General features: G+C 40.4%; 8 protein-coding genes and 1 long non-coding RNA gene across 44 annotated transcripts; 2 read left to right on the top strand and 7 right to left on the bottom strand.

The window, feature by feature from the left end:
* Positions 1–9,427: 9,427 nt before the first annotated feature.
* On the bottom strand, positions 9,428–26,824 carry RSL24D1 (ribosomal L24 domain containing 1). 2 transcript variants are annotated; one of them, XM_038418297.2, is made up of 6 exons: positions 26,498–26,824; positions 23,813–23,926; positions 17,526–17,598; positions 14,153–14,216; positions 12,928–13,013; positions 9,428–11,433 (listed from the first exon to the last, which is right to left on the bottom strand). In XM_038418297.2, exons 1-6 carry the CDS (start codon positions 26,576–26,578, stop codon positions 11,360–11,362), a joined length of 492 nt encoding a protein of 163 aa, XP_038274225.1. In that variant the 5' UTR covers positions 26,579–26,824; the 3' UTR covers positions 9,428–11,359. The 2 variants fall into 2 exon arrangements, with proteins under 2 accessions (XP_038274225.1, XP_043349320.1); XM_043493385.1 differs by having other exon boundaries at positions 9,428–11,427; positions 26,498–26,652.
* Positions 26,825–37,851: 11,027 nt separating this feature from the next.
* On the bottom strand, positions 37,852–116,114 carry RAB27A (RAB27A, member RAS oncogene family). Of its 9 annotated transcripts, none has more exons than XM_043493381.1 (9): positions 115,885–115,983; positions 114,753–114,792; positions 100,511–100,655; positions 58,935–59,108; positions 56,803–56,888; positions 55,469–55,572; positions 52,224–52,347; positions 40,407–40,499; positions 37,852–39,343 (listed from the first exon to the last, which is right to left on the bottom strand). In XM_043493381.1, exons 3-9 carry the CDS (start codon positions 100,547–100,549, stop codon positions 39,286–39,288), a joined length of 678 nt encoding a protein of 225 aa, XP_043349316.1. In that variant the 5' UTR covers positions 100,550–100,655; positions 114,753–114,792; positions 115,885–115,983; the 3' UTR covers positions 37,852–39,285. The 9 variants fall into 9 exon arrangements, with proteins under 9 accessions (XP_043349316.1, XP_043349315.1, XP_043349313.1 ...); XM_043493380.1 differs by adding an exon at positions 101,600–101,672 and having other exon boundaries at positions 37,852–40,499; positions 100,511–100,637; positions 115,885–115,979; XM_043493378.1 differs by having other exon boundaries at positions 37,852–40,499; positions 100,511–100,637; positions 115,885–116,114.
* Positions 45,813–52,217, bottom strand: LOC122456007. Its single transcript, XR_006274604.1, has 2 exons — positions 48,323–52,217; positions 45,813–46,874 (listed from the first exon to the last, which is right to left on the bottom strand). It is a non-coding gene; the product is annotated as an uncharacterized LOC122456007 (long non-coding RNA).
* Positions 116,115–122,216: 6,102 nt separating the features above from the next.
* On the bottom strand, positions 122,217–137,410 carry PIGBOS1 (PIGB opposite strand 1). 9 transcript variants are annotated; one of them, XR_006274598.1, is made up of 2 exons: positions 124,052–124,216; positions 122,217–123,471 (listed from the first exon to the last, which is right to left on the bottom strand). XR_006274598.1 is itself a non-coding variant. In XM_038418020.2 (2 exons), the coding sequence occupies exon 2, from the start codon at positions 122,523–122,525 to the stop codon at positions 122,364–122,366; it is 162 nt and encodes a 53-aa protein (XP_038273948.1). In that variant the 5' UTR covers positions 122,526–122,609; positions 137,320–137,410; the 3' UTR covers positions 122,217–122,363. The 9 variants fall into 9 exon arrangements, 7 of the variants coding, with proteins under 7 accessions (XP_038273948.1, XP_038273944.1, XP_038273943.1 ...); XM_038418020.2 differs by lacking the exon at positions 124,052–124,216 and adding an exon at positions 137,320–137,410 and having other exon boundaries at positions 122,217–122,609; XM_038418016.2 differs by having other exon boundaries at positions 122,217–122,609; positions 124,052–124,168.
* PIGB (phosphatidylinositol glycan anchor biosynthesis class B) lies at positions 124,178–136,486 on the top strand. Of its 3 annotated transcripts, XM_038417984.2 has the most exons (12): positions 124,178–124,460; positions 126,097–126,232; positions 126,626–126,743; positions 127,835–127,939; positions 128,149–128,279; positions 129,290–129,430; positions 129,941–129,992; positions 131,141–131,352; positions 133,553–133,617; positions 134,475–134,688; positions 135,365–135,542; positions 136,102–136,486. In XM_038417984.2, the coding sequence occupies exons 1-12, from the start codon at positions 124,193–124,195 to the stop codon at positions 136,219–136,221; spliced, it is 1,740 nt and encodes a 579-aa protein (XP_038273912.1). In that variant the 5' UTR covers positions 124,178–124,192; the 3' UTR covers positions 136,222–136,486. The 3 variants fall into 3 exon arrangements, with proteins under 3 accessions (XP_038273912.1, XP_043349312.1, XP_038273914.1); XM_043493377.1 differs by lacking the exon at positions 127,835–127,939; XM_038417986.2 differs by lacking the exon at positions 131,141–131,352 and having other exon boundaries at positions 129,941–129,987; positions 133,528–133,617.
* Positions 136,661–199,394, bottom strand: CCPG1 (cell cycle progression 1). Of its 12 annotated transcripts, none has more exons than XM_043493372.1 (11): positions 199,319–199,393; positions 175,920–175,990; positions 164,250–164,367; positions 156,483–156,562; positions 156,109–156,316; positions 153,523–153,618; positions 149,898–150,152; positions 148,320–148,331; positions 146,016–146,137; positions 139,288–140,693; positions 136,661–137,411 (listed from the first exon to the last, which is right to left on the bottom strand). In XM_043493372.1, exons 2-11 carry the CDS (start codon positions 175,977–175,979, stop codon positions 137,228–137,230), a joined length of 2,541 nt encoding a protein of 846 aa, XP_043349307.1. In that variant the 5' UTR covers positions 175,980–175,990; positions 199,319–199,393; the 3' UTR covers positions 136,661–137,227. The 12 variants fall into 12 exon arrangements, with proteins under 12 accessions (XP_043349307.1, XP_038273894.1, XP_043349305.1 ...); XM_038417966.2 differs by lacking the exon at positions 199,319–199,393 and adding an exon at positions 198,910–199,018; XM_043493370.1 differs by lacking the exon at positions 199,319–199,393 and adding an exon at positions 181,195–181,276.
* On the top strand, positions 199,312–203,542 carry C10H15orf65 (chromosome 10 C15orf65 homolog). Of its 4 annotated transcripts, none has more exons than XM_043493387.1 (2): positions 199,312–199,442; positions 202,950–203,542. In XM_043493387.1, exon 2 carries the CDS (start codon positions 202,959–202,961, stop codon positions 203,310–203,312), a length of 354 nt encoding a protein of 117 aa, XP_043349322.1. In that variant the 5' UTR covers positions 199,312–199,442; positions 202,950–202,958; the 3' UTR covers positions 203,313–203,542. The 4 variants fall into 4 exon arrangements, with proteins under 4 accessions (XP_043349322.1, XP_043349321.1, XP_038273941.1 ...); XM_043493386.1 differs by lacking the exon at positions 199,312–199,442 and adding an exon at positions 199,589–199,746; XM_038418013.2 differs by lacking the exon at positions 199,312–199,442 and adding an exon at positions 199,801–199,824.
* A 3,103-nt stretch (positions 203,543–206,645) lies between these two features.
* On the bottom strand, positions 206,646–220,372 carry DNAAF4 (dynein axonemal assembly factor 4). Of its 2 annotated transcripts, none has more exons than XR_006274596.1 (9): positions 220,059–220,372; positions 217,008–217,155; positions 215,377–215,510; positions 213,682–213,922; positions 212,693–212,838; positions 211,069–211,178; positions 209,762–209,915; positions 208,582–208,656; positions 206,646–206,971 (listed from the first exon to the last, which is right to left on the bottom strand). XR_006274596.1 is itself a non-coding variant. In XM_038417991.2 (9 exons), the coding sequence occupies exons 1-9, from the start codon at positions 220,179–220,181 to the stop codon at positions 206,862–206,864; spliced, it is 1,272 nt and encodes a 423-aa protein (XP_038273919.1). In that variant the 5' UTR covers positions 220,182–220,372; the 3' UTR covers positions 206,646–206,861. The 2 variants fall into 2 exon arrangements, 1 of the variants encoding a protein (XP_038273919.1); XM_038417991.2 differs by having other exon boundaries at positions 208,582–208,687.
* On the bottom strand, positions 217,028–244,520 carry PYGO1 (pygopus family PHD finger 1). 2 transcript variants are annotated; one of them, XR_006274597.1, is made up of 4 exons: positions 244,188–244,520; positions 235,301–235,386; positions 231,936–233,152; positions 217,028–217,155 (listed from the first exon to the last, which is right to left on the bottom strand). XR_006274597.1 is itself a non-coding variant. In XM_038417993.2 (3 exons), exons 1-3 carry the CDS (start codon positions 244,234–244,236, stop codon positions 232,019–232,021), a joined length of 1,269 nt encoding a protein of 422 aa, XP_038273921.1. In that variant the 5' UTR covers positions 244,237–244,520; the 3' UTR covers positions 230,688–232,018. The 2 variants fall into 2 exon arrangements, 1 of the variants encoding a protein (XP_038273921.1); XM_038417993.2 differs by lacking the exon at positions 217,028–217,155 and having other exon boundaries at positions 230,688–233,152.
* Between the last annotated feature and the right edge of the window lie 933 nt (positions 244,521–245,453).

Here is a 245,453-nt window from a genome sequence, read left to right as displayed (position 1 = left end):
TTACCACAAATCATGCTGTTGCCAATCCTTTAGAATCTAAAATCTAAAGGTTTATTCATAAAAGGAAAAAGATATAGATGAGAGCTAGGATTGGTTAAATGGAATCAATTACATACAGTAATGGCAAAGTTCTTGGTTGAGGCTTGTAGCAGTGATGGAATAGACTGCAGGTTCAAATCAAGTCTCTGGAATATATCCACAGCTAGTCTTTTAGTCTTTGGTTCAAAGCTTCAGTGTAGCAAAGTTCCTCCAGAGGTATGAAGCAGGACTGAAGACAAGATGGAGATGAGGCATCAGCCTTTTATAGTCTTTTCCAAGCATAAGAACACCTCTTTGTTCTTACTGTGGAAAATTACAGCAAAATGGAGTTTGGAGTCACATGGGCAAGTCCCTGCATACTTTGCTGAGTCACAAGGCATATCTGCCTTCTCTCAATGGGTCAATTGTATAGCTGATGGTCCTTAATGGGCCATCAAGCATGCTAGGCAGAGCCGACACCAACTTGTCTGGGGTCTCACCCAGAAGCATAGCATAAGTTGGAAATACAGACAGTATAGAGCCAGTATTCATAACTTTAACTAAAAAATGATACACACAGACAGCATAATCATAATCACCAAACTATAACCTTTTCTTAGACACCTTGACTCCCTTTATACAAGATTTGGTGCCACTACAGGACTTGTTTGCAACAATGATCTATATGGTCCCAGATTGTCAATAACGTCACAGCACCTGACGGAGATAGAAAACAGAAGAGCTTTTTTTCAAAATACAATGAAGCTGGACCAAAATAAAACCCCAAACAAATTTTTACCCTTACTTTTGAAGCAAGTATCACCACTTAGAGATCAATGAGTCCTTCCCAATGGTGACAGAAGTGGCTCCACAGACCAGAGTATGAGAATTACTGATTTAAGGAAACCACCTTTTCACACACAAACCAAAAAGAGTAGGGGGAAAACCACCACAAAGCAGCAGTATTAGGGCTTTTCAGGGTATACTACATAGTTCCATAAATAAATTACCATGATTACATTGAACAGTGTCTAAGAATTTATACCAAGTAATTTAAAATTTAACAAGAACATACACAACAGAATCCACTTAATCAGCACATCAGATGGATGGGCTTTCATCTCCATTAAACACCAACTTTCAATAATTCATAGAAATACTTCTGACTGAATGTGCTGCTCCAGCTCCTATGTTGCTGGAGGCACAAAGGTAATACAAATAATTAATGATAAGGCACATGTAGGGAATGAGCCACTTTATTGGCAGGGACACTGGGGAAGGTGTCTGATGGGGTAGAACATCCTGGGTTGTAGGTGTGGAAAGACCAAATCAGTACAGATAGGAGCAAAATAATTTATACCAGCCCTCTGTTAGAAGTGAACAGCTTTCACTTCCTCCTTTATTGAGAAAAAATTATAAGGGTTTATAGACCACAATACCACTAAATCACCTGGAGTAATCCCCATTAAGGGGTACTACCTGCCCTATTAAATAGAGCTGCCATTAACTACTGTTGGGATTAAATTGTTTCTTTGGAAGATGTCCCAATTCAGAGGATTACTATTTGCAGATCCCCTCCCCACGATTATATCACTAATATGAAAAACAAATGAGAAACTGAAAAAGCCTGTTGAAATACTAAGTTTACAGATTCACTACCATTAGACCTCTCCAGCACTATGTACATTTCAAATGTCAAAACAACAGAGCCCTGAAATTTGATTTTAACTACACAGTACATTAAGTGACGGGAAGATTAGTGATCAGTGGTGTCAATAGGCAATATTCATCTGCAAAAAAACAGCCAGGTCTTTTTGATTTAAAGCTTTTTAGTAACTATGGCTGTTTGTTTTTAAAGAGAAGTGTAAATAAAACTACGTTACATATATACACACACCCCTTTGTTATTAAAATCCCTATTTTCATTTTCTGCACAAGAAGTTTGGAGAAAATAGGCAAATCCATGTTTATTTTGTTTGGTAAAAACCGAGATTGATAACAACTGAAACTTAGAAAAATATTTCCTAAAGTTACTTAGACATTTCTCCTGTTCATTCTACTATACTTTGTTTGAAAGACAGATGCACCCATCCATGTACTGTACAAGATAAATAAATTAAGAGTACAATCGTTTGTTAGACTCTTGTAAACTAGCAAAATGAACTGCATACTGAAATTATGCATAATCCGCTATTCATGCATAACTGATTTTTTCCATTGTATAACATTTAAACCAAGTGGCAATAATATGTGGCTTGTATCACGCTTAACTCCTAGCACCTTATGCGGTTTTCACATAAGATCTCAATATAGGTAAGGTCAGTAATGTAGATGGAAGAGCTTATTAAATATTAAAATATTAAAAATATGTAGAAGAAAGCTGTGCAACTCATTAAATAGAATCCTTTCCTCAAATTCAGTACTGAATTTAAAACCTAGGGTCAGATTCTGTGCGGTGTCAAAAACATGACACAAAAGAGGCAGCCTAGAGGAAGGGGTGGCAAAAGATGGCTTTATATCACTTGCACTCCAAGCTATAAGGGGGTCAAAATAGCCGCTTAATTATCTATATTAAATTATCCTTGGGACATCACTAATTTACAACAACAGCTGATCTGGAAATATTTCTTCCCTTGACAAAATTTCAGACAAACAAAAAGCCAAATTTTTTCTGTACAAATTTTCAAGTTTCCATCAAAAAACAATTTGTAGTGTCTGAACTCCTCCTCCTCCCCTGGACACTAGGCAAATTTACAAGAATGGGCAGCATAGAGCTCCTTCCTCAGGGGAATTTCCCCCAGTCCCTTATGGCTTATTTATTGCACCTTTCCACGTGTATCTGTGTAGGGGCCAGAACTGGCCAACTGGTATGTTGTTCAAATACTCTGTTCTAACTGAGGTGCTGTGTTTTATATGACAGAACCTGAGGCCATTAAGAGCGCGGGGCTAACTATGTTACTTTGGACAGATTCTAACTGCAGTAATTACTTTCTACCTACCCAAAATTGCTCTTGTAGATTTAATTGGATATAGTATTATTCACTTCCTGTCCAATACTGTTATTTAATGTGGAGGTATATGTCAAACAGCTGCTGTATCAATCTTTAAACATCCTTTACCTACTATGCTGGGATAAAGACACTATGGCTTTGTGTGGTAACATGCTGTGTGGGAATGTGATTTCTGAGCATGAATGTGTTGTACATTAATAGGTCTGTGTAGACCCTGCTTGTGAATTTTAACGTAACGTTGAGACAGTACTATGTTAAAGTGCACTAGGGAACCTTTAGTGCGCACCAGCAGGGCTACACAGATCAGTTAATGCAAGTAGACAAGCCATTAATAAAAAGGCTTTCAATTTCTAGATGAAAGGCAGTGCAATACTGTCAAATTTCTGAAAGTCAAAAGTGTGTTAGATGAAACTGCTACAGGACAGGCTAGTTCTACAACTCAGAGTAGCACTTTTCATTTGTATATTTCAAGAGCACATGGTAATCGTGGATATAGTTACCCACATTTTACAGATGGGGATACTGAGGCACAGAAGTTAAGTGACTTGCACAAGGTTACATAAAGCAAAAGAATGGCAGAATCAGGAACAGCACCCACATATTGACTCCCATTTTGGATCTTCTTCACTGACCCACGACTTCTTTAGACAGACAATTATAGAAGATCTTAAAAATCATGAATGAAAACTACTGCACAAAAACACATGTATGAACTATCCCAATTACCTCAGTTTAAAATGCCCACAGGTACCTAGTCTTATTTGTAGATAAACGGACAATAAAACTATGGATATATTATACCATTTAATATACAAAACAACTAATTTAAAACAAGCCATTGTAGGTCAACACTGCAGACATAAGGTGGGATTCATATATTGGGTCTTGAATGGCACCTCCCTTATAACAATATTTTACTCCATTTGAAGAGAATGAAACTTAGCATTTAGACTTTTCATCGTCAAGGCTCTATACAAACAACTCGCACAACATGACTGTGAAATAGGGAAACATCCCCCTTAATGATTATGAGTGATAAATGGCACAAAGTACACAGATTTCAGAGATGGTGAAACTGAGGCAGAGAGGGAAAAGTAATGCTGCCCAAATCAACAGTGAAATTAGTGATAGAATTAGAATCCAAGAATTCATGACTCCCAGTAGCAGGGTAATTTCCACTCATTTTGCTTAATTTAATCCTTTTAGGAACAAATATTCAAAAGAGCGTGCACACAAAAAGAGTGTGTTCCCTCTGGCAGATGCCAGATTTGCCCTTTCAATGCACAAACTGACTTATAAAGCACAAATTTGTGTGTCTAAATTAGAACATGCTAAAGTACATATGTGCTATTTTTGCATGTGTCCATTTAAATACTTGGCCCTTTATTTGTAAACCATAAGAACATGCAAAAAAAAATGATTATTTTGCTATTATGACTGGTATAATACAACGTTGCAGTCAGAAACTAGCTTTGTAATATTACCAGAACAATTAATTTATTCCTAATGTATGAAACACTTTGAAACTTTTTTCTTTCATTCTATATAGCAGCATTAGGCATAGCTTGAGCTGTAAATCTACTTTAGTAAGTTAAAAGAAAAGGAGTACTTGTGGCACCTTAGAGACTAACAAATTTATTTGAGCGTAAGCTTTCGTGAGCTACAGCTCACGTCATCGGATGCATTCAGTGGAAAATACAGTGGGGAGATTTATATACACACACACAGAGAACATAAAACAATGGGTTTATCATACACACTGCAAGGAGAGTGATCATAGAATCATAGAATATCAGGGTTGGAAGGGACCCCAGAAGGTCATCTAGTCCAACCCCCTGCTCAAAGCAGGACCAAGTCCCAGTTAAATCATCCCAGCCAGGGCTTTGTCAAGCCTGACCTTAAAAACCTCTAAGGAAGGAGATTCTACCACCTCCCTAGGTAACGCATTCCAGTGTTTCACCACCCTCTTAGTGAAAAAGTTTTTCCTAATATCCAATCTAAACCTCCCCCATTGCAACTTGAGACCATTACTCCTCGTTCTGTCATCTGCTACCATTGAGAACAGTCTAGAGCCATCCTCTTTGAAACCCCCTTTCAGGTAGTTGAAAGCAGCTATCAAATCCCCCCTCATTCTTCTCTTCTGCAGACTAAACAATCCCAGCTCCCTCAGCCTCTCCTCATAAGTCATGTGCTCTAGACCCCTAATCATTTTCGTTGCCCTTCGTTGTACTCTTTCCAATTTATCCACATCCTTCCTGTAGTGTGGGGCCCAAAACTGGACACAGTACTCCAGATGAGGCCTCACCAGTGTCGAATAGAGGGGAACGATCACGTCCCTCGATCTGCTCGCTATGCCCCTACTTATACATCCCAAAATGCCATTGGCCTTCTTGGCAACAAGGGCACACTGCTGACTCATATCCAGCTTCTCGTCCACTGTCACCCCTAGGTCCTTTTCCGCAGAACTGCTGCCGAGCCATTCGGTCCCTAGTCTGTAGCGGTGCATTGGATTCTTCCATCCTAAGTGCAGGACCCTGCACTTATCCTTATTGAACCTCATTAGATTTCTTTTGGCCCAATCCTCCAATTTGTCTAGGTCCTTCTGTATCCTATCCCTCCCCTCCAGCGTATCTACCACTCCTCCCAGTTTAGTATCATCCGCAAATTTGCTGAGAGTGCAATCCACACCATCCTCCAGATCATTTATGAAGATATTGAACAAAACGGGCCCCAGGACCGACCCCTGGGGCACTCCACTTGACACCGGCTGCCAACTAGACATGGAGCCATTGATCACTACCCGTTGAGCCCGACAATCTAGCCAGCTTTCTACCCACCTTATAGTGCATTCATCCAGCCCATACTTCCTTAACTTGCTGACAAGAATGCTGTGGGAGACAGTGTCAAAAGCTTTGCTAAAGTCAAGAAACAATACATCCACTGCTTTCCCTTCATCCACAGAACCAGTAATCTCATCATAAAAGGCGATTAGATTAGTCAGGCATGACCTTCCCTTGGTGAATCCATGCTGACTGTTCCTGATCACTTTCCTCTCCTCTAAGTGCTTCAGGATTGATTCTTTGAGGACCTGCTCCATGATTTTTCCAGGGACTGAGGTGAGGCTGACCGGCCTGTAGTTCCCAGGATCCTCCTTCTTCCCTTTTTTAAAGATGGGCACTACATTAGCCTTTTTCCAGTCATCCGGGACTTCCCCCGTTCGCCACGAGTTTTCAAAGATAATGGCCAAGGGCTCTGCAATCACAGCCGCCAATTCCTTCAGCACTCTCGGATGCAATTCGTCCGGCCCCATGGACTTGTGCACGTCCAGCTTTTCTAAATAGTCCCTAACCACCTCTATCTCTACAGAGGGCTGGCCATCTCTTCCCCATTTTGTGTTGCCCAGCACAGCAGTCTGGGAGCTGACCTTGTTAGTGAAAACAGAGGCAAAAAAAGCATTGAGTACATTAGCTTTTTCCACATCCTCTGTCACTAGCTTGCCTCCCTCATTCAGTAAGGGGCCCACACTTTCCTTGGCTTTCTTCTTGTTGCCAACATACCTGAAGAAACCCTTCTTGTTACTCTTGACATCTCTTGCTAGCTGCAGCTCCAGGTACGATTTGGCCCTCCTGATATCTTTCCTACATGCCCGAGCAATATTTTTATACTCTTCCCTGGTCATATGTCCAACCTTCCACTTCTTGTAAGCTTCTTTTTTATGTTTAAAGCTTAAACATAAAGATCACTTAAGATGAGCTATTACCAGCAGGAAGGGGGGGGGACCTTAGTGTTTATTGGGTAAAAAAAGTGAATTTTTAATACAGTCAAGCTCTCTAGAGAAAAAATTGTTCCACAGATTGAGTTTAATATTAAAGCCTGTTTTATTTTAAAATGTATCCTTTTAAGAATCATTGCATAAGATTGGCTATACATACAAGCACGATTTAATCATCTAACACTATATTTTGGAGGCAATCATCCTCCCAGGAATATAACTCTGACTGATTAAATACTTTGAGCAAACCAGTGCCTAAATTCAGAGAGAGAATTTGATTGTTGATTTAACATGGATGAAAACAATATGGGTAAATTATTTAAAATTGGTAAAAACAGGTGCTATATTGCACAAGGCAATAAACGAGACGTGGGAAATGATCATGGACACTAGAAAGAATGAGGAGTACTTGTGGCACGTTAGAGACTAATTTATTTGAGCATAAGCTTTCATGGGCTAAAGCCCACTTCATCAGATGCATGCAGCAGAAAATACAGTAGGAAGACACACACACGTGAAAAAATGAGGGTTGCCATACCAACTCTTAACCACAAGTACTCCTCATTCTTTCTGCTGATACAGACTAACACAGCTACCACTCTCAAACCTGTCATCATGGACAAAGACTCATGAGTAAGGCTGTGAGATTGTCACAGAGGTGCAGCATCCGCGGCACCACCAGGCTGCCCCCACTCCCAGCAGCCATAGCGCAACCCCCAGGCTGCCCCCCCAGAGCACCCGTGGCACCCCCAGGATGCCCCTGCCCTCTCCCCCCCTATTTAGTCAGGGGTATATAGTACAAGTCATGTACAGGTCACAGGCCATGAATTTTTGTTTACTGTCCATGACTTTTACTACAAATACCTGTGATTAAAACGTAGCCTTACCTATCAGTCCTTAAAAAAAGATGAGCCCAGTGTTCTCTCTCATATTCTCTCATTAAAGCAGGCTCCAACCTGCAAGCTGTGTGAGCTATTTCTGAATACACATGCTGTATTTGCCTACAGAACCCTGGCAATACAATTTAATGAATTTACACCAGTATGTTCAGATATCTGGAGTCTGAAGCCAAGGTTCTCTCATGCATCCCTTTAAGTTGGGGGGGGGAGGGCCAGGGGAGAGAGGTGGCTTTTAGAAATGTATTCTTTTGAAATCTAAAATTGTATTCAATAAGGTACCAAACTTGCCCTCAAGCATCTGAGGGAAAAAAGTGAAAAGCGGGTGGAAGAATCAACTTCCCCGGTGCACAGAGCTAAAGAAGAATCTGAAGTCTAAAAAAGTCCTCTGCCCTAACACACCATATATAAGGTTGGGCTCCCCTAAACTGCTGCTGCACACTGCTATTTTGTGAACCCCTGTGCACCAGCAGGGGCTCCTCGCGCCAGCCCCTTCACTCCCAGCACAGAACTACACTATTTCCATTTTCAGATTTCTTTAATACCTGTACAGAAAGGAAGCAAAATCTGAGCTTAAGTGCACCCTGAAAAACACTCCATTCTATCCATCACCTGTCAGGAATTAGATCCAATTTGCATGTCACCAATATGGCCTGATGCACTCTGAAAAGAAATGCTCCATAAAACTAAGCTCTACAGCAGGGGTTCTTAAACTGGGGATTGGGACCTCTCAGGGGGTCACAAGGATATTACATGGTGGGCTGTAAGCTGTCAGACTCCACCCCAAACCCCACTTTGCCTCCAGCATTTGTACTGGTGTTAAATATATTTTAAAAATATTTTTAATTTATAAAGGGGGTCGCACTCGGAGGCTTGCTATGTGAAAGGGGTCACCAGCAGAAAAGTTTGAGAATCACTGTTCTACAGTGTTACAGTAACTAAGGGTTTGTCTACACTGGCAGTTAACAGCGCTGCAACTTTCTCGCTCAGTGGTGTGAAAAAACACCCCCGAGTGCAGCAAGTTGCAGCACTGTAAAGCACCAGTGTAAACAGTGCCCCAGTGCTGGGAGCTAAGCCACAACCACACAAAGCATATTAAAGTGCTGCCAGTGTAGACTAGCCCTAAAGTATTACATCTAACCTGTGATGTCCTTTTTCCTATTAATTTTTTCTAGTGCAAGTTTACTGTTATGGCAGATATCAAATTGAAAAACTAGAGTCTGACCCACAGAAAACTAGCTTAGTTTGTATAGCTAAAGAGAAATCAGAATTTCCTTTTTAAAAACAGTACAGAAATAGTCACAGATCTGTAATCCAACTAATAAAATTAGTCTCTGCCTTAAGTGTTGTTGTACCAGACAAGATAGTTATAAACTAGAAAAAGATTTAAACCCTAGGACTTACCAGAGCCCTTGAGGCTCTTGCAGTGACTGCAGCCAGAGTCCTTGCAGTACCTGTCATCTCGGGAAGCAATTCCATCATCGTCAGCCCAATATTAAAACCAATTACCTTTCTCCCGATTCATTCACAAAAGCAAGTTTTCTAAGAGAAAAATCACCAACAACAATAGCTTTAGCAAGGCCTAGTCTTATTTACAACCTTTTGGATAAAACCAGAGTGAATAAAAACCTCATAAAGCAGAGCTTTCTCTCTCAAAACAATAGCACCCAGTTTTCTCAGTCTTTTCCTGAGAGTTTCTGTAAGATTTCCCAAAAAGGTGAGTCAGTGTATTTTTGTGTAATTGGAATCCCTTTATTAGTATATACTTTAGATCAGGCATCAAATTACATCTTACAATTGTATTTTAACATATTTGATTAGGTTCACTGTTTTGTTGTCCCAAACATACACAAGCTGCTTAATTTCTTATTTGATATAGGGCAAAGATATCAGAACTGCAGCATTTTAAAGAACAATCTAAACATATATAAAGGGATACTTAACTTGCATGTGCACAATGCTCAAAAATGGGCAAATTCTCTGCCTTGGTGGAGTCTGAGCACTCATTTTCATTCGGGAGTGTATTTTAGTATCTAACTGATTTCACCCTATCAGCATACCCCGGGCTAATCTGTCAAATGATTTTGAGACAGTATTAAAAATTAGCACTTAGATAGCAAATACAATTCATGTCAGTCAGCCAAGGCACTGATCATCAGGTTTATGCAGCCACTGTGTATCACAGTTAGCAAATCTTACAATTAAACTTTACCTTCGTGTCAAACTCCTGCAATTGTTATTTACCTAATTTTAAATTAATGTTTTAACAGCAGTTGAAACCGAGTGTGTTAGCGTTTAGAATATTCTAAATTGACATTTAATTCAAGTGGATCTACATTTTTGAATCCATGCACATCAGTTTTCCCCACTGTCTCTTTTTGAAAGTACAAACCGTAATTCTATTTTAATTTAAAACAAACAGCATACAGGTATATACATTTTTAAAATAAGGTAGTTTTCCAATTGAATTTACCTCCTATTCGTATCAGGAATGAAACTGCAAATTATGATTTTTCAGTTAATTAGCAGTGACAAGAAAGTAAATAATACTTAAAGTGTTTTTGAAAGGCTCCCCTAATCATGGTGCAGATAAATAACTTTCAGTGGACAACTATTTATCTGAGTGCAACATTGATAACATTTTGGATGAAGAAAATACTACTAGGAATATCCAACATACCTATACTTTAAAACAACTTTTCTGTCAACATAATTACAAAAGCGTTAAGTTACATTATACATGGTAAAAAGTTAGATTTTATTGCGTATTTGAACTAGCCTGGTTTTGTGGCACAGATTTGAGTTCCAGTGGTTATACAGGTGATGATTCCAGTCTTCAAACTGGAAGCCAGCATTCTATCAGCAGCCTTCTCCAAACAACAGTAAAACTTGCATCGGTGTTAGTTGCTCTAATAGACTATGCTAAATCAAGAGTTCTTTTAAATATGGAAGGAAAAATACACAAAAACACTCTTCATTGTTACATTTTAAGCAGCCTATTTTCCCCTACAGGCATACAGTAAAAAGCTAATGTTCCACTGCAGTAAATATAGACAAAATGTGATTCTGCCATCCCTTGTAGGTGCGAAGATGCAATTTACACACCCCTGGAGGGGTATGGCATACCAAATTATAAAAGCCTTGAGCAAAAGTCCACTGAAGAAAACTGCCATTGAAGCCAATTATACCATGAATTATTAGCTAGATAAAAGGTGTCCCCCACTGTCCCTCCCTGGACAATAAGGAGATATATATTATCTCAAATGAAAGGCTTTATGTTATGCATAAAGCACTGATAATAAGGTTTTGTATAATTACAGAATTACAAAAAGTATTGTCCAAAACTATTATCTGCAGGACAGCCACTTCATACCAATTGCCTCATTTTTATAATTACAAACAGTATTGGATGACTTGCAAAATAACTTTTGCTCAGTAAAGTGTATTTGTCTCCCAATAAAGAATTAAGAGAGTACCTTTCCTTAGAAGATATAATGAACACGTCTGATGCTTTTCACACACACGCAGAAAAGAGAGATATGCATCTAGGGTGTGTTTAATCACCTTTCATTTCAATGAAATATCAGATGAATCAATAATGCACAAGTCAGAACTCTGAAGAGGTGAATCAAAAAACAGTAAGAAAGAAAGAAAGAAGGTTTTTAGGACTCTTCTTCCATAGCTATATCCTCTTGCAATTTCTGAACCATTTTCTCCTCCAGCTGTTTTGCTTTGCCTTCAAAAGAAAAGATAAATCAAGCATTTTAACTGAATATACTTTTAACAAAAATTGTCTAGAGGGAATTCTCAAATTACAGCAATCAAGTTAACACGCACTTGTTATGACCTTTATCATCAGCTAGCCATACTGATAAAGAGGCTTTAACAAAAAGAGAGCTGTCATTACTTTAAAGCAATAAACTAAAATCAGCTTCACTTTTGCATAATACACTGAACATTCCCCTCATCAAGTACCATGGACTTTCACCAGTTGGCAGTATCAATTAGAACTTCATGCAGTAGTATGAACCACTCCTTTGGTAAAGGGAGCAAAACTGAGAGGCTCCTGCTCACTTCTCCAGATTTAGAAGAACTGTCCCAGCAAAAAGAACACCGAGGGGAGGATTAAAGCGGAGTGAAACAGACAAAAGCACTATGCTCTTTTACACTGCCCATTGTTAGCACCACACAGAGAGCTACAATATTATAGACAATTTGCTGTAATGGACTATATTAACATTACCATATAAAATAAGGAAATTTAAAATACAATAGTATTTTATAGTATATCAAATCAAAATCCTCCAAGATCAATTTTTTCAAGGCATTAATAGACAAATTTTCAACTGCTCTCCATTCTGCGTAGTTGTGTGCCTAATTGCATGCAAAAGATGGAGATTGTTTGAAAACATATCCTATAAAAAACATTTAAGAACAAAACAAAATTCACAAATAAGAATGTCTACACAATCTATTTTACCAATACCTTTTAATGCATAACCTAGTATTCGTAGTTAGAAAATTTTGGACCAGCAGAAAGCCAGTTAGGAGGAACAGATTTTTCCAACTGTAACTCAATTGGAACCAAGAAAAATGTAAAGTTTGCTCAGTAATGGAGAATATAAATTTGTATCTGTGCATGCTTCAGATACATTTTGGTTAACATTCACAACCTATTTTTGAATTGTCTAGATAATTAGCTGTATCACATTAAGTTTAATAAATATTTGCATTTGAGACGTCATTACAAACACTCAATTATAGAATGAAAGACAAGATGAGTGAGGTTCAATAAAAGATAATACCTCACCCGCCTTGTTTCTCTCATGTCCTGGGACCAACATGGCTACAACACTGCAAACAACTGAATTATAAAATGTCACTTCCTCAAAAGGGATTATTTGCTATCGAGTCCAACATTTCAAGAAGTCTGACATTGTACAGATGTAGTAACTACAGTATAGTTCAATGTGTGCCAATGACTGAATTTAAAATGATGGAGACCAGACACATAATAAGATCAGCTGAGTATTTTGGTACTGTAGAATCTGAATAGGTAAAAGACACTGATGGAATTCTGTCTGCCATGGGTGAAGGCCAGATGGGAGAGGTTGTTCTTGTAGGGGAAGGAGAGAGAAGGGAATTATATCTGGCTCATTAAATGATAGATGTTGCTCAAAAAATTATACATGAACTATCCAACCAAAGATTAAATAAATCCAGTTCTTACCTGCATGTGGAGCCCGAACAAGGTGTATGTTTTGCTTGACTTCTTTGATGTCTTGTGCCTTCTGCAGTTCTTTGCTCTTTTTTAATCTGAGAATAAGGGGGGGGGGGTTATTATCTGGAGATTATATACTAAAGCTTAACTTTTTTTAAAAAAAAATAAATGTATATACATCATGTGTAGGGCTGTGTGTCTGTCACGGACTTTGCGTAACTTTCCGCAACCTCTGTGATGTCTACAGCTACTGGTGTGGCTGAACCCAGGGCCACCCAGGCAGCTGCTCAGGTGGCCCCGGGGACAGCCACACCAGCCATGGGAACCACCTGAGCAGCAATCCTGGGGGCTGTGGGAGCTGCGGCAGGTGGACGGCCTCGGGGCAGCAGGAGCAGCCGCTACTCAGTGGCCCCCGGCAGCAGGTGCCATTGGCCCACCCCCTGAGCAGCAGCCCCCTCCCGTGCTAAGATTTAGTTAGGGGTATATAATATAAGTCACGGACAGGTCATGGGCCGTGAATATTTTTCATTGCCTGTGACCTGTCCATGACTTTTACTACAAATACCCACAACTAAATCGTAGCCTTAATCATGTATATTAAATCTTAGTGAAATTCCACATCTCTCTCAGAGTCCATTAGGGAATTATAGTGGCAGTTCCAACTTAAATAGAATCCAATAAATACCGATGCAATAGGATGACAACGGAATAAAGTTTCAAACTATGAGAAGTTTATTCAGGTTTTGGAAACCTCAAATTACGTACAAGTCTTCCCCCACCTTCCTCTAAATATCAGGATACAGCTCCTAATGTTTGGCAAGACCTCCTTTCCCTTGAACAGTCAGCATTATGTACTCATTTCTCAAGCCTCCTAGTGTGTTACCATGCTGACCAATATTGTCTTTGTTTTCTTGTATTCCCCAGTCTGTTTCCATCTGCTGTCTGTTCTCTTAAACTTGGATTGTATGCTCCTTGGGGCAAGGACTGTTTTGTTGCGTTATTGCAATGCCTAGCATGGTCCTGGTCCATGACTTTCCTGTGTACTATTGTGCTACACACAATAAATTAATAATACTTGCATTACTGTTCGTGGGTAAGGAGCAAACAGCCATTTAAAATTTGTGAGCATCATCTCCATGGAGCAAGGGCTATCTCTTTGCAGCGTGCCTGTACAGCATGATGCAACCCAGAACCTTACTGGGATTTCTTATGTGCTACTGCAAATCCTTCTCACCTGTTCATGATAAATTTAGCTTGGCGTTTTTGTTTGATCTCTTCCACTCTCTTCATTGCATCAACTGAAACAAACAAAAAAACAGTTTTTAAATATTTTTAAACGTGTGTGTTGTTTGATAACCTAATTAACATCCTGAAACAATTTAACTAGTACTGTTTTAAAGGCACATTTTACTATCATGTGTTCCTTAATATGCACAGAACCCAGAATAAAAGAAACATCTAACGATTATACCAGAGAAGTTCTCTCTTTGCAGCGTACTACTGACAGATACTATTCTGTAGCTAGAAACTATCATCAATTTTACTTTAAAATTTTAGTTCAAGCTTCCACTTTGTCTATACCACCTCTCTTATCCCTTTCATCATTTCTCACAATGGAGAACTTTTGTTTCTAGTTCACCATTATCCAAACGTCGTTACCCTTTCCCCCTTAATAATACTTCTTCCTAACTTAAAAATAAATGATGGTCTCACATGCCACAAAATCATCATGATTGAAACAAAATATAGCAAACTAGTGCAGAATCAATGGGATCAAAAGAACAGGACAGCACAGCTTTAAAAGACAGCAGGAGACAATCAAACACTAATATAATGGTTAAGAACGCAGTTTGATTCTATACTCTGATTCTCTAACACAGAGGTTCTCAAACTGTGTTCCATGGACCACTGAGCTCCATTCAGATGGTCAATGGATTGTTCCCTCTAAGATGTGCACCTGGGCGGCCGTACACAAGAGAATGAAGGCAGGCGTGGCTCCATTAATTAGGTGCCTGGACCCTGAAGAAGACGCACATGTAAGGTGAGATGGTGGCCTTGGGGGAAATAGGGGGAAAGGTGGGATGGGGTAGTGGGGTGAGAAGAGTGGGTGAGGGGAATTTGGGATGTGCAGGGCTACAGCAGCCGGAGAAAGAGACTGCTTTCCCCAGCTCCAGGACTGTGGTTGCGGGGAGAGATGGCCCTCCTTCCCAGTCTGAGCTCAGTGGCTAGTGTGGCAGGGGAGAGACACCCCCCCCCTTCCCAGCCCCAACTCAGGGGCTGCCGCAGTGGGGGAGAGAGGGCACATCCATCACATTAAAAAGGTAAGACTACTGATATTGAAATATGAGTGTGCTTTTATTTGTAGAACAAAAAAAGTTAATTTTTTTTTTAATATAGCACTTTTTTCCAAAGTGCTTTATAATAGTTAGTTAATGCTACAAACAACATTTGGAAAAATCATTAAGTGGTCCCCTGAGACCCTCAGCAATTTTCAAGTGGTCCACAACAAAAAAAGTTTGAGAACCACTGCTCTAACAGTTCTTCAAAAAATAAGGACTAAGTGAAACCCAATGCCCACAGCCTGACCGCCCAAAAAGTTCGAACTCTTTTGAACAGTGATGTGAAACAAAAAAACCAATACAAGGAAGATCAGGTTAATCCAAGGTTACAGATGCATAATTCCAGTAAAATATGCTCTCCTTCCACTCCCAAATCCCTTACCTATAATTGATGAGATTTACAAATGACTCCTCAATCAAACCTAGGGCTTGACTGACGGTGCGGTAAACTGAATAGGCAGCACAGGTATACTAACAAACTCTGCAGAGCAAATATGCTGTCACATCAACATACTAACTTTTTTAAATGTAACCAATGCAAAGACAACCTAAGCATCACTTTGAGATCATGTTATAAATGACAAGTAACGTAACACTTATTTTTAAAACAGAAGCTCACCAATTCCTTGCTGTTGGGAGTGGAAATTTTTTATTAAAAAAAATGGACTACTTGTGCAAACAGACTGAACATTAGGTACCTACTAGCAAAGATGTAATACATATTACACAGAAATCTAAATATAAATGTGGAAACACTTAAGGTGAGTCATCAGAAAATGACGCAGGAGTCCTAGCAGTTATGACTTTTTAGACAAAGGAACAGCACATTTTTGAATCACTATTCTCTTCAACTATTTAGTTGTTGAAACAATTTCAAAATTATATATTTAAGTCTTAACAAAACTTAATCACCCTGAAGCATGAGATTTGTCATCTGATTGCTGCAGGAATGAAGCGCTTTTTTTTTTTTTAATATGCACATAAACAAACCATTAGACCAATGCACGATGGGTTTTTCTTCACTTCCATCTGAGGGATCAGTTATTAGCCAGTCAGAGGCAGGTCCATGAACATGAAAAATCAATGGTCTGATTTGTATGACAAATCCTCCTCACAATTTGTGCTCCTCACAATAGGATTGTGACAAAATGCTGAACACAGACAGAGTCGGAGATTTTAGAGTGGTACTCCATTTTTAATTCCCACCATCATACTTCTCCCTCAAATGCAATAGGCAATGTCCAATCTTCTTAATTTTCTAGCTTTTTATTGGCGTTCCTGACGAAGTCTTTTGGTCAAATTATTTGTTTTAAAAAACAAACAAGGACAAGAACATTTCTGGTAGAAAGCTCTAAATCTTCAGAGCTATGGTGATCTATTGTGTAACTATGTATTTGGAATTTGTGTAATATGTATTACAAATGCCTAAGAAAGAAAAGCATTAATGACTTAACATGTTACAAATTACTTGCTTTCCAGATTTCATTTTAAAAAAAATCTAAGCTGGTTTTAAGAACACAAACACATACAAAAGTCATGCCAACATCAGTAAAAGCATTTTAAAGAACTGTTATATATGTATAAAAGTCAATCTATCAGATTGCTCTGAAATTAGGTATTCAAAAATGCCTCAAAACAGACATCAAGTTTCAAACAGGAGAATGTGTTTTACTGCAGAGTTATATACCTATGAAAACTGTTTTGTAATGAAAGTTCTGTGAATGACAATGATTTACAAAGGCATATAAATATTGTAATTTATGATTATAATTGATAACTGAGCACCATTATATAGAGTGATAAGACAATCATATATTCTTTGTAGAAATGGAAGTAAAAAACAAAGTATATCTGTAATCCGAGTAGAATCTTAGTTTTAGTGCTGAGTTGTCCCTATCAAGTTTGATATTACCCTTTTTACAAATTAAGTGGAAAAAACATGTGGACTCATTTACCATAAAAGGCAGCAATCATAGGGGACAGGTATATCTAGATTATAATGAAAAATTAAATTTTCTTTTTGTTTGAGAATACCAAGACTAATCCATTTCATATCAATGATGTACAGTTGGGAGGCAGAACAAAAATTCCTGTTCTACATTGGGGCACATTTAAAAATAAATCTCTTTTCAGGTTTCTAGTATTTACAAAAGACTAATTATAAATACGAACATCAAGGTTTAAAGCCTTCTGACAACTGTACATGGAAAGAAGAGCTTATTCCCAGCTAGTCTTCTAGAAAAGCTGGCATTTTCTAAAGTGACTTACCAGTTTTGCTCCACAGCTCTCTCTGGTATTTCACTGGCTCATTTCTACGTTTTTCAAACTCAAATGAATTATCCTGTGTAAAAAAAGGAAGGTGAATACAGCTTACATTGAGACATAGTAAGTGGGCAATACATAGTTTTAGGAACAAGTAGCTGCATAAATAAATATCCACAATTTACATTTGTGAAAAGAAATCTAAAGGATCTCAACATAAAACTCCCTTCATTTTATCTGACAATATGATTGAACAAGATATATAATCTATTATAGACATTTCTCTAAACCTTCAACAAACTAATTTAAATACAAAACATCTTAGTAGCTCTCAATACTAATTTCTGCTACATATCATTGAATCCTAAACTTAATATTTAAAAATATACTTTTGTGTCAGGTCTTTAAGGGAAGTACCTTTTTTCTCCCCTGCATACCCAAAGCAGGGGTGAAGACCAGCAATTACCCAATATGATCATTTTCTGAGGTAACATTGAGTCTTGGCAGGGGCTGAATAATCCCAGAGCCCTGTTGTGATGGCTAAGAAGGAACCCATAGAGCAGTGCTTCTCAAGCAATCTGATGTGGGGGACCAGCAATTTTTTTTCCCCCCCAATATGCACGCTTGCGGTCCACCACCGGTCTGCGGACCACCACTTTGAGTAGCACTGCCATTGAATACTCTCATAGCAGCAGCAGGCAGTAATGCTAAGAGGCAGAATTATGCACTCTGACCTATGCTATGTTACTATGTTAATTTAACAAGATAGGGGAGAAAGAATAGGCATGAGATACTCTCACACACAAAGATACTTAACAAGAGGAAGCAGGCAAGCAGATTGCCTTAGAGATGAGCTAACAATGAGAACATTATGCAGGAGGTTCTAGGTGGGCACTAACCCTCTATATATTAATCACCAGAGAATTGTCTGCAGAGAGCTAGGGAATCACTGCCAAACAGACCTCTATGCCCTTATCTTCCCTGCATCTCATTGAAAACACAATCACTGACTTCTCCACTGCAATGGGACAGCCCCGTTTTGGAGATGTGGAGGCTTGAGCCAACCCTCTCCACCTTCAGATAAGCAAAGGATTCCTTCTTCTATGAGAGTTAAACTATACAGACATCATACACTGTGCTTCAAAGGGGGACAATGACTGCAAGCGGAGGGAAGGAGAACAGCCAACACAGACTGTTTGACATGGTTTTCCCTGTTCCCACCACCTCTAACATATCCTACCCACAGCAATCACGACTTTTTTTAAGTGGTTAGTTCCCAGCAGGCCCCTTCCGCCCTCACAAAGTAATCCCTTCATGGCTGTCTCTGGACCTACCTATTCTCTCCTCTCACTCTCCCCATGGCTGTTGCTACACATCTTGATGTAGGCTGGGCATCATCCACACCTGCCTTGCTCCCCCAGTGATGAAGTATCTGGAGGTCAGTGGCCTTTAATTCTGTTGAGCTCCACCCTGACCAGCTACTAAGAGCACCGTAGCAGCATCTCTGCCCAGTGTGGCAATAGCTGGGCTACCTTCTGCTGTCCACTCCATGTTGTTGCTAAGAGACCGCCCTGTGGCGCTCCCTCTCAAATATCAGTAGGACAGGGTTTATTCATGGTTTTGAGATGGAGATTTTGGGGACCCCACATCACTACCACCCTCCAAACAGCAAACGTATTGGCCATAAGCCTCACGTTTGTGTTAGTCAGGGACAAGTCACCATTTTAAACAAAGAAAACTTGGTTTGAACGGAGAGCAGAGTGGGCAGCAGTACTCCTGAGTCAGCACCAGGTAGTTACGCACAACGAAATGACTAAAAATGGTATCAGATGGCTATTCACGGAGCCTAATATATCATTTTCTCATTTCCAGATAGCTCTCAGAAAAATGCCAAAGCACCACTTGTAAACGGTCTCACACAATTTAACATCATTCACAATTTTCATTGAAAAAAAAAAAAATCTTATTGAAGGTCAGTTTTAAAGACACTGGAAGACAAAAAAATTCCCTTTGTATCAGTTAGCTGGAACTGCAAAGTTAAGCTGTAAAGATAATACCAATCCTTTAAACTCCTCTGTATTTGAACATCTTCATTTGATAAACATCTTAACAGCAAGAAGAGAGAATGCAGAGTGCTAAAGGCCAAATCATTTTGCTATGGCTCTTAACAGTTAGAGCTGCAGACCCTCAACACCCAGGAACTGCATCCCTAATTGGTATCTATCCTATTCTCTTTCCAAACCAACTTCAGATTGCTTACTGCTTGGAGAAACATTCTAAATTATTTATTGTCTACGTAGATGTAATTTACATTACATCCTACTGCCAAAAATCATGTTTGTGCGGTGAACTTAAGAAGCAAGAGTAAGATATTAACATTTTGGGTGAAGGACTATAGGTTTGGGAGGCAAGGAGGGAGTTTTGTTTTTTGGAGCTGGGAAGAAGGACATTGAGTAAGCTAGTTCTAGGAAAAAGCAGATCAGAGTAACTGTTTTATGCTTTGTCCATGTCATTGTCTTTTCAGTTACCACCTAAACAATGAAAAGAAATAATTTGTTCACCTATAACACCTTTCAGCCAATGATTGCAACTCACTTTGCAAAAAAAAAAAATGAAGGCTCACAACACCCTTCCTAGGTATGTAAGACCCCTTTTTACAGATGCTGAAGAGAGGTATGGTTATATAAGTCACCTATGGCAAGAATCAGAGAGAGAATCCAGATCTCCGTGCTCGATTTTATGCTTTAACTACAAGACTAACTTCTCAATAAAAGCAGCAAGGAACATGAACCCAATGGTTTTGCAGGAGCCATAAGATCACCATTAAACACCTGATCAACTCAGACTATAGACACTTCAAAAGACAAGAAAAACCTAGAGATATCTCCTGCGGTTCTAAAAACTTGTAATATCATTACTGAGCTTTAAGAGCCATTTGTATAGAAAAGTTAGGAAGAAATTTGCAACTTTACATAGTGATCCTTCTTGGTACTCTGAAAGTAAGACTTAAACCCAAACTATATTCAAGGGAGGTAGAAAAAGTTCTGGGTGGCTCCAGTCTACTTGGACTAGGGGAATTTTCAGAAATCAAAATACAACAACCTGGACTAGATGGATCAATTAGGTCAAGCGTTAGAAATGCCAGGAGCAGTAGTCTAAATGTAGGTTTTAAAGACGATCTGGTCAGTTTAATTCTGAACCAAGAATCCTGGTAACAACCCAAGCTTTGAAAGGGGAGAGGATGAGAAATGCAAAGACAAATATTTTGCTATGTTCTAAATTATTCTGAGTAGCCTTAACTGACACCAACTAGAACAGCAAAAAGTTTTATACAGCTGTCCCAGGAAGTCTCTCCTCTGCTATACTGAGGAAAAACTTCTCACTAGTATTACCAGACTAGCTGAGCAAATGCCACTCAGAAAGACAGCCCCAAAAAGTAAGCATCGATTAGATGTTCCATCCAGTCTAAGAATAGCGGCAAGGAATCCCCAGAGAAAATAATCATATGTTAGTACCGGAGATCTGAACACCCTCTAAGCACAAAGTGGTTGCAAAAGCCTCTCAGCACCCCAGAAGCGCTCGTAAAAAGATGCACACAGCACTGTCCAGTTGCTGATTACATTACAGCTAATAACAGCATTCATTTGCTGCTGGCGATGCTAAAAAAACAGCTAAATACTGATTGGCTAATGTTCAATTCAGCACATATATTTTAGTGCGATTTTGATCGGTAGTTCTGGTGCTAGCCATGACTCTGTAGACGATGCCACCTCTTTTCAGTTTATTTTCCCTAATAACAGGAACTCTTTAGATCTAAATAGAGCTTTCATCTACAATATACTGTAACTTGGCCTCATATTTGACGGTTTCGTTTTTAATTTTTGTTTTTCCTTTTCTTTATAATTAGAATGTCAGCTTCTGTTAGAATACTGTTAAGCCTAAAATCTGAAGTGAAGAGCTTAAGAGAATGTGAGAACAGAACTAACTAAGATCTTCTGACCATTCTTCCTACTCCATCAGCTCAGGGATCTCAAAAAAAAACCCAACAACAACAACAACAACACAAACACAAAACACCCCACACCCAGTAATTCTAAATTAGTTTTTAAACAGTATAGTAACACACAGCACCTCTTCAGAAGGCCCAGTTATTACATGGCTGCCTAAAGATTATGTCTGGCAGGCACATTAAAAACCACAGTCTTGGCTAACTGCACAATAATATCCATTGGGAAGTTGCATAGACAGCAGTAGGTCACCAACAGTGCCAAAAAAAATATTCAGCATCCTTATTTTGCTGTTAATAAAAACTAATAAAATCCCAATAATCCTCTATTTAAGGACTGTCTTAACCATGTATGCATATTTAATTAATTTCCTCCCAGGAAAGTAATTCTGTCTTGAAATTCTTTTATCTTTTTTTAAAATCTATTTCATGCTTGGGAAATGAAAGAATCCTTGTGGGGGAAGATTCTTCTTATAAATTCTCTCCTTAGAGAGAAAGATCAACAAAGTTAACTGCCTTACACTTGAGATATCTATACAGTCTACAGATTAAATTAAAGATGCTTCAGAAAAAAAAAAAAGTATATTATATGGGGAAAAATGCTAAAATGAAAATAAAGGGAAATATTCTTTTCCAATAAATAAGTTTTGAGTCCAAGGAAAGCGTAAGTAAGTTGTTCATCAAAATTGCATCATCATAACTGCCACACATGAAGCACTGAAAGTCTAGAACTTGACGAGCAGACCAGTTAATGACAGGCTTAAGAACAAACTGGTAGGCGTGTTAGTTTTCTCTGGTATGACACCTGCCCACACAACCAACCCCATGAGTAAACACTCAAATATCCATGCTATCAAATGTTGGTACGATAAAAGTGCTGTATACGGGTAACTACCTGATTTGCGGACACAACCAGCGTACTCATCCAAGTTGCCATTTGCATCCCCAGTCAACAACAGGTGCAGTAATTTTAAAATTTTCACTCCTTAATTAGGACTTGTCTACACAAAAGAGTTGTACTGTTTTAACTATACCCACATAGTTCTTTACAATTGCCATTCCCCTGGCTGGTGTGGATACAGTTAAACTAGTATAGCTTATCCCCATATTATCAGTTAAAAAAAAATATGTCTAACCACAATAATTATACCAGTACAAAAGTTCTGGGTAGACTATGCCTTTGTGAATGCCTATGCTCAAGAAAAATTAAGAACTTCTGCACCCTACCCCCATAACTACCACTGAATGACTTGCAAAAAGCCAAACAAACCACCTCTGCATTTTGTTTTGATTTCTGTAAAAAGGAGGTGATACATAATTTACAGATGTGTTGCAAGGTTTAATTTGCATTTGTAAAATACTTTGAATGCATTGGATGAAAGATGCTACAGAAATGCAAAATACTATGCTGTTGTTGTCCATGCTGCCCATCCCTCTCAGCAATGGAGAGCAAAACTTTTTCACAGGGCTTTGGGCCTTGCTGCCCCTGTACATCTGGAAAGCCAGAAACCCAGAAAAAGAAAACTCTGTAAAACTAATTTCCATTTGTTTTACTGCTGAATGTGTTAGTTTAAAAAAAATTCCTCAAACAACAGATTTTAAAGGAATCTCCATGTCTGTGACTCTCGGTAGTGATCAAGCTCAGGCATTGACTTGATAAATTGGGAACAAAACATCTCAAAATTTAAATTAATGTACAGTCCTACGATTAAAAGAGATTCAAGCAAAATGGGCAGTTCTTTGCCACTTCACAGCATCGTTATCTGTGATAAGATTAGCCATTCTTATCACAGATACTCCATATTTACGACCATAAAGTTTAAAGCTACAACTACTACTACATTATTCTTCACATGTAAGACAATCCTTTTTGATTCTAAATGATTAGGAGTGCCATGAAGAATAAAAATAATGGTTATACCTATTTATTTTCACAGTAATTCAATATCATCAAGCAAGAAGAAAGCACAACACATTTAAACAAACTACAGAAGCCTAATCAGAAAGGCAAATTTCGGGGTGATCCCAAGCTTAAAGAATGGCTAGTTTTAAACCTTCAAAGAAAAGCATGCTGCATATTTGTGCTTTATTACTGAGAAAATGAGAAGACCAAGCACTGATGTTGTTCTCACTGTCTCTGGAGTCACACAAGCACTTCCATACCGTGACTTGCCTTGGAGTATTGCACATGTAACGTTCATGTTTTGTTTTTATTCTTGGCCAGGACTTAAACACACATAGTAGTGTGTTTAAATCCTTTAGTAGTACAATAGTACCAAGCACTTACCACTGTTAGTTCTTTACCAGCTGCTTTTCGGAAGGCTTTGGTCCATCTGACCTTTCTGGGATTTCGTTTCTTTTTGAAGTTTTTGTGGCATTTTGATCTGCAGAATCTAAAGACCTAAAGAAAGATTAAATACAAACAGAAAAACTTCTATAATCAAAGGATATTATTGCCCACCCCATCCAAAATAACTCTGATGTTAATCTTAGTTATGTTACTCTACTGGCACTATTCAGTGCCAATTTAAAGAATCACCATTATTTTTTCCTTATAATGAAAAGTACCCATGAAACTAAAGTTATTAAGTATAGGACAGAAATTTTAGCTTTCATGGAAGCCAAACCACACTGAACAGCCAATGAGCCTTAGTGTGAACCTGAAGGGTCTACCACAGATTAAGAAATACAGTGCATTCTTCATGCCCATTCTGGGAAAAAAAAAAAAAAATGCCTCACCCTGGTCAATCTGGTAGCAAGGGAAAAATTTCTTTCCAGTGCAAAAAAGGAACTTTACAATACCACAGCAGACCAAAACAACTGGTCCTTTGCTAATCCCAGGGGCGGGAGCTGCTAATCTGGGCACAAAAGAAGGCTCAGGCAGGAGGGACATGGTTTATATACCCTCCCATAAGTGGGCAGAGGCTAATGGCTTACCTAAGCAACATAAACCCACCTGCCAGCTCAGGTGATGCTTCCCTGTCATCACCACACATTGCCTCTCTCAAGCAGGGGATCCTTAAGAAAGCCACTGTTAAATTTCCCTACCAGCCGAGACAAAGCCCCATTCCCCACTTTGAGGTTGTGGGGGATTGCATTTACAGCAAGTTACCTGTGTTACAGCCCTGGTGTGTTTTGGTAATTTCAACTTAAATATAGCTATTAAGCTTTACAGGGTATCCTTTTCATAATTTTGAAAAATAAACTTCATTTTGGTTATTTCAGATCACATGTCTAAACTCTGGTCTACAATCCACAGAATAGAATTTTAATGGAATACACGTTCATTAACCTTCTTACAGAGTAATGAATACAGAATATTTACAATTAAAACATAAAATTTCAGCGTAATGAGTAAAATACTTGTACTGTTTCAATGGATCTTTGCACAGAAATATTAAGTTAGCATAATAGGTTTCTGCTGTCGCATGTATAACAAATGCATAATTCTGAGTGTAGTTTTATTTCACAAAATCCTGTTGTGACAGTCTGTATGCACCATTATATTCAATAGGATTTGGCAAAATGAGATTAATATATCACTAGATCACGCAAATCATTGTAGAAAGATACTGAACAGGATAAATAATACAAGTGTCAATGTATCTTCTGCAATGATAGTATTTTTCAAGTTAGTAGTTTGTGTGAGCTTTAGAACATTATTTTTACTTTGTTTTATTTTACAAAGTCACATTACTCCGTTTTCACAATATCTTCAATTACAGTCTGCTGGGAACATGCACACATCTATACAGCAATTACCTTTAAACGAACTCATGGTCAAAAAACTGCAGGGTACAGGATTATTAAATTATCACCCACAGAAGTAACTACAAAACCTTAAAGCCGTTCCATAAATTTTCTATACTCGTCACTTAGTCCTAGAGCTAGTGCTTTTCTTACAGGATAAACTCCCAACCGCACATAAAAATAGTCAGGCTTTGAAAGGTACAGAGTCAAAGATAACTAAACTACTTTTTGGAATTTAATTTCATCTTTAAGGCCTCAATTCAGAAAGGCACCTAAGCACATGCCTAAATTCTAACGGTTTCAGTTGAACTTAAACATCTAGTAAACTTTAAAACAGTATTTCAGCACACGGTTAAGTGCTTTGCTGAATCGGGACCTCAATGTGTGAAGCATTTTTAGACTTACACTGGTCTTCACAATGGAGCAAATGCTGATATTTACATTTTGCCACACAAGTACTTTCAGTTTTGGTTGGGCAGAAAAGATTTTGCCTTAATTAATTTTGGACTACATCTACAATAGGAGCAAGGGGTGTGATTCCTGATGAGAGCTAACTCAAGTATAAATAGTATTTGTAGCAGGCAGTACTTGTAAATACACAGTACTTGCAGAGGCAGTGACAGACAGCAGGGCTTAGCCATAGCTAGCTTTGACATCCTAAACCCTGCGAGTACGTATGCCGCATGGCTACACCCATGGTTTTCAACCTATCGTCTGCGCACCCCTAGGGGGCCGCGGACTCCGGCTAAGATTTCAAAGCAGCCCGCATCTCCATTTGAAAATGTGTAGGGGTCCGCAAATGGGAAAAAGAAACAAAAAAGGGGTGGGGGGTTTGAAAAGCACAGGGCTCAGCCAGGCCGCCGCCGCCCGCGCTCTGTAGACTCACGCCAGCCCCCCTAGAACGAGTGCAAGTGCGCCCGTGTGAACGGGGGAAAACACCCCCCCCCAGCCCCGCGCTCCCAGCACACGCCAGCCGGGCGGGAGCGGATGGGGAGCGCCCGCAGGCGTCAGGGGCAGCCCGGCTGCGGGGCCACGGCCTAGCCCAGGCTGCGCTTTAACGGGCTAGAGCCGGGTCTCCCAAGCCCGCCGCCAGAGCAGAGCCGGTCCCTAGACCCCGCCCCAGGCTGAATGGGCCCCCCACGCAGGCCGGGCTTGGACCAACCCCGTGTGGCGATGCGCCAACACCCCCGCGGACCCCCCGGGCCGCGCCTCCCGCCCCGACCTTGCAGTCGTTCCGCACGAACATGAGCCCGTGTCCCGGGTAGATGGGCCCGGAGCAGAAATAACATTTCTCGATGCGCATCTTGCTGCCGACTGAACCCGCCCGGCCACGCCGCGCCGCGCCGCGGGAAGTGACCGAATGCACCTGACCGGAAGTGTCGCTATAATGCTCCCTTCCGGATAGAGCGTCTCCTCCGTGAGGGAGAACGACGCGAACTGTTCACAGCGCCCCCTGGTGCCTGTTCATGACCATGAGCAAGGCAGGCAGCCAGGTCTTGCTAGGCCCTTGGTGTCCCCAGTGGCCCAGCCCAGTGCCCACAGGAGCCAGTTATCAGCAAAGGAAAATCCAAGGCTATTAAATGTCCGGGGGGGGGGGGGAGGGTTGTGGTTAATTTTTTAATTAATTTTCACGAACAAATACAAAATGCAAAGGACCATTGAGGAGAAAAGACATGAAGGCAGGAGCGTGCAGGAGGCTGCAGGGAGCAGCAGCAGCAAGTTTCGGTGGAATGGAAGTCTGGCATTATCTGAGCTAGCTCAGCATTTCTTTGTCCAAATGTAGCAAGAAACAGGTTTCAACTTTCGTTTAATTCACATAATTGCTCTCTGCGTCAATGAAAAGGGTGTTGTTTTTTAAAGAATTAAAGTGGTTATTTTTCCAACTGTTTGAGATAAAAAAAATGTAATTGAATGGCATAAAAATACAACAAAATGTTGAGTAAACTCTTTGGGGCAGGAACTATCGTCTGCTCTGGGTTTATCCTGCACCTAGCATTATGGCACCCCAATCTTGGCTGGTCCCTTGCCATTACTGTAATTAAGATGATGGATGATTATTAATAATATCTCAAGCCTTGATCATGCAAAGCCTAAATAGCCCCATTGACATGCTTAAGTCTCTGTAGGATCAGGGCATAAACAAAAGTTTAAAACAATCAGCTGAAGTTTTAAAAAATTAAACAACATAAAACAACTAAGATGCTGTTTCAACTTCATTAAAAAAAATGTATAACTTTTTCTCAGATGTTAAACAAAATGTGAAACTAAAATCTCATTAGTTTTAAGAAATCAAGGCTCCAGTTCTGCAAGCTGCTGTCTATAGCCAGACCTTTAGGTCTGTTCGGGTCCTTCTTGAAATCAATACGATTCCAAACAGCTGCAGGAGTTACCACAATTCATAATACTACAGAATCTGCACAAGTAGAGGTGATAGTCCTCCACCAACCCTGATTAGTAGGAAAAAGTAATTAGTAATTAGCAGATTAGTAGAAAAAAGTAATAAGGTTCCAAACTATATTGCTTTTTTTTATGGAGCCATTCCATGTTTTGGGGACAGGGACCCTAATACAGGCATTTCACTAGTGTGGTCCTGTCCTCCTGCAGATCCCCGGAATCTACTGGATTTTGGGGATGGAGATGTGGCTTATTCTATGGGGAGGGGAAAATAGAGGGTGACAAGACCTTGCCTTGCTCCTGGAATGATCTGAAGTAGCTCCACAGGGAGATCCTCATGGAGTTTTTGTCTCCCACCCCAGGACAACCTACCATAGGAGGGATTACTCTTCTAACATGGTGATTTCCACTGGGGCAAAGTGAGGTGCTGCGTATGATTGGAGCCCCTGTGGTAACTAATTGTGAGGTCTGTCATTCAATTCTGGCCCAAATATACTTTTATGTCTCTCACATGTTGGCTGTGTTGTACCTGTAAGCTACTGACCACAAAAGTAATGGTTTATGAGGTGGCAAGGACACTTTATTGTTTTTATAGTCAGTTTTATTGACTTTAGAGTAATTATACATAACTGTAAACTATGGAGGAGTTAGTGACCAATAATATAGCCAATAATAATTAGGAGTTACTGCAATCCAAATGAAAACTCTTGGGTGAAGATAAACAAGTCCCTCTCAGGACAATATCTTAATTGGATTCCTGATACTACAAGTATAACAAAAGTTTACCTTCTTTTGCAAGAGAAGCCATTACTCTATATGTCTGGTGGAAGAAGAACTCATTAACCAGGACTTACCCATAAAACAGGAAATAATAGAAAAATATATCAACAAATATATAAATACATTTCACTTCATTTACATATCCAACAAATAGCACTCCTGAAGTTAAAAGCATACTAATTTAAAACATAACCTTCCCAGAGCTGACTCTTACACAGAAGAGATCGTGTGCAGGAATTTTGTAGTAGCCCTTTAAATAGTTTCAAAGTCTCTTGTGTTGCAGAAGCCATGAGAATCCTAACAGAACAGCAGTGTATCCAAGTAACGTGGCTTCTATGTAGTTATTAAAAACAGTTATTTGGAACCCAGTTTTCCTCATACTCTTAATATTGTGTAAAAGACAACGTGCAAAGACACAACAATGATCTAACTTCTCAAAGGCCACACATTGCAACACAGTCCAACCAAACTGCCCCTCCTAACCACACACTGTAACATAGCTAGACATATGGGCTCAGCTTGAAGGCCCCAACAGGCTAAAGGAACACCACAAGGAAATATACTCTTTAAATAGGAACACAAACAAATATTTGAACATGAAATGGTAAAGCAAATAGGGTGCCTCCTCCTGAATGCTAATGGCTGCTTCTGCACAGGAGATTTGATGGACTACTGCTTCAGCAGCGGTCACTGCCATATTGGAGGGGAAACGGTAAAGATTGTCTTCCCTTTGGAGGGCATAAGCATCCTTACTACCTGAAACGCCCCCCTCCCCTTCATCCCACTGAGATAACTGTACTCCGGGACAGATTTGCTCTGGCAAAGCAATTGTGGAGATTGTCACAGTTCATGAAAACTGCATCTTATTTCCCTCATGGACCCACAAGGGCACCCACTTTTAGGCTCTCAGCTCAGCCGTCAGTGCCCTTGGTTGGAGACCCTCATCGCACTTCCTCACTTGTCAGGCTGCACAGTTCCCTGTCTGCACTCTGAGTTCTCCTGCAGGCCTCTGCTTTCTCTCCAGAGGCTATAAACTGCATAGTTGCCCAGAGTTTTAAATTACCACGCAGCTCTGATGCCCCAATCTACTCAGGTCAATATTGCATTATATTATTATTGTTGCATTCTTGTTTCTCCAGGAGCTCTTATGTAATAAAATGTAGTATTTTAGTCTTTATGTGTATTTCCTGCATAGTCCAACCTCCTTAAACATATGGGAGCTGAGATGTGTTTAATCAGTAAGGATCCATCCTGCTACTTTAGCCTTACACCCTGTACATACTGTACTGGTAGTATTCAGGAACTGTAGTTTGGGACATCACTGTAGCATTTAGGATCTATAATCTGGGATGTTACTGCTTCAGAAAGGAAGTCATCTGGTCTTGTGTACAGTCTGCCCTGATGAACCATCAAACCTTGATTGCAGTTAATCACAATAGATCCAAAGACCAAAGACTCTCTAATACCAGTGAATCTGTTTCTTATAGGTTTCAGAGTAGCAGCCATGTTAGTCTGTATTCGCAAAAAGAAAAGGAGTACTTGTGGCACCTTAGAGACTAACAAATTTATTAGAGCATAAGCATCCGATGAAGTGAGCTGTAGCTCACGAAAGCTTATGCTCTAATAAATTTGTTAGTCTCTAAGGTGCCACAAGTACTCCTTTTCTTTTTGTTTCTTATAGGAGATCACAATCCGAAATATGTGTTGTGTTGGTATTGACTGAAACTACAACATAGCTCAGGGGAGCACTACACTGTTTGGCATAAAGACAAGTGGTAGTAAGCTACACATGCCATATAGTCTACCACTGCCACAAATTCTATGGGAGCCAGAATTACTATGCACCACAATGACAAGAACTGTCAAGGACATTGTCCCCAACTGCAAATCTGCTCTGGTGTTTAAAAACACTACCTTTGTAGGGTGGAGGATCACCATTAGTCACCACCACTACAAAAGGTTTCCCACCACACCCCCACTCTCCTGCTGGTAATAGCTCACCTTAAGTGATCACTCTCCTTACAGTGTGTATGGTAACACCCATTGTTTCATGTTCTCCATGTATATAAATCTCCCCACTGTATTTTCCACTGAATGCATCCGATGAAGTGAGCTGTAGCTCACGAAAGCTTATGCTCAAATAAATTTGTTAGTCTCTAAGGTGCCACAAGTACTCCTTTTCTATTAGCTTGGAGAGTAAGTCCAATTGATATTGGAGGGGTGGCATCTTATTTTGCACCCAGGGTTTATTAGCCCCAAAATGAGAAATTGGAGCATAAGGATTTTGTTCTTATCCAAGTGCAATGTCAGATCTCCAAGCCCCTTCAAATCTAAGAGAAAGCTCCACCTGGTGGCCAACTGGAGCAGTAACTTCTAAATCATTAAAAAAAAACCCACAAACAAACAAAATCCGCTTCGTGCACTGTCTAGTGTAGTGGTTTTCAAACTGTTGGTCTCGACCCAGTACCAGCCTATGGGAGCTGGTGGAGGCAGCGCCTGCAGGCGAGAGCCACATGGAGCCGCTTGTGTGCCTCCACCGAGCCAGACTGGCTGCTGGCCGCTTCCAGGGCACAGGGCAGTCCACCAGGACAGGCGGGAAGCCTGCCTCTGCACCTCTGCCGTGCCGTTGACTGGGAGCCACCTGAGGTAAGCCTATGCCCCAACCCCCTGCCCCAGCCCTGAGCCCCCCCAAACCTGGAGGCCCTTCCTGCACCCCAAACCCCTCATCCCCAGCCCCACCCCAGAGCCTGCACCCCCAGCCCAGAGCCTGACCCCTCCTGCATTCCAACCCTCTGCCTTGAGCCCCCCCAAACCTGGAGCCCCCACACCACAACCCTCTGCCCCAGCCCTGAGCCCCTCCCACACCCCAAACTCCTCATTGCCAGCTCCATTGTGTCAGAGGTATCAATAATTTTCTTCAACTGGGTCACCAGAAAAAATGTTTGAAAATCACTGATCTAGTGTTCACAACTAGAGCAGGAAAATGCAAAGGAACATGTAGTGCATTTACCCACTGATCATGCCTACTGTCAGCATCATGCTCACTTATTTTAATCCATTGTGTGAGAGGCTGACAACCACACTCCTGCCTGTCCTTCCCATAGAGAATGGTTTTGATAAAAGCTGGGAGCAGCTCAGGCTTCTACAGACAGGACTAATCCCCGAGGAATGGGGTTGGAAGGAAAATCATTGTATGGTGCTGTCCCTTTAAAAATAAGCTTTGTCGTCACTTTTTCACATGGTTGACGCTTATTTCCTTGAAACGTAGCTGACCGCCCTAGAATGGAGCAGGACTAGGAAATAAGATTATGTTTGACACCCTCTGGGCTCTCACTGTGTTTGCAAAATTCTGTTTTAAATGTGAAAAATTTTGAGTAAAATAGAAAATGCTCCCAAATGCCAAAATTCAGTATAATGCCAAATGAGGGAGTGCAGGCAGTACTTAGACTCAGGAACCAAGAGTCATGATTATGGCGTTACATTTTAAAATCTACTATTGATTCACTCTGTAACTTCCAGGAAATTACTTCTCGGGGCCCCATTTCCTCTCACATCAGTAAGAGCTTGGTGTTCTATTGTACAATTGATATTTAAGCAGAATGCCCCATTAACATCAATGGTGAGTTCTGTTTTAAAACTGTCCACTCAATATGTTACTGTCTAAGGTGTATATTACAATAGACTGGTGTCCATCCAGAAGGGGGATTGTGCCAGGTTGTAAGTGGCCCTAAATGCTGGGTCCCATTGCTTCTAAAATAGGTGGTTCTTGTGCTGAGTCTAGGCAGTGTCCCTAGCTATGGGGCTCTAAGGCAGACTCCGAGGCTCAGGCCTCCTTGGGTGAGCCCTTTCTTGAGACATGGGACTCCACACTCCATCCGCCTAAACCCTGGAACCAGGCCTCAGACCTCCCAAGCCCCCTGGTTGCTTACATACCCTGCCCCAGGGCTCCACCTGCTTCTTGCTTAACTCCTTTGGGGCTAATGTGGCAGTAAGCAAGGAACACAGGCTGAGCAAAGGAATTCTTAGCCATGCTCACTTTACTCTTAAAAAGCTCTTGAGAGTTATAGATGTTTGCAAAATAAGGTCCTGAGTCTCATCCTACCTGAAGCTGATCTCACTCCCAGCTGTAAATCCAAAGTCTTATCAGCATTTCAGGAATATGCTATTGCCCCTCCACTTTTTAAAACCTGGCTGAAAGGGAGTATGCAATCACCTGGCCTGGGCAGCTGGCACCTGGGGATCCTGCTGCATCATACCATATGTCAGCAGTTGGGCCTTCACCTGCTAGCTGTCAAAACTGCAGCAGTGGCTCCTCCTGGCAGCAGGGACTAACCAGGTCTGTGAAGCAGGATGGATCTGCCACCCAAGGGCCTCAGGGTTGCCAGCAGGGAGGATAAGGTTAGGTGTGCTCGGGCGGAGGCGGGGAAGAGGCAGGGGCTCCAGAATGGTCAGGCTGTTGGGTGGGGAAGCTCTGAGAGGGTGGAGTTGGTTGGGGAGGGCTCCCTCGAGGGTTCAAGGAGGATTGAGGGGGGAGGGTAGAGGCTCCAGAAGGATTGGGGTAGGGGATGGGGAGGCAGGGGCTCCCAGAGAGTGGGTGGGGGGGGGGGCATTGAGAGGGGAAGAGGAGGGTTGGACTAGAGTGGTGGGGGAGGCAGAGTTGGTGGGGTGGGTGGGCTGTCCTATCCCTTTAAAATGTTTGATCACCTGCCCCCTCCCCCTGCAGAGCCTCCCTCTTGTGTTAGTTTCAGTTTTGCTGCTAGAGGGACAGTAAAGTCTCCACAGGAGCCAGCTGTGTTTGTATCAGCAGCGGGACACCTTCAGTGTCTGTCTGTCTCCTCCTCTACTCGGTCCACCTAAAACAATGGAGGAGGCAGGGGCTCGGGCAGTGTCAGGGGCTGGGATGGGTGGGGTGCAGGTTCCCTCAGGGGCTCCAGGAGGGTTGAGCTGAAGGGGGGCTCCCCCCCACACCCACACACTTTTGCAGTCCTTCTGGAACCCATGGTTTTAAGAGAGGCCGAGTCTCTGCTCTCTCTCTCTCCAGCCTAGTCTTCTTGCATGTGGTGATGAACCCCCCCCATGCGCCTCGTCTTTAAGACTGTCTGTGTCGTCTTCTGCCATGGCCCAGGTTGAAAAATTCCAGGCCCTTCCTTCAGTCTGGCTTCTAGGGAAAGAGTTCATTGTTTCATGGGACTGGACCAGCTACTGAAAGGCCTTCAATTGCTCAGTGATGACTTCTCAACCACAGTAATTGAATTAGTTATCAAGGAAGCTGTCTGGAATACATAACCACCTTGCCCTGCTTAAGGGTTGGCATGTGCTTAGCAGCCCCCTCAGACAAAATGGCTGTTCTAGTCCAAAATGGATATTATACTACAAAATTAAACTCAAGTTTATTGAGACTTATTCCCTCCTCCCCCATCTAACAGTGGGTTACTGTTCCATACTTAACACTGAGTCGTGTTATTATTATTCCTTCACAGGACAGTGGTGGGTGAAAAACTTGAGTCACTGTTGTGAAGTGCTCTGGAGATCTCCAGAAGAGAAGACACTGTAGAAATGTAATCTACGACTCTGGTGTGGGGTGCTGGGGCTTTTCCTTAGCAGACAATTAAAAACAGGCATCTCTGTAAGGCCAGGCTTCACTCCAACAATGCTCACCTCGAACTCGCATATGCCAGCTGTTGAACAGCACATGCCTCCAGAGCAGTTTTTGAGTATACAGATTTCTAAAAGAGAAGGGGCGGTTTGGCGTGGAAAGGCTGCAATGTGGGATTTTCAAATCTCATTGTCACAATCACAGAACATCTGAAGTGTGTTTAAGAGCCCAGTCTGAGCCACCCTTTTGTGCAGGAGACCCAGGCAAGCAGCACTGTCTCAATCCCCTCATTCCCCCAGGGAACAATTGCTTTCAACTAGCACAAACACAGACAGCAAGAAAGCTGTACAGAATATATTAGTCTCTTCCTCCACCCTAGAGGGAATGTGCTGCATCTGTGACTGAAGACTGCACAGACACAGGCTGATAAGATTTCAGAGTAGCAGCCATCCAGTGAAGTGAGCTGTAGCTCACGAAAGCTTATGCTCAAATTTGTTAGTCTCTAAGGTGCAACAAGTCCTCCTTTTCTTTTAGGCTGATAAGAGGAAATAATAGAGAGACACTCACAGACACAATGCAATCTTAGGATGGAAGCTATGAACGTGCCTACTAGACGACTAGGGGCAAACCCAACAAAGTAAACAAGCTAGCTGAGGGCTGCTTTGCTGTGTTCTAGTGTCTGGCATACACAGTTACAATCCCTAGTCCCCTTCAATTTGATTGGTCAGAGCAGCCTGTCTTTTGTGATTTTTCCTCTTTGGACTGTATTTATTTCACAACCGTTCAGTTTACTTTTGGTAAAAATGTTGCACTGCAAAGTCTTTGGTGGCCTCTGTGGTTTAAACAGCCTGGATTACAGACTTGACAGACAAAGCCTGCAACAGACAAGCCAGGAATGTTAAGTCAGAGTGATAGTAAACAAGATGGATTATTTTTTCTCAGTAAAGTGTTAATCTCCTTTTTCAGTGTGTACCAAATCAGGATCATTGTGTTCTGGTTTGAAATGTACATCCCTGAGCTCTGAAAGAATGTAGATTGGAGTTTGCTTGAGCCAGAAGCAAGATCAATTATTGAAAGGGATTGTTTGACTATAAGATGGATAGAAAGCTGACTAGATCCTCGGGCTCAATGGAGTAGCGATCAATGGCTCGATGTCTAGTTGGCAAATTGGTATCAAGCGGAGTGGCCTGGGGGTCGGTTCTGGACCAGTTTTGTTCAACATCTTCATTGATGATGGGTTGACTTCACCCTCAGCAAGTTCACGGTTGACACTAAGCTGGGGGGAGAAGTAGATACGATGGAGGGTAGGGATAGGGGCCAGAGTGACCTGGATAAATTGGAGGATTGGGCCAAAAGAAGTCTGATGAGGTTCAACAAGGACAAGTGCAGAGTCTTGCACATAGGACAGAAGAATCCCATGCACCGCTACAGGCTGGGGACTGAGTGGGTAAATGGCAGTTCTGCAGAGAAGGACCTGGGGATTACAGTGGAGGAGAAGCTGGATATGAGTCAATGATGTTCCCTTGTTGCCAAGAAGGCTAACGGCATATTGGGCTGCATTAGTAGGAGTGTTGTCAGCAGATCGTGGAAGTGATTATTCCCCTCTATTCGGCACTGGTGAAGTCACATCTGGAGTAATGTGTCCAGTTTTGGGTCCCCAACTACAGAAAGAATGTCGACAAATGGGAGAGAATCCAACGGAAGGCAACGAAAATGACTAGGGGGCTGGGGCACACGACTTATGAGAGACTGAGGGAATTGGGCTTATTTAGTCTGCAGAAGAGTGAGGGGGGATTTGATAGCAGACTTCAACTACCTGAAGGGGGATTCCAAAGAGGATGGAGCTAGGCTGTTCTCAGTGGTGGCAGATGACAGAACAAGAAGCAGTGGTCTCAAGTTGCAGTGGGGGAAGTCTGAGTTGAATATTAGGAAAAACTATTTCACTCTGAAGGTGGTGAAGCACAGGAATGGGTTACCTAGGGAGGTGGTGGAATCTCCATCTTTAGAGGTTTTTAAGGCCCGGCTTAAAGCCCTGGATGGGATGATTTAGATGGGGTTCGTCCTGCTTTGAGTAGGATATTGGACTAAATGACTCCTGAGGGCTCTTCCAACCCTAATCTTATATGATTCTATGACTCAACTCCCTTAAAGAGTTACTTACAGTGAGCCTGAAGTAGATTTTGCAGTAGTCTGAGTAGCTTTTTTGTCTGCTGGTCTATGCCAAATTATTGAGCAAAGCAGGGATGGACACAGTGATGGATAGTTCAGACCACACTTACAAGTTCTTCTAGAGCAGAGGTTCTCAAACTGTGGGTCAGGACCCCAAAGTGGGTCACGACCCCATTTTAATGGGGTTGCCAAGGCTGGCTTAGACTTGCTGGAGCCAAAGCTGAAGCCCAAGGGCTTCAGCCCAAGCCTCACTGCCTGGTGGCAGAGTTCCGTCTGGGACTGAACCCCTTGGCTTTGGCCCCCCAACCTGGGGCAGCGGGACTCAGGCAGGTGTGGGTTTCGATCCCGCCTCCTGGCGTCATGTAGTAATTTTTGTCAGAAGCGGGGGTCACAGTGCAATGGAGTTTGAGAACCCCTGTTCTAGAGCTTGATCTTGCGAGGTGCTGAGCACTCCAGCCCAGTTCAGGAAAGCATTTACACACATGAATTCAGTAAAACTAATCACATGATTCAAGTTAGGTACTGCTTAAGGGTTTCGAGGGATTGGGTCAGTGTGCTCAGGACCTTGCAGAATCAAGTCCTTTTATGCAACTTATTCAGTGTAAGGGCAAGACAGGGCTCATTTCCTCAGTGGTTTTGGATTCTTTAACATTGACAAAAAAATTTAAAAAAAAAATCTTACCTTCTTCCTCCCTCAGAGGAGGGCCAATGGGGTAGGATGTGAGGAGGCACTCCCTGTACCTGCTTTCTGGGGATAGTCCTTCCTGTGTTGTCACAAATGGGGGGGGTGTTGAATTCACCCCTGAAGAGGGCATCAGGACACTGATACTCACCATGGACTCCGCAGTCTTCAGATTACCATATCTGATGCAGGACCCTTCTACTTCCCACTCTGCATCTTGCAGAAGGGAGATGTTGCTCCTACCTCTGTCCATGGCATGCAGGATCTCTGCACCAATACCATTTTACTCCTGCTTGGTGCAGGGGTGAGGATTTGGACCAATTCACATACTAAAATATAAAACTACTTATCATGCTAAGTTACTCGTTTGGTCACCAGCTCAGACATGGGCTCCATTTATACTGAACTCTATGCTGAACCTGTATGCTTTGAGTGAAAAAGAGACCAACTTTGGAGCAAAGATAGCTTTCCCAGTCAAAATAGCTAAAACATTCAGAGTTTGGCAAATTTAGTGTACAAAGAGTCATTTTATTATAAACTGCCATTAATATGACACTGGGGAAGGCACAAAATTACTATTTTCATGGTCAATTCCACCAATTCAAAATTGTGAAGTTGGCTCAGCTGACAGGCACTGTATCAGCCCAATAAAACCCTTAACCATAGCTGTATAGGAGTCAAATGGCTATTTTCTAATCCCTCCTGTTTATTGATGCAAGGAGCCCAACTGTTTTTGCCAATAGCATAAATTCAATATTTCAACCTTTTTCCCTAATTTAGCACAAAAATAAAATGTTAAAATATCAGAATTTTCCAAACCATGGAAATTCTGATTTTTGACCAGCTCTAGATTGGTATAATGGTGTCACTCACAGGACTGTTAAGAGACTCAAATCACTGATGAAAGCTGCAGTAGGTGCAAAGTTGTGCTATAAATAACTCAAATAGATTGAACTATTGGTATAATCGATTTTTAATACAGGTATATATTTATGGCATTACATCAAAGCAATTTCATGAAGATAGATTTTTGATTTTACTGCACTGTAAAATAGATGCATACAAATGTAGGACAAAATATGGCAATTACAATATTTAGTATAAAATCTAAACATGTGCATTCAAAAGGAAATATACTTAAGTAACCTCAGTAGTAATTTAAACTCAGTAGTTGGCTGCACTTATCCTTACGTTTTTCAGGAATTGGAAATTATTTTAGCCACACAACTCCTATTAAAGTTAATAGGTGGCAAAATTCCATTGGAACCCTCTGAAAAGTGAGGGGTTACATTTCTGCATTAAAAACCCGGACACTTAAGTGCACTGAAATGTGTTGGGTTCCACAGTTACTCTACTGGCCGCCCAGGCGATAGCAACTTCGAAAGGCACTCATGAATTAGACTACAGTAACTCTGGTCCACAGGCATTTTGATTCTTGGTATGGTACAGCAGAAAATACAATAATTCATACAATATAAAATGCTTTAACTTCTGTCATAGTGCCTTAGCATTCAAGTTATATTGCACATGGTTATATATCCTGTGTAGGTTGTGATAAAAATCTAATATTTACATTTTGTGTTTGTTAAAGAACAACCGCGTTGCTTTGCAGAATGTTTTTTGACAGCTAGCAGTGAGTTTTAACACTTTCTGTATTTCTAAAAAGCAATCAGAAATGTACAAAGTTTCTATTCAAGTTAGTGAAGATATCACTTTCTTCTCAGCTACCTTTCTAGTACGCATTTTTGGTCCTTTTAACATATTCAATTTTTTTAATTAAAAATACATTACATTACATCTCATGCTGCCATCTGACTGGAGAAGTTTGCCTGAGCATGTGGTAGCCAAAATAACTAGCACTTTTAAATAAATAAATATTTAATTTCTAAAAGCAGCAGTAGCTTTGGAGTTCTGTAAACAAATTGCTATGAAAAGTCTATAAAAAGACACTGAATTTGGCATGTTGAGACTTTACTTGGCAATATTTTAGAGTTATATGAACCTGCTACAGTAGAAAAGAGTTTATTAGGCATATCACATAATCAGGTTGAAAAGAAATGTAAAAAAATACTGATTATTCCTTATATCATATCTGAGGATAAATAAAAATGATCACACACCAGAAAGAGTATTCTTTTACATAATCAAAACATACTCCCTCAATTCTACTTTAGGTGAGACTTTAAAAGGAATGAACAAAACATGTACAAGATGTACAGGACCCAGAGGTAAACAGAAGAAAACTAGCTTTATAAATTTACGGATATACTAATTTAAACAGCATTGATATCTTAGGCAGTTATAGCTCACCAGAATAAGACCAATATTTAAATTTTCAGTCCAAATTTGAAGAAGAAATGTTCCAAATGTACGCTTGGTACAAACAAATTCAGTGCAAAGCACTAGCTCTGATGAAATTTTGCTGGCACTTAGCTTTCCCTAAATTCCTGTTAAAACATAAAAGAGTTTGTATATAAAATGTATGCATTCATAAACACACACCCCATCTACAATCTCATCTACATTACAGACCTATATTGGTATAACTACATTTCTCAGGGATATGAAAAATCCACACCCGAGTGAGTCAGTTATACCAACCTAACCCGCCGTGTAGATAGCACTATGTCGATTGGAGAGCTTCTCCTGTCGACATAGCTACCGCCTCACAGGGAGATAGATTAACTATGCCGTCAGGAAAGCTCTCGCCCATCGGTATAGGAGTATCTTCACTTAAGTGGTAGAGTGGTGCAGCTGCACCAATGGTACATTTTAAGTGTAGACCTGCCCTTGGTATGTATATGCCTCAGCATGTTCTTGAAATTCACGTTAGGTGATCTATTAGAATGTATTGAATCTTTTCTATAGTACAGTTGGAGTTTAGAAGATCAAGTTCAAGACTGCATGGCATAGCAGTAGTGCTGTACAAGTGTCATCTTGGCATTTCTCTAGACAGCTTTTTATACCATATAAAAATAGCCCTATTTTAGCTCCTGTAATTAGACCCTAATAATTCATGAAAAACAAGGTAAATTTACTTGCCTGCTTTTGCAAAGCACATACAGTTTGCTGTTTATCATTACTGCTGTAATGATGGAACATTTCTGTTCAAATAGAACTTAAGTTGACTGGTTTACCATTGTTACAGACTAAGATACTGAAAGTTGAGAGCGTCCAATGTTGCACCAAACCTAAACAAACATATGTCTGGCTAACTGCTAATAAATTAAACATTTGCCAAGCAATAGTTAATGTCATTAGAAAGCAAATGCCAATAATTAATACAGCTTTTTTATTATATATCCATATGGTAAGAGCTGTCCATAAATGAATCCATTAAGCTACAACTGTACTATACTTTAACATAAATATGTTAATTTAATTGTTGCAATTAAGTTTGTTTCTCAACAACCACATTTGCCTTTATCTTTCTCCTCATGTAGCTGCTCAGTAGAGCTGTGTCCATTGGACCGTACTACCCCCTCCGGTATCCATGACTTGTCCACGCACCGTTCCATGCGCTTCATGATAAGGTCAAGCAGAGTTTCAACTGCCTTGCTCACATTAGTTCCATTAGCTGCACTTGTTTCAAAATATGGTATCCTGTAAAGGGGAAAACAAAAAACAAAAAAAAACCCCACCATCACAGATCAAGCGAGACTTTCCCTGGAAGGAACGCATTATATGGTTATGGCCATGTGCATAAAAACATTCTCCTTAGAGAATGTCTGGAGAGATCAACAGAATCAAACAGAATTCAACAAAAGCTGAAATTTAAATGCAATCCTTTGTGACGTGCTTAGAGGCACAAAAGCAGGACAAATATTAATTAACCTCATAACAGCCCGGTGAGGTGGGTATTAACTCCATTTTACTGAGGCATTGGTGGACTGTGAATTCCACAGTGAGCCAGGAAAAAAAAAATCCATGAGTTCTGTGTTTGAGTCCTTTCTTTTAACCACAGACAGATGCTACTGCTCTATTGGGCCTCATCTCCAAAAGCATTTTACCTAAAATTTCCCACAATGGCTGCTCTATTGGTGGTAGCAATAATGGGAGTGCTCACATATATGGGCTGCCAAGAGATCTTGTACACTAGCTACCAAGGTTGTAGCTGAACTGGTGCGAAGGCAATGCTCATTAAAGGGGGGGAAATGTATGTACCACAGCCACCGTGCGTATGTGATGTTCCTCCCTCAAAAGTTTCTCTCCAGCAGAAAAGAGCCAAGGACATAACACTCTTCATGCTATTGTATTCCTCCGGCTCCTAAGGACCTCAAGGTCTCAGAGAACAGTTGTCTCTTCAACTCCTGCTCTATCTAGGTGTTTCCTCCATGGGCTCTCCCATTGTGTGAATCTCACTATTTCCAGCACAGAGTGGCAGCTGCAAGGAATGCGGGGAGAATGGGCCACTTAAGGATTCAGATTTGGGGCGGTGGCAAACATCAGAGACAATGGGCAGTGCATGTGGGATTGTCAATCATTGTCTCTTCACTAATCTGGATTCCCTGTTCCTCTCAGGACCTTACGGTGCAAGAAGAGACTGGCAACTCAGGAGAAGAGGAGTGAAGGCAACATAGGGGACAGAGATAGGCATTGAAGTTGAGGGGAAAAAGCAGGAGAGAGAGAGAGAACAGGAGGAGGAAAGCACGTGAAAGCGGTAAAAGGGGAAAGGAAAGGGATGGACAACCTTGAATTGCGCACATTGGAGACTTATTTCTATCTAGTGTTTTTACTCTTATTTTTATTCTCATTTCCATTTCCCAAGTCACCCTTTCCCATCTTTCTTAGAATAGAATATCTTGAGGTCCCTTCCAACCCTGATATTCTATACTAAGAAAGATGGGAAAGGGTGACTTGGGAAATGGAAATGAGAATAAAAATGATAAGAGTAAAAACACTAGACAGAAATAAGAAAAGGGATATGGCAATGGAGGGATGTAGAGATAAGATGCAGAAACAAGAAGCGGATAATGAAATTGAGGGAAAGAAAAGAAAAAGTTAGTGAATTGGATACTGTAATATTACTGCATGCATCCAATGAAGTGAGCTGTAGCTCATGAATGCTTATGCTCAAATAAATTTGCTAGTCTCTAAGGTGCCACAAGTACCCCTTTTCTTTTTGTAATACTATGGTATTTCCTGGGCTCCAAATCCCATGGAGAATGCTGCTACTCCTAAATGGGTCTCAAGAGCATTATTCTCCATCTATAAAATACCTTCACTCCATCCCTTACAGCATGGAAGTTCCCTGTTGTTTCCCTAAACTTCTATTAATGATTATGTATTCCGGATAGCCCCCTATAATACCTTGGGAACAGAAAGAAGCAGTGGGTCAAATGAAGCTTCACTTTCCACCCACGCCACAGGAAAGGGTGAACAGTAGCAGGAACATTCACTGGAGACAGAATGGTTGATGATTGGGGTGAGAGATAAAGAGAGAGGCACAGAGGTTATAAGAGGGTCTAAGTGAGATGCTGATATTCAGCAACAGGAAGCTACCAATTGCTTTTGTTTTCCACACAAGGTGAAAAGGAATAAGGGAGCTCTGGACAGTGATAAATTCAGTTTATTTCCAGTCTAAATGAAGAAATGTAGAAAATTCCTCATATGTGCAGAAAGGGATGGAAGAGGCAGCTCTGGGACTCGAGTGAAGGAGGGATTCAATCAATAGTCCAGAATAAGCACCAGAAGTCACCAGCACAGTGAATCATGGGCCAAAAAACCAGGGCCATATACTATGGAGAAATGTAGACTGTGAGCTGTGCTATACACTGATGGGGGAGTTGAGCTCATGAGAATAATCCACATACCAAGATGAAGGAGGAAGAAGGGACTCAACCCTGGAAACTGTATTAGGCATATAGAGCCAAACAGACAGGAAATCATTCGGTTAAATCAAATGAAACTCCTGCATGAAAAAGCCATGACATAACAGCGAAAGGACAGCTGTCCTCACCACTATCCTGATCCACACTGTATAAAGAGATACAGTAAAATGAAGCCCAGCCAGAGCAGTAGTAAAACCCAATTCTTTTATTTTTTTTCCCCTTAATTTTTAAAAACATCCATGAGGGAAAAAGGTAGCTTAAGATCCCTTGGACTCACATCTCACTGAACAATAAGCTCTGCTTCTTGCCATGACATCTGGAAGAGAGCCCACGGTGCCGGGTTCTGTTGCCCACTTGTTATATTTTTAAACAAGCACCCTCAAGCTTGGGAGAAGCTTCCCATAAATATGCTCAAAGCTACCTCATTATCCTCCTTCAAATCCCTCCTTAAAATTCTCCTTTCTCCATGATGCCTTCAAAACACTTGACAACAAAAATTTAGGCTGTTGGTATGCTGAGACCACAGCACGCTATGCTGACCAATACTGTCTCATTGTTTACTTGTACTCCCTATAGTACTCTCTTGGTAGCTCTGCAAGTTCCCTCGGATCACTTGGGTATTTAACAGCTGACCTAGATTTGTGCCAGTGCCTGCTCTTTCACAACTCCAATCTCTGATAATACCTCATCCTTATTATCAGGAAAGAGTATGCGTCTCCACAACATCCTCTGTAGTGAAGATGGATACAAAAGTCATTTAGCTATTGTGCAGTGTTCTCCTCAGCTGCTCCTTTTACTCCATGGTAGTCCAGACTCCACTCTCCCCCAACATTTCTGCTTCTTATATATTTAGTGAACTTCCTGAAAGTCTGTTTAAACCAAGGGTGGGCAAACTTTTTGGCCTGAGGGCCAAATCTGGGTATGGAAATTGTATGGCAGGCCATGAATGATCACAAAATTGGGGATTGGGGTGCAGGGGGGGTGAGGGCTCCAGGTGGGGGTGCGGGCTCTGGGGTGGGGCTGAGGAGGAGGGCTTGCAGTGCAGGAGGGTGCTCTGGGCTGGAACCAAGGGGTTTGGAGGACAGAAGGGGGATCAGGGCTGGGGAGTGGGATACGGTCAGAGGTGAAGGCTCCGAGCAGCGCTTACCTCAAGCAGCTCCCAGAAGCAGCGGCATGTCCGCCCTCCAGCTCCTACACGGAGGCACGGCCAGGAAGCTCTGCACGCTGCCCCATCTGCAGGCGCCGTCCCTGCAGCTCCCATTGGCTGTGGTTCCCGGAAAATGGGAGCTGCAGGTGTGACGCCTGAGGCAGGGTCAGCGTGCAGAGCCCCTTGGCTGCCCCTACGTGTAGAAGCCGGAATGGGGACATGCTGCTGCTGCCACCAGGAGCCACACGGAGCGGGGCAAGCCCCCGGCCCTGCTCCCTGGCGGGAGCTCGAGGACCAGATTAAAAACATCTAAGGGGCCGGATGCGGACCCTGGGACATAGTTTGCCCACCGCTGGTTTAAACACTTGAAGCTGTGCTCCAGAGCTAAAGAGGGAATAATCCTTGTTTATAACTCATTAATCTTCTGACACAGGATGCAAACACAGGGGAAAAAATATTCATTTGATGAAACAAAAGGAGATATATTTAGTAAAAAGGTAGAAATACTTTGTTCTCTTAATATTTTGAATCTGTTGGACAAAAAGTATCTGAGTGAACATACCTTTATCATGTATCATCTACAAGTCTAGTATAAATTTGCAATATTAATCCAATAAATAGGCTGCATATTAGTGAAATTCTAGATTTTCCCCACAGAAATAAATCCTTCAGGTGAGAGAGTGGCCCCAAGAGAATAAGTGGAAACTTGCCCTAGTTATTGCTTTATACACTGCTCTTCTGGGTCAAAGTCATTTTGACATAAAATTACAGCTCCATCTAGAATTAGCATGTCACCCTGAACTGATGAAAACCAAGTTACAGCCTCAAAATTGTACACTGTATAACACTGAAAAACACTAACATCTTGGGACTCCATGTATAGGTCACACAGCTGCTGAAGGAGTGAGGAGAAAATAAAAGAAGTGATCCATTTAGGAACCGGAGAGGCAGTTTCCACAGACATCAAACTCTTGATTTGCTGTCATCTCTGAAACTTTTCCTTGGGACCAATTCAGGTGAAAAAGGTACACTTTTAATCCTTTATAAACTACTGCCATATTCCCCATGAAAACTGTTCAGCACAAGAATGTGAAATTCTCAGCCTAGAACAAATAGGCAAACATTTGGAAAAATCTCAGGTACTGCCTTACAGGAAGAGCAGGTAATTCTGTCATTTACATCTCAGCTATGTAATGAATCACCAAGTCATTCTTACTGCCAACAGAAGAATCCAACAAGTCATGTCTAATACGGTAAGTATAATGCATCCGATGAAGTGAGCTGTAGCTCACGAAAGCTTATGCTCTAATAAATTTGTTAGTTAGTCTCTAAGGTGCCACAAGTACTCCTTTTCTTTTTGTAAGTATAACTGGTAGCTTCACCCCAAGTGAAAAAGAGCTAATGATTATTCCAGACAACATCACACCACCACTTCAACTCCTCTTCTGAAGCTGTACTACACAAAGCATTTTTCTTTCTCTACCTTGACTTGTTACTGCTTTTTATATTTATTGTATGCAATGTTGTTGTTGCCATGTTGATCCGAGGATATTAGAGACACAAGGTGGGTGAGGTAATATGTTTTAATGCTCTTTCTCAGGCTCTGTGTAAGCTTGAAAGCTTGTCTCTTGCCAACAGAAGGCGGTCCAATAAAAGAAATTACCTCACCCAACTTGTCTGTCTGCTTTCTACTTTGGCAGCTTCAGTGTGCCAAAGGGGTGTGGTTGAATTTAAAAACAATTTACTTAGGAGGGGTTCAGAGAGGAAAGCTGGATGACACTTCCATTTTCATCTCATTTAAAATCAGTTATTTCCTGATTATATGAAATGCAAAGAATAAGCAATATGATAAATTAAGCAATGTACACAAGATCAAAGGGAGATGGAGGGAGACTACTGAACAATTTAAAACCTATTAATTTATGGACTTTTTTTTAAAAACATACTACATACATGAAAATTAATCCTGACAGCCTGAGGAATGATTCGAGGACCTTGTTGTTACTGGACAAGCTTGCTTTTTTAAATACTTGTATATAAATAAATTGGGCATCTATCAATGGAAATAAGGACAGGCGTATTTAGGTGCTAATTATTCACAGCAGAGGAAATGATCAGATGAAATGTAGTTGCAGGAACAGAGAATATTTTTCCCCAAGAGCTATTTCCCAAGATGTCTTTTCTGGTCTGGATCTGAAAAGAACTTGTGGATCTCTATTCACAGGCACTGTGCTTGGTGGTGATAAAAAACAGTCTCTGTTCCTAGAATGCCTTTCCTGATGAAGCAGAAACAAACATAGGATTATTATTTGTGTGCTAGGAAGGGGCTTGAGAGTGAATCATGTTTAACCCAGCTGCCTAGTTCAAAAGTATACTGAGAATGGGACAGAAGAGTGGTTAGTCAAGCAAGGGACTTGGCCTACCAGGGCAGAGCACCTGTATTATGCAGTATATTTTAAAACAAGATATAATTGCAAAATCTCTCCTGGCCCTTTAAGGCCCCTAGTATAAAAGGTTTGTTTCAGCCACTGTCCCCAAAGTAGCAGGCTAGCACGCAGGCCGAGAGAGCCAGAGGCACCTGAACTTGTACCCAATTTGCCTCTAACATCCACCCTTCTCTCTCTTATCTCCCTTTTGACAGGAAATCAGCAGCCTTCCGCTGGTCCCAGTAAAGTTTGATTATGGTCTGTCCTGGTTTACACTGTCTGCTCAGTTGCATTCACAGCTTCCTGTCAGCTAATTTGATTGAACATGTTTGTGAACAAACACAGTAACATTTTAAAATGGAGATGAGGACTGATCATAACTAGAGCAGTAAGTCTCAAACTAGCACTCCTGCTCTCTCTCTTTCCATCATGTGCCAAAAGTGGATTTTAGCAGTATCCTTGGTGCTAGGTCCAAAAAACTGGGGAGAGGTTTATTTAATACACACACTGCAAAGCACTGGATTGTTGGGTTATGTGTTAAACATGAAAGTGTTAGGAGGAAATGCTGGATCCTCTGACATCTTCATCATCTGGACCCATGGAAAAGAAGCCCTTGAGGAACTCCACCATGATTTCAACAATTTCCATCCCACCATCAACCTCAGCCTGGACCAGTCCACACAAGAGATCCACTTTCTGGACACTACGGGGCTAGTATGCGATGGTCATATAAACACCACCCTATATCGAAAACCTACTGACCACTATTCCTACCTACATGCCTCTAGCTTTCATCCAGATCATACCACACGATCCATTGTCTACAGCCAAGCTCTACGATATAACCGCATTTGCTCCAACCCCTCAGACTGAAACACACACCTACAAGATCTCTATCATGCATTCTTACAACTACAATACCCACCTGCTGAAGTGAAGAAACAGATTGATAGAGCCAGAAGAGTACCCAGAAGTCACCTACTACAGGACAGGCCCAACAAAGAAAATAACAGAACGCCACTAGCCATCACCTTCAGCCTCCAACTAAAACCTCTCCAACGCATCATCAAGGATCTACAACCTATCCTGAAGGACGACCCATCACTCTCACAGATCTTGGGAGAAAGGCCAGTCCTTGCTTACAGACAGCGCCCCAACCTGAAGCAAATACTCACCAGCAACCACACACCACACAACAGAACCACTAACCCATTAACCTATCCTTGCAACAAAGCCCGTTGCCAACTCTGTCCACATATCTATTCAGAGGACACCATCAGAGGGCCTAATTACATCAGCCACACTATCAGAGGCTCGTTCACCTGCGCATCTACCAATGTGATATATGCCATCATGTGCTAGCAATGCCCCTCTGCCATGTACATTGGTCAAACTGGATAGTCTCTACGTAAAAGAATAAATGGACACAAATCAGACGTTGAGAATTATAACATTCAAAAACCAGTCGGAGAAAGCTTCAATCTCTCCGGTCACTCGATTACAGACCTGAGGGTGGCTATCCTTCAACAAAAAACACTTTAAAAACAGACTCCAACGAGAGACTGCTGAATTGGAATTAATTTGCAAACTGGATACAATTAACTTAGGCTTGAAGAGAGACTGGGAATGGATGAGTCATTACACAAAGTAGAACTATTTCCCCATGTTATTTCTCCCCCTCACCCCACCCCCCACTGTTCCTCAGATGTTCTTGTTAACTGCTGGAAATAGCCTACCTTGCTTGTCACCATGAAAGGTTTTCCTCTTCCCCCCCTTCCCCCCCCCCGCTGCTGGTGATGGCTCATCTTAAGTGATCACTCTCCTTACAGTGTGTATGATAAAACCCATTGTTTCATGTTCTCTCTGTGTGTATATTAATCTCCCCTCTGTATTTTCCACCAAATGGATCCGATGAAGTGAGCTGTAGCTCACGAAAGCTTATGCTCAAATAAATTTGTTAGTCTCCAAGGTGCCACAAGTACTCCTTTTCTTTTTGGGAATACAGACTAACACAGCTGCTACTCTGAAAAAAGACTCAGTAATTCATCATGGAGCTGAAACAAACGACAGAATTACGGGACCTTCCTGTAAATACAGGAGCATTTCTTCCTTTTCTTATACCCACAAAAAAGTTTTAAGCCATTAAAGATCACTTCATTGAGGTAATGTTTTACCAACACATTTGATGAGAGGGGAAATCCTTTTAGTTAAAGAGATTTTAGAGCCTCAAGGAACTGACTCTTGGGCCTGCTGCTGAGCAACCTACATGCTCCTATCATACTGCGTAAATCTTCCATTCTCATCTGGTGAAGAAATAGCTAAGGTAGCTGAAGGTCAGGAATGCAAGAGTGGAGAATGCAAGAATTAAAAGCTTCAAATGACTTTCACCTGAATCCTTTGGTTGATACAATTGTGCTTCTGTTTACACAATTAAAGAGAAATGGGAGCCTGGATTTCTGAGAGACACAAAGGTAACTGGGCAATCACAGCCAAAGGAACCTGTTAGATTTGTAGAGGGAGAGCCCTATTATTTATTTAGGCACAAATTTACAGAGATAAATCATAGGTGGAATTTTTAAAATCTCCTCTCTTGCTCCCATGCATGGTAGCTTTAATAGGTCACCACCATCTGTAAAACGCAGATAATTCTTGCTCGTCTTCTCTTAATTTCAGGTTTCAGAGTAGCAGCCGTGTTAGTCTGTATTCACAAAAAGAAAAGAAGTACTGTGGCACCTTAGAGGCCAACAAATTTATTTGAGCATAAGCTTTCGTGAGCTACAGCTCACTCCGATGAAGTACTCCTTTTCTTTTCTCTTAATTTGTGAGGTTTAGTTAATGCTATTAAAATGCTAAGCGTTAAATATTTAATAATGGACTAATCAGTCTCCTAGTGACTGTCCCACTCTAAATGCAATATTTACTTGTAGTGGGCATGGGGGGAAATTTTCAGTAGTATCCAGAATGGTTCGCAGCAGCAGCAGCAGCTCACTCAGTGAGGCAGGGTCGCTCCTCTTTTCCACCTCATCTTTTGAAGATGTAAGAACATCCCTATTAGTAGTAACCTTCCTCATCCGCTTACAAGGACTGAGAACCGTAGAGCAGCTCACAGAGTCAAATCTGATCTATGAATCAGCCTTCTAGTTTTTGATTCCCACATTGATCAAGTTGGTATTTTGACCACAAGATTAACAGACGTTTCACCTTCTGCAAGTAATATCAGCGTATGAAGTGGCATGCAAAAAGATTTCAATATGCACACACATCATCTACTGCTTCACATTTCCCAAATTTCCATTCCTTTTTATAAAGGTACATGTTACAAAACTATGCTGGTTTGAGGTTAGTGCCCCACAAATAGCATTACAGAAGCATGTAAGTTGGACGAGGAAAAAGGAAGGAAGTATTGCACTAAACCCCATCTTGCTCTGTCCCTCCTTAATAAACAGGGTTGACAATTTGTGAGGCTAAGCTTAACTTGAAAATAAGAGTGCCACTGCTTAGTACTGCCTCCAGTTTCTTCCAGAATTTAATGTGATGCACAAATGTGACTAAACCACCATGGTCAGTATACTCTTGGGTTTCACTGCACAAGGAAATTAGGTTCTCTACCTACTGTAGTCATACTAAATACTACAGGGTAGTATTAATCATGATTTTGGCTTTTGACACCGTCCCATATGCAGGGGTGAAACTTAATGGACTTACCAGTACACAGGGCGGCCAGGGTCCTAGGGAGGCAGCTATGGGCCCCCAGAAGGGACAGGGTCTAAGGCAGAAGGGACGGGGCTGGGGCCAGACTCCCGCAACCAGCCCTTCAGCGCTGCCCAGCCCACACCGCCTGGGGCTCCAGCTGATACTGTGGCAGTGGCTGGAGCCCCAGGCCCTTTAAATCACTGTTGGAGCCCTGGGATAGCAGCAGCAGCAGCCGGGAGCCCCGGGGCTCGAGCAGCGATTTAAAGGACCAGGGGCTCTGGCTACTGCTGGGAGTCCCAGTCCCTTTTAAAACGCCAGGCCTCAGGGCAGCTGCTCCTTTTGTCCCACCCCACCCCCACGCCCCCATCAGCGGTCCTGCCAGTGCGGTTGGCTGCGTAGCAGCTTTCTTACCAGTACGCTATACCGGACCAACTTACTTTCACCTCTGCCCATATGACATTTTCATAAGTAAACTTGGGAAATATGGTCTAAATGCATTACTGTAAGGTGGATGCACAACTGGTTGAAAGACAACACTCAAAGAGTAGTTATCAATAAGGCTGCGAGTCTGTCCTGGAGGTCACAGATTCTGTGACTTTCCGGGACCTCTGGAACTTCTGCGGCCTGCTGCTGTGCCTGACCCCAGGGCCATTGGAGCAGCTAGGGCCCTGGGGCCAGCTCCACTACCCACCCCCTTCCAGCAATGGCAGCAGTTCTGGCACCAGCGGTGCCCCCAGAGCGCCCCAGAGCACCCTAGATTTAGTCAGGAGTATGTAGTACATGTCATGGACAGGTCACAGGGCCATGAATTTTAGTTCATTGCCCTATGAATGACGCGTCTTTGACTTTTACTAAAAATATCCATGACTAAATTTTAGCATTAGTTATCAATGGTTCAATGTCAAACTGAGAGGGTGTATCTAGAGGGGTCCCACAGGGGTCTGTCTTTCATCTGGTACTATCCAATATTTTCATTAATGATTTGGACGACAGAGGAGAGTAGACTTCAAAAAACTGAAAATGAAATCAAGCTGGGAAGGATTGCAAGCACTATGGAGGACAGGATTAGGATTCAAAATGATCTTGATAAATCAGAGAATTGGTCTAAAATCCATAGGATGAAATTAAATAAAAAGACAAGTGCACAGTGCTGCACTGACAAAGAAACAAATCAAATGTACAATCACAAAATGGGGAATAACTGGCTAGGCAGCTGTACTGCAGAAAAGGACGTAGGGATTATAATGAATCATACACTGAATATGAGTCAACAGGGTGATGCTCTTGTGAAAAAGGCAAGTGTCATTCTGAGGTGTACTAATAGCAGTTAATTGTTCTGCTCTACTCAACACTGGTGAGGCGTTGGCTGGACTCGTGTCCAGTCTTAGGCGCCGTTCTTTTAAAAAAGACGTGGCTAAATTGGAGAGTCCAGAGAGGATAACAAAAACGATAAGAGGTTTAGAAAACATGATTTGGAACTAAAAGAGGTTGGAACTATGAGAAAAGATTGAAAGAACTGTGCATGTTTAGTCTAGAAAAGAGAAGGCTGAGAGGGGATACGATAACAGTCTTCAAATATGTAGACAAGACTGTTCTGAATAGGACAGTGATCAATTGTTCTTCATGTCCACTGAGGGTAGGACATAATTAACTAGCTTAATTTGCAGCAAGAGAGATTTAGATTAGATATTAGGAAAACTATCCTTAGAATTTGAAAGTTTAAGTGCTGGAACCCATTACCTAGAGAGGTTGGAGGTTTTTTTAAGGACAGCTTAAACGTATGCCTGTCAGGGTATACTTAATCCTGCCTCATCATTAGGGTTGGAGGCAGGGGGGAAGAGAGAATGGACCAGATGATCTCTTGAGGTCCCTTCCAGCCTTATAGCCATTTCTAGGATTCTGTGTAGCTTCATCTCCTCATAAATGAAATGTATTCTCCATCAAGTTATGGAGAGGTGTTTACTTTGTTTTCTACTGCAAGGGCAGAGGGGCACAAAGATACCTCCCTCATGCTGGAGAATTGCACAATAAAGTGCTTATCTTTGCTTAAAGCGTGTGGTATTTGCCTCTGTCAGAGACAGGATACGAGATCAGACAGGTCCCTGGGGTGTTCCAAGATGACCATTCTGACAAGAGCCTTCCAATACACAAAGCAACATCATAGACCTTTCAAAAAAAAAAAAAAAAAACACATTTAGTTTTGTTTTAACCACAAGAAGAAGATACTTGCCCATATTTTTCTGCAAGTTCCTTTGCCTCCTCTTCTTTCACCATTCTCTGGTCTTCCATATCACTTTTGTTTCCACATAATACAATATCAGGGTTTTCACAATACGCATGCATTTGTAGCTGGCCTAACAGCAAAACAAAACAGCAAAAGCAGGGCTTATCTTATTCTGTTATCTATAAAGTTCACTTAGAACATGAGTACCTTTTAAAAACGGAAATGGAGAACTTGGGGAAGTAATTCTCGAACACAAGAAAAATAAGTTTGCTGCCAATTTCTCACCTGTTTTCTTCCCCAACCTTTTTTTTTTTTAAATATTTTATTAAAAGCAGTAGAGATATTTGCACCCCAGTGGGATCTTTCTGCTTCTAAGTTCATCTGGTCCTGCTGCTTAGTCTCTCTTAGATGTTTCTAAGACCCCCACTACTATAGCTTTCAAGAGCTTAAAATCCCTAATGCATTTACATTCACAACACTCCAGTGAAGTAGGGAAGTGCTTTTATCCCCATTTTACAGATGGGAAACTGACAATTTGCCAAAGGTCACACAGGAAGTTTGTGGCAGAGCAGGGAACTCAGCCCAGTCTACCGATTGCTAGGACACCAGATTACCCTTCTCACCATGTGAAGTCATTACTCCACGTTGGGACACTCATCTCCACAATCAGTTGTGATGCCAGAGTGTTTTGACATCCAGTGAAAGACGACAAGCAGATTATCTCAAACAAAAATCTTATTCCAGTCCAAGCATGCCTAATATTTAAAAAGCAGGACAATACAGAAAATACATGGAACGAGCCAAATCCATTCAAACGGCAATTTCACTGAAGTCAAGGGCACAATATTTGATAAGATTTTCCATAACACTCTCAAAGGTCTTCAATTACAGTACTGGAGAACACAGCTTTTATGATATACGGAGGAAAAGACGTTAGCATAGACCAGTAGCCATGGATGGTTTTCGATATTCTGTACACATGCCTCTTTTCAATAACAATTCATGCAAACTGGTTTTATGGATGTGCAGATTTTATGTTAAGCACAATGCTCCTCCCCATCAGCCAGTAGGGGACGTCTTCCAGTATTGCCCATTACCCCTCCCCGATACTAATGGCTCTAACTAGGGGACAAAATGCACCAAACCTCTTGCTATGGTTCAGTGGACTGGAGCTGGGTAACATGCCTGCACCCATTGCCAGCCAATCACTGAAAATCCAAATCACAGGGGCAGATGTGCCTGAAAATCCCTTGAGCGCTAGATTGTGAACCCATAGTCTAAGGATTAAGGATCTGCCTATGAGCTTTTCCAGTGAGCTGCTGACAACAGGAAAATGAGTACTTCCCTGTTCCTGCTGTATTAATAGTTAGGTAAGTGCTTCCTGTCTCTTCCATAACAAACTCCAGAACAAAACTCCCAGGTGTTTAGTGGTGACAAGCTCTCAATCAAAAGAATCAGGACTGAGTTTAAAGTTGGCTGATTTCAAATTTCATTACTAAACATCACCCAATTTCACATAGCATTAGGAACATCAGGGGCACGAAACCAGCCTGACTGAGGTTTTGTGAGTGCAGCAAGCAAGTTAAGAAAGCCAAAACTTCAGATACAGTGTTGGAAGCCAGATTCACTCACAGCTATTTTATACAGATTTCCATTTTGTTCCTTTCTAGAAAGCTTTAAGTCAAAAATTTTTGGCCCTAACCCCTCTGTGGAGCTCCATATTTCTAAATGCGGAATGGGGATCAATATGAACATCAAATATGATCAATATGAACATCAAAAGGTGGATAAGGAATTGGTTAAAGGGGAGACTGCAACGGGTCCTACTGAAAGGCGAACTGTCAGGTTGGAGGGAGGTTACCAGTGGAGTTCCTCAGGGATCGGTTTTGGGACCAATCTTATTTAATCTTTTTATTACTGACCTTGGCACAAAAAGTGGGAGTGTGCTAATAAAGTTTGCAGATGATACAAAGCTGGGAGGTATTGCCAATTCGGAGAAGGATCGGGATATTATACAGGAGGATCTGGATTACCTTGTAAACTGGAGTAATAGTAATAGGATGAAATTTAATAGTGAGAAATGTAAGGTTATGCATTTAGGGATTAATAACAAGAATTTTAGCTATAAGTTGGGGACGCATCAATTAGAAGTAACGGAAGAGGAGAAGGACCTTGGAGTATTGGTTGATCATAGGATGACTATGAGCTGCCAATGTGATATGGCTGTGAAAAAAGCTAATGCGGTTTTGGGATGCATCAGGAGAGGCATTTCCAGTAGGGATAAGGAGGTTTTAGTACCGTTATACAAGGCACTGGTGAGACCTCACCTAGAATACTGTGTGCAGTTCTGGTCTCCCATGTTTAAAAAGGATGAATTCAAACTGGAGCAGGTACAGAGAAGGGCTACTAGGATGATCCGAGGAATGGAAAACTTGTCTTATGAAAGGAGACTTAAGGAGCTTGGCTTGTTTAGCCTAACTAAAAGAAGGTTGAGGGGAGATATGATTCCTGTATTTATCCCTCTGATATATTTATAGAGAGCAGAGGGAGAGGAATTATTTCAGCTCAGCACCTATGTGGACACAAGAACAAATGGGTATAAACTGGCCACCAGGAAGTTTAGACTTGAAATCAGACGAAGGTTTTGAACCATCAGAGGAGTGAAGTTTTGGAATAGCCTTCCAAGGGAAGCAATGGGGGCAAAAGATCTATCTGGCTTTAAGATTCTACTCGATAAGTTTATGGAGGAGATGGTATGATGGGATAATGGGATTTTGGTAAGTAATTGATCTTTAAATATTCAGGGTAAATAGACCAAATCCCCTGAGATGGGATATTAGATGGATGGGATCTGAGTTACTATAGAAAATTCTTTCCTGGGTATCTGGCTGGTGAATCTTGCCCATATGCTCAGGGTTTAGCTGATTGCCATATTTGGGGTTGGGAAGGAATTTTCCTCCAGGGCAGATTGGAGAGGCCCTGGAGGTTTTTCGCCTTCCTCTGTAGCATGGGGCATGGTTGACTTGAGGGAGGCTTCTCTGCTCCTTGAAGTCTTTGAACCATGATTTAAGGACTTCAATAGCTCAGACATGGGTGAGGTTTTTCATAGGAGTGGGTGGGTGAGATTCTGTGGCCTGCGCTGTGCAGGAGGTCGGACTAGATGATCAGAATGGTCCCTTCTGACCTTAGTATCTATGAATCTAAATGCAGCACAGGAAAAACAGTGACATACAATTAAAGACGTGACATACTTATCCAGTTTCTGACATTGAGAAAGCTTTGCTCATTTGTCAGATCGAAGAGGAGAAGAAAGCCCATAGCATCTCTGAAGAAAGCTGTTGTCAAGCTACGAAACCTAGAAATACAAAGCACAGCTGTAGCTGGTTTCCCTTTCATAAGGTATAGCTGATGACTCAATTATTTTGAAAAATGATCATACTATAAAATAGGCAGATAAATGAGGTAATCTAAAATTTAATTGTATTAGAACCACCACTAGTCATGTCTGATTTCTGCTGATACAAGGCCTGAACCTGAACCAATTAAGTTACTAAAGACCAGATCCAAGTCCAGTGAAGTTAGTGGAAAGACTCATATCAATTTCTGTACGCTTTGGATCAAGCCTTACATTACACAGCACATTTTGATCAACTTGAAAAAAGCATCCAATTCAAAGTGAAATTCAAATCTTGTTGAAATTCATTACTGTGCATTTAAAATTTGACAATATTTTAAAACACTGTCAGACCAAAAATGTTGTGATAATAAAGCCTTTTGAAACACAAATAGGACAGGTGAAGAACATGCACAACTTTTACTTTGAGAAACTGCCGACAATATTCAGGACAAAAAACTGGGGATTCCATGCAGGATAGAACATTAGAGAGTGACTCTCACCAGCCATCTACCTGATCTTTACAAAGGAAGGGATGAATCCTGCATCTCTATGTCCACATCAAAGACAATGGAGGGTTTGCCTGCCTAAGAACTGGGTAAAGACTGCAGGATGTGACCCACAGATAGCTACTGGCTTTGGTCTTGAAAGAGGGCAAATGGTTGGAGATACAGTGCTAGATATAAATTTGCTAGCACCGCATGATATATATATCATCCTCAATAGTTACCATTCAAATAAATTAAAGCCACTTCTAGCTGCCTACAAGAGCTAATGAAAATCTAAACAGTGCAGGTAGATATAACCAAATATGCACTGCAGACTTCTGGCAGAACCCACATTCTGACCTCGTGTGCATGGCTTCCACTGAGTCTTAATATCTTCAGAAGAATGAACGAACAAGAAGATAAATTATGAAAATAGATTATATAGCCAGATGAAAAAGAGAAGCTAGAAAAATATATAGAAAATGGCAACAACAACAACAACAATAAAAAGTTTATAGGTAAGAACAACCCCCCTCCCAGGGGAAATTGTGATCACATTGCTGTCAACGTCAGAATAAGGGCACATTTTGATTCATCTAGAGGCATGCTCTTAAAATGCAACAGACAACAGGAGAATTCATGCACTTGAGTTAGTTAATAGTTTAGTGAGCACAGTCACATTTGCTTCATATAAAGGCCACACCTTTCCTGTCCTGCAGTGTCCCACAGTTGCAGATGTATCCTCTGTCCTCTGCCGCTAATGCCATCTGGCCCGTTGGATCTATACACCTATAACGAGACAATTTTCCAAGATAGAAGTGTCAGCAGTCCACTCAACAGCATAGCAAAAAACTTCCGTTTAAAGTATAATACTTTAATCAGTCTCGATGCCAATAACAATCTAATGCATTGTTGATCTAAGAATCAACACTACAGACAGACACCATCTCTTTGCCTTATAAGGCTGAGTTGTAGGCTCCCGCTTTCATTGTGCCCTCTAGTAAAATATTTAAGAAAGGAAAAGCATCAAATGAGACAAGAGAAAATGTTTCCAATAACCTATGAAGAGATAAAGAGAAGTTCAATGTGGTTATGATTTGCATTAGGCAAGATTGATTCTTTTTAGTTTTACTATTACTGTTTCACTCTGTTCAAATTGAGACAATTATAAAAGCACAATCAGATAATATAATATGGCAATATATTTGTACCATTAACAGACCCATGTCAGCAAAACAGAATATGACTGTAGAGATAATGACTTCTGTTTAACTGTCACAAGGTTGCTAAGAAGAATCTAGTGTAGATCTTATATTATTTAGCAGGTGAATATAAAGACATCGGTTGAATATGAAGAGCATCAAATGGAAATAGCGTTTCAAGTCATTGTCTAGAAGACCTTTTCAGTTTGGGTTGTCCTCTCCTTTTCCTATTGGTATTACTGAACTTCTTTAATCTTAGGATTATGGGTATACAGACAATATCATTGGCACAGAATGTGTCACAGGATAATTGTCACACAGTGTCAGACAGGCATATCAAAGCAAAACCATCAAGTTTATTTTCTAAGCAAGAAACAGTTATTCATTTTGAGAATTTTGTTTTGGTTCCTCCATTAGAACAATTACTCACCCATCAGCAGCAAGTCTGAACAAGGACATTCTGCACCAAGAAAACCCCTTGGTACTCATACATGTAGAGTGTGGGATGAGTAGCCCAGGTAAAGCAACTCTGCCGAAAGTCATCTGAAACCCCCGTACCCATATGCTAACAAGATGGGCTTGGTGCCAACTATGAACGTGTAAGTGTGGCAGGGAGCAGTGTTGCAGTGGTACGGTAATCAATGTGGTTCTCCATTGCCTCAATCAAAAATAATATTTCCCACATATTTTAGATAATTCAAGAGCCACCTCCTGGATTCTTTGAAGACAATGGGAGAATGGGTTTCCCAGGTAATTAGGGCCCACATCCAACACCCAATGCCAGATTATTTTCTGTACTGGATGCCCTGTTGGTATAGCAATATTATGGCATGAATTGTTTACAATATTTATTGACAGCATCCTCACTTCAGATAAAATGTCAGCAAACTAAAATTTTCCAATTTAAAAAAAAAAATGGCTTTAAAATATTCAGAATGGATCACAGATTTTCTCTAAAAAGTGATTAAAAGGAGAAAATCCTGTAGATATCCATTCAAATTTTGTTGCACTTAAAATCGAGACCCTGTTAAATAAATGTATTAGAGTCGCTTTAGTTTTCACATTTTGACCTCAGACGCTTAGGAGTTTGGAAAAAACAGGCGTTCTACAAGCGCAGCCCCTTTCATTTAGAAAGTATTAATTATTCACCACTGCCCTATTCTGTATTTTTCAGTGGTGCAAAAAATTAACACGGTTGTCTTTGTTTACTAGCCACTTTGGCTTATAAAGAAATTTATGCCAATCTTTAATTGGGGCCAGTTCTGCAGGCCTTCCCTTGTGGAAAGTCTACTGATGAGAATGCCAGTTCAATTTACAGGGAATGGTCTGAATGCCATAGCATCATCCGTTGCTATCAATACAACTCACTGAATTTGGTTTATTAGTTAACTGCTTCTGCAGAAGGGAGTAACAAAATAATTCTTTTGTGGACCTCACAGAAACAGCCTTTGTTTTATTTGCAGTTCCTAGAGAGACAAGAAAGTATTCTGCGCCTATTATATATGCTCGACTATGCAGTGACGATCAGGAGATCAGGTTTTAAAACAGTAAATTTTTATGCCGTTGATGGCTAGATTTTTTTTTTTTAAATAATTGTACATTCAAAATAGCGCATAGAGTTGCTACAACTTACCACTCTCTTTTCCCGAAAGTCAATACCCACTGTTGTGATAAATCTGGAATTAAATTTGCCATCTGTGTACTGGTAAAGGATGCTGGTCTTTCCTACTCCAGAGTCACCGAGTGCTAGGAATTTTATGAGGTAATCGTAGTCTCCATCAGACATAGTGAGATCTTTGTAGACCACCTTTAAAAGCAAAACAAAAAAAACACTTCTCTCATTTCATTACACACAGAAAATGGCAGTATTCTGAATACATACATTTGTTAATTCTAAATTCTCCACAAAAACTTTTTTGCAACTTACTTATTTAAAATAAAGAGAAGAAGAATGGGCCTGATTTTGCCCTCCTTTACGCTGGTTTTATTCCGGTGTAAACCCACTGAAGATCAGTGATGGAGCAGAGGCTCCGGCTTAACATTTTGAAAGGGTGAAGCCAAATTCAGCTCTGACATAAAGGGACACAAATCTACTGACCTCAGTGCCTAACTGCAACAGAACTGATTCTAACTCAATTTCAGAAGAAGCCAAGGGCCAATCTACTCTCACCCCAGTTTTACACTCCGTGCAATTCCAATGGCTCTGACTGAATTACTCTTGATATACACCAGTGTAAGAGAGAGAAAAATCAGGCTCAATTTGTTAGATAAAGAGAGAAATCAGCTGTCTTGGATAAACTACCTGCCGGTCAATGGAAGGTGCCAGTGAATGCAGGATGGTCTTCTACAACAAGAGTTGCTACAGATCATCATTTATTAACAACAAAAAAAGGAGGAAATAAAATTTTTATTTTTTTACAAAAAAGCAAAAAGCAATTAAGTACAGAATTAAAGTAATCTGGAAAACCATGTACACAGCATTAGTCACAGAACTATTTTCATCCGTATCTGAAAGTTGCAGCAGTTATATAAATGCATCTGCAGTATCCTGCTGAACTAGTATTCACCAGAGCATACTAGATTTGGAATACCGAAGAATCTAGTTTATTCTCTCCACTTTGCCCACCACAAGCAGCAATTCAAAAAAGGCACTGTACTGCAATAAACAATCAAACTATATTGCACTTTTTTGGGGGGGTGGGGTTGGGGGGGTGAATGCACCACACATACCAGGCTCTTTTAAAAACAGCTTAACAATAAGTGCTCCATGTCTTATGCAAAATTAATTTGATAGGAGTTTCAGGAGATGCTCCTCTGGATGATCTAAGAAGACTGACCTATCCTCTCAACTTAAGTGTTGTTTAAAAAGAGTTCATTTTCTTCATTAGTCATTGAAGACAGATAATCCAAAACAGTCTCTCCAACACTTTCCATCTATGTTCTTGATGCAGAAGTCCACAATTAATATAAAACCTCACTACCCTTTTTATAAGGTATGATGGGGAACACTGTTAGCATCATTCACTACGTTGTGTCACAGTTACATTCAACCTACTTAAAATGCCCTTTATATACAGCTATATGGTATCTGCACTAGGCCTTTAAAACTAATTTGGGACTTAAATTGTACATGGCATGATCAAATTTTCAAATGCCATCTGAAACTGAACCCCAAATTCTCTATCTCTACCTTCTTGTATGAAAACAAGGATATGAGGGTGTAACTGGCAAATCCAGGTTCATGTGTGCACAAAAACTTGGATAAAAAACCAAAAACACAAAAAATACCCCCCGTGGGTGCAGTGTTAGAAGCTAGTTTGAGATCCCTTGAAAAATATGGTGTTCTTTGAAAGGCACATGTGGACATTACAACACAGAAAACAGCCAGCTAAACAAAAACAAAACACGAGAACTGCCTATCATCAAAACTTTTATTTTCCAAGATTTCACTTTACACAAAATTTTGGAGAATTAGTATTTTCACATGGAATACATGCAAATAAATGTGACTGTCTATGTTTCTTATGTAGAGCTATTTTTCCTCCAAAACAGCCTGTTTTTCCCCTTAAAAACATATCTGAGCAACAGTTTTCATGGAAAAAGACCATTTTTGAGTTTGAAATAAAATAGAAGACAATTTTCAGCTATTTTTGTAATTTATTGATGATAGTTTGAATAGTTTTCCCAGCCACTAAACCTAGGTGTTTGAATACACTGCTTAAACACTACTACAGTATCAGTCACTAGAATTTAAAATTTCTAGTCTTACCCCCTTTGGGGAATTTAAAAGAAAAAAAAGTATAAGATTTAAAATTTGAAGTGAAAAATTAGGTATTTCAAAACGCCTAGACTGTACAAAGCAAGTCCTAAACCAACCATGTCAATTCCAGGGAAAATTCAGTGTATGTGAAAAAGCCATATGGGGATTGTGCTCTAGTAGTTTCCTGTTTGAGTAGCTACTGATCTCCCCTTCCCCAAAAGCAGTATCTTGCTGCCTTATGCAGCTTTTAAAGGAAAACATCTAAAAAGAAACCTGAGTAGCTCTTCCAAAACCAATAGAAATCTAGCACAAAAAAATTACCGATTACCAGGGGAGAAAATATATCAAAATATGAAAAAAGAGACTATAAAATGAAATACATTTTTCTTGCAAAATGGGAAATTTGGGCTGCAAATATTATTAGAAATGTAATACCCTATTTACTGCTCAAACTATACAAAGCTGTAAGGCTAATCACTTCATTAAGTCCATAGTATTTCAACTACATTCTTCACAGTACAACTGTCCTCAATAGCATAACATCAAATTCAGTCCTTAGTCTCTACTGCACAACTTGAGGTTTGGAACAAACTCCAGACCTCTACTGTGTGGGCGTCAATCACCACCCCTAAGGTAGGAATGTAACTATCTCTGAGGCTTTGGCTTTATTGCAAAATTTCATTTTGTAAACGGAACATGACTGTGAGGCGTTTAGTTAGCCAACACGGTGCAGACCCCATGACACTGGTCAGTGCAGACAAGAGAAGATTTTTCAAAGGCAGGCAGGTGCTTCATGGCCACCGACTTATCTGGAGTTTGGTGCCCAGCTGTCATTTGTGCCATTGAAAATTTCCCCCACGCACCACTCCTGTTCTGCATCATTTCAGCTACTCATGGTGGAATCCTGCTGGCGTCAGGGTTGATGAACAGCTGATACAAATTCTCCATCTCTACACTCAGCACAAAGTCATGGTCAGCTAAATCAACTTTCCACACTCAAGTTTTAAAACATGATAAAATGTGGTCATGACATTAAGGCCTCAGAGATGAGACGAGACAAGACATTCAGAACTAGCAAGATGATTTCTATGCTGTGTGTGCAGACTTGACACTCCAGAAACACATTCACCTACCCTCTATGCTAATAACACGACTGCTATAACCCTAACATTTTTTTAAATCTTTAGATTGACTATGTCCTTCCTAATGTTTAGTTTGTTATTAAATTAATGCTTCCACATCTTCTGCCAAGCTACCTTGCAGTCCTTTGTAAACTTTCCCTCTTTTTAAATATACATTCTGTTGGGCATAAATCTCTAAAATTACTAGTATTTTAAAAATGCCTAGATACTCAACAAGTGCAATTTGGGACTAGTGTGTTATGAAGACAGGTCACCCCTCTCTGGGGGCTTATCCACATGGTGCGTTAGTCTGCACTAGAGAGGTGTAAATTCTAATGTGCACCGGTGTGTTGTGCACTGACTGGCCCATATGGACCCAGCAGGTGTGCACTAAAGAAAGACACTAGTAGTAATGCTACCCTTTGTTCCTAACAGACTGCTGTTGTGAGAAAAGTGTGTCTAAGGACCTCAGAAGATAGATGCAACGGAAGTGCGAAGTATTATCAGCAGCAGCATGGTTGGAAATGTAGGAAACTATTATACGTCATCTCACTTTGTATAGTTTGCTAAAACTTACTGTAAATGGCTACCACCCTCCACTGAGCAAAGGACAGAACTAGCACAAGATTAAAAATATACATCTTCCAATACAGGAATTTGCAGAATATCTGTTTGGATAAGCTGCCACACAATACAGACTGCTTTTTACCCCTGCTTTAATTCACCATACAGCTTGTAATTAACAATTTGCAAATGGCTGGGAACAGGGCCAAGAGTCCTTAACACGAAATAAAAGAAAAATACATTCCAATCAATCCTTGACAAGGAAACGTTCTTCCTCGGTCAAGTTAAAGTTCATATCACTCCCACCCTACAGTGGGATAAACCCAGTATTAAAATATTTCCAGGATGTGTTTACAGGGAAAGCATGAACCTAACCCTGAAGAGAAGCAAGAGTTATTTTCATAGTCAGTCCCAGCCCTGTCCTCCTCCCTGTACAAATATTTAAAAAGTGTTCTTCACCTTCCGCCTTACAAGGCTTACATTCCAGGAACCTAGAAGCATCCACATTTCTACTATATAAATTGACACACTGTATTAAACAGCAAAATCCTTCAAGGAGTTTATAAACAAAACAAAACACCTGATACTTTTTATTGAGGTTTATTTTTTTTAATACAATAGGCAGTGTTTGTTATTTTAAAAAAATATGCATTACATGTATATAAACCTTTACCCATTAATGGAAAAAAGGTAGAGATGGGACAGATGAAAGTGATGGTTTGGTGCCCCAAGTCATAGATTTAAAATACACAGAGGATGAAATCCTGCCCCCAGTGAATCAATGGCAAAACACCCATAGGTTTTAGTGGGACCAGGATTTCACCCAGCTCTCTGTAAACCCAGCTCAGACCCTAGATGGGCGAGTTCAGTCCCTTGTTCTTCCAGTAAGTAAAACAGATTTCCTTGCCCTTTGCTTTCAAAACAAAATTCTTGTCTGCTCAGGCTGGACATTAAAAATCCCATGGAACTTCCATAAATTGGGGTTTGCCTGGATCCTTTGGCAAAAATTCCCCATCCACTTCTGTATGTTATGCATTGTTCTGTGTTAGTTGCTACTCTCTATCCCAAAGATGCCCTCATTTCAGTGGTACCATATGCATATAGCTTGTGAAGCTCTTTGGGATCTATCAGGATTAAAAGTCCTATATAAATGCAAATTAGAGACAATAATTCAGCCTGTGTTCATCTTTTGGGAAGATGTCAAAAGGGGGAAGAAGAATTGTGGATGTTAAAATCACTAAAAAACAGAAGACCTAGAATCTAACAGAGTTAGGAGTTGGTACAACTCCTTCATTCACGTTTTTTTTAATCAAAGCTCTCAGCACTGCAGCACACTTTTCAGTCCCTTCCAGTCACATTCATGTGCCCTAAAGGAAGGCATAAGAAATCTAGGAGGGAGTTGGATATAATTAGAACCCAGCAGGAGGTCCAAAATAGTTTTGGAAGGGACTTTCTCAACATTATTTCTAAGAGTAGGAAATACAAGAGCAACTCCTTTTTGCTGAGAACTGTAAGTTACCAAAGGAACAGATTACACAGCAAGCACTCCAGCCAACTCTTCTCTTTTTATGATCCTCTTGTGTTGTGGTTGCATTTGATACTTCACAGTAAAACACTGGGATGGACAGAGAATATGAAAATCTGGGAAGCTCCATTGGCAGTTTGCACTGCTGGTATGATCTTGTTATTATCTATTTCAATGTGGCCATGTCTGTGGCATCTCCAAATAATTATGCCTACTCTACTACTTACTTCTCTGCCAATAGGAAAGGCTACATGTTTCTTGAGGCAAGTACTGCTCCTGATAAATAAGTCTATTCACATTAGTTTAAGGTGGTTTCACATTAATAGGCTTCTATTGGCTTTACATGGTCACGTTTCACCTAGGGTACATCAATACCATGATGTTGCTATGTGAGAAAGCATTCAAGAGTAGGGAAGCTTTGTGGATAAATTAAGGAAATAAGCTTGGCATACAGGATTTTTCCCTTTACAACGCAATATGCCCTCTGTACACAAACAGCTACTTCATGTTTTTACTAAAAACAAGTAGCTACTGATTGGGGGTGGTGGGCTTCAAACCAGATCGGCTTACAGCAATAAGGGTGAAGCTCAAAAGAAGAGCAGACTAATCATGGAACTGCTAGTTAAAATATATGAAGGCACAGACACATGCATTTTAAACTACTATCTGTACACCTGCTCTTAATCAGACTGTCCTCTACTATGTTAAACACAATTTTATACAAAAAAAAATTGTATATAAAACTTACCTCCACTCTGTTCAAGAAATTTGCTGGTCTAATCGGAGATACTTATTATTCCTAGCGGGAGTATTTTTCTAGCTCCACCTGTTTAGCACACAGCCGAGCAGCCTGTCACCTGTTTGCATTTATCAGTGACTATTTATAGATAAAAAGGTGTGCCTCATATCTGTATGTGTAAAGACAGTGCTGGCTGGCAGCAGTGCAGGGGAGCAGTTACACTTATGAAGTCCCATTTGTTTTCTAAATGGAAACAGCACTTTAAGAAGGGATCTGTATAAATCCCACCCGGGAGCAAATAAAAATGGTAGTCAGACCTCTTGTGTGTATTATAATAAATCTTAACATTTAATTACCTGTTAGAAACAATATCACTATATAAATGATACAGTATACTGATCACAGTCAAGCCACATTTTAAAAGGCATAATGATCTTCATATGTTTTTTGACTTTGCATCCCCTTGTCTTAGAGGAGGCCAATATGGCAGCAATCTCTGCTCTCCAGTGTTAGTTTTCATTTATTATCTGTGTTTCTCCCCTGTATATAGAGCTGAATGCACAAAAGAGGTTTCGGTGGGTCTGACAGGTGCCCCAACTGGACCATTTATTTCTAAAGAAACTGAGCAAAATCTTGTAATAATGGAAGTGACTCGTTAGCTGAAATCGTGAACACATTTGCTGAATGAAACAACATATGCAAATACCAATTATACCACTCTAAAATTTCAAAAAGAGAAGCTATGTGTAATCTAGAACTTTGAGACTCCTGGAGCTTGAGGGAGGGGGCTTGTTTTCCCTCCTTTTCTCTCAGCATGAACTCTCAGAGCAAAGCAAAGGCCCTAAGTCCTCTAGGAAAACATGGCAAATGAAACTTGCACCTCCCCCCACACCAATAAAAAAAGAAAATTTTATATATAAGTGTCAGTCATCACCTCCATATCTCTGCTAGCAGGGCAGCCAACCATAAATGCATTGACTAATTTTCATGGTATAATTTAGCACACAGAGAGACAGATGTTTAAAGAGACAAGCTAATTAGAATTTGCCAGATAACAGAGAACAGGCCTATGTAATTAATTTATATGGTAACTATAATTTTAAGAGGTCATGTGGCAGCCATCCTGTTCTTTGTTTGCTATTTCACAAGTTAGAGTCAGATACAAGGGCATTTTGGGATGTACAAGTAGGGGCATTGCCAGCAGATCGAGGGACGTGGTTGTTCCCCTCTATTCAACATTGGTGAGGCCTCATCTGGAGTAGTGTGTCCAGTTTTGGGTCCCACACTACAAGAAAGATGTGGAAAAAATTGGAAAACGTCCAGCGGAGGGCAACAAAAATGATGAGGGGACTGGAACACATAACTTATGAGGAGAAGCTGAGGGAACTGGGATTGTTTAGTCTGCGGAAGAGAAGAATGAGGGGGGATTTGATAGCTGCTTTCAACTACCTGAAAGGGGGTTCCAGAGAGGATGGATCTAGACTGTTCTCAGTGGTAGCAGATGACAGAACAAGGAGTAATGGTCTCAAGTTGCAGCGGGGGAGGTTTAGGTTGGATATTAGGAAAAACTTGTTCACTAGGAGGGTGGTGAAACACTGGAATGCGTTACCTAGGGAGGTGGTGGAATCTCCTTCCTTCGAAGTTTTTAAGGTCAGGCTTGACAAAGCCCTGGCTGGGATGATTTAGTTGGGGATAGGTCCTGCTTTGAGCAGGGGTTTGGACTAGATGACCTCCTGAGGTCCCTTCCAACCCTGATATTTTATGATTCTATGTTTCCAGAAGCAACAAACTTTTCAGGAAGAACTTACAACTGAAGAAAGGAGCCATGTCTGACAAACAAGGACGCATCTTTATTCAACCTTGTCATGTACCTTGCCTTCTGTATTCAATAAGAAATTAATTCTAGTAGCATAGGGGGTAGATTCATTGGGGACTAGGTCAGGGAGGTGTGAGACAGGCTTCTGTGAGGTGTGCATATTCTCTCTCTAATCCAGGTAGCAGAAGGCAAGCCAGAGAAGAAAGAAGTGATTGTGGGAAAGAAAAGGGAGTATATTTCTTGGGAAAGTATAAGATTGACATTGGCGTATCATAGCAAGAGGATATGGTAGGAAATAGACTGCAGTATAATCAAAAGGCACTACCATGTAGGTACATGATAGGGATCTATTGCTGACAAGTACTTATTTGAGCAAAGCTAGCAAAAATATAGTCTGCCACAAATCTACTAATATTTAAGTCCTGGAAAATGCTGATATCCAAGAAATCCCAATGCGTAGCTCTGGTCTGAAAAGCAACTCCATATGGGCTTCCATTTTTATTGTCTCTTGCTGAATTTATACTGAATTTGCTCAGTTTACTGGCTGAAAGATTTTTTCCCCCTCCAGCTACCATCCCTGCAAAGTCATCATTGGGATCTGGGAATCAAGCTGGGTTCTTTCAGGCATCACCATCAATAGTGCAGATTCCAAAGACCAAATTAGACCTGCAGGGACGCCTGTGCATCTCTACTCTTTTCAGTTTGCCCACTGACATTTGTGCAACCCCAATGCCCATCAATGGGGCTTTAAATAGAATTGCACAGATGTAACTATGAGGGCAGAATTTAGCCTCCAGAGCCTGTTTTGCTAGTGATAAGGAGCATGAAGGAAAGAGCTCCGGCTGTCTCCGATCCCAAACTGCCCAAGGTTGGTTAGGAACAGTAGCCACCATCATCTTTTTACCTGTAAACTGTGCAAATTTGCTATAGAAATCATGGACAATTAGAGATAATCCCTCAATAAAAATTACTTCCCTCTGACAAATATATTTTAAAACAAAAAAAAAAACAAAAAAAGGCAAAATAGTTCTAAGTTTTTTGAAAGGGCATTTTCTGAAGAAAAATGTTGATGGAAAATATTCAACCAAGCTCTAGGCAAAATGAAGATGGAATCCCACATTTCAGAGCCACTTTCAAGAGATATGAATGGTGGCTTCACTAGTTCTGAAGACTGAATTCCTGTTTCTTTAAAAGAAAAATTATCCTGGGGTTATCACAGACCCCAGCTTCTAAGACCCAATGCCCCAATGTAAAATGTTTGCCCATTGAGTGCCCTGAAAAGCTTGGCCTAAGGGTGAAATCATGTACTGAAGAGCAATGCAGTTACACAGGTTTTTAAACAGGGTGGACGTGCAAGCTAGTTTGTGTTCATGTAGTGCTGAAGTTGTTGTACACAATGAATTAACTACAGTAGTAGTTATAACTGATCTGGTTTGTTATGATAGAAATGCCCTTATAGAAGGGGGACCCCCAATAACCCACATTTAACCAACTGATATAGTGAGAAGATCAGACTCTCTTCGTTCTTTGATGTTATAGTGGACTGCCCATAACCTTTTCTCATAGCCTGGGTAAAAAGTTCAGAGTGGCCTCCCTCCATGCCAGCTTTTTAGCAGTGACACCCTCTGAATAAAGCCTCATTTGGAACCTTGGCCCTTGCTAAGTAGGTCAACGTTAGATATTTGCCAACTAACAGTTAGGTCCTCAGTAGTGAGCAGGGAATTACACACGACTCCCCATTCAACACTTTAAAAATAAAATGACATGATTTTGCACATATGGCAGCTGTCAGCCAAACAGATCCTAAAACTGGATTAACAATTTTTAAGCAAATTGTTGTCTACTAAGCTTCCAATCCTGCAAACACTTATGCACATACTTAAATTGACACACAAAAATAGTGCCACTCAACTAAATTGATTTAGAAATACTCTATAGGAATCACTTCACTCTCCACAGCCATCTCTCTAAAGTGAAACAGAAAATATTTAATGATACACAGATTAGGACAGGAAATGAAAGATACTATATCCAATAGAAATTACATGGGGAATTTAGACAGGTAGAAGCTGGAATTTATTTATCCAGGACCCTAGGGTTAGTATTATGGTAAAACCGGCTGATGATTTTTAATAATCACAAGGAGTTAAGAGTAAAGTCTTATTGTCTAACTGAAAGATGGCATGTCACTTGCAGTGTTTCTTAACACCATAGTGGGGCACTGGTTCAGTATTCATGGGAACCATACAAGCTGTTGAATCACTTAACACCTGCAGTACCTGAGGTTTTTCTCTAGAGAACTTCAGTTTCTCATCTAACTATTGCTTTACCTTCACCATGACTACTTCATCAAACCCAATGAGTGCACAGCCTTTAATGCTCACCAGGTAAGCAGAGAAACTGTGTCACTTGTAGATATTCTTGATGGGAACTATTAAATCTTTCCTTAACCCAAGTAATCTGGGGAAAAGAAAGGGTTGGATGAAGTAGACCTAGCAGAACTTCTCCATATTAAACTTTCTGAATTACTTTGTGCTGATGGAGCATTGTGGGGAAAAGACAAGATAGACTTTCCTTAGTAAGAAGTGTTTTGTATCTATTAGACAACAGATATAAACAAGAATTAGTACTGGGTTTTTTCACATAGGGTAAAATTTTCAAAAATGTCGAAGTGACTTAGGAGGATTACACTGCAATTGTTTGACTGCACCTCATGTAGACATACCTGCACTAGTCTTAACCTATCTAATAGGGCAAAAGATAGCAGCACAGATCCTGGCAAGGAATGTGAGTATGTACCCAGCATTCTGGGTCAGTTTGCACAGCCCATGCTGAAGCTTGCGCTGCTGCATATTCCCTGCTATTATTAATGAGCTAGCTAAACTAAAGCTATCACAGGTATGCTGACATGAGCTGCAAACCAAATCACCGACTGCAATTAGACATACCCTATGTTCCACTTTCGAAAATGACTTTGGCCCTTAAGAGTCTAAGGGCCTGTCTACATAGTATCTTAGTCTGGACCAGTGGGGCATGAATTCCAGTGTGCGCTAATATAACGTGAACAAACTGGCCTGTGTCGACTCCAAAAAGCTCCCTTGTGTGAGTTAATATAGTCTCATTTCAAAAAGTACTATGTTAACACCCACTAGGGAACTTTTAATCTGCACCAGTATGTTGCACACTAACTGGCCTGCGTGGACCCTGCTGGCATGCACTAGAATTTACTCCCAAGCTAGTGTAGACTAAGACACACTGTAGATAAACCCAAAGTCTTATTGCCTTTCATTTTTGAAAAATGGGACTTAAGGCATAAAAGCAAAAGTACTAACATTAGCTTAAAAAAGCAGACTACTGTGCACTGTCTGACTGACACCAGAACTGCATACTTACTGTATCCTGTCTTCAACAGTGGCCAGTGCCAGATACTCTAAGGAAGATGTAAAACCCCCATAACAGTTCAACAATACGATTATGAAATTTTCTTCCTGGAACCTGACAGTTAGTGGTTGAACTATCTCCTGAAGTATGAACCTTGATATCACTTTTCAATTTCTTATTTCAGCTAGAGTAACAGTTTTAAAAATGTGTAGCTTTTAAATTCCATTGCATGTCCCCCTCTCAACACAAGACAAGGGAGAAACTAAGTGCACCTGACTGCTTTCCTATATAGCATTTGTTTTATACATTTATATCATATCTCTTATGTGTCTCCTCTCTAAACCATAGTTCTAATGTTTTTAAACTCTCTCCTCACATGGAAGCCTTCAAATGCCTCTAATCATTGTCAATACCATTCTGTTTATACTCTGTTTCCCCCTGCTTCTCCACCCCCTGAGTAGCTAGAACCAAACGTAGTACCTCAGAGTGAAGGCATGTCATGAGTTTATATAACACTAGAATATTCTGAGTGTCACTCTATAGTACCTTCCTAATAAAATCTAACACCTGGTTTGCTTTTTACGGCCATTATTGCCATGCATTAAGCCGAACTTAATGGTACCTTGGTCTTTCCAGTAAAAGTATCAGACAATTACGAGGTAATTTTTCTGCACTATTTCCAGTTTGGATACTCTCAGTATTTGCATCCCCTTATTTGGCATTTGATTGCTGTGTGCACATTTTCAGCTTCCACTCTAAAAAGGGAATATAAGGAATCAGATTCTTCAAGAAGCAAGGGAAATATTAAACCTTTAGCCCCTGACTAGCTACATGCAGGCTGAAATCGTGCCCATACAGAGCCCCATTGATTTCAGTGGAGTTCACTGTGGGTGCAAGGGTCTGTCCCCATTAAGCCAGTTTTGGGCTTCAATTCGCAAATAGCGATACCACATGTATCCCACCTGAATGTATCCTGTGGCATCTGCATCCACTGTCAGCTTATTTAGCCCAGAATTGCAGAATTTCCAAACAGAATGGTCAAAATGAAGAGCAGGAACCAGCAGGCATCAAACAAGCTTCACAGAAAAGTTCTTTATTGTGAGAGAAATTAGCTGCCTTAAAACTCTCTCCTCCTCCCCCAAACTTCCCAGAAAAAAAAGGCATGGAAGCAGTAAGTTAGGCAATAGCTTCGCGGATGTGGTATATGACTCCAATCTTACATAAGAGGATAAGAGGGGAAACTAGAAGCCCTTGACACCATTTTGAGAAAGCCAGGGGACACCGTCAGAAATGTAGAGGCTGCAGGAAGAGGCGAGGGACAACAGTTAGTTTCATAACTCTTGTTAAAGTAAGACCAAACCAAGGAAAAGTAAGAAGTTGAATTTCATCAGAGCAAGGCTTAGAGAAATTTGTAGGAACAAAAGGGGAGAGCACAAAAGGAGAAGTTAAATGGAAGTAGTTCAAAGTTAACAGTGTCAGGGTTTGTGCATGCGTCACCTGTGATAGCAATAAAAGAGAAAAACCTATTCAGAATATCATGCATCTTCAATACAGCACAACACCTCCACTCTGAAGTCCTCCGATACTACTGTAAAAATGAGATGCATGAACACGTATCAAGGAAACAAACCCTGAAGAAATAAGGATTCATGGGTAATGGTGGTAAAAACAGTTAACACTTCTGTGCAATAGGTAGACTGGACATCTCATGGGACTGGCAGCTTTCACTTCCTGGTTTCCCCTTTGAATCCAGCCCAGCAGATGAGTGCAAGAACTGCAGTTGTGCGCTGCCACTGTCTGAAGAAGACATGTGGGGAAGGCCCTTTGCACGCTGCCTAGAAGAAGCACAGTATAACACAGTTGAGGCCACATATGGGATAGCGTGCACCCTTCTGCCCCCTTTATTATTGAAGGCCAAGAGTCATGGCAGTGATATGAGCCAAGTTAGTGAAAGCTGCTCCTTTTCCAGTTCTACTAGACTGAACTTTGTGTGGAATTTGGGGTATTGCTCAAGGATTCCGATTCTGTTTTGATGCAACCAGTACAATTATTTCTGTAGTGGCCTTATTAATGGAGAAATCTATAATCAAAATGTAGGACAACTGTCATCTGCTTTATCTTGAAAAAGCGGGAGATACAGCAAGTGGTGCAATCTTCATGAAATTTTACGTACATGTAGATTAGAGCTGGTTGGAGATCAACAATTATGTCTCATGACAATTTTCAGTGGCCGCATTTGAGAAAAGCTGGTGTAAGGTATCATATGACATTGATAAATACAAAGTGACACTGTCAAGTGAGCTGTAGCTCACGAAAGCTTATGCTCAAATAAATTTGTTAGTCTCTAAGGTGCCACAAGTACTCCTTTTCTTTTTGTCTCCTAACACCGACTCTCACAATTATTAGGAAAAAAATATTATTCCCTACAACTGCTGCTCTGTCTTTTTCAGCAGAGCTTCTGCCTAGAACAAGTCCCAGCCACAAACCTGCTGGGCTTCCTTTCAAATTTAAAAAACAATTCCGACATCCTCATCTACAGAGCACCAAGTAGATGGACTGTCAGCTTAGGAGCTACCCGGATTTCCCTAATAAAGACACACATGCTTGCAAAGGAAGAAGATAAACAGAAGCTTGTCCACCCTCACAGCAACATAGTGCTCATAAGGAAACCACCAGCTCTAAGGAGCTAGGAGAAGACAAGGAAGGGAGAAAAAAAAACAAGCCCCCTCATTTCCTCACGCCACAAAAGCCTCTGGGGAAGAGGCTAGATTGAGGACCAGTGCTTTAGATATTTATAGGAATTAAACTTTAGGGAGTTGTTATATGCTCTTGGAAGTGAAAAAAATCAGCAGGTCACTGGAATTATGGTAATAAATGAAAAAGCAGAGTGGAGGGAATACGAAAGGGTGGAAACCCCAAAACTGGGAGGAGGAAAAAAAACCCCACCATTTCAAGTGTGGTTTGTATAGTCAGAAAGTGACATTGCTGTTCACACAAATCATGAACAGGTTTGTATAAGTGAGTGCAGCTAAAGGCAACATAGATCTTAACATCTAACTGATTGGCCGTTTCAGAAGACCATGCTATAAATTAAACATGTCAGGCTTATTTGTTTAATTTCCTTGGAGTGTGCTATCTGTAAAGAGCCTTGGGACCATCTGCTTGAGTTTACTTCTGTGGCTACTAGGCACTTCTTTTTAAGAAATCAAGCAAGTTTGATGCAAAACTTAGAAACCACTACCAAGTACTTTGAAATGGCTAGTCTGTTGAGTAAGAGAGTAGTAGACATCTTCTGACCCTTTACTTACACAATATATCCATGATCATTCACTTTGGACATAATCCAGTCACTAAAGCTGGTTGGGAAATGTTTTTCCCCTACAAAAGTTTGAGGGATTTTTTTTGGGGGGAGGGGGAAGAGAATAAAAAAATTTTCAACAAACTTTCAATATTTCATCTCAGTCAAATCCCAAATAGTTAGATCCGAAATGCCCCTAGGATGCTTCATGGGAGAAGCTGGTCAGGTGTCTCATGCTCTCCATTCTCAATAGGCCAGGCTGACTGCATATCCCTTGATGCGCTGCAGGCTCCTCTCTTGACAAGGGGAGGTGATGCACTACAGCAGTTATATGGGCATAGTGCATCATTGGAAATTTCTGTTTTCAGCTGAAAAACTGAATACATTTTGGTTCTTGGGCATTACATATTTTGTATTTCAAAATTTAATTTTTCATAGAAAACAGACAGACACTCTTCACACGCAAAAACTGTTCAGTTAAAAACTCAATTTTTGTCAAACAATTTAGACAGAAATTTGACAAGTTTTAAGAGTTGCACTCTGACAACTTCTAAAGAGTAACTAAACTTATTCCACAGTTCCTGTTTAAAAAACCAAAACAAAAACACAAATCCTTTCTTCCTTTGGATAGGAAAGCTCTCAGCTGTCTTGTACTCTGATTTTTGGGAGACTGATTTATATGGAATACAGATAATCTGTCTCAAAACAGTCACATAGCCAAGCTCAGCAGGGATACAATGTACATGCTGTATTAGAAGAGATCCGGCAGAGCCAATGACAACAATGACTATGGCCATTAGTATAATCAGGTGTCCAAGGGGCAGATTAGGCATCAGTCTCTTAGACAATACCTAGCAGGTCACTCCAGCAAGTTCTCCATACACTTTATTTAGTCACTCAGATACTGTGAATTATAATACAAAATGTGACTACAAAATAAAACTCTGATATATCTGACATAATTGCGACCAAAGCAAACATGCAAAAGAGTTGGGGAGGAGGGGGGCATTTTTCAGAATTTGATCTGATCAGATTCTTTTCCTTACGTTTTTGATGGAGTTGCCTCTCTTTTCAGCAACATAAGAATCTGTTCCTTAGTGGTTGGAGGGTGGGTTTTTTTTGGTTGGAATATACAAAAAGAAGCACTCTCTTTCTTCTCATTAGCTGCTGTTATTTGCTAGCACGGAGCTGCTTCTACTTGATATTGAAATGCCCCCCACCAGCTCTCTTATTTTTGGTACGAGAGACGTTTGTTTTATGTAAAGTTTTTCATACTGCATTTTCATATCCGATTTTGCTTTATCCGTTCTAGTTTTGTTTATTCTATGTCAGTTTCATCTGATACACAAACAAATAAAAAATCCCAAAACCAACTAATTGGGAGTCCTCCTAAGCCTTTGGCGGTATGAGTTGAGCTGAGTCAATTTTGTCAGCTGGTAAAAGTATCCTGTGTTGTATTAATAATCTTTTGCCCTGAGATTTATCAAACACCCAGTTTATTGAAAGAAGAAAAAGGAGTTCTTGTGGCACCTTAGAGACCAACAAATTTATTTGAGCATAAGCTTTCGTGAGCTACAGCTCACTTCATCGAATGCATCCGATGAAGTGAGCTGTAGCTCACGAAAGCTTATGCTCAAATAAATTTGTTGGTCTCTAAGGTGCCACAAGAACTCCCTTTCTTTTTGCGAATACAGACTAACACGGCTGCTACTCTGAAACCAATTTATTGACTTAACTGATGCAATCAATGGCCATTGTGACAAATTGAAAATATCTCTGTATTATTTTTAGGACAACTGCGCATGCCTTTTTATGTTTGCTTATAATGGGTTACTTGCTATGGAGTTAAATCAAAAGGGGTTGTTAGAGAGACCAAGCAAAAGAGACAAAAACAAATCACACAGATGAGAGTCTGAGGGAATTATGAGGAAGATGATTATGGGGAACACTCCCCCCCACCCCCATTCATGTTAAAGTGGTTTACTCTTGCCAATGCTAAGCCTAGGATATTCAAGCATTACAGGACCCAAGGCCAAGGAAAGGAGATTGAGTGAGTTGAAAGAGACTGCTCAGGGAGTGACAGGGATGAAAGAAGCATTCAAGGAAGCACTAAAGAAGCACTCAAGAAAGATAAGGCCATTGCCGAGTAACTAAATGAATTCTTTGAACTCCTCTTCATGGCTGAGCATGTGCGGGAGATTCCCAAACCTGATTCATTCTTTTTAGGGGACAAATCTGAGGAACTGTCACAGAATGAAGTGTCATTAGAGTGGGTTTTGGAATAAATTCATAAATTAAACAGTAATAAGTCACCAGGACCAGATGGTATTCACCCAAGAGTTGAGAAGGAACTCAAATGTGAAATTGCAGAACTACTAATTGTGGTATGTAACCTATCGCTGAAATCAGTTTGTGTGCCAAATGACTGGACGACAGCTAATGGGACGCCAATTTTTTAAAAATGCTCCAGAGGCGATCCCGGAAATTACAAGACAGTAAGCCTAACTTCAGTAGCAGGCAAATTGGTTGAAATTATAGCAAAGAACTAAATTATCAGACACTGAGATGAACACAGTTTGTTGGGGGAAGAGTCAACATGTTTTTTGTAAAGGGAAATCATGCCTCTACCAATTCTTTGAGGGGGGTCAACAAGCATATGGACAAGGGCGATCCAGTGTATATAGCGTACTTAGATTTTCAGAAAGCCTTTGACAAGATCCCTCACCAAACCCTCTTAAGCAAAGTAAGCTGTCATGGGATAAAGAAAAAGTCCTCTCCTGGATCAGTAACTGGTTAAAATATAGGAAACAAAGGGTAGGAATAAATGGTCAGTTTTCAGAATGGAGAGAGGTAAATAGTGGTGTCCTCCAGTCTGTCTGTACTGGGACCAGTATTGTTCAACATATTTGTAAATTATCTGAAAAAAAAAAAAGGGGGGGTAAACAGTGAGGTGGCAAAACTTTCAGATGATACAAAATTACTCAAGACAGTTAAGTCTAAAGTTGACTGTGAAGAATTACAAAGGTATCTCTCAAAACTGGGTGACTGGGCAACAAAATGGCAGATGAAATTCTATGCACATTAGAAAACATAATCCCAACTATACATATAAAATGATAGGGTCTAAGTTAGCTGTTACCACTCAAGAAAGATCTTGAAATTGTGGATAGTTTTCTAAAAACAGCCACTCAATGTGTAGTGGCAGTCAAAAAAAGCTAAAAGAATGTTGGGAATCATTAAGGAAAGATTGATAAGAGGACAAAAAAAAAATATCATATTGCCTCTATATAAAGCCATGGTACACCCACATCTTGAATACTGCAGGTAGATCTGGTCACCCCATCTCAAGAGAGATATACTGGAATTGGAAAAGGTACAGAAAAGGGCAACAAAAATTATTAGGGGCATGGAACAGCTTCAATATGAGGAGAAATTAATAAGATTTGGACTTTTCAGCTTGCAAAAGAGATGACTAAAGGGGGATATGATAGAGGTCTATAAAATCATGACTGGTGTAGAGAAAGTAAATAAGGAAGTGTTATTTAGTCCTTCTCATAACACAAGAATTAGGGGTCCCCAAATGAAATTAATAGGCAGCAGATTTTAAAAACAAACAAAAAGGAAGTATTTCTTCACACAACACACTGTCAACCTGTGGAACTCTTTGCCAGAGGATGTTGTGAAGGCCAAGATCATCACAGGGTTCAAAAAAAAAAAAAAAAACACTAGAAAAGTTCATAGCCAATAGGTCCATCAACAGTCATTAGCCAGGATGGGCAGGGATGCAAAACCATGCTCTGAAGTGTCCCTAACCTCTATTTGCCAGAAGCTGGGAACGGGTGACATGGGATGGATCACTTGGTGATTTACTGTTCTGTTCATTCCCTCTGAAGCACCTGGCATTGGGCACTGTCGGAAGACAGAATACTGGGCTAGACTGAAGAACATAAAAGAGTGGCCATAGTCTGACACCCAGACCAACTGAGAATCAGAGTGTGCCGCAAAACAGGCTGGAAACTTAGTCCCCAAAAGAATGAAAGCACAGCACTTCTTCTGAGGGGTTTGAGGGGAATGCCACATATACATAAGACAGTATGCATTTAAGTCTCTGTGTTAAATCCATTTTTCTGAGTGCTAGGAACCTTTTGGCAAATAAGCCATATATTGTTCTGAAAATTCTGTTTCTCTGTCCTTGCAAAGTATTACTGTCCACAGGTTCTCACTGAGCCTTTTAAGTATCATGGTTAGCAACTGGGAGGGAGGTGCGGCATGCAACCCAAAGACACAGTCAAGAGCAGATGGAGCGTGGGGCTCACCCCAAAAAGAAGTGAAGGCAGGGGTTCATCACTTGAAAGGTGTGTACTTGGTGTTTGGAAATTGGTTCACCCATCTTACGCAGGGACTGTGACAGCCAGTACCTTGGAGATGTATTTTCAGCCACAGCCGGGCAGGTTCTTGCTAGTACTATACATCTAGAACTTAATTAGAATTCCTGATGTTTCCAGGTTTAAGTGTTATTTGTAATTCAGAAACATTTTTCTGGGAACATTTAACACATCTGTTATGGAATAGGACATACCATTTCACCCTGGAAAAGAGCCAGTCCGTAGGTTGGGGGGAGTAATTGTTTTCTTCAATGTTTATCAGCCTGTGACAGAAAAGCAGAGATCCTAACAGATGTCACATATGCCTTCTTGGTGCACAGTCTGTTACTGGAGGAATACATTTCCAATCCTTTAAAGGGAGCACAACTAGAACATCCGTGTGTTCCTTTGCAAGAATTTAAAAATCAGTTTATACGACTCCAGAGTCACTCTGTGCATTATCATTGGCTACACTCTTTATTACAGGAGTAAACTCTGCCAAAACTTTCAGGTTATCCCCTAGCAAAAAGATTATTTGAATTGCTATTCCAGTATAGTCAGTTTTCCAGGGGGATGCCACATATACATAAAAAGGATGATGCACAAAAAAAACACTGATAGGACATTAATGGAGGCATTGGTTAGGCAGGCTGAACTATTCTGTATAAGTTGTCCATTCACACCTACCTCTTTTCATCGTTCTTTCCATTTTACCACTCTCTGGGCAGGACCCTACATTCTGATGTGATCTATACTTCAATGAAAGGGACTGATCACATTGGAACAGGAGTTCCTGTATTCCATATTTCAATATTATATTCTCTTGTTAAATCTACCTAGTGAGATAGCCTCAGCAATTTCTCTTATTAGATTATTCCATTATCCAATTGGCAAATTAGGAATTTATCTAGTATTTGTCTTGAATATACTTCCTTCCTGCTGCCCTCTAGTATCTGTGCTTTGCTGTGGCGGAATAGCTTGCGTCCTCTAACGATCTCCAGAGTCTGTGTCGGCGCGGGCTTTTTGCTCCTGGTAGGTTCAACCAGGCCGGATTGGTCTGTGCGGGAGGGGCCAGACAAAACAGACACCCTGGTTGGGGGTTAAGCACAGGGCTAACAACTCTGTCCTGTCCAAAAAAAAAAAAAAATATTAGGAAACAGTAATAGAAATTAACCATTACTGTGTGTGATGGCCTTCAGGAGTCGATGACCCATATGACTGCCAGTGGTGAAAGTTGAAAGGAAGCCACAGGCACGAAGACTGAAGTGCTCAACGCCAAGACAAAAGCCAAACCTGGGTTTTTGAACGTACGGACAATGTACGAAACAGGGAAGCTAGCTCAGGTCAGAGCAGAGCTGAGACTCTATAGGTTGCACATCCTGGGTCAGCGAGAGCAGATGGACCGGATCAGGAAGATTAACAGCCACCTCGGGAGAAATTTTGCTGTTTTCTGGACATGATGATGGACAACACCACGAGAATGTTGCCATCCTTTTGAAGAAGGTAGTGGAGCATTCCCTGCTTGAATGGAAATCCAGCAGCAGCAGACTTATGAGAGCCAGATTGAAAGGGAAACAGAATATTATTACCCTGATTCAGTGCTATGCTTCGACAAATGACAGTGATGAAGTAGTAAAGGACAAATTCTACCTTACACTACAGGCGGAGTTAGAGAGAGCATCATGCCACAACCTAACTATCATCATGGGAGACCTGAATGCCAAGGTCAGTAAGGACAACACAAACAATGACATAGCAATAGGAAGACATAGGTGTGGCACCGTGAACGAAAACGGAGAAAGGCTTGTTGATTTCGTAATATGAATGACCTTAGTCATTGGCGGACGGAACCTATCTGAACATCGTGAAATTCGCAAGTTGACATGGTTGTTCCTCCAATGGCAGGATAAGAACCAGATTGACCACATCACGATCAATGCCAATGGTGACACTCACTGACAGATGTGAAATGAGAAGGGGTGCAGATGTTGGCAGTGACCACCACCTTGTGCCAGCTTCCATCAAGCTAAAACTGAGAAGTGTGGGTCCACCAAACAAGGGACTAGATGTTATAATATTGACAAGCTAAGTCCCTTGAAATACAGAATGCCTTCATTCTGCAGTTAAAAAATAGGTTTCAAGCACTTGCAGACCTTGATGAAGTAGGAGGGGAATGCGGATGAAGAGAACAAACAAGAAGTGGGACAGAGTAACAGCATTTATAAACAGAGCAGTGAAGCCTGTCTAGGCTACAGGCGGAAGAGAAGGAAGAGTGAATTACACCCAGCACATGGAATGCCTTAGAAATCAGATGAGCCCTGAAGAAAAAAGTTTTTAGACACAAAAATCCCAGAAGCTGAAGGACAAATACCACAAGCAGTATAGCAAGGCACACCGGGGAAGCCAAATGCCTTGTGAGAGCGGACAAACGGCGTTATATTGATAATCCAGCAACACAAGCAGAGGATGCAGCTGCTCGTGGTGAACAAGGAACCATCTACAAAATGACGTGGCTTATCAGTGGTAAACGGCACACACCACCCAACAAACACACACTCTTATTAGGAACAAACAAGGCCACCTATTAACAACCAAAAACACACTTCTTGTTCTTGACAGAGCATTTCAAAGAATCGCTGAACAGGGAGCCACTTAAAGAGGAAGAGAACATCCAGAAGGCAGAATAAGGTCTTGATATCAACACAGACACCCCAACTAAGGAAGAGATTATTCAAGCCATCAAATCCTTAAAAAATGGGAAAGCTCCTGGCAAGGATAACTTGAATGCAGAATTGTTCCAGGTAAATCCTAAATTAGCAGCATCTATCCTAGCCCCTCTATTTACACAAGTCTGGGAAAGGGAAAAAGTGCCAGGTGAGTGGATCAATGGGGCTATAGTGAAGATATCAAAGAAAGGAACTCTCAGTGATTGTAATAACTGGCATAGTATCACACTTTTATCTGTACCAAGCAAAGTACTGTGTAAGATCATAGGCCAGAGAATATCGAGGCAGTTGATAGCATTCTCAGAAAAGAGCAAGCTGGTTTTCAGAAAGGGCATGGATGCACACACCACATCTTCATTCTACGAAGCAGAATAGAACAGTGCTTAGAATGGCAACAGCAACTCTACATAAATTTCATAGACTTTGAGAAGGCTTTTGACAGCATTCACAGGATCAGCCTATCGTGCATTCTACGGGCATATGGAATTCCTTTCCGTATAATCAACGTCATCAAAAGCTTCTATTTCAACTTTACATGCAGTGTTGATCACAATGAGCTCAGTTTTGAAGTCAAAACAGGAGTATGTCAGGGGTGTCATGTCGCAATCCTCTTCAACATTGCCATCGACTGGGTAATGCAGCATACAACAGAAGACATGCCAAGAGGCATTAAATGGACACTCTTCTCATCCCTTGAATACCTGGACTTCGCAGATAATGATGTTTTCCTATCACATACCCAACACCATAAACAAGAAAAAAATAACTCAACTCAATGCATTCAGTCAGCAAATTGGACTGAAAATAACCGCAATAAGACAAATATCATGACCTTTAATATTGCCTCACCATCACCAGTACGAATAGAGGATTATGTTCTCACCAATGTAGAAACATTCACATAGTTGGGCAGCACCATCAGCCAGGATAGTGGAACAAGCCAGGACATGCAGAACAAAATCAGTAAAGCCAGGAACACCTTCAGGAACTTAAATACAGTCTAGAAATCACAAAAAGAAAAAGGAGTACCCGTGGCACCTTAGAGACTAACAAATTTATTAGAGCATAAGCTTTCGTGAGCTACAGCTCACTTCATCGGATGCATCGAAATGCATCCGATGAAGTGAGCTGTAGCTCACGAAAGCTTATGCTCTAATAAATTTGTTAGTCTCTAAGGTGCCACGGGTACTCCTTTTTCTTTTTGCGAATACAGACTAACACGGCTGCTACTCTGAAACCAGTCTAGAAATCATCAATATACAACTCCAACACCAAACTCAAGATTCATCAGCGCGCATACTTTCAACACTAATTTAGTGCAGAATGCTGGGGAAATGAGAAAGTAGGACATGTCCTAACTGCTTCATTCCATACAACCTTCCTCAGAAAAGTCCTCCGTATCTTCTGGCTCAGAACAATCTCAAACCAAGATCTATTGACACAGTGCAGCCAAGAGGATCTGAGCACCATCATTTCCAGGAGGCTTTGGAAATAGATTGGGCATGTGCTTCGGATGGAAACTGATTTCATCACCAGAGTAGCAATAAGATGCACACCTCAAGGCAAGCAAAAACGAGGCCACCCGAAAACATGGCAAAGAGTTGTGGAAGCCAAGCTGAAAAACCTGGGGCACAGCTGGGAAACTATTGAAAGACTTGCCAGAAACAGACAGGAGTGGAGAAGCTTCATCACTGCCCTAAACGCCAGAGGTGTAATAGAAACATGATGGTGATGGTGATGATACTTCCTCCCTGCCCTGCTCTCCAAGCTTCAGACTGGTATTATTCAAGGGAGCAGGATAAGAAATGTGGCACTCAAAAGAAAAATTAAGGAAAAGCAATCTCTAGTATATTGCTTATGGTTTTCCCACTACCATTTGTCTTTGAGGCTTGGGGTATGTTAGTTCTATAGTTCTATAGTTCTATGCTCTAATAAATTTGTTAGTCTCTAAGGTGCCACAAGTACTCCTTTTCTTTTTGTGAATACAGACTAACACGGCTGCTACTCTGAGTTCTATAGTTAACACACATCTCCTTAGCTGTAAGTTGACAACCTTTGTCTGTCATGTGATGGTTACTTTTCATAAAGAGTTCTTTATTTTGAAGAAACTGCATGGCCATGGAAGCATTACATGACATTTTTCTTTTGCTACATTCAGAACATTACATGGCCAGATGGACTTCCTGCCCCTCCCCAAAGAGAAATTGCCCATTAATATATTTTATTTACAACCTACCTACATTGCCTCCAAGAAAGGTGCTCTACTGTCTTATAAACACACAAGTGCTGTGTATTCGTTCAAGGGTCTGGGTGTGCACATGTGCACCCTACCACTTTCCAGAGAAAGTGTACTAAATTACTCCGGAAAAACAGGTTGCCAGTGATCAAACTATTGTAACTAATGTAAATCCACTGCATAAAGATATATTAGAATATCTCAAAGGCAATGTTTAACTCAAGGGAAATTCAGACCAATCATTGCTGTACAATCAAGATCAGCAAAGTCTAACACACATTAATAAGAATCAGAAGATCCCATACAAACTAACCATCAAAATGAATACATTGATCTGAACTCAACAGTTACCACAAAAAATATAAAATGACTATAAAAAAAAGTATTAAAACCCATGAAATGGAACTTGCGTTCCAAAATGCAAATAGATATGAAAGAAGCCATTCAGATATGGATGTCTACTCACAAATCACAAGAGAGAAGCGGTATACAGAACATTTTCCAACAAATCAAATTTGTCTGCTTCAACAGACCATTAAAATAAATGCCGCCTTTCATGGCCTGTATAAAGCAATCACAGAATTACATATTAAAACCCAGGCCCCAATCCTGTACTCAATCGATGCAGGCAGATCTGTGAACACATGCAGAGTACAACTGGCTTCTACAAAGGCACAAAAGTCCATCCATGTGGATCTAATTGTGGAACCGGGACTCTCGCCAGGGAAAATGTCTGGCAATAAAACATTCTTGTCTCCCCTCTCTTTTATATTGTACCAACATACAGGCTATATTTAAATCTAACCTTTCATAAAATTGTTAAAAATTGAGATCTATAAGCAGTGCAGAATGCTTGTTACTACTTCTGCAGTTTCAAAGCATTAAAGTTTCACTAAGCATTTAGTGAAATGCTACTTCATCAAACAGTGAAATAGAACATCTTAACTGATATTAATCAGCACAGCTCCATTGCCTGACATGGAACTACACCAATATACACCAGCTGAGAATCTAGCCAGAGAATCCCAAAATCATTTTGTCCAACTCTTAAAACAGCCACATAGCACCCAGTCCTGCTCCTATTTAAGTCAATAGCTGGCTCATGTTTTATTAGTGGGAGCCAAGTTATTTGAGAAGAATGCATTATTCCTATAACTTTTTTTTTTAAAAAATGTGGAAAGAGGTCAAATACATTCTTGGTAATGAATGAAATCAGTGGTATGTAGGAGGGCAGTCAGCCCACTTCAGTCAGAAAGGGGTTAAAAGCTGGCTAGATTGTCGGGCTCAACGGGTAGTGATCAATGGCTCCATGTCTAGTTGGCAGCCGGTGTCAAGTGGAGTGCCCCAGGGGTCGGTCCTGGGGCCCGTTTTGTTCAATATCTTCATAAATGATCTGGAGGATGGTGTGGATTGCACTCTCAGCAAATTTGATGATATAAACTGGGAGGAGTGGTAGATACGCTGGAGGGGAGGGATAGGATACAGAAGGACCTAGACAAATTGGAGGATTGGGCCAAAAGAATCTAATGAGGTTCAATAAGGATAAGTGCAGGGTCCTGCACTTAGGATGGAAGAATCCAATGCACCGCTACAGACTAGGGACCGAATGGCTCGGCAGCAGTTCTGCGGAAAAGGACCTAGGGATGACAGTGGACGAGAAGCTGGATATGAGTCAGCAGTGTGCCCTTGTTGCCAAGAAGGCCAATGGCATTTTGGGATGTATAAGTAGGGGCATAGCGAGCAGATCGAGGGACGTGATCGTTCCCCTCTATTCGACACTGGTGAGGCCTCATCTGGAGTACTGTGTCCAGTTTTGGGCCCCACACTACAGGAAGGATGTGGATAATTTGGAAAGAGTACACGAAGGGCAACGAAAATGATTAGGGGTCTAGAGCACATGACTTATGAGGAGAGGCTGAGGGACTGGGATTGTTTAGTCTGCAGAAGAGAAGAATGAGGGGGGATTGATAGCTGCTTTCAACTACCTGAAAGGGGGTTTCAAAGAGGATGGCTCTAGACTGTTCTCAATGGTAGCAGATGACAGAACGAGGAGTAATGGTCTCAAGTTGCAATGGGGGAGGTTTAGATTGGATATTAGGAAAAACTTTTTCACTAAGAGGGTGGTGAAACACTGGAATGCGTTACCTAGGGAGGTGGTAGAATCTCCTTCCTTAGAGGTTTTTAAGGTCAGGCTTGACAAAGCCCTGGCTGGGATGATTTAACTGGGACTTGGTCCTGCTTTGAGCAGGGGGTTGGACTAGATGACCTTCTGGGGTCCCTTCCAACCCTGATTATTCTATGATTCTATGATTCTATGAAAAGCAGCCAAGGGATGCTGGTTGGGTAGTCAGCCACAGGTGTGGTTGCACCCAATTAAGGCACAGCTGGCCAGGACAAAAGGGCAGGCTGAGAGAGTGGAAGAGACACTCTTGCTCCAGCTGGGGAGCAGAGAAGACCAAGCTACCTGGGAGAGCAAGCAGGATACCTGAGACAGAGCAAGGCGGGCAAAGCTGAGGAACTCTGGCCTTGAGAGTCCCCAGGCTGAGGCCTTGCTAAAGGCCAGGGGAGGTACTAGAGCTGCAGGGAGGCAGCTGGGGCTAGAAAGGCAGCAAGTACTACCCTTGCCAGCGATGAGTGGCCATTTCAGACTGCAGTTTCCCAGAGAGGAGGGGCTAGATGACGACTGGCAATAGCCACTGAGGCAAGATGGGTAGAGGGTTGGGGTTCCCCTGGGAGGAGAAACCCAGAGTATGGGGGCACTGCTGTGGGGCAGCGCCCCAAGGTAAGGGGTACTGGGGTCCAGGAGGGACAAGGGGCCAGAGGTGGTGGAGACAACAGGGCAGGTAACTGAGGGCAAGAAACCGGACAGAGGAGGGTGCTCCTGAGCTCGATGAGCTAATTCCCAGACTGACCAGTAGTCAGCGCTTTGCTACATGGTGTTATACCAATTTGACCCAAAGTTTCTTTCTGCAGAATTAGCTCTTTTTTCATTAAGACACTTCTGTTTCCTTTTTGACTTGAACTCCTTTCCTTGATTCTTCTAGGATTTCTTCCAAGACTGCTTTTCCACCAAATGCTAAACCAGAGTTTATTTTAGTTTATTTAATTGGAGGAAACTTGCTTAACTTTTGCTGGTTGTCCATTTTAATGGATTAGAAAATTGGATCACTGAATTGTTTAGTTTATTTGATTCCCTTCCTAATGACACCACTAATTAATCTCATCCTGAATAATTTTCCTATGGTTTAGTTATTTATTTTTTAGCAGAACTGTGATACAAGTTTGAGTTAAAGAAAGTGCTCTGAGCAACTCAAACAGAGAATGATGAAAACAGAATACATGTTGGAAAATGGGCAAGTTCACCAATACCATCTTGAAGTCGTAACAGAAAGTGGGGAAAAATTAGCTAGAATGATAGTAACCAAATACAGGGGGGTGGGGGAAATAAATCCCCAAATGAGTTAGTCTGATTAAAGAATTTTTGTAAATAGTTTAAAAAATAACTAGAATGGGTTACAAAACTGATTTCCCAACAGGATATTTAACACCCACTTTAAAATTATTCAGAAATATTACTTTAAAAAGGACAAAATAGGCACCTGAAATGGTAACAGCAAGTCTATCTAGCAGAGCAGGAAAAGGATTACAATGAATCCGACTCTGGGAAATGGTGTCTACAGGGAGTTTTGTTCCAGGCTATTTTACCTAATACTGTTTTGAACAGGATAGTTCTTTATAAGAAAACAGCATACTAATCCCAACAAAGAAAGAAGCTGTTCATGTATCTGCTTAATGAGGTTTGGGGCTCAGCCTTGTAAGTGTAATAAACTGATTAAGAAAGGGACTGAAGGAAAGGGAAATAAGCCCAATGCCAGAGAGATGGTTCATCCAAGTCGAAACATTTACGGAACCTAATTTTTTAGACACTTACATTTACAATAGATACTCTGCACTGAAGCTTAATCAGACTGAGGTCTTTTCAAAACCAGACAAACAGAATCCGTTGGCTTCAAAGCTAAGAAGGACCAGGCATTTGGGAGCAGCCTTGTGATTTTCCCGCAAAAAGGAGGATGATAATGGTGCCTTCTGCTCTGTGAATAATTCCTTCTAGTTTATTTATGGTATGGTGAAGATGGTAGTCTTAGAAGAGGTCACTACAGTTAGTTCTTTATCCCAACTAGAGTTGAGTGTTATGCCAATAATGGGTTTTTCAGTTCATTGATTTTTATCTGGGGGAGGAAGGCAATTGCCAAACAAATTGGTTTCAGATCAAATGAAAGTTCATTTTAATTTTGAGCATTTCATGTTTATTTTAATAAATTGGAAGGCAATTTCTCACTTAAGTCATTTCAAACCAAAAATTTAAACATTTCATTTCAAAGATGTAGTCAAAACATTTAGACTTGAAGAGGGGTACTGTGTGTGTGCACATGCATGTGTTAAAACACACACAATATTCATGAAAAATGACTGCTTCTTGAAACTGTTCTCTGTTGCTGCATTTTTCACCAAAAAAATTTGACCCTGCTCCAATGAGCACTATGATGGTAATGCCAACATGTGCTCACTGGCCATAATGGGGAGTAGTGATCGGAGGATCTGTACAATTTATCATCAACTCTGTATGCATCTTACCAAACTGCAAACTCCCTTCTGAACATGGAGGCTAAGTATCTTCTCTGCGTTCTTTTTCCTTTATGTTGGATTTGAAACGCCAAAGCTGCTGACACAAGAGGGTTGTTGACTACAGTGTTCAGCTACTGAAAATTTAATTGTTTATTGCTCTAGACAAAAAAGACTGGCTCGGGCCATGAAAACTGATTTCAAGGAGAAGGTCACCTGACTACAAAGTGTCCTGCATTTGCCTCCTCAGATGTCCCCTCACAAAGGGACTCGAAGGGGGCAGGTGCTGATCTATCTGGGGATTCTTCAGACTTTCACCAGCTCACACTAAGCAGAGCTGCATATAGGAGACTGATGGAGCCCAGGAAACATGCCAGAGAGGCCAAGGGAGGAAACAATACTGCAGCCTGCTGAGACCCAGGGAAGCTTAAAGCACACAGGGGACTCCATGTTGGGATCCTCTAAATCTGGTCTGCCACCAGCAGGGGGACCCAAACCAGATCTGTGACAGGTTGGGGAGGGGGAAAACGTGGCCTGAAAAAAACATTTCAGGATCCTCTGAGGAGTGTCCTTTGGGTTGAGGTACAAAATTCCACATGGGTCCTTCAGCACAGATATGTTTGCAGTCCTAGAACTATCTTCTTAAAATCAAGTTGCATTTGTTATACAATTTACCATCCTTGTTCTTTTGATCACCTGCAAATTAATTATGTGCAAGAGTTGGCACAACTTTATAGGACGCACAGTTTAAAAATCAACCCACAAAGAGAAGCAGCTCATGATGTTTCACATGTAAACTACATGCTCTTTTACCAGCAGAGATGATAGAAGGGGAGGCTAGTCTCTTTCTGAATAGACAATTTCACACACAAAGATCCTGTATCAGGATCCACTAGCACAGACCCTTGTGGTCATGGAATCTCATTGATATACATTGATCTAATGGCTACAGAAGTTTAGCCCAGTGGATCTTGATGCAGGTTCAGGGCCAAAAATCAGATTATTTCTTCCTATAAATTGTTTTATCATCCCTAATTTAGTTTAGCTATAGAAAGCTTACATATTACTGCTGTACTTAGATTAAATATACAGCTAAAATATAGTTTTATCCCATAAAATAAATTCATACTACAAGATTAAAAAAATAGTCATTTCAGTTTTGTTTTATATGTAAGTCAGTAGTTATTATTTGCATAATATTTTGCTAATGTATTTTTAAATAAAAGTTTAGATTATAGTCTCAGACTATACGCCAAAAATTCTACTCAGTTCACCGAAGAAATACTTAATCTGTATTTATTTATCCAATGATTGACCAGTTGTAAAGCAGAATATCATCCTATATCAGCAATCTGAGAAATACTTTTCAAGAGAAAGCATATATGAATCAAAAGTAAAATAAACTTTCCTTCCTCTAAAAAGCTTTTAAGACTGTTTACAGAGAAACCCTCTGCAGCACTGATGACCTTAGCTAGGGCTCCTACAACCACTTTTAAATTTACTTTAGTCAGGTTCGTTTTTGACTCAAATGTTTACAATCCCCAAACACATCATTCTAAAACAAAAAAGGCATTTTACTCAGCACCAAAGAGCTGCATTTTGTTTAACTACTTACAAAAGATAGAGCAGCACATTTACATAACACCATATATTGAATTTATAGAGTCTTAACTTCACTTTCACCTCCATGACTTGAGGATTTAGTACTGCTGATTAAGTCTATATCAAAGTTGAAATTAAAATGTTTAAAATCAACTTGTCAAAGTACAAGAATTGTGTTTTTTTAAAATCACAGTATTTAGATTCATTTATGATAAACTCTTATCAGCACCAGAAAGTAACACAATAAAATATGTATGTAAATCATTGAGAGAAAAAAGGAGTTTACATACCTGGGGCTAACAGGAAATAGATCTGTAGTTTTCCAGATCTACTTTAATTACCAGTTTCCCAGTGCTGATGCAGTTTGGATCTCTTGAACACCACATCCACGCAAAAAAAGTTGGTTTTTAATCTACAACTGATATCAATGGGGGGGGGGGGGAAAACACATGTAATTTAGAAAAGTGTTTTTAGAAAAAAAAAAAAAAACCTCTAAAATCACTATTTGCACTCAGAGGTTATGCTGCCTATATGGCAACATACAAGAGCTACCAGCACTGTACAAGCATCACAACCCACTTAATTACTTTCAGCTGTTTGTCATGTGGTCTTGCTGACTGATCAAGTGACTTCTTTTCCTCCTTTCACAAGTCTAGCAACCCAGTTAACTGGCCCATCCTCTACCAAGTATAAATGTATCAAACCTTTGCTTAACCCAGGGACCAAGTCTGAGAGTGTGTAGTTAAAAAGAGTGAATTTTATTTATTTTTAAATAAAACAAGCTACAAAAGGATGCTAACCTATTATTATGCAGTTGTTTTTGTTTTTTTACAAAATGTTTATAAAGGGGACATCAGCCAGCATCAAGCAAAAGCTCCCTAAAATGTAATGAGCAACATCAGCTTCAAGCATGCTGGGTCCACATCTTCCCTTACAACTGATCCATAACAAAAACAGACAATTTCCTTTAAAAGAAAAAAAAAAAGTCAGGGAAATCTTCAGTTAAATAGGACATATGACAGCAGTTGGATGAGAACAAGATGCCAGAGAATTTTAGTAAGTGTTTAAGCGATCCTGCAATGAGCATCGGACAGACAGACCCCTGCAATGCACAGAGCACCAATGTAATCACCTCTGTGCGGGTGTAGGAATCCACCTGCAGAGCATTTGTTGCAGGAGAGGGGTGTTAACCATTAAATAGATATTTTTTTAAATAACTTTTTACACTTAAATTGTAAGTTAGAGGCATTTGATCAGTTTTGAAAATTTGCAGAGTGGAGGACATGTCTATTTCTTCCCATACAAAAACACACAATACTAAGCAATATAGCCTTGTATATACAGACATTTCCTCCTCACAAAATAACGTTGCAGACTGCATAGAGGGCTATACTCTATAGCACCATTTTACTATGGTTCTCAGATTTAAAAGTTAAAAACGTTGACTAACAGTTGTGTCTAGCACTGTTTCAATTATAGTATAAACGTGACCTGCTTGATGGGAGTGCAAGTCTTACTTCCCCTTTGAACAGCTAGCCACATTAACCTCTTCTGGAATATTTTACTGCTTTCAGCTGGTGGATTTAGTCTTTTAGCTCAAGCAACCGAGATTCATGCTTTTATAGTGCTCTCTTGTGCAGGGCACTGTACAGACAGAATTTGTTTTACAGCTTTCTTCAAATTAGTGTTACAAATTTTACCTTGGAACATAGTATATATAAGAAAATATGTTTATGGATTTCTTAAGAACTCCACCAATTCAATAGTATTGAGAGAACGTTTTATAACAACTCTTCATTTTGCAAAAAGCTACAACGATCTAAGACACAAATTCCACGCTCAGTGCTAGAATCATGGTGCATATGCATGCAGCAATATGTCACTTGATAAATTAGTATCACAGTGTTTGCCAAAACCCCACCTATACTGTCTCTTTACATTAGCTCAGTCAGAAGGACAAGTTTAACAGTAGCAGGGTGGTGCCAAAGTAAAGCACTACGATCTTTTGTTGCGAGCAGTGGGAAATTAAACATGAAAATTAAGCCAAAACTACAGGGTGTGCACCTAGAGGGGATCGAGACCCAAGAAGAGATTCCCATAAATTCATGTGAACTGAAAATCACCAAGTTTTTCACAGCTCTATATGAGTCACTTACAGGCACTTCACATTTTGAAATGATTTCAAAAAAAAGAGTCCCTCTAACAGATTAAGCACTTAAACCACATCATCTACAATAGATACGGGATTACCTTTAACATCATTCCCTTTCCTCCTTCAAGGCTCTCTCCTCACTATTTCTTGGTTTGCTCTCACACTTCTCAACTCTAGAAGATCTCTAAGTTTTTTCTCCGATTTAATTATTTAAAACATGATGGGTTTTAATGTTTGCAGAGGGTCCCTGCACCATTTTTTTAAGCCTTGTATTTGTCCATTGCACATGAAGCAGCCATGAAATAGGGTTTCCCCACCATCCCCAAACAGGTCAGCATGGCGGCAGGTTAGGTCAGCAGCTAGTGAAGCCACAATTACACAGATCCAGTAGTTTTAACCCCTGGCACAAAGAGCAGAGAGAGACTAATGCAGCTACTTTTGCTCAAATACTGCAACCCCAAACTCTACTGCTGGACTGTGGGTCCATTTACTGCATAAAGCCCGATTATTCTGACTTTATGTAAGCAAAAGGAAAAGACTTTAACCACACTTTCTTCTGTTACTGAGGAATACATCAAATTATCTTAACATGCTTGGAGTACTTACATAGGTACATCCCAAATATTCAAAGCACATGTACACCATGATTTATAAATGCTTATCAGTGATAGCTGAGGGCATCAGTACTGGTCAGAAGGGGCTCAGTACCATGAGCGCCAGGATGTTATTGATGTGATGTATTATTTTATGCTGGGCTTTGAATTTTATTTGAAATCATATATATTTTAATTAAGGAAGGATAGCTATTAGCAAATAAAAAATGCACTATTGTTGGCATTAGTCGTCTCCATTTATACAACATTTTCAAGATACAAAGTACTAAGACGTTAAAACAGATCTAATTTAACATGCACTTTTTAAAATAAAATCTAGATAATTGATCAAAATACCTCATTTACTGGTGAATTTTACATTAGAAATGCATACAATTATAAAACCGTAACTGCTTGGACATTCACACACAAAACTGACTTCCTCCTTTTCTTAACCCGTCTCTTTGATTTGTGCATGTTGTTCAGGACAGCCTAACAATACCAGGACTCAAGTTTTTTATCAACTGGTTCTGGTCAAAATTAAGTGTTCACTTTAAGACTCCATTCTGACCTGTGACAATGTGATGCAAATTTATTTAACAAGCATACAAAATACACTTTCTTGCAGACAGTTACTGGTCACCATTGCTTGAAAAATGTTGGGAGTATCTAATTTATTTAGCGAGAGATCCTGAATAAGTGATAGGAAAATAATCCCGCAACTTTTACTTGTTTGAGTAACCACAAGCAGCCCCACTGAAGTCAGTGGTCCAACTCCTTAGTATTTTATTGGGTGAAACTCCCACTGACTTCAAAACAATAATATGGCAGAATAAGAACTGGTAAAAATTTATGGACCAATCCTGCTCCCACCGACTTTCATGGAAGGAAAAATTAGACCTTTACAAAAGGGCATCATAATTTCAATCGAAATAGTCTGGTGAATAAAGCTGCCCTCCATAAATATAGGTTTCAGCATTTGTACTGAAATTCTTAGTGGATTTTTAATAGCTTTTATAGCTAAATATTTCTGACCCAAACCTGTTGCAGTCTCCTTCCACATTACTTTGGTGTAGCTGCATCAAGAACTTGTATACACTTGTATAGTGTAGCTCAAATCATAGTCTTATTGTCTTCTCCATAAAGCATCATAGAATTTACTTCAGTAGATTTCACAAATTCAGAATTAGACAGTAAGCAATCACTAATTCCAGGAGGAAGAGAACAGTCTGAGAAATGGTTAGCCTAATGAAGTCTTGGGCAGCTCAACCAGGACTAGACATAATTACAGGCCCAGCCTCAAGAAAAAGACACAGGAAATCAAAAATATATATATAAGCCGCACTTTACAGAGGCCCACAAAGAGCTCTGTAAAGGTGGGTAAGCAACATTATCTCCATTGTGCAAAGGGGAAACCCAGGCACTCTAGGAACTAGGAGGGCATGGGCGGTCCAGCCTAGTGGTCAGGAGGAGGAGTCTGGAGCAGAGAAATGAAAGTGAGGGTGTGACCCCATGTTCACCACTTTTAGATGGTTATATATTGTACAAACTATGCCTTGGAGGTATCATTTGAAAACTCAATCTTCTGAATTATTATTCTTCTGTTAAAATGTGTGTGACAACACCGCATGCAAAATTATGAGATTTCGCTTACATTACTAAAAATATGTTCTGGAGAATGCCACAAATTAGCTCTTCAGAAACAACAAAGAACCGACCACGGGTGTTAAACTATAGGCCCAGCCTCAAGAAAAAGACACAGGAAATCAAAAATATATATAAGCCGCACTTTACAGAGGCCCACAAAGAGCTCTGTAAAGGTGGGTAAGCAACATTATCTCCATTGTGCAAAGGGGAAACCCAGGCACTCTAGGAACTAGGAGGGCATGGGCGGTCCGGCCTAGTGGTCAGGAGGAGGAGTCTGGAGCAGAGAAATGAAAGTGAGGGTGTGACCCCATGTTCACCACTTTTAGATGGTTATATATTTTGTACAAACTATGCCTTGGAGGTATCATTTGAAAACTCAATCTTCTGAATTATTCTTCTTCTGTTAAAATGTGTGTGACAACACCGCATGCAAAATTATGAGATTTCGCTTTACATTACTAAAATATGTTCTGGAGAATGCCACAAATTAGCTCTTCAGAAACAACAAAGAACCGACCACGGGTGTTAAACTATTAACTGCTTAAGCAGCCATCCTCCAAGGAGGAGATGATATAAAACAAGAAATTTATATTTCATCCCAGAGATGCTTGAAATCTCATGTATACAGGTGACTGGTCTTCTACACCCCAGCAGGGGGTAATCCTGAAAGAGGAGGAGGAGAGGGGGAATAAAAATAAGAGACCATGACCTCCACATCACCCCTTTCTTCCTCCCATCTCTCTGTTCATGAGATCAGTGAACACCTGAAGGACTGAAGTGGGGGAGGGGTACCTGGCTGAAAGGAAATCCAGTCTGAACTGTTGCAGCTTATGGGGAGAAAGTAATTTTGCTTTTAAGTCATTTAGGTATTATCTTGCGTTTTTATTTCTTCTGTAACCAATTCTTCCTTTATTCCTTATCACTTGTAAGCACTTAAAATCTATCTGTAGTTAATAACTTGTTTTATCTAAACCAGTGTGTTTGGATTGAAGTGTTTAGGAAGCTCTATGTAGGATAACAAGACTGATGCGTAATCATTACCCAGTGTTGGAATGATGGACTTACTATGAGCTTATACTGTCCAGGAGAATACTGAGCAGTGCACGATGCACATTTCTGGGGAACAAGGCTAAGATTGAAGAATATGCATATGTAAATTCACGAATGGCTGGGAGAGCATTCATATAACATAGCTGGGAGTTTCAGAGTAGCAGCCGTGTTAGTCTGTATTCGCAAAAAGAAAAGGAGTACTTGTGGCACCTTAGAGACTAACAAATTTATTAGAGCATAAGCTTTCGTGAGCTACAGCTCACTTCATCGGATGCTAGTGGCTATATACGAGTAGGACCGGGAAGGTGGCTGTTCACTGCAAAGCAGTGTAAAAGGCACCCCGGACTAGAGAATTAAGGGGACTCAACTATTCAACAATCCAGATTGTACCCTTGGGAATGTAACAGAGGGTCAGAACCAGAATCAGAGGCTCTAAAATCATCAAGCTAAGGGTCAAGCTAGAGTAAGAGCCAGGAATCCGAGTCCAGGGTCAGAACCGGGTAACCTGGAATCAAGGAAGGCAGGAGTAGGGCTGGGTCTGAGGCAGGAATGAGGCTAAGACAGGGCTGAAATAGGGGAGTGGTGAGACTCGAGCGTGACAGAAATCACAGCAGAAAAGTGAGATTGGAACATGGCAGGGGCAGAAGTTAATGCAGCCCACAGCCAAATGCTTTGAGCAGCCAGCACCCTGCTGCTGCCCTTAAGAGCAGGTATGCTAAACCCTTCAGCCAACTGGGGGAAAAGAGGGTGTGACACCAAACAGGCAACTAAGCTGGGGCCCAGCTGTGTTCATTACACTGTCTGGGGGTTAAGCTGGCAGGTAAGCAGGCCAGCTGCAGGCCCTTACATGTGATGGGCAGAGAGATGTCAAGCAACTTGCCTAAGGTCCTTCAATGAATCAGTGGCTCAGATCAGACCATGCTGCCTCTGTACCTCTTCTGAAACAGCTTGTCCCTGATCACAGTATGTTTTCCTTTCCCCAAAAGACCACTGAAAGCATTTTATTCAGTGACCTAATTACCTAAATATAAAAACAGACCAATTTGTTAATAATGCTTATTAAATTCATTCCGACGTGTTTTTTTCAGCTTGGGAACTCCTTTATGTTTTGTGAGGGGAGCTGGTATGAAGCACTATCGGCTCCCTCAGTAATGCCAACGTGATTAGTCAACTTGAGAACAGTTTAAGACCAGAGTAGGCTAGAGGATTTATTGAAGCACTGCTTCTGGAAATGTGGATAGAGGAACAGGATAAGAGATGGTGAAAGAACAAGCAACCACCTCTTTGGCATGTTGCAATTAGCCCTCGATGGTGGTTACTTATAATGAGCATGTACATCCTACTTGTCTGGAAGGGTCTCAGTATAAGAAGTAGAAGGATTTCAACCTCTCCAACACATGAATATGTTTTCCTTTCTTTATTGAAAGGGAGCAGCAGGGGGAGTTAAGGGAACCATTTGTAAAGCATTTCCTTCCCTCCAGTAGTTTACTTCAGGTAGTAAATTATACTTCCTAACTTTTCTCCTACCAGCCAAGCATCTCTACTCTTTTTCCAGAAGCCAAGTCTATCAAAAATAGAAGGACTTTTCCCTAATTCTAATTGTTCCTTTTGTAGCATTCTTTTTTCATATGAAGTCGCATGGAGCTAAAACTGACTTGAAGGCAAATGGTAGAGAATAGAATAGAACTGAAACAAGAGTCCTGGCACAGTCAAGGAATTATGATGTGATTGGAACAACAGAGACTTGGTGGGATAACTCACATGACTGGAGTACTGTCATGGATGGATATAAACTGTTCAGGAAGGACAGGCAGGGCAGAAAAGGTGGGGGAGTTGCATCATATGTAAGAGAGCAGTATGACTGCTCAGAGCTCTGGTATGAAACTGTAGAAAAACCTGAGTGTCTCTGGATTAAGTTTAGAAGTGTGATGTCATGGTGGGAGTCTGCTATAGACCACCGGACCAGGGGGATGAGGCTTTCTTCTGGCAACTCACCAGAAGTTACTAGATCGCAGGCCCTGGTTCTCATGGGAGACTTCAAATCACCCCGATATCTGCTGGGAGAGCAATACAGCGGTGCACAGACAATCCAGGAAGTTTTTGGAAAGTGTAGGGGACAAATTCCTGGTGCAAGTGCTGGAGGAACCAACTTGGGGCAGAGCTCTTCTTGACCTGCTGCTCACAAACTGGGAAGAATTAGTAGGGGAAGCAAAAATGGATGGGAACCTGGGAGGCAGTGACCATGAGATGGTCCAGTTCAGGATTCTGACACAGGGAAGAAAGGAGAGCAGCAGAATACGGACCCTGGACTTCAGAAAAGCAGACTGACAACCTCAGGGAACTGATGGGCAGGATCCCCTGGGAGAATAACATGAGGGGGAAAGGAGTCCAGGAGAGTTGGCTGTATTTTAAAAGAATCCTTATTGAGGTTTCAGGGACAAACCATCCTGATGTGTAGAAAGAACAGTAAATATGGCAGGCGACCAGCTTGGCTTAACAGTGAAATCCTTGCTGATCTTAAACACAAAAAAAGAAGCTTACAAGAAATGGAAGATTGGACAAATGACCAGGGAAGAATATAAAAATATTGCTCGGGCATGCAGGAGTGAAATCAGGAAGGCCAAACCACACCTGGAGTTGCAGCTAGCAAGAGATGTTAAGAGTAACAAGAAGGGTTTCTTCAGGTATGTTAGCAACAAGAAGTCAGTCAAGGAAAGTGTGGACGCCTTACTGAATGAGGGAGGCAACCTAATGACAGAGGATGTGGAAAAAGCTAATGTACTCAATGCTTTTTTTGCCTCTGTCTTCACGAACAAGGTCAGCTCCCAGACTGCTGCACTGGTCAGCACAGCATGGGGAGCAGCCCTCTTTGAAAAAAAGAAGTGGTCTGGGACTATTTAGAAAAGCTGGACGAGCACAAGTCCCCGGGGCCGGATGCGCTGCATCCGAGAGTGCTAAAGAAGTTGGCAAATGTGATTGCAGAGCCATTGGCCATGATCTTTGAAAACTCATGGCGCTCAGGGGAGGTCGCGGACGACTGGAAAAAGGCTAATCTAGTGCCCATCTTTAAAAAAGGGAAGGAAGAGGATCCTGGGAACTACAGGCCAGTCAGCCTCACCTCAGTCCCTGAAAAAAAATCATGGAGCAGGTCCTCAAGGAATCAATTCTGAATCACTCAGAGGAGAGGAAAGTGATCAGGAACAGTCAGCATGGATATCTGATGAGATTCAACAAGGACAAGTGCAGAGCCCTGCACTTAGGACAGAAGAATCCCATGCACCACTACAGACTAGGGACCGAATGGCTAGGCAGCAGTTCTGCAGAAAAGGACCTAGGAATTACAGTAGACGAGAAGCTGGATATGAGTCAACAGTGTGCCATTGTTGCCAAGAAGGCCAATGGCATTTTGGGATGTATAAGTAGGGGCATTGCCAGCAGATCGAGAGACGTGATCATTCCCCTCTATTTGACATTGGTGAGGTCTCATCTGGAGTACTGTGTCCAGTTTTGGGCCCCACACTTCAAGAAGGATGTGGAAAAATTGGAAAATGTCCAGTGGAGGGCAACAAAAATTATTAGGAGACTGGAACACATGACTTATGAGGAGAGGTCTCGGGCACTGGGATTGTTTCGTCTGCAGAAGAGAAGAATGAGAGGGGATTTGATAGCTGCTTTCAACTACCTGAAAGGGGGTTCCAAAGAGGATGGATCTAGACTGTTCTCAGGGGTAGCAGATGACAGAATGAGGAGTAATGGTCTTAAGTTGCAGTGGGGGAGGTTTAGGTTGGATATTAGGAAAAACTTTTTCACTAGGAGGGTGGTGAAACACTGGAATGCGTTACCTAGGGGGTGGTGGAATCTCCTTCCTTCGAAGTTTTTAAGGTCAGGCTTGACAAAGCCCTGGCTGGGATGATTTAGTTGGGGATAGGTCCTGCTCTGAGCAGGGGGTTGGACTACATGACCTCCTGAGGTCCCTTCCAACCCTGATATTCTATGCGGTCCACCGCATTAACAAAGGAAAGCAATTAATAAGAGACTGGAAATTTCTAAATATACTTGGAAAGTCAAAAACTAAGAGCCGAATTGTAATTTGAGAGATTCTACAGAGGAATGCCAAGTTCTTATTACATTTTCCTCCAATTTCAATCAAGCTCTTTTGACAAGATAATCTTAGCACTTGGAATTTGTGACCTTAGCTGAGCTCACTAGAAAGCTGTTAACTTTAATAATAATGAGTCAATTATTTGCTACTTTGTACAGACCTAGGAATTTAGAAGATGAGTTGGAGAAGGTCAAAGGACACCTGATCTGCTTGGAGCATTCTTAAACTCAAGTATCAGGAAGATGGTGCTATGCACATTCACACATCTTCAGGGATGGGTTATAAAGAGAACAGGAAGTCAGTGGTCACTTGAGTATGATTCTTCCCCATGAGGAACATGCCAGATCAGTTACATGTTATGCCATGATTCCTGCTGGGATCTACTAATGATAAACATTGTAGTCTTCGGATAATACTGCAGAAGAACTGTGTAATTCCAGTGCTGAAAGCAGTGTGTACTCAGTGTCACTGCTGGCTGTCTTTGTTCTTTGACAGAAGTCTCTCAAGGAAATTTCCCAATTCAGTTGAGGATGTCTATCACCACTCTTCTGACAATTCTTATCAGTGAAGGACTTTTTCTCCCTTTAAGTCATTAAAAGAAGATATGAACACACAACATGGGATTAATCTTCACAAGGCCACACAAAAGATGTTGAACATGAGGCTTGCAAGGCTGGCAGGCTGAGAGCAAACAGTAGAGAGACAATGTTGATGTCATTTGACAGCCAATTTCTGCTACAGAGCCTCTCGGGCAATTAAACACAAAGCTCAAAAAGCCAGCAGACTGGTTTTAATACACGTTGTCAAGACAAAGACTGAAGTGCAAGTTCAACTGATTCATGGCACTTTGTTTTTAAATCACTAACAACTAAGCAAAGCCCAAATTAAAAAAAACTCTTAACCAAATGATTGGGGAGCAGGACCAAAGGAGGAACACAAGGAATATGAGGACACACACTGGTAATGAAACTGATTCTTACTATTATACTACAGAATTAGATAAGATGCTAGAGAAATCTCCTTGGTGGGGGGAGGGAGAGAGAGAGCACACGCCTCTCAAAAACCATCATCCTTACTTGATCAAGCATCAAAGGTCAGATTCACTGGCGAAGTAAAGGAGGAACTGACAGTTCATCTATGGGTAAAGCACTGCAAAGAAAATCTAACCATATACCAGATGAGTTCTCCGTTCAGAGCTAGTGTTGTGAAAAGTTAGTAAATGCAGCAACGTTCTCAAATATGCAACTCAAAGCTGAAAGCATTATGTTGATCCTTTTGTACTTGCCTCACTCCAGTACAAAAGACCAGATGATCATTCTTCATGGTAGAAAGGTAAAGATTAAAAACTTTGCCAGTGTCCGATAGTGAAATGTCCTTGCAGTGATTAAAATGAATGAAGGTCAAGCTCTCTTTAAAGCATGCAATCCAAAAAAAACATTTTGGAAGCAACAAAGAGACAACTGCTTATAACAGAATATTCAGCAGCAGAAAAAGGACTGAAGTAAAATTTTTATGTTCTTTTATTGTAACTGACAGTAAATCTAGGCATTATTTATACTAATTACTGCATTTTTACCACTGCATATAAAAGTAGAAGAGATATGTTTAAAGTCAGTGGCTCCTTACTCCTAGTCTCTCATATTAAGGAGCATAAATGAGACAATCCAGTTTCTCCACTCTAAGAGTAAGTAATCAGTTCCCAAGGAATTAAAAGGTTGCAATATTTAATAAAAAGCTACAATTGTTATGAACTTGAGGACGCACTTGACTGGGATACAAGTATCTTTTCAATAGGACACACAAATGTACTACTGTGAAATAAATACATATTTCAAAAGCACTTTTTTTGGGGGGTTGGAACTTATCTCAGCTTTAACCCCACAAAATAGCCAAATATTAGCTCTCCTTGCCAGCTCTTCATCAGCACTGTAGAGACTCCTAGGCTCCATTCTGCATTCCTACTGACTTCACCTGAAGGCAGGACAGGTAAGTCCTATTCTCAGCTCCTTCCTGAATCACTTTCCTCTGCTTCCTCATCTGCAAATGTAATTTATACTACTACTTGAAGTCACCTAGGAGTTGGGGGATGCTTAATTCTACTAATGATTTTGGTGAAAAAAAATGACATTTGGACAAAATGATTGTGACACCGAATTGAAAGTTCGAACAGAAAATTTTCATTTTGGTTGAATTTTTCTGGGTTTTAAAACAAATTTTTCCAGTAAAAATGTTTGAAAACCAAACATTCATTTGAAAAGCTAAATATTCTTTTCAGGGTTTTTGTTTGTTTTGTTTTGATTTGAAAGTTTCCCCACAAAAAAGTAATTGGCATTTTTCATCCAGCTCTGCTTAATTCATTAATGTTTAACATCACATGATTGGATGGAAGATACAATGTAGGTGTGAAGTATCATTATATTAACATTGATCACATTAACCCTGTTCAGAAGTTTGGAATTATGTGAAGCAGTGCACACTAGAGAAAGGAACTTAAGGTCAGGAACTCCTGCGCAGAGATATGTGAATAATGGATTTTTCAGTTTGCTGGCAGATCTGAATTTTTAAAAAATTCATTTTGAGTTTACCTGAAAATGAAATATTTCAGAATTTTTATTAAATCAGAGCAGAAGGGAGGAGTTTGGGGTCAAACAACACTTTAATCTGACCTGAAAGGTTTCGTATCAATTTTGAGCTTTAAAAAAAAAAAAAATCATATTTGCTTTAAGGGTAAAATTGAAGGAAATTACAAAATGAAGTTGTTTCAGCCCAAACAAATTGAACATTTCAAAAGTATTGAAACAAAACATTTAAACTTTTTTTTGAATTAGAGGGTGGGGGGCAGGACTGAGACAAACAATTTGGAGCAACAGACATGAATCATGAAACATTTCGTGTTGCTGAATCTGCACCTTTTCCTGAAAGGGGGGGGGGGGGGGGAAGTGACCAAAATATTTTGCCCAGCTCTACTTCAGAGTTCGTATCACAGCTCTGTCACTGACCTGCAGTGTGGCCTTAGTCCCAATATTTGCCCTCTCTGCCTCACTTTCTCCATCTGTAAAATTCAGGTGCTGACTTCAGATCCACATGAAAGGGATAAAAGTAATGTTGAACCACACGATGTAACTCATACAAGTACTGCATCTGATCAGACTCAAGTGTTAAATAAGTTTCAATCTATAGGATGTTCAGTTTCTTATCTTAAACCTTTTTTAGATAAGGGAAGTAAGGGGGGGTGGAGAGAAGAAAAAAAAGTGAAATGGGTTCCAGCCCCTTGTAGTGTAGAAGTAGAAATGGATTTTATTAAAAAGCTATTTTTTTTTTAGAAAATGAACAAAAGTGTAGAAAGAGATTAGAATCCAGATTGCAGTGAACATCCTAGTCAAGAGTGTGTGTTGGGGATGGGGGATCAGGGGTTGGAAGGAGGTTGTTTGTGGGGTTCTTTTAAATACAAGAAGTGACCACAAAAATAAGGAAATGATTGTTGTTTTCAGCTCATGATAGAATTGGTAAAACATGTCAAACTGAAAGCATAAAGAACGTAATAATCAACAGAAAAGAGGATAAGACTAGTGTTTACATATACTAATTTGACTCATGTAGGTCTGTATCCTGGCAAATCACAAAACTGACATTTTTCTGCAATCCCCATACCATTAAAAAGAAAGAAGCTCTATTTGAGAAGAATGGAAGATGGAACATAACAGATGGATGAAATGCATAGTTATTAGCAGGCTATAGCTTTAGTATGGGTGGGACGTCTACTGGTTTCACTTTTTGCGAGTACTCATTTTGAGCCTGTTTTTATCTAAGTGGTATTAAGCTAGTAAGGACTAAAAATAGCAAGCCCCCCACGTTCTTGAAAGAAGCTTTAAAAAAATAAACCAACTTCTGATGCCTCTGCTTTCAGTACGAGAAGAATTAGAAATACATTTTTTTAAACAGATCAGTTTTAAACAGCAAAATGGGTTGATGAGTAAATGCATTTTTTATCTCAAAGAGAGATTGCAGTTTACAGGAAGCTGTGGTAGTGAAGAAAAGAAAGAATAAGTAACTGTACCACAGTTTCCTTAGAAAGAAGAATTTCAATATATTGTATGATACTGTGAAAAATTAAAATGCAGTTTCTACTGTTGTCTGGATATTTTTCTCTGGGTTTAAGTTTAACAGTTTCATAGAATCATAGAACTGGAAGGGACCTTGAGAAGTCATCTAGTCCAATCCCCTGCACTCAAGGCAGGACTGAGTATTATCTGGACCATCCCTGACAGGTGTTTGTCTAACCTGCTCTTAAAAATCTCCAGTGATGAAGACTCCACAACCTCCCTAGGCAATTTATTCTAGTGCTTAACCACCCTGACAGTTAGGACGTTTTTCCCAATGTCCAACCTAAACCTCCCTTTCTGCAATTTAAGCCCATTGCTTTTTGTCCTATCCCCAGAGGTTAAGAGCAGCAATTTTTCTCTCTCCTCCTTATAACAACCTTTTACGTACTTGAAAACTTCCCTCATAGGTCATGTTTTCTAGACCTTTAATCATTTTTGCTGCTCTTCTCTGGACTCTCTCCAATTTGTCCACATTCTTCCTGAAATGTGGCACCCAGAACTGAACACAATACTCCAGTTGAGGCCTAATCAGAGCAGAGCAGAGCGGAAGAATTACTTCTCGTGTCTTGCTTACAACATTCCTGCTAATACATCCTAGAAGGATGTTTGCTTTTTTTGCAACAGCGCTACACTGTTGACTCATATTTAGCTTGTGGTCCACTTAGACCCCCAGATCCCTTTCCGCAGTACTCCTTCCTAGACAGTCATTTCCCATTTTGTATGTGAACAACAAATTGTTCCTTCCTAAATAGAGTATTCTGCATTTGTCCTTATTGAATTTCATCCTATTTACTTCAGACCATTTCTCCAGTTTGTCTAGATCATTTTGAATTTTAATCCCATCCTCCAAAGCACTTGCAACTCCACCCAGCTTGGTATCATCTGCAAACTTTATAAGTGTACTCTGTATGCCATTATGTAAATCCTCAATGAAGATATTGAACCGAAATTCAATACGCACCATATCTGAAATTCGCGATTTAACAAAACAAGAAAACATCAGTTATGCTTTATAGCCAAAGAACCTTTCAAAAACCATGCTGTCTCACTGTCCAACTTGAGGCTAGTTCCTGCTCCCATGGAAGTCAATGGAAGTTTGGTTATCAACTTCAACAGGAGCAGAACCAAGCTCTTACTGTGTAGTATTCAAGGCCATAGTTCAGAGGGTTACCCTTGTTACCCTTTATGGGTCCAGCTAGTTTGATCTCATTTTGTGCCTTGGCTTTTCTAATTTTGTCCCTACATACTTGTGTTATTTGTTTATATTCATCCTTTGAAATTTGACCTAGTTTCCACTTTTTGTGGGACTCCAAGAATAGGACAAGGGATGACATTCTCCTCTTGAATTCCCCTTCTTTTCCATTCTGCCACCAGTGCAAGTTTAAGTAGGGTATAACCAAATATAGTACCACAATTCAAGACCCAGCATTAGCAGACCACCAAATTTGAGCACTGCTACGGGAGCACGTCAGTAAGGATGTGCAAGCCCCATCGTTTTCAGTTTAAACCGATTTTTATCAAAAAAAAACCCAGGTTTTACCAGAAGTATTATTCGTTTTTTCCAATCTTCACCCTACTTTTTATCATTCAATTATATAAAAAATAACTTGTTTTATTAGAAAAATACAATACATTGCATGAGATACATTTTTTACAATAATACATTTGTCTGTGTGTATATGCAAAGCTGCCTGTTGAAGTCTAGCAGATATACACAACAAACAAATAGGCATGCACGCAAGCTCTGAAGTGCGTGCGCATCTGAACGTACTGATGAATCTCGCACCCCCCACGTACACATTTCAAGCTGTTAGCAAATAATGGTTTAAAGATTTGATACTAAAATGGGAAGAAAACTAAAATCTGCATCAGAATACATTTTAGAACATAAGGAAGTATTTGAAAGTCTTAAAAAACGAACAAGAGAAAAAGGATGAAGTTGCAGCGTATGTACTGCAAATGGCGTGGCATCAAAGTTGACATTCAGGCCAACCAGATTAAAGAACATTTGCAGAGCAAACGACACTTAAGCCTAAAACAAGAAAACAAAAACAGAAAGCAAGCAAACATTGGAATCGGCATTCATCAGGGCACATCAGAAAGAGCAAGATCAACATGATGTATCAAGTGAATTTGTACTTGCCCTGTGTTTTTCACGGCAGCCGCTAGGCCTTGCTGATGGTCCTTTGGGGGACTTTGTACAACATTTCTGTCCAGCTGCAAAATCCTTGCCAAATTCAATCTGACCAAGAAATATTTGGAGGAGAATGATATCGCTCTGACCAACAAAATTAAAGAGAGGTTGGCTGGAAATATAGTTAGTTCTTTGATTTTTGACAAATCGCCAAATGTTCTTGACCGCCTCGCCCTGGTGATTTTGTTTTCTTTTTTTGTTTTGTTGTGGAGAAGCCTGCACTCATTTTGGCAGATTTGGAGTTTGTAAAGTCAGCTTGTGTCAGTAAAACTTTACATGAATATGCACTTATTTGGAAGGATGCGGCAACAATGAATTCCAACTCGGTTTCTTACTGCGTGAAGTTCACGCAAGATGTAAAGCTGAATGAAAAACCTGAATTGCTTTGTTTTGGCTTGCCCAGTTCACCTACTGCATGTTTCTGTCTCTCATGCAACAGGTGTCCCCAAAATGGATGATCTGAAAAACTTTGTAATAGAAGCTGGAGCAGTTTTCAAGCATTCAAGTAAAAAACAAAAAACAAAAACAACCCACACCCAACCTCTTCTATAATGTTTGAGAAGAGATCGCCTTTAAAGCAGCATTTCAGTTGCAGTTGTACCAACAGGATTGTTTAGTATGTATTTGGCTTTACAGAGTGTTCAGAAGGCATGGGGAATTCTTAATTTGATTTTTAGATCATGAAGATTTCAACTTTGGAAAAGTCTAAAAGCTGAAATCTCAAGCAGCTATTCAAGAAATTAGGCAAAGCCTCTGTACAAAACTCAAATTTCTGATTGAAAACACTTCAACCACTACATGAAGCACAGAAGAACTGGAATCCAGTTCTTTAACAGACAGCACATTTTCTAATACAGAAGTTTATGCCAATCTGGTTATCAATATCTCAGCACAACTGTCTCACAAAAGCACATCTGGGGAGATTCCAGAAAAAACAAAAATCTTTTCATGTCTATGTTGCCAGTCACTGAGCAGATCAACCTCGTAAAAGCTTTCATAAGTTTTTACGAAGAGCTGTCAAAGTGGGAAGCTACTGTAATTCACACTACGTCCCCTGAAGCTTTTCATTGTAAAAGTGTGGCCTCAGCTGATAAATTTAAAAAATATGCTCATATAATCTCCCCCTTTGGGGCTTCTAACAAAGGAAGTGAAAAACTGGAAAGTGAATTCTGCACCTACATGGCAATGCTTTCCCTGGACAACTGCTCCATCATGTCTCTTGAATACTGGAAAATCCACCACCCTGACTTTCCAACTTTGAGCCGTGCTGCCTCTCGCATTCTCAGTGTCCCACCCGGAATTTAGAGAGTATTTTTGAAATTCAGCTACATCCAAGATTGTAGGAGAATGGGCCTTGGAAAAGACCCCTTTAAAAAGATTGCTACAAGCCTACGCTATGCAGGACTTTTGGAAATTACACTGAAGGACTTTGTCAACTGCTGGAAATGGCCCACCTCGATTATCACTACAAAAGGTTTTCTCCCCCCTAAGCCCCCCCCCGCTCTCCTGCTGGTAATAGCTCATCTTAAGTGATCACTCTCCTTACAGCGTGTATAGTAACACCCATTGTTTCATGTTCTCTGTGTATATAAATCTCCCCACTGTATTTTCCACTGAATGCATCCGATGAAGTGAGCTGAAGCTCACGAAGGCTTATGCTCAAATAAATTTGTTAGTCTCTAAAGTGCCACAAGTACTCCTTTTCTTTTTTGCGAATAGACTAACAGCTGCTACTCAAACATAAAACATTGAGTGTTTATAAATATTTTAAAATATTGTGCCCAATTATTAAATGTAAATATTTTTAGACTAATAGTTCAAAGTCTATAACAGTAAACATTTATTCAAAAGAAAAGTTTTATTTGGGGATTAGAGATATATTGTTTTCTTAAACTCAGATGGCATGCTGTTTTGAATTCTATTTTAGTTCTGCAGCAAACCACATGGAATTCCATTCAAAGGATTAACCTACTGAATACTTTTTTCCCCATCCTTCCACCAAAATAAAACCTGATATTTACCCTGAAAAATTATTAATAGTTTTTTGCACCGATTTTCAGCTGTTTTTGTTGTTGTAGTAATAAACATCAATAAATTCCCAGGAAAACAAATAAAACAACCACCAAAAAACAAAGGGCCCTAGGTATGTGATATTATGCACCAGTAGCAGCTTAAAATACTGGAATCCTACCTGAAACAAAAGTAAAAACAACTCATAGCAAAACCCAAGGGGATTAAATCTAAAATATTGGCTGCACCCTGGGGCAGTCAGTCACTTATGAAGTCTGGTTTGAAGCCAGAAAAATAAATAAATTAAATCAAAATCAATCTGCTCTAAAACCTGAAGGGGGAAAAAAAAAAAAAAAAAAAAAAAGATACTAACCTTTCACCACCATCCACACTTTGGACATGAGTAAATTATATTTTAAAAAAGTATAAAAATTTGCTATAGGAAGGCACTACTTGCTGCTGATAACCATAATTACTATAAAAAAAGAAAAGGAGTACTTGTGGCACCTTAGCGACTAACAGATTTAAATGATGTCCATCTGTTTGCATTTGGAGAGGAAGATGATGTCTGTCTGTATCTGTACAAGTTTTTTCATGAAGTTGATAGATTTCCCACTCCATATGCTAAATTCTGTGCCTTGCACAAGTACTCCTTTTCTTTTTTGCGAATACAGACTAACACGGCTGCTACACTGAAACACAATTACTATGCACTTCTCATGCTAAGGTTACAACATTGGCCATTCCACAAAACAGCAAAAAGTTAAACAATGCAGACTGGTGTTGTGTGTGTTAATTTTAAAGTGAATCCCTGAAGTTTTCACAATGCAATGCAAATCTAAGTATTTATAATGCAACCATCACCATGTGTTTACAACAGGAATGTAGAAAATGTCCCTTACTATTTATGAATTTTAAATATCATGCTTTAAAAACAGATGGAGAGAGAGAGAGAGAAAAGAGAACCAAAAAAGCAGATACTCACTTTTCACAGGCATTAAAGCAAGTTAGCTAGCAAAAATATGCTATCTAGAAAAACAGTCTGATTTGGGTAAATCACTAGCCCACAATAACCATCAATTTTTTTGGCACATCTATTGCCAGGAGACTAGAGGAGTTTCAGTCTGTTAGTAGTCCTCACCTCTGATGCTAGCCTCCACTCTATTTTGTTTCAAAGAGTTGTTTTCTTCCTTCTCAGTGCTTATAGCAAACAATTTCATTATACCCATTTGACTGAGCAGTTAGGAAGACTGAACAAAATAACCATCAGTTATGAAAGCAACAAGACAGCTGTCTCCAGGCTGACCTTGGTGCGCACATGCTGTTCATTTTCAGGGCTATATAGCAGCTGTCAAGCCAGCCCAGACACTTCGAAGTAAGTAGAAATGGAAAGAAAAAAAAATCTTAAATAAAACTACTTCTGCTTAACAGTCATCAGCATCTACCCTTCCAGACAGTGCCAAGTGCTGTCAACTTTGTCCATGCTCTTAACAGCAGTATTCCAAAAGCAACAGCTCAGGGAAGGACATTGCAACAATCAGGAGTACAGTACTTATTGCTTGTGATGCCTTGAGTTTCAGAACTGCAGGCATGGAACTATTTGCTTGATTTACATGCAATTACCAAAACTGCATGCACAACGTAGGTATTTTATTTGCACATACAAATTACCAGTTAGATCCTGTCTTGGCAACCTGTACACCCATATACCTGATACTTGTGCAGAATCATAGTGAAGGTGTGCACAAGATTAGAAACCCAGGCATGAACTGTTCTAGCATTCTAAACAATTCATGGATCCCACACATTTATCACTTGATAACAAATCATTTGTATCCTCAGATAGAAGTACAGCACAAAGGGTGGTCTCCGATAAGTGGTTCCCCATATTCCTTCCTCAGTGCTCATACTTTGCGGGGGAAGAGGCACGAAGCAGGTATCTTTAGTTTATAACAGAGGTTCTTTAAGGATCCGGTCTTGGCTATGCCTCCACCTCAACCAGCACCATGCACAGGCTCAGTTCTGCCCTCATCACTGGAAGATGACAACCAATTTCTGTAACCAACCACCCCTACCCCCAGGCAGACTTTGCATTATCTGGGCCATGTACAAAGTAAATCCAGGTTGAATCCAGCTTATTGACTACATTTTGCCGTAAAATAGTATTTTTGTGCCCATTATCATGGTATCTGGGCACCTTACAAGGCTTGAGGGTCAGACATCACACTCACTCCTGCTACCTGCTGATTTACCAGTCACCTATGAAACTAGTTTAAATTAGTTGGCAAGGTTTTGACAAAGAGGTGAACCCTGCATCTGTTTCTAAGGGCTAGTCTACACTATACCGATATAGCTGTACTGGCAGAGCCCCCAGCATAAACGCTATGTATGCTAACAGAAGGAGGACTTCAGCCAGCTGAGTAACACCACCTCCCCAAAATGACAATAGCTGTGCTGACAGAAACCCTCCTCTGTTGGCATATCTGCATCTACACTGGGGATTTGCAGGGATAGCTGTGTCAGCTGAAGAGATATTTTTGTTCAAACCCTAACTGACATAGCCATGCTGGCAAAACTTTGTAGTATAGACCTAGCCTAAAAGGGGCCAGGATCCTGCTTAAAAGTAGCAAATTACATAAGTGAGGTCTTACTACTAAGAAAACTCGGCCTTCAACACCAAGATTCTTAGTCCTAAAGACATTTAATTCCAGTGTTCTAGATGAGCATAGCTTGCACGGTGGGCGAGACATTGCCAGGCAATGCCTAAGACAGCCTAGCATGCTACATTTACAAATAAATAAAACTTTGTATAACAATTTAATTAAATAAGCCATCTACAGACTAGTAGGCTCACAGACTACTGAGGCTATAATGAAACAATTGCAGGCTTTGCTCATAGACATAAGCTGCTCACTCGTTGTTCATAATAAGGGATGGATGAACCAGTTCACAGAAAATAAAACAATTCTCAGACTGAATCCTCATCCTTAGGTTCACATCAGTTTAGATAAGGAACTCCCTGGCTCCATCTTCTGGACGACTAACTAATCTGCCTGCCTTCTGCAATGCTGACCGGCAGATTCCTACTAAAGCTCCAATTCATTTCAAAGGGACTCCTCACACACATGCATAAAGATAAGCACGGGTCTACAGAACCACAACTTATGATGCTACCCATTAGTTCCCTCTTCCCCCACCAACGTAGGATGCTACCAATTAGCCTCCCTCTTCCTGCTCTTACTCATTTTTTCCTCAGGTCAAGGGAGGTCCAGTGTGTGGGTGAAAAGCCAGGAGCCAGTCATAAGCAATTCACCAAGGCAAGTATTTTGGCAATTTGAACATTTTTGATCCTTGAATTCTCCAAAATTAAGTTCTCCGAATTTCAAAAACAACATTTTGCAAACAGCTGGCCCGCAAAAGAAGATTAACCATTTCAACATCTGCAAAACAAGCAATCAAACAAAAAACAACACCTACCCACCAACCTGGTGGCTCACTTATTATTGGTGAGAAAGTATTGCCACACGTAGAATGTGTAATATACGCATTTTTTTCATTAACAACGTTCTACATTATGTGCATTATGAATAGTTTGGATACCTAGCAAACTACCATTGTTTTAAAAGGAATTCTAGATAATAAAATTGAAGTAGTATCTAGTACCTAACCTTTGGATTCTAGAGGATAGGTCAGAACTTTAAAACTTTACCAGACACCTCCAGTGATAGATTCTTAAGGCTATAAGGGACACTTACGATCATCTAATCCAGTGGTTCTCAACCAGTGATACACAGAGGTCTTCTGGGGGTACATCAACTTATCTAGATATTTGCCTACTTTTACAACAGGCTATATAAAAAGCACTAGCAAAACCAATACAAATGAAAATTTCATACGGACAATGACTTAATACTGTCAGCAGTTCTCAAACTGTGGACGAGTTCATTTTAATGAGGTCACCAGGGCCAGCGTTAGACTCACTGTGGCCCAGGGCAGAAAGCTGAAGCCCAAGTCCTGCTGTGCAGGGCTGAAGCTGAAACTTGGGACATGCAAGACAAATCAGACTCCTGAAAGGGGTAGAGTAGTCTGGAAAAGTTGAGAACTACTGATCTAGTCTGACCTCCTGCATAAACACAAGACAAAGAACCTCATCCAATAATTTCTGCATCCAACCCTGAGCTTCTGTTTGAACTCTATATTTTAGATGGATATCCAGTCTTCATTTAAAGTCTTCAAGTGATGGAGATTTCAGAGTAGCAGCCGTGTTAGTCTGTATTTGCAAAAAGAAAAGGAGTACTTGTGGCACCTTAGAGACTAAAATTTATTTGAGCATAAGCTTTCATGAGCTACAGCTCACTTCATCGGATGCGTTCGACCAAATGCATCCGATGAAGTGAGCTGTAGCTCACGAAAGCTTATGCTCAAATAAATTTGTTAGTCTCTAAGGTGCCACAAGTACTCCTTTTCTTTTTAAGTGATGGAGAATCCACCACATTCCTAGAAAAAGCGTTCCAATGGACAACTTTGACCCTCACTTTATTGTCTATGTTCTGCTTCCAACCATAGTCCCTCATTATGCCTTTTATAGCCATAGGATTAAGCCTACTATCCCCAACGTGAAGGGAAGAAAAGCAGGAGCCGGTGAGAGGACCACCAGCAGTATGGGACAACCAATCCCCAGTGATTGTGAAGGGGCAGAATTCTAGAATTCCTGTGCCTACATCCTGCTTGAAAACTCCATCTTAGTTATCAGCCTCTGGCCAGTAAGGACCTGAAATCTGAGAATTCCTTCTTTCCCTCTACCAGTTGCTGGAAGAGTTATTCCCTCTACCCCCCAAGCTCCAGAGCCTCCTCACTGTTTGGTGAGTGGGATACTTAACCTACTTTCTACCTCTCTCCTAGCCTCCTAGCTTCTGCAAGTGGAAAGAAAAAATGTTTCCTCCGTACCTTTCTCCAGCCTTTTTTTTTTTTTTTTCAGATCCATCTCCCACAAATGCCAATAACTTCCTTTACTCAGTTTTGTCAGAGGCTCTGTTAAATTGTTGATTCTTGCACTGATTGACGGACTAGCTCCACTTTCACCAGGGAAAGCTGCCCCTGAGCTGTTTGGTGAGTAGGCAAATGGAATTCTAGGTCTTACAGTAGGCAAAATTCTGACGAAGATCACGTTGTGCCAATTCCAAGGAGTCACAATAATTCAGAATTAAAACTGGAAGAAAATTGTTTCTGTTTATATTATTATTGTATCTGAAGGAGCTAGACCGGGTTGAAAAAAATAAACAGATTGTGTGTGCTCATAAGTTGGTTGTTTATTTTTATAACACTTATAGTAAAATTGTATTATATATAAAAATAACATATGGAAGATCAATTACAAAAATGAAGCATTTGGTTTGCCACACCCACCAAGGCTTCATTTACAGTGGAGGTAAAAATGTGTTACCAGAACTGGTGTAAAGCATGGTTCAAGCTAACGCTGAATATTCAGGGGCTGCGTGATTAAAGAAAAGCCTTTGAAACAAAATTTCCATAAAATTGAAATCTACTTTCTGCTGATTGCAAGAGATTGTCTTTGATGAACACCTCTACAGTCCCAATCTGCTCCCCCTGTTTAAACTGTGTTTGCTTGAACCAATTTTAACCATATTTAAACCCATTGTGTGAACACAATTTTTTATTTCCAGCATGGACAGGGTTTTCAAGACAAAGAGAAGAAACACGATCCAGAGCAGACATAACAATCCCAATCCTGCAAAGATATATGCACATGCTTAGTTTTAAGCACTTAACTAGTCCCACTGAGCTAAATGAGTTAAGCACAAATTTAATTCTCTGCAGGAGCAGGATCTGTACATACAGTAAGCTAAACACAAGGGTGGGAAAATTTAGTGTGAAGCAGAACATTTACTTTAAAAAAAAAAATGCAAGAGAAATTCTTAAAGTCCAAAGGCCTAAAAATTGAATGTAGTTTTTTTTTTTAGGAACACCTACTTACTAGATCAGCAAAGACTTATAACTAATAGAAGATATAAGCAATAACAACTAATCTGTTGTACTTATCTCCAATGGCCATTATACCTGCTCCTAAATAAAATACGTACTTAGAACAAGATATCTTCTGTGAGGTCTAGAAATGCCCCTTGTATGTGAGCAAGGGGGCGTGTGATCGAGTGATAGACTAATTAACAGCCAATGTGCCAGCACACCAAACACCTGGCAGTAACGGAGCTATTCTCCAAAAACACCACCTACAGAAAAGTCACTGATTACCAAAAATATTTGTCTGTATACCTAAATCCAGTTAAAAATCCCTTTAGCTCAACATTCCTCTCTTTGAAAGGAAAAAACCTGAGTGTTCAAGTGATAAACTAGCATGTTTCTGCATCACACAGTGAGGAAAAAGCTTAAAACAGTAGAAAATAATTAAAACAAAAGCCTCATTGGGCTAGAGGCTTTAAAATTCTAGTCCATAATGTGTTATACTTATTAATAATTTTTAAATGACAAATTCTAAATTACACAATGTATCACCAGTTCATAACTACTTTACAGACTCTGAAATAATAAGACCTTTAACAACAAATTTGAATCCTTGGCTAGACACAATAGTATATTAAAATACCACTATTCACTTCTATTATGCGGTACTTTAGAGGTAATCTTTCAGCATCATGAATTCTATCACTATAGCCGCTTTTCAAATTGTGTCTTTTATGCCAGCCAGGAAAAAAAGTGACAGAAGTGCTATCAGCACCTAGCACAATGGGGTCCTGGTCCATGACTAGGTATCCAATTCACAGGGTTAATAAAAAATAATAAATAATAAGGAAAAAATAGCTTTGAAAAGGTACAGGAAGGGAACACAACACAAGTGGCAATATATGTCCAAGACACAGGATACTTAAGATATGCAAATTATATTTTAAAAATTAATGGATTCTGCTAATTGAGTTTATTCATATAAATTGAAACATATTTAAAGGTCACAAACAAACCTGACAACACATTGCAATTCGAAAGAAAATTATCTTTCCAATAGTATCTGGGATAACCTAGAAAGGCTAGGTTACTAGGCTTTTTACTCCTAGTAAGGCTTTTCTATCACCAAAGTATCTAAGCACCAGTAGGTAGGAGTGTCTGATCATTCACACAATCAAGATGTTCAAATTAAGATATGATAATGCTGCTCAAAGTAATGACTGAAATTAAAGTTAGAGATTTCAGACAGTGAAGACATGCCTTTTAGAATTGACATTAAAATGAGGTCAAGGATACAGTTATCTGTTACTATGAAAGTTTTACAAAGACAGGCAAAAGAATGGGAAAGTAATCTTGATTACTCTTTCCTTTGCTGTTCCTTAGTTCTAACATGATCAAAGTCTTGGTTCAGGAGAGGAGTTGCGTTGCAAGTCAGTGTGAACAAAACCACTGAATCATTTGAGCTAGCTCACTCTTTTAAAGCAGCCCTCTGTAGAAAGATAATGATGAAATTTCAGTAGTTATTATTAGTATGTGCATAACTTGTTGACATACATTTCTCCCTCCTCCGTCATTGACCCACCTCAAAAGTATATTTAATTAGGTAACCCCACTCATTTTAAGTCCTCGGTGTTAGGAAATGTGGAGTTTCTTTAGCTGCTGTGTCCTAAGGCCCTGATCCTGCAAACTGGACTACATACCATAACAAAGTTAAGCAAATGCATAAATCATTGCAAGATCAGGGCCTACAAGTTCTTCCCTCCAGAACATGAATTTGGCCCTGATCCTGCAAACACTTACACATATTAAATTTTAGGCATATAATCAGTCAACTACTCCAGTGTTTAAAGTTAAGCATGTACTTACATGTTTGCAGGACAGAAGCCTTAAAAAGTTGACAGCTGAACTGAAAGAACATGGGGGAAAAAAAAAACAAACAACAACAACAACAACTTAATTTGCACCTGGCAAACCAGTTCTAGAGAAAACCAAGCCTGGCAAAGCTCCCTTTAAATGATTTAGTATTTTTGTTTTGCGAAGTTCACCATGCTTGTTGAGCCTGGAGACCCAAGGAAAACATATCTTGGTCATTTTAAAATATACCCCAGGACATCTTGGGGCCTATTTAATATTTATTACAATTAAAAAGAAATCCTCTTTGGTCTTTCACTCTAATTCAACTCCGGATTAGCAGCGTTAAACAAACTAAAGCAACAACACCCCTCATTTGTTCTCCCACCTGCAGAACCCCGGTCCAGCCCCTGCTTGACAGCGAACCACCACCACCGCACGCTAGGAAAAGTTATTCGGAGCCCGGCCCGCCCGCGTGAAGCGCCTCCCCGGCGTTTTGCTTTAGGGCACCGATCTCTCCCAGGGCGGCTTGCATGCGAGCTGCCAAGCTCCAGCCGCAGCCGAGGGAGATTTTAAACGGCTCGACACGCAGGGAAGCCGATCCGCATCCACGGGAGAGAACCTGCGCTTGGTGAGGGCTCAGCAGGTTTCTGGTGGGGCGGGCTCAGGGGGACCTTGGAGGGGCTTGTCAAGCAGCGTTTCCTGAGGCCAGGCGGGGGCTGGGCTCCTGCCCCCGAAGGACCCGTTAGGTTTTGTTTCGAAACCAACCGTTTGGTCCCCTGACACCTGCGCAGCAGCCTTGCCCTGTAACGACGCGGAGCGAGCGGCTCCCGCCGAGCCACAGCGCCAGTCTCCCGCCCCCGGCCGGCAACGCTCCGGAGCCCGGCGTCGCGGTTTGGGCTCCCGGGAGGGGTGAGAAGAGGCGGGGCAAAGCGGCCTCAGCCCGTCCTCCGCGGAGCAACCCGCTGCCCGGCCAGCTCCAGCCCTTCCTCCCGGACGCTGCTCCCCAGCCCGGCCCGGGCTCCGACCCCCCTCTCCGGGCTGCTGCCGCCCCGCGCCGCGCCGCGCCCCTGGCTCCACCCTCACACCACCGGGCGCTGCTCGCCCCGGGCGGCCAGCGAGGGCGCCGAGCTCGCAGCCCCCGTACCTAGCGGCGGCTCCCCGCTCTGCTCCAGCCAGCGCCGAGTCCCTCTGGCCGCTGCCCTTGTTTAGGCAGCGAGCGTGTGTTTTCCGTCACTTCCCGTAAGCCCGAGCGAGGGGCGGTCGCTGCCCCTCCCCGGTGTCCCCGGCGGAGGGCGCCCTAGTCCCACGCGGGGGGCGGTAAGTAGCGAGCCGAGCTCGGCCAGGCCCTGGGGCGGGAGCCTCCAGGCCGCGCGGCCACAGGGCTCTGACGGCGCAGTAGCAGCACAGCGCCCGGGGCTGGCCCCTGCCCTGCGGCTCAGCTAAATTGCCTGAGAGCGAGCCCCGGTCCCTGGGTGCCAGCTCCCTCTGGAACGCAACTTTATAAAAAGTGGCAATTCTCCAGTAAAAATCTTCAGAAGCAGCCTCCCCAGGAGAAGCTGCAGAACTAGACTTCATTTGCAAACGGGACACCATCAAATTCGGCCTGAACAAAGACGAAGTGGATGGGTCACTCCAAAAACTAATTTCCCCCATACTGTTACTCACACCTTCTCGTCAACTGTTTGAAGTGGGGCACCCTGAGTGCCCTCATTACTGCTACAAAGTATTCTGCTGTTGAGAATAGCCCACTTCCGCCTTAATTGAATTGTGGCATTAGCACTGACACCCCCCCACCACCCACACACACACACACACACACCCCCACACTTGGTAAGGCAACTCCCATCTTTTCACACGCTGTGTATTTATACCGGCTGCTACTCTGAAACCTACCTGCCTACTGTATTTTCCATTCCATGCATGGGATGAAGTGCGTTTGAGCCCCCCAAAGCTTATGCCCAAATAAATGTGTTAGTCTTTAAGGAGCTACACGTACTCCTCGTTGTTTTTGCACAGTTATAGTGAGATCATAGATGCTGGAACTAGGGATGCTCATGCTGCCACAGCCCCTGGCAGGAAGTGGTTTCATTATATACAGGTAAGGTGACCAGATGTCCTGATTTTATAGGGACAGTCCTGAGATTTGGGGCTTTGTCTTATATAGGTCCCTCTCTCCACCCCCCTCACCCCCAAATTCCAATTTTTTTACACTTGCTATCTGGTGACCCTTTGTAGAGCATTTACAATTTAGTTCAAGGGCTCTCAGCCCACACACACCCTTCTAAAAATTGTTCCAGCAGGCCTGACTGCAGGTGGGATGAGACACACCCCATCCCCAGGTACTATCTAAACACACAGGATGAGTCTCTGCTCTAGCTTACCCTCACCTGAAATACAAGCCACAAGTGTAAGAAGGAGGGGTGGAAGATAAAAATAACTTGTCAACATTCACACCTGCCTTGGTTTTAATTAAGCTGGTGCTAACCTCTGTGCATACACACAGATATAGATTTAAAACTGGTTAGAATGTTCTAGTTTTGCCCTGAACAGCTCATCCTTGTGTATAATGAGATCAGGGCCAGGAGCAGGGCTCCTAAGTGCTATATTAATAGCAAATCAGCTTTTTAAAAAGATAGATTTCAGAGTAGCAGCCATGTTAGTCTGTATTTGCAAAAAGAAAAGGAGTACTTGTGGCACCTTAGGTGCCACAAGTACTCTATCTTTAAAAAAAAAAAAAAAAAAAAAAGTTAGACTGGTGCAAACCCCTCTGAGAAGAGTCTTATTTCAGCTTAGTGACTTATTATAGGGCAAGCAAAGCCACTAAGCATGTCCCCACTCAAAATTGCACCAATTTAACATCACATCTTTACTTAATCTTACACAGTGTGATCCTAGGGTATGCCTCAGTTGCATTATAAACACAGGTTTCTGGGACCCAGTGTCTCCAAACTTACACCTGAGCATTCACACTCCATTGTAAACCTAAGTGTACAATTGCTGGATCCCTGGCCCACAACAAATGCTATTATGTCCATACTACACTATGCAAACTTTCTGACTTGGGTCTGTGGCTTGAACTGCATCCACGCAGCAAAAAATGACAGGACTTGAACCCGAGTAGCATCTGGCTCTCCTCTCCCCTCGGAGTAGGGGATTTGAGACAGATTTACAATGGAATGTAGACATATCCATAGTCTGATATTGCACAGGTCAAAGCTGGTTTTAACTTATCCATATTCTAAATAATAAATATCAGTTGTCCCCAATTACTGCAAAGCCTAGCTATTTTAGATCTTTGATTTGTGAAGCCTATGTCTACTGCTATAATTTTCTTCCATTTGCAACAGATAGTAAATATATTAAATGAATGGCAAAGCATTTTACAAACTAGGTATAATTAGTACTAATTAAGTGCAACTTCCTGTGGCAGAGGCCACCAAAGTGAGATGCTACATACCACTGCTGAAATTTCAGCACAAAATAGTCAAAGTGAAGAAAAGGTGAATAGAAGGTGATCCTTTTTAATTGAAAAAAGTTGTCTTTTATTCCTCTTGTACAATATCTTTTCTGAAAGCAGCTTACACTCTTGGAGCTTGAGATAGACTGCTTATTACAGGCAGATACAGCAGGCTTCTAGGGGTAAACATCACTTTTTGCCCATGGTTAATTTTGATAATAGCTAATGTGAATCTTTGCTGCCACCTGGCAGCTGTTTTCCTTTTGAAACCAATCCAAAACAATTACAAAAAATTTTCTCCAGACTGTCCCTTCCACTTCTGTTGTAAAAGAGGTGCTCTCTCTCAAAATACTCCACCCCCCCCCCCTGAAATTGTGGTATGCTGTTTGTTTTAGTCAGAGACCTTAAAGGAGGCATATACTGGAACAAAGTAATGCAAAAGTGCTTTGGAAAGCTGACAGATAGCATGGCCTAGTAAACTAAGAGTCAGAGAACCTCAGTTCTACTCCTGGTTCTGCCACTGAGCTGTTGTACAGGCAACATACTTCACCATAATTTCTGCATTTGTAAAATGGGAAATAATGACACTTCCCTTTGTAAAGGTCTGTGAGATCTATGTTCTTGGTGTCAGAGGAACAGCTTAGTTAGGCTGATGGTTGTGGAAGAGGGTAGTTTTGTATTAATTGTATTTTTAATTCATAGTCATAGCACCTAGTGTATAAAATAAACTGGTTCTATATATTGAAATCAAAATAAATCAATAAAAGCTAAATTATTATTTCTAAGGCTTCTGCTATGCTAGAGATACAACCCCTCAAAATAGTTTTGAACATTTCAAGAACCAGGTAACATACTCAACTGCTTGGGCATATGCTTCAGTTTTCCATGATCTTGTCAACTATCTGCAGTGAGTGAGGGGATAGCACACCTACACACAAAGCTCTGTACACAGTTCAAGATAAATTATTAGAGATATTAAACAGACTGTATATGCCAATGTTAGTCCCCCCCATCTCTTACACCATTTCCAGTTCAAAACTGAACACCTGGGTTTCAGAAGGTGCAAGCTACCTCACCCCTCATTGACAGAAGAGACTTGCCTATAAAGCCAAACAGGAGAGGCAAATTTTGAATCTGGATTTCACACCTCAAATAAGTGAAATGAGTTAAGTTTTGCCATAGAAAAGAACACAATACCAAGCTTAACAGCTCCACACTCTGACCACTTTAATGTTTTATTACTAGGGAATGAATTAAGGCATAATGCAGGAGAATGTAGTTCTTCATATGTCAGAGAACAAAAAACACACACTGATCACAGGAAAAGCATCAGCAATGCCTTCAGTTTTCCATAAGAAATGAAACAAGATTCCACCATTTCAGATAAATTCATTTGCTATCTTCCAATGATCTTGCTCAGAGCACAACATAGCTCCAGCATATATGATTTCAGTCCTTTCTAATCTCTTATCTGCCCCATGACAAGGTATACTCCAGGTCCAGGACTACCAGTGGTATCAACACCCCAGCGGCCTAATAGTTGTCAAGAATTTTTGATTGGCATCATGGCAAAGAAGAGTTTTAAAGAGGAATATGGAGGAGGATAATAGGAAATAGTTGTGTGCATGATTACAGGGAACTCCCCCAAGTCTGAGGGGCAGCATGGAACTACGGTGCTAGTTTGAAAATTTAACAAATGGGAGATGGAAAGTGGGCCAACAGAAGATATGAATCAATACAGAAGAGATGACAGGTAGAGGGTGATAGACTGAAGAGCCATAAAAGTGATAAGTTTATATTTGATAGAGTAGGGGGAGCCAGGGAAAGAACCCAAAGAAGGCTGACATGGCTAAACAGATGAGAGAGGGGGGAAGACTAAATTTCTGAAGGCAAGAGACCAGGTTACACTAATCAAGATGTGAGATTATGAGAACTTGGACAAGAGTTTTAGCCATGTGGATGGAAAGGAAAGACCACATCTTAGAGATGTTATAAACAATTGGCAAGATTTAGACATGCCCAGATGTGAAGGCCTAGAGAAAAGTTCAAGTCAAAGAGGAAACCCTCATTCACTTCCTCAGTCTGGGGTGCCATCTGGTTGATCAGGTCAGATCACTTTCCTTTATCAGTTTCCTTCAGGCTGGGCAGAGCTGGAGGGCTCTCTCATCCTATCATGCTGGTGCCTTGCAGTTAGTCTCCAGATCAAGTGAAAAGCATAGAGCAAGAGCGACACACCAAAAGGAACATAAGGAAAGACAGACCAGCATCTCATGTACATCAGACTGATGTCCTTGCTGGTCCAGTGATATTGGTCAGGAGTCTTCATCAGTGCGATTGTTTTAGGCATCCTAATGATCAAGGCTCCCCAGTGAAGCACAGGCTCTGGCGTGGTAACAGACCTATCGGCCTCCCCCCACCCCCGCATCTAATCCTTCCTGTTGATCACCAGAGGCACTTTTTCTTTGGGGGGGGGGGGGTGGAGTGAGATCCACAGGGATCCACACTATCCCTTCATTATTTTATTCACCAATTAAATCTAACTCCCCATACACCAATTTTGGTCTATTAATTTCCAAATTTCATTTGCCTCTTTACCAGTCATGATTTTAACAGTCTGTGAGTTGCATGAGTAGCCCTTTACGTTTGAAAAAAATTCAGATTGTCTTCTTATTGTAACTTTTCTATCAACATTGATTGTTAAAGGTTGTTGTAACATTTTATGAACTTTCACCCACTTTCCACCTCTTGAACTCACAATTAAAGTAGGTTTCGTACACTTGTTACTACAACTGTAACCCTCTCCTGAAATGATTACCTGAGCAGCCTCCATAGTTTTCTTGCCTAAAGAGCACGTACCTACAGTTCTTTTATTCAGTCTGTATACCACCTGACCTGCAGCTGATCAGTGTACCACTCACCACCTGCCTGATCTATTCCACTCCCTGTTTTTCTGTCTCCTCACTTCACCTGCTATTAACCCACCAAAGAATCCATATGCCACTTCCTTCAGGTTTTTTTTTTTTAATTAAAAGTCTTAGGAAGGGAACAGATTAAAAGTTTAATAATAAAATGTTATGAGTTGAGGGAAATACACTTTTCTTGTGCTGTCCAAATGGGATTCCATATGGACACCATCTAGATTTGAATTAAAATAACTCTTCCAAAACAGTCATGCTTTTAAAAAAATCTACTATGAAAGTGTGCACTGCTGTTTCACCCTAGCACCAGATTTGTTTATTAGGGTGACCATTTTCAAATTCACATATACAACATCTCAAACTTTGTGCTGAAGTAGTCTCCAAAGGGTGACTTATTAGACTGCAGCATTAACTCCTAAAGAGTCCCATCAAGTAGAACATTTAGAACCACAGTGGACAAGACATTAAGAAATAGTTGGTAAGGAGCAATCCTGCATTGACTATGAGGGATAGACTAATGAGCACACCTACCACCACCAAAACACTTCACATTTACTATCTATCTAATCACCATAATGTCCTGTGAGAAATCACAGGTAAGCATTAGCCCCACTTTAGTAGCAATGAAACTGAAGTACAGAGAAGTCAGTTGACTTGCGTCCCCCCCCGCTCAAAAAAGACAAACAAAAAAAAAAACCACAACACACATTGAAAGTCAGTGTTAGACCTGAAACTAGAACTCAGTAGGCCCCAACTCTTCCAGCTCTCTGCTCACACCATTACGGACCATCTCTCCCTAAAAGGCACTCTCCGACATCTACTTTTCTACTTTTACAGCATGAAGGTTTTAACATGCTGTTAAAGAGCTAAGAAACTCAGCGTTGGGTTGCACACTCCATTCTCAGACCACACATACTACAAGTATGCTTTCTATTCCCAATGGGGTTAGGATTAAGGGCTAGAACTAAGGGCAGAGTGACAGACCTAACTCTGAATTTGCATAAGACTAAAAACCTATAATTTTAAGGAAAAATGTCAGTGGAATCAAATGCAATTCGGTCAATGTATGTGCAGCTGGCCAACTAAGAAAACAAACACAGATTTACATTAATTAAAAAGCATATTTATTCTTCACCAAGACAAACCAGTTTCATTTTGAAGAATAAAATAGGTTATTTTGTTTTTATGTCAGAACAAAAGTTTACAGTGTCTAAGCCAATATCCCCAAGCAGCTCCATGTAATCCCTGCTATTCTTTCTTCTCTTCTAGTTGTGGTGCTTGCAGCGTTTCTTTTAATTTATTCTGTTTTCTGTGATATTGTTCAAATATTGGTTTATAGATGTAGAATCCTCCTGCAACTCCAAGCAGAGCCCCCAGAAAGATATGAGGTAATGGCACTTTACCATACATTTTAACAGCCAAAACTGTAACTTGCCACACCTGTCTTCAAAGAAATTCTAAAGACATCTGAGTAGCCAAGCAAAATCTTCAGATCTGGATATAAATGAAAGTGAATGTAAAATGTTACTCATTGTAATGTTTGTTGCAGTCCAAAAAGAATGAAGTATGGACAAGCGACTATCACAGTTACTTTGGGTAGGGACTGTTATACAAAACAAAACAAAAAATACACTGCCATCACCCATGCACAGGATTTCTACTGAAATCAATTTGAACTGTGAACAGATGGGTCTAAGACCAATATTTATATTTTGCACCTAAACTGAGATAGCATAAGAATTATGGCTCTGTTCCACTTTTCAGAGCAAGAACTCCAACCATTATTAACTGTCAGTGTTCAGTTACTGATAGTAAGATAGAAGTGCTCCTCTCTTGTAAACATTGCTTCATGTAAAAAGCAGGTTCTCTTGGTTACATGGAGGAACTGGTTCACACATTCTGTACTGTATAATAATACAAAGATCAGGAGTGTGGAGGTCTTTATGCTCACTCTCCAGAACAGGATTGAGGTTTTTATGGGTACTAGTTCCAATATCATCCAATAGATCACATTTGCCTGTCAGCTCTTCAGTAGAGGGAATGTGCCTGTCCATTCTGTAAAGCAGTGCCATTGTTAAATGATAAACACATAAAAATATGGCAGAAAACTCTCTCTCAGCATTTCCCCAAACTTCTTTAGAAATTCAACTCCCCTTCAGAAAGTTGAAGCCAATTACAGTCTCCTTCAACAGCGGCGTCATGAGGGCAGCATAGGGAAAATTTACGCCGCCATTGCTCTGGGTCGGTTCGCAGTTGGCGTCTCTCCCCCCGGGGCAATGCCCCCACAGTTAGTGCCCCCCCCCCCCCGAGCTCACAGCAATCTGGATTTCAATGGCGGCTCACTAAGTTCCGGTCACTCGGTGTAACTGACAGAAGTTCTACTTGAAATCCCGGTTACCAGCGCCTCGGTGACAGACGCCGCACGGATTTCGGCTCGGGGACATGACCCCACCAGCTCTTCCCCAGACTCCAGCTGCCGACACCAGCGGGACTAGCCAGCCAGGGCGGGCAGCGGAGGGCTGTGGACTGAAACAGCTGAGATCGCTCGGCTCGGGAGAGCTGTAGCCCCGAGCGGCGCAGCAAGACGATAACGCCGCTTCCCGAGGGGAAGGCAGCCTGCGGGAGAGGCGCTTCCCGCGGCCCTTCGCCCGCCCACGAGGCCGGGGAACGCCTAGGGAGATGGGGGGGGAGGGGGGGAGACTAGCGGGCGCCGCCCCATGGCCTGAGCGCAACCCCACCCGCGGACAGCCAAGGAAAGACACGGAGGCGGGGGCAGCTGTGGAGGGAGCGGCGCGCGCCCAGCGGCTTCCGTTGCTCCGTGCAGGGGAGCAGGGCACCCTCCCCCGACCCAGACCCAGACCCAGACTCGTCAATCGGGGCCGCGGTGGAGAAGCGAGAGAAGAGACCCGGGCACATCAGCCCCGCGCGCCGCCTACCTTCGAGGCCCCTTTGTCGAACCGACTAAACCACAGAGACGAAACCTCCATAGGCCAGACAAGCTGCCGGAAGTATGGAGCCTGGCCCCGCCCTCAGGGACATAATCTCCCACCCAAACGCCCGCCCCTATTCTCCCGCACATGCGCTCACCCAGCCCCCAAGAACTCCGACAGGGCCAGGGCCGCAGTCCCGCCCCCGGGCGTCACGCTGGCTCCGCCCAATGCGGAAGTGAGAGTGGCCCGCCAGGCCCTGAGGCTCCGCGCAGAGCTGAGTCCGACATGCGGGCGGTGGGTGGAGGCGGGTTCTTCCCCCGTGGCCGGACCCGCAGCGCCGACACCGTGCGGCTCCGCAAGAGAAAATCTGCGCTGTACAGCGCTGCCCCGGGGGCCGGCGGGGAGCGGGGCCCAGGTGAGGGGAGCAGGTCTGGGAGAAGGGCCTGAGGCTGGGCACGCGGTGGAATAGGCAGAGCTGTGTCCCGCTGAGCCCTCTGACCCTGGGCGGCAGCGATCGGAGAGGGAGCTGCGCCGCTTAGCGAGACACCCCAACAGAGCGGCAGGCTGTGCCCCGCCGGCTGCTTGGGGGTTGAGAGGCACCAGCACAGCGGGAGCGGTCTCGGCTCTCTCCCAGCCAAGAGCGGCCCAGGTGCTTGCAGTCTCTTCCGGTTGTTAGTTGGGCAAGTGGGAGGGACCCAAGGGGATTCTTAATTACGCCAGGTTGTGTGTGAGGTATTTTCTTCAAGGGACGGGGCGGAGGAAGCAGTTCTTCTGAAACTCTGCTCGCAAACTCAACTCCTTGGGACTCCAATGTGAGATGTCATTTGCAGCAATTATGCACTTCAAAACTTCGTATATATGCTCTGCTAGACTTCACCGTTGGTTAGCATAGGATACACCCATGATTACATGAAGGCGTAAGAAAAATAGCATATTCCCAAAGTCAACTGATTACATTAGAATCTAATCTTTTATGTTAAAAAGTTTCTAGCTCACATTTATGAAGAGAAACTGGGGAGGTCAGTATAGCTCATGTGCTTGAGTTTTGTAGACAGCCTCCAGCAAAGGGGGCTGCAAAGCAGTTGCAGCTAGTGGCAGTAAGGGAGGGAGCAGCCTGATCCCCGCAGTCCCACCCAGCAGATTAGGCCCCAGATTAGGTTTAATTCTGCTGCCATCATTGCTGGAGAAAAAGGAGGCTATCATAACTGACCGTGTAGCAGGGGACTCTGAAGAACACTGGTTACCACAATTGAAACCTTGGGAAAGTAACACTGTTTGGTTGCTCCAAGTGTCCTCTATCCTTTCCTCACTTTTCCTTCATGCTTTGATCAATTTTGAAATAGTTATTCTTAATTCAAATGGCTATCATTGGACATCACAGTCAGTAACCAATGAAATGAACAGGACTACTCACACCTCTGTCAATTTTTCAGATGCTGCAAAATCAGACACTACTACAGCAGTTGCATTCAATTAATGTTTACAAACTTGAGAGCCAGTGGCTTACTTTTAAAAATATATATATATATAAAAGCTGAGATTCCAGACAAGAGAGCAATATTTTTTTTAAATGAAACCAGCTGTGGGGAAGAATAACTAAACCCAAAGCCAATAACTCTTTCTTCCTCACTAGTAACTGTCCACAGTACTTGTTTGAAAAGTTCTCACTAAATTCAGTTTTAATTTGGATTTTGATCCTTCAGTCACTGCAATTGATTTGATGATACAGTAGTTTGCAATCATTTAAGACTTCAACATGGAATCAAACTGGAGGCTGTGAGGAATAATGCTATTAAAGTGCAAACTGCAAAATGAGACATAAAATGATGGAACTTCTTGACAAAGGATTAAGTATGATGTGTATTTTTTCTTACAATGAAAGTTGTTCAGAAGTGCTACCATATATCTCACTTCTAAGATCAAGCTACTATATAGTTAAAAGCTATCATTTTAAAGAGAATGCCTTTGTTCAATGATCAATAGCCATAAACAATTATTATTTCAGTAAATATAACGAGGACTTTCTCTGAACTAATGTTTTGCTTTCTCAGATCTTATTGGCGAGAACATTTATCTGGTCTTGTTTACCATAACTCTGCGAGTACTTAACTGCTTTTTAGTCCAGACAAGCTTTGTTCCAGATGAATATTGGCAGTCGCTTGAAGTCGCACATCATATGGTATTCAAATATCCTTTGCTTTTGGAAGTTAAAATGAGTGGAATCTTTCTAGAACTGAACTAAGTGCTTACTTTTTCATTTTGTCATAATTGTGTCCTCAATACTGTAATACCTGTTTGTGATGACTTTATTGCCCCAGTAATGCTCTCTCTGCTCCATGCTTTTATATATCCTAGTAACTTTCCTGGAGCTATGTCACCACTACTGTCCTTTTTTGGTAGGAGGAGTGTTAAGCTAGAGGTTTCCCTGGCAGTGAGAAATTAATATGACCATTAGCAGAAATCACTAATTGACAACGGCCACAGAGTAAGATTTTTGACATAGAATCAGGAAATGCTGAAAATAAGCAGAACACTAACAGGAAAACTTTTAAGTTCTTTAAATATCCTTAATATTACTAATTATGGCTACTTGACCTGGGAATGGGCAGAAGGTTTAAGGGGTTATTCATACCCACTACTCTTTGCAACTATCTACAGAGTTTTACAGCTGCTGGCAAAGGATGACGTTCAGCTGCTGGTAAGTACAAAGGAAATATTTTTTAAAGGCTCAGATACTACATAAAATTAATTTCAAAGTGTTGTAGGTAAGGAATTTAACTGCCCTATACATAAAATGAAAGACCCTGATTTGGCCATTGGATCCATGTGAGTGAAACACTTGCCGGCGCATGAAGCCTCAATTAAGTCAATGTGGCTCTGCCTGGCCACAAGGGTCCCCTTGCATGGCTCCAGTGGCAGAAGTGGGGCTGAAGATGGTGATTCTTGACCTCTGTCAACCTCTTCAAATGTCAAAGAAGATAGGGTTGTGCCACTAGTAAGGTTAAAATTTTGTCAGAGTTATTTTTAGTAAAAGTCAAAGACAGGTCGGGGCAATAAACAAAAATTCATGGAAGCCCGCAACCTGCCCATGACTTTTAGTACAAATAATGGAGTAAGGGGACTGAAGCCGGGGGGAGGCTGACAGCTCCAGCCCCCACCCCCACCGCAGTCATTGTGGTGCGGGGCTGTAGCTGAAGTAGTTACAGAGGTTCATGGAAGTCATGGAATTTGTGACCTCGGTGATTAAATCATATCCTTAGCCATTAGACTCGGAACACGATGTACTCAGTAGCTCTTTAATTAGCAGATTACTTTGGCTGCAAGTATAAGACCACTGCAAATAACTAACAACTGAACAGAATATGAGGGTAGGTTTTTTTCAAAAGCACTCGGTATTGACATAACTCAGCTTTCACTGAAGACAGTGAATAAAACTCCCATTGACTTCATTAGAAGATGAGTTACATCATTGTGGAACAATTTTGAAAGTGCTGCCTTGAATTTCTGGAAACTTTCAATTGAATGTCAAATTGACTGGCTTTCTTTGCTTGGTTTTAATAGAAACTCTGGACTCATCTTTCTTTAGGACTACGGTATTTAAAATAATAAGAGCTTTCCATCAAAATGTACAGAGGACAGTCGTATACCTTTAGTTTTGTTTCCTCGGTGGATTGCTGTTTCAAGAATCTCCTAGTTTTATATATTGCAGTTAAACTTGGAAGTTAATAGGGGCTTCAGAAACAAGAGTCAGAAAAATAAGGAAACTTTCTCTTTTTTTTGTTAATGTAGATTTGGATCCCTAGACTTGTGCAAGCACTTCTGTCAGCTCTAGCAGACGTAAAACTTTACTCATTAGTGAGACACCTAGAAAATGCAGAAACAGCAAAGTGGGTGGTGAGTCTCAGCCTTGAAATACGTCTTACGTAAATGCCTTATAGTATTTTAGCATACAGTGTACCGCAGAAATTAAGAAATGGTTTAATGATATTATTAAATGTCTGAAAGGTTTTAGACTTAAATGCTGTCACCACTTTTGTTAAAGGCTATACAAATATTGTATTAACGCTTCCCCCCCATATCCTGTTGTTCATAATTGTTTTTAGTACCTTTGCCAGTTGTGCTCTTGGTTTACATGGTATTGCTGTACCAGAACACTAACAAACACCATGGAAACTGTTCTTACCATCTTTGCTCTTTTCTACTATCCCATGGAAGGCTCAAAGACAAAGAGCAGGTGAGAGAATTTACACTAACAACACGGTAACTTTTGGTTGGGATAATCAAAATGGATGCAATTGTTAAAATAATGCTTTCTGTTCATATATAAACTGTTCCTGCCTTTTGTTATTCTCCCTGATGTTTACTTCTGTTGGAACAAATCCACAGGCTTCTGAATTTAGAAAGATTAGTTCAAGTTGTATAAAGATAATATGGAAGGTAACTATTCCTTTTGTTACTGAGGGTGAAATTCATACAAAGGCACGGGTCCAACGCAGTGGCGTGCAAACCAGTTAAGCCTCAAGGCAAGACTGCATAGATTTTCCATCTATGGAGCCTTCAAGTTCTCCATATGCCAAGAGTTCTTTGTGCTGGTTCCAAATAAGCTGTTGGGGATGGGGCCATAGGAAACTAATCCTTAGTTGATCCAGCAACCCAAGACCCTCAGTTTGTAGAGAAGCTGCAGCTGTTCTAGTTCCTGAGTGGAATGGTAACTGGTGCTGCTGCTACACATGTCTGCAGGGGATGGTAGTAGATGTGTAAAATTACTACTCTGCTGTTCCTCATTTCAAACCAAGTAATTACCTATGAGGGACATTAATTTCATCTTTAGGGAAGTGTAGAGACAATTAATTTGTGAGAATTTAGGAAGGACATGAAAGATGGTCACTCAAGCCAAACAAGTATTCAGAGTCAATGTATTAACTAATTTTGAACTGAGTAATTACTCTTTTAAGAAGCCTGTATTCTAGTTAGATACTTAGTCTTGCATAAGTCTTACACGGTTTTTTTCATAGAAGCAGGCCAATAAGCAAGTGTTTGCAACTAAAGATTCAAGGTTAAAGGCAGAGCTGTGTACAGAAGTCTGATGCTGTACTTGCCTGAGTCAGTGTCCAGAAACATGATGACATGAAAAATGTGGTAGTCCTGTCACATTAGACCAAAATATCATATAATGAAGAAGTAATTAAGTCCCTTTTTATAATTGTACTCTGACGGTTTAATTAATACTTTCTTCTTTTCTAGTTGCAAATATTTAACTTTGGTAACACTTGCATTTATTATTCGTCCAACTGCTGTAATTCCATGGATACCTTTGGTGCTCAGGCATTTCTGGCAAGAACAGAAGAAGGCAGACCTTGTTCTATACAGCTATATTCCAATAGGGTAAGTATTTTATTTATTCAGTAAATTATGACAATTTGCATAATAAATAGTAACTATTATATGTTACCATCAATACCATACTAACGGGTTTCATTTAGGCATTCTGCTTATCAATATTTCCTTTTTTTTTTTTAAACTAATAAGACTGTAGCCAGGGGCAGGATACCTCCTGAATGTTTCAACTTAGGGAGATGTGCAAAAGTGAAGAATAAAACACTATGGCAACAGTTTGGAGAGGGGACTGCTTCCTGTACAAACGCTGTGTATCCCCACAAGAGGGAGGTTTCATGGAAAGATCTCATGGAGGAAAATATGAGGAGGACCTCCAAGCCAACTAGTGGTTGTTCCAGAAAGGCTAAGTGTGGTGAATCAATCACTCTAAGTAACTGTGACTAGTTTAGGGGACAATGACACATATACAATGAAGTGTAGAGGCAAGCTGAAGAAAAGTATAATCTAAACATTCAGAAGATGTCAGTAATACAAGGAGCTTTTTCTTGATTTTTGCAGATTGGTCACTCTAGGGATTTCTTTAATAATCGATCGTATATTTTTTGGTGAGGTAAGTTGCCATACAATGTCTTAAATTAAATTTGTAAGCATTTTTAACAATTCTGTACTTGGGCAGATGATTCCATACTTCCTAATTCAAAAGCTGTCACTGTCTCAATGATTTGAGATCTGTACATTCTGCCTTTGGCATCACCTCTAATAACAGTTCGTCTGTATCCTATAATCTTATGAGTATAATTCTAGCCATTAATATCTATGCTTACGTTAAATCACTAGACTAACAATGCATTTCAAATTAGACTAGCAATGCAATGGCTTCTCAATTCACTGATACTTAGTGTCAGTGTTCAGAGATATTTGCATGTTAATTTAATGATGCACAGAGTAACTAAACTTTACAATGTTGTTCTCTGCAGCATATTTTATGTTCTGGGAGAGCTGTAGTGTTATGGTTAGCTCAGCATTAATTTCTGTTAGGATGGCTTAGTTGTAGCGTTTTGGTATTTATTTGCTTTTGTAAGTATTTACAGATCCTAGTAAACCTGCTTGTGAAACTTCATTTCTGACATCTTGTGTTACCATAAAGTATTCAGCAGTTTAGTACTTACCTACAATAGCTGCTTTTTGTAGATGGTATCAATTATGTAAAACAAAGATTAGCAAAAGCTCTAAGTCATATCCTGCATGTTTTCAATTTTCACGCTGGTAAAGATGCACAGCTCTCTGTGTAACAAGTGTTAAATATATTGATGATTGTTGCTGATATTACTGTAAGATAGACAAATTTGGCAAACTTGAAGTTGTCCATCTAACCCAATGTCATACAATATGTAGAAAAGATTTTTTCCAAGCAGGAGACATTACAGAGGTAACAGAGAAGTATTAGAGCAATAGGCAAGTGTGCAGAAGAGAATTCTGTAGGGCTTGAAGAGATGTATAAAATATTTAGTGTAGGAATTTCAGAAATGCTCAGCATTGATCTAATTCCATTGAAGTAAATGGTAACTTAAATATGAGCAGATTACACCAATGTTGAGCAAATTTGAGAATAGTTTTTACTTTAAAAACTTGCTGTAATGATTTTCGGTAAAAATGTAAATCATGATATCCTTTAAAGTCAGTACTGCATAACAGAACCAGACAGACTTAATCTAACATTTTCATACTTAACACTAATTCATTTTTTTAACCTTTCAGTGGATACTGGTTCAGCTGAAATTCTTGAAGTTTAATGTGCTACGGAATTTGGGGACATTTTATGGTTCTCATCCTTGGCATTGGTACTTGACCCAGGGATTGCCGGTTATTTTGGGCACCCATCTACCCTTCTTTATTCACGGCTGCATCCAGGCACCAAAGAGGTATCGGATCTTTCTAGTGGTAGTGGTTTGGACAGTGTTGGTATACAGGTAAGTTCCCTTAAATGAAATTAACTTGGAATCTGTCACATTATTTTTAAAGTCAAAATCATAACTTATTTTCTCTAGAACAAAATAGAGATTAATGCAAAGAAAATTTCATTCAAATTGCAGTGTCCAATGAATTACAAAAATTATCCAAATATTTTACAAGAAATTATTCAATGGTATGACATAACTGTGTTTAATATTACTACAGTGGCTTAATGGAATAATTCTAAACTGATGTTGGTGGCACAGTAAGCGATTAGAGAGCAGACTGGACATTGCAGCAAAATTGAAAACTTCTTTGAATCATTAAAAGGTGTTTGCTTTCAGCAGCACAGTGAGTTTGAAAGTCTTGTTTACCTGAGGCCTGTTAAAGAAAATCACGTCTTTTGTTTAATTTCACTCAAGATTTCTGAAATCTTCTGAAAAGATTTGCATATGGAGCAATTCAAAGATTATTGCAATATAAAAATCTGTCCTGTCTGTTGTCAAAATGACAAAAGACAACCAGAGGTGAAGGCAGCAGTTTGCAGGGGATGAGAAATGGCAGTGAGGATTAGTTTGTTCAGGCTCTTCACACACCACTCACTGTAGAAACAGACTGTTCCATGTGAAGGTGAAACAGGTGACCGTGATTATTTAAATATCAAATAATGTTAAACGCCTTCCCGTGTTTCAGAACATGGTATTAATAGAATATAGAAAAATTTTGTAACTGGGTCACAAAACTAAGGGATGCAAAAATGGTTTTAAACTACCTTGCACTGGCCCAATCCTGTACAGCTCCAGTCCCATAGCACAAGTTAAAGTAGTCTGATGCCCTAGTCATGCCCCCTGTACTACCTGCAGGAGGGAAGTAGTTTACATCACTTGATCTGAGTATAATGGGGTGGGCATCCTGTGGCTGACTCCACAAGTTATAGGACTGTATTGAGTAGTAGTATGGTCCTAGCTTAGATGAATCTTGTTCCATAGTTGTTGTGTGCCCAACTACGTTTTGATTCACCACCAGCACTTTTCCTCACTTGGTATTAAGAACAGCAGCTTATGACAAGGTAACAGTCTCTCATTACAGGTTGCATCCCTGACCATATCTTGATAAATAGCCATTGATGGACCCACCCTTCTTGAACATACCTAATTCTTTATAGTTTTGGCCTTCACAACATCCCCTGACAAAGCGTTCGACAGGTTGACACTGTGTTGTGTGAAGTAATACTTTCTTTTTTGTTTTAAACCTGCTCTATGTTCATTTCATTGGGTGATCCCTGGTTCTTGTGTTATGTGAAAGGGTAAATAACATTTCCTTATTTACTTTCTCGGTTTTTGTTATCCCCCTCTGTAACTTTTCCAATTTTAATTTATCTTTGAGATGGGGGACTAGAACTGCATGCAATATTAAAGTTGTGGGTGTACCATCGATTTATAGAGTGGCATTGTGATATTTTCTCTTATCTATCCCTTTCCTAATGGTTCCTAACATTATTAGCTTTTTTGGATTGCTGCTGCTGATTGAGTGGATGTTTTCAGAGTACTATCCACTATGACTCCATGATCTCTTTCTTGAGCAGTAACAGCTAACTTAGACCCCATCGCTTTGTATGTATAGTTGGGATTGTTTTCCAATGTGCATTACTTTGCATTTATCAGCATTGAATTTTATCTACCATTTTGTTGCCCAGTCACAAAATTAGTAAAGTACTAATTATGATCTAGATTTTTAATATGTTCATTGCCAGGGTGTAAAAACATCTACAGTACGTGATTGTCACAATAGTCAAGCATGATATTTATTGCACAACTTTCTTTATGTAAGTGGGGTGACTGAATGCTTCTCCTTATCTGTCTGTCTGGAGGCAACTGGCATATGTTAGTAAAGTTCCTGGAAAATGGTAGTTTGTTTGCAGCTGCAGTATACTCCTGTTTTCTAAAACACTATTATCTGAACCACCACATTTTCTGAATCCCTTCCTCGTGCCCCATATATTTCATGCTGGGGGCTAAGGAACAGATTCAGATAATGTGGTGGTTTGATAATAGAGCAGAAATCCCCAGCCAGGACTGCGAGGAGGAGGCTTACAATTCAGTTTTTTTTAAAAATCTGTTCAAATTGTCTTTTCTATCCCTACATGCTATTGAATCGTCGTCAAACCTGTGATTCCTATCATTTTATTTCAGTAGTACCATACCTGTTTTGTTACAGCACGTTGAGCCACAAAGAATTCAGGTTTATATATCCCGTACTGCCATTTTGCATGGTGTTTTGTGGTAAGCATTTGGATTTTAAATGTTGTGTGGTGATTACCCTTCTGTAGAAACTTTTTTACATGAAATATAGGCTGTAGTTTAGTTATGGTCAAGTTGTTTAGAATTAATTTTCTATTCACTTACAGCCCCACCAAAACAGATTGAATCATAGGGTCTATTGCCTGGGTGCACCGCTAAATGTTAGCTCTACAGCAGGGATGGGCAAACTACGGCCTGCCAGCCATTTTAATCCGGCCCTCGAGCTCCTGCCGGGAATAGCCACTCTGCATGGCTCCCAGAAGCAGCAGCATGTTCCCCTCCAGCTCGTACACATGGGACAGCCAGGGGGCTCCGCTCCGTAAGTTGCCCCTGCCCCAAGCACTGCCCTTGCAGCTCCCATGTGCTGGGAACTGCGGGTCAATGGGAGCTGCAGGGGCAGCACCTATGGATGGGGCAGTTGGCAGCAGAGCTGGCTGGAGGACATGCCACTGCTTCCAGGAGCTGTTTGAGATAAGCGCTGCCTTGAGCCCGCACCCCTGAGCCACCCCCACCCACCCTCCAAACCCCTTGGTCCCAGCCCGGAGCACCCTCTTGCACCCCAAACTCCTAATCCTCAGCAACACTCCAGAGCCGCCGCCCCCCCCCCCCCCACACACACACACTGACCTCAACCCCCTAGCCCAGCCCCTTTTTTTCCATTCTAAACAAAAAACTGGAGGGGGCAGTGACTTTGACTATTTCAAAATAAGGAACTGTTTTGCTTCTAATTTAATCATGACTAATCGATTTTCAGTAAGTTGCACTATATCAAAAGAGGGCTGTAGACTAATAGTTAACATTTGCCTATCTGCTTAACTGTTTTATATTTCTCACTTTAGGATATTCTCTTAAACAATTGAAGACATGGAAGAAATCTGCAATAACCTTCCTGCTTTTATCAAATTTACTCCCAGCCCTGTACACCGGTTTGATTCACCAGCGTGGCTCTCTTGATGTCATGATGCATATGCAGCAGCTCTGTAACAATTCTTCTAACCAATCATGGGCTTCTGTCTTTGTAATGATGCCATGCCACTCTACTCCTTTTTACAGGTAATAAAGTAGCTAATACAGTATGTAATACTAAATCTACTCAAGCATACAACTGTTTCCCCTCAAAGATACTGAATTATTTGAGGGATAATGTGCATCTATTACCAAATTGTTCCATCTGCATTAACTCTGTATGAAATAATAAATTGGAAAAATGGATCTTTCATATTGTTTGTTCCACCCAGCATCTGCATTTTTTCCTGTTTTACCAAAACAGCTTAGTGTCAGACATATGTGATGGTCCCTTATGTTTTCCCTACCAGTTTGTGTTGCTTCACTCCTTCTTCTCCAGTATTTAACTACTGCGGGGAGTCAAGATTTAATGCTTATTTCCTTGACTTCTGCTATCAGATTAACAGATAAAAACTATTATGTATGACATGACTAAAGTAACTCTTCCAGTATGTAACACATCCTGATACATATATAAAAATTAAAGGATTTACACAATATAATGTTGTTTTCAAAGTGTGAGAGATACAGAAATACAGAGATGAGAGAAACATTATGGATCTAGCACAGAAAGGAAAGATGCACCTACTGATAATGGGAAAATAAGAGAACAAGACGTTTTACAGACTACAATATAGCATCCTTAATTGAAACTAAGATCTAAATTGATCACTTAACACTGGATCTCAACCACCTGTTTTTTTTTTTCTTTTCCCCCTCCTAGCCATGTTCACTGTCCTCTACCAATGAGATTTCTACAATGTCCTCCAGACCTAACTGGAAACGAGAGTTACATTGACGAAGCAGATATATTTTATTCTAATCCACTCAAGTGGCTTAATGAGGAGTTTTACAATGGTACATTACCTACTCATTTGGTCTTCTTCAGTGTGCTAGAACAGGTATGTTAATTGCAAGTTAACTTTATCTAGATCAGACTAAACACAAATATGCACAAGAAATAGAAGGGAGAGCTGAAATTGCAGCTCTGAAAATGATCTTTAGCCTTTAAAAATGTATGACTTGAACATTTGCCCAAAATACAGGTTACTACTATGGCACTGTAGTGAAGGGAAAGATCCCGGAGAGGGCATGCATGGGTACCCCGTAAATCCTTTATGCCATGAAGTACTTCTGTGCCAAAGCAAGTTTGAGGTGCACAGACACAACCTACATGGTTTGCATTGAGTGACTTTATGGGCATAAAGTGAGTAAAGGAGCCTGCAATCAGCAGAATTCTTTCCCCTTGAACACTTCTGTAAAGTCTGGGGTGGGGGGAGTTGAGCAAGATTTCACTCTAACCCAAGGGTTATGGTATGGTTGATATTTCTCCTTCCCACAACACAGAACCTAACTTCTAGAGGTAGCTGAGTGGTTGGTTTAATAGAAGTTTAGGAACACAGTTCTGTACCCCACCAGTATAAAAATGCTGGACTGTTTGGAAATTATATTTATTTACAGGAAATATCATCATTTCTTGCTCTAAATGGTTATGAGAAAACTGCTACTGTCTTTCACACCCACATGCCTCAAGGACGAATTGGAAGCCACATCTATGTCTACACAAGAAGGGTGAAATGAAGCATGCTTTAAGATCAGTTTCTGAACTGGGACCAACCCAAGTCAGTATTGTACAGTGGTGTCTTGGTTAAACAGCCTTCTAGTACAGAACAGAGGGCAGTGATACTTGAAAATAGGTAAGCAAAATTGACAGGTGGGGCTCATTTATAGCCAGTAGATAAGGATTATGCTGGATGTAACCGTTTAGGGATGCTTCTTCACTTGTGGAAAAGTTGAACTTAAGTGGCAATATTCTCATCTTATCTCTGGGTGTTAAGAGAGGAGGAAGGTTAAAAAAAAAAACAAGGTTAATCTGTTTTAGGACTTTATAAATAATTAACAGAACACCAGCAACAGCTACTGCATGATATTTGTTGTGAGTTAGAGGAGAGGAGTAAGATAAGACTTTAAAACTCTATGGGACTGTACACCTATGCTAAATTTGTTTATGAATAAAGACTTTTACCCACAACGTCTCTTTATTTTTCTTCCACAATATGAAGATGGGCAAGAAATTTCAAGTGCATATGTCAGCAAGCTGATTAAAATGCAGCACAGCAAATTCTTCATAAGTCAACAGGCTCTTGAACCCCCAAAAAAGATAAGAAGCAAGTATAAGATTACAAAACATTAACAGATGCGTTGCCATAATTTAGATCTACTTTCTGAAGGACGAGATGCAGTTAGTACACCAAACCATGTTAATTACATGTACATTACGTATGATTCAAGTTTGAACTACACTAACGGTATGCAATTAAGCCTATTTTTCACAGACAAGTCACAACATACCTAGTTTCCATAACAGTACAACTACAACCAAAATCATTTCCAAAGAACAGTAAAGCAACACTAGAGAAAATGCTAGTTAGGAAGTTTGACTGATGCTTTTGAACAGCAGGGTAAAAATCAATCTGTATAAAGAAACACTTGCACCTTGCAGTTTTGCTGAAAAACAATTAGTTTCCATTGAGGAACCACTAGAAATTATCTGCTTATCTTCCTGATTTTACCATATACAAATTACTTAATATTTTGGATCAAAGGGTAACTGCCCCAATTCTATTTCAAGATTTGCCATGTGTCTTCCATTAGTACGACCATGGTTATGCCATTTACCTTCTCTCTTATTACGGTGGTGGTGCTTCTGAGTTTGTTTTTCATGTCTGGAACTTTCAGATTGTGTGAAAGTAGGCCTTTTAGCAGGTCGACTGAAAGGAGTAAACAAAATTTGGTTAGAGCTGTTGAAAATATCTTAAAATCAACTACATACATGATTATTTCACTACCAGTGCTCAAAGGAGAGTTACAGTTGGGGGGATTGATTTATTTATTAAATAGGTACTTAGTACTCTCAAAATGTACTGAATAGATTACCCAAAGCCCTCGTTAGGGTCAGGATAAATAAGCTCCAGTGCAAATTTCCACACGACCCCCCGCTGCTTGACTTGCAGGGAACACAACACTGGTTAGGACTGAACAATACCCTTACATGAAGACATTTGGACCATACACAAATCAAGTTTCAAATAGAAACATCTGCACCGTCTGTGTATGCACAATACCAGGACTTATGTGGAGGGCTGGGGGGGGTGCAGTTAAACAGTTGTAGCTCATCTTGTGTGTTTTTTGCTATGATAAGAACTCCAAGGATTTATGCTTGTACTACAGTCTCACATCCCACACTTTTGAAGCAAAAGGCTATACAGTCTTACTTTGCTTAATATTCTCACCAGTAGTGATAAACATAGTCACTAAATATATTTAAAAATTAAATGCCTTTAACAGTAAACAGATGTTTTAGTCTCATTCAGAATTAATTCAGAGCATAGAAAAACAAGCTACCCAAGAATAAAGTCATGAGAAATCAAAATATTAAAAAGCTGTTTTAATAATGAAATGGGACAGGCAAATTAAAATCTAGATAAATAAATACAGCTAGTTAGATGTGGTGTGCTTTTACCAAAACCAGGAATTAGAAACTACCCCTCGATCATTATTACCAATAAAGAAACAGCTGAGAGTTGTTCTCTAAAAGCTAAACTGCAATAAGATGAAAAAAATATTGCAAACTATTTCAAAAATATTAAAAAAAGAGATGAGTGAAGAAGGGAGCAGCACCGTAGTCCAAAAGACAAACAGTACATTGAAATTTTTAATATAAAACTGCTCTTGCTCTAAAAGGCTAAATATCCTTTATAGAGAAGAGTGCAAGGGGAAAAATTATGTTACTGTCCTACTGTAAACTGGAAGAAGAGAGAACTTTTTTTTAAACATATTAGCACAACTTTGCCTCTCTCATCAGATCAAAATGGACTTATTTCCCTCAAGAGGCTAAGAAAAAACAGTTAAAATAGAATGTAATATGTAAGTGGAATAACTCAGTTAAAGTATTAAAAATCCAAGCAAAATGCATCATCAATAAGAAGGGTCTTAAGCAGGGGAAGAAAGTGATTACAACACCGCTGAAAAAGCTTTATTGTGGGGCAAAAAGATCAAGATCCACACCCAAGGGACAACTACAGCAAAGCTCAGTCACCTGACAAGCTACAGCGAAATGGTGAAAACCCCTAAAAAGCTGGTAGAGTCATATGTACTAGGAGAGAACTCACAGAAGAGTTATCAAATATACCTGTCCCTCCCCATGAAGGGGTTTAAGAAACAATGGGGGGAGAGGAGGAGGAGGGAGTGTTGTTTAAAAGTTATTGCAATTTTATTGGTAACCAGTGTTAAAAATGGATGCAGTGGGGAAGGGGGGGGGGGGTTTAAAAAAAAATTTTTTTTTACCACAGATGCTCAGGCCAGTAAGCAAGCATGCTGTAGCATTCAACAGTTGCTCCAAGCAGCAATGCTTAATCTTAATCCAGAACTATTTTCTAAATGAATCCCCCACACATTAAAGCTGTAAAAGATACAGTGGAATCTGTGCTAATGTCACTTGCCTCAATAGCCAATAAAATCTGTCCCCATGAGACATCCCACCACATTCATCTTAGGGTTAAAAGGTCACTTGTAACAATGATACTAATTCCTTTGGTGTCCTTAAAAACTGTATTTTAATTCAGGAAACATTACATAAAAACCAACCTGGGTCCATACTGAGGTGAATTATCATAATGAAAGTAGTATCTGTAGATGTATTTATCCAAATCCTCAAACATCCCTTCATGGTCACTTTGATACTCCTTCATGTCCTCAAGATAATCCTTAACATCACTAACAAAGTCCGTGAACAGCATCTGGTCATGTATAAAGATCCCATTACGGAAAAACTTATTGATGAAATTCTCTAGTTCTCTCCAGTGCTGGAAACTATCTACTTCTTGCTGCAAATATTTTTGAATTAACTGATTAAATTCTTCAGCCCTAATAGGGTCCAGTACTTTGTTAAACAGGCTAATAAATTCCTGATGAGCGCATTCAAAAATACCAGAGCAGCCCTTTAGGACAGAGTGACGTTTTCGGTTACATTCTGGGTTATTGATGCATTTCTGTGAATTACTATCTTTTTCAAATGTAAAGGGAGTCAATCTCTGTTTTCTTCCTTCTCTGAATTCTTTTTTCATGCTAGGCCCTCTATAGTGTGTATGCTTAGAAGGATTCTCATGAGTATTATATTCCCGAAAAACAGTTTTACCTTTTTTGTTTGCCTCATATCTTTTATCACCAGACTTCTTCTTTTCATCAAAGATGTTTTTAGTTGTGTCTTTGAAGTGTCTGAATGTGGACTTCACAGAATCAGAGAATTTTTTCAGGTTTTCTTTCACTGCTTCTTTAGCCTGTTTAATCTTTTCTTTATGGTGTCTTACAAACTCCTTTGTGGAATTCTTCATGGCATCAAAAGTTTCTTTAACTGAGCCAAAAAATGATTCTTTGGACTTCTTTTTGGTCTGTCTTGTTCCTTTTCCATCTTTCTCTTGTCCTTTTTTATTAGTTTCCTGTTTTTCGGTTTGGTCCTTCACTTCAACATACAGTTTTTCCCACAAATCAGAGCGTTGTTGTTCAAAGTTTAGCTTCTTTTCCAGCTCTGTTAGTCTTCCCCGCAAAGTTTCTATTTCTTCGTTCTCCCTTAATGTATTGTCTGTGTTGCCGGGTATCTGATGAGAACTTAACTGCTCCAGTTCTTCTCTTAGAACTTTAGTTATCTGCCGTTCTTTGTCTAGTTCTCTCCTCAACATTTGTGCTTCTGCAAAAAGTGTCTCCTTTTGCTTAAGGAAGTTGTGTATTTTCTGCTTTTCCTCTTCCAAATATACCTTAAGTTTTTTATTTTCCATGACAACTGACTCTGTACTAATACCTTTATCTTCTAAGTTTCTAATTTGTTCTCTCAGCTTCCTTAACTCTTCCTGCAGCAAGTCCAAAGTTTTTTCTTCCCTCTCCAGAGATACCCTTAAGCGCTGGTTTTCTGTAGTAAGACTTATTTTCTGAGATTCAAATGATTTTTTTTCCACCTCAGTAGAGATCAGACATGTTGTAAGGTCTTGTTTTAGTGACTAAACAAGCAAAAAGCAAACAAGCAAATTTATTAATCTTGGAATTCATACAATTTAAGTTTGAAAAAGGTAAAAGATTAAGAATTCATAGCATCATCCAACTAGTCACAAAGCATGAGTGTGATTCTAGCACATACAGTACACTGAATAACCGTCTAAAACACTTGGTATACTGGAATGATTATTGGTCCATCAAGTCTGGTATCCTGATTCTAGGAATGGCCTATGCTTAAGGCTAAGATTTTGTCACAGTTATTTTTAGTAAAAGTCACAGACAGGCCATGGGCAATAAACAAAAATTCACAGAAGCCTGTGACCTTCCCTGATTTTTTACTAAAAATAACTTGACAAAAGGGCACGGAGGGGGATCTGCTCCCACTGCTGCTGCAGCTCCAGGGTCTCTGCCACCACCCACGGCTGCTGCAAGCTGCAGGGTCCCCAACTGACAGCTCCAGCCCCACCTCCCTGGGGCTGATGCAGAAAATGTCACGAAGGTCTCTGGACCTTCCATGACCTCCGTGACATAATATTAGCCTTAAGTGCTTGATGCTTCAGAGGAAGGCGAAAACATCCACAATCTGTTTCAGGAAACCCAGACACCTGTATCTAACTATGCAATGCTCCATCTGGTATTGGGGTACAAATTCTTCCTAACAACTGCAAGAATAAGCTCATATACTGAAGCATAATATTGTGTTGACTTTATCTTTGGATGCGTAGTTAAGTTAAACATTATTTAAAAGATGTTTCATTTTGGCAATACTTCCGGGGCCTGTTTTTCAGAAAGTACAGAGTTCTAGATATTAAAAATGGAGGTTACTTGCCTTATAGTAACTGGAGTACTTCAAGATGTGCGATCCCTTACAGGTTTTCATTGTGGGTGCGTACAGTAGAACATCAGAGTTATCAACGCCTCAGGAATGGAGGTTATTCATAACTCTGAAATGTTCGCAAAAAGAAAAGGAGTACTTGTTTATTTAGTCTCTAAGGTGCCACAAGTACTCCTTTTCTTTTTGCGAATACAGACTAACACGGCTGCTACTCTGAAATCTGAAATGTTCGTAACTCTGAACAAAATGTTATGGTTGTTCTTTCAAAAATTTACAACTGAACATTGACTTAATACAGCTTTGAAATTTTACTATGCAGAAGAAAAATGCTTTTACCTTTATTTTTTAGTAGTTTATGTTCAACACAGTATTGTACTGTATTTGCTTTTTATTTTTTGTATGTGCTGCTGCCTGATTGTGTACTTCCAGTTACAAAGGAGGTGTGTGGTTGACTGATCAGTTCATAACTCTGAGGTTCTACTGCATGTCCTCCATGTGCCTGAGACCAGAAGATTTTTCAGTAGTGGTGTTTGGCAGCACCCATGCCCTATGCCACTGAGAACATAAAGGGGCAGCTTGGGTGACTCCCAAGTAGTACTCACTGTGGAGGGGAAGCTGCAAGGAAGAAAGGAAGACCACAGATTCTAGGACTGGTGAACCAAAGGAGGTGTAATGCCTAGTAAAGGTGTGAATGGAGTCCCAAGTAGCCACTCAACCTAGTTTTGAGAGGGGAACTCCCTACAGGGAAGCCACTGAGGCAGCTTGTGTTCTGGCTGAGTGGATCCCGACACTGAGGGGAAGGGCCATAAGCTCATAGCAGATGAGACTAAACCCCAAAATCTATTTCAAGAGTCTCTGCAAGGAAATCGCTTCTCTTTTCATTCTTTCAGAGATGGATACAAATAGCCTCAGGGACTTTCTAAAAGGCCTTATCTTTTGTAAACAGAAACTTAACACTCTCCAGCTATCCAAAGAGTGTACCCTCTGATGCTTCCTAGGAGGCTCACAGGGCCTTTGATGACAGAAGGACTCAGAGGGAGGATAGCATTTGCAAAGGAGCAGCTTGGAATTTTTCCTCTGGGTTGCCAGAGTATATATCACAAAGGAGCAGAGAGTTGGAAATCCAGGCCTCCACTCTTAAGCAGTTCTGATGAAATACTGTCAAGTCTCAGGCACGTGGAGTGCATATGCACCCATGGTGAATACCCATAACGGCCATCACTCAAAGAATAACCAATATCTTGAAGTCAACTTCAACCAATAGGCAGACATTACAGATCATAGAGGTTAATGTGCTCACAAGAAGAACAACCACTTAAGCAGATTGCTGAATTCTGCAACAGCTTCCATCTCTGGCTGGTTTTAAAATGTAATCCCATGCAAAACACACTACAGTGCTCTGTCAGGGTGACAAAGGGATAAATAACCTCAAGGTCGACATCCAAAAAATTGCTCACAATTTTATGGCTGTGTGATAATGAAAAAAAATCAGCCTAACTGTTGCTGCTACCTGTTCTTCTAATAGATGTGGAAAGTCTAACCAGATCCCCAGGATGTAAATGCAATTGGCAAATGGCTCAAAGGGGTCAATATTATTCCAACCACATCTTCTGGTTACTTTCCTCATCCACCTACTCAAGAGATGCTAGAGTAGGGAACAAGGAAATCAAACCCTGCTCTCCCCTTACCCAAAACAGGGTGAGGAATTAAAAATGGCACTGTATGATCCCATGTTTATTGTGTCTTACTGATTCCATTTCAGGTTTGCTCAGTTTACAAATAAAATGTAGGGCTGTTAACTTTACAAAAAAAATGTATCCCAACTGGGCTCTTAGAGCCCACATTATTTCTGTTCCATGCATCATCACCTGTAATCAATATACTGCTAACTGAATTCTGCCCTCAGTGACTCCTATGTTACTTCAAAAAACTATTTTACTCTTAAAATTTGATCAAATTATGAAGTTTTTGGCAATAGGTTAAAAAAAAACTTTTCACTATATAATTTACAATAATGTTATGCATGAATTTAAGAGAATTTAATAAAGAAAAATATGCATTATACATGTGTACTGTTGAGACGTAAATTAAAAGGCAAATAAAGGTCCAATAAAAAAATATAGCCGAGTTATCTGTAGAAAAGAAAAGTAGTACTTGCGGCACCTTAGAGACTAACTAACAAATTTATTAGAGCATAAGCTTTCGTGAGCTACAGCTCACTTCATCGGATGCATGTAATGGAAAATACAGTTGGGGAGATTTTATATACACAGAGAACATGAAACAATGGGTGTTACCATACACCCTGTAACGAGAGTGATCATTTAAGGTGAGCTATTACCAGCAGGAGAGCAGGGCTGCGGGGGGGGGGGGGCAGGAGAACCTTTTGTAGTGATAATCAAGATGGGCCATTTCCAGCACTTGACAAGAATGTCTGAGGAACAGTGGGGGGGGGGGGGGAAGGAGGGGAATAAACATGGGGAAATAGTTTTACTTTGTGTAATGACCCATCCACTCCCAATCTTTATTCAAGCCTAAATTAATTGTATCCAGTTTGCAAATTAATTCCAATTCAGCAGTCTCTCGTTGGAGTCTGTTTTTGAAGCTTTTTTGTTGAAGTATAGCCACTTTAAGATCTGTGATCGAGTGACCAGAGAGATTGAAGTGTTCTCCAACTGGTTTTTGAATGTTATAATACTTGACATCTGATTTGTGTCCATTTATTCTTTTACGTAGAGACTGTCCAGTTTCGCCAATGTACATGGCAGAGTGGCATTGCTAGCACAAGATGGCATATATCACATTGGTAGATGTGCAGGTGAACGAGCCTCCAATAATGTGGCTGATGTGATTGGGCCCTATGATGGTGTCCCCTGAATAGATATGTGGACAGAGCTGGCAACGGGCTTTGTTGCAAGGATAGGTTCCTGGGTTAGTGTTTTTGTTGTGTGGTGTGTGGTTGCTGGTGAGTATTTGCTTCAGGTTGGGGGGCTGTCTGTAAGCAAGGACTGGCCTGTCTCCCAAGATCTGTGAGAGTGATGGGTTGTCCTTCAGGATAGGTTGTAGATCCCTTATGATGCGTTTAAAAGGTTTTAGTTGAGGGCTGAAGATAATGGCATAGTTTCTTTTGGTAACCCTCAGTGGGATCAGAGGGTAATGGCTTGTAGAAAGTGGTGTTGGAGAGCTGCCTAACAGTCTCTTGTTCATATTAGAGACACACTGACTATCAAGCGTTCTTACAACTACAATACCCACCTACTGAAGTGAAGAAACAGATTGACGGAGCCAGAAGAGTACCCAGAAGTTACCTACTACAGGACAGGCCCAACATAGAAAATAACAGAACGCCACTAGCCATCACCTTCAGCCCCTAACTAAACCTCTCCAGGGCATCATGAAAGATCTACAACCTATTCTGAAGGACGACCCATCACTCTCACAGATCTTGGGAGACAGGCTAGTCCTTGCTTACAGACAGCCCCCCAACCTGAAGCAAATACTCACCAGCAACTACACACCACACAACAAAAACACTAATCCAGGAACCTATCCTTGCAACAAAGCCCGTTGCCAACTCTGTCCACATATCTATTCAGGGGACACCATCATAGGGCCCAATCACATCAGCCACATTATCGGAGGCTCGTTCACCTGCACATCTACCAATGTGATATATGCCATCTTGTACTAGCAATGCCACTCTGCCATGTACATTGGCGAAACTGGACAGTCTCTACGTAAAAGAATAAATGGACACAAATCAGATGTCAAGTATTATAACATTCAAAAACCAGTCGGAGAACACTTCAGTCTCTTTGGTCACTCGATTACAGACCTAAAAGTGGCAATTCTGGAACAAAAAAATTTCATAAACAGACTCCAATGAGAGACTGCTGAATTGGAATTAATTTGCAAACTGGATACAATTAATTTAGGCTTGAATAAAGATTGGGAGTGGATGGGTCATTACACAAAGTAAAACTATTTCCCCATGTTTATCTCCCCCCTCCCCACTGTTCCTCAGACATTCTTGTCAACTGCTGGAAATGGCCTATCTTGATTATCACTACAAAAGGTTCCTCCTCACCCCTGCTCTCCTGCTGGTAATAGCTCACCGTCGCTAATCACCCTTGTTACAGTGTGTATGATAACACTCATTGTTTCATGTTCTCTGTGTATATAAAATCTCCCCAATGTATTTTCCACTGAATGCATCCGATGAAGTGAACTGTAGCTCACAAAAGCTTATGCTCAAATAAATTTGTTAGTCTCCAAGGTGCCACAAGTACTCCTTTTCTGTTTGCAGATACAGACCAATACGTCTGCTACTCTGAAACCTGTAGGAAAGAGTGGATTCCATTGTTTTTTAGGGATAAAGCATCCTCTCAATATATAAAAATAACAGATTCAACACTAATGCAAGGTACACACCTCTCATGAGGAGATAATATTCCCCAATGAATTGTAATGAAAAGATCACACCTACCCCTACCTTATAGTCTGCTTTAACTCCTTGCTCTCGTTGGCACTGGTAAAGGTTATCTTTCATACCATTTAGTTCATCTTCATGTGTCTTTTCTACCAATTGTTGACGTTTCTGGATCTGAATTGTACCTACAAAGACAAAACTTTCATCTGTTAGTTTAACTCTTAGTAGTTAGAGATGGAAATGACCTATCAGATGATGTATTTAGTTTCCTGGCAAATGAAGGAACATTCTGATATTGTATTTCACTGTATGGTACACTTGTTCTGTTTAGTTTTATAATTATATAGTCTTATTTTTATATACCAATTCTGTAGTTTGCAGCAACTATTTCAAACTCATTCGTACAAGCAACTTTGCTATACTTATGTGTTTGGATAAAAGCAAACAATTTTTTTAATGCTAAACAGATGGAATGACATTAACTAGAAAATATCTATATTTAAATATAATAAATGAGAAGCTATGTAGCAAATGTTACATGTACATTTAAGTGAGTATTTTTAATAAAATGAAAAACAGCCACAATAAAAGAAATGAAACAAATCCACATTACAGATGTTTTGAAATTATAGCTTCACATTGTCAAGTAATACTATATTAATAATTACCTGGATATTTGCATGCTATTTTAAGATTCATGCAAAACAAAAACCCCCCAAAAGTAAACCAAATACCCCATACACACACAATTCTTAAACAGGTTATAAAGCAATCTGAATAGCTTCACATAGGGCCCAATCTTGCAATCCTTACTTGCAAAAGCGAAGGCGACAGAATTGAGCACATGCTCATTAAATATCCATGATCCCATCTTTCAAGTGTCTGACAGATGTTACTTTTTCCCCATGTTTTTCCAATATATGCCTTCACTTCACTCTACTAGCTACAAAGTCACTATTAAGTAATACAAGATTTTCTTTAGTAATTAGCATTCTTCTGCACTCCCTTTTGCCTGAAAGTCTCAATGCACATACAAAATATAGAATTTGTGCATGCTGACTTTGATGTTAGCTTAGTTAATAAATAAAAAGTCCAAAGGACAATATTAGGGTTTTTTTTGTTTTTGCTTTTACATTTTCTGCATTGGATCCATTGTTCTGGACCAAAGTAACAAAGTATGGGATATTTCTGTCCAATCCAGTGGAATGCATGTAGAGTTTCTTTTTTGAAACAAAGCTCCTCCTTTCATGTTTTATTATTATTACAATTTAAAGAAACAAACAACTATTGAGGTAATTATTGTGACATTTTAACCTCATTTAACATTCTCCTGTGTCCTGACTTAAAGATAAGAGAATCCCATCTTAAACCAAGCATATACAGAATATTCCTCCTGTCCCAATATGAATTTATGAGTTCTGTTCGAACAATTGCTTCATTCTAGGAGAAACTACAATTGCAAGAAAACTAGTTTGCCACTCTCTTGTGTTAGTTCACTTCTCTAGAAATTATAATTCCAGCGGAGTAGATAGTAGTGACAACAAGCCACACAGAACAAGTAATAAAACAGTGAACTAGCACAAAATCAGTCAACTTCAAACAGAGAAGTGACTATGTGGCTAGAAACAAAAGTGACCCTCTCGAACTACAATTAACCTGACATTAAAAGGATGTTGTGAAGTGCTGCTCTCCAGTCCAAATGCTTAAGTCCTAGAGAAAAGGAATTCTTTGCAAAACCCTTTTCAGAGTGAGCAAAAGAGTAAACATTTCCCACTCTGCGGAGGCAGAAACACTGGAGGAGTGGTTTAGTTAAACTATGTGAGCATGAGGAGCTTTCACTTTTAAAAAATGGCCTCCTTTCTGCTGGATAAGAGAAAAATCTCTCATCAATGACAACTTCTATCTAAAACAATGGATTCAATGAGGGAAAAGTAGAAATATTTGAAAATATGGTCTTTACTATATAAATAATAATAACAGTCATTGCTTTTTATCCATACATCTCAAAATCCTTTATAAAAGGTAGGTAGATATCATACGCCTCATCTTATGGCTGGAGAAACTGAAGAGCGGTATGAAGTGACTTGCCCAAGCTGTGAAAGCAGAAGGCTGGACTGACTGGAAAGGAACCTAGGTTTCCACTGGACCACACTGCCTCAATCATACCAACAGACACTGTACATTTGTTTTTCTGTTAAATAGCTGAAAAGGCCTGCAAGCTCTATGCAGGAGTATTTTATATAGCTGAATCATATAATCCTGAACATAGTAGTAACTGTGAAGCCTTGATTACACAACTATATATATTTTTTAAATCAATCTGATTGCAAGCACAGGATCCTCCACATGGCACTCACTATTTCTTACCTTCAGGTTTACCTGAGAACAAAAAAAAAAAAAAAAAAAATGTTCAAGGGTAAATTAATTTTGAAAGGTTTATGCTAAATGTTAAAATTTACTAATCAAAATCAAATCTAATAAAAAAGATAATGTACATTCCCATTTTGAAACTGAATCAATAGATTACTTTAGTGCGGCATCATATTTTCATGACAGACTACAAATATCATAGAATGAATATAAAATGAAAGTCCCCATTACTCTATTATTTATATTAATAGCACCCAAAAGCCATGACCAGGATTGGGTCTCCATTGTGCTAGGCAGATATGGAAAGCTGTTGAGCTCTGCACTTAGCTATTTTGATAACACAGGTAGTTACCATCTATTCTGGTGTTCCTCTACTGCTCAGATTTGAAATCGGACAGAAAAGAATCAACTTTAGACACTGTACTAAGAAGCCAGAGAGAAGCTGCTCCTGCACTGGATTCCATCAATACACTGAGAAATTGCATTGAGAGTTATGGTACATTTTCAAGTGCTACTTAATATTTTGCCCTCCAGACAAAATGTAAAAAGAGAGATTCTGAATTGTTCAATAAAAGTATATCTAGTTCTCTCATTCAGCAACTGAGGAATCACCGGATGAAGGCCAGAAACGTCTTCCGTTATCTTGCCAGCAACAATAAGGGTTACCACAAGACTAACAATAGAAAAGTAAAGGATTAAAAAGGTGAATAAGTCCAAAGTATTACTATTAATAAGCAGGGATCCTAGTTTTCTGTTACAAAAACAAATCCTCTGATCAAAAACAAAAAAAACAAAGAACCAAAAACAAAACAAAACAAAAAACATAAAAATTCAAGTTTTTCCATGATAAAAACGAAATGCTGAACTTTAGTTTCCCTAGCCACAATATATATAAGTATCAGTTGAACACAATGTTTTATTGATATATTTACAATTTTTAAGATGACAGCTGGAGCTCCGCCGCTTCTTGGTGCTGACAGACAGGGATCTCCTCATTCTCCTAATTATCCTATCTGGCCCTGGTCCCAATTAGGTCAGATAATTGGAGTTCCACAGCATATGATTTTATTTTTTCACAAAATGTAAAAACTAAAGATTGTCTGTAAAAATGCAAATTCTGCCTTTTTCTGTTGCAAACAGAGTTCTAGGTTCCCTGCTAGTAATTTAGTGAAGTAAATGTACACGGTGCTTTACGAACACAGCAAGACATTTCCTTTCTGCAATATCAAACATGATAAAAGCTAAAAGAAGAAAGAAGAACACCTAATGTAAGGATAAGGTAGAGACTTCAAAGTTATATTAATATGATTTATATTTAACTTAACAGTGCCATAAGCTTGTGTCATATGACTTAAGAAAGTATTGGACAAAACATTTAGAAATCAAAGTTACTTGTTAGTACAATCTGTACTTCTGAAGGAATAATAGAAAAAACACCCATTGTGTCTAAGGAGCCTATGACATGAATAAATATGTTGAATGAAAAATCTGAATCACAATATACTGGTATGTCAAATGTACATTTTGTACACCACCTGTCAGTTATGTAATTCAACTCAAATTTCATGTACTTACCATAGAAGTGTCCAAATCCCATGCTGATTGCTATCACCAAAGCCAGTATAATGCATCTGTTCAGGCCACTACTGAATTGGCGTTTGTGTCGCTGTTCTTTGGGAGGTTCAGTGTCCTGTTCGTTAGGTGTCCCGCCCTCAGATTCAGAGTTGGAGACTAGCCTCTTCTTTGCACGCCGTCTCCTTAGTGTGGGACTGGATCGATTGCTTGTTTCGTCACTACTTGATTCATCATCACTATGCTGAAGTGGAAAACCTGAAAAGTGAACACAACTCTATAACAAAAGAATTATGAAACAGCTGCAGTTTTCTGAACTATATTGGAGTTAATTAAAAATTTATCTGCCATACCCACTAAAAGTATATTTTAGCACTTAGAACTGGAGAACACAGTACATCATTTACTGCACAAACTGTCATACAGAAAAAGCTCCTTTTTTATTTAGAATGCCATATTTGATTAAAATCTCCATTTTAGGGAAACAAGAAAAGAATCAAGACACAACCGTGATAAAAACAAGCGCTGTTTCATCTTACAGCCTAACAGTTCCCAAGCCTGAAAATTCCATTTATTAGAAAGTTTTACTTTCCTAGGCCAACTGTACCTTTTAAAACAAAACAATGAAATATGATTATAGAAGTCAGACAGTGTGAAATTTCGTTTCCATTCCCATTGCACATTCTTGTGAAAGGTGAAAAAACCTGAACTGTCAAACTTCCCTCTCTCGTATATAAAAACCGCTTAATGCAAAAGATAGAACAGAAGTTGCTAGAACAGAGGTCTACCCACATGCTAGCTGATATGGTTTTATTATATTCTCTAAAGCAATGCATGCAACCCTCTACACCCAAAGAACCACTTCATGGAAACACTTGCAGACATAAGAGTGGAACATTTAGTATATAAAAATATATGCAGATTACAAAGTACTTATTAATACAAATAGCTTTCTATACAGTAACTTTATTTAAATGTTTTCACTTATTTTGAATAGCTATCATACCTCCCTACCACTATCTTTTCATACTTCCCCAAAAAGCCACTTTTCAACTACTCCTGCATAGGAAAGGAGAAGGCTCAGCAAATGGGTCTGTGTTCTAAGGGCACATAAGGCATGGAGCTCCACAAAAATTGTTCTATCCAGCACCATGGAACCAAAACACTTGCTGCCAATCACACGTTTTGCCACCAAATTTGAGGAGACACGATTCTTAGTGAAAGAAATGTTATCAGAGGACAGCAACAGTTTAAGTCTTTGTGCATGTATACAGTACTAGATTTTATCATTTGTTTACTACAATGCATAAGCATAAACATTTACTGCCTCTTGCCAGAATACCACTGACAATAAGATGCAAGTATCTCTGTGGTTCTTCTCCTAGTTAAATAAACAGGTGGTTGGCATTAAGGCCACAAACATAAAAGTCTAATTAAAATATCTTTGTGGAGCCAATATGAGTCAACATATAATTTCACAACTGTAACAACCACACAATTAAGCAAAAACATGCAAATCTCACTGACTAGACAAGAATGCCAAGCAATGACAGCAATAATCAGACCAAGCATTATAATTTAAGTTTCCTCACTGAAAATAAAACCCAAATCCTAATTTTTCAGATATAAAGAGCAGGGCCAATCAGGCCCACCCTGAGACAGATTACCAAATAGTAATATTTGGAATACTAAGATATACTATTTTGGACTTGCATGGAAAAGTAGTGTGTTAGATTGTGAAAGAGAATTTTCCCCTCATTAGATAATACAATCCAGTTTATATCCCTGATTGAGCAATTTTTATATGCATGGGTAGGAAAAACAGGAATTTAAATTGAGTTGAACCATGTAAACAACTTATCCTGAAGTGCAGACACTTTTAAATCAATTTAAATTTAACAAAGAAGGTCTTTTATAGAATGGATCATTTAAGTAGATATGCACTTCAACAACTGAAGAGGAGGAAAGCAAGCATTCAGAAATGGCTCAGTCAGGTGAGAAAAAGTATTTGAACTAGAATTCAGTGTGGAGCTCAGACACAAATGCACATGTTCTGTATGTACACCTACAAAAGGAATATTTCACAAGATAATAAATGGCTAGAAAAATAATACTTAGTATTTTCAAGGTTGGTTCAGCTAGCAGAGGAAGCCTTACATGTGGAAATTAAACTGTTCAGAGGAATACGGTATTCTTAGGGTATAGCTACACAGCAACTAGACACCCACGGCTGGCCCATGCCAGCCGACTTGGGCTCGCAGGGATCAGGCTGTAGGGCTGTTTCATTGCAGTGTAGACTTCCCAGTTCCGGCTGGAGTCCAAGCTCTGGAACCCTCCCACCTCGCAGGGTCCTAGTGCTCAGATTCCAGCTTGAGCCTGGAAGTCTACATAGCACTGAAATAGTCCCACAGCCTGATCCCTGCGAGCCCAAGTCAGCTAGCACAGGCCAGCCTCAGGTGTCTAGTTTTTTGTGTAGATATACCCTTAAGCAGCACGGGAAGTTCTTTGATACACTGTAGAAAAAAGGTGAGAAAAAAAAGACAATCAGAAAGAAAGGAGAAACAGCTATAAGACTTGAAGATATTTAAAGCACCAACAAAAGCACTTAATGGCAAATTTTCAATAGCACTACACTCAGATAAGAATGACACCTTCCTCCAATAGCTAGGAGGATTCAATATAATGCCATACTGCAAAATACCCACAGAAAGATACTGAATATGAAAGATAAAGTGTGATCCTTAGAGGCAATCCTAAATATCATCTTCTGGTTATGATCATCAAGGCCAGATCTATATTAGAAACTTCTGACAGCACAGTAATGTCAATACTAAATTGATTTTTTGGTGACATTTCAGTACTGGCTAAAGCCCTTGTGTTTTTTACCAGCATACAAAGGTTTTTGTGGCTATGCCTTATTTCACACAGGGAACCAGTATAAGCTATACTGACAAAAGTCCTTTTTTGCCAGTATAAGCCGTGTCTAAATTAGGAGGGTTTGCGAATATACCAGTACTGGCAAGCATCTTCTAATATATACTTGGCCTAAGTCCCTGCCTTGGGGAAGCCAGTTGTCCTGATTGATCAAAGCATAAAACTCAACCAGAGTTCAGTCAAGCAAATGAAGAGTTCACACTTGGATGCTACGTACTACCATTGGAGTAAAGAAAAAAGGTAGAATTTCTTCATTGCAACTGCTAAAATTACAAATGGCTTTCCAAACAATGCAAATATGCTCCACACACAATCAATTTAATGCACTGTACTGAAGTCTTGATTGAAATCATTTAAATTAAACATGGAAGAAAGTCTCTCTCTGACTATAAATACATTTGGACTCCAATAGCAGCCATCCAACTAACTGGTTAAGCAAATATATTAAAATACTGTTTTTAAACTTTATTGATGCTCATTCCAAATTAAGGTACAGTCTATTTTTTGAAAAGCATATCAGTCAAATAGAGCCTAATAGTTTAGCCAAGGTCTGTAATAAAGACAGGTTTTGAGCACCTGTTTGGCACATTACCACTATAACAGCAAGCCAGGTTGGCATTAATACTTCAAAAGCACTCCATGCTAGGCACAAGCAGTCAACTTTATACAAGCTGATCAAATTTAGTCACACCACCTTGGAAAGGAAGGCTGCCAGACACATGCTCTTTCAGGTCATCACCCCATCCCCTTACACATTCTGGAATCTTCCTCAGCTTCTCCCACCAACCTTCTTTTGTATATTAAAACAGAAGAAAGATTTTAGAATTTATCCATAAAAGGAAAAATCAAGATAACAGAAAATAAAATCAGATAATGTAGAAGATTTTAAAAAGTTGATGACACCTTTATTAATAACAGTCACAAATGGGTCAGATTTTGACACTGGGCTGTTTGTCAATCTTTTGATGCATATGGACATTTATAAACACAAAGATATGGTGTATATGTACCTACTCAATACACACTCTCTGCTCCCAAGTTAAAGCAATACTTTTGAAAGTCATTTCTTCTCGTATATTATTTTCCAAATTACAGCTTAATACTAAGAAGGGGATACAGCTTGGAATAGGGTTGCCAGGTATCTGGTTTTTGACCTTCCGGTCAAAAGGGATCCTGGTGGCACCGGTCAGCACCGCTGACCAGACCACTAAAAGTCCAGTTGGCGGCACTGTGGGGCCAAGGCACGCTACCTGCCTGCCCTGGCTCCATGCAGCTCCCAGAAGCAGCCAGCATATCCGGTCCCTAGGCACAGGAGCGGCTACGGGGGCTCCACACACTGCTCCCATCTCGAGTGCCGGCTCTGCAGCTCCCATTGGCTAGGAACTCACATCCCCAAGCAGAGCCCACACCACCCCTCTACATCCCAACCCCCTACCCCAGCCCTGAGCCCCTTCCTGCACCCCAAGCCCCTCATCCCGTCCCAGCCCAAAGCCCCCCCCGCACCTTGAACCCCTCATTTCTGCCCCCCCGGCGCCCATACCCCCAGCCAGAGCCCTCACCCCCTCCTGCACCCCAGCCCCCAGCCCCAGCCTGGTGAAAGTGAGTGAGGGTGGGGAAGAGCAAGCGACAGAAGGAGGGGGGATGGAGTGAGCAGGGGCAGGGCAGAGCAAGGGTGTTCAGTTTTGTGTGATTAGAAAGTTGGCAATCCTTACTTGGAAACAGTATAAATGTGTGTTATGAAAGGGAATGAGTAAGAGAAGAGGCAGTAAGAGAACGCAACACAAGTAAGCAGGATAATGGAGCAAGGAGGAGGAAGCACATGAAACTAGAGAAAAAGGTAATAAGGGAGAAAACAAATGTAAAAAAAAAAACTTCTAACTTCGCTGTAGTTTCATACCCTTCTTCCTACATATCATGCTGTGTGACACTTGTATAAATTAGTAAGAGCTTCGACTCTACAAGATATTATACATAGTGCTAAAGTATAAGGAGCAAAAGAGTCCATTTGTGGCATGACATTGTTATTAGTCTTCTATGCCCCAAACATCAACGTATGATACTTAATTGGTTACTGAGATATAATTCCAGCTATCTCAGATTTAACAAATCAACACATTTCCAAAAGGAAATATAAAAGATTTCTAAGTAAGAAATCTGAAGCATGAAAGTTAAAAAAAAAATCATATAAATCCTCTAAAACATGTCAGTAATATATTCTGTATTTTAGCCAGCATGCATTTCGCATTCCTATAAATCGGACTAGGCAAACTTTTTGGCCCAAGGGCCACATGTGGGTGGGAAAATTGCATGCAGGGCCATGAATGTAGGGGCTGGGGCAGGGGTGCGTGAGGGGGCTCAGGGCAAGGGGCTGGGATGGAGGAGGGGGTGCGGAGTGTGGCAGGCAGCACAGGGCAGGGGGTTGAGGTGCAGGAGGGGTGCGGCAGGGGGCACAGGGCAGGGGGTTGGGGTGCAGGAGGGGTGCTGGGTGTGGCAGGGGCTCAGGGCAGGGCGTTTGGATGCAGCAGGGGCTCAGAGAAGGGGATTAGGGTGCAGGAGAGGTGTGGCAGGGGGCTCAGGGCAGGGGGTTGGGGTGTGGGCTTCGGCCTGGCGCCACTTACCTGGAGCAGCTCCGGGATGGCAGCAGCATGCAGCGGGGCCAGAGAAGATTCCTTGCCTGCCCTGGCCCCACGCCACTCCCAGAAGCGGCCGACACCACGTCCCTGTGGCCCCTGGGGGAGGAAGGTGGGGCACAGGGCTCAGTGCGCTGCCCTTGCCTGTGGGTACCTCCCCCAAAGCTCCCATTGGCCGTGGTTCCCCGTTCCCAGCCAATGGGAGCTGCAGGGGGCGGTGCCTGCAGGCAAGGGCAGTGCACAGAGCTCTCTGTCCCCTCCCCCCCCAGGGGCCACAGGGATGTGGTGCCGGCCACTTCCCAGAGCAGTGCATGGCCCATGGCGCCACAGGGTGGCAATCCCGCGGGCCAGATCCAAAGCCCTGACAGGTCGTAGTTTGCCCATCCCTGCTAAAAATGCTTCCAATTTAGCACTACTTTTGAAAAGTACCATAAAACTTATGCTAGCGCAAAGTTTGAGAGGTAAGGCATCAAGAGTATGAAGTCTGCAGACATTTGGGATATGTTTTCATAGAGACTGAAAAGTTTCCCAAAGAGAACTATACAGGCAGGAAATAAGGCTCTCATAATTTAGTTACTAAAGGAGATGCCAGCCCCGCCCTTTTTTTTGTACCATTAGTACATAGTTCCTTTGCAGTTAACTACTCTTACCAGTTTCTGGTTGACAGAATGTGTATTGGCTGCTGGAGGAAGAACCCATGTTAAAATCATCTGAACCCTGAGCTTCCTCATCAACAATTGCAGCTTCTTCCTGCGTTCCAATTTCTTCTACTTTAGGTGTTTCAAGGGTAACAATGTCAGAATCATCACTATTAGCCCCAATACAGGAACCATGATCAGGCAATTTCTCTTTCTTTGCCTAAAAAAAATCAGTAATATAAAAACAGGTTATTCAAACTGACAAAGAGAAAGTAGAACATTTTAAAAACAGAAAGTAGTTAATGCTTCAGGAGCAAAAGAGAAATAATAACATCTTATTTTTGTTTCTTAAAAATATTCTTTAAGCTGTACAATATATAATATACCTCAGGAACTGCCTGGGTTTCCTCCAAGGCAGCAGGAGAAGTTTCTACCATTGACACCACATCATCTTTGCTGCATTCAGCTGTAGTACAAAGAAATCTTCAATTAATGTGAGATTAAAAACATGGCCTCCACTTTTCTTCAGTAATATCAAACAATTTCTAAAGTCAAATCATTCCTGAATAAACATTCTTCAAATGTATTAAACTTCATTGTTTAACATCCCTCTAAGAAACATCTGAATCCAAACACTTTATCACTAGGATATGATGATGTGAGGATGCTTTTATTTAGACACTCATTGCATTGATCATACTAGAAGCAACGTACAACCTAAACATATACTTAAATTAAATTCAACACTATGTCCTCAGTTATCCAGACATTATGATGGAACATTGATAAATCTGGATAATCCAAGGACTTTTCAAGATATTGACGGACCTGACCACGCTTTGGATAATGGATTCCTAAACATTACATCAACATTTTATTATATTTTACCATCTGGGGTTTTGCCTGAACTGCGTGAATCATCTCACTGTTAAACCCATTTAATAAAACTTATCATGAATGGTCTTAGCTTCACAATACAAATTGGAAAAAAATATTTATCCTATTCAACCTATTTATAAAAAGTAGGGTACATATAATTTTTTCCAATTTATATTATGAAGCTAACTTCAAAAAACGTGAAAGCCCAAATTCATGCACCCAATCTAGAAGTGCAAATACATGCATACAAGTTGAGGTTTGCACTTGCTTTATATATGTGGAAACCCAGACATACATATGAATTGGGATAGGGTATTTAAAATTGGGTATTCACAAATGTGCATGCATATTTTGGAAGATCTGCCCCATTATCTTGTAGATTGCTTCCACTGAGAGGCAGAGAGGTCCAGTGGACAAAGCACTGAACTGGGACTCAGCAGGTCGGTATTCCATTTCCAATTCTGCCACTGGGCTGCTGCGTGACCTCCAGTAAATCACTTCACGTTTCTGTGCCTCTGTTTCCCTTCCCATCGTATGTCTGACAAGTCATCATCTATTTATATGGTAAGCTTCTTGGGACGGGATTGTATTTATCACAACTGGTTCCAGTCTTGTTTGGGCCCTCTAGCACTACCATAACAACAAACTGAGAGCACCACCAATTTGTGAAAAGTATTTAGCAAATTATTAAGTATCGCTCAGAGAGATTTCTACTGATAGTTTAACTGGTCTTAATTTCTGGATGACAGAACATGTATTGGCTGCTAGAGAAAGATGTCATGGTAAAGGCCTCAGAATGCTAAGCTTCCTCATTAACATATATTTGAGCATGCACAAACTGCAACTTTGCAATCCTGTGTTTTAATATTTGGCTGGCACTTCAAACTTTACTCCTTGGCACAGAGAAGGTGGATTCCCTAACTGAAGTCCCTGCACTATTCCCATACTACTCACATAGTTCCCATAAGCCTCATTTAATCCCTATAGCTCCACTTCATGCTTATAGGCCCTCACATGGGCACACACCCCTTATCAGCTCCCTTGCAGCAGTGTCATTAGGGGGTCTTTGAAGCACTGATGCCTCAGGGCAGAAATACGTGCTCTCTTAGTGTACCAGGTAGCAGAGCCACAGAGGGTGGGAAACAAAATGGGACATGGATAAGCAGAGAGGGAGAGCTCAAATTTGACAAACTCCCTATTGTTTATCAGAGCACAGCTTCTCTCCTGTCCCTTTTGAGATCCTCAGGAGATGAAAATATGGGGGGTTATGCAGAGAGCATAAAGGGGAAATGGGATTGTGTTGGAAAGCTTCTAAGGGGAAGGCGACCATTATATATCTGAGCTGAACCATCACCTTCAAGGGCCCTCCCATGCTGTTGCTGCCATGGATAGCATCCCCTCAATACTCGACTCTCTTCTGATGCTCCTCATAGCTCACAGCACCCCTTGCCAGATCACTGCTGTCCAGCCTAGCTCCTCAAGGTCAGGGACCAAGGAGATGTACACAAGGAGCTGATCTGTGGATTCAGGGAGACAGCCTCAACTACAGAGAAATAGCAGCTACTGGAATTTAATAGCTCCATTCTTAGTCTTTGCGGAGCTCAATTTTAGTTATGATAATAACTATACATTTCACCGTATGATTTGAAATCTGTCTTATCCCCAAGATGGTAGACTGTTTAGGACAGAGAAATTTGAAGTTTCAAGGGATTCTGGTGGTTTGAGTACAAAACAAAGAGTCAGTCTGAAAAAATGTGAGACTCAGTAAAAAGTTTCAAAAAGGGCTCATTTCCAATTGTTACCTCTGGTAAACTTAATAAATCTTTGATAAGAAATATTATAGAAAACTCAATTGCTCTAGAAAGAGAGAAAGTATTAAATGTTGATACAAAATTCAATAATTAAATGTATAAAATGGAAGGACTTTCATTCTGCTTTAAGCACAAATCTCAATGCAATCTTAACACAAAGCCACTGAGGCACCGCTATACTACCAATTAGTTGAAGTTTATTTAAGTAGTGATGACCCACAGTGACAGCTCGGATTTATGGTAAGTATGATACGGGTCGGCAACTCTGTGTGTTGTGCTGGCAGATTTTGTGTTGACTTGTGAGAGTGGCTGATGGAAGTGTTTACTGCTTTGAGGGACTAAATGTGTTTAGGATTATTATGTGTGCTGGTTGTGTTTTACAGGAATATTTGTGTATGCCGATTGTGTATGCCAATTGTGTAGCAGGGGTTACTGTGTGTGACAACTGTGTTGTAGCGTGCATGGTTGTGTTGAGTTGCATCAGGGGGAAGCTGGGAGACCTGTGTTGATTTGTGCGGGTGGCAAATGAGGGATGTATGCTACGCGAGGGATTATTTGTGTTTCGGATCATTGTGTGTGCTGACTGTGTGGTTGTGTTGATTTCTGTCTGGAAGGTTGTATTGGGGGATTTTGTGTTGTTTTGTGCAGGTGAAGAATAAGGGGTGGTTGTGTGGATTTGTGCTTGGAGACTGTGTTTTGTCTGGGCTGCGCTTGGAGATTTGTGCTGACTTGTGTAGGAGGTCAATGAGGGGTATGTGCTGCGGTGAGGGGTTGTGTGTGTTTGCAATTATTGTGTGTGCTGGCTGTAGTGTTGTGTGGGTGGTTATGTTGACTTTTGTTTCAGGGTGGTTCTGGGAGATTTGTAAGGGTGTCAGATGGGTGCATAGGTATGGCAGCCTGGCCAAGTAATCCACCATCTGTGCAGTCACCCTCATACAAACAATGAAATTAGCAAGCAAATTAGCTGTAGAGGAAGGGTGGTGATTGTTTGAGTTAGCTCTGATACCACAATGGTCTAACTCTAGGTCTCTTGGCATGGCATAGATACATGCCTTCTGTAGCTGTACACTGAATGAATGGACACAAATCAGACGTCAAGAATTATAACATTCAAAAACCAGTTGGAGAACACTTCAATCTCTCTGGTCACTCGATTACAGACCTAAGAGTGGCTATCCTTCAACAAAAATGCTTCAAAAACAGACTCCAATGAGAGACTGCTGAATTGGAATTAATTTGCAAACTGGATACAATTAATTTAGGCTTGAATAGAGACTGGGAATGGATGAGTCATTACACAAAGTAAAACTATTTCCCCATGGTATTTCTCCCCCCCACTCCACCCCCCACTGTTCCTCTGATATTCTTGTTAACTGCTGGAATTAGCCTACCTTGCTTGTCACCATGAAAGGTTTTCCTCCTTTCCCCCCATGCTGCTGGTGATGGCTTATCTTAAGTGATCACTCTCCTTACAGTGTGTATGATAAACCCATTGTTTCATGTTCTCTGTGTGTGTATATCAATCTCCCCTCTGTTTTTTCCACCAAATGCATCCGATGAAGTGAGCTGTAGCTCACAAAAGCTTATGCTCTAATAAATTTGTTAGTCTCTAAGGTGCCACAAGTACTGCTTTTCTTTTTGCGAATACAGACTAACACGGCTGCTACTCTGAAACCTGTCATTATGCAAGGCACTGAATTTAGCCGTATAGAGTGGAAATCTGTCAACTTCATGAAAAAACTCGTACAGATACAGACAGACATCATCTTCCTCTCCAAATGCAAACAGATGGACATCATACCGAAAGGACTGAAGGTAAAAAATCCATTACAATCTACATACCACACAGACTATGCTGACAGCTTGTGCCACACACTCTCAAAGAAACTGCGGAACCACCTGATCAACATCCTCTACAGCAAACAGGGAAAAATTAAGAATGAGCTCTCAAAACTGGATAATCTCATAAAGAACCAACCTTCCACAAAAACTTCCTCATGGCTGGACTTTACAAAAACTAGACAAGCCATCTACAACACACACTTTGCTTCTCTGCAAAAGAAAAAGGACACTAAGCTATCTAAACTACTATATGCCACAAGGGGCCACAACAATGGTTCCCGTAACCCACCCAGCAATATTGTTAATCTATCCAACTATACTCTTAGCCCAGCAGAAGAACCTGTCCTATCTCGGGGCCTCTCCTTTTGCCCCTCACCCCCACGAACATGATACAGTTCTGTGGTGACCTAGAATCCTATTTTCGACGTCTCCGACTCAAGGAATATTTCCAACACACCTCTGACCAACATATTAACCCACACAGACCTTCCTGCCAACACTACAAAAAGAAGGATTCTGGGTGGACTCCTCCTGAAGGTCGAAACAGCAGCCTGGATTTCTACATAGAGTGCTTCCGCCGACGTGCACAAGCTGAAATTGAGGAAAAGCAGCATCGCTTACCCCATAACCTCAGCCATGCAGAACACAGTGCCATCCACAGCCTCAGAAACAACTCTGACATCATAATCAAAAAGGCTGACAAAGGAGGTGCTGTCGTCATCATGAATAGGTCGGAGTATGAACAAGAGGCTACTAGGCAGCTCTCCAACACCACTTTCTACAAGCCATTACCCTCTGATCCCACTGAGAGTTACCAAAAGAAACTACAGCATTTGCTCAAGAAACTCCCTGAAAAAGCACAAGAACAAATCTGCACAGACACACCCCGAGAGCCCCGACCTGGGGTATTCTATCTGCTACCCAAGATCCATAAACCTGGAAATCCTGGACGCCCCATCATCTCAGGCATTGGCACCCTGACAATAGGATTGTCTGGCTATGTAGACTCCCTCCTCAGGCCCTTCGTTACCAGCACTCCCAGCTATCTTCGAGACACCACTGACTTCCTGAGGAAACTACAGTCCATTGGTGATCTTCCTAAAAACACCATCCTAGCCACTATGGATGTAGAAGCCCTCTACACCAACATTCCACACAAAGATGGACTACAAGCCGTCAGGAACAGTATCCCCGATACTGTCACGGCTAACCTGGTGGCTGAACTTTGTGACTTTGTCCTGACCCATAACTATTTCACATTTGGGGACAATGTATACCTTCAAATCAGCGGCACTGCGATGGGTACCCGCATGGCCCCACAGTATGCCAACATTTTTATGGCTGACTTAGAACAACACTTCCTCAGCTCTCGTCCCCTAATGCCCCTATTCTATTTGCGCTACATTGATGACATCATCATCATCTGGACCCATGGAAAAGAAGCCCTTGAGGAATTCCACCATGATTTCAACAATTTCCATCCCACCATCAACCTCAGCCTGGACCAGTCCACACAAGAGATCCACTTCCTGGACACTACGGTGCTAATAAGCGATGGTCACATAAACACCACCCTATATCGGAAACCTACTGACCGCTATTCCTACCTACATGCCTCTAGCTTTCATCCAGATCATACCACTCGATCCATTGTCTACAGCCAAGCTCTACGATATAACCGCATTTGCTCCAACCCCTCAGACAGAGACAAACACCTACAAGATCTCTATCATGCATTCCTACAACTACAATACCCACCTGCTGAAGTGAAGAAACAGATTGACAGAGCCAGAAGAGTACCCAGAAGTCACCTACTACAGGACAGGCCCAACAAAGAAAACAACAGAACGCCACTAGCCATCACCTTCAGCCCCCAACTAAACCCTCTCCAACACATCATCAAGGATCTACAACCTATCCTGAAGGACAACCCATCACTCTCACAGATCTTGGGAGACAGGCTAGTCCTTGCTTACAGACAGCCCCCCAATCTGAAGCAAATACTCACCAGCAACCACACACCACGCAACAGAACCACTAACCCAGGAACATATCCTTGCAACAAAGCCCGTTGCCAACTCTGTCCACATATCTATTCAGGGGATACCATCATAGGGCCTAATCACATCAGCCACACTATCAGAGGCTCCTTCACCTGCGCATGTACCAATGTGATATATGCCATCATGTGCCAGCAATGCCCCTCTGCCATGTACATTGGCCAAACTGGACAGTCTCTACGTAAAAGAATGAATGGACACAAATCAGACGTCAAGAATTATAACATTCAAAAACCAGTTGGAGAACACTTCAATCTCTCTGGTCACTCAATTACAGACCTAAGAGTGGCTATCCTTCAACAAAAAAGCTTCAAAAACAGACTCCAACGAGAGACTGCTGAATTGGAATTAATTTGCAAACTGGATACAATTAACTTAGGCTTGAATAGAGACTGGGAATGGATGAGTCATTACACAAAGTAAAACTATTTCCCCATGGTATTTCTCCCCCCCACCCCACCCCCCACTGTTCCTCTGATATTCTTGTTAACTGCCGGAATTAGCCTACCTTGCTTGTCACCATGAAAGGTTTTCCTCCTTTCATGTATGATATGAATGGGTGTATGATAAACCCATTGTTTCATGTTCTCTGTGTGTGTATATAAATCTCTCCTCTGTTTTTTCCACCAAATGCATCCGATGAAGTGAGCTGTAGCTCACGAAAGCTTATGCTCTAATAAATTTGTTAGTCTCTAAGGTGCCACAAGTACTGCTTTTCTTTTTACTGAAAAGATGTAATTTATAAAGTCAAATTTGCTCAGAACTTAAAAATTGGATGTTACTAGTTCACAAAACCCAATGATGATTCAGCCTGGGAATATGCTGAACAAAAAGAAAAAACGAGGAGTCCTTGTGACACCTAAGAGACTCACAAATTTATTTGGGCATAAGCTCTCGTGGGATATAACCCACTTCATCAGATGCATGGAGTGGAAAATACAATAAGCAGGTATAAATATACAGCATAGGAAAAGACAGGAGTTGCCTTACCAAGTGGGGTGTCAGTGCTAACGAGGCCAATTCAATTAGGGTGGATGTGGCCCATTCCCAACAGTTGACAAGAAGGGGTAGCTCTTAACTATCCCTGTAGCTGCTCCCAATGCTTCACAGTGAGTCCACAGATATTTTAGGCTTCAAAGTGACATAGTGACACTACTGAATTCTTATTATAGATATAATTCACATTTGCTTCTAAATTATCCTGATGTGGCATATGACATAATTAAGGAATTTTAATTAAATCATGATTTCTGTATCAGTAATTATATTGCTATCTTCCAACTATACAAATAGGTACTCTTCGTTAACATGCCTGAAGTAATGATTCAGTAACATGCGCCATACTAATTATTTCACTCCCATATACACAATAAGAAGGAATATATTTGTAATGCTAGATACTGAAAGTTGTCCACAACATTGATAAAGTAGTAATGCGACAGAGGCCTATACATTGTACTGTTTTTATTAAGGTGTACATACAGAATACCTTGGACAAAACTAATCACTACAACAGAAGTCTTGAATATTTTGTAGAATAGCTCTGCTTTTAATATCTTACCTCTCAAATCAAATGGTTGCTCTTCTTCCTTCACCAAAGTAGCATATTCTTCTGAAGCAAACTCAAGATTACTATTTGTTCCTCCATTTTCAGAGGTCACTGTCTCTATATCAGACCCCTGAAGAATAGAAAGCTTTACATTATATTTGCTGAAATTACAGCCTTTTTATTCTAAAGTACTTGAAAAGGTTTACAGAAAAAACAACACGAATAACAATAATGAACAAAAATAACAGATCAAATTGAAAACTGGTAATCTCTAAAACTAAACAAAGTAGGGCTGTCAAGTGATTAAAAATATTAATCACAATTACTCACACTGTTAAACAATAACAGAATACTATTTATTTAAATATTTTTGGATGTTTTCAACATTTTCAAATATATTGATTTCAATTGCAACACAGAATACAAAGTGTACAGTGCTAATACAAGTACTGTAGTGCAATCTCTATCATGAAAGTTGAACTTACAAATGTAGAATTATGTACAAAAATAACTGCATTTAAAAATAAAACAATGTAAAATTTTAGAGCTTGCAAGTCCACTCAGTCCTACTTCTTGTTCAGCCAATCGCTCAGATAAACAAGTTTATTTATCTTTGCAAGAGATAATGCTGCCTATTTCTTGTTTACGATGTCATCTGAAAGTGAGAACAGGCGTTCACATGGCATTGTTATAGCCAGCCTTGCAAGATATTTATGTGGCAGATGCTCTAAAGATTCATATGTCCCTTCATGCTTCAACCACCATTCCAGGGGACATGCATCCATGCATAATGGGTTCTGCTCGATAACAATCCAAAGCAGTGCGGCCTGACACTTGTTCATTTTCATTATCTGAGTCAGATGCCACCAGCAGAAGGTTGATTTTCTTTTTTGGTGGTGTAGGTTCTGTAGTTTCCACATGGGAGTGTTACTCTTTTAAGACTTCTGAAAGCATGTTCCACTCAGATTTCGGAAGGCACTTCAGATTACTAAACATTGGGTCGAGTGCTGTAGCTATCTTTAGAAATCTCACATTGGTACCTTCTGTGTGTTTTGTGAAATCTGCAGTGACAGTGTTCTTAAAATGAACAACATGTGCTGGGTCATAATCTGAGACTGCTATAACATGAAATAGATGGCAGAATGCAGGTAAAACAGAGCAGGGGCCATACAATTCTCCCTCAAGGAGTTCAGTCACGAATTTAATTAATGCATTATTTTTTTAACGAGCATCATCAGCATGTCCTCTGGAATGGTGGCTGAAGCATGAAGAAACATATGAAAGTTTAGCATATCTGGCACATAAATACCATGCTATGCTGGCTACACAAGTGCCATGCAAATGCCTGTTCTCACTTTCTGGTGACGTAAATAAGAAGAGGCCAGCATTATCTCCTGTAAATGTAAACAAACTTGTTTGTCTTAGCGATTGGCTGAACAAGAAGTAGCACTGAGTGGACTTGTAGGCTCTGAAGTTTTATATTGTTTTGTTTTTGAGTGCAGTTATGTAACAACAACAAAATCTACGTTTGTAAGTTGCACTTTAATGACAAAGAGATAGAACTGCTATACTTGAATGAGCTGAAAAACTGAAAAATACTATTTTTTTGTTTATCATTTTTACAGTGCAAATATCTGTAATCAAAAATAATATACACTTTGATTTCAATTACAACACAAATTACAATATATAGGAAAACACAGAAAAACATCAAAATATTTAATACTTTTCAATTGGTATTCTATTGTTTAACAGTGCAATTAAAACTGCGATTCGTTTTTTTAATCGAGATTCTTTTTTTTAGTTAATCGCGTGAGTTAACGGCGATGAATCGATAGCCCTAAAACAAAGTGTTACAGTACAGAAGATGGAAGAAAAAGAAATGTAAAAACACTAGATAAGATACTAATTAGAGGAAGGAGAATATGTTAAAGGATGAGATTTAAAATTATTATGAATGAGAAAAGCCGAGGAAAAGAAATGTAGAAAGAGAAACCATGATACTTATAAACATCAATAAACTGACAATCAGGCTTGTCACCTAGCTGTTCAAACTCCGTAACTGTACCCTTTATTTGTTTGGAGTCAGTTAAATTATCCAAATGTTTTATTTTGCTAAAAAAAGTAGAATTTAGAAAGATTAAATGTATGGTCTTTATTAATGTAGATTTCTTATTCTGGATCCCTTTTCGCCCGCAACAAAATGAGGCTGAGGAGGGGTATGGTTAAACTTTAAAAGCCCAACATTAAGACAAGCTAAACATAGTAACACAGAGAAAAAGGAATATAATGAAAGCAACATCATTTTCAAAAACCAGAGGACACTAATAATTAGTCAGGGTTTCAAAAATATAATCTAATAATACTATATCATACAAACTCTGATATGTTTCACAATGAACATTTCCAAGTGTACATCAAAATGTTTAAAATAATATTTTTACCCTAAAAGAATGATCAGTTTCTTATCTGGAAATATTCCCTGTGAGATTCATCAATGCAAACTAATGGGTATCTTCATGCTACCCTCTGTCAACCAGACACTCCCAATCAGGTTGAAAATTGTCCCTTGCACACACATACTTTTACTCTTCTCCAGCAGAGAACATACCTACTTGTAAAAGAAAAACAGAGAAATAGGGAAAGCAGCATCCAAGCAATGGGTATGCATAACCCAGAATAAACAGAAGGTGACCAAATTCTTTCATGTGGATGATGAATGGATGGACAGATGGATTGACAGTTATTACTGCCACCTACAGTTAAAGATGTCCAACATTCCCATTATAAGACCCTATTTTACAGTTGTTCTAGAAACCATTGACAAATTTTAACCATTTGGGCTTTTTTTCCATGTTGAGCGTCTGCCTCAGGTTGTTTTTTTTTTTTTTCTTTTTTTAGGGGAAGAGGTTTTATTTTGCCTTTTTTTAAAAAAAAAATTCAGTAAAAATGATTCAGCCATTCCTAAGAACAAATTTAAATTATTTTCTCTCACATTAAAAAATTCTTACAACTGTTTCACTGAGAAGCTCTTGCATCTCCATGCTTTGAAGCAGAAATTTGAAATTTGGCAAGGAGTAACTGTGATGTCAGGGATGTATCTTTTGCTGTTTATGTGAAAATCTACCAATTTGGCTAAATTATAAACCTCTAAAAATTTAGAGATTGCGCATGCTCAGTAGAGACTTGTTAGTTCAGCAGCTAAGTTATCTCAAGAAGATTCTGTCTGCAATGGGCATGCTCCAACTCCTGGCTGCAGAAGGGGAGCAGGACTTTTCTTGCAATTGATCCCCGCTGCTACAGAGCCAGTTACAGCAACAGAAAGCGGGGAGATTCTCTCTCCTATGCTCTCAGTGCTCCAGCTGTTCATGCCCAGAAAGCAAGCAAGAAGAAACTGGTGCATCTGAGTACGGAAGTATGGGGTAGGGGGAGAAACATGTCTTGAATCCTGTGGAAAAATATCATATGAATATGTAGCTAAAGACTTCATCATAATCCATATGGACAAGGGGCTACATTAAGAATGTACAGGCAACCATAATTCTAGCATGTCTTAACTTTTGAGTACATCACTTGCAACTTTAACATGGTTTTAATGTAGATTTTTTTAATATTTAATTTCCTGTGTTTTTTAAAACACAAATTGAAAAAAAGTCCATCACATAGAACCATACTGACCTCAATGTGGACCACCAGCAAGGTTGAGATCTTTAGATCCACAGCATAGCCTTCTATCACTAACTAACAGAACAACAGAATAGCTAACTAACAAAACAACAGGTAGCAATAGAAGGCTGCAGACTATGTGGACTTGCCACTAGAAGAGGATGGAGACACTCTGCATTTGTGTTTCCTTTGCTGTCAGCAAATAGCTATGAATGTTGAGACTCAGGACCTGGGTTAATTTCCAGGTTCTTTAGAGAAGTGCTTTCCAGTGTGTTACAGACCTTATTGTCCCATCCCATCTCCATCCTCTTATGCCTTTCCCTGTCCCCCTTTTTGCCCCTATCCCCAGCGCCTCCTCCTTCTCTATGGTTCCTGCCCATCCTGTAGCCTCTGACAGTGTTCTGTCCCCATCCATGGCTCCTGCCATTCCACACACACACTCTGTTCCTGCCCCTTTGCCCTATCATTGTTCCTACCACCATCTTCTACTCCCCCTGCTCTTGCCCTTGTCCCCTTGCATCTACTCCTTTTCTTCCATCCCCTATTCCTCATCCTTTTACATTCAAGTCAGGCTGCTTCCTCCTCATCTTCCATGCTGCCTGAGCCCCATCAGAAGCAACACTGAAAGCACAAGAGAGAGAGTTCCCCTGCTCTCAGTTTCGGTGCCCTAGCAACTCAAAGGAGAAAGGGAAAATCCAGCCCACCCAAAGGGATGGCCTAAATGCAATCCAATTGGTATGTAGGAGCTGTAAGGGGATGAAGCATTCTTGATGCTCACTGAAATCTTCAGAGAATTTAGCTGCCAGTTTCTAACAAGTACTTGTGCAAACTGATTTTTTTCCTTGGCATATTTGAGTGACTTTCCACACGGACACCAAGGTCAGGGCCAAATTAACTCTCCTGTGGGCCCAGGGCTATTAGATTTTGTGGGGCCCTTGCATACAAGTCTTTTTCCTAATTTAAAACAAAATTATCACAATTATGGCATTGAGGCTATTAACACTATATTAAACTTGCCTTTTAATTAACGTAAAGCAGTTCTGTTGTTACATTTCAGTTTTAAAACATGTAGAATATAGTTAAATTAATTCAAAATAGCCTACTTCTTACTTTAGAACAGCTGTAATATTAATTTCTTTCTGGGAGGGAGTTTGGGTGCAGGAGGGAGCTACAGGCTGGGGCAGATTGTTGGGGTTCAGGAGAGGGAAAGGGGTGCAGGCTCTGGGAAGGTGTTTAGTGCAGGAGGGATTCTGACTTGGTGCAGGGAGTTGGGGTGCAGGAGGGGATGTGAGGTGCAGGCTCCGGCTGGGAGGTTAGGAGGTGCTGTGCTGCTGGATTTTTAGCGGCTGGGAGATCGTGATCGCCTGGCAGAGTCTCCAGGATTGTACAGTCAATCATGATCAACAGGTTAGTAACCACTGAATTGTATACAATTATGGATTTATTTTTGCAGGGCCCCCTTAACCCGAGGCCCTGGGCTGCAGCCCCTAAAGCCCCTGCATTAATCCAGCCCAGACCAAGATGACGTAACATGTATAACACACAAGAGATCAACAATACTGGACTGCAGAATAGCTTTTAAAACCTGCCTAAATTGGATTTCTCTCTTTAATCCAGGAAACACAGATGCCTTGGCTGCAAGTATCTGACTATTTTACAGCTAAATGGAGACTGAAGATGTACAAAGCCAGGCAACTGCTGGGGATAGAACTCTCAATATGGATGGCAGTCTTGCTTGATTAGTCAAACTGTCTAGATAGTGAATCTTCATAAAGTAACATTCCTCAAAAAACAAACAAAAAATACTGAGGAAATTCATGTAAGATTGTTAGAAAAACAGAGCCTCAGTGAAAACACTAACCCATCCTGGATCAAGACCAACTCCCGTTCTGTAAACAAAGTTGGCTATTTTTGCAGCAACAGGTGTGAGATTACAGCAACAGTAATACTTCAAGATAATTCCCCCTCTACTCCCTCCTCCAGGCGTTAAGCAAACAGATTTGTTTTTGTTTTTAAAGAGCGCTCATGTTAATCACGAGCTTTAAGAACATTAGAGATCTCACAAAACATTCACATCAAATACTTTTGAATAAAGAAAAATCTGTACAATCCTGTTACCAATTTTGAAACCCTTTTAAAAACTAAGTCACCTGTTTTTGTAGTTTAGCAAGTGTTTTGTGGGGGAGGGGGGTATCTGTTAACTAAAAAAAAAAAAAATCACTAGTTTTAATCTCAAAGGTTTCACAGAAATATGCCCCTCAAAATAATTTATTAAAACCTGAATGAACATTCAGGGGAAAAAAAAATATATAACAGACCTCTAAGTAACCCTGTGACTTAAGTGAACAGATAATACAAAGAGATGAGACACTAAGCATTTTCTGATACAGTAGTTAGTCCTCTTGGAAGAAATCAACTCCTATGTTCTCTGGATTTGGTCTGGTGACAGGCCTGTCAATTCTACTGAGTATGGAGTCCCCAGTCACATAGACATGTCTCTTCCTGGTGCTGATATGAATCCATCTTAGATTCTTTCTTGCAGTCCCCTCTACATTGTCCTTATTTCTTTCTTAGGCTCTTCTCCCTGGCTATCTCCACTATCTGTTCCTCTCTTCTGCAGGGACTGGCTTCCCTTCTTTTTTTCCTGACAACCTTATGTTCTCCTCCTTATTCCCCAGTGTAGCAAACCTGTTATCCAATTTGTTTTCACCACCACTAGCTAGTGTCTTCCTCTGCTTTGTTCTCATGGTCACATTTTTCCATGGATTACCCTGTTCTTCCAGCTGTTCACTCTCCAAGTCCTTTTGTTTGGCGGATGTCTGTAAATCTTGAGCTGTCTGTGGTATCTCCATCTTCAAATCCCCATATAAACTCCACCATTGTCTCCAGCTGCATGTCTAATCCTTGGATCTTCTCTGCCATGAGCTCTATTAGGTAACATTTCAAACATAGGTGACTTTCATCAAATGCTCCCTCAACAATGAAGTATACCCCACAGCTTCTGCATCCAACCATCTTCTTTGTCTCTTCTCCTCAGGTCACTTCTAGTGCTGTCACAGGAGCCACTGTTGTCTTCACTTCCTAGATCCTATTCCTAGGGGAAAAAAGGGAAGTGAGGGAATCCTCCCCCCCCACACTCCACTGTTAGCCACCTATCAACTGACAATTAAGTGTCATTTAAAGGACAACACCAGAACAGAACCATTGGTTCTGAGGACTCTGGCTTGATCTCCTACTGAGCCTATAAAACTGGTTTGACTAGCAGCAAACAAGACTCCCAAGCACAGAACAACAAAACCCTATGGCAGGATTTAAAGTGACACTCTAAAGAGAGGCAGTTATTTTTCAGAGAACCAGAGAGACATATAGGATCCTGCTGAGGGTGTCTGAAGAAGTTAGGACTGCCTAGGTCACCATCAGGGGATGGGAAGTCTTTAAGTAAAAGAGATGCATATAACTGTTTGTTGTTTTTAAATCCTTTTTCTCTAAAAGCTTTGTTCTTACTGCTAAATAAACAATACTTTTGATTTAAGAAAGCTTTTTTGTTACTATATACCACCAGTCACAGACTCCCAAAGGGAAGAACTACAGGGGCCCGAATTCAGTCGGACCTGCAGGATAAGAACAGGTTATTGAAGCGCGGATCCTGGTCAAAAAATGGGAGAACTGTAAAATTCCATCCCAAGATAGGTAAAGGCATTAGGCCTGACACCAGAAAGGGGACAGAAGTGCAGCTAGCCCTGTAACAGAGCCCAACAGACTAATTTGCTCTATATTGACAAGGCTGAGCCTCTTTCCAAGTATCTGTCCAATATACACCTGCACATATCAGCTAGGTGGCATGTCCACTTCCCCAGATCAAAGTTACTCCATGTTCCTCTTACCTCTCTCTGACCCACATTCCACGATTCCCTTATGCACGGAGATTATTTCTATATAATGCACTTTAAATATTATCTCTATTGACTTTGAAAAGGTACACCAGGACCTGAGCAGCTACTACTGTTTATGCTTCCTTTGATGAAATACTGGCACAGTTAGCTCCAATATATGACCTCCCCTACATAGTTACACGGGCAGTTTTCTCAATGACCATAGCCACTGTACCAACATTCCGTCTCTGAATCCCACACCCATGCATGCCCTGCAGGGGGCCACCATATAGCTTCCACTATAGGGCATTACTTTGCCTATCCCCTTATGTATGAGCACAGGACTCAGGAAATCCACAATCCCAACCTAATCTGGCAGCCCGGCTGCCGACAGCACAGAGAGCCTGCATTAGAGGCTGCTGCTAGCTCCTGGAAAATCCAGGGGGAAAAGAAAAAACATTCAACCCCTAACCTCTGTATGCTCCATGAGCTCCACAGCTTTGGGCCATCCCTAAGTTCCCTGGGAAGGAACCTTCTGCCCACTCCACAGTAAGTGATTGCAGGCACTGGGAAAGTCCTTACCTCTCCCCCACACAGTTGGGGATGGGAAGGGAAGAGCTCCATCAGGCTATCAACCACCATACTCGCTAGGACTCACCCCCAGCCAAGGAGGTATCTTCTCCAGGGGAAACACCTGCACTTGCTACCATCCTACTTTGCTTCTGCCTGGGGCAAGCGGGATTCATGTCACCCTTACAGCAGGAAACAGAGCTTTTGTGCAACGGGCTCAGGCTATTGCTGCGTCCTTCTGTTCAACCAGATATAGAGCCCCTTCCTTATCTAAATATTCTTTAACCTGTTCTTTCTCTATTTTAGCTTGCATTCCTTCCAACTTGTTCATATTTCTTGTGTTCAGTATCTGGTCACCACAAACCTTCTTAGGTGAAGACTGAAGCAAAATAGGCATTCAACACCTCAGCTTTCTTGATGTCATCAGTTATTAGCTCTCCTTCCCCACAAGTAGAGGGCCTACACTTTTCTTCATCTTTCTCTTTCTACTAATATATTTAAAGAACCTCCTCATATTGCCTTTTATGTCCCTTGCTAGGAGTAACTCATTTTGGGCCTTACCATTTCTGATTTTGTTCCTACATACTTGTGCTATTCTTTTGTACTCCTCGTTAGAAATCTGTCCATATTTCCATTTTTTGTAAGATTGCTTTTTGATTTTCAGGTCATTACAAGAACTCCTGATGGAGACGTATTTGCATCTTACTATTCTTCCTACCTTTCCCTTGCATTGGTACAGTTTGCAGTTGTGCTTTAATATTGTCTCCTTGAAAAACTGCCAGCACTCCTTTTTCCCTTAGATTTTCTTCCCATGGGACCTTTGTTAAAAGTCTGCTTTTTTGAAGTCTGTCGTCCTTATTCTGCTGCTCTCATTGCCTCCTTGCCTTGGAATCGTGAAATTTATCGTATTTCATGATCACTTTCACCCAAATTGCCTTCCACCTTCAAATTCGCTACCAAGTCTAAAACAGCCTGTCCTCCGCTTTCTGGAGCAAAGAGTTGTTCCCAGTACATTCCAGGAACTTGCTAGAAATGTTATATTTTGCTATATTACTTTTCCAGCAGATGTCTGGGTAATTGAAGTCCCCCATTACTACCAATTTTGGGGATATTTCTGTTATTTTTTCTAGAAACACCTCACTCACCTCCTCTTCGTGATTTGGTGGTCTATAGTAGACACATCCATATCTTACTTCATTTTTAAATTTTAAATATTATTAATTTTTGGTCATGCATTTTGATACTGAGGATAAGAAATATGAGCTTAAATATTCTAAATTTTTCTATTAACTATTTTTCTGGATTATGTCCAATACTCATTAGTTCATTTGGTCAATGTCTATTTTTCTGCAAAGAAGAGACTCCACCACTGTACTTAGCCCTCTGCTTCCAACTAGGTATACCAGGGTCATGTGGAATGCTATGTGGTGGAGCTGCTTTTCCTAGATAAGTCTTCACTGTGTCGTTTCCTCTTCATCTATTCCATTTTATTCACTGTACTAGTTTCTCTTATTCTGCTTTCTCACAGAATAGCCTCTGAAGAACTGTCTCACTTTTAGAATGGTTTGAATTCCCTTTTATACTGCTTTGTCCATCAGCTCTCACAAAGTTTTTTTCCATGATATTTTGATGCTGTCAGGAGCAGCTTTGCTTTGTTGTCAAGTTTCTAGGAACAGTAACCTATGCCTGTGTTGATAGCCATAGCAGATAAGTTAAAAGGATCTAAAGAGACATCTCAGTTAAATAATGCAACGAGGGGACTTTCTGAAAGCTTGCTTCCAACCTCTGAGAATTTTTTTTTTTTAACTTTCTAAGGGAAGAGGCTGGACAAGTTTTTCCATGCCAAAATCGCTGAAGTAAGGTGGGAGGATGCCATAGAGGTCCTTAGTACACTTGAACCTACCTTGTAGCTCCTTCTTAGGCATGAATCCATTCACCTGGTTGTTCTTGACCCTAATGAAATATTAGCCCACCAGCTTTTAACCATTGCACAGGAGAGCCTTGTTTTTGCTAGGTGGTGTTTAGAGGAATATAATGAACTAATTTTAAACTAGAGAAAATACTGTTTAATTTCTGAACATCACTGAACAACAACATTGGAGCTCTTTCTTTGCAGAATTTGGAACAACTTGTTGCATTAGATTACGCTCAATTCATCTTTGAAAGGTTATCATAGCAACCATACAAGCTAGGGATCTTATTCATTTTTAAAGGAAAGCTTAAATTCTGCAGAAGCTGATGCTATTCACTTGTGAAATATTCTTATTTAGTGTGGGCAAATATATTTTTCAAACCCTTCAGATGAAGACAGAAGTAGCCAAGGAATTACCATTGAGAATCAGAACCATGGGTCTGCTTGTTTGACATAAACTTTGTTTGTCCCATAAAGTTATTGCTTCTTTGAACCCCATAGCAGAACACACAGGATTTACCTAAAGCAGACTTTTTCCCCCCTCAAATTTCACATCATTGCTATTGTGATGACAACAGTTGTACCTGGGGGCTGTAACAGATGGCTCAAATGCTCTGTGGACTGGGCACAGATGGGGATGTATAACGCACACTGACTAATGGATTATGCTACCACTGATTCAGCTCGTCTAATAGTAGCAATATGGGAAGTATTGGTACAGAAAGAGTACCAGAGGCCGCTAATATTTTTCCATCATGTCATCTAGATATGTTCTGAAGAGGGTTAGACAAGACAATGGTTAAAAACAATAGTAGGTACCAGAACCCTGTCTACACTAGCACTGTGACTGTTGATAAACCTCCAGTGGAACTGAATCAACTCCTGCCCAGTATATCTTGAATATCAAAATACAGAGGACTAATTAGCAAGTCCCCATGAAGAGGAGCATCTGACTAAACCCTTGTAAATAGGAACATAAAAGATACTGGTTGTAGGCTGTTCATGAGGACTGGACTCAAAGGCCCTTAACCACCACCTTGTTGTCCACTGGATCTTTGGCCTCTTGCCATAGTTTTGCACAGGAAGAGGAAGGAACCCAAGGCGGGAGGTGTGGTCAAAAGCCTTTGATGAGGCAAGGTTCAAGTTGCTTGGTGGTAGTAATATAGACTTTGGAGGAATCACTGCACTGTCCACTTCCCACATTAGGTTTGGGGAGAGGAGTAGAAATATGCTGGCAAGGGTAACAAAAGTGCAGATGACATACATCATCAATGTTTTTGAGGGAAATACACCAAAAAGAAAATGTGACCAAAACTCTACGAATTTCTTAAAGGGACATCAACTTGAAATCTAATCAGTTTTTTGTTTAGTTGGGGTTTTTTTTGTTTTTATTATTGTTGTTTTAAAAGTTAAAAGCTGTAACAGATGCTGCACCAACCCCCAAGTGTATCTGTCAAATTCTATAACTTTGCAATCATATTTTCCTATTTTAAAAAATGGTTCTTTCTCCTCTATGTCTGTGTGAAATATCCACACAAATAGAAAATTCACTAACTATAGAAGGGAAAAGGTGCATTGGACTATACAGAACAACGTAAACCTGAAAACAAATGTGACTTTTAAGTTAACCATGTCTGTTTAATTTTAATTGAGACTAAATACCTCATGATTGATGACAGTCCAGCCACCAGATGAATCACTGTCACTGGAATTTTCAGACATTTTCAAAGTAGCTGCAAGTGAAAATAAATTATGTTAGCATGAAACATATATCGTTATTGTAATTTTTTTTCTAAAAAACAACAATTGAAAATGTATCCAGCTTAGAAAACCACAGATCACACAATTATAATACTTATACAATACTATACAATTTACAGAATTGGAATAAACTGGAATAAAAAGAGCAGGTCTGTTTTGAAAAAAAAGGTTTACTTTGTATTTCAATATTTAAAACTATGTTCTTGTAAAGTTAAGTAAATATTGAGTATATGGACTTTCTATATCGAGACCATGGGCAGTGTTTTCGGCCCTTATGGCACCCCTTTTAGCCATCTAAAATACTCAAAATGTGAGAAAAAAACAAAGTGCAATTATGTATTATATCCCAAGAATATTTCCTACAGATAGACAAACAATTAAAGATTAAAGGTAATTCTGAGTGCTTAAGGCACCAAGCAATTATAATGAAAACGATTAAAACCATTACTTGTCATAGCAACTATGGTTCCCTGAGATGACTGATCATATGAATCCCCAGTGTTTGAAGTCCAGCAGGCTCCAAGGAAACAAACTTTGAATCTTTTAGAAAGTATAGTCTATTGGAGTTACTTCCACCCCAACCCTCAAAAACAGGGTACAATCATTCTTCAATTCCTTCCACTAAGTAAAAAATCCTTAATAATGACTCCAAACAAAGGGGAATGTGATATGGGCATAGAAAGTAGATTGATGAGAACAAAACAATGTAAAGGTGGAATTTAGTTACAATAAACTGTGAACTTATAATTGCTGCTGTAAGAGAGGGGTTAAGGAATGATTTTCAGAAAAGTAGATGTATGGTTGCAATTGATGTTTGTTTATTCCCATTTACCAATAAGATCCTGTTTTCTTCGTTGTTAAAATACAATCTAAGTTTCTAAGCTCCCAAAAGACTAAAATGAAAACTGTTACAAGTTCTCCATTTTTAAAAAGATCTAATCTACTTAAAAAATACAAAGTGGGTCAAACTTTATAAACAGTGTATACATTTATCACTTTTAAAAAAAAATTCCAAGTAATCAGAAAACTATTGAATCATGCTGTATTAGCCATCCAACAGAATGGAAGAGTAAGTTTATGAGATACCAATGCTGAATAAAACTTCGACAAAGTGATGATTAAATTAATAACACAAGAAAAGAGAGTTATAACACTTTGGTTCATAAACACATTCTTTACCAGAAATTTTGCCAGTTCAAAATATTTCTGATGAGAGTGCAAATGTAGTATCTCGCTTAAACACATTTACTTCACTTATTACTGACTCTGCTGCCTTTATCCCTTTCTATATATTTAACCATATTTAGAAGATATGAACTAAACATGAGAAAGAACTCTTTTCAAAGATAAATGTCAATGTCACTCCATATGCAGAGTTGTAGCTAGGAATTTACAGAGGGAAAAATTACCTAATCTGTTTCCTCTATTCTTAGAGTTACATTTGACCAATCCCTGTAGTCACCGCCAAATTTATTAGCAATTATTTTATAACATTCCATTTTCTCATTAAATTATGTTAAAATATTTAGGATTTCTACAGAGACATGGTAACAACCAGAACTGATCACTGCTAATAGATTAAGAATTCTTAACAATTAACAATTCAGGTATCAATTTAGAATACTGAAAAACCAGAATAATTAAATTTTGATCCATTTTAAAGAAAGGAAATTTACCTAGCGCAAAACACATTCATGCTTTCCATATAGATCCAGAAAGATACTAGCCAGTCCTGGGCTAACATATTTGGATTACCTAGGGGCCTTATTAAAAAAATCCACTAAAATCAATAGAAAGAAACTCATTAAAATGAATGAGTTTTTGGTCAGGTACGAGAAGGCTACCAGATAGGATCTAAGTACTTGTCTACATGGGAAGTTTTAAACCGGATTAAGTCACTAGTCTGTTTTGAAAAAACTTAAGAACACACAACCCCCATTCATTACAGTGAACTAACTCTGCATTTATTGCAAAATCTAGAATCCTCTTTCAAAGTGAAGTAAATTTGCTGTAAATTGAGTTAGTCCCGTTTATTGTTCATGTGCACACAATGCTGCTGTACATTACTTTGTCAGGCCTCTAATGGCTATCCCACTATTTTGTGGGTAACCATCACTGACCTGTCTGTTTAACTCTGTGCCCTTCCTTGCTCTGGTGAGAAGATGACAGGATGTCCCCTCCCCTGTTTAAAAACTGGCAGGGGGCCAGATTTTGGCCATGGATTTGATTGGTGCAATATTACTCAAGAAGCCCTATAACATGATTTGTGCAGCTGCTTGGAACCATGCTGAGACACTAGATCTCATCACCATCTGAGAAGAACAGTTGCTGCAGGAAGTTCTTGTGGTCAGCCACCGGAATAAAGATCTTGTTGTGGACACAGCTAAGCAGATGACTGTGAGGGGCCACAACCAGAATGCTAAACAATACAGGAAAAAGAACAAACAGTTTTACTATCTCTGAGATTCCCCCAAGATTGTGAAGAATCTCAGGGAAGGAAAGTCAGAAACGCATATGAAAAAAATGCTATCATAGTCTATCTGGAATATGAACAATAACCCACTGTGAGTTTTTCCTACTCTCACAACTGCAGGACCTGCAGTGGCTAGATCCTCATGGACAGGGCCTTTATCAACATCTCAGTGGCTGGCTAACCTGAATGGGAGAAAGTAGAAAACTCAGGATGAAATGTTTGCGGACTACACTGCAGAGCCCCAAAGAAAAACAAAAATAACGAAGAGGTGGAGGTGGTATTTTAGGACAGAGAGGGAAAATGACAGGGTGCTCTCCAGAGAGAGCATGGTAGTTGCCAGTGACAGCATTGCCATGTCAAAAGACAAGATTGAAAAGGATAGGGAGATACAGAGGCAACACAAAGCCAGAATGCCCTGGTGCAGCACATGTTGCTGTTAGGGCAGCAGGCAACACAAAATTCAAATCAGGACCCAGCCATGTTATGCAATTCCTGGAAAACACAAGCTATTGGGAACAACAGTAACTCCTCCCTGCTGTATTCCTGCAGCATTGCCCCCAGAGGATGCATTTGGTGGAAAAGACAGAGAGGAGATTTATATACACACACAAAGAACATGAAACAATGGGTTTATCATACACACTGTAAGGAGAGTGATCACTAAAGATAAGCCATCACCAACAGCAGGGGGGGGAAAGGAGGAAAACCTTTCATGGTGACAAGCAAGGTAGGCTAATTCCAGCAGTTAACAAGAATATCTGAGGAACAGTGGAGTCTGTTTTTGACTCCAACGAGAGACTGCTGAATTGGAATTAATTTGCAAACTGGATACAATTAACTTAGGCTTGAATAGAGACTGGGAATGGATGAGTCATTACACAAAGTAAAACTATATCCCCATGGTATTTCTCCCCCCCACCCCACCCCCCACTGTTCCTCAGATATTCTTGTTAACTGTTGGAATTAGCCTACCTTGCTTGTCAATATGAAAGGTTTTCCTCCTTTCCCCCCCCCCCCCCGCTGGTGATGGCTTATCTTAAGTGATCACTCTCCTTACAGTGTGTATGATAAACCCATTGTTTCATGTTCTCTGTGTGTGTATATCAATCTGCCCTCTGTTTTTTCTACCAGATGCATCCGATGAAGTGAGCTGTAGCTCACGAAAGCTTATGCTCTAATAAATTTGTTAGTCTCTAAGGTGCCACAGGTTTCAGAGTAGCAGCCGTGTTAGTCTGTATTCGCAAAAAGAAAAGGAGTACTAAGGTGCCACAAGTACTCTTTTTCTTTTTGTCTGAAGACAGGATATTGGGCTGGATGGACCACCTGTTTGACCCAGTACAGCCATTCTTATGTTTAGAAGGCCCATGAAAAAGTAGTACCAGAAGATAGGCATCTACTTGCCTGCAACTTTAAACCACTTCCTGCTTTGTATTCTATCCTGCACTGCACTGTTGTACTTTGATTTTTTTGCATCCGATGAAGTGAGCTGTAGCTCACGAAAGCTTATGCTCAAATAAATTTGTTAGTCTCTAAGGTGCCACAAGTACTCCTTTTCTTTTTGCGAATACAGACTAACACGGCTGCTACTCGGAAACTTTTGATTTTTTTTGTTTCATTATTGTTTTAAAGAATTCTTTGTAGTTGTTAAATAACAGATTGCCGTTTAATGTATTGTTTAATAAGAAGAAGAATCCACTGTTGCAGTTAAAGGTTTATTTTTGTTCCATACTGATTATTAAACAACAAAAGCCTTTAAAAATTCATTCATAAGGAGTCATCAATATGTTTTACACAGAAAATCCTTAAGTTTGAAATAATTCATAGGGTTTTACAAAAGTAGCTAGGCAAAGATAAGGTAAAATAAGGAGTGACCACAATGCCACACTTCCATTGCCCATAAAAAACACTAAACCACTCACAATCCATCCCACCCCCCTTCACAGGTTAACAGCTGGATGCACAGCTGCCAATTTTCAGGTCACAGAATAAAAATAAAATAAAAACAATAGGCTACCCTGACAATATTGCCTTGGGTGTTTCCATTTTTTACTGAAAAATCTTGTTGACTGCTTAAACTGCTGAGCAAGTCTCTGCACTATAGCCTCCCATCCGCTGGTAAGGCTTTTTCCATTACTCTCACAAATACAATGCAACATGCAGTTAAAATCTTAGGCAATTTTTTTTTCTGCAACTCCCAACCTATTTCACAAACAGCACCATCTTCCTTTCAAATGGCCAAATGCACGCATGACTATCATTCTGCAATTACTGAGGTGGTAAACAGTTCCTTCTTTCTGTCCAAACAGCCTGTGCATGGCTTCTTTAACCAGAGGAGCAGAGGATAAGCTGGATCTCCTAGGATCTCCACACCGTTAATGTCCATAGTGGGTAAACAGTCCTTTCTCCATTAAGGTAGACAAATTTGAATTCTGAAAGATTCTAGTATCATGGACCATTACAAATTACCCTGCATTTATGTCTGTAAACCTGTCATGGTGGTCAACCTGCCCTTGGAGTACCATGGAGAAATAAACCTGTTTATAAATTCAGACCCGGATGCGCATGTGGGAATAACAGGCACATGAGTCCCATCAGTTTCCCCAATACAGTTTAAGAACCCATGGTGCAATTTCCATCAATAATCTGAGCACTACCAGGGTTTATAACCTGATGTAACAGTATCTTTTTCTTGGAATGACACACCTGCATGATAATGGTTCCAGCTGTTGATCTTGCCATGCTGAATTGGTTGCCTATGGAGTGGTAACATTCAGGCATGGTCAGCTTCCAGATGGCAATGGCAACCCACTTCTCCACAGGTATGGATCACCAGCTGCGTACTCCGGGTTAGTTCAGCACATAAAAAAGGTTGCCTTCCCCACCCTGTAATCTCTCACCACTGTTGATCATCCCAGATCTGAAGAATGATGTCTTCCCATAAATCTATGTTTGTTTCCCAAACCTCAAAATAGCACTGCAGTGTGAACCTGCTCCAAGATCCACTCTTCTACTATCAATTGTTCCTCTTTTTCCCTTTGTCCTCATCCCACTTCCTCCCCCACTGAAACTGCTGGTGGAGGAGCTACTGCCATCACCACATCATCTGCTTGACAGTGCGGTGGATAGAGTCAAAGCCAAATTCATCTGCTTTGAGAGGTGAAATACAGCCCAAGCAGCCTCTACATATTTGCAGTTGCTAGAGTAGCAACATGGAGCATTGTCAGGTCCACACTGGCACTAGTCGAAAATGGCACTAGTCTACCCAGACAGGAAAAATGGAGCCGAGGCAATGGAAATATGGGATTTTTAAAAATTTGAACCCATCTGGCTTCTGCTATATATCCCACAATTAACAGCGAGAAAAATCCAGGGATGCACACTACTCAGCAGCAAAGCAACAGATCCCAGGATGTCCAACCAAGAACACCATGTGTTTAGTACACAGCCAGCTGCTGCCATGCTACACACAATAAGAACCGAAAGACAGCACAGACAACCTGTATGCATGCTATTACTTTGTCTTGAATATATTATGAGTTACCTGATGTTCATCAAAAACCTGCAAATTAACTGCACGGCACAGACAAGCCCTTTTGGGCCTGGACAAATAAACTTTAGTTAATAGTGAGGTCCTATTCTCTGATGCCACATCTTTTGGATGTGGTTGGTGGTCTCCTTCAAACCTTCTCCCTCTACACTTAATCTTTTTCCTCTTTGAGTGGCCACTGTGTAGTGTGGTGTTATACCAAACAATGCATGACCACCTGGCAACAACTGCTATTCAGGATTCTGATGAGATCATAAAACATGTGTGCTATATCATCAGATCATTCAGATGCAATTATATAAAATTAACAGTCATCTTTTGGGTGACTGTGACTATCAACATCAGCACTTGCAGGGAGTGCACTGGCATGTCTTTGACAATTTTCTTGGCTAAAATCCAACAAACAACACTGGTGATCTCAGATGCTCAAGTCTGAGACTCCATATGCAAGACCACACCACAGAAGGAAATATATATTTTGTATTAATATTACAATATTATTATTGTAATATTATTATAAATTTCAAATCTCAGGTTTGTTTTTCCCACAACAGCCCCTCATTATCAGTGGAACACATTAAATGCATACCTTATTTCAAGACTGTAGCTTAAAAGGGCACTCGAATGGTTGAAATATTGTAAGACTGGTTTCTTCGCAGTAATTTTCCCTGTACTCAGCAGTCCATAATGTATTAGAGTAGCAAATTTAAAGATCCTAGCTCAAAAGGAACATAAAAGTCATGCCAGCAAGTCAGTTCCTTATAAGCATCTGTATTATATCAGATGTGTGTTACTGCAAGATTTTCTCAATACATGGACAGCACAGCTGATCTACCAAGTATCTGAACCAAAACTATGCAGGTGGATTTAGAAAAATGGAGAAGAAAAGTTGGGAGAGAAAGGGCAATAGGAAAAGAGGGAGCAATTAGAGAATGGAAGGACTGAAGGAAGAGGCTCTATAAGAAAATTAGACTAGTTGAGTGACTTTGTGGAAATCCTCTGTCTTGCAATGTAGGAAGGCTGAGTTGGTGTCTCAATCCTGATCTTCCACTCCTGAAACATGGGCTAAGAAAGCTGTGATGACCACTTTTCTAACAAGGGTGTGGGAGGCAATGCCTTGTATAAATATACAGCAACCCCACCATCATAAATGGTTTCCAGTCTTCCTGGGCTAGAAGGACCATAGCCACAAGGTGTAGTCCTGTAAGGTGGAAATCTAAGAGTTCCAAAAGCTTAAAAAATGGGGGATGGGGAGAACCTTATAGCTTCCAAGAGAAGACTTATTGGAAATAAAACAATGTCACGGTCTGACAGAAAATGGAGATCCCGATTGTTCTATCATCTAAGATCCAGATGTGCCTAGTTGTGGGAGGAACAGCCATCATAGCTAATGTTTACCCATTGTCCTGGCCATGCAGAAAGACAAGCAAGATGCAAAGTATGTGGTTTACCTAGGCTGCAATGTTAATAACTCATCTGGAAACTATCTAACAAATTACAGTGCAGGTTATCACTCCTTTCTTAATTGCTTCCACCTGTTTGAAGAATGCCATCAGCCTACCCCCACTCCAAACCTGGTCCCATCCCATTACCAGAACCCCGACCACCCTTCCCCATATGACAGTTAAGAGGACTAGTGAAAAAGGGTTTTCTCCTAGCTGTACCACAAATTAGGAGTCCCAACCTCCATTCCTCAGCTTATTTAGAGGATGCCTTCCCACTCCAGTCTATCAGGAAACCATGCCACCTATGGAATGAATAACTGCTCATGACATGTGTGCTGATCCCAGTGAAGGAGGGCTCTGTTTGGAGGAACACATGTACACAGATCCCACCTTCTCCAGGTTCAAGCGGCCCTTAGCTCAGGTGATATCACCCTGTCTCTCCACCCTCAGGGATGGGGGACCCTTAAAGGGGCCAGGACCTCTTTCTTCCTGCTGATCAAAGTCTCCCCATCATTCAAGAGTGCAGAGAGTGCATTAGAACACTAAGAAAAAGCTGCTATCAATCATGCATAATAAAAACATTTTACATGTTAATCTGTCATACTAACATCTGCTCAAAGCAGCAAAAGAGCTACCCAGGGGTTGTGCAAACCCAGTAGCATTGTGATCAGATGTACAGGGTCACAGCACCACTCAACTTTGGCCCAGCTACCCCTCTGTCATGATCCAGGGGCAGCCAGGCCAAACATGAGTGGCACTGTGACCTTTGTGCCAAGCTGCAACACCCTGAGTAGAGAGCTGGGTCCAGCCCCATAGGATAGGAACCACTGCAATGGGCTCACTCTCCAACTCCCCCAACCAAAGCCTCCCTTCAGTGGTAATTATTTTGGAGTGGGGAAGCACAGTTTCAAATTTTGCCCTGGGCACCCAAACACCTCTGTGTGGGAAGGAAGAGCTGATCTCTCCGTATCTTGGGATTCTCTCCAAGTTCTCTCACAGCCCCGTCAGCTGCTGAGAGCAGCATCATGAGCAGTTCTGTGAGGTCTCCGTGCTGAGGAATGGCAAAACAGCACAGCCGTCTGTCCCCCTCCCTCTACAGCAGCAGTCTGCCTGCTGCTGCATTCCTAGTGCAGGGCAGAACAGGAGCATGACAATGATTTGCTCTTTGTTTGTTTACCAGACAGAACAGCCCACAGATACTTCCCAGAGCTTTCGAAGGGGAGAAGCCCATGCCTGAAGGGCAGCAAAGATCAAAACACTGAGCAGAGCAATCAGCAGAGGCATTGTAGGATACTGGCAGAACACAGTTCCGTGGACAAAACAATCAGCAGTGTCTACACTGGCTCTTTGTCAACAATAAAGGGAGAGGAAAAGACAAAAGTCTCTCGTAAGGGTGAGCATTTTTTTTGTGACAAAAGTCCCATCGTAGTGTGTATGCTTGTTGCTGTTTTGGGCAACAAAACTTTCCAGTGTAGACAAGCCCTCAATCTCCACAGACCATTAAACATTTGATTTCCCTGCTGGGACTGTCACAATGGTTCTAATAACCAACTGTGAATAGATACCCAACAATTCCAAAGCAAACTGAAACAACTCATTTCATACAGACCAAAAGAGCCACACATTAACTATTCTGCCACTATTTGTTTTCCTGGGTTAGATTGTAAGTGATAACAGAAGCAAAAAGCCAGAGATCCCTTTTTTCATCAAACAACTTTGCCAGTATCACAGTTAACTATGTCTTCTAAATCTAACTTCAAAGTAAAACTTTTTAAATACCATAAATTAGTCAAATCCTTTTTTATATTATTATCAAACTAAACTAAAATAATGTAGATTGCTAAATAAACAGATTCTGCAAACAGAATGCATATTTACAATGATAATCAAAACTAGTAAAATACTGTAGCAATTAAAAAAAAGATATCTAAAAGAACAAAAATCTTTACACAGGAATAGTGTAAGAATACAATCAGATGTACATACTGAAACCCTACACAACAAATCATTTAAATATTCATCAAACTAAAACATATCCACAACACACAAACACCAAGTTTCAGAGTAGCAGCCGTGTTAGTCTGTATTCGCAAAAAGAAAAGGAGTACTTGTGGCACCTTAGAGCCTAACAAATTTATTTGAGCATAAGCTTTCGTGAGCTACAGCTCACTTCATCGGATGCCACTGCATTATAAATTGCTTGATCAACAGAAGCGACTGAATGCACATTACTGCAATAACAAGTTTAACAAAAATATTCAGAAACCATATGTAAATCTGAGGTCATAGATAATATACTTAAACTTGACACAAGTTCTCTGAATATTAAAAAAAGAGAAAGACAAACAGGAAGTTAGCACAGGAAGAACTGCTAGTCTTCTCTCCCTGATGTATGCCTCAGGTCACATTAACATATTAAAAGATATTCACTAAAGTTAAGTAAACAATTTGAAGAAAGAAAAGGAGTACTTGTGGCACCTTAGAGACTAACAAATTTATTTGAGCATAAGCTTTCGTGAGCTACAGCACACTTCATCGGATGCATTTGATGGAAAATGCCACAAGTACTCCTTTTCTTTTTGTGAATACAGACTAACACGGCTGCTACTCTGAAACCTAAACAATTTGAAGTTGTGTTCCAACAGATGAAATAAAGGAAGTAATTGCAGTTCAAATTGTGGCCTTGGGTAATCAACTGTACTAGTATATTTGCTACTAATAAAAAAATGGATGAAGTTACAACCTTACACTATTACTGTTTCAAAAATACAGCAACACTTTCCACCTACTGGTTTCAGAGTAGCAGCCGTGTTAGTTCACAAAAAGAAAAGGAGTACTTGTGGCACCTTAGAGCCTAACAAATTTATTTGAGCATAAGCTTTCGTGAGCTACAGCTCACTTCATCGGATGCCACTGCATTATAAATTGCTTGATCAACAGAAGCGACTGAATGCACATTACTGCAATAACAAGTTTAACAAAAATATTCAGAAACCATATGTAAATCTGAGGTCATAGATAATATACTTAAACTTGACACAAGTTCTCTGAATATTAAAAAAGAGAAAGACAAACAGGAAGTTAGCACAGGAAGAACTGCTAGTCTTCTCTCCCTGATGTATGCCTCAGGTCACATTAACATATTAAAAGATATTCACTAAAGTTAAGTAAACAATTTGAAGAAAGAAAAGGAGTACTTGTGGCACCTTAGAGACTAACAAATTTATTTGAGCATAAGCTTTCGTGAGCTACAGCACACTTCATCGGATGCATTTGATGGAAAATGCCACAAGTACTCCTTTTCTTTTTGTGAATACAGACTAACACGGCTGCTACTCTGAAACCTAAACAATTTGAAGTTGTGTTCCAACAGATGAAATAAAGGAAGTAATTGCAGTTCAAATTGTGGCCTTGGGTAATCAACTGTACTAGTATATTTGCTACTAATAAAAAAAATGGATGAAGTTACAACCTTACACTATTACTGTTTCAAAAATACAGCAACACTTTCCACCTACTGGTTTCAGAGTAGCAGCCGTGTTAGTTCACAAAAAGAAAAGGAGTACTTGTGGCACCTTAGAGCCTAACAAATTTATTTGAGCATAAGCTTTCGTGAGCTACAGCTCACTTCATCGGATGCCACTGCATTATAAATTGCTTGATCAACAGAAGCGACTGAATGCACATTACTGCAATAACAAGTTTAACAAAAATATTCAGAAACCATATGTAAATCTGAGGTCATAGATAATATACTTAAACTTGACACAAGTTCTCTGAATATTAAAAAAAGAGAAAGACAAACAGGAAGTTAGCACAGGAAGAACTGCTAGTCTTCTCTCCCTGATGTATGCCTCAGGTCACATTAACATATTAAAAGATATTCACTAAAGTTAAGTAAACAATTTGAAGAAAGAAAAGGAGTACTTGTGGCACCTTAGAGACTAACAAATTTATTTGAGCATAAGCTTTCGTGAGCTACAGCACACTTCATCGGATGCATTTGATGGAAAATGCCACAAGTACTCCTTTTCTTTTTGTGAATACAGACTAACACGGCTGCTACTCTGAAACCTAAACAATTTGAAGTTGTGTTCCAACAGATGAAATAAAGGAAGTAATTGCAGTTCAAATTGTGGCCTTGGGTAATCAACTGTACTAGTATATTTGCTACTAATAAAAAAAATGGATGAAGTTACAACCTTACACTATTACTGTTTCAAAAATACAGCAACACTTTCCACCTACTGGTTTCAGAGTAGCAGCCGTGTTAGTTCACAAAAAGAAAAGGAATACTTGTGGCACCTTAGAGACTAACAAATTTATTTGAGCATAAGATTTCATGAGCTACAGCTCACTTCATCGGATGCATTCAATGGAAAATACAGTGGGGAGATTTATATACATAGAGAACATGAAACAATGAGTGTTACTATACACCCTGTAATGAGAGTGATCACTTAAGGTGAGCTATTACCAGCAGGAGAGCGGGGAGGGGGGACAGACGGGGGACTTTTGTAGTGATAATCAAGGTGGGCCATTTCTAGCAGTTGACAAAAACGTCTGAGGAACAGTGGGGGGTTGGAGAATAAACATGGGGAAATAGTTTTACTTTGTGTAATGACCCATCCACTTCCAGTCTTTATTCAAGCCTAAGTTAATTGTATCCAGTTTGCAAATTAATTCCAAATCAGCAGTCTCTCATTGGAGTCTGTTTTTGAAGTTTTTTCGTTGAAGAATTGCCACTTTTAGGTCTGTATTCGAGTGACCAAAGAGACTGAAGTGTTCTCCGACTGGTTTTTGAATGTTATAATACTTGACGTCTGAATTGTGTCCATTTATTCTTTTACATAGAAACTGTCCGGTTTGGCCAAAGTACATGGCAGAGGGGCATTGCTAGCACATGATGGCATATATCACATTGGTAGATGCGCAAGTGAATGAACCTCTGATAATGTGGCTGATGTGATTAGGCCCTATGATGATGTCCCCTGAATAGATATGTGGACAGAGTTGGCAATGGCCTTTGGTGCAAGGATAGGTTCCTGGGTTAGTGCTTCTGTTGTGTGGTTGCTGGTGAGTATTTGCTTCAGGTTGGGGGGCTGTCTGTAAGCAAGGACTGGCCTGTCTCCCAAGATCTGTGAGAGTGATGGGTCGTCCTTCAGGATAGGTTGTAGATCCTTGATGATGCGTTGGAAAGATCTTAGTTGGGGGCTGAAGGTGATGGCGAGTGGCGTTCTGTTATTTTCTTTGTTGGGCCTGTCCAGTAGTAGGTGACTTCTGGGTACTCTTCTGGCTCTGTCAATCTGTTTCTTCACTTCAGCAGGTGGCTACTGTAGTTTTAAGAATGCTTGACAGAGATCTTGTAGGTGTTTGTCTCTGTCTGAGGGGTTGGAGCAAATGCCCTTGTATCGTAGAGCTTGGCTGTAGTCAATGGATCGTGTGGTGTGGTTTGGATGAAAGCTGGAGGCATGTAGGTAGGAATAGTGGTCAGTCGGTTTCCGATATAGGGTGGTGTTTATATGACCAACGCTTATTGGCACCATAATGTCCAGGAAGTAGATCTCTTGTGTGGACTGGTCCAGGCTGAGGTTGATGGTGGGATGGAAATTGTTAAAATCATGGTGGAATTCCTCAAAGGCTTCTTTTCCATGGGTCCAGATGATGAAGATGTCATCAATGTAGCGCAAGTAGAGTAGGGGCATTAGGGGACAAGAGCTGAGGAAGCGTTGTTCTACGTCAGCCATAAAAATGTTGGCATACTGTGGGGCCATGCGGGTACCCATAGCAGTGCCGCTGATTTGAAGGTATACATTGTCCCCAAATGTGAAATAGTTATGGGTGAGGACAAAGTCACAAAGTACAAACACAGGTTTGCCATGACATTATCAGGGATACTGTTCCTGACGGCTTGTAGTGCATCTTTTTGTGGAATGTTGGTGTAGAGGGCTTCTACATCCATAGTGGCCAGGATGGTGTTTTCAGGAAGATCACCGATGGATTGTAGTTTCCTCAGGAAGTCGGTGGTGTCTCAAAGATAGCTGGGAGTGCTGGTAGCATAGGGCCGGAGGAGGAAGTCTACATAGCCAGTCAATCCTACTGTCAGGGTGCCAATGCCTGAAATGATGGGGCGTCCAGGATTTCCAGGTTTATGCATCTTGGGTAGCAGATAGAATACCCCAGGTCGGGGCTCTCGGGGTGTGTCTGTGCAGATTTGTTCTTTTGCTTTTTCAGGGAGTTTCTGAGCAAATGGTGTAGTTTCTTTTGGTAACCCTCAGTGGGATCAGAGGGTAATGGCTTGTAGAAAGTGATGTTGGAGAGCTGCCTAGCAGCCTCTTGTTCATATTCCGACCTATTCATGATGACGACAGCACCTCCTTTGTCAGCCTATTTGATTATGATGTCAGAGTTGTTTCTGAGGCTGTGGATGGCGTTGTGTTCTGCATGGCTGAGGTTATGGGGCAAGTGATGGCTGCTTTTCCACAATTTCAGCCCGTGCACGTCGGCAGAAGCACTCTATGTAGTGGTCCAGTCTGTTGTTTCGACCTTCAGGAGGAGTCCACCCAGAATCTTTCTTTTTGTAGTCTTGGTAGGAAGGTCTCTGTGGTTTAGTATGTTGTTCAGAGGTTTGTTGGAAATATTCCTTGAGTCGGAGATGTCGAAAATAGGATTCTAGGTCACTTCACCACAGAACTGTACTGTATGATGTTCATGGGGATGGAGGGGCAGAAGGAGAAGTCCCAAGATAGGACAGATTCTTTTGCTGAGCTAAGAATATAGTTGGATAGATTAACAATATTGCTGGGTTGGTTAAGGGAACCACTGTTGTTGCCCCTTGTGGCATGTAGTAGCTTAGAGAGTTTAGTGTCCTTTTTCTTTTGTAGAGAAGCAAAGTGTGTGTTGTAAATGGCTTGTCTAGTATTTGTAAAGTCCAGCCACAGGAAGTTAGTGTAGAAGGTTGTTTTTTTATGAGAGTATCCAGTTTTGAGAGCTCATTCTTAATCTTTCTGTTTGCTGTAGAGGATGCTGATCAGGTGGTTCCACAGTTTCTTTGAGAGCGTGTGGCACAAGCTGTCAGCATAGTCTGTGTGGTATGTAGATTGTAATGGATTTTTTACCTTCAGTCCTTTTGGTATGATGTCCATCTGTTTGCATTTGGAAAGGAAGATGTCTGTCTGTATCTGTACAAGTTTTATACAATTAACTTAGGCTTGAATAAAGACTGGGAGTGGATGGGTCATTACACCAAGTAAAACTATTTCCCCATGTTTATTCTCCAAGCCCCCACTGTTCCTCACACGTTCTTGTCAACTGCTGGAAATGGCCCACCTTGATTATCACTACAAAAGTTTCCCCTTCCCCCCGCTCTCCTGCTGGTAATAGATCACCTTAAGTGATCACTCTCATTACAGTGTGTATGGTAACACCCATTGTTTCATGTTCTCTATGTATATAAATCTCCCCACTGTATTTTCCACTGAATGCATCCAATGAAGTGAGCTGTAGCTCACGAAAGCTTATGCTCAAATAAATTTGTTAGTCTCTAAGGTGCCACAAGTACGCCTTTTCTTTTTCCACTTACTGTTGAAGGTATTCAACAAATGGATACTTTTGCATGCTACATAAATGTGCATCATGTTAAAAAATAAAAACCCAAAAAATGCATTTAGAAGACTACTAAGATTTTGAAAATCATTCTTTTAAGAGCTCTACTTATTTATGTTATTCAGCACGCAAAAGTATGTGTGTGTCCAGTACTCAACTCTCTGTGTGTGTATATATTGTGTGTGCAGGTATATTACAGGTAGCAACACCTACAGTTAAAGTTACCCAACATTTATAACTATAAGACCCTGTTTTCAATGGTTTGTAACTTTGCCAAACTTCAACCATGAGGACTAACGTTTCTATGCCAAGTGTCTGCTTCTCACTGAATTTTTGGGAAAATTTCAGCAAAAAGAGGTCAGCCCTGGCTCAGGCCAAGGTTAGGGACAATTACATTGTTTTGACCACGTTAAATTCTTACAGACATTTTGTAATGAAGCTCTAGGGCCTCCATGTTTTGGAATAAGGTCTTGAAATTTGGATGTGTCCACCTGTCTGTCCAGTGTACATCTGTTCTATTTTTTTTCTTCTTTTCTAGTGATTTTGCGCAGAGGAAATATAAGAGAACTCTTACCCTTAATGAGAAGTCCTTGTCTGACAGAAATCTTTTTTTCTGAGTAAAAAAGCAGACAATAGCAGAAGATGCTGATAAAGGATGAACTAAGCATATCTAAGGCCTACTTGAGGGGCGGGGGAAAGAAAGAGGAAGAGAGTTCTAACATATGGTTTGTGCATTATTTTTCCCCATTCTTACCCTGTTGTTTTGTTAAACTAAACAAACTGCAATTTTTTCAGTGAGTGCATGTATTTTTATGATGAAAGCTCTGGGATTGGGTAACCCTGTATCACAAGCCATAACCTTGTCTGAGACGTTATAATCATCACCACAGCAACCAATAGTGATGTCAAAGGATTAGGTCTTCAAGTGAGGAAGAAGTAACAAAGGAAGTAGAACAAAATGAGGAAAAAAAGCTCCTGTTTTCATGTAAAAAGAGTAAGTAGATTGGGAAAGGGAAATACAGACTATATAGGAAAATAATTATGTAGTAAGATAAGATGAGTTTAATCAACTTGTGCGCTAGTTGTAGTTGGTCTGTGTGTCAAGCCATATTAGAATTTAGCTTAAATGGTGGTGTGTGTTTTTGGTTTACCACACCCCAACATCAGCACCGACTTCCCCTCTTTCCCATGGATGCTCGACCCCCACTCTGTCCCCGACCCCGCCCCTGCCCACCCCTTCTCCGCCCCCATTCCAACTCCTTCCCCAAAGTCCCCACCCCAACTCTGCCCCCTCCCTGCCCCTATTCCAACTCCTTCCCCAAATCCCCACTCCGGCCCCGCCTCTTCCCCTGAGCGTGCCACATTTCCGCTCCTCCTCCTCCCTCCCGGAGTGTGCTAACGCTGCCAAACAGCTGTTTGGCGGCAGCTGGGTGGGAAACGCTTGGGAGGTAGGCAGAGCAGCGGGGATGCAGCACGCTCAGGGGAGGGGGAGGAGAAGGAAGAGGTGGGCCAGGGGTTGACGGGAGCTTGGCTGCTGGTGGGTGCAGAGCACCCACTAATTTTTCCCCATGGGTGCTCCAACCCTGGAGCACCCATGGAATCAGCGCCTATGCACCCCCATATTAGTGCCAATTTAAGAGGAGTTATCCTGGCAAGAAGTCATATATATTCTGTTTCTATCAAAGGAAGCAGAATGAGGAAATCAATAAAACAATTCTGTACTTTCTACATGTATTTTAAGTAAATTAATGCACTTGGCTTGAAACATTTCTCCAACACTTATTAGCCTAAGTTTTAAGCTTTGTTACCCATCCTACACACAATGTAAGAAAAAAATGTGTTTGTTTTATAAATTAGTTTTCTAGCATGATTTGAAACACCCCATTAGCATCTGATGTATACACAGCATGTAACACCTATAATATTGTGTTATGGGTGTTGTAATCTGGAGTGGGAGTCTAGGTAATGACAAACAGAGAACACAATCTTAAAGTTGTTAAACTGTGTCTACATCAGGTGTTAATGGGAGAGTTTCAAATCATGTTCACTAACTAATTAATAAAAAAAAGCACCTTCTTTCATCATTTAGATAGTAAAGGAGAACAGTGGGAACAGAGTTAAGGCTGTTTGGTTCCCCCTAAATTGTGCATTTCCATACCATTTAATGTTTATTGCAAGTTATAACTTTACTGTTAAATTTCCAAGCTAAGTATGTGGCTTGAGAAAACTATTACTTAAAGAGAAAGAAGACATTATGAAATTAATAGAAGCTAAATATAACCATAACTCCTTAATGTTTTCTGTCCTGGAATTATTGTCTCTAAATATAATTGTTGTTCCTTTGCCAATAATCTCATTTAAAGTAAAGTAAAAACAACATTATTATTCTTTACCAACTTCATTTAAAGTAGATCTTTTAATATATTTCTAAATATTATTACCCACCCCACCCTTCAGATGCCAGCCCTAGCCAAAAGGTAGTGGAGAATAGATTGCTCTTTAATACAGGGTTTTAAAATAAAATTGCTAATAATGTCACATTATTTTAAAATACTTCAAGTACCACTTGCATATGTACAACTTTATTTATTTGCAAATAAACTTTATATTGCTAATCAATGCAAGGATAAAATATGACATCATCTGAGTTGATGGACCCTATCCAGAAATCTGTATTAAAAATGATAATTCCACTAACTTTAAAAATAGAAGCATGATTTTAGCTTTTCTAGTACCTGAGTTAGAAAACCAACATAGACACTGAGAATTTGGATTAAGATCCCTCTCAAAATTTTAGGGTACAAGCAGACTGCTGATATGAATGTATACTCAGATGAAAGAAAAGTTTGGAAATGAAAAAGATACTGTTTAAAGTACTTATTTTATTAGTTTAGCCAAGAAACAAATGAGGGGAATGAAAACACAAAAAGAAGTATATGTGGGTAGAAAATGGTAATGTAGTTTAAGTTCTTTCATCTGCTATATAGTATAGTTCAGCCTTTTCTGATGGCTAGCACTTAGGACTCAGTTTCTAAACTGACCGAAAAAACAACATTAAAACTGGACACTAGTTAGATGAGTAAGAAGATCTAGTCTTGAGAACTAGTATAAAGAACAGACCATCTCATGTTCAAAGTCGGTCTGAAAAAAGTTGTTGTCATGAGGAAAATGTATAATACAGTGGTTTGTTTCAAAGCAATTGCTGACTAGCTGTAGTTTAGTGGGAGCAGGATTAAAGAGCTTTAAAACTTGTCCAAACCTTCATAGTCAGTTTAGCCTGGGTTTTTCACTTAGATAGAGGCCTGCTCAGCTTGGGACTAAAACTGGCCTAGGGACCTGGATAGAAAAAGAGCTGCCCATAACATAAAGTTTGTTCTAGCCCTGAAAGACTGCTCAGCCTGGGGCTTTGGTTTAGGAAGAGGCTAGCTCCACTTATCTGATATATTTCAGCCTATCAGCGCCAAAGAATAGGATTAAGAAGTCTTCCTTCGGACTAGACCAAATAAAATTCACTTGAGCAATAATTAAAAGCTTTCTAAAAAATTGTTAAATGAAAGGTTACAAATTTTCAATGTACTGCCTACGTTACATAAAATAATCCATTTCCTTCTCAAATAGTCCTCAGACCTACATGCCAAGCTGTCAGGGAAAGGAGGAGGAGAGAATAGTATTACATCTACAATGTGGTTAGACTTCTGAAAACATCTCATTTTCTGAAATATTATTTATGTAGTGCCCAAAGTGTGCTGTATACCAGGTCTTAAATCATCTGTATGAAATATCACTTCTTTCAATTACAAAAGATCCTCAAAAGATCTGCACACAATGTGCTTCAGAAGACCCCAGAAAAGATCTATATGTTATACACTACACTGCATTCAACTTTATGTTTTAGGTTTACTTAAAAAGGTTTTTCTTGCATTTCCCATGCAAAAGTTAGACGCTTTCTTATGTTCTTAAAAATTGGACAAAAATCTATTCAGCAAAATTATGAATGATTAGGGTTGTACTGCCTCTTGCAATCAAGTCTCTATATAAAATTTACATATATTATCTTTGATTCAAAGTTTCCCTGTTAAGGAATTATGTGCTAAATCATTCCCCAAATCATAGCAAAGCAGCAAGGAAATACATGAAGTTGACTTCACAGATTTTCCAGGAAAATGACACTTTGTGTAGGACATTTTTTGGAGTGAGAGGGGAGCTTCCCTACACCCACACCAAATTCTGTGTGGATTCCAGAGAGCCAGTTTTATGGAGAGTTACAGGACCAACTGAATGTACTACATTTTATAGCAATTTATTTGCTCTCTATTTTAAATGTGCCCTTCTAGATTACAGATAAGAGGCATAAAACTATTAAATCACATTTTAGAACATGAGAAGCAAGGCCACTGTGTTCTTGTTTACAGTATTTGATTTTTTTTTTCAAAATATGTATTAACTTACATAAATACAGCCTAATGCTAAGTAGCTCATATAAATAATCTAGTGCAGTTTTATTATGATCATCCATGAAATACCTGCTCAAAGAGATCTTTTAAAAGTATTAATGTACAAAACCAGAGAGACTGGAGAAGTTCATCACCCAGTTGTCCAGCCATTAACATTCAAGACCTGTTTGATAGTAAAAGACTTGAAGCAGGAGTTCTCAAACTGGGAGTCGGGACCCCTCAGGGGGTCGCAAAGTTATTACATGGGGGGTCACAAGCTGTCAGCCTCCACTCCAAACCCTGCTTTGCCTCCAGCTTTTATAATAGTGTTAAATATATAAAAAAGTGGTTTTAATTTATAATAGGGGTCGCACTCAGAGGCTTGTTATGGGAAAGGGGTCACCAGTACAAAAGTTTGAGAACCGCTGAGTTAAAGAGACACAATCAACTTGAAATCTAGTAAATTAAAAAAAAAAAAATTAGAAGCAGTTTAAGGTTCTATGGCTGCTGACCCTCCCAGTCCTCCTGTGGTTTCAAAATTACATTTTCTTATTTTTAAAAATTGTGTATTTCCCCCTCCAGTAAAAGACTCATGTGAACAGGGGAAGAAGACTATACACCAAGAGCTACAAAATGCACAAAGTACACAGACTGAAAAATCTTTTTTTTAATTTTGATTATTTTACAGTAATCTGAGGTGTTATAACAATAGATAAATTTCAGTGTTATTTTTAAGATGACATCCCTATAATAACAGAAACAGAAATGGTGTTTTACCAATACTGTATTACGAACTTCTAAGAACGCTGTCTGAGTCTTTCATTCAGCTATTACTACTACTGTTATTTGACAAAAAGAAAAGGAGTACTTGGGGCACCTTAGAGACTAACAAATTTATTTGAGCATAAGCTTTCGTGAGCTACAGCTCACTTCACAAGTACTCCTTTTCTTTTTGCGAATACAGACTAACTCGGCTGCTACTCTGAAACCTGTTATTTGACATTTATATTATGATACTATCTAGAGACCTCAACTAGGTTGGTACTCCACTGTAATAGGCAGTGAAGGAAACATATTAAACAACAGTTCCTGCCTGAAAGAGCTTCCAATTTAGTGAGCTTTGGAGAATCTCCCCTATAATCCTATAAAGTCAACTGGCATCTTCTAACCGACTTCAGTGGGCTTTGGATCAGACCCCAATACCCAAGGTATCAACATTGAAACTACTGTAATTTTACTCGTTTGTGATAACCAACTACTTTAAAATATGTAGCTTCTTATGAAGAAAATATAACTAAAATATACAGGGCATAATCTTGAAAAAATTGGATGAAAGATTTTTTTTGAAATTATTTATATTAGTAGCCAGTCTACAAACCGAGGTAATCTAGAAATGTAATCTATTGTAATTGTTTTCCAAACCTTTCACAGCAATGACAAAACTATCATTTTACTTCCGTCTTTTTACTATTTTGTTGGCAGTAATTAAGTAGAAATTAGTTTGTCTACTTCCAGAGTTTTGGTTCTTCTGTCTTGAAAGAATGTGCTTAAAAATATTCTGCTCCATCACCAGCAGCAGAAGTTATTATGCAATTGGCTGCATTCTCCACAACTGCAGTTGTGTGGGGAACTCCACAGGAGTCAGTGCCATTTGAGGTAATTATAAGGTGCACACGAGATAAAGCTCCTGTAACGGCATGAAATCTAACACAGGATTAAAAGAAATGGGTATGTGCATGTAGAGATATGAAGGAAAAGGAAAACTGAGTGAAAGAAATAACATTCTTCTAGTTTTAATCTTAGAGTATTTAGATAAGTCAAAGGAAATTCATTTTATTCAATATATAAATAAGTATTATTTTCTTAATTTGACAGTGTCTTGTCTCTTTTTAAAACAGTTTATTCACATCACTGAATACAATGTGGCAGCTCCCATTAAAGTTAATGGAGGATAAACATTCAGGGTGCAAAATAAAGATTTTTGATAACTATTGGTTTCTGTCTCTTATTGGTAATACAACAAAAATGTAAAATTCTATATGTCCAATTCATCAAAATTTGAGTGCTGGAATAAAACAGATATCCACCGTAAAACAGCATAATAATAATTCCATTCTACATATAACTGCAAAGTTCTTCCATCTTGAAACAAGACCTATCAGACCAGAAAGACCTGAATGAATGTTGACAAAGAAGAATGACTAACCAGGGAAAAGTAAATTATTTTTAGCTAATTATGTTCCACTTTTAGCTAGGGAAACTAAGGATTCTGTTCTACAGGAATATCCTATTTCTGACGTACAAAAAAAAGTCTCAATAAATAATTAAGGTAAATATGCTACTGCAGGATCTTCATGCGAATTTATATTACTTCTATTAAGCAGTCTTCAATTATAATAGCAATTATTTTCTGCTTCCTCAGATCAACATATTTCTATGAAAAGATTTCTGACAACTCACAATTTTGTAATGCTAATTTACTGACTGTCCTGCGATACTAATGTTGTTTGAATTCCCAGGGCATGATGTGAACACACTGTTCTGTCTGTGCACCTGCACTGCTTTACTAAAACCAATTTCTATATTTGGTTTTGTGCTCTACTAATATATTATTGTTTTTTTCTCACAAGTATGACGCTTTGGCTACAGATAAAGTAGCATGGTGCCAGAACAACTTAAGTAACATTCAGCAGTATAAACTACCACATCATTTATGAAATATAATACATTACATTGGTCACAAGCATGTATGAGATGATGAAACAGATGGAAGTTGGGAAATCATAATGCATAATATTCAAGATCTAAGAGCCAATTTCTCATTTAACTGAACATACATAAGACATATTAAAGTAATAAAACAGTGTCTCCTTCTACTGACCAATATAGTGAGCAATTCAAATTCCTCTTGCACTCAACTGTGAATCATAGAATATCAGGGTTGGAAGGGACCTCAGGAGGTCATCTAGTCCAACCCCCTGCTCAGAGCAGGACCAATAAAATGCTACAAACACGTATATACCCATTTACCACGAGGGGTGGCGTGTTATTCCATTTCTTATTTAAACGTTACCACGATGAATCAGACTAAAATAAAAGCAGCACCATTTGGCAGACATGGCAGAGGAAATTTGTTTTCCAGAAAAAGTGCCCAGCACCCAACACAGAGTAGTAAAACCATGGGATTCCCTCTGATGGCCCTGCCCTTTGCCAAGAGCAGAGGTGTTTAGCTGTCTTCATCCTGAAACCCCCTTCCCAAGAGCTGACACTTACCCTTACGAAGCATAGCAAAGGACAGCAAGAATAGTTATATAAGTGAACACGTTATGACACGGGTATTGCCCTAACACGCGCTTACCACGTACAGCACGGACGTTTAAATACTAACCCGCTGCCTCGAGCCACGCTGTCTGCTCCCGATTCTCAAAGCAGGGTCGCATATTCTAACCCAGGGGCAGCCTGGGGCCAGCAGGGGCCCTTCTCGCTCATGCACAGAAACCAGCGCCCCGCCCATTATCTGCTCCCCTGCCCGCAGCTCCCTCTCGAAAGGGCCCTTCCCCCCGACAGGGAGCCCGAACGAGGAGAACCGGGGAGGCGGCTGCCGCCGGTGCGCAGCGCTCTCCCGGGCAGGGAGCTACGGGGCTGCCCCCGGGGAGCGCTGTCACTAGGGAGCCAAGTGGGGAGCGGGTGGCGCACTCGCACCATGGGCTGAGGGACAAGCCGAGATGCGCTCCCCGAGCGAAAAGAGGGAGGAAGGAGTCGCCTGCCGCCCACCCCGACCGAGCGGCCCCTCCTACCTGAGTGATCGGGGCCGGCGCGGCGCCCCCCGCCGCAGCCAGCCAAGGACGTGGGACGGGGGCGCCACGGGCTCGCGCGCTAGCTCCTGATGCCTTCACAAAACAACAAACAACCAGCGCCAGGGGAAGCGGCGCCTGCGCATTGCTACTGCGCCCCACCACCCTGGCAAGTGTAGTCCGCTCCCCGCTCACTCACTGCGGGCCGAGCCCGAGGGGAACTACCGATCCCAGGCAGCAGCGGGGCGGCGGCGCAGAGGTCAAAAGGGCAACGAGGCTTGTCAACAAAGGAACCGTCAGCGGCTCCTGGCGGGGCTGGTGCTATGGCAACGCCGCACGACCCCGACGCTGGAGCGTTGCGGAGCCGGAGCCACTGTCCAGAGCCGGCTGCAGCGGCTTGGACAGCAGCGGCCAGGCGGAGGCGGACCGTGGTGAACAGTGGCAGAGCGCGCGCCGGCCCGATCTGTCGCGGCGCGTAGTTGGCGCCTGTTAGTCGCCGAACTTGAGAGGTGGGGTAAGGCCGCGGCCCCACCCCTGGCGCTGTAAGCGAGTGTCCGTCCGTGCCCGGCTCGCCTCAGCGCCGGAGCCGGAGGCATAGGCCGCATTTCGCAACAGGAGGCGGCAGGAGAGGGTAAAGTCCGTGTCGTGGCCTGGCTGTTTCACCGAGTCCCGGCTGTGCTCCTGGGAGGCATTTTAAAGATGGGGATAAAAATAACCCCGTTATGTAAAAACAGGCATTTATAAAATCGGATCAGGAGACGAGACATTCCCATGCACTTACTTTTAGTGCCAGTCAGTGGGCACGGATATTTAACAGCCAAGGCAGCTCGGAGAACCTGACAGCGAAAGTGGCTGTGTAAACTACAGACTTCATGCCCGTTTACGGGCTCCTCTGAAAGCAATGCAACAAGGAAGAAGATTAGGGATAAGTAAACTGCATATTTGTCAGTTTTAATCTACCATTGTATTAGCAACAGAGGTAAATTAATGGTTTATTCAGGATTTTTTTTAATTGACAGTATCCCACTTACACCTAAAGTTTAATCTAAACCAGTGAATTTATATGTTAGAGAGACAAGGTGAGGCAATAACTTATTGGACCAACTTCTGCTGGTAAAAGACAAGCTTTTGAGCTTACACAGAGCTTTTCTTCAGGTCAGCTTAGCCTTTAAAGGTCACCAGGCTGGAATGAGTTACTTCATCAAAATGAATGAATACAATTCTGGATCAGTTCTTACATCACCATAGTATCAGCACACCCTCCAGTCATGCATTAAACCACATGACTAACATCTGTCATACATGTTCTCTCATCCTCTCCCTAGGGGAAGAAGTGTACAGTAGAGTGTCTTGTTGTGGTAAGGCTTTTTTTTTTTTTTGTCGATGATAGGCAGGAGTTAATATGCAAGTTACATATTTGTTAGAAAAGGCAAATCAAAGAAAACACCAAACCTTTCAGTTGAGAAATTTAGAATATAGATTTTAAAAATATATTGATAAAGGGATCTGTTTATCAGTTCAAACAGTAGAAATTGCCTTCTCGCTGGAAAAAAAAAAGTTACTAAACTCCACAGCAAAACAGTTGTTTATAGAAATACAGAAGTTCAGCAAGTGACTCCTCAGTATACACACGCCTTAGCATGGGGTGGGGGGACTATCCTTTTGTCAACTTCATTTGAAGAACAGCAGTATAGAAAAGTTCAGAGGACTGACATTTTAGTAGTTTTCTTCTCTAAAGTCATTCATTTGTTATCATGCATTTAAAAGGAATAAATAAAATAGTAAATCAGCACTCAGCTTACCTTTCATGTAACACTTATCAGTTAGAAAAGGTTGGTAAAGTAAATGTGGCAACCCTTATATTCTCTTATAAAGGCAGCAATTTTGCACTTATATGATTTTATACATGTTCAAATCAGTGGATAGATATTAAGGCCTCTTACACTCAGCAGTAGCCCCACGTCAGTAATGAAGGGTGCAAACCCCAGCTTGTCCTTGTCTAGTTATACTTAGTTGCACTGGTATTGAGTCCTATGCCTACTGCTAGCCATTGATTGCTGAATCACAGGACTGGAAAGGACCTTGAGAAGTCATCTAGTCCAGTGTCCTGCACTCATGACAGAGCTAACTATTCTCTAGACCATTCCGGACAGGCGTTTGTCTAACCTGCTCTTAAAAAATCTCCAATGATGGAGATTCCTCTGGCCCCACTCTAGAGCCTGCACCCCCCCCCCATCCTGAACCCCTCATTCCCATCCCAATTCCACAGCCCTCACACCTGCACCCCAGCCCTCTGATTCAGCCCGCTCCCACACCCCAAACCCCTCATCCCCAGCTCAGTTGGGTCACAGGCATCAACAATTCTCTTCAACTGGATTGCCAGAAAAAAAGTTTGAAAACCACTGGTGTATGGAACTTGAACCCAACCTTCAGTCTCAAGGGAAAAGATTTCTTCCCAATGTTCCATAGTGATATCTACAATTTTTTTTTTGAGACGGTAATGCTCAAAAGACTAATGCTAGATATATTTAAAACTTTAGTGAATGCTATAATTCAAGCAAATGGCTGCCCAGGACAATAGTCACCATGTCACATCTGATAATTGTTAGTTAGTAATGAACAATTACTGATTATGTAATTCTATGGAGTACTCTTTACTGTGGAACGGAGCCTTCACAAATAAACTTATGTACACGGATATGACTAAGGTAGGTATTTAAAAAAAAAATTCCAGGATTATCAGGTCTCTGCAATTTTCCATATATTCTACAATTTCATTTGAAAAAAAAATCTATCCCCCTCCAATATAATAGGCCCTCCACAATATAAACTATAAATGCTGCCCTTCTAAACTGACAGAAAACTAGAAACAGTAGAAACAAAGATGTGAATTAGCCGCTCCTTTACTTCAGTGCCTACTCAGAGGATTGTATCAGTAAATTACTAGACTACTCTAAAATTACACTTACTTGGAATCAAGCCATTTAGAAATAAATGTAAAACTTTAGGACAACGTTTAGAATTATGCAAAATGCACCTTCTCCCACAAATATAAACAGCATTGTTTAGCCCCTTCCCCTGTGCAAATTAATCTTTCTGAATTATTATACTGAAGCTGTAACATGCTGTGTTAGCATTATTATTCCTCCTTTCCAAAAACCTAACCCACTAAGAAGGTATTATAAATTTGAGTGAAAGAATGAGTCTGAATCTAAGCATGGGTTTCGCATGCTACATAACCCTCTTTTCGCTGTGCTACTTTTTGCTGGAGCTTACCTACTTACCGTCTTTAAAATAGCACACTACTAAAGTAACTGGATCCAGGTAAATAGCTGAATAATATGTAAGTGACCTGTACAATGCACTGCAGAAGCATACAACAAAACTCTGTGAAAGTTGGGAAAAATTCCTTCAAGTTTCATGGCTTTTTTTTCCCCTGCAGATTTCTCCTGCAGGAAACACATGACTTTCCATACACAAGTAATTAAACTAATAATATACTTATGTAGTGATCAGATTCCTAATATCTGTTTGTCTAATAAAAACAATGATTTAATATGAATCTAACTGAAATATTATTTTTGTCCTGTTATTTATAAAGAGAAGAAACTCATCAAAATTATCTCTTAATTAGGAAAAGAAAATGACTTCTGCTGAGATGCTACCATCGAATACCAACACTGAGAAAATCAAATCTGTTCAACTGCTTTCCTGTGCAAATCCTGGCAATCCTGTGTTTTCCTGTATGTTGGACCCAAAGACACTCACTACCAATAATTTCTTGACAAACCCTCAGCTTTTACTGTTTAAAACAACTTCAAGTGAATATGGTGCTATACCACCTACCTCCCAAATGGTACCATGTACCTACCATCCACAAGATGAAACATTTACAAAACATTTGTTAATTTGTGGTTTGACTCAACATAATTATATAAACACTGCCATTGACAGAAGTAGGGTATATGACTACCCAAATATGCAGCACACTCTGTAAAATTATATTATCTTACTTTTCTCACTTATTTACTGAAATACTACGCATTTTAGTTTTGGGAAAACAAAATGCAGGCCTGTTATTTTTGTTGTCCATTTTTGGAGTAAAGTGTTAATACGTATTACAGTAAAACACTTTTTTGATCCTTGTAATAACAGGATTTTAAGTGAGTATTTGTTAATACATTTCTGTGCATCAACCCATACATGAATAAAGTATAACTCTTGAAATGAATGTGTTAAACACAACACTTCTTGTACATTAAAGAGATAAGTGCAACAGAAATTCACTTGAGAGGATAGATCTTTGAGATTAATGTTCAAAACAAGTGTCAGATCCCGTGCTACAAGGCCAGACTATTTTTTTTTTTAAACTGATCAAATCCTGCCAATATTTCCGCCACCTGCAACCCCAAGGAAGCCAATGGGGTAAGTGAGTGCAGAATTTGTCTCAATATAATTTTGATGCGAGTAGGTTGTCCTTTAACAGGTTTGTGCTCTGCTTCAGTCTTAGAATTTGTACTGTGCAACTTATGCAGAGAGAAATTCTGCAACTCCTTCCACAGTTAAGGAAAGTCAAAACCTTAAAGCTGTTCCCAACATTTTTTGCGTAAAGTGGAGTTGGGACTGTACAGTTCTGCATGGAGAAGAGGTTCAGTGGTAAACTTTCTGCATAAAACATGGGGAAAGTATTTTGCATAGGTCAGGATAACAGCCCGTGGATCTGATAAACGCACTGATCGACTGGAACGCAACACAAGTATGAGGGAGGTGATGCAACAGTTTGCAGCCAACCTACTGGCTGTAATGTAGTGTCCAAAATCAAGCTGTGCACACTGCCTCTGAGTTGCTGAAGGGGGGATGCCATCTGTTCTTATCAATGTCGTTTTCCCCCATGTACAGCCTTTTGAGGTTTGCATGTGAGACAAATGTTTTAATCTATAGACACTGTTACAATACGCACTTTAAAATACTAATTTAGACTGAAGGGTGCACAAATATGAAAACAAAAGTAACTGAACTTCTATATTTGACCATATTTTTAGCTGTGGGTAAATGGGAATTCAGTCACACACATTTTTGTTAGGTACACACGTGTTTGCTTGATAAATAGGGGTTTTGAAGGCACAAATATAGAGATTGGGTTGAGGGCAGCTAAAAGTTGGGTTGGGAATTTTATGCAAGAATGGTTCATTTTGTCCTCATACATAAAATATAGTCTGAACAGAAGATTAAATATAAATCACATGCTTTGGAATAAAACATTCACTGCATGGAACAGACAGCTCAGAGGAAAAAAAAAACACACAAAATAAATGAAAACTTCAGGCAGATAATACCTTGTGACATCAGTAACCATGTCTTTAGGTCCCAAAGAAGTGGCATTCAGAATAAGTAAGAAACAAAAAATCACATTTAAGCAAAAATGGGTGAATGCTAATCACAGCCCTGCATTACGGATAACAAACAGAGGGAGCACTGGGAGGCATTATGCACAGCTGCTTCACTATGCTTAAAGAGAGCGTAATATAGTGTCTGCTAACTGGTTCTAAGGAATGGTAGGGCCCTGTTGCATAAAATTCTCAGAGTGTCAGAAATTCCCTAATTTCCCTAATAATCCTCAAATCAAGAACAAATTAGTAACCTAAGAAATTCAGAATGAGATCAAGTATTGCATCATAAGTGTTCCCCATCAATGCCAAGCATACTCAGAAATAACAGTCAGAAGTTTAAAATAAGTATAACTGTATCCCAGGCCAGATTAACAAATCCAGTGGGGTCCAATGTTTTCAGCCTAAGGGTTCAGCCTTTAGTTCAAAAAAGTCAAAGGACCACAATCAGTACTTTGAGGGCAGATTCTCTGATCTGTTCCACTTCATTTAGGCAATGCAGATGGCATTAAGGGAGCAAAAACTATTCACATATCCTCTAGGGATTCTCCAGACATGGGCGAGTTCCCAGGGGACATAGAACAAGTGTAACCCCTGCTTCAGTACTTTCCTTGTTGCAGCATGGAAGCATGTTGGGGTAGAAAGGAGCAAGTCAGGAGCAGGGAGAAAGTGGCTTGAGAACAATATGTTCTCGCTATATCCAGCTGGGATGTAGTCTTTAGGGACCATAATCAGTTGGCACAAATTAAGGCAGCCTACAGGCTGCTCTAACCTACTCTGGGGGTGGAGGAGAATCAGGGATCCACAACTGGTTATGGGTTCTCAGCTTCTCCTCTTTTCGTCATCTCTAGGGCTGCCCTACTTGGTTTTGTTTGGGAAGGTAGTCATTTTGTTGGTGCTTCCTAGTCTGAAGCAGGGCCAAGTAAGCTCCTATCCTGTTATCCCTAACACTCCCACAACCACGTGTACTTATCTCCTCCCAGAGCCCAGGCTCCAACCCAAGCCCAAACATCTACACAGCAATTTTACAGCCCCACAGCTCAAGCCTTGCAAGCCCAAGTCAGCTGACTCGGGCCAGCCACAGGTGCTTAATTGCTGTGTAGATGTACCTTAAGATTCTGGCAAGTTTAAGTGATCCATTAATAGGATACTTCATAACAAAATTAATTTAATGCCATTATGAAATAAAAGATCTACAGATGTATTTAGCCAACAGAAGGCTTGCTGTTTTTCATTTAAAATGCATTACTACTGACAAAATTACAATTGCATAGTAACTGTTTGGTCAGTTCAATCAATATACGTCAAATCTTTTTGAATGGGTTAGAAACATTTAATATACATTGCTTAACACTCAAATAATATTTTACTGCATTTTACAAGGATTATATTAACCCTCCCCCAGACCAAGATTTCCCAAGTCGTGTGCCTGATGTTAAGCACCTAAATTCAAAGTTAGACACCTAAATACATAGACTGATTTTGAGAGGCACCAAGCTCTGAAAACTTTGTCTTCAATGGGAACTACTAGTGTTGAGCAACTGAAAAAATCAGGCCTTTAAAGTTCACCGCATCATATTTGAATATTTTGGCTCCAGTTTTTTAAGAAAGTGTTTTAGGGTTGTTTGTTTGGGCAAATTCGTATACAATATGAGCATTATGTAATTTCTAGTCCTATGTGAAATATTTCGAATAGGATGACTTCTGATTTCACAACAGTTCTGATGGCTGTTCCTTTCTACATTAGCACTTTAACTTTGGTAGCAGAACTATGAACATAGTTAATAATGTTGACTAACCACTGAAGTTGTTTTAAAAATCAATGAGACTACATTTGTTTACTTAATAACAGATTTGAAATTAAATATAGTAAAGTATGTTCTGTTATTCAAGCTAGCCAATATTTCATACAAAAAAAACCAAATGACAATTTTGGAAACAGGTAAGAAAATAAAATGTGTATTATTTTCTTCTCTTTCTATATTTACCCAAGTTATAGTAGTTCTTATGAGAAGTATCTTCTCTTTTACCCAATTTTATAACTGGGATGAGCGCAGAACAAAATGTCTGGTGACTTCACTGGCTCAGGCAGAATTTGAAATAAGGGTTTTCCTGATTCCAACCTGTTAAATACACCACCATGCTGATTCTAGCCTTTGTTAAGAATCTTGTGCAGTTCCATGAATTATATGTTGAATCTTTTCAGCATCTTGTTCTAAAGTTTTATTTGTAGGATCGATCTTGAGAGCAGATTCATAATCCTGGAGACCTAATATTAATACAGCAAGCATATTATTAATCCTATATACAAAAGTATTTATACTTTTTAACAGCTAGTTGGAAGTAACTTTCCCCAAGTTATACGCAAGTAAAGGTAGGGCGGCTTGAGTTTCAGATAATTTTACTGAATGGGATTTGGAGCAGAACAAAATATGGTCTTTAACTTTGGGCTGTATGAAAATAATAATTTCATAAGACTAACAATTGTTTCTAATGGAAATATCACACAGTTATATTAAAATCTTAAACTATTATTAAAACTTACAACATTATTCTAAAACACAAACAGAACCTTTTATATATTTACTTGGTGCCTTGCAAACTCACTTTGTCACATTCTTTGCCCTAAAGAGCCTGCAGCCTAAGGCCTCAAACCTGCAAATGGATCTGCACAGACAGAGACTTGAGTCTCTGTGGTACTCCACTGAAGTTATTAGGTACACACACAGGCACTAAGGTCCAACCACATGGATTCGATTGCAGGATTGGGGTTTAAATTAAAATAGACACATGTACTATTCAGATAAGCAATGATGCAGTGAATATTGATGAGAAGAAAATAAGAAAGATTTCTGGAAGAAGTGGATTTTGAAGAGGAGAAAAAGGATGTAGGAAGGCATGAAGCTGAGAATGCAAGAAGAAAACTAAGGCTATGTCTATACTATGGACCTTACAGAGGTACAGTTGTAACGCTACAACTGTGCTGCTGTAAGGTTTCCAGTATAGCCGCTCTTTGCCGGCAGGAGAGAGCTCTCCTGACAGCACAATTAAACCACCCGCCAACAAGCGGCGTTAGCAACATTGCAATGTCCACACCAGCACTTTTGTTGGTGAAACGTATGTCGGTCAGGGGGGAGTTTTTTTCAAAGCCCTGATTGACAAAAGTTTTACCGACAGAATTGCTAGTGCGGACAAAGCCATAACCTGTGAATAGAGTAGTTTGAAAAGCCATAATGAGTGCAAGGGGGAATAAGAAATTATAAAACAGATGTAAGAGGTGAAAAGGTTTATATAGTCTCAAACTGGATACGAAACAGTAGGAGAAAAGCCAACAAAGTGATTCAAAAGGAGAGGACATGACCAAAGTAGAGGGAAAAAAATACGAGTTTAAATAGTGGCATTTAAAAAATTTACCTCATACCTTCTCCCTCATTTTTAACTTTGCCTTGTGAGATAAGAATGGTATATTATTAGAAAGCTAGCTAGATACACACCATTATTACAGATTTTCTAACAAATACAGTGGAAAATATTTTACCTGTCAAAAATTTATATATTTCAGAATAAAAATGTTTTAAAAAGACTTGTTTCTGATGACTTCATAAGAAAATATTTACAGTTTATATTTTTATATCTTTGGAAAAATTTGGGAGTTTAAGATTTTTCACTTTTTGCGGTATATAACTGTAACTGTATGGTTTTTCATACTATACATATATGCATCTCGGCAATAAAAACAGAAGTTCTTTAAACATTATGGCCCCAATACTGAAAAGATTTAAGCATATGAGTAGCCCCCCATTGATCCCAATGGGATTACAATCATGTATTTTTAAACACATACATAAGAGTTTGCAGACTCAGAGCCTGAATTCTTACCTTCAGCATACAATTCCAGCTGACAAAATGCTGTCCCACGCCTCACATAAGCTTTCACTCTAGCATCAGCATTATCTGGAACAGGTGGTATCAGTAATTCTAGTGCCTTTACAAATAAAAATATCCAAGATATTTAGAGACAGATTTTCTGTGGTCTAACCTCCCATTTACAGATACACGTACACCCACAAAAATTTGCATTCTCATTTAATTACCTGGTTTGTGGTGTAACCACTATGATTTGCATTCACAATTTGTTCGCACAGATGCGAAAACGCAAGTGCAGTTTTAAAAGTGTAACTTGTCCCACAATAGGGAATCTGGATCTTAGGTTGGTGCATAAAGTGTTAATGATCATTTATAAACAGCAAATATATTCCATTATCATAGTCCAATATCACAAATCGTGCTCCAAACAACATATTGATCTCATTACTAGAGTTACTAGGAGAAACAAGTTTAGAGCCTCGTGGAGTGCTTAGTTCAAGCAATGATTTTGGGGCCCATTTTTTTCAAAATATCCATGTGTGTCAGATAATGAGGTTTTTTTTTTTTAATAAAAAAAAGTAAAAACACAGTACAAATTGTGCTGAAGCACCATTAGATAACAGAACATAGAGTTTTTCTGTCTTTCCTCAAATAGTGGTTGTTCAAATATTGAGACGTTCCAGCAATCTTTTAAGAGAATTTTTTGGATTATTGTTGAGTTTGTTTTTTTTAATTCTTCATACTAAGTGCAGAACGAAAGACAGATTATGAAATTTATGTGGGTATATTCTATAAACCTTTGTCACTAAAAGTTTTTTTAAAAAAGAGTAAGTATATCTGTTTATATTCTTTTCTTGATGGGCACTATTATTTTATTAAAAATATAGTTACTGTATCTATCAAGTCCCAACTTGTTCGATTATACTGCATGAACACAAAATTTTGAAACCATCATTAGCCAATCATTTCTCCTTTAATCCAACCCTTTAATAGTCATTTTATCAATCATTAGGGCTGAACAATCCAAAATGTTGATACATCATTGTCCGTGTATCAAACTTAAGCTGTTATATAGTGTCCATAAGTACATTCTTGCTTGACAGAAAAATTAGCTATATGTTAGTTTAATATCATATCCATGTTATACAGAGATTAACTACAAAAATCTACTTTATGTGTAATACATTTATACCTTAGATGAATCTTCAATGGTCTTGTGCAAGTTTCTCAATTTAAGGTGACAAGCAGCACGATTCAGATACAGTACTGGAATCTTATTATTTAACAGAATTGCTAGGTTATAGGCATTTACGGCTGCAAGATAGTTTCCTGTTGCAAACATTTTGCTGAAAACATAATAAAAATACATTTTAAAACAAGGAAAAATATAATACAATAGAGAATGCCTACCTACTGTAAACAATTTGGACTAAACAAACAATTTCAAACAAGTTGAAAAAAAATCCATTAAAAACTGATCATTTATGACATTTTGGATGACATAATAAACAATGTAGATGCAGTCTATTCAAACTTCATGCTGGCAGCCAGGTTGGCAAAAGTTTAAGACAAAGTCAGGTAACACAGCATTGAAGAACAGGAAAAGCAGAGCGTATTTCCATGGATATGGTGCAGACAATTAATAGACATTAATGCCAGACTTTTCTCAGATAACAATCACCTAGTCTAAACTCCTGAATAACAGAGGCCATAGACTCCTACCCAATAATTCCTGTATCAAGTTGATAACTTCTATTTGGGCTTCATCATATCTTTTACACAGATACCCAGTCTTGATTTAAAGACTTCAAGTGATCGAGAACCCACCACATCACTAGGTGCATTGTTCCAATGATTAATTACCCTCCCTGTTAAAAATTTGCAATTTACGTCTAGTCTGAATTTGTCAGCATCTGCTTCCAACCATTGGATTTTTTTTTGCATGATTAGAGAGCCATCTGCTATTAGGAATCTCTTCCCCATGTAGGTACTTATAGATTATGATCAAGTCCCCCCTTAACCTTCTCTTAAATAAACTAAATAGATTGAGCTTCTCATATTATAATATTAATATACCATCTAGTTGTTATATAGCACTTTTTAATCGATAGTTCACAGAGTTTTACAAAGGAGGTCAACATCATTATTCCCATTTTACACATGGACACAGGGAAGGAAACGATTTGCCTAAGCAGGCCAGTGACCTTGCAAGCCTGTGGCAGAGCAGACTTCCGAGTCCAATCCAGTGCAGTATCCCCTAAGCCACACACTCACTATAAGTCATTTTTCCTAGAACTCTAAGATGTGGTGTATACGTTATTTGTAAATCATCCAGTGAAAACGATGGAAAATAAAATTCTGCATGGAAAGATAACATACAAACTAAAAACTTTCTACACAAAAAATGGAATCAGCATTTAACTTCCTAAAAATAATATATTCAGTAGTTATGTTTCTGATACATGCTTGTAAGCATATCTTGGAATGAGTTTAACTCACTTTCCTTTGTCCTTCAACCAGTCTGGGTTCTTCTCCTCCTCATTTAAATCCTTCAGCTCAGAAAAATTAGCATTCATTGCTCTACGAGCCTCTGCTTGCTTATTCAGCCACTGTGGTAGGAGGATGTGTGTGCAACATGTTAGCATTTTGTTCATTTGATTTACTTTTTGAGATTTAGGTTTTCATTTTGCTTTCATCCTTTCACTTACTTATCTAGGAAATATTTCTTTATCCCATTTTTAGTAGAAACACCTAGCTGTTGATTCAAGATCAGAAAAGCTCCAAGTTTTCCCATATATTTTGTTTCTAAATGAGCAGTAAGGGTGCAGTACTGCCTGACTACTAAACTGTTTTTTGTTTATTGTGATTACAAAGAAGAATGTATCAATGCTCATCCAACAGAATCCCAAAGAACAGACTGTGAATTTAGACCAAAAAAAGTCATAATCTAGATTGATTTTAACCCCACAAGAGGACAGAATTTATAGAATGCATTTCATCCTTGTATGTGAAGTGAAATTTGGTATGGAATTCAACTATAAACATATAATTCTTTAAAACAAAAACAAGCTATTTCTGTAAATCCGAACAATCACATCTTAGATGAAAAGTGATTTAGTTGGAAACATTTAATATTACACATAAATAAGATTGAGGAATCAATGGGAAACTGGTGTCTTTTCAGCTGCCATCTGGGACTGAGAACAGGGGCTCCCACTGTCAGCCTCCTGCATGGTCAGCCTCCTGCTGTCGAAATTGCAGTGGAAGCCAAATATTGTGGCATCCACAATTTCTGCAATATCACGAATTAAGTAGGGCCTTACTTATAGTACATATTCAAGGTGATTATAATAACTTGGTACCGTTATGTTTCTTTTAAAAATACAATTTCAAGAAATAATGTGACTGTTTTTCCAGACCAACATTTAATATAAATTATTTCAATTACTTCAATTGTCTTCCCTGCCATAATAGTCATATTACACAGTACAACCAAGGTTCTTATTTGCAGTTTATCCGTGATGGAAAAAGGGATCAGTGATATAAAATAGTTTACTTTTCAAATTAACTTAGCAACCTGTACGTATTCAGTAGGAAATCGATAGGAAATACAAACTTGGAATTTATATAACAGGACTCAAAGAAATATATAAAGGATGACAGGAAGGACCAAAGCAATGTTCAGCACTCTACAACCACAGGAAATGGTTAATAAGGGATATAGCTATCTTAAGTTAAAGGTGGATGACCACTACTCCACATAAGTATAGAAGAGACTATATTTGTATCTCGGTTAAATTAGAAGTGATCATTTCAATTGCTCACAATATCTCTAGTTTAAACTAATTTCAACAAAGGAAAATAAATGAGAAGTACATATGACTTCATGAAATGACAGAAAGATTGGTAAAGATGTATCAGTTTCATGTCAAGAATAAGACTTCCACGTTGTAACTTCTATTTCCAACAGTATCACTACCAAAATGTGAGCTTCCCTGATTGGTTTAGTAAAGCAATAGAAGACTCATTCCTATAGACTGTAGTTGGCCACATGAATGAATAGCACTACAAGCACCTCTGAGTGCAGTGAAAGCACCCTCGCAAAATGGAAAAATATCCTTACCTCTTCCTCTTCTGCTACTCGGGATTCTCTGAGAGCTGTAGGAAACACCCGAGATGTGAAACTAATTTTAATAGTACCAGCAGATCGAGGAGCAGGGAAAGATTCTTCTTTTAACTTCCCTGAAAATATATTTTCAGAACTACCAGCTGCAAAGATAGAATTAGAACAACAGAAGAAAGCAAATTTATTTTTAATTTTCTCTTTTCCCCCATCATATTTTCAGGTAGACCTAATTTAGAGTTTTATAAAGTAGAAGAGCACCTCAAGTTATTCTGTTTTGTATCCTGAAGGAATAACTCTAAAACATTAAATCACGCTTTTTTATGCAAGCTGGTTATATCGCCATACACAGTAAACTCAGAGTACGTACAATTCCTGTAGGATGTACAAAACCTTTGTAAAATTTGAGTTTCATATAAATCAGTTTTGGTTTTCATATGAATTTCAGATACAGGGACAGATTTGGGGTTTGGAAAATGGGGGCTTACACTGAAGGCTATATGCAGAAGTCACCCAATCATTTTGCAATATATTTTACACTGAATATCATGTAACAGTTTGGGGCATTTCCGCTTGTATTAGGAACTTGGTAGCTATGTTCCATGAGAGAGAAGGTTTTTTTAATCCAATACTTCTGTGGTTTAGGAGTGCACAGAAATCACTAATTAATTAGCATTAAGAAGCAGCATTTAATGGAATGGTATTATTTGTAATGAAGTATTACGTTGAGGGGTTCGGAAGGAAAGAAAGGGTAAAAAAAAATGCTAAGATCCAAAATCTGCCCTTATGTGACTCAACACATTGACAGCAAGTAAACAAGAGACTAAACCAACTGGAGTCAAAAAGAATAAGTAGTTCAGTATAATACCTAGATATGAAGGAAGAAAATTCCAGAAATGCCTAGAAAGGTTTAAGAATTGAATTTTTAATACAACAAACATAGTATATAGGTTATAAAAAAGGTAGAACTGTATTCCACAAAATACCACCTCTTGTAGATATACTTCTAGTCTTGGAAGTTCCTGCATTTAGAGTTTTAGCTTTATTTATTTCTTGCTTTTTCTTCTCCTCTATTAGTTTCCCTTCTCTGCGTATTTCCTCTTCTTTTTGTATCTTTCTTTGTTTCTCCTCATTTCTCTGCTTTTCTTTCCATCTCTCCAGCTCCTCAGTGACCTTCTTTCGCTCCTCTTCTTTCAGATTTTCAATTCTTTTTCTCTCTGTATCTTCTAGCTGTTTGAATTGCAGAACTATTAGAACATGTAATGTTTGGTGAAAATGAGCAGAACAGAAATGAGAGTGCATAAGTATCTTCCCAATTCTACACAGCACGATTATTATTATTATTATTATTATGTGACATTATATACAGAGTTGAGGGATTCTAGAAAAATAGTTGGAAAAGGAGGAAACTGATTGGCTTATATGTATTAATACGTAAAATAACTCACAGAGCTTGAAAAACATGTGCCACGATATTTTAATATCATTATTAGAGGGGCAGGCTTAGAAAAATTTAGGAAAGTATGATGCTCATTGAGTTGTTTTATTCTGAAGAACCTACATTTTTCTTAGCACTTTGGGCTGCTTTATAGTACTTGGTGGGAGACTCACAAAGAATACATAGAAGCTTAGTATGTAAACTCTCTTTCCTTTGATTCAGTAATGGACCACTCCTCCAGCATGATACTTAGGAATACTTTGCTACTGGAGCTGCTACACCCTTTTGATGGAGTCTCTGACCAATTCTGCTTACAAAAGATCCTATGGCACTATTCAAGAGAGTAAGAGTTCTACCCCAGTATCCAAGCTATATTCCAGCTCAGAATCTCAGGGAAATTTAGAGCTGTAAAAATTTCATTTGTACAGTTTCATTTGAATCATTATTCTTAATTTCCCACTTCTCCTTAAACTTAGATGCTCATGTAGATTAGCTAACACATTTCTACTCAAGAAATAACTCCATTTGCCTGACGCTGAAAGTGATTCCTGCATATGCAATCTTGAAAGCTCTAAGATTCTGCTTGATATATTTTTAAAAGCTATAAAGTTTTGACAGTCCTCTTGCATTTTATGAATATCTTAACAACACAAAATGTTAACATAAATGGTCATTCCATGTAGTATGCAGAAAAGCAATTTGGTGAGAATAAAGAAATATAAAAGTTACCATTTTTTGTGAGGGAAAGCATTGTAGAACAGAGGTAGGTGACAAAGGATCAGCAGTAGGGCAAAAGCTGCATACCACAACTTTTATAGTCCAGAACGAAGGTGAATCAAATATTTCTTAGAGTCTACATTGCTTAATTCATATATAGAGCTCACCTCACCTCTTGTGCCAAATTATTGCAATCCTAATTTCCCTTTAGATACCAACACCTGCCTGAGCTCACCAAAAAAAAAAAAAAAAAAAAAATCAGTTTATAATGAATGTGTTAACAGTCCTAATTTTTTCATAACTGTTTTCCTCTATATGGTTTCCAGACCTCACAATGGATATACCCAAGCTAAAAGTAGAAGAGGAATTAAGAGTTATGCCAACTCTCCTGCCACTTTAATAAAGAAGACTACTTTAGAAAAGATATTTTTAAACAGCATATTTAACCCCAAACTTGTCAGGTTAGTTGGCAATTATTTAAGATTATATTTCTTGTATTTAATTATTGTAGAGTCACATATAAATTTACCTTCATTGTGGCCTCCAGAGCATATTTTTTATGTTCTCGTTTTGTAACAGCTTTTGATTTTTCCTCTTCATCTGCTTTCTCTTGGGCTTTTATTATAGCATTCTCCCTTATTCTCTGCATTTTCTCTTTGTTACCTGACAGAAAATCATTTGAGAAATTTAAGACTGAGGTTCATGTGTTATTCATTGTGTACAGGACAAGAGAATTTCTCTCATTATTGTATCTGAGACAGAGTGGCAAAAATGTAGCCCACCCAGGTGCACAATACAACCCTCTGTTAATCACAACTTTAAAAGGGACAATATAAACTTCACTTAAACACAAATACTATGTTTTATAATAAAGGTTCGACAAGACCTATAATCTGTAGAAATGTTTCTTTTTAATTCTCACAAAGAATAATTTGGTTTGGATTTAAATATTCCTCTACAGAGCTTGCTATCCAAACATTGTACAGTACAAGACACAGGAAGCAACTATAACAAAAGTTAAGCTAATTTATTTTCATTGTCAAACATAACTGTAATGCAAAAAAGAAGCAATCAGCAATAACGGAAAATGATGAAATGAGATAGCTATCTATCTATCTAATCTCAGGTTCCTGGTATTTCAGGGAGAGGAAAACAAAACAAAACAAAAAAAAAAAAAAACAAGAAAACCTGGTATTTTTCTTCAAACACACCCATACATTCCTCTCCCCCAAAACGATTCATAAACATCATCTTCCCCAAGCATTGGAAAATATGGACATGCACAGCCAAAGTCACCCAAACAACCTTTACTTTGCCCCAAGCCATTGCCAACATTCCATGTTCCACACAACATATACTTCCACACTTACTATACAAGAGGTAACCTTACAAAAATGAGTTTTGAAAACTCAGATTTATTTTCCTTAAATCTGCAGTCATCTCTAGGATATTAGCTTTATACACATATCTCAGACATCAAATGTGATCCCTTGCCTTTCCAAGGCTCCATACTCTTGACACATAGTCACTTCTGGTCTTAGATTTGTTTATGTAGCTATGGACTATTTATGGCAATTTTAAATACAATAAACCAGAAATTTCAAATAATACTTATATATTTGGAGGCAAAAGTTTGTTTGGAGATCAGGGCAGAAAGTTTGCTGTTATTTATCCCAAAAGCAAGTTTGTATACTGCTGTGGAGTTCAAATGGCTCTTCATAATCCCAAAGTCATTAGTATTTGTGATGAAACTGAAAGGTGCGCTTTCATTGAAATGTCAGTGAGGAATCACTCTCTAGCATTAAGAATAAATCAATCCAATAAAATGTGTTCTTACATTTGGAAATAACTTGTGTGTTAGCTACAGCCTCACATTGCCTAAGTTTCTGGTTCTTCTCAAGGGTTGCTAGTGGGGCAAAGTTAAGGTTCTTTGAACTTTGATTTTCTAGGTTAATATTTGCTGTTGTGTGTATGTGTTTCTGCTACTCTGTTCAACTGGGGCTTGAGGTTGGAGAGGGAAGAAATGCATGAGCTTTGTTACAAAGAAAAAAACTACAATGCGCTACTTCATGTATCTATGAATTCTTGCGGGGAAAGGATTTGGTATGTTTTTGCCTGTCTTTTAAATAGTCCATCTATGTTCCACAGTAGACAACTTACCGTTTTCCATAACCAGGGATTCCCACATGGCCACTTCTTTTTTATATAAAGTGAAGAAAATGGTCTCATTTCTGATCTTTGCTGTACTACTAGTGTCATCAATAGGAGCATACAGAATGGCTTCAAATAAAAATGGAGGAACGTTTACCTATAAAATGTAAATAGCAAATAAATATACATGTGTATTCATTTTAAAAGTGTTTTGTTAAATAAGATGTTTAATAAGATTGAGGCTAAATAATAAATCCCCAATGTATATTTTAAATATTTAGCAAATGTTTTCTCATAATAAACCAAGAAAATCATAAAAGCTGGTGAGTGAGAGACTCCACTAACTAGACTGTAATTTGCTGTAGAAGAGATCATTTACAATAGCTTAACCAAAAAGAAAAGGAATACCGGTGGCACCTTAGAGACTAACAAATTTATTAGAGCATAAGCTTTCGTGAGCTACAGCTCACTTCATCGGATGCATTTGGTGGAAAAACAGAGGAGAGATTATGCATTTTTTCCACCAAATGCATCCGATGACGTGAGCTGTAGCTCACGAAAGCTTATGCTCTAATAAATTTGTTAATCTCTAAGGTGCCACCGGTACTCCTTTTCTTTTTGCGAATACAGACTAACACGGCTGCTACTCTGAAATAGCTTAACCATCTCATTAAAATATTAAAATAAAATTAACATTTATAAACGAGTCCAAATTCTAGTATACAGCGTGAAATGCCAAACAACATTGAAAGAATTAGAGCTGCAGTGATAATGCAAATTATTATTTGCTTGCAAATGCTTATGGTATTAACCAATACCAAAAACTAGTAATAAAATATACTACTTTGGAACACTAGTTGCAGCTTTATAATTTCCATTACATATACTGTAGTCACAAAAAGTGCAATCATGTGAAAAAAAACACCCAGCAAAGTACAATGAGAAACACGGGACACTGACAAGTACTTTTTAAAAAAAAGATTTAGTTTAATACAAACTAAAAGTGTATGCACAATTTACCAATTATTGCAGTGATTACAATGTTGTTGTATTTTTCTTCTTGTTACAGTAAAGAAAACTTTTCAAAGACATAAAAGGCAGCTTGATGCCCAACTTCTATTAAAAGACTTCCAATAGGAGTTAAGTGCCTAACACCCAGTGATTGAAAATCTCTCCAATGGTGCCAGAATCTGCCCTCGTTTTTTCTTGTGCAAGCCACAGGGTTGCGGAGCTGTAAATGAGTGGGAAATTTGACCAATGGATTACAAATCATTGACTGATGGAGTTTGGCTTAAAATCCTGAGTCTACTCTATATCTGATTTTAAGTCAATAATATAAAGAAAAAATAGGAGATAAAAGATACCCCCAGAAAATTGCTTCAGTTAGTAGTTAAAGTGTGATACGCAGGAGTTGTGGCTAAAGAATACTTCCCCAGTCACCTATCATAGCTCAGTTTAACAAGAATACTGTTATATTACGAATCAATATTTAGTTTTTAATGGTTTACCCCCCGTAAACTGTAGTTTGTTTAGGGAAGACAAACAACTCTCTATCACTTTTCCCTTGTCTAATTCATTCATTTATGTACATAATATGCCATATTTGCAAGGGTGAAAGTAAGTTAGAGGACTTACCAGTACGCCAGAGTCCTGAGCAGGGGCCGTGGCCTCAACCGGAAGAGGCAGGGCCTTAAATCCCCGGGACACTTTAAATCAAAATCTAAAGGGCCAGGCTCCAGCTGCAGTAGTGGCAGCTGGGAGTCCGGGGCCCTTTAAATCACCCCCAAGCTACCAGCTGCAGAGGTGGCTGGGAACCCCGGGGCTCGGAAGTGATTTAAAGGGCCCAGGGCTCAAGTTGCTGCTACCACAGCGGAGCCCCGGGCCATTTAAATCACTGAGGAGCCCGGGGGCTCCCGGCTGCCACCACTATCCTGGGGCTCTGTGCTCAGGCAGAGGTTTAAAGGGCCTGGGGCTCCGCTGCGGTAGCGGCTGCCGGAACCCTGAGCCCTTTAAATCCTCATCTGAGCCCTGCTGCCTGAGCCCTGGGGTAGTGGCAGCTGGACTCAGTTGGGGATTTAAAGGGCCCCGGGGGGGGGGGAAGGAGGGTAGCGGTGGCTGGAGCTCCGGGGCTCTTAAAATCCCCACCGCTACCCCAGAGCTTTAAATTGCTGTCTGGAAAAGCTGGTCCCGGTTCAGCGCACCGGTTCTTACTGGTACGCCATACCGGGGCATTATGGCTTACTTTCACCTCTGCATATTTGTAACATAAACCAAAATAGCTCCCAAAGGTTAATTTCTGTATCTGCCAACTAGCATCCACATACACACACAGTGGTTGCAGTAGCATGTCTGTCCTGAAGAACAACAACACACTGCGCCTGAGAGACATCTACCACCTTAAAGCAAAAAGAAAAGGAGGACTTGTGGCACCTTAGAGACTAACAAATTTATTTGAGCATAAGCTTTCATGATGCATCCGATGAAGTGAGCTGTAGCTCACGAAAGCTTATGCTCAAATAAATTTGTTAGTCTCGAAGGTGCCACAAGTCCTCCTTTTCTTTTTGCGAATACAGACTAACACGGCTGCTACTCCGAAACCACCTTAAAGCAGTAAATCTGAAGGCCTCTCCTTCCTGCTTTAACGAATTGTATTCAACCTTTCCCCTGCAAATCCCTTTCAACTCTCTTAAAGGGCTGCTCGGCTGGTGGCACAGGTTGAAGAGCATCAGTGACAAAACCCTGACCTCTGGCAGGCTTGGTGCCCAGCAGCGATCAGGAATCGTTGCTCGCGTTCACTTTGCTATTGCTGCCATAGTCCAAGCGGCAAAAGGGAGAGCCGGACAGACAGATGAGAGTGGAAGGGACACGGGAGGACGGGTTCCTAGCTGGTGGAGAGGATGGGAAGCGGAAGGGGCGCTGCCTCCTTGCCCAGACCGACCCACAGGGAGGTCGGCGGTGGCTAGGGACTCCCGCGGAGAGGCGAGTGGGGAAGGCGTAAGGAAGACCGTGCAGGGCTCTGCTCAGGCTGCGAGCGGGGGAGAAGAGCAGAAGCCGCCCCACCTTCAGATACTGGTCAGTGCAGAAGATGTTTGCCTGGGTGACCCGGACACCCCGCATCGGCAGGGAGAGGAAAACCGCAGTGTCCGTCTGCCGCCAGCTGTAATCCCGCACCCAGACCGGCATGGCCGCCGCGGCTAAGGGCGCCCCGCAGCGGTTGCTAGGGGCGGGTTCAGACTTGCCGCGGCCCTCCCCCTAGCACTTCCGGGTTTGGAACCAGGCCCCGCAGTTCCGTAATACGGGCAGCGAGCGTCCAGGGAGGAGGACTTCTGCCCAGCCGGGGCACCGCTGCATGCTGGGACTTTGGGCTATCTCCGCCCCTGGGGGAGCATTGCACGCCGGGATTTGTAGTCTGCAAGGTGTCGCCGGCTGCCCAGGCCAGCCCTGGGCAATGAGGCCCGTGTGCGGGCAGCTAGGGCGTGTTGAGCGGCGTGGCCAGACGCATCAACCCCCGCCTCAGCGGAACGCTCTTAGAGCCGCCAGGGGAAAGCCTGGTCGGGCACCACCTGTGAAGGGCTCTGGGGCAGAAACTGTTCAGTCTCCCAGGCCTCGGGCCCCCTCCAGCCCCGGCTCCGGGTGGCGGCCCCTCCCCGCGCAGGCCGGTCTGGCCGCTGGCAGACGCGGCCCCTGGGACCGCACCTGTCCGCAAGCCGCCTGTACGCTGTGTCAGGCTGTCCCCAGCAGGCCTCTCGCCCTACGCTGTACGCGACCCCCCCGCTCCCCCAGCCAGGGGACGGAGCTTCTCTCCCACGCTCTGAAAGGAGCGGACGGCAGAGGTCCCCTCGCTTCAGCCTTCTGCGAGGATGACCAGATGTCCCGATTTTATAGGGACAGTTCCCATAGTTGGGACTTTGTCTTATATACTCTCCTATTACCGCCCCCCATCCCGATTTTTCCAGACTTGCTGTCTGATCATCCTACTTCCAGCAGCGACTGGGGCTGGAAGGGGCGTTTGGGCCCACAGTATTTAAAAAAAAGTTCAGATCAACCAGCGTCATATGACAGTTGACAGAGCCCCTTAAAGTCCCATCTCGCCTTAGCCAGAGGAACTGCAAAAAGCAGCGGGCCAGATACTCTGGCTATTTTCAACTGAGTAAGGCCCAGGAGCTGCCATGGGGAGTCCAAGAATAAACCAGTTAAACCTGCCATGAGGTGCAAAGGAAGCTAAAACTACTGTTTTAGCTTCCAGCCCTCCGATCCTGCACAAAATTTAAGAACAGAGAATCAGGGCCACTATTACATTGTGATTTTTAATTTTGTGCAGTTTGTAGCTGGGGAATGAACTCGTGTAAATAATTATGGCGTACTAGTTTAAAATTGTGGATTTTCCAGGATTTTTAAACATTTTAACATGAGGCAAACTTCTCTCGGGTGCAATTGAGTGATCGCTGTAGCTTTTCAAAACCGATCACGTGTATAATGAGAAGCTGTTTCCAGAATCAGGGCTTAAATTAAGTGAATCGTGCTCGCATTAACTTTGTGAATCCTGCAATGGGCTCCGTGGAGGTGGATCCTCATGCCTGTGAAGAGCCAGTTGCAAGACTGAGGCCTTAGAAGACCCTTATCCTGCAACTGATTTTGCCTGAGCAGAGTCCTGTTAACTACATTTGAGCTCTGAGTTGGTGCAAGGATCCATCCACGTACAGTAGAACCTCAGAGTTATGAACACCTCAGGAACGGAGGTTGTTCATAACTCGAAATGGTTTTTAAAAGTTTACAACTGAACAATGACTTCATACAGCTTTGAAACTTTACTATGCAGAAGAAAAATGCTGCTTTTAACCATCTGTAAATGAAACAAGCACAGAAAGTTTCCTTTATCAAAAAAATGTAAACTTTCCCTTTGTACGTTTAGTAGTTTAACACAGTACTGTACTGTATTTGCTTTGGTCTCTGCTGCTGCTGGATTGCATACTTCCAATTTCAAATGAGGGGTATGTTGACCGGTCACCTCATAACTCTGGTGTTTCTACTGTACAAGAAATTGCAAGATAAAAGCCTTAGCTCTTAGATTATAAAAAAAGTTTGGGCAGGAGCCTTCTCTATTATGTTCTGTAAACAGTTTGTGTTAAATAATGAAAATTTACCTTCCATGGGGCTCAAAGTGTTACTGTGGGGGAAATAAATGCAAGTTTAAGTACTATTTTTAGGTCTTTCCATAATGCTATAGCAAAGGTTAACTGACAAATAAAATCCTACTGCAAATATTGGTTCATTTACTTACCAAGATCTAAGGTCAGGCACACAGTTCTGCTTTTCATCACTCACACTTAAAGCAGCAGAGAAAGGAATGCAGCTCTTGTTATCCAAAGTATGTTTCCATAATAGACTGCTAGTAATTTTAGAAATTCTGGAAAAAAAAAAACTATTGAAGGCTGCTGATAAATTGAATAGTGATACACTGGAAATTCCAGATGTCATGTAAAAAGTAATGTGGCTGTACTTGTCATTCCAGATATTAGCTTAAATAGTTTGTCTATTTGGAGTCACTCTCTTTCATAAACTTGGGAGATAATTTGTGGATTGCTGTTTGACCTACTCCATCAGACAAACAATAATAGATCTATCTGCCGAAGTGAAGCTTAATATAGGGGAACAATTAAATATATCCTGCTTCTGATCTACATCCCTTGAAAGTCAGGCCAAACACATTAGGGTCAATCTCAGACAATATAGATTTTCTACAATTCAAGTAGGTTTTTAGTTGCTCAGAAGTATACGGTTCGCTGGAGTTAGTTGCAAAAATCCGAAAGAACCAGGAAGTCTTTTTTGACTTACCTGTTCTAGTGTGACCTAGAGAAATTGAATTCAACCTTACATACACACACACATACTCACGCTCTCTCTCCCTCTCCCCCCCCCTTAAAAAGAACAAAACAGTTAATCTACTGTTTGTTAAGGATATCAGATTTTGGTTTTCTGATAGTCATGTAATTTATATTTTCAAAGGATTGTTGAAAGAATACGTGGTGTATGAGAGTTAAGTATTGTTATTGATTTTATCCACATATAATCAGGAATTGCAGGGATTCTAAAACTTCTTCAGATCATGAACCGAATATTAATAGAGATTTTTCTGTGGATCCTTTTCCTCTTATTCACCTGTGGCAACATCAGCAGTTGCTTACATTGAAAAGGTAGGGGACTGGGACTGAGATCAGAGTTAAATTTCTGGTTCCATGAATGAAATGTCCAGGGGAAAATCTTCATTGAAAGTCAATAGGACTTACTTTCCAAAGTCACCTTTGAAAAAAGGGATTTAGGCACTTGAAAACTTTTCCCCATATAATCTTTAACATGTGGGCATGAACCTGTAGTAACGAAATGGGAGTTTTGCCACTGACTTCAGTGGGAGCAGGATTGGACCTTGAATATTTCTGTGCCTCAGTTCCCCATCTTTAAAAAGGGAATGAAAATATTTCCCAACCACACAGGAGTGTAGTGAGAATAATTCATTAATCTGAGGTCTTCGGATGCTACAGAGATAGGTATAAGATAAATAAATCAGCTGATAAGGAAAAGGTGGAAAGATTGTATTTTTAAATTAAGGTGGCTAGCTGGCAGAGTTCCTGTTTAAATGATTATTTTGATGTTTCTGGGATTTTTGTTGTACTACTCGTCAGATGGCTAGGAACCAGGAGTCTTGATTATTACATTTAAATAAATAAAAATAAAACATAGCTATCCAGAGCCAAGATGTGTTCACTCAAGGTGCATACACCACTTTTTCCATGAGCTTGGAGGTTTCATTCATGGAGGAAATGAGTCCTAAATCTATCCTAAACCCTGGTCTTCGGCTTAGGTTGCTAAGATGTATTCTTTGGTTTAAAAAAAATTAAATTATGCAATCAAAATGAAAGTACTACAGACAAACTGCTCATGATTTATTCTTCACCTAAAAAGAACATGCTGTAATTATAGAGCATAGTTTCTAGAAGGACAAACTATAATTATAGTTGCATCTACTTCTTTGCTTATACCAATCAGCTCCCTGTGTAACTTAAGAAAAAATATCTAACAAATTCTGATCTGTTTACTTGTGAGCTGGGACTCTTAATTTAAGCAAAAACTAAACAGCATTATTTATACTAGTAAGAAAGTAAGTAATATTGATTTTTTTAAGTTAAGCTAGGTCTGCTTGTTTGTAGATCCTTTAACAGAGAGAGAGAGGAAATGGGCTACATTTCAGACCTCCTTCATGAACCACATACTGGTACATGTGCATTGACACTGCCTTCCTTTCGGGCATTCCACCTCTCTGGTTTAATTCTCCAGATGATGGAGCTGTTGCTATGACAACTCATAGGAAGTGAAACCTTACAAGACTTGCCATACTGGACCAGATTAGTGGTCCATCTAGTTCAGTATTCTGTTTCTAATAACGGCATGTGCCAGCTGCTTCAGACAAAAACAAGTTTCAGAAATGCATCCGATGAAGTGAGCTGTAGCTCACGAAAGCTTATGCTCTAATAAATTTGTTAGTCTCTAAGGTGCCACAAGTACTCCTTAGACAAAAACAAGAAACTGATGTATGTAGTCAGAGTATAGTGTACCCAGAGGGAAAGTTTATTCCTAATCCTCAACAGTGACAGGTTGGTTTGTAGTAGAGTTTATATCCTTTCCAAAATTCTTATAGTAAATTATTTTTAAAACAACAACTCTGGATCTTCTAGTTATTAATATAGCTGAATATTTCTGAAAATGTTCTGAAAATTTTTAATTTCTCAGCCTCAACAACATCTTATGGCTATGAGTGCCACAAGTTAACTGTGTGTGGGGAAAAAAATACTGATTTTAAATTTGCTCTCTTTGAATTTCATAGGATGTCCCCTTCTTCCTGCTCCTTTCAGATATCCACCTATGCCTTTCTTATTGAAACTTTTTTCCAGAGAAGCTTTCTATTCTAAGTAATGCCTTCTTGAGTAGAATCCAACCCCTTGGTTTTAAACATGCGTCCACAGCACTGGGATTTTAAACATTATTAAATCATAGACTTACTACGTTTTAAGTGCTTTATATAATACAGTGACCAAGCAGGGTGAAAGAGCTATAAATTAAATAACTGTTAGCACATCACATGTTCAAAGAACTCCGCAAACATCTGACCCTATGCAGGCAGGCAATAGGGCCCAGGTTGCAAGAAGCCTTCTAGCCTCTGCTCCAGGACTGCTTTGGGTTTGTGCCCCTACAAGAGAGAACCTCTCCCAAACGTGCAAGGACAGGGAGGTTGCTGACTGCAGAGAACATGCTGCACTCTCTAAAAGTTGCCACATTAGCTGAACACCCCAGAAGCTACTGTGCCAGAGTTCCTTCTCAGAACAGTGAAATTTTACACTGTTCCCTGCCCGAGTTTGGGTCTTAATCAAATTAATCTTCACAATATAACTGCAAGGCAAGTTAAAATTTGTGCAAGCTGCATTCTCTGTATTAAATCAACAGGCATTCTCCCCTCGAAAATTAGCTTTATTTTGAAAGAAACTGAAGCTGAACAACAGAAATGCAACAATGTTACATGTAGCATGTGAGAAAACCTGCCATAAACATTTTCTACCAATGCTAGACCTATAATCTAATAAACATGATATACCTACTACTAAACAGAATAACATTTTTTGTTTTAAAAATGAAATGTCAACAATATTTATCAGCTCATATTATGTACTGTCTGAATGGCAATAGATCTGTAACTTCCTTACAGTAATTCAACATTACACTAGGGAAAAATGCGCATAAGGGACTAAATATCAAAAGGCCATAATGAAATGCAATATCCACTCCGAAGTCTATACGTGCAAGTAGGAGGGATTGTACAATTTTAAAAATCCACAACTATATTTTTCATTTTAGAACAGAAGATTCCAACATCAAGAAAGATTAAAAGAAAAGAATAAATATAAAAGAGATGAGAAGTATAATTTCCCTCTGTATATTACACAGTTGTTCAGATTTTTAAATGATCTTTGACATCCAGGTGTACCAGAGAAGGTGAATGGTTGGGAATATAAAAGACATACATTGGCATTGTCAAGGTTTTCCTTTCATTCTTCATAAAATATAATACAGCACAATGAGTAATGCTTAAAATTATATTTCTCCTGAACCAAAAAATTCAAATAGAATGTCAAAATTCTCCCTGTGGAATTTAAGTCACAGTATTATCTTTCTCCCTGTGAAACATTTTTCCCTCACAGTTATCTTTTTTCCACCAAATGCATCCGATGAAGTGAGCTGTAGCTCACGAAAGCTTATGCTCTAATAAATTTGTTAGTCTCTAAGGTGCCACAAGTACTCCTTTTCTTTTTAGTTATCTTTGACACAGCAATTCATGAATCAGAGTGCATGGAACACTCCTTTGAAGGATAAGAACATGGAGCTGAATCCATAATCATTCAAAGACTTACAGCATGTGTCAATACAAGAGAGTAAGAGAAATCTACAACATAGGCCACACTCAGACATGTGAAAAAGAGGTATTTCTTATGCTCTTGGGATGAGTAATTTCTGCAGGTGGCTGTGCAGGGTTGTACACCTGGACCAGCCAGAATACAGGCCCACATTAATACCTCTATGCTAAGGACAGAGAGGTGCTGAGCTCCCTTACATTTCTAATTAAGTTAAGAAATGATGACTCTCGGCACTTTATCTGCTCCAACCCTAAGAGCTCTTAGAGTCTGAAATCGAACCTTTATTTTTATATAAAAACATGAGCCTCTGAGAAGTATAGTAGTTCAATGCAAACAAGAGAACACTCATACGCCAAATGTAATGCATGGTAGTTATATTGCCTTGTTTTAGAGTTCTGCTTTTCAGTACACTTAATTCACTCTGATTTAAAAGAAGAAAGTATAGCAAATCCTCAAACAAAAAATAAAACTTGACCATTACAAGAATAAATTCAAAATACACTGATGTCTACAATAGCCTGCGTTTTCATATCTATGTCCAAAAGAGAAATAAATCATGAAATTATTTTTAAACCACATAGAAAATGATGTAATGGGATTGTCACACTTGTTATATGCCATCAAATGTGCAATCATTTGTTAGTGATATACTGTGAAACTCTTACTAACCAAAAACACTTATAGCAACAAATTTAAAGATCAGGCACATTGTACATAAATTCTATGTGTTTTGAAAAGTATTCACTGTATTAGTTATCATGAATTGCTGCCAACTACCATATCTCATTCTATGCAAGGATACCAGGCCAGCTACCAATCCATCAAGTGTAATGTTTCACATACTTCATAGAGTAGTTTAAAACACATCATGATACGAAATAATTTGTATTACATAGTAATTTAATCCCTTGCAATAGGGTTAATGTTGGACAAAGTCTGGACACTTTTTTTCCAATTTGAATTACGTACTTTAACTTTGCCACACACCACAGAACTAATGCATGTATTACTTCAGACATGCTTTAATTTATAATCAAAACAAAAAAGTTGTTGCAAAAATACATGTCACCAATGTGGAACACATTCAAGATTGTATAAAAGTACTGAACTGATATCCCAAAACAGGTATATGTAAGCAGTACATAAGGAAAGACTAGTTTTAATATGAAACAGTCATTGAAGTCACATACAACATAAAAAGCATGACCTTTTTATAAAATGTCAGATACTTTTAGGCAGGCAATATTAAATATAAATGTGAAGTACAGTTATTTTATGCAGAAGTTATTTATCATTTCTATTAAGTTGGAATACAGAAAATGTAAAAAGGTGCTAAATTTCAACACCACTGATTTTGTAAACATCTCAAACCAAGAAATACATTTAAGAATATCTAATTATGAAGTCCAAATGAAGGCCCAATCCTGCAAGCACTCTGAATTTTTCTTAACTTCATGCACATCATTTCACTGACTTCATTAGGACTATTCACCTGCTTACAATTAAGTACACGTGTAAGAGTGTTTGCAGGATTGGAGCATAAGCGGAAATTTATACAGATAGCTCAAAGTATCTTCTTTGAGCAGCTGTGAAAATTATACTTTTGTTTTTAATCGAGCAATCACTAAATATGTTATAATACTTGGCACTTCTATAGTGTCTCTCCTCTAAAGATTTCAAATATTAAGCCTCTCAGCACCCTGTGGAGTCAGTATTAATCCTATCATAAAGGTAAGTAAATTGAGGCACTGGTAGTTAACTGATTTGTCTAAGGTTACAAAGATGATCAGAAAAAGAGCCAGGAACAAAAGATAGGATTTTTGACACCCACATCTCTCTAATCAATAGATGGCAGTGCCTCTTATCCTACCACTAATTACAACACAATATCAGAATATTAAACCGGTACATAAAATATTTGCACATTTAAAATGGTCTACGGCTGAGGTTCTCAAACTTCATTGCACGCAACCCCCTTTTGACAACAAAAATTACTACACAACCCCAGGAGGGGGGACCAAAGCCTGAGCCTGCTTGACCTCCATCACCCGGGGGGGGAGGGGGCAAAGCTGAAGCTCAAGGGCTGCAGCCCCAGGCAGGGGGCCTGTAACCTAAGCCCCACCACCCAGGCCTGAAGCCCTCAGGTTTCAGCTTCAACCCCCAGCAGTGGGGCTCGGACTTCGGCCACAGGTGGTGGGGCTCGGGCTTTGGCTTCAGCCCCAGACTCCTGCAAGTCTAACAGCAGCCCTGGCAACCCCATTAAAACAGGATTGCGACCCACTTTGGGGGTTTGAGAGTTTGAGAACCGCTGGGGTCTAAGGCAAAATAAGTTTGCCAGAGTTACCAACTATTTAATTAAGTTTCCAATTATTTATTTCATCTGGGATGAAAAATTAAAAAGCTTGGGCAGCCACACTACTGAGAAGTCATTCTATGAAGCAGCATTCGAGGCCATTTTACAAAGGAGATGGAATTGATCCACTTCCTCCATTCTCCATAAGTCTCCAGGTTTGCAGATTTACAAAATCCTTACAATATTTTGGTGTGAAGCACCAGTACAACCTAAAACACTAATATTGAAAGAATTACATGATAGCTCAATACAAATTGTTTCATGTAGAGTATTACAAAAATCAGGTATACTAACCAACCCTCCTAATCCCATAACTAGCATGGTTCTAATTTTAAGCAGGTGACATTCCTACTACCCTACTAATAAACATGATTGTTCTTTTTCTCATACATACTTGAAATACTATTAGCTAACACACTCGAAACAAATGAATCTGCTCTCTGTAAATAGAGAGCAGAAATACTGAGACCACATCAATATCAATGCTATGATAGCTATTTAATTTTGGTACTTCGATGGCATTTGTTAATGCCTTTTATTTGTAGGACTAAACATTTGGGTGGAAACTCACAGGTTTTCACTCCATGCCCACCCCAAATGCTAACCAATTAGTACATTTGGTTACATTCATATGGCAATGTTTTGCTAACAAATGCAGAAAGCACATGGCTACTCCGAAATACTGGAATTAGTAGGGAGGGGAGGTGCAGGAAATTCTGTGATCATTTTAAACACAGTATCTGACTCCTGCACCAGATTGTAAAATGTCCAGTGGACTTCTAAGAACAAACACCGGAATCTTTTATTTGTATTAGGAATCTAGAAGAACTCACATCATCACAAACTAGCAAAGAAAGCATCGTCCCTAAGCCTCTGGTGAATTTCTCAGGCGCTGAGCAGAATTCTGATTTCAGTTATATCAGTGTAAATCTGGGGTAACATCACAAGCTTCACAATTTGCACTGGTGCAACAGAGATCAGAATCTGGCCCACAGAAATCTATGCTATCTGAATAAGGTTTTGGTTTTAATTTCTACCTCAATACTACAAGCAAATTAGAATTAAAAAAAAAAAGAAAAATGAGTACTTGTGGCACCTTAGAGACTAACAGATTTATTTGAGCATCAGCTTTCATGAGCTACAGCTCACTTCATCGAATGCATGCTGTAGCTCACGAAAGCTTATGTTCAAATAAATCCGTTAGTCTCTAAGGTGCCTCAAGTACTCCTTTTCTTTTTGCGAATACAGACTAACATGGCTGCTACTCTGAAACCTAGAATTAAAGTAGTAAGATACAGGTAAAATTCCTGAAGACATTACTTTAGCAGAGATTACTACTGTAAGTCATCAAATCAGTAAGAAAAATAGAAACACTGAAGGTTAGCCTTTGAATTGAACTAGTAATGTTGAAAAAACAGTCCCAAATTCTCCTTTACACCTCTAGGAGATTCCCAGTGAGGCAATGTAAAAGGTGCGAGAAAGTACAACCACCGCTGGTCATCATTCTCCAGATACCGCAGAAGGTCCTTTAATAATGTAAGCAAGCCGTACATAGCCCTTTATGCTCATACATAACCTATAACATTAGTGGGGAGCTACACACATACACCAAAAGGACAACACATCTCCAAATAATGTTTAGAAGCACAGTTACAGTAGAATTTCACTAATTCATACTCAGTGGGGGAACCTTGTAAACTACTGAATTAATAAACAATCAAAATTAATTAAAAGAATGATGATATATCACAAAGTGACCTTTATGTTTGTATTCTATTTAGGTTCTTATATCATCCTTACCACCACAGTATCTGAGCGCCTTCAAGTAGTGCATTAAGCAAGATGACTAGCATCTGTCATGTTTGACAAATGTGGTTTGATTATTTATGATTATTATAACTCATTAGCATAAGGGTAAATATAATAGACAGATCTAGTAGCGCTACCTATTATTAAGGCTGCCCAACACCTTTCATTATAAAACCTCATTTTCAGTTGCTTATAACTTTGCCAAATTTTAACTGTTCGGGTTGAATTTTCATGCCGGGTGTCTGGAAAATTCAGCAGTTTAGCTGTTTCCAAGAACAAGTTTAGGAAAAATATGCTGTGTTGCCCATGTTAAAATATATCTTAGAATTATTTAAATTGAGAAGCTCTATCACTTCCATACTTTGGACAGGGACTTGAAGTTTGGCAGGTGGATCACAATTTTTCCAAGCCGTATAAAAGTTCACCCAAATTGGCCAAATTACAAGACACTGAAAAAAAAAATCACAGTTCACCCAAGCTCAGTAAATATGAGAGCAGGGAGATGGTCTCTCTTGTGCTGTCAATGCTCTGCCAGATGGTGCTCTGGCATCTAGGAGGAAGCATGCAATCATGTCAAATTAAAGACTATTTCCTACTGTGTATGCACAGAAAGGGCCAAATTCTGGCATTCCCTAACTTTTGAGAGCTTGACTTTGCAACCTTGATGTTATTTTTGTGTTTTTAAATGTAATTCTAGGATATATATTGTAAAAATACTGAATTTTTAGAAACGCAAGACTTCACTGGAGTTCTTGGGTATTAAATATTTGCTGAGAAGTCAGGAGGCACTGTATTCTGAAGTGTAAACATCACAAATACTAAAACAATCAAATGCAACATTGCTTCATTGTTTCAGATGGAGAATGAGAAAAAAAATTTAAATCCTTAGTGCTCATCTTAAAATAAAATTCATTAGTACTCCTCTTTCTCCATGTCACCTCCTCCACCTTTTCTCCTATCCACAGAACAGATAGCACTGTATATGAGCAAAACAGTAATGGACATTCATAAAACATAACAATAATGAATGTTTCCAATATATAGTACCATCAAGGCTCAGCACTATCTGGCAGCCTGTAGTCATCAAGGCAGATGTTCTGACATCAATAATTCCAGTAATTCATTTTTTAATGCAAAACTTGCTTGTGATCAAACAAATAGCAGTCATATTTTGGATCTTCAAATGTTGTCTGTGTTTCTAATCGAAGTTTAAATACTCACATAAACAGGCATAAAACAAAGAACACAGAAACAGATGGAATTTCATGTGTGAAGATAGTTAGACTAAAAGCAAAAAAAAAAAACCAAACCAACCTTAATTGTCTATAGAAAATGAAGTACACCATTATGAGCTATACCTCTGTATATGTATTTCAATACTGCATCAGTAGATGTCGTCATCCATCAGTATTCAATGCGGGTGGCCCTGCAGTCTCCCTAGTACGCATCAACTGGACATCCTTTTCAGCCATGCAGGTATCACAGCCCCATACTGCTGATGCTTCTGCAGTGAGGAGGCCATAAGCTGACTCAGTCATGCCCGTGCAAATCCGATGAAACCATTTTTGACAAGAAGCTTCACACAAGATGGCATCCTGGTCATCATTAACTTCATGTGTACAAATTCCACATGGATAGACTGGCTCAGAGGATGAATGACCATGACGACTGGGGTGGAGAGATGTTTTGCTGCTCTTTTCAGAGTTGCATCCTTCAGCTGTAACCCTAGGCTGACGGGACTTGCTCTGAGTCCCATTAGCATGGCTACTGTTAGTGTTATCTGCATTATGAGAATGGTTGCTCTCTTGATTTACTACATTGTTTCGATTAACGTTTTTTAAGTCAGCACTACCTTGGTTCATGATGTCATCTGTTCTGTGGTGATGCTGATGTGTAGCAGTGTTCTGGCTGGAAGTTTTGCCTACACCTTGACTGAAGTCTTGTTTTTGTGCTGATAGTTTTGTCTGATTGTAGGTGTTGGGAGGTGGAACAAAAGAATGGTTTGAATCTAACTGGGAATTAAAATTTGGATTGCTTGCAGGTCCAAAGTTAGATGTCATGTCAGGGTGTGGTATTTGACTAGTATTTTGTGGAGGAATGTGACCAAAGTTCTCACCAGGATTTGGTCTGAAGTACTGACTGGGCATATTGATATTTTGACTCATTTGACCACTGTTATAAGATGGCTGATTTCCAAAACCTGTGTTATCATGTGGACCAAAGTTGAAAGCATGAGGTCGATTAAAACCCATTCCCACGGGGTTCTGAGGAAGTGGGTGTGGCTGGTTTCTGAGGGTGTAAGAACCACCATATGGCGAGGACATTCTGGGCAGCATATGAGGTGGCATTCTGAAAGTGTTATAACCTCCAAAACCAGGGTAACCAGGATTGCTGAAATAAGGACTTCCTGAAGATAGGGGTTTATAGGAGACAGTATTATAGTTATCATCAAATGGGTTAGCCGCTACAAGGTGGTCTGAGCTTGGATTTGGCGGTGGAGCATATTCAGATGGAGGAGGAAAGGAAGATCCCTGAAAATATTTAGAATATAATATTTAAATTAGCATTCGTATAAACTTCCCTATAAGAACACATGGGCTTTCAACATAAAGAAGCTGGATTGGCAGCACGAGTGAACCAAAGTCTTCTGTTTATTCAGTTAGGTGCCACATGGGCAGCAACCGTCAGTGTAAGCTTCCCCAAACTTCTCTGCCAGTGAGCCTTAAATCTCAACAGAATGGAAGAGACAGAACAGTTCAGGGTCCAGGCTTATTCCTCCCCTGGGCCTCTTTTGCAAGACTGCTAATATGGGCACCAGTTGTGATGGTGATTTTTGTGATACAGCAGCCCCTGGAAGAGTGGATCCCTTTGCAGGTATACCGGTCTAATGCCACCGTTGGTCTTTATATTATTAGGAGTCTGATCCTGCATTGTCTCCCACACAGAACTCTGACTGAAACCAACTGAGTTCTGTGGCTGGAGTACATACACTTATTTTATCAAATATTTTCCGAGTTTGTCTTAAGAGCTATTTCATAAAACTCATGATGCCGTTAAAGTGATTTAGATTAATTTCACTATTTTTAAAAACTGTGCAGCTGTACAACATGCTGCAAAAAATGCTCACTGTGTTGTTTTGTTTCCTTCTTTTATTTAAGAAAAACAGGATTCCCGCAAAATCATATAATTAAAACATAAAAACTCATGTTTAAATACCGTTTAAAACAGATTTTCCTTTGTTTCCTCTCACTAAGTTACTTCTTACTAAGTTAAAGGGCAAATCTCTCCCCTGACCCATCCCACTTTTGATGAGGCTATGCAAGACTTAAAAGATAGCAATACTACTGTATCCATGCTACAAGGTGTACAGGCAGGAGACAGTCTGCCCAGCGGGACTCTCCATCTTCTGTGAACCAGAAGGATCTGCTCTACTACAGCACTTTGTGGGGCTGGGCTGGGAGCTTGTGGGGTTTAGTGGACACAGAGGCTGCATAAATGACTGTAGAGAGTGACTACACAACTGACTGTCGTTCTGGTCCAGTTTGTGGGGAGAGTTCTGGCCTGCTCACCACCACATAGCTCCCTCATGCACAGTGTGCACAGAAGATGAGAATTTGGCCCCAAATATTTAGTAGCCTAGGCTGGGGAAATGATTCTCCAGATTTCTGTTGCCCTGCAAACCTTGTTAGAGGTAACAAAAGAGGAGGAACTTGATCTGCAACACCATTATATTTACTGTCATTCTGCTGCGAAAGAAAAGCTTCATTATTAGAGAGAACTAAGAGATCCAAAAGCCTGAAATTAATTGTATATGCCTACAACAGCGGGTTTCACCACTACTTGAACAAGAAAAAGAAATAGACACCCAAGTCAATGGGAACTGGGCATGCATTATCACAAGGTGATAACTGGCCCTACCTGAATAAGATTATTCTCATTATTTGCCACAAAGTAACTAATAGGAGATATTCTGAGACAGAGTGCTGAGTGGACACACAGGAGAGGACAATTTTACTTTACAGGTGATGATCAATATCTGTGTTTTGCATTAGCACCCAAATCCTATGTCTTCCCACACACTCTCTGAAAGCCCCATTTCAGAAAATGGAAACCATACATTTCCAGTGGACAGAAAAGCCAAACGGTATAAATTAAACGTACCAAGTGTGCCTCATGGCTCCCTGCATTGGAAAGCACTATAAGGGTATACTAAAGGTGTGGCCAATGGGTTCATGAACTGTACGGACCCATTAGTCCACAAACCTTCATATATGGGGAAAAGCAGCAGCCCACAGCTTCCACTCATACCCTGGAGAGTCGCACCAAACAACTGAAGGCTGGGAATTAAATTCTGTTCCTCAGAACCATGTCCACATGACTGAATGAACAGCCTGTTCACTCTGTGTATCTTTACCAAAGACTTTATATTCTCCCGTTGCAGGATGCAAGCAATCTCCAGGGATTAAAAGAACTTCAATAGGAGTTACTAGTAACCAGTAGGGGGATGGAGAGGGATCTAAGATTTTACCTAAACACTTAATTATAAAATACTGGAAAGCTACTAATCTGTGCCTGTGATAAAGGATTGATATTCCTAGATGAAAGAGACAGTCATATTAGTAAGCAACATCTGAGTGTGTTATTTATTCAAAAAATTGAGAACATCAAAAGCAATTTACCTGTGTATTTGACTTGCGCTTTTTCTTATCTGGGCTTCCAAGTTGTACTCCTGGTCCTCCTAACCCATCCAATCCACTGTCACCACCTATAAAATTTAAATCAATATAATTCTGCATTTGTTTCAATATAGATTTTATATGAATGTGTGCCTTTCTGTGTCAAACATCAAAGTATCACTAATTCTAGCTTAAAACTACAAAATTTATACAATAAACACATCTTGAGCTATAGGGGGCTGTAACACAACTACTGGAGTCCATCTCCATTAGAACATTAAGGCCTGATTCAAAGCCCATTAAAGTCAATGGAAAGACCTCCATTAATTTAATTGGGTTTTGGATCAAGCCCTTGGTGCTTAAGACTTCTCTCACCAAAAAGGAATTATCTAAGATTCATCTCCCACTTAACGTACACAGATGTGGTGTTCATCAGTCGTGGACTCCCCATGCACAATAGGCAGTTACAGTATGTAGTTAAGGAAAGAGCAAGCAGAAACAAGTCTATGAATGAAAACCTGGCATTCTATTAATGAAAATCCCTGAAAACCGGGCATACAGCTGAGACAAGACTCTCAGCTTGTCATTTCCAAACTCCCATAAATTAAGCCTTGATCATGCAAAAGGTCACTGCAGGAAAAATCTCACTATAATCAATGAGCCAGCACTAGGGGATTGCTTTGCAGAATCCTTATGTAGCAGTTAACAAAAGCTATTTTGGTACAAATACAGTTTCCTGCAATATGAGGGATGTTTATCTTCTTGATCCACTTGTTTCATTTTAACTAAGAGAAAGAAAATCCAATGTTTCACGTGAAGTTCAGCTACACCTTTCATCAGAATGTGACAGACACCTGAAGTTCTACATGATCCTGTAGTACAAATTATGACTTTTTATTTTTTAGTCCCTTGTAAAGCTATAGTTCAGTGGTGGGCAACCTGTGGCCCACGGGCCACACGCAGCCTGTCAGGGTAATCCGCTAACGGGCCGCAAGACAGTGTTTACATTGGCCATCCGCAGGCATGGCTGCCTGCAGCACCCAGTGGCCGCGGTTTGCCATTCCTGGCCCATGGGAGCTGTGTGAAGCAACAGCCAGCATGTCCCTGCAGCCCACACAGCCGGGAACAGCAAACCATGGCCACTGGGAGCTGCAGATGGTCAATGTAAACACTGTCTTGCAGCCCGCCTGCGGATTACCGTTACAGGTTGCAGGTTGCCCACCACTTCTAGAGATGGATAGAGGAGATTTTAATGATAAATGCCGCATTACATTAGTAGAAGAAATTGTTAATTTGTTTTGGGAATGAAGAGTAACCTTGAGCCAAAGCTTGAGCGTTTGGAAAGTCATGGAAAGACGATGTTAAGGTGACAGATTTTAACCTGGTAGAACCATCAATATGAACAGACTGTATACAAGTTCATTCTTTTTTGCCCATGCTCTGTCTACATCTTTACTTTGATAAACAATTATTCTTTGCTGCTACATACAGTGGAATGCATGTAAACTGACTTCAGATTGGTACTATCATTTGATATTTTTTAGAAAAGTGTGATCTGTCCCTATGTTTAAAATTCACATTAAAAAACTAGCTAAACTCTACCAAGATACAAATGTTTTGCTGCGCATGAGAATTTGTTATTACTGCATCACTCTCATCTGGTTACACAGGGTCAAATTTTAAAAGGTATTTAGACATCTACAGATAGGCGTCTTGTGCTGCTAAGCAGGCATGGTGCCTAATTCCCATTGTCTTCTGTTTAGGTGCTTTTGAAAGTCCCATTAGGTGCCCATCTGCATCTGTAAGCATCTAAAAGTATTTGAAAATCTGACCCATAGCAACAATGATTCTGACCCTTGAGCTCAGCTAAGGAGGGCTTGGTCCAAGTCAAGACCCTTTGCACCTCACCCATCCTCAGTCCTGGACTGTTCTGATGCCAGTTCAGTTCAGGTAGAGTAGTCTGAAGGTAACTGTGTTTTACTGGGGCATATGGATGCTAGTTCACATTCCTTTCTTCCCACACGTCCCCTATGCCAGTAAGGGATTCCTCATAGGAACCATCTACAACAACTCTACGTTGCTCAGAATCCTCCAGCAGGCAGCTGATCCACAGCTGCTTTGCGCACAAAGCTTCTCCCACACAGAGGAAAATCAGGCCAGTATACCAGTTAAATTATCCTCAGATATTTCAAATATTTTTGATGGATTCCTTAGCCTCAAAGTCAGTATTCTGCTAGTCAGCAGGGATTTTGTCTTAGTCCCCTCACTAGGAGGGCAGAAAATGCCAATGGGACAATTTCCACTCAGATAACTCATACTGCTTCAGAGCAAGGCTTTCAGGGAAACTACTTCCCACCTCATGGAGGAATCCGTGTTCTGTACTTGCTTTAATAACTTCCTTTTGGCTCTGGCTGTCAAAGTTAAAATCCCACCTCATATTTCATATCATGTGTGTGTGTGTGTATATATATTTATAAATATTTATATATACATTATAAAAAAAATGTATAATCCCTAAAATATTTCACCAAACACAAGGAAGAAAAGTGACCACCCCAAATTATTATGACTGGAAGAAAACTGGTAAATTCAAATCCTATTAAATATCAGGCCAGGGGAAATTTTTTATCATGTTTGAGAGTTAACATACCACAGCAGATCACCACAAAATCTGTTGTGAGAATAACTCTTTGGGATTTGGGAAGATGTCCAATTCTTACGGTTTATAATGTAAAACCGTGTGTCCCCTTATGTGCTACGTAAAGTATAGCAGCCCATAGATTTTAAATATTAAATATTCCAATAAAAATTCTGCAGGAGGAAGGGATCATTACAAATACTCCTGCCAAAATGTCCTAGCTTGGTAAACTACAAACTATCTCCTCAAATTTTTCCCTCTGTTTTCCATCACTCAGGTGTTCTCAAACATTCTTATAGACGTATCACAGTTTAACAGAGAGATTGTCTCATTGACACCTTCTCTTTCATTCACAATTATACAAACAATTTTCTCTCCCATTCATATTCACATAGCTTCCATGTGTCAACAAGAGCAATTGCTGATATGGAAAAATATTATCTGGAAAGTGTTTAATGTATTTTAGATTCTTTTAATGAAATTCAGCAGCTGAAAATAAGGAGAGTGTTAAGGATGTGACCAAACAATTCTCTAAGGACCACCAGCAAATGCTCACCTTCCTGTAGCAGTTCAAAATACAGCCTAAATCTCTGTAAGGTTTGTTAAGTATAAACTAGTACTCAAGGATCTGATCCTGCAAACACTTTAAGTACATGAGTAACCCTACTTATGTGAGTAGTCCCATTGGAGTCAATGTGATTACTCACATGAGTGAGTAAAGCTACTTGGATGCTTATTGATTTGCAAGACTGTTTGATGAAGTACTAAGCTTTTGTGATCTCAGCTTTCTCTATGTGAGGCCAATAATGTAAGTTAGACCTATGAATTTAGGATGAATAGGATGTCTATGAGCTGCCAATGTGATATGGCTGTGAAAAAAGCTAATGCGGTTTTGGGATGCATCAGGAGAGGCATTTCCAGTAGGGATAAGGAAGTTTTAGTACCGTTATACAAGGCACTGGTGAGACCTCACCTAGAATACTGTGTGCAGTTCTGGTCTCCCATGTTTATAAAGGATGAATTCAAACTGGAGCAGGTACAGAGAAGGGCTACTAGGATGATCCGAGGAATGGAAAACTTGTCTTATGAAAGGAGACTTAAGGAGCTTGGCTTGTTTATCCTAACTAAAAGAAGGTTGAGGGGAGATACGATTGCTCTCTATAAATATATCAGAGGGATAAATACAGGAGAGGGAGAGGAATTATTTCAGCTCAGCACCAATGTGGACACAAGAACAAATGGGTATAAACTGGCCACCAGAAAGTTTAGACTTGAAATCAGACGAAGGTTTCTAACCATCAGAGGAGTGAAGTTTTGGAATAGCCTTCCAAGGGAAGCAGTGGGGGCAAAAGATCTATCTGGCTTTAAGATTCTACTCGATAAGTTTATGGAGGAGATGGTATGATGGGATAATGGGATTTTGGTAAGTAATTGATCTTTAAATATTCAGGGTAAATAGGCCAAATCCCCTGAGATGGGATATTAGATGGATGGGATCTGAGTTACTATAGAAAATTCTTTCCTGGGTATCTGGCTGGTGAATCTTGCCCATATGCTCAGGGTTTAGCTGATTGCCATATTTGGGGTTGGGAAGGAATTTTCCTCCAGGGCAGATTGGAGAGGCCCTGGAGGTTTTTCGCCTTCCTCTGTAGTATGGGGCATGGTTGACTTGAGGGAGGCTTCTCTGCTCCTTAAAGTCTTTGAACCATGATTTAAGGACTTCAATAGCTCAGACATGGGTGAGGTTTTTCATAGGAGTGGGTGGGTGAGATTCTGTGGCCTGCGCTGTGCAGGAGGTCAGACTAGATGATCAGAATGGTCCCTTCTGACCTTAGTATCTATGAATCTATGAATTTATGTATTTTTCCTTTTGGGTTTATAAGAATTTAAAAGGAAAATGAATGTTAGTCCTCACATACCTCCAAGAAAAGTGAACAAGGGTCATTATCAAGCAGACAAAATAAACTTTCCTGAAAGTCACTTTTTGTATCCACAGTCTTTTCAGTAAACGATACACTGAACGTTTTGGTATTTTGCAATATACTAGAGTTAAGGTTACAAAATGGTTTCAGCATATTCTCTGTTCTCAGACACTCTTGGCTTTCTGTAAAAAGCAAACAAAAAAACCCAGAGCATTTTGGCTTAGACTTTCTATGCTTGTCACATATGAAAGCTATTATTCCCCTTTCAAATTTTTGAAAAAAAATGTAGTTCACCCATTTTTGAATGTTGGGAGAGTGGGGGACTAAATCTGCGCACTTTATTTTACACACACACACACACACACACACACACACACACACACACACTCAAGACAGGTGACACTTAAATCTTTATATGTAAATAAACAGACCCTGATTCTGCAAAGACTTTTATGCAACTTTACACAGTAAGCATAGTCCAGTATTTTACAGTATGTGAAGTAAAGCACATGTAAGTCTTTGCAGGACCGGGGCCATAACCCTTGATGAGTAAGTAGTCCCTTGGCTAAGTATGGATTTTGGTTTTTTTGTTTTAAGAAATAAACAACCAAGAGACTATAGATCATAGAATCATAGAATATCAGGGTTGGAAGAGAGGTCATCTAGTCCAATCCCCTGCTCAAAGTAGGACCAACACCAACTAAATCATTCCAGCCAAGGCTTTGTCAAGCTGGGCCTTAAAAACCTCTAAGGAAGGAGATTCCACCACCTCCCTAGGTAACCCATTCCAGTGCTTCACCACCCTCCTAGTGAAATAGTGTTTCCTAATATCCAACCTAGATCTCCCTCACTGCAACTTGAGACCATTGTTTCTTGTTCTGTCACCTACCACCACTGAGAACAGCCTAGCTCCATCCTCTTTGGAACCCCCCTTCAGGTAGCTGAAGGCTGCTATCAAATCCCCCCTCACTCTTCTCTTCTGCAGACTAAATAAGCCCAGTTCCCTCAGCCTCTCCTCGTAAGTCATGTGCCTCAGCCCCCTAATCATTTTCATTGCCCTCTGTTGGACTCTCTCCAATTTCTCCACATCCCTTCAGTAGTGGGGGGACAACCAAAACGGTACGCAATACTCCAGTGTGGCCTCACCAGTGCCGAATAGAGGGGAATAAATCACTTCCCTCGATCTGCTGGCAATACTCCTACTAATACAGCCCAATATGCCGTTGGCCTTCTTGGCAACGAGGGCACACTGCTGAGTCATATCCAGCTTCTTGTCCATTGTAATCCCCAGGTCCTTTTCTGCAAAACTGCTGCTTAACCAGCCTGTAGCGGTGCATGGGATTCTCACTTGTCCTTGCTGAACCTCATCAGATTTCTTTTGGCCCAATCCTCCAATTTGTCTAGGTCACTCCAGACCCTATCCCTACCCTCTAGCATATCTACCTCTCCCCCAAGCTTAGTGTCATCTGCGAACTTGCTGAGGGTGCAATTAATCCCATCATCCAGATCATTAATGAAGATGTTGAACAAAACCGGCCCCAGGACTGAGCCCTGGGGCACTCTGCTTGATACCAGCTGCCAACTATACATCGAGCCATTGGTCACTACCCGTTGAGCCCGACAATCTAGCCAGCTTTCTATCCACCTTATAGTCCATTAACCCAATCCATACTTTTTGAACTTGCTGGTAAGAATACTGTGGGAAACCGTATCAACAGCTTTGCTAAAGTCAAGATATATCACGTCCACTGCTTTCCCCATATCCACAGAGCCAGTTATCTCATCATAGAAGGCAATCAGGTTGGTCAGGCATGATTTGTCCTTGGTGAATCCATGTTGACTGTGCCTGATCACCTTTCGCTCCTCCAAGTGCTTCAGAATGGATTCCTTGAGGACCTGCTCCAAGATTTTGCTGGGGACTGAAGTGAGGCTGACCGGTCTGTAGTTCCCCAGGTTCTCTTTCTTCCCTTTTTAAAATATGGGCTCTGTATTTGCCTATTTCCAATCGTCCGGGACTTTCCCCAATCGCCATGAATTTTCAAAGATAATGGCCAGTGGCTCTGCAATCACATCAGCCAACTCCCTCAGCACCCTTGGATGCATTAGATCTGGACCCATGGACTTGTGCACGTCCAGCTTTTCTAAATGATCCTTAACCTGTTCTTTCACCACTGAGGGCTGCTCACCTCCTCCCCATACTGTGCTGCCCATTGCATCAGTCTGGGAGCTGACCTTGTCTGTGAAGACCGAGGCAAAAAAAGCTTGAGTACCTCAGCTTTTTCCACATAACCTGTCACTATGTTGCCTCCACCATTCAGTAAGGGTCCCACACTTTCCCTGACCTTCTTCTTATTGCTAACATACCTGTGGAAACCCTTCTTGTTATCCCTTGCTAGCTGCAACTCCAATTGTACTTTGGCCTTCCTGATTACACCCCTGCATGCTCGAGCAATATTTTTATACTCCTCCCTAGTCATCTGTCCAAATTTCCACTTCTTGTAAGCTTCCTTTTGGAGTTTAAGCTCACCGAAGATTTCACTGTTAAGCCAAGCTGGTCGCCTGCCATATTTGCTATTCTTTCTGAACTTCGGGGTGGTTTATTCCTGCGCCCTCAATAAGGCTTCTTTAAAATACAGCCAGCTCTCCTGGTCTCCTTGCCCCCTCATATTAGCTTCCCAGGGGATCCTGCCCATTAGTTCCCTAAAGGAGTCAAAGTCTGCTTTTCTGAAGTCCAGGGTCCATATTTTGCTACTCTCCTTTCTTCCTTTTGTCAGGATCCTGAACTTAACCATCTCATGGTCACTGCTGCCTAGGTTGCCACCCACTTCTACCTCCCCTACTAATTCTTCCCTGTTTGTAAGCAGCAGGTCAAGAGGAGCACGGCCCCTAGATGGGGGTGAGGGGACACTAGTTCAATGGGCATGTGCTGTGGCCCTAATCGTGCAATGGTTTATGCACCTATGTAACTTTATGCCCTTCATCAATATCGTATTGAAATCAATTGGCTATATGTGTACTTAAGGGTTTGCAGGATCAGAACCTATTATTTAAATTAGCTTAAAGAATTCCAGTCTTTCTGTGACATATTTTCTCTGCCTAACCTGCTAGGTACAAGTACTGCTGCTCTACAGGTGTTGCTAGAACAACTGAAAGAAGTGAATTGTAAATATCTGAGTGAAATACACACAGCAAAATCTTTGTCCTCTCCCTCTCCACTCCCCCCCGCCCACTGCCAAAGGCTAACATAAAGAACATTAGAAAAATTCCAGGGGTGAAGGGAAAAGGAGCAATGAATTCCTGACTTTATAATTTCACCACAATTTTCGATCCTCTCACAGATACTCTGTACATTCCAGTATTTCATTGCAAAACAAATGTCTCTTTTGTCATTCTAAAGATACAGCTATCACGATGTAAAGAGATGTGCTGCTGCCCTGCTAAGCAAGCCTTGCAGAAAATGGTCTCCAGCCAAATAGCAGCAACAGGGATGGAACTGTACTTTCCCAATACATTTCAAGGAGGCCTGAGCTTCAAAACCTCACCGGGACCATACAAATACTGCCATTATTAATAGAAGGTAATTTTTTTCTTCTCTTTTCCAACAAATTTTTTTAAAAAAACCCAAATATTAGTTTAGTATTAAAGGTCAGAAGGTGAAAAGTCAAAGTTTGGAAATGCAGTTTGCTCTCTGTGCAGGAGCGTTAATATGGGCACATGTACTATACTTATTTAACAATGTATACTAATATATTATACACCAAGAAAACGAGTAGAAATACTGCATGTGGTTGGACAAGTTAACGATGCTCCTGGATCCTTCAATATTAACTTCTCTACTTTAATCCCCAATCCTAAAATTGAATCCTCACGGCTGCAGGGGTCCACCCACGCAGATCAGTTCGCGGAATCGGGGCCTCACTGTAGACTTAATACGGCATTCAAAGAAACGCACTTGAGCAATGCTACTTCCAAAGGCGACTGGAGCCACGGCAATGCATAAAACAGATCGCAACAGCGATGAGTCAGCCGGACACACCAAGTACACATCCAGATAAATGACACCCCCATGGGGTGTAACAGGAGCTGGGGCAAGCGGGAGCGGCTCCCTGCACAGAAGCGCGGCAGCGGCAGCGGCAGCCCCGCCAGACGCCCGGAATGCAGGCGCTGCCTCCAGCTCCCCGCGGCAGGCAGAGGGCGGCGGCAGGGGGACGCTTTGGCTCAGACGGCGAGCGGGAGGATGCCATGGCTCCTCGGCGGAGTTAGGCCCGGGACCCCCCCGGCTGTCCCCAGGGTGGCCCGCCCGGCTCCCCCCACCCCCGGCCCGCTGTACCTCGGGCTCTCTTCAGCGCGATGGGATCCTTCTCCTGTTCCGCTGACATTACAGACGGCGGCGCATGGCTCCCACGGCAGCAGGAATCGAGGCGCTTTGATGCTGCGGCGGCGGCGGCTGGCCCGCACCCCGCCTCCTCCTCCGCCTGCTGCTTCGGCTGCCTCGGCCGCCGTAAGCCGGGCCGGCCACGGGGAGCTGCCAGACTTTGCAAAGTTTCGGAGCGGGAGGGCGCCGGGGCTGCCTCAGGCGGGCGAGGCGCAGGGCGGGCTCCGCTCAGCGGCGGCCCAGGGGCGGCTGCTGCGGGCAGAGCGGCCGGGGGTCTGCTCGAGCGGGCTGGGAGCGCGCAGCTGGGCGAGCCCCCTGCATATCGCAGGCATGTGTCTGGCTCGGCGCCCGCTGCCGCCGGGCTGTCAGGCTAGCGCGTCCCCTTGGCTGCGTACAGCGCCCTCTGCGGAGACAACCCCCACGCCTGCCCCTTGGAGCTGCAGGCTCCAAGCCCCCCAAGCCTGCGCCAGAGCCCTGCAGTGGGGCTGGGAACTGCCGTGGCTTCCCCTCTCCTCCACTCCTCTGCCACGATCGACTGGGGAGAGGCCTGGGAAAGGATCCCCTCCAAGCCCCTGCTGATTCCAAATGGGCCATCGCGTCCCGGAGAGGGTTTTACCCTGCCTGCTCCTCTGTAGATTTGCCTGTGGTTTGCATTAGCGGTAAAGTGCGTAACAAATCCACAGCCACCTAAAGCCATGAGCCTGCAGCCGGATCAGTGCAAGCAAACTGCGTCCACGTGGAGGCCCCTGAAATCTTTAGGATTCCGTTCTGCAGGCCCATCATGGTCGGCCAGCACAGTCAGATGGCAAGATCAGGATTTGGTCTACACTTAAAAGTTAGGTGGACGTAGCTCCAGTGCACAGGTGTGTAAAAAATTCAGGACGCAGAGCCCTGAACCTATGTAAACTTAACCCCCAGAATGTTTCCATCAACCTACCTAACTCCACTCTGGGAGGTGGATTAAGCAATGGAAAATTCCTTCCCTCGCTGTAGAAAATGTCTACAATACAGTGATACAGGTGTGCAGCTGTAGCTGTGCTGCTAGAAGTCCTGGTAGTATAGGCATAGCCTGAGGCCTGGTCTACACTAGAAAATTTAGTGAGTTTGGGCTTGTCTACACTGGCAATTTACAGCACTGCAACTTTCTCACTCGGGTATGAAAAAACACACCCCTGAGCGCAGAAAGGTTCAGCGCTCTGAAGCGCCAGTGTAAACAGTGCA

The sequence above is a fragment of the Dermochelys coriacea genome, chromosome 10 (assembly GCF_009764565.3).
Source record: "Dermochelys coriacea isolate rDerCor1 chromosome 10, rDerCor1.pri.v4, whole genome shotgun sequence".
Lineage (NCBI taxonomy): Eukaryota > Metazoa > Chordata > Testudines > Dermochelyidae > Dermochelys > Dermochelys coriacea.
The sequence above is the reverse complement of the archived record's forward strand: the minus strand, read 5'-3'. Positions and strand labels throughout refer to the sequence as shown.

Excerpts from the sequence above, each read along its gene's own strand:
- RAB27A (XM_043493378.1), bottom strand. The coding sequence starts at position 100,549 with ATGGAGCCTAGGAGTCTCTACAGTGCTGATGAAGAGCTG. Across the intron at positions 56,889-58,934 it reads ACTTTCGGGAAAAGAGAGTG|GTGTATAGATCCAACGGGCC; the intron begins GTAAGTTGTAGC and ends GTCTCGTTATAG. Across the intron at positions 55,573-56,802 it reads GACACTGCAGGACAGGAAAG|GTTTCGTAGCTTGACAACAG; the intron begins GTGTGGCCTTTA and ends TTGTATTTCTAG.
- CCPG1 (XM_043493370.1), bottom strand. The coding sequence starts at position 181,261 with ATGTTACCACTCCATAGGCAACCAATTCAGCATGGCAAGATCAACAGC. Across the intron at positions 156,563-164,249 it reads GCAACCATTTGATTTGAGAG|CTGAATGCAGCAAAGATGAT; the intron begins GTAAGATATTAA and ends TTTGTACTACAG. Across the intron at positions 137,412-139,287 it reads TCACCTCAGTATGGACCCAG|TCGACCTGCTAAAAGGCCTA; the intron begins GTTGGTTTTTAT and ends TACTCCTTTCAG.
- C10H15orf65 (XM_043493386.1), top strand. The coding sequence starts at position 199,639 with ATGGCAACGCCGCACGACCCCGACGCTGGAGCGTTGCGGAGCCGGAGC. Across the intron at positions 199,747-202,949 it reads CCAGGCGGAGGCGGACCGTG|GAAAAGAAAATGACTTCTGC; the intron begins GTGAACAGTGGC and ends TCTCTTAATTAG.
- PYGO1 (XM_038417993.2), bottom strand. The coding sequence starts at position 244,236 with ATGTCAGCGGAACAGGAGAAGGATCCCATCGCGCTGAAGAGAGCCCGA. Across the intron at positions 235,387-244,187 it reads CGCGCTGAAGAGAGCCCGAG|GTGGTGACAGTGGATTGGAT; the intron begins GTACAGCGGGCC and ends TAAATTTTATAG. Across the intron at positions 233,153-235,300 it reads AGCGCAAGTCAAATACACAG|GGATCTTCCTTTCCTCCTCC; the intron begins GTAAATTGCTTT and ends AAATATTTTCAG.
- PIGB (XM_038417984.2), top strand. The coding sequence starts at position 124,193 with ATGCGCTCACCCAGCCCCCAAGAACTCCGACAGGGCCAGGGCCGCAGT. Across the intron at positions 126,233-126,625 it reads GCACATCATATGGTATTCAA|TTATGGCTACTTGACCTGGG; the intron begins ATATCCTTTGCT and ends TAATATTACTAA. Across the intron at positions 129,993-131,140 it reads ATCGTATATTTTTTGGTGAG|TGGATACTGGTTCAGCTGAA; the intron begins GTAAGTTGCCAT and ends TTAACCTTTCAG.
- PIGBOS1 (XM_038418020.2), bottom strand. The coding sequence starts at position 122,525 with ATGTATGGTAAAGTGCCATTACCTCATATCTTTCTGGGGGCTCTGCTT.
- DNAAF4 (XM_038417991.2), bottom strand. The coding sequence starts at position 220,181 with ATGCCGGTCTGGGTGCGGGATTACAGCTGGCGGCAGACGGACACTGCG. Across the intron at positions 209,916-211,068 it reads TGGTTGAAGGACAAAGGAAA|CAAAATGTTTGCAACAGGAA; the intron begins GTGAGTTAAACT and ends TTATGTTTTCAG. Across the intron at positions 206,972-208,581 it reads GCTGGAATTGTATGCTGAAG|GTCTCCAGGATTATGAATCT; the intron begins GTAAGAATTCAG and ends TATTAATATTAG.
- RSL24D1 (XM_038418297.2), bottom strand. The coding sequence starts at position 26,578 with ATGCGCATCGAGAAATGTTATTTCTGCTCCGGGCCCATCTACCCGGGA. Across the intron at positions 13,014-14,152 it reads GCTAAATTTATCATGAACAG|ATTAAAAAAGAGCAAAGAAC; the intron begins GTGAGAAGGATT and ends CCTTATTCTCAG. Across the intron at positions 11,434-12,927 it reads TGTTCGGGCTCCACATGCAG|GCAAAGCAAAACAGCTGGAG; the intron begins GTAAGAACTGGA and ends TTTCTTTTGAAG.